This window comes from Barbus barbus (assembly GCF_936440315.1).
Source record: "Barbus barbus genome assembly, chromosome: 35".
NCBI classification, from domain to species: Eukaryota; Metazoa; Chordata; class Actinopteri; order Cypriniformes; family Cyprinidae; genus Barbus; species Barbus barbus.
In genome coordinates, this window is record NC_136763.1 from 27,021,739 (window position 1) to 27,310,096 (window position 288,358).

The following is a 288,358-nucleotide window of genomic DNA, read 5'->3' on the forward strand; positions in this document are numbered from 1 at the left end:
GACCAGACGTCGAGTGTTTGGCGGTGTGTGTCTTTATAGGGAGTGGTGACAAGGAGCAGGTGAGTGTAATCAGAACACAGGTGAGAGTGATCGCTGTGATTGGGGTGGCAGAGCCTGGCATATCTGTGACATTAGCTCCCCCTCCCGGAAGGTGCGTCCCGCACTGTAATAGCTACATCGGGGACGGAACGTCCTGAAGGCCAATGCAGGGCAGGGACACAGGGGAAGCCTCCAGGCTGGATCCAGGGACTCGGGTAGCCATGGCGGGACTGGAGACTCGGGAGGCCATGGCGGATCAGGGAGCTTGGATGGTCCTGGCGGATCAGGGAGCTTGGATGGCCATGGCAAATCAGGGGGCTCTGTGGGGCGCTCTGGAGGAGCGGAGCTGGATGGGACCAGCGGAGACACCGGAGGGCGCTGTTGAAGCGCGGATTCTTGGGGGTGCTCGGACAGCGCGAACTCCCGGGAATCGGGAACGGCACTCCTGGCCGCAGTCTGAGAACTGGATTCTCGGGATTGGGGACCGGCACTCCTGGTCGTAGCTTGAGAACTGGACTCTCTGGGTTTGGGACCGGCACTCCTGGCCGTGGGCTGAATTCTCGGGATTCGGGACTGGCACTCCTGGCCGTGGCTTGAGAACTGTATTCTCGGGGTTCGGGATCGGCACTCCTGGCCGTGGTCTGGGAACTGGATTCGGGATCGGCCCTCCTGGCCGTGGTCTGGGAACTGGATTCTTGGGGTTCAGGATCGGCACTCCTGGCCGTGCCTTGTGAACTGGATTCGGGATCGGCACTCCTGGCCGTAGTCTGGGAACTGGATTCTCAGGATTCGGGGTCGGCACTCCTGCCGTGGTCTGGGAACTGGATTCGCGATCGGCACTCCTGGCCGTGGTCTGGGAACTGTATTCTCGGGATTCGGGATCGGCACTCCTGGCCATGGCTTGAGAACTGAATTCTCGGGGTTCGGGATCGGCACTCCTGGCCGTGGTCTGGGAACTGGATTCGGGATCGGCACTCCTGGCCGTGGCTTGAGAACTGGACTCTCGAGGTTCGGGACCGGCGCTCCTGGCCGTGGGCGGAGAACTGAATTCGGGATCGGCACTCCCAGCCGTGGCTTGAGAACTGGATTCGGGGTCGGCACTCCTGCCGTGGTCTGGGAACTGGATACGGGATCGGCACTCCTGGCCGTGGCTTGAGAACTGGATTCTCTGTGTTCGGGATCGGCACTCCTGGCCGTGGCTTGAGAACTGGATTCTCTGAGGTGCTCTGACAGCACGGAGCTGAACGAGGCAAGTGGGGACTTATCTTTCCCTGGCGGGCTTGCCTTGGCCGCGACCGGCGGCGGGGTAGAGAAACTAGGGGAAGATTTCAGCGCTGACCGGACAGATGTTACGCATGGGTCTAATACCTTAGACCCCAGGTCAGCACTGTTAGAGACCCATTTTCGGGCACGCGGGAACACCAGGGGACGTGGGCTATTGACTTCAGTCGTCTGGCATGGGGAAAGTGGGTTACCGCTGTCTCTAGGGGTAATCTCAGGAGAAGCCCCGACTCGGGATCGAAGACTCTCGCTGTCTGGGAGCTTCATGGGATGATGGTAGAGGATACCGAGTCAGAACAGGGTCTTAAGGGATTGATCGTCTAGGGTACTGGAGAGGGTGAGCGGCACGAATGCCCTTGTGAAACTCAGCGGGTCAGGATGCAAATGGGCCAGGGAAAGAAACTTGGTTCGGTCATCCATACTGTTGATCGTCTGTGCGGTCTGGTCTTCTGCTACAGAAGTAGGACAGAGGCAAGAGAGATGGTTACGTTAGTTTATTGAACAACAGTATGGCGGGTGCAGGAGATGGCAGGTGAGTGTGGAACCGGTAGAAGCAGACAGGTGTGACGGTGGCTGAACTTGAATCTTGTCTTTTGCAGGTGGAGTGGGAATCACGGGGAACCAGAGAAGGCACACACTGCCGCTGTCGCCTCTGGCTTGCTTAGTTGGGGACGCTTCATTTCCAGCGATATCGTCGACCTGATTGCAAAGACACTATTTAAACTTATTGACACATAATTTTCCTTTTTTGATATTGTGCAGTGCTTTGACACAATTTGCATTGTAAAAAGCGCTATATAAATAAAGGTGACTTGACTTGACTTGACACTCGCTGGAGCTGAGAGTACTAGGATCCTAGGAGCACAGAATGCAGGTAAGTAGATTTAGCAGGAAATCGCCACTAAGGTTGTGATAGCTTTTAGCAGTCCTCCTTCTCATGAACAAGACCAGACATCGAGTGTTTGGCAGTGTGTGTCTTTATAGGGAGTGGTGACGAGGAGCGTGACGAGGAGCAGGTGAGTGTAATCAGAACACAGGTGAGAGTGATCGCTGTGATTGTGGTGGCAGAGGCTGTGTCCAAATTCAGGGTCTGCATCCTTCGGAGTACTCATTTGAAGGATGTTACGTCACAGCGCCGCGACGAAGGCTGTCCAAATTCGTAGGATCCTTCAAATGCGGCCCACAAATACGTCCTCCTTTTCCCCGAATTGGAAGGATGGGTGTGGTGGATCCTTTCCCGTCCTACCTATCCCATAATTCTTTTCGGCAGAGCGTAATGGCGGACGAAGCGAGCGGTAGCGGAGTGGGAGAGGAGTTTCTCTGACAAAACAAGCTAAAGTTTATGCTTCGGCTCAATGAATTTGTAGGAGAAATTAGTAGAATACTTAAAAACAAATAAAAATAGGCTATAATGGCTTACCTGGATGTGACTGTCTTGTAGTCTGATATAAAAAACTCTCCGACAACGAGCAAAGAAAGAATTTAATTTATTTAATTGCTTTATTTCTTCCAAAAGAATTAAAATGAGGAGAATAACTCTTTGTTTGTCCATTTTCCCGCTTCTTGCTTGGCGCTGTCACGGTTGCTAGGCGACAGGATATGAGCAACGGGTAAGGGAGGGAACTGAAAGAAGGGTAGGCTGTCCAAATTCACAAACACCGACTTCCGGGTTTTGCGGACGTCGGAGGATCCCTCCTCCTTCAACTGGGTAGGAAGGATCCTAAGGAGGATGCAGACCCTGAATTTGGACACAGCCAGAGCCTGGCAGATCTGTCACAGCCTTTCTGTTGGTCATATGCAGTATTTGTCCTTTTGCAGGAGCTTGACATCTGTCATTTTAAGGAATAGAGCTCCAATTGTGGAAAAAAGTATACAAATTATTTTGATGACGAAAAATACAGTAAACAGTACTGTGAAATATATAATGTTACAATTTAAAACAGCTGTCTTTTAGGCAACTATAGCAAAATATAATTGATTCCTGTGTTCAAAGCTGTATTTTCAGCATTATTACGGCAGTCTTCAGTGTCACATGATCTTCAGAAATCATTCTAATATACTGATTTACTGCTCAAGAAACATTTCTGATTATTATGAATGTTGAAAACCGTTGTGCTGCTTCATATTTTTGTGGGAAATGTGATACCATTCAGTCTTGGGTAAGATTAAAAAATATAAATTAATATTTTTCTTCAACAATGTTGCATTAAATAAAAGATTATAGAATACAAAAAGGGACTTTTATGCTTATATTTCAAATAAATGCTGTTCTTTAACTGAGAACCATTTCCCAATAATAAAACCATTATTAATAATTGATCACAAATAATAACTGATAATTAAGCAGCAAATTAGGCAGCTTTAGAAGGATTTCTGAAGGGACACTGAAGACTGGCGTAATGATGCTGAAAATTCAGCTTTGATTACAGAAATAAATGAAACAAACAAACCTTTCTCTTTGTGCATGCTGGGCTGTCATCATCCTCCTCCTCCTCGTCTGTTTGTTTGCTGATCGGAGTGTTGCTCGTCAAAGCTAACTGCAATATAAATGCTCTAGACCCACATAACAACATTAGATTAAAGATGAAAAAGATCTTATTCATTTAGTAGCTTTAGGTGGTAAGCGTACCAAAAGATTTCAGGAAAAGCAAGATTTTGCAAGCTCCTTTACCAGCTTATAAACACTTGCAAAGTAAAATACTAAAAATGTAAATGCACAGTGATGCTTTCCAGAATAGTTTTATTGAAATGACTCCATACATCCATATCTCTTAGTAAATAATGCACTGTTTTGTTCTCATCTGAACCGCATAAATATCACCTGCTATCACAGGTACACAATGTAACACATTTAAAACACATAAGAGCATATAAAAGAATTACCTGCTGCATTACATCTAAATAGGTACAGTATATAATTATTAATAATATTATAGAATGTTCTGCCCTGTACAGCATTTGATTTTAATTAAATTTTACCTCTTTTTTGTTTTGGACAAATTCAGCATTAAACATGTAGTTAACACATTATCACTACCAGGGAATTAAGTCGTTTTTAAGACAATTTAATGCTAATTATTGCTATATTACAGTTTTTCTTCAACTGCTTACACACAGAATCTTTAATTTTCACACAATTTCTTAAAGCTGACACTCAAACAGCAAAAGCACACCCCAAATCTGTAAAACCATACAGTAATTCTTGGCCTTTGACTCCATTTTCAATTTCATAAAACCCTTTTTGCAAAACACAACACACCGTTCTCTATGTAACACACAGCAATCTAACAGGAAGTATCTTGATTTCCTTTTTCAAACACAACCAATCAAATTAAAGACTAATTCATCACTAACTCCTCACATGTGCTTCACTGAACACCAACCAATCAATAAATATACACCTACACAACTACACATGCTTGATGTATTTCTTTTCTTTGTACTGTGTAATACTATATTCACAACCACAAATGCTTACAGCAAAAAAAAGTTCGCTCTCAATCTTGCTTTCGTGTTTACTGTGAATTTTTCTCTCTGCCAATTACTTTCAATTTTGAATAGAAATGTACATGAAGAGCTTTAGGTTTTGAATAACTGTGTATATGATATATCCAAAAATATAATATTATGGCAAAGGTGTTTGCAATGTAAGACAGATGTTTGCTTTTGAGATATGTTCATGATATTTTGAATGCAGTGCTTCATTTTACAAGAGATGTGAGGCATTTTGCATTTTGTGTGTGCCATTCGTGGATTTGTGTGTAAAGCTTTGAAAAAAAAGGCAAAGTTTTGAAAATGTAAGCAGTTGAATATACTGTAATGTAAGCATCTATGACTGGATCCGGGCGAGTTACCCTGAACAGGAATCAGATATAACACAAACACATGCTCCAGAGCGGTGTTTTCCAGCGGTTCACCGATCCTCCGTCGCCGCATCTGACTCTGAGCCGGTTAGATCTGGATCGGGTTAATCTGCTCAGAGTGGTCATGTGACCCTGCCGCAGCACTCCATTCACAGCAGGCTGATAAATGGGGCAGATTACAGTGCTCTCTCTCTCTCTCTGTGATGTAACCCGTGTCTCTCTGAATGATTTCTGGGGCTCAGTGCTGTATGAGTAAGTGTGCTGCGGCAGGACTCCTCCCTCCACCCGAGCAGAGATGCTAATGCAGCATCACTAGAGAATACACGCCGCTGAGGCATTCTCAGACTGATCTGATTCAAAAGAACCACTCACTCATGAATCAGAATCACCTCTGGCTCTCTCAGCAAACACTGAAACAGATGCTGGAGGATTAACTGTTCACTCAGAAATCGCTAGTCAATTTCACAAATATTTACAAAGAAATAGCAACAATTCAAAGTAAATGTGACATTTTGAAGCACAAATACTGAAATAGATTTTGCTTACAAAATACTCTTTACAGTAAGGGAAATCAAATGGTAAAGGCAAACTTTGTACTCTGGACTTCATCTGCTCCACTCAGAAAATGATATGGAAAGCAAATTGATAAATTGATACTATACATGACAAAAGTTTAATTTAAAGATAAAAAAATATACACATAAATATATATATAGTATTATAAATTGAAAATATAAAATTATCCATTAGTAGGTTGTGTTGATAACAATTTGCCTACAAACATTACCTTAAAGAGCTATTTTTTAACTGAGTTGAACCCATATGTCAGGTGTGGATGGAGTGAGGAGAGCGAGGACTCAAATGCAGGAGGCAAAGGGCTTTATTAATGCGAAAAATTTAATAAACAACAAAAACTACCCCCATAGGGGAAAACGGACAGGACAGGACAACAAACACAAGGAGATTATAAAGGGAGCAAATGAGGAGGGTAACGAGTAAACACAGGTGGGGCAAATTAACCAATAATCAGGAAACAAGGTGGGTGGGGTCAAGACAACTGACATGAGAGCACATAGAACCAAACAAGACCACCCATGTGCTCACACAAAACAAAAACACAAGCACATGGCAAGCAAAACAAAAATCACTAGCCATGTGCAAAACAGGACACGAACACGCAGCTAATGAGGAGACTTAAGCAGCATGTTCACAAAACATGACAAACATGAAAGCACGCATCCAGTGAAAAAAACACAAGCTGCGTGCCACACAGAACAAGAAAAAGCACGCGGCCGAAACCGAATCGCGTACCGAACAAAACACACACACAGAGGACAGAGGAGCGCACGGCCCGAGCGAACTCGAGACCGCACACTCATACAGCAAGAACAAACCTGGAGCGTGAGTGTCCGAACCCAGACACAAAACCAGAACTGAGTCTGAACAAGACAGGAGTGCTGGGATCCGAACACCACCCCAACATGAAACAGAGCACGCAGACAAGAGAGCGCGCAGCTTGAGCACACTCGAAGCCACGCGCTCACCAGAAAACAAGACAAGAAGGGAGTGTCAGGACTCCGTCAGAAAACCATGAATAAACTAGACTGAAGTGACAGAACCCTGACACCATAGTTGATAGAAATTATTATAAATCAATGCAAGTAATATTTATTTCTATAGCACATTTCAAGAGCAAGTGTCACAAAGTGTTTTACAACAAAATTGTAAAATGAAGAATAAAAATAGACATGACAATTAAAAAACAAATTAGACAAAGGCAAGTTTGAACAAGTGAGTTTTCAGCTGCTTTTTACAGTTTTTCTCGATTGCTAACACACTATAACTGATTCATTTGGCCCAATTTTCCAAATCATTCATACAGTTCTTGAAACAAAGAGCGTTTTTTAAGAACTTTTAACACACCTGTTTGCACACACGTTCCAATTTGCTCAGTGTTTTCTGTAAAACTCTACACAAAAATGCCATCATTTTGCACAGGTGTAACCATGTTCACATTTAGAAAACACAAACACACAATATAATTAACTCATGCATCAAAAAATGAACTCAAACAGCACACATTTATCCCTGTGTGAACATTCAGTAGCAAACTGATGACACAGGTCAGAATCTCAGGATGATATGAACAAGAGCACAAGTGATTATGTGTTTTGGAAAATTAATCCTAGTTGTGGGAAACAAAGAGGAATAGGAGGAGAAAAGAAAAATGAATTGATGTATAGTTTTGAGATTGTGTTTATACTTGTGAGAAAATGGTGAATTGTTTCATGAATTGTGTGTTAGCGATCGAGAAAAAGTGTAAAAATGTCCACAGAGTCCACAGATCTCAGTTTCAGAGGAAGAGCATTCCACAACTTGCGAGCTACTACTTCAAAGGCACAGTCTCATTTAGTCTTCAGTCTAGAGCGTGGAACAACTAGCAGGATCTGATTTGAGGATCTCGGATTCCTACTAGAGTTTTAGGGTTGCAACACTTTTATATACACAGAGGCTTGACCATGCAACGCTCTAAACACCATCACAACAATTTTAAAATGAATTCTAAATTTGACAGGGAGCCAATGTAAAGAAATTAAAATTGGGGTTATGTGCGATCTCTTTGTTGACTTGATTGAAAGCTTAGCAGCAACATTTTGAACCACTTGTAAATGTCTGCGGGATGAACTACTAAGACAGGTAAAAAGAGAGTTGCAATAATCAAGGCGGGAGGAAATAAATGCAGGTATAATCATTTCCATCTCTGCTGTGGACACCAAATAATTCACATGTTGATCAAGTCCCATATGAACACCTAAATTACGAAGGGTAGATAAACAGAATGTGATAAAGAACCAAGACCTTCCATCACTTTTCGGAGAACACAAACAGGAGCCGAGATAAGCACTTCTGTTTTTTCAGGATTTAACTGTAAGTAATTATTTGCCATCCAGACTTCAATAGAGTTTATACAATTTAAAAGAGTAGACAATTTTGTAAGAAATATATAGTTGAATATCATCTGCATAGAAATGATAGCCAATGCCTTCAAAATTACTTATCAGTTTCCCCAGAGGCAGCAAATACAAAGCAAAAAGCAATGGGACCAAAACAGAACCCTGGGGAACACCACAGAACACAGGTGCTGTTGATGAGGTATAATTTTGAACTCTTACTGGGAAAGACCTGTCTGATAAGAATGATGAAAACCAACTCAAGGCTGTTCCAGAGATACCAACCTGCTGTCTAAGCCTCTCAACTAATATACAGTGATCAACTTTATCAAAAACAGCAGTGAGATCCAATAAAACCTGTACAGAGCATTCTCCTGCATCACTTTGCATTAACAAATTGTTTAAAACTCTAAGAAGAGCAGTTTCAGATGAGTGCATACAACGAAAGCCAGATTGGAATTTATCATACACATTATTACCATCTAAAATAGCTGAGAGCTGATTTACAATAACTTTATTAATGTGGATTTAGTGATGCTAAGCACACTTGAAAGCAGTTAATTTACATGTTATCATCTTTAGGTTACCCCTTTTGTTCAGTAGGCCTACACGTTTCTAATCGTTAACTATAGTAAGTATGTGTTGTTAATTAATATTACTTACTGTGTAATTAGCCTGTAATAAGGACACAAAATAAAGTGAGACAAATCAGAGGAACTGCTGATGTGAGCTGAACTGAGGAGTGTGTTACTATATTCTATGAAAGATTATGAAGACAAACATTATATTTCAGTGCAATAACGTGCAAGCATGAGTGTGGATCCACACACATGATGTTTTCTCTCTTACATTTGCTCTGATGAGTGTGTGTGTGTGTGCTGATCTTCATCATGGACAGATAAGAGAAAGCCTGAGTTTGCAGCTCTGTGTTGTGGGTCAGCGGTTCTGAACCGAATCATCACGGCCGTTCACAGACCGACAGCTACTGCTAAACATGTTCACATTGAGTGACCTACACGAGTGTCTAGAAGATTGGGGTCAGCCAGGGTTTTGTAAAGAATCTCTTCTGCTCACCAAGGCTGTTTGTTTGATCCAAAGCAAAGCAAAAATAGTAATATTGTGAAATATCATTACCATTTAAAATAACAACAGCACTTTATTTTACTTTCCTTCTTGCACACATCGCAAGCACTTACTATAACAATACGTTATGCATAATCACAAACAACTAACCCTGAAACTCTGTCCCTATAGTAAGTATATGTTGTTAATTAATATCACTCAGTACTTACCTGTATAATTACACTGCAATAGAGACACAAGACATTTTTTGTGACCAAAATAACCCTTTTCTATTTATATTGTAAAATGTAATTTATTCCTGTGATAGCATGTCATGTCATGTTCAAATCCATTTCTTCCTTCCATATATAACACTGAAAAATTATTGTGATTTTTATATAATTTTTATTTTTATATTTTCTTTTTTCATTTATATTTTAGTTGAAGGTGCAGTAATTTTTATTAATAGTTTTCAACATAAACTAAATGGAAATGACTTGGAAACTAACTTAAATAAAATAAGTTTAATATGTTTTTTTTGTTTGTTTGTTTGTTTTAAAGAAAGTTTAATAGAATTAGTTATAAAATAAACAATTGTTTACATTTAAAGTAATTAATTAATTTATTTTTAGTTATAGTCAATGATAATAACCCTTATGCAATGAAGGGTGTCTAGCCTCAAAAATGTAGAAAAAAAGCTTTTATAATTCACTCTTGCACTGTATTCCAAATTTTCTGAAGCCATACAATATGTTTGTGAGAACAAGAGACCTTTAAATAGTTTTCTGCTGCAAATCTTGTACAGATGTTTGATGTCAGTGAAGATCTGTCACAGATACACCATCAGCCCTGTGTCTCTGAATGTGTGAGAAGGACGTCTGAGAGCATCACTGAAGACACACACAGAGGCTCTCACACAGGTGAGGCTTCATTATTCAGCTGATTAATTATATTTATCACTATTTAACCCAGTCTTGTGCCAGTTCAGCGGCAGTGCTGGATTGCCTGAATTGAACATCACATACTGTCTAATATAAAAATCTATTTTTGTGGCTTGTGTGTTTCTATCCACGGGTGCTTCTCTAGAGCTCTTCTCTGCTGGTGTGGAGAGTATTTCCATGCCTCTCATCACAGCGTTTGTCAGGTGACAGCATGTTCCCAGAGGCCAGCGCTTTCATAATGTTTGCGCTTACTTTGTTTGACATGCAAAAAAAAAAAAAAAAAGATGCATAGAGCACAAGACGCTGCAGGCAAGAGATGTGGGTTTGTTTTCATAGACCAGCAATTAATAAATGCATAATCATGTAGTGTAATTGACCCTTCGCAAAGAGCTTGATTGACAGGTGATCTGACCAATCATAATGCAGAATCCAACATTTTGTCCAACAAACAAATCTGACAGGAGAGTAGATTAACTTCGGACTTAAACTTGAAACATTGAATTACTGACATCTTTCCGAGGTTGAAATAAAATACTTTCTGATGTTCATTTCGTGCTTTAAGTAGTGAAGTGAAGTGACATACTGCCAAGTATGGTGACCCATACTCGGAATTCGTGCTCTGCATTTAACCCATCCAACGTGTGTGTGCACACGCACACACACACGCACACACACACAGCACCCGGGGAGCAGTTGGGGGTTCGGTGTCTTGCTCAAGGGCACCTCAGTCGTGGTATTGAGGGTGGAGAGAGCGCTGGACATTCACTCCCCCCACCTACAATCCCTGCCGGCCCGAGACTCGAACCCACAACCTTTGGATTACGAGTCCGACTCTCTAACCATTAGGCCACGACTTCCCCTTAGTAAATCTGAAAAGAAGATTGGTTCATGTGCCGCTTGAACTGAGGCTCTAGTGATCTCTCACGACACATTAACTCTTTCCCTGCCAGCATTTTTGAAAAAAGTTGCCAGCCACCCTCAGCGTTTTCGCTGATTTTCACTAAAATTTCTTGGCCCCCAGAATATTTTGTTGTATGAATATCTGATCATGCAATACATCAAAATAAAGATCAGACCCTCTACTTTATTCAAGCTTCAAGCATTGTTTTTTTGTTTCATTGTTTCACTAAAAATGCAACATTTTGAGCAAAAAGCTGAGAAAATCGCATTTTTATCAAATACTACATCTGGATCATATTCAGTAATATTATCAAAGCAAAGATGCAGTAGATGGCTTCCATCAGTATCCCAAAGCTTGCACAGGCCTTTACCACTTTCTAGATCGACATTTCACTCTGTAACATTAGGCAGTTTACATTTATATGCGGTTAGTGTTGCATATGCATACATACGAGATCGCTGGTTTCTGTGTCTTCCTCGTCTGTGTTTTTGATCGGTACTTTATAGACACATTCAGCAGATGCATAATTGCGCCACCTAGCATATAACAGTTAAAACACTGTTAAAACAAAACAAAATTTAACAAAATTCTGTGTTTGACGGGGAAAGAGTTAAAGAGCTGCAAAATTATATTTATTGTTTAAATTTCTTAAAAATGACCAAATTTGAAACCTGAGACCTTGTTTTATACCAGACGTAATCGACTCTGTCTTGTCTGTTGGCGTGTTGTCAGTTTCCTCTTTGCTCTGTGATGTATTTTTCATGATGTGTAGTGTGAGAGTGCCAACAGTAACTAAGGGCGGCGGGTCTTTGCGAAGGATCACTTACTTCACATGACATGTATAAAACACCAAAACATAAAACACTAAAATATCATCACCCAGTTCTCAGAAATAGTCACACAGAGCCTTATGCATGCTTCATGAAGTTGATCAAATAAACATGAGCCATATGCTGCTGTAAATGTAGGACCCTGAGCTCTCATTATTCCTCGTGAAACAATCTGCATGAGTTTCATTTGTCTGTGAGACACGAAGGGTTCAAATTGTGAAGACTCATTTTCCACTGGTTTAGCATGAATAGTGACTGAGGCTTTGAAAAGAACTTAAATGATGCTGTTTCTGGTTGAGTCATTCAGTGGATTTCTGAGAAGCAGACTAAAATCTAAAGACTAAAGAGTTGCTATTCACTGAGAATCTGCCCTAGGTCAGTTGATCTGGTTTACAAAACTGAATGATTCACTCACAAACCTGAGCTGTGCAGAGCTTGAGCGGAGGACTTGCGAAGAGTCAGTTTTCAGTCTCTCTTCAATGGAAAAGAGCAGCTGGCACAGTCTTCTAACGTCTTCTTCCACATTCTACAGAGGACAGAAAGCCCTGCAGGCTTGAATGAGAATGACAGAAGTTTAGGGTGGTTCCTTTAAAGCACACATCAGATTCATGCTTTGGCTTTATTCTTCATGATGACGTTCAGACATGCAATTTTCTGCAATAATTACTGCTAGATGTTGCTGGCATGCAATAGAAACCACTACAGGCTGATAACATCCCTCATGTGTCTCGTTATATGCAATACCTTCAAGATATTGCAACATGCTTTTTTTTTTGAGAAATTGGTAAAAATGTCGGAACAGCTGGTGACAAACATGCACTAAGAAGCCAGGCTCACCTCAGATCCGTGAGAAGCACCACAGCTGTGCTCTGGATGTTTCAGACTCAGATACATTATGAACATCTGCACCATCAGCAGGCAAAGCAGAAACCAGCCCTTCACGGCAACATATGATTTTCTTACTCAGTGTTTAGTATAAGAATCTAAACATTCTTGATTCAGCATGTATTACTTGACTAGCAAAATGACTTAAGAAATCAAGTGCTGTTTTATGAAAAATGTGTTAGTTTTGCAAATCTGCCAATGGGCCAAGAAAAATAATCTTAATTCAAAGGCAAAAGTCAAGTCAATATTATTTGTATAGAGCTTTTAACAATGCAAATTGTGTCAAAGCAGCTTTACATCGGTTTGATATAAAGCTGGGTGGCTTTATATCAGCTTTACAGTATTTAGACGGGAAATAGTTTGTTGAAATAGTGTCGTTCTCCTCTGGCCAGACAAAATCATCAGTTTAAATCTAGGCTAAAGCAGAATCAGATTGTGCAAAGGACTCATCTGGTTCCTGTGGTCTTGTCCCGATGGCCGTCTTGGAGACAGGGTCTTCACTGGGGATCAGTGTCTGGGGCTCATCTAGGTGTCCTGCTGTAGAGGTCATCTCTAGGTGCTGATCCACCATCTGATCTGGATACAGTCTGGATCTGGGTGGCTACAGTGACCTCGGAATAAGAAAGAAACAGACTAATATTAGCGTAGATGCCATTCTTCTAACAATGTAACAAGTACATCAGGTGTTTTGGGAAGTGTTCCCGGTTCCGGTTGACCTAATTAATGCAGCCTAACAATCCTTTAACAGATTTGAATTATAGAAATGCAATAGTGTATTATGTGTACGCCAGGTTAAAGAGATGGGTCTTTAATCTAGATTTAAACTGACAGAGTGTGTCTGCTTCCCGAACAGTGTTAGGTAGATTGTTCCAGAGTTTGGGAGCTAAATAGGAGAACGATCTCCCGCCCGCAGTTGATTTTGATATTCTAGGTATTATCAAATGGCCAGAGTTTTGAGATCGCAGCAGACGTGAAGGACTATAATGCGATAAGAGCTCACTCAGATACTGAGGTGCCAAACCATTCAGGGCTTTATAGGTAATTAGCAAGATCTTAAAATGTATACAATGTTTAATAAGGAGCCAGTGCAGTGTTGACAGAACCGGGCTAATGTGCTCATACTTCCTGGTTCTAGTAAGAACTCTAGCTGCTGTATTTTGAACCAGCTGGAGTTTGTTTATTAAAAACAAGATTATTTATTTTTTTTGCCACATTGACAATTTTTTTTTTCTAATTTTAAGAAGAAGAAAAAAGTCATTTAATTTTGATAGGTTTTTTTTTCAGAATACAAAACCTAATCGTATGTCATTATCCTTCTCAGTGAAATGTATCTTGATTTAAGAATGTTTAGATATTTGTGTTATTAAACATGGGTTTGTTGAAAATGAGCACAGTTAGTGGTGTGTCTTTGAGACGTTCTTGTGAAACGGTGAGTGATTGAGCTCTACTTCCTCTGGTCACTTCCACAATGGAAAGCCCATTTTGCAGTGATGCATAATTATTATCAGTAAATGATGAGCTCTTCTATAAATTCCAGGTGATATAATGAGTGTTCAGTCGCAGTTCTCCAGTAATGCATGACATACTTCTTCTAAGCAACTCTTGAAAACTGAGGCTATTTAGGCCCGTTCAGACCAAGAACGATAACTATAACGACATCAAGTCACGATAATGTGCTGTTCATTATAAACGTGTTGCAGTTTTGTCGTCTGTCACTTTAAATGCTCGAGATCTGAAAAGTGGATTCTGATTGGCTGCCAGAGTTTTTATCGCTCATCAGCTGAAACATTTATCGTTCTGGAGGTGATTCCAGTGATATCGTTCCTTTGTGCCGTCATCGTTACAGCTGTTGGTGTGCACCGCTATTCTTTTACATTTACAATGGTTTTTAAAACTATGTGTTCTCATTTAACTGAACAATACACCCCAATTGACAATTCTGACAGCGTTTATTCAGTTTTTTATTCATTCTCTGTTCTGTGGAACACAAAAGGAGATTTTTAGTCAAAAAATCTAATTGCATTCTAGTGTATATTGCTCCAGGTTTGATGTCAGTGATGCCAAAAGCATTGGTTCTCATCAAGCATTCTCATAACCTCATGCAGGCCACTGTCACTCTGCTTTTGTGTTCCATGGAAGAAATCAAGTCAAATAGGGTTGAAACCACAAACCATTGACACTTCTGAGTGAACTACCTTTCATTCCTTGTTAGAAAACCTTTAGACGTCCTCTTTTGAGTTTTGGTTCCTCTGAAAGCATCTGCGTACAGAAACCAGGTATTGCTGTAAAAAAACGCCTCTAGATTCTGATCGTCACCAAACAGCATGTGAACTCGCTTCACCTCCTCTCAAGCCTATATGGTAAAATCCTGTTCTCTCGGTCAGGAAAGCAGGGCTCTGTTTTTAGAGCTGTCAGAGCCCACACACCCAGCGTGGGTGGCGTTTGCTGTGTGACGGGAAGGACAAGCCTAAACCCTGTAATCTGGAGCTTCTGTCATCACTGAGTCACTACCGGCCAGAGATCCTCTCCTCAGACACCAGCCCGAGCGATCCAGCTCAAGTGGGCAGATGCTGAGCGCTCCTCAGGACATTTTCCCCTGACAGTGCAGCATCAAGCATTCACACTCAAAACAACAACACGATGAGGCAGTTTCGTAGACGGACCTTAAGAATGTCCGAAGGACTCAAGAAAACCCAATTCCCTGTGTCTTGTTGGCTCTGGGAAGACTATGGGGATTACCAGCTTTCAGTTTTACAATGATATCGTATGCACTGGTAATCCCTCAACAAGCCATTCTTCCCTATTCTTCAGCTTTCTGGTGTGGACAGAATCGCTCATATTCGTATGAACTGTACAGGGGATTTCCTGCGCTGGTCACCACTCGAGCAAAACTACTGTGTGCACTGCCAAGCCGCGTGGAATCATATTTGACGTGATTGTATTGACCTGTTCTGAGTAAGACTCATTATTTTCAACAATGTGTTGGTAGGGAAAGTGAAAATGACTATATGTTGTCTCTGAATATAAATGTGCAATACAAGTAAATTTATCTTACAAGCACAAGCTGTGTTAAATATAATGATCCCAGAATGACTCTCAGAAGTAAACTGATAAGCAGAATGCGATAAGATCAAAAGTCGAGAGCATGCATTTCAGTAACGTATCGATAAAAACAGGTCTGTCTGATTTAAAAAAGTCCATGTTACCCATTCAAGTGTTATGTGTATTTTTATGCACGTCATTAGCAACTTGTTAAACTCTTATGAAATCAGCTGCATGTCTGTGTTTGTGTGTTGAGTTATTTTCTGTAAAATAGTTGGTCACTTGTGTTGCTCTGTTTCCATCAGGATGCTGATAACTGATATACAGAGCAGATGAACACTTCCTCAAGATCTGCAATCCATCAAATACACTTTACTAGCACTGCTTTAGTCAGATATATGACATTTAGGACACATGTGAGTCTCCAGAGAGTGTGAAAAACACTGAATGGCTGCGTCAATGTTCAGCTTGACTGATGCAAAAACACGTCTAAAAGGAGCTGTTGTGTGACAGACTGAACACTTACTGTAGGTACAACAAGAAATCTGAGCTGCCTTTTTACAGATTGCTGAAAGCGACAGAAAATAACAGCAGAAACAGCTGCAATCTGGCAAATGTGGATTTGCAGTTGCTGTTTTATGTTGTTTATATTGAATTTTGTTGTAAAATCATATAGCTTACATATTGCATTGGTTACTCAGTTAAATACTAGGAATCTTTTCTATGTAAATATTTTCTGTTTTCTATGTAACTGTAATGTTTTTGTCAAAATTTATGTTCACTAAGTAACTGTATTCCACAAAGAGCATGGTTAGCGCTAGCGAAGAGGACTATTATAATGAACTAAAATGAAATATATACAAAAACTAAAAGGAATGTTAACTTAATGTATACATTTTTTAAAATTCAGCTAGTTGTCAAGGCAACATTTCACATTTTCCTTTAGTTTAACTCAGTGTATTACAATTAAAACTGAAATGAAAAACTTTATAGACATAAAACAACTGACAAAAATTAGAAAACAACAAAATTAAGTTAAATAAACTGAAAATTAAGACTATTTAATATATATATATATATAAATGATAATAAAAATATTAATACAGAGTTTTACTTAGTTTTGCCAATAAATCATCTTGAAGTAGACCAAGCACCATGTCAAGTCAAATTTATTTGTATAGCCCTTTCCCGTATGGTTTCAAGCAGCTAAGAGCTGGATGTGATAAGTACTGATGAGTACTGATATGAGGGACTAGTCCTCTTGATTTAGATCTAGCTATACTGTATTTATATGTTGTCTAGCAAATAAAGTGTGCAGTCATTGCTTTGTGCGATTCACTTGCATCGAAATCAGTTATATATGTCAAATATATATAAGTTGTAAGGATCACTGTTGCGTCTCACTGCCTTTAACTTCAGCAGGTGAGCTTTTGTTTCGCTCCCATTTTCTCAGTTTCCTCTATTAGCGCCAGCCAAGATGCAGGATGTTTTGTCACTGCGTCTGACTGAGGGGAAGTGACGTCAATGCGAACCATCTATAACAAAAATACTCTACGTTTGAGTCCTCAAAAACTCCTCCTCTCTGCAGAAAGAATATTGGTTAAAAACGAGCTGCCAAAAATTACTTTTTTTATACTTCCTCCACACTGTGACATTGGCGGAAATGCAGAATGAGGGTGGAAAACACTCATGATTTGTGAATTTATGACTGTGTTTTGTGCCAAAAAGTTCACTAACATCATGTGAATCTCAAGGCAAATTTTTAAAATGGCATGACCTGTTTTAAATTGATCAGAAACCCATCAGGAACCACTGAGCATTATAGCAGCAATTGCACTCATAAATAAGCGAAGATTTCCCAGGCTTATTTATAATGCGTTGTGATTAAAGCCTGTAGGAATGTAGGAGAGTACAAGCATGCATGCATGAGCCGAGTGTGAGACCTTGTCCTCTTTCAGACAGGAAGTGAGTAATGCAGGCCATTCAGGTCTCCAAACCATGTCAGAAATAACTGTACTCTAGCTACAAGAAATGACTGTCTTTCTGAGAACAGCAGTGCATTTCATCAGTGCCAATGAGGGATAAAGCTGCAGTCAACAAAGGGACACGAGACTAGCGTACACTATACAGTCTGTGCAATCTATATACTGGTGACAGTCAGATGCTGCCCAGTGCCATTTCCTAACTGACCACCAACAGACTTGATCAATATTTACCATTGAGTAAAGGTTTGATTAGTTAGGACGGTCCCGTCAGCCCCTGCTGGTGATCACGTAACTACAGCATTGATATATATATATATATATATATATATATATATATATATATATATATATATATATATATATATATATATATATATATATATATTCTAACTATAAATAAGTTTGCAACTACATGCAGCTAAAAAGTCATTATTAGTAGACTATCTGCTTAATATCTGCTAAAACTTGTCAACTTGAACCTCTGATGTCACATGGACTATTTTACCGACGTCCTCACTACGTTTCTGGGCCTGGGGATATTGCAGTTGCATTGCTGTCTATAGGAGGGTCAGGGAGCTCTCTGATTTCATCAAAATATCTCAACTTGTGTTCCAAAGATGAACGAAGGTCTTATGGGTTTGGAACGACATGAAGGTGAGTAATTAATGACAGAATTTTCATTTTTGGGTGAACTATCCCTTTAATAGCAATGGGTTTTTATAGTCAATAGCGAAGGGTGTGTGACGGAGATCATTCAGGTGCAAAACACATACGGTTTGGAACGGGTTAAGAGCTTTACTAGGGTTAGTTGGGGTTTGTTCAAGTGTGAATAACAGTGACAGTGGTGCTTCCCGTAGCAGACACCTCACACAACTGTTCCTGCATCTTTTCATGCCTTGTCAGGGCAATAATTACGAAAGCATTTGACAGGAGGAGCTCCAGATGTTCAGATGCTTTCAGATAATGGTCTATGGTGCTACCGGCACACGGGTGGCCCGGGGAACTACGCAGAGCCTTTATCATCAGATGTGTCTTTTCACGTCTGATCTACAGGAAATGCATTTCACCCAGAGGTGCTCCGCCTCGCACGTCATTGGCTCTCAGATGGGGCGTGTAAACGCTTCAGCTAAACGCTCAGACGGGTAAGAACTTGTACTGGAGCTCAAAACATCCCTTCCTCCTGCCCACATGAAAAATTACTGTAGTAAACTGTAGTAATACTTTAGTGTCGTATACTATTTGAGATACTTGACATTAGATAGATAGATAGATAGATAGATAGATAGATAGATAGATAGATAGATAGATAGATAGATAGATAGATAGATAGATCTAGATAGATTTTGCATGAATAAACACCACTCAAATTTTCTTCAGGATGTGTACAAATCTCTCTTGTGAGATTCATAAAGCATCATCATTATGAAAGTCAACTGTGGAAGATGAGGACAAACCAGTCTGAGCCCGTCTCACCCACGCTGTTATCTGTGTGTTTGCTGAATGAACTGCCACCCAAGTCAAAGAAGTCATCGCACCAGCAACAACAGGAGTAATTAACCACAACAGCTTCAATACAGCTGTCATCTTTCAGTGGCGTTTTGTGCAAACACTTCAGACCGAGCAATATCGATTATCGCTGTGAAAGTGAGCACACACTGTATGCGGGTGTTTCGGTCCGAGCAGCCGCGTTCTCATCAGAGGAAAAGCAGGTCACGACTGTGAGATTGCTCAATAAAGCTGGGTTAAAAATACTAAGCCTGTGTTTGTAACAAAGAGCATGAGTCATCAGCCACACCTTACATAACTTAATTTCTCTACTGATTACTGACTTGAATGTCTCCCATGGCCACGTCTGCTGCTTTTGTACAGGCACGATAACCCTATAGTGAAAAATAAATATACTTAAAATGATTTGAAATACATTTATTTCATGCAAAGTATACTACAAATACATTTACATGTTTATGTGCTTAATAAAAAACCCTGCAATTGTTCTTTTGGTATACTAAACTGGTATATGTCTGGAACAACTCATTTTGTGCTTAATGCGCTTTAATTTTGTGGAAGTAGTGCTGAATATATTTGTATATTTGATTGTGCTAAAGTGGAACTATTGCAAGCATACTTCAGGTAAACTTTATTGCATTTAAAGACTGATATTATTCAGAGATCATACAATCCTCATCAATAGTGGCATTAAAACACATTTCAGGCTTAATATTAAGTAATGTGCATTGTGCACAAGTAGTACTCCAAATAAAGTTTAATTATCATTTCTATATCAGTAAGTCTTATCAGTAAATATGATAATAGATTTGAACTGTACTAATATGAAATAAATGTATTTTAAATATATTTCTTGTTTACTAGGGAACAGTCAAGTGTCTTACTTTAAAGGGACTAAACGCATTTCTACTTTCCACTTGTGTCGTAATACAGGAACATCCCATATCTTTTCTTACACAATCATACAGTAGAATGGCTTAATTAGGTCGCTCAGTGCTGTGGATCTGTGTCCCATACAGCTGTTTCTTTCAGAGAATCTGCCTGGTGCTCATTCAGATCAGTTGTCTTCATTCATTCTGCCTCTCGGCCAATCAGAGCGCATGCTCTCATGAACGCATCAGCGGCATTCCTCCCTCCCCAACAGTATCCTGCATTGTGATTGGCCCGCCAGCGGAGCGAGAGCTGGATTCAGAGCGCCTCTATCAGCATGCAGGGCTGCGTGCCATTGAACAGTCCTCTAACACTCAGCGCCTGGCGCACAAAACACGTCTGCCGCGCTGCATGAGAGTCGGAGGAAGGAGAATGTCAAGGGCTTGGGAGGGGACTAACCGGGCCCCGTTTGCCCCTGCTGCATGCGTGTTTGTGGCAGAAAAGCCCTCTGAGCTAAACTCAGGCACACGGCCGAGGTGCTGCTTTAACGAGGCTTTCGTTTCAGAAGAAAGAGGAAGCTGAAGGCACTGATTACAGAACAGGCCTGCGCTGTAATGACATCCAAATGTCCCCGGCTAACCACTGCCTCTGCCATGGAGGGCTCGAATTCCCAAACCCCCTCTAGAGACATTCTGTAACATGAGCCGGCTCGCAATTTCATCTCTCTAACAGAAGCCAGATGTGCAGACAGAGACTCGAGTGTTGCTGTGGACGTTTGCTTCGTTATGCGGCACCAGCAATGACTACAGAGAACAGAGACACGATTCTGAATGCAACTTCATGTTTTAATCAACATTTCATTACTATTTTCTATGATTATTGCAGATAGTGCGACAAAGTCTTTGCCTTTTGGTGAATTTCACCAATTTGGAGCCAAATATATGTCCCTGGAGCACAAAAGCAATCATTAGTAGCACAGGTTTTGTAGCAATAGGCAAAAAACACTGTATGATTCAAAATTATCGATTTTTCTTTTATGCCAAAAATCATTAGGATATTAAGATCATGATTCATGAAGATATTTAGTAAATTTCCTACCGTAAATATACCAAAACTTAATTTTTGATTAGTAATATGCATTGCTAAGAACTTCATTTGAACAACTTTAAAGAGATTTTCTCAATATTTAGATTTTTTTGCTCCCTCAGATTCCAGATTTTCAAATAGTTGTATCTCAGCCAAATATTGTCCGATCATAACAAACCATACATCAATGGAAAGATTATTCATTCAGCTTCAGATGATGTAGAAATCTCAATTTAAAAAAATTTACTCTCATGACTTGTTTTGTGGTCACATATGTCATTTAGTCATTTGTACAGAACTGAGGAGGGTTTGTGTGCAGGCGATTGGGGGAATCCATTCAAAATATTACAAAATATGAATTAGTGAACACAACACAACCAAAGAGCTTTAGCATGTGTTCATTCAAATGTCAGCCTAGTGTTGATGTGTCGCAGACTAGAACTAGAGAGAACAGCCTTTGATTCACAAAATGTGCTTCCAATGGGTAGTTGTGGCCTAATGGATAGAGAGTTGGACTTATAACCCAAAGGTCGTGGGTTCGAGTCTCAGGTCCGGCAGGGATTGTAGGTGGGGGAGTGAATAACCAACACTCTCTCCACCCTCAATACCATGACTGAGTGAGACCCTTGAGCAAGGCACCGGACCCAGCATTGGCTGCCCACTGCTCCGGGTATGTGTTCACTACTGAGAGTACACTTGGATGGGTTACATGCAGAGCACAAATTCTGAGTATGGGTCACCATACTTATACACACACCACTTCCCTTTCCCCAAATGCATGTTTCCATCGCTGATGGATCAAGCTGATGGTTTTTAACAATTAAATGGTATTATGCACAGAGCCGGGTAGATTACTCACAAGTTGTAGTCTGTTACTGATTCCAAATTACATGACAAAAATTGTAGCTATTAACAAAATCAGACAAATTTTTGATTACTTTTAGGTGACCTTTGACCCGACTCATTTATCACATTGATTTAATTAGGATTTAATTGAATTAAGATAATAATGTGAATATAAGAGAAATAAAACATATTCCATTCATTGTTATTTAACAACATGAAGTGCATTGAACATTACATTACATCTGGGTTATAATTAATAATTATTAATAAAAAGCTAATAATTAATTCAATCATAAAATTAATATAAAATAAAAATAACACTTAGTGAAAAAAGATGAAGTATTTTATTTGTTTACCTGCATGTCATCATTTGACCATTATCAACGCCAGAGAACTGGGAACATGCACATGTGTTAATTCATTATTCAATTATTTATTTTAAAATCTCAGGGGTACTTAAGTAAACATTAGGGCAGTCAGCCAATTCACATTTTTTATCTAATTAATTGCAAATTAAAATTGTCTGTGAAATTACCCAACACATATAATTTAAAGCCATTATTATGTTAAATGAGAAAGAATCAGGAAGACATTACAAACAGTAGCTTCAGAAAGAAATATTGTATTTGATTCAACATGAAATGTATTAGTATTACACACAAACATTTAGGCTAAAATGGCCTAACATAAATTATGGAACATAAAAGATGATCATTTGAGAAACATCTCAGTATTTTTTGCTCATACAATGAAAGTCATCGGTAACCAAAACAGCTTAGTTATCAACATTATCAACAAAATACCTTCGTTTATGTTAAAAGAAAGTCATACAGGTTTGAAACGAAATGAGGGTAATTGATGACAGAATAACATTTTTGGGTGAAGTATCCTTTCAATGTTTACTTTTTAAATGAAATGATAGTCTAAATAAGAAACTAAAAGCGAGGTGCCAGCAGGTGTTTTTGAGTCATTCATTCATTTGATTTGTTTAAACACCTGATTCATTCAGGAATGAAGTAAACGACTCATGATATTCGGACATAACGTCTGATATTGCTCTCGCAGCTCGAGTGATATCGCCTATCATGAGATATGAATTAGACAAAAACTCATACAGGGGCATTTTTTGCCCCAATATCTTGAATTTTAGGACATAACTGCATTTGTGGAATTGTTACCCGGCATCATATTTGTCAGCTGTATGAAATGTATGGGGGCGGGGCCAGTGTGTTAACTGCATTAAAATAGTTTAATCACGTTATTTTGTCATAACTAATTGATTAAGTTAACGAGTTACGCCCAAGTAAATATATTAGGTGAAAGAGGTTTGGCTGACACAAAAAAGTTTGGGAAACCTTGCATTAAACGTAAATAAGAAATAACATAAATTCTTGCATTTTAATGTGTTTGGAAAACAAAAGCCTTCCAAAAAAGGCAAAGCCTCGAGTGAATCATATGTAATTGTGTAATGAGTACAAAAGTAACTGTCTGATTATGAGTAATCTAATCTCATTTTTGTAATCCAGATTACTGTACATGTAATCAATTACTACCCAGCATTGGCTATGCATACGATAACATTACACCTGCAGACTATCATGAGGAAGAGCCAGAATGCCCTTCAGAAGCAATGACTGCATTTATAGGTCCTGAATATAATGTGAGTGCAGACTGTCAAAATGACTGAGAATTAATAATGCTTATACCCAAAACACATCAACAAACTTTTATTAATTTATTTATTTGTTTAACCCGGTAAGTCAATTAAGAACAGGTTCTTATTTTCAGTAACAGCCTGGCAGGATAATTAATATCTCCCGACAAACATACATTACAATACATACAAAAAGAAAATGATCTCAGTTAAAACATTTACACATTTAAACCAGCATTAAATGATCCGTGTGCTTTATTATTTGAATGTGTAACCCTTCATATGACCTTCATATCTGATCGCTTTGAAACTCAGGCCTTCATTATATCCAAACCCAGGGTTAATTCAGCAAACTCACCTCTCATGGCAGGGTCATATTATGATCATATTAATCCAGTGCAGATTTCATCTTATCCGGAGGACTGTGGGATGTTTGTGAAGTTGTTTAGATGAAAGAGCAGTGTGTGTGGTATGGGATTGGGTTTAGCCGGGCCTGTCTCTCAGTGGACCTAGCTGTTATGTAAAAGAGAGAAGAGACAGAGATGCTGTAAAGAGAGCTCTGGAGATGTTTCTAGCTGCACTGCTTCATATTATCATCATCTTAGTCTTAAAGTCTATAAATGCATGTTATAAATCTTATTTTAAACAATTCGTCTGTGCATATTTCAACTGGATCTTCCGGTTCATTTTAGGCCCACGGGACTGATGTGAAAGCACGTTTGATCAGCCTGAGTTTTTCAGAAAGAGGGGTTTTGAGCAGAACTGTTCGCCGCTCTAAATATAGACCATTGAAGTCCCTGCATATCATTAGAAGGCAAGGCAAGCCAGGCCCGAGCTAGGGGAAGATGCTATTAATAGCAGCGAGTGTGATTGTTTCGGCTTCACTGGATAATGGCTGGGCTTTGACAGAGAGAGAGAGAGAGAGAGACGCGCAGATACTGTAGGTACAGTCATATCTTCATAGAGCTCAACCACTGACGCCAGAAAGCCTTTTGAAAGGATCTCACTGTGAGTGACCATTCAACTTGATCTGGATGTAAACACGTCTGCTGAGTGGAGTTCAGCTGCTGTGATGCATTACTATAGATGCAGTTTCACTAGTGTGTGTTTCCACTGCCATCTGCTGGACACACACTGCACTGCATCATTGAGCATATACTGACTCTTTAACTGTCATGATCTCTGTGTGAATGTCCACAAAACTGGACTTTCTGAGTGTATATAAGCGGTAGACTATTTTAGAAAGGAACATGTAAAAGATAAAAAAGAGGAATTAGAGAGAATCAATAAATGATGTTAGTTGTTGATGCACATGTTGGTTATCACACACATGCTGCATCCTAGTGTACCTGCTTCTAAAGTATGCACTCATTGCATTTCTTCACAAATGATCTAAAAATGGAAAACTTCACATGTATTTTGGCATTGGGTTACATAACACTGTAATTAGTATTAGTATTAACATGAACCCTTCTTTCTTCTGGTGGTCTCCAGAGTCAGTAGAAAGGGCTCATACTGGCCTAATGATTGGAACTGAAGCATTAATGGCCTTTATCTGCTGCAATTGTTTGTTAATTGAGGAAGCAAGCACTTTTTAAACCCTTTCCAACTGTAGAGAGTTTACTACATGATCTATAATATACAGTATCCTTTTCTATTTCTGAATTTATTAGGGTTCCTTGAAGATATTATATTATACAACTCAAGACAGTTTACAGTTATACACATTTGTTGAATTTAATCAAGGATACGCTCATTTCTGCAATCCATCATTAAACACATTTTATAGATACTTGTGACTTATTTCTCTGCTTCTATTAAATATGTTTAAACATTTGACTTTGGCCATCTTCCCATGAATTATAACAGTGATTATTAAGAAATAATGCCCTAGACTGATTATTTAAATTTTCATATATTTACAAGAAAAAAATTAAAATAGAAACCGTTTACCGTTTAGAATTATAGCAGTTTATTTTTATTTCACAATTTCAGTGGTTGTCAGTGAGATTAAAACACTTTTTTTTGTCTAAAGTTTTCTTTAAATTCTAAGATCTGACGAAACATTGAGTAATGATGAACACGTCTGGGGCTTTTATTATGAAAAGAGACGCTGACCTGTTTCTGTCAGTTGCATCATTTCCGCTGTCGCTGCTCACCGACGAGGGTCCGCATGTGAGTTTATCTGACACTTCTTCATTCAAAACTCTCTCACACACACACACACACACACACACACAGAGACAGAAAGACGATCAGAACTGTGCTATCAGACAGTTGCTCAGAACTGTGTGTTTATTCCATGGGCTGTCTGAATGCTGGATTCTGATTGGCTGGCAGGTATAACAGTTTAATGCGCAGGTAGTTCCAGGTCAGTTTAATCACGTTCCATATCAATGCGCTGCTGTAACTGATGCACACCACAGACGCGGAAGTCGTCAAAGACCTCAAATAGTTCCAGGAAGTTCATAGCAGGAGAGACAGAACTGCGATTTTTGGTAATTAGTAGACAATACAATTATTTATTTACATTATTTATCAAATAATGTATACGTAGCGCATGCAGCTGCATCAGTGTTGTTTTAATCCGCTAATATATTGATTAATTCGCTCAGACCTGCTATATTTTAGGCTGAATTATTATAAAAGTGCATCTTATATAAACAACATCGTGGTCTTTTAGTAAGATAACTCTGAATATATGTGTTTTAGGCAAGTGCAATCACATTAAATGTTCATTGTATTACTAATCTCATGCTAAATATTAAGTTTGTTTTTAGAAAATGCTTTCCAAATAATGAAGATATTTTAAGATTAAGTGAAAATGAATCTTGTTTAATGTTTCTCCCCTCAGTTATTAATATATAAACATATATTTGTAGTAACTTACACATTTAATCATATATTTAATGTATGTTGACTTTTGTTATGCTCTTATTTACAGCAGTCTATTTATACATTTGTAATAAACTATACATATAAATCATTCACATTTACAGCTTTACAGAAACTCATTGAACTGAATGTGGTTTTATTTCATCTCTGTGTCTGATCTGAGCCATAACTTACAAAATAACTCATTTTAAAACATATAAAGCAGGGTAAATCGTCTCCGTGTTGAGGGACACATCTATTGTTGTGTGCTCATTACAACAGAAACTAACACCCAGTCACACTGTTATCTGCTTTTAGGTCCTGTTGACTTGTGTGGCTATTAATACGCTATTAAGTTATCATTATTTACTCATTTAATTGAAAACACTAGCAGGTTTTGAGTTGTAAGGGACATTTCTCTGGTTCATATGGAGTTTGTGAGCCCTCAATAGTCACATTTATTTGTTTATCGTTTTGAAGTCATTCTTTCACGTCCAGATTGTGTCATTTAATTCCAGAAGCTGCTTGTATCTTTGTGTTGCTTTGATTTGGAGTGCGTGCTCGGTGTCTGAAGTGTTTTATTGTGAAGTGTGTGTGTGTGTGTAGTGGTCAGGATGGTGGAGGCGGTGCCAGAGTCCATCAGCTTCCCGTCGGAGGAGGAGCGAATCCTGCAGCTCTGGCTGGACAAGGACTGTTTCCAGGAGTGTCTCAAACAGAGCAAGAACCGGCCCAGGTCTGACTTTACTCTCATTTAACCCTCTATGGTACGGAGTTGGCATATGGCAACAATTCATTTCTACTCATTCTTAAAAAAACAACAACACTCAAGAGATTGCTCTATTTCTAAACATCTCGTCTCAAAGGGGATTTTTTTTGCAGCATATTTAAGTAAATTAGATATTTTTATTCACAAATTATCTTTGTCTTGCATAGTTTTACTGTAAAATGAGAAAATATCAACAGTGGAGTTGCAGTAATGTATTTTATAGATAGTAGCATCAATAATATGATTGGAGTTATTTGAAGTGTATATTGTAGTATTTATGTATGAAAACCAAATAATTAGTTCTTTTCAGAAAAGGAGTGCAGCAGTATTTTAGGGAAAGGCCAGTAGGACGAGTGCAGAGTTAGCTCTTCCCTGTGAAGAGAGTGAAGATGAGTTAGCCTTCAGCGACAGGATCTACTGTCCTGAGTATAATATGCATTTAAATAGAAAAAATAAATCATAATTCTATCAAAAAACTACTTTTTTCCACCATTTTTGTTGTTTTTATTTGTTTATAATAAATTGATCATATAATAAAAACTTATTTGAAAAAAATATTTCATGATTTGAAAATAATGTATACCATAGAGGGTTAAATACTCTTGTGGTTAATATTCATATTTTGGATAAGCTTTTATTTGCATTACATTTAGTCATTTAGCAGACACTTTTATCCAAAGCGGCTTATAAATGAGGACGATAGAAGCGATCAGAACCAGCAGAAGAGCAACGATACACACGTCTCAGTTAGCGTAACGCAGGACACGTAGCAAGGGTTGCTTTTGTAATCATATAACAGATAGAATAGAATTAGAATAGAGCAAGCTAGTGTTAGAGGACTTTTTAATGAAAAACAGATAGATGAAATAGAATTAGAATAGAGTGCTGGAGCTAGAGGGTCAAATACAGACGGAAGAGGTGTGTTTTAGCCGATTCCTGAAGATGACTCACATTGTTTTATGTATTTTCTTTTTTTTTTTTCATTTAAATTAGTTTATTTTTTACTAATTTTATGCACTTTTTTTTTAGCTTTATTTTTCAATTAGTTTAATTTTTTTTTTTGAAAAAACATTGTTTTGAGAACTTTTTAGGGTGATCTTTCAGTTTAAGTTTTCATATTTGATTGGATTGTCCCGCTTTTAATTAACTTTTTTATGAAGTGAACTCACTTTTTGAATTTTTATCATATGTTAATGTAAAAAAATCTTGTGTAAAATAAGTTGTTTATTTGTTTGCTGGTTTTTATTGTTTTTGTTATACTTGTTTTTTTAATGGTTTTTGCCATGAAAATAGCCTGAGATGCTGACATGGCATTAAATCTACTACTACTCAGAGTCAGTTTTAGTTCAGGTTTATTTGCATGTGCTGAGTTGAGTCTTGGTGTCTCCGCTGATGTGTGTTTGTGTGTCAGGTTCACGTTCTACGACGGGCCGCCCTTCGCCACCGGCCTGCCTCACTACGGACACATCCTAGCAGGAACCATCAAGGACATCGTGACCAGGTTTGCTCATCAGAACGGCTTCCACGTGGAGCGCAGGTTCGGCTGGGACTGTCACGGCCTGCCCGTGGTGAGAATCCCACTTCCTTCATCAGATTCAGCTTCAAACTAATGCACTTTTACATTATATTTAGTCATATAGCCGATCCAAACGACTTCTAATAGAAGCAATCAAAAGCGCAATGAGCTATGACAAGTCTCAGTTAGCTTGACACAGTACACATAGCATTATTATTTAATAAATAAGTAGGGATGCACGATATTATCGGACTGATATTGGAATCGGCCGATAATGGCCTTAAATGTAGATATCGGCATCGGCCCGATGTGAAACATTATGCCGATATGTCTTGCCGATGTTTTGATGTAATGGTCAGAAGCTATCGCTTACATAAAAATCACAAACATAACACTTGTAAATTAAATAATTTATATATTCTGATTTATTCATGTGTAATATGTTTTATTTTTTAAACAAATCATAAGCTTCAAATCAACAACTTTTGCTTTAGACCATCTAAAAAAATAAAATGTTAGGGTTAACACTGCATCTTTCTGGGAAAAAAATGCAGCGATTGATAGTTATTTTTGAAGCTTCAATGTACTGTCAAAAAACATTCATTGTTTTTTATTTAATTCTAACAAGTTTAAAATATACAATTAAAAATATTTAGCTTATAATTTCTGCACAGGACCAAGGTGTTGTTTCCAAACAAAAGGAAATATATCGGTATCGGCAAGAATAGAGCAAGCTAGTGTTAGAGGCCTTTTCCTTTGCTTTTTATTACTTGTATAATAAATAAAAAAGTAAACAAATGGATAGAATACAAAAAGATTAGAGAAGCTAGTGTTATTTTTATTTTAATTTTTTTAAGAAAACAAGCAGTTAGTAAATGAATAGTGCAAGTCTAAACGAGGCAAGTTTTTTCTTAAAAGAATAGAAATGGAATAGAGAGAGTTAGAGTTAGAGGGTCAAATAAAGATGGAAGAAATAACCCTGAAATGTCTTTTAGAAAAGCTTACATGTTTTCTCATAAAGAGCATGCTGTTGTTGTTCTTCAGGAATATGAGATTGATAAAGCGCTGAATATCAAAGGACCGGCGGATGTGGCTAAGATGGGCATAGCGGAGTACAACAAGCAGTGCAGGAGCATCGTCATGAGATACGCTAACGAGTGGGAGGTACGTGTGTGTGTCAGTTAATAGAGCCCGAGTAATATTAAGTGATGCAGATGGGTTTAGATTATAATATTGTTATGATTATTGTGATTCTGTGCACACCAGACGTCGGTGAGACGAATGGGCCGCTGGATTGACTTCAGACACGACTATAAGACGCTGTACCCGTGGTTCATGGAGACCGTGTGGTGAGATCAATTTTTACAAAAAAGTCATTTTGTAAATCCTTCTTGACCCCTGTCAAGCACCATATGAAAACTCTTTATTAGAATAATATGATGTCACCACAAATGCACTGTAACAATCAACAGGCGTTTACCAACATTACAAACAAACAACACAAACTGCTAAGAGTGAGCCAAACCAGTTTAGTAGCACATAAAAACCTCTAAACTAAAGCATGATCTATTCATGCTGCATTGCATGCTGGGTGCCTTCATAGTACATCAGAATCAGAATGAGCTTTATTGCCAGGTATGTTTACACTATGATGTCATTATTCCCTTGCGATTGTAATTGCGATTATTAATAACGATTATTTTTGAACTGATTTTTGGCATTTAGTTTGAAGCTGCGTGCCTTATTATAAATATGTATATTCTATAAAAGAAGGCTGAAAACACTCTTCCTGAACTTTTATTGCTTTTCTATAGCATTGAGCCTCAAATGTCAACTGTACATTGGTTTGGTTTCTTCTTTAAACAAAAAAAGGTCAAATTATGCACGGTATCATAATGTTATACTAAAACTAAAAGGAAAAAATGGTCTACGAAAGCTATATATTTCATTTACAGTTAAACAGATGAAATTTTATATTACAGTAACATTTTACAGTACAATGAATATGATCAGGGCTCCAGACTAACATTGGAGAGCAGTGGCAGCAGCAGCTGCTTTGGTAACTGAACATGTAATATTACAAGATTTGTCTCTTAGAAATGCACATTATACAGGAGCTTGAGTTGGGATGCAGATGTATATTTGACAGTACCATTGTGAAAACTGTAACAGCCTCATCTTTTATGCATAACCAAAAGTACAGCACCTCATTACCATAGTAAAAAAGTAGCCTAACTATATGGTTTCTTTGGTGTTTGCATTGAAGAACAGTAGCCTAAAGACATTCAGTCAATTACAAATCCACATCAACCGATAGAATGATTAACTAAATCATGTAATTATGTTCCATTACTCCTTTAATATATTTAGTATATTAATAATGTAATAATACTCAATATGAATATCCTACTTTTCTGCCACCGTACCATTGTTACCGTTAGTGTTACTACAGTAAAATTATGGTAAATGTGGGTGATTTGGATTGAAACGTCTTCTAACTGTTTCTGCATCAGTGTTGATGAGAATAACAGCTCTGATTTATTTGGCTTTAAACAGTTTAAATTAAAGAGACGTGATTTGTTCTGGAGAACTCTGCGCTGAACTCGAGTGCTTCTTACTGGATTTCACAGCGTTGATCACGACTGGTTACTGTAATAAATGCATAAGCTCGCGCTGCACTGTTTTCTTTTGAGGCGAGCGGATATAAGTCAGTGTGGCGCGCAGTTCAAACGAGTACTGCTATATTGTTCCGCTTTTGACACGTTTGGCGTTTAACATATCTATCACACACAACGACTATTGGTTAGACAAAATGTCTTTTATCCAGTGTGTTTGAGTTTGTTAAACCCCGCGCTGCAAACACCTCTTAAGCACACAGAATAATGCAAGTGGCCATTTTTAATTGATTATTTATTTTTGTAATCGCGGCTTTGAACGTTTACGTAATCGTGGCATCCATAATCGTAATCGCGATTAGAAATCCGATTAATTGTGCAGCCCTAGTTTACACACATGAGGAGTTTGTTTTCATGACAGAAGCTTCCGCAGTGCAACAGAATGACAGTAACACAACAAACAAACACAGATAATAAAAAGAGGAATTAAAATAGAACAAGTAAATAAGGAATAACAATATACAAATTGACAATTGTATGTGCAGGTATATAACAGTAGATAGTTTTGTATGTACAGGTATATTATGTGCAATTGAAATGTAGACTAAGTATGTGTGTTAGATAAATAAGTGTATAAGTGTACAAATAGTGTGTGTTCTACGTTTATTTATTGAGTGTTCATGAGATGTATTGACTGAGGGAAGAAACTGTTCCTGTGTCTGGTCGTTCTGGTGCTCAGAGCTCTGTAGCGTCGACCAGACGGTAACAGTTCAAAGAGGGAGTGTGCTGGATGTGAGGGGTCCAGAGTGATTTTACCAGCCCTTTTGCTCACTCTGGATAAGTACAGTTCTTGGAGAGTGGGGAGGGTTGTACCAATGATTCGCTCAGCAGTCCGGACTACCCTCCATAGTCTTCTGAGGTCAGATTTGGTAGCTGAGCTGAACCAGACAGTTATTGAGGTGCAGAGGATGGATTCAATGATGGCAGAGTAGAACTGTTTCAGTAAGTCCTGTGGCAGGTTGAACTTCCTCAGCTGGTGAAGTGCTGTTCCAGTGCTGTTCATGACGGTGAGTGGGGGGAGAGCAGCGGGGTTTCTCCTGAAGTCCACGATCATCTCCACAGTTTTGAGCGTGTTCAGCTCCAGGTTGTTGAGACTGCACCAGACAGCCAGCTCCTTAACCTCCTGTCTGTAAGCAGACTCGTCACCGTCCTGGATGAGGCCGATCAGTGTGGTGTCGTCTGTAAACTTCAGGAGCTTGACAGAGGGGTCTTTAGATGTGCAGTCGTTGGTGTAGAGGGAAAAGAGCAGTGGGGAGAGTACGCAGCCCTGAGGAGCTCCAGTGCTGATGGTTCGAGTGCTGGATGTGAATTTGCCAAGCTTTACTAACTGCTGTCTGTCTGTCAGGAAGCTGGTGATCCACTGACAGACGGAGGTGGGGACGGAGAGCTGAGTTAGTTTGGACAGGAGGAGGTTTGGAATGATAGAGTTAAAGGCCGAGCTGAAGTCCACAAACAGGATCCTTACGTAGGTCCCTGGTCTGTGTTGCAGAACATAATGCAGTCCCATGTTGACTGCATCGTCCACAGACCTGTTTGCTCTGTAAGCAAACTGTAGAGGATCCAGCGAGGGTCCAGTAATGTCCTTCAGGTGGGCCAGCACCAGTTTTTCAAATGACTTCATGACCACCGATGTTAGAGCCACAGGCCTGTAGTCATTAAGTCCTGTAATTTTGGGTTTCTTTGGGACGGGGATGATGGTGGAGCGTTTGAAGCATGAAGGGACTTCGCACAGCTCCAGTGATCTGTTGAAGATCTGTGTGAAGATGGGGGCCAGCTGGTCAGCACAGGATTTCAGACAGACTGGTGTGACACCGTCTGGGCCTGGTGCTTTTTTCCTTTTCTGCTTCCGGAAGACCTGGCGTACCTCGTCTTCGCTGATCTGAATTGCAGGTGTGGGGGAGAGGGGGGTTGCAGGAGCTGTTAATGGTTGTGTGGAGAGGTGTTCAGGGTGGGTGTGGGGTGTGGGGTGTTCTACAGTAGAACTCATTCAGATCATCTGCCAGTTGTTGATTCTCCAGAGTGCTGGGGGATGGTGTCTTGTAGTTGGTTAACTCTTTCAAATCTTTCCACACTGATGCTGAGTCACTGGAAGGGAATTGGATCCTTAGCTTGTCAGAATAATTCCTCTTTGCCACTCAGATCTCCTTTTCCAGTGTGTATTTGGCCTGTTTATACAAGACTCTGTCCCCCTTCCTGTAAGCATCTTCTTTGGCCTGACGGAGCTGTCTGAGTTTTGCAGTGAACCATGGTCTGTCGTTGTTGTAGATTAAATGAGTCCATGTAGGAATGCACATATGTGACCCTGGAGCACAAAAGCAGTCATGAGTAGCACAGCTATATTTGTAGTAGGGCTGCCACTAACGACTATTTTTATTTCAATTAATCTAAACGACTAATTTCCCACAAAAAAAAATCAACAATTTAACTTACAAATATTTTATTAAACCAAACGAAATCCAAATTTCTATGAAATCATTTTTTAAAGCAAAAGTAAAGTGCAGCATAGAGTGAAGAAGCAGGTGTCCATCTCATAATCACTGAAATCAGTTCAGTATTATAGTGTGAGAATGACATCATATCCACCTGTTCTAGTCTAATAATAATAACATCATCATCAAAAAACACTTTTTAAAGGAGTATTTACCAGAAATATTATTTACCAGAATTTATTTGGGTGAAAAATGTAAATGTGCAGTATTTCTGAAAAAACTTTTTTTTTTATATATAAAATCAATTAATTGGAGATGCTTTTTATTATAAAAATTTAATGGAACAATTAAAATGGAATCCAGAAAATAATGGAAAACAGAATTTGGTACAGATACAACTGTAAAACTCAATTAATTAGACAGGCTTTTTGATTAATACAATTTAAGAAAACTGAATTTGGAAATAAAGCAGATTTCATAGGGCCCTATAATTTTAATATATATTTTTTTGTGGTAATAAAAATGGATTTAAGTGAACAATAGCTTTTAAAATGACTTAAAGTACATATATAATAGCAATGATGCAATAATAATTAGTTCAAATAAAGTATCAAAAGCAAGAAATCATATGGTTTTATTGAACAAAACTGTTAAAATACATAATGTATTATAAACAAGATCTAATGTAGATTATGCATCACAACAAAGACCTGCAGGAGCGCCGATGGCTGGATGATTATTATTACACATTAATGTTTAATATTGACCAAGCACCATTTAATTCAAACGGACACTTAATCTTTAATATATGGCCATTTCTTTAGGACAGAAATGCTACAGCTGCTGTAATTACATGAATATGTGGACATCTATCCGTGTAACTCAGAGTGAGGGTTTGAGCTTTTATTTTGAAATCGTGATGCATTCTCCTGTTTGTGTAGATTTATAAATGATTTATCTCACAAATCTGATGAAATGGCGCACGTTGCGTTCCCAGATGAAGGTTATAATAAACCCAAACCCAGAACAGCATGCAGAGATGAGTTTGAGATGCTCCTCATGTAAATAAGTTTCTGTGGAGCTACTGTGAACGGAGCCGCTGTGAGACGCACGAGCTTAACTACACGCATTAAATAAAGAGCATATACTGTGTGAACTGCATCGCATATAATTAATTAAATCATAGCGTTTGTGAGTTCACAATTATGCTTAATTATGATTTTTAAATGGGTTTAATATATCATGCAGCCTTGGGAAATAGTCTAATAATGTGTTTTATGGATTCTCGTCCGTGAAATGCACCACTTCCGGTATTTTGCCGGTTAGTCGACGCGAGCAAAATGAAGTTGACGATTTTTAATAATCGACTAGTCGCGGCAGCCCTAATTTGTAGCAATAAACAAAAATACATTGTATGGGGCAAAATTATACATGTCTCTTTTATGCTAAAAATCATTAGGATATTAAGTAAAGATCATGTTCCATGAAGATATTTAGTAAATTTCCCACCATAAAAATATAAAAACTGAATTTTTGCATATTTATTGCATTTTCTAGAGGGACATCTATCACCGTTGCACAAGAGAGTTCTTTTAAAAAAGTTAAACTTTTTAAAAAACGTGTCTCGAGACTTTATGGCAGTTTTTCTCGAATATAATTTGAATATTGATAGTTTAAGTACAAAATTTTAATTTAGTTTTTCAGCCATCTTGCCAGCCCTAGTCAGGATGTGAGTGGAGTGATGCATGCTGGGTGCTGTGCTGTGTTTCAGGTGGGTGTTTAAGCAGCTGTATGATAAGGGTCTGGTCTACAGAGGGGTGAAGGTCATGCCGTTCTCCACCGCCTGCAACACGCCGCTGTCCAACTTCGAGGCCCATCAGAACTACAAGGTGCGTGATTGAGTTCCTGCGCTGCTGTGGTCCTCAGCGGAGCCTCGGCTCATCTCTGCTCTTCTGTGCTCCTCAGGACGTGCAGGACCCGTCTGTGATCGTGACCTTCCCTCTGCTGGAGGACCAGACGGTCAGCTTCCTCGCCTGGACCACCACCCCATGGACCCTGCCCAGCAACCTGGCCCTCTGCGTCAACCCCGACTTCATCTACGTCAAGGTCAAAGGTGCAGTTCACCTCTCAGTCATTCAATAATCATCATTATAGAGATGCACCGAAATGAAAATGCTTGGCTGCAGGCCGAAGGCCGAACACAGTTTTTCGTGTTTTTTCCCCCTTGCCAATTTTTTTCACCATTGCATAAATGAAATACCCAAATGTTACTTTTTACTGTTTTGTATTGCTTTTCAAATAATTTTTATTAAATATTTACTTAACATTGAACATTTTTAACATTCTAGCAGACATTATACCAACAAAAGCACAATTTAACTTAAAACAGAACAACAGTACAATTACGATACTAACATTTATGAATGTTGGAGCTTTTATTTTGGTGGAAAGCCCCAGGAAGACCTCAGTGGTTCGTTTTAGCAGATTTATGAATGATTCTGGGAACTGAGCAAGTGATGAGCAGCACGGTTTCAGCACAGAACCCTGGCTAACGAGCTCGCGCAGCGCTGAATACATGCAGTCCGTGTGTGTATTAGAAAAAACATTCTGCAGTTCATTTACTAATAGTTTCAGGTAGGGATGTGCGCTACGACTAATTTGTAAATTTGACTAAGTTTTGTATCTGACTAGTCTAGAAACCCCCAAAAAATGGCAAAAGAAAAACAAAAGTGTGTGTCTATATAACAGGCTAATACTTAACTCTTTGAATCACAGTCAAATCCCTCAAGGAATTCTGCTAAAAATAAGTCATGATTATGCCATATGCTTGCCTCGCGTTATCATTTAATATGAGGCGGTCGTTAAACAGAAATAAAGAGAGCATACACTCAACATGAACCGGTGCATGGCTTATTTATTCAGATCGGCTGGAGCAATGCAGAAATGGAAAATCAGTCAACAGACTGACAGAATTCTTCATTTTCATATAAAGTTAGCCAACATTTAAAACAAAAGTAAAAAAAATAGGAACGTTTATCAAGGAATAGCATTAAAACGGCTTTTAAAAATGTACTTCATGTTGGCTGTATTGTCTAAAAACAAAAGAATGCTAGTTTTACTCAGACCATGTGCATTTGTTCAGTGAATTTAACACGGTAACGTGGTCTGGAGAAAGACGGGACTAGACGATTCTGCACTTGAAAAAAGCAGACCGTTTCGAAAAGAGCCTGGAAATCCCGCAGCACCACCGAAGTGGGTCTTCGTTTAAGAATAGATCACGCACCGCAGCGACGTATGAAAGATTGACATTACTAGTAATGTCAATCTTTCATACGTCGCTGCGGTGCGACATGGATTTCACATTTCCGTGTGAAATCCATGTGGGCCAGATGTGGGCCGGATCTGGGCCAACACTGCTTGTTGTCGGGGTGGCTTTGGCTATTCTCCAAGCTAACGCATGCATTATTGTAGAGTTATTGTAAGCCGGTTTGACATCACACAGTTTACACATCTTTTCCATCTCCTCCTAATTAAAATAAACCCCACACCTCGCTGGTGTTTCGCCTGGTCATTTTGAGCTCGCCGCAGCTGACATGAAGAAAATGCAGAGAGGTCTGATGTATTATTTTTCAAAAGTTTTATTTTAACTTATTTAAAATGTTTTAAATGTAACGTTAACATGATGGTAATTTGAATGATAAAATCATGTTTTTGTGTTTTTTCCTCTGGTGTAATGGACTATTGTTTCCAGTGTTGACTAGTAGGAGCTGCACCGTTTAGCCGACTAGACCCGCACATCCCTAGTTTGAGGCCATTTCACGATTTCAATCATCATACAGCAACAGCCACCCTTCCTCTTCTCATCGGAGACATCTCTCGCTGTTTTCAACAGTTTCTATGCAGTTTGAAATGCTTGCTCACGGCAGACTTGTTTGCTGCAGTAGTGCACGCCTCTGTTTGATTGTTCGGTACCATTTACTCTCTTTTCACTTATTTCGGTTGCCAAATATTCTGTCTTTTGACACATCAATAACTTGATCATCTTTAGCCTGCAAGAATCATTTATTTTACTCTTTAAAGCCTAATCTCCATCTAGGTAAGGGACAGATTTACTAGTATTGCTGTTAAGAGTGATAGATTATTTTATCTGTAGCTATGTGAAACCAAATTTGGATTTATTTTTAGCTGCTTGACACATTAAACACCTGGATAATCATGAAAGGATAAGTTCACTTCCAGAATGAAAACGGTCATTTACTCGCGCTCCTTTATTCCAAACCTGGATGAGTTTCTGTCTTCTGTTGAACACAAAAGAAGATATTTGGAAAAATGTTAGCATCCAAACAGTTGATGGGCACCGTTGACTTCCATAAGGAAAAAAATACCGGAAAATAACATTTTTCAAAGTATTAAAAATGATTTATCACTACTAGTTTTAACATAAAATCATTTCATGCCTCGTGTAATATTGCTCAATCAGTGTTTCATCCGCAGAAATACATCACAACAAAATGTCACATAGCATTTCATTTAAGTTAATAAAGTTAACTAATTTAGTTAGTAAAACGAGTTTATTATAAAATGCAATTTTTCATGTTTGCATACAGTTGAGTGTTGATAATTATATTAATAGTAATTTTAAGTTAGGGCTCTGTTAACTGTAACCTTACAGTAATGTAAAACGGCTATAGTTTAGCGCATATGTTGAGGTAGATTTTTATCCCTAGGAAAATTAAAAGAAAGAACAATTTCAGTAAACCACTGTTTAATAAAAAAAAAGCAATTTTATGTTTATGTTTCAGTATGTACCCAGCCGTCATGTTTGTGTCCCAAACCCTGTATAAAATGAATATAAGATATAACGGTGAAAACAATAGTGAGCTCTCCTGAGGTTGTCTTTTCTGGCGTCTCAGACGCTGCTGTATCTCAGGTGCGTTCTCCTTCATGCAGCGCTGCAGAAACCTCAAATCAGCTCACTTAAAAACAGCCTGCTCTGTAGAAATAGCTCTTTGTGGTCTTTTTATATATGGCTCTCCTCTAAAGATCCTGAGCAAAAGCTTGACCCAGTTTGAGCGGCGTGTGCGGCAGCAGACAGGGGGCGCTGTGAGTCTTTCATTAGCTCCTCTGTCTGCTGCAGGAGAGAGATGCACTGAATACCAATGACGCTCCGCTCAGTCTTTCACAGCCTGCCATCTCTCTCTCTCTCTCTCTCTGTGAATGTCACTATACTCAGAGCTGCTTAAACTCTCCTCTTTCAGTCCCAGTTTAATGTGTTTTGAGCTGCTGCTGCTGCTGGAGAGACTTGTATGACTGTTAGACTACATGATCATGCCAGACACAGCTGGCACACTTTACCCCACAGCGAGCAAACATTTAACAATATATCATCACAGTATAACACAAACATGCAGAAATATGCAACATGTGTAGGCGTAGTTCAACCAAAATGAAAGTTTTGACATAATCAGGTTTGAGCTTCCATTTTTTTTATAATTACTATTAAGTAAAAATAAAATGCATGTGTGATAGTGCACTGAAATTTGATAAACAAATAAATGAAGTTTTTTTTTCAATTGAGACTAATCTCTAAAATTAAGCCTTTTTTTTTATCTCGAAAGGACTTGAAGGTTATCCATGCTTTTTATTTTCTCAAGATTAGGTTATTGTAACTCACTGTACTATGGTGTTCAATACACAAGTTTGGACAGACTACGGCTGGTCCAAAATGCGGCTGCAAGACTTTTGACAGGTACTTGGAAAAGTGAGCATATCACTCGTGTTTTAAGAGAGCTACACTGGCTGCCGGTTTCTTAGGATTGATTTTAAGATTGATTATTATTTGTTTTTAAAGCCTCACATGGTACAGCTCCATCGTATACAGCTGATCTGATCCAGGCTATAGAGAATTTTACGTTCTGAATCTGAGTCTCTTAGAGTTCCCGCATGTCATGAGTCCAGGCCCTGTCGCCACCAGAGGTCACCATCTCCCTTCCTCCCGGACTCATCTCATGTAAATACATACACCTGTCACATCACACACACCTGTCCCACTCATTACACCCACAGCTGTTCCCAACTGCCACGGACTATTTATGCACCACACTCCCGCTACTCTGCCTGGCTAAATTAAGTGTTCTTGTGTTAGTGTGGATTCGACTCAAGGGATACAGGCATTGTGTTGTTATAGTTGCCTTTGGTGTATCCCGTTTTCTGTTTTAGTTTTTTGTGCCGTGTTGGCCTTTTTGTTTGATATTAAAAGCACCTTACCTGCACTTGGACCCTGACCTCGTCTTTTCACGGCGTACCGTGACACCGCAGACGTACCGGAAGATGAGAGGAGACCACTCTTTTGTGGCCGCTGCTCTTAGGCTGTGGAATGGTCTACCTCGTTATATCCGGCAGTGCTCCCCTCTTAGAGAATTTAAACGACATTTAAAAACACTTTTTTTACAGTGGAGTTTGGATACATGAGTGCCGTGTTAGTGGTGAAATTGTTTTTTTACCAATTTCCTCACTGAATCTGGGGTTTTATTTGAGTTTGTGTGCTGTTATGATATATAATTTGTGATTTTATTGTTATTCTGCATTGTTTCATTGTTTCACAGCACTGTGGTCAACATTAGTTGTGTTAATATGTGCTTACATTGAACATGTGTGTGTGTATGTATATATATATTAGTGGTGTCAAAATTAGCGCGTTAACGCATGCTATTAATTATTTTCAGATTAACGCGTTAAAAATATTTAATGCAATTAACGCAGGGGCGGGGCTGGCTACCCCATTCGCAACTGCTGCCTCTCTCTTTTTTTCTTGCAAAGGATTGCGTTTATTTAGATGCAGAATGTCTTTATGACCACATCAAACGGGAGAAGTTTCAGACACGTGCTCTATACGTCGCCTCCACGCCAGACGCGAGTCAAACAAGCGCGTAAAAGATACTGTGCTCGTAGCGCGCACTCTTCAAATACACGGTGCGCGCTGTAGCCGATATCATTTCATATCATACAGCGAAAGAAACTACGTGCATGCAATGTCGTAGTTATGCCGTCAGTTAAGGCATGAAATTTTAATCGCAAAAAAGGCGATTAAAGCTGCCTTAAACGGTGTGCATGCATGCAATAGCCTATGTTATATATGCGTCACATTTAAGTACATGTCTCTGAAATGGTTTTAAAAACTGTCCTGAGGCACCCCAGCACTGTCTCCCTCATCTAAAATACCCAATTCAACTCATCCGCTCATTAGTTGAGACTTTCAGACCTGAAGTGAGTCAGAAAATGTAAAGAGATTTGTGAGAAAATAAGATGCATGTCAGATCCCCATCACCTTCAGCAGCAGCAGCTTTTAAAGCAATAGCAGGCAAATAAGTTTATAACCAGCTGCTGTGATGTCTATTAATCCAAGAACAAAAGAAAAAAGAGCAAATCAATAACTTTTATAGTTTTAAGGGGTTCATCTATATTTAATTTAGAATTTAGTGTTTGGTAAGTATTCATTTTCTGTATATTTCTGCTGAAGGGCACAGCTAGCTAAATATGTCATTTATTATAATGGATTCATGTGAAGATTGTTTTAAGTTCACTTAAATTAGACGTTAAGTCTAATAAATGTTAAAATTGATAGCTCTCAATTATACTGTAATGCTGAATGGCTACAGTCAATGGTTAAATATTCAGGGGGCAAACATTTTTTTTTTTTTTATAGAGACATATTGATATCAGTGATGCTGGCCTTCAATCATGAAAAAGATACCATTAAAGAAATATAAAAAATATACTGTCTTCATGTTGTTTGTACAGTGTACATTTGAAGATTGTTTATTTAAAAACTTGAATGTTAGGTGGGGTTAAGCGTGATTAATCACGATTAATTTGAGAAAAATGTGTGATTAATTAGTTAATTTTTTTAATCGATTGACAGCACTAATATATATATATATATATATATATATATATATATATATATATATATATATATATATATATATATATATATATATATATATATATATATATATATACACACACAGTCATGGCAAAAATATCTGCACCCTTGGTAAATATGATCACAGAAGGCTGTGAAAATTAATCTGCATTGTTAATCCTTTTGATCTTTTATTTAAAAAATTCACAAAAATCTAACCTTTCATTGGATAATAAGAATTTAAAATGGGGGAAAATATTATTATGAAATGTTTTTCTCAAACACACGTTGGACACAATTATTGGCACCCCTAGAAATTCTTATGAGTAAAATATCTCTGAAGTATATTCCCATTCATATTCACAATTTTGAGCACTCTAGGGTGATTATGAACATGAAATTATCCAGCCATGGCTTCCTGTTTCACAGAAATATAAATAGGAGGGAAAACAAAGCTCAAATTCCCTTAATCATCCATCACAATGAGAAAAACCAAAGAATATATTTCTGATGTGCAGCAAAAGATAATTGAGCTTCACAAATTAGTGAAGTGGCTTTAAGAAAAGAGCTAGAGCAGTGAAAATCCCCATTTCCACCATCAGGGCAATAATTAAGAATTTCCAATCAACAGAAAATGTAATGAAACTGCCTGGAAGAGGACGTGTGTCTATATCGTCCTAATGCACGGTGAGAAGGAGAGTTTGAGTGGCTAAAGACTCTTCAAGGACCACAGCTGGAGAATTGCAGAAAATAGTTGAGTCTCGGGGTCAGAGAATCTTAAAAAACTAATTGTCAAACAGCCCCTACATCACCACATGTTGTTTGGGAGGATTTCAAGAAAAATTCTCCTAGCTCATCCAAAAACAATCTCCAGCATATTCAGTTATCAGACAGGACTGGCACTTCAAATGGGACTGGCTTCTATGGTCAGATGAAACTAAAAAAATGAGCTTTTTAGCAGCAAACGCTGACAAACTGACAAATGGAGGTTTCAAAAAGTATTGAATAAAAGGGTGCCGTTAATTGGGGCCAGTGTGTATTAGTGGAAAACATTTATTTCATAATGATATTTCCTCCCATTTTAAATTCTTATTATCAAATGAAAGGTGTATATATATATATATATATATATATATATATATATATATATATATATATAAATAAAAGATCAAAAGGTTTAACAATGCAGATTGTTTTTTTACAGCCTTCTTTGATCATATTTACCAAGGGTGCCGATATTTTTGGCCATGACTGCGTATGTATGTGTGTGTGTATATATATATATATATATATATATATATATATATATATATATATATATATATATATATATATATATATATATATATATATATACTGTATAATGTGTGTGTGCATTTTTGTGAAAGTATGTTTTAATTATTGTGAAGCTGTGTCTTGTCTTTTATCTTGATTTAAATCTGTCATGTGCTGATGAGAGTCTGTCCTCTGTGTCTCTCAGATAACAGCTCGCAGAAGATGTACATCATGATGGAGGCCAGACTCGTCGCTCTCTTCAAATCTGACTCTGAATACACCATCCTGGAGAAGTGAGTTTACCGCCGAAGCGCGCGATGACATCACATCCAGTGAGCCGCACACCCGTCTGTCCTTCTGGTGACACGCGGCCGCTCAGAGCGGGCTTTATACACAGTTGTGAAATCATTACTTATTCAAAAGCAGTATGGACTCAGAGTATGAGATTTCAGACGCAGCCCAAGTCCAGTCATTGTCCAGCCGCTGAGGGATTCCTGCTGGATAACAGTGGACTGCTTTCACTGAGCTTCATAATGCACTCCTGTTCTCAAAGAGTACAACGCACTAGTTTCCAGTTTTGTATATTTTCAGTGTGCTTCAGCCACCTAGTCAACTAAACGCCACTTAAAATAAGTGCCTGCAGGAAGAGGTAATTAGAATGGTTTCTGAAGGATCATGTGACACTGAAGTAATGATGCTGAAATGTAGTTTTACCTAAAATGGAAAATAGTGCAGTGAATCCCCTACGTCCTGAGATGTGTGTGTGTGTGTGTGTGTTGAGCGTTTCTCTGAGCAGAGTGCGGTGTGCTGGGCTGATAACAGTAAGCTGAGGTATTGTGGGATTAGTCCTGAGCCGAACTGCTATTATCGATTAATATCTCTCTGCTTTTGATTAATGTTCTTCAGCAGGAGATGATGTGACTGGAATGAGAAGCACGAGTAGAGTTGATTTCACTTAAAAACAATGCATTCACTCACCCTCCTGTTGTTGCAAACCTGCATGACTTCCATTCATCTGTGCCGGCCGCTCATTTCTGTGCAGTTAACAGCCAGTGAGGACTGAAGCTTCCAGTTTCAAAAACAAAGCTATAGCAATTTTAATTAAGCAATTAAACAATGTATTGAAAAGATCCAACTTAACAGAGTGATTTTCCCAATCAGACCTGCTTGAATGAGCATGAAGATCTAGTGTGTGTAGAACATAATCTGCTTTCATTTATATGGATGAGAGCAGCATGAACATTCTTCACAAGTGCTCCCTTTGTGTTCCACAGGAAAAAGCCATACGGTTTTGGAGCAACATAGTGATTAATTGAAGTCTGAAATGTGACAATGGTTCAGAAACAGGTGTTCTCTAGCTCACAAACCGCCTGAGACTGTCTGTTCATACCTCGAGTAACAGTTTGAGTTAAATTCCCACCTGTTTCTTCTATATTGATCAATCGTAGACCCTTGTAAATGTTCATATTCTCAAAGGTCAAGGAGAGTTTTGGCATTATTGTCTTATGTTTCAGCTCCTTCAGTAGTTCTCTAATCACTCTGTAGATGTAGTTCAGTGTTGATAAAGTGTGTTTTTGTCTTTATAGATTTCCTGGCAAGACCCTGAAGGGCAAAAAATACAAGCCTCTGTTTGAGTACTTCATCAAGGTAAACATTGTAATGCTGCGTCACTGCAGATTGATTCACAGTCACTGACCGTTTCAAACGGTCAGAACATAGATGACAGAATGCTGAGACTTATGTATCTGAAAAATATTTTAGCATTAAATGGATCACTCAGTACTGTTGTTTTAATCCATGCACCTTCTGAGTGGGTAAAGCTGCTCCAAATCTGCTGCTTCTAATGCCGTCATTACACAGGATGTTATGACACTCGCACAAGTGTTTCTGTACAAAGCACTTCATCTTATGATGCCAGATGCGATCTTGATGAACGCTTGTTTTTCTTCTCAGTGTAAGGAGAGTGGTGCGTTCTCGGTGGTGGTGGATAACTATGTGCGTGATGATGACGGTACAGGAGTGGTCCATCAGGCCCCGTACTTTGGAGCTGTAAGTCACATCTACATTCTGCTTTCATTAAATTGTGTCCTTCAGGGATTTTGGGTAATGCTGCTTTATGAAGCAGTGGTTTGACATCCCATCCCATCCCCAATCCCAATCCCATCCAAATTGAACATATGAAGCCTTGTTTTACAACAAAGAGCAAAATGAAGTGAGTTTGTGCTTTTAAAAAGTAACAAATATCTGTCAGTGGAGAATAATTTTTTTTTTCCCTTTAAATTAAGTTGATTTGTCTAAACCCACTGGCCGAGGTTTGTTCTTGTTTTAATCAAAAAGAATTATTAACAATTTCTCATAAAACAACGCTCATCTTAAATCTTCTCCAGTAAATGTATCTTGATTTAAGAATCTTTAGACATTTGCCCTGGGAAACAAGACAACAATCCTGATGAAGAGCAAGACTTTTCTTCAGTGGGATTAAAAGTGTCAGTAAAAAGCTGATTCATATTCGTAGTGGTTGAGAGCAGAGATATTCAAGCCATAAATTGATGTATTGTTATCCATTCAATTTATTTCTTACATTTTCTTTATTTGGTCTTAAAGTCCTAAATTTACATTCATAAAACCTGCAGAAACCCTGTTTGAGAACTACACAGAATACTTAACAATGACTACAGTAAATTGAGTTTGAATAATTACAATTAGCAGTAATAATAGTAAAAGTAATGACCGATAAATTATCTCAGGTTCTTCACATACATCATGATTATTTAAAATCTTCCATCTGCGCATTTTAGATGAGTGAATTCACATGTTTGTGTGCATTCTCAACAGAGCTGTGAAAACATTCATTTCAGTTTTATTTCTTTTGTAAGAAAACACCATGCGTGAACCAAAGAAACAGAACCAATATATCCTTGAACAGTCCCTGTCAGGACAATGACTGAAGAAAGTTTTAGGGTCATCAAATAAGCCTTAAAGCAGAGTTGAAGTGCTTTATTAAAAAGAGTGGCTGGAAGAAGCTTTTGGTGAGAAACTCGTATCAAATTTGAGCCTGAAGGCATGTGAGCATCTCAAGCACCATTCCATCTAATGAGAGTAAAGTGAACTCCGGTCCTCATCTCCGTGCTGAACGTTTGATGCAGACCAGCCTCACATCAGCATCACCTTGAGGTTCCTCTCTGTGCCAGAGACAGAAGAACTTGTGAAGGTAGATGATGCTAAACACTGAACAATCCTGCTGTTAGACACATTAGCTCAGGGACTTGAAATGCAGCAAGCAGTACTTACAGTACAGGACACACAAATGTCCTGGAGTCCTCAGACGTCACTACACTAAAGCATCTGTGATATCGATCACTGTTACTGCAGATTAATTATCCTAAAAGGCAGTATTAAAGTTGAGAGTGTGTCATCCAGCAGCGTTTGTGCACCAAACGAATGCATGATTCCTCAAATCATGTGTCTTGTTCAGGACATGTGTTATTACTTTACTAATTGATCCAGAACACCCTAGCAATTGCATAGCTGTTACCAAGAAACCACCTGAAATGCCATTTCAACCACCCAGAACCTCCTAGCAACATAGCAGTACCTTAGCAACCACCCAAAGCTACCCACAACACCTTAGCAACAGATTAGCAACGCCCTGGTAACACTTAGAAGTCCAAGAAACTGCATGCCAATGCTTTGGCCCCTCCAGAACACCCTAGCAACTGCATAGCAGTAGCCTAGCAGCCATGCACATACTCCCTAAAACACCCAAGCAACCCCCAGGAACACCCTAGTAACTGTATAGCGAAACCATAACAACCATGGAAATGGCATGGCAGCGTCCTGGAGGGCCATAGCATGTGCATTAGGGCTGTCAAAAAAAATCCACATTCGAATGCAAAACACTGCATTCAGATTTTAGGTGTCAGTCAGGCAGCTTATCAGTGGCACACAAAATGTGAATAAGCCTATTCAGTTGAACTATCCAGTTATAAATAGCCTATCCAGTTGAACCCACTGGATGCGGTGCTGCTCATTCAAAGTATTGCAGAAAAAGAGAACATCAATGTGGAGAAGATGTTGTTTACCTCAAAGCTGAAACCAAGCCGTTCACACAGAACGCATATTTATCACATTTTCTAGAAGGGACGTCTATCATCGTTGCACCTGCGTCTCGCACAAGAGTAAAATTAATGTAAGTTCAACTTATAAAAAAACATGTAATTACTAGATTAAGCAATTAGCTTGCTAGCGAACGTGCATATTAACAGAGTAAACGTGAACCTTGTGTTTAAATGATTAAATGGTAATACATTACGTGTATCAGCAATGATAAATCTAGCCTGTGTTTAGTTTATAGTTTGAGTTTGAAGCGGCTCTGTAAATTTTTGCTCATATTGCCTAGCCCTACTTTGAAGAAACGTGCATTAGTATGGTAATATCTTGCTCGATGTGCCCTCTTGTTGCCTCAGGAGAGAAGCCAAAAGCTTTTTTTCCCCTAACAGAATTTATGCCTTTTAATTTCTTATATGTACTAAATTTTTATCAAAATTCGAGTTTAGTTTTTCAGCCAATTTGACAGCCCTAATGTGCATAGGAAACCCTAGCAACCGTTGAGTACATTTTAGGAACTGCATAGTAGTACCCTAGCAGTCAAATAGAAACTACCTAAAACACTTTAGAAGCTGAACACCCTTACAAGTGAATAGAAACTCCCTGGCAACTGTTGGGAACACCCTAGCAACTGCAAAACGAGACTTGAGCAACCTCCAAGAACACCATAGTAACAGCCTGGCAATAGCCTAGAGGACATTAGCAACTGCATGGCAACACCCTGGCAATCACCCAAAACACCCTAACATATCAGTACCCAAGAAACCACCTGAAACACCCTTGAAACTGTGTAGCAATTCTCTGGCAATCACCCAAGAACACCCTAACAACTGCATAGCAACATTTAGCAGCCACATTAAAAGATACCTAAAACTCCTTAGAAACTGTTAAAACGTTCTTGCAACTATCTGGCATCCCCCAGAACACCCAAGCAACTGCATGACAACATACCAGTAGTCATTCAGTAATTACCTAAAACACCCTTTAAACTGCATAGCAAAACAAAAACTCTAGCAACTGGTAGCAGTACCCTTGCAGCCATGTAGAAACTACCTAAACACCCCAGCAGCTGTTAAGAAGACCCTAGTAACTGCATAACAACACTCTGACAAACACCCCAAGAACACCCTAGCAACCACATAGCAACATTCTGACAAACACCTTGAGGAAACCCTAACAACTGCATAGCAACATCCTTAATAATTGCATAACGACACTGACACACAATCCAAGAACACCCTAACAACTGCATAGCAACACTCTGATAAACACCCCAAGAAAACCTTAACAACTGCATAGCAACACCCTTAATAACTGCATAACGACACTGACACACAATACAAGAACACCCTAGCAACCACATAGCAACATTCTGACAAACACCTTGAGAACACCCTAACAACTGCATAGCAACATCCTTAATAGCTGCATAATGACACTGACACACAACCCAAGAGTACCCTAACAACCGCACTGCAACACTCGGACAAACACAGCAAGAAGCATCAGTCGTTATCAGTGTAGAGTTGAGCAGCTCCTGCTCTCCTCTGGTTGTTTTGAGCAGGATGTGTGACTCTCCTGTGTGTTGTTGTGTGGAGGTTCATTCCCCTGATGTTCTGTAATTGAGACACAGGAACACCCTCATGCTCTGCCGTTCTCAGAATCACAATCCCAGTGTGACGGGTGTTGTGTTCTTCTGTCTGCAGGATGATTACCGCGTCTGTATGGACTATAAGATCATCCAGAGAGACTCTGCTCCCATCTGCCCCGTGGACTCATCCGGCTTCTTCACTGCAGAGGTCACTCACTTCGCCGGTCAGTACGTGAAGGTATGGATGCTGCTGTCTGCTGTCCACCTCATCAGAGGCTCAAGCGCACACACAGAGCTCCTCATGTGAGCTCCACTGCACACCACACTCAAACTTATAGAGTAGGGCTGCAGGATACAGGAAAACACTAACAGTGTAATATTTAGGGCCAGAATTAGTAAACAGGGCAAATTAGCATTAGAGCACAATTTCATAAAAGCGCTGATGGGAGTGGGTGCTTTACTGACACTGAGCAGATTAATGAACACAGACGCAGATCATTTCCATAATAGAGTGGTGGAACTATGATGTCACTTTGTAGACGAAAACCTGGAAGAGAGTTAGCATTTTAGCACTTTTTTTAATGGGATTTTGGTTAAATCCCTTAAATAAGGTCCGTGGTTCACACAGGCTCAAGATACTTTCATGTTTTATTCTACGACATAAAACACCAGTTACACCACAGTCGTGAGTTTTTTAAGCTGTTGCGTTTCTTAAAAACGACGGTTGTTAACAAGTTGCTAAATGGGACTACAGGCGCTGTCGGAGACATGCAACGGCACGCCGAACAGTTGATCAATTTACAGTATTTTCCAGTTGTAGTAAAAATTTGTAATACAATTAATTTTAGAATAACCAATGAATAGTTTCCCGCATTTTATATTGTTGTTCGACAGTGTTTTTTAGTTTTTTTTTTGCTTTGCCTCGAAATGCGACGTCTTCGGAGGGAAGATGCTCGAGTTTATCGCTTACTGATGCGGAGACTCTGGTTCGCACCATGAGGTAAACTCATATTACGATTATTACATGTAAACACCACGTTTGCCGGCTTTACTTGGTGAAAGTGAATCTTTAATGATGCATAGTGCAAAATTAAATGTTTACGGCCACATGAAGCTGTTAGAAAGCATATAGACTGAGGATTTCCTCGAAGCAAGGATAGAATAAAATTGTGTACCCACCCTAACAAAATGAGAGCTGGAATGTGGTACTTTGTTCATTAAAATAAGTTTAATCTTACCATATCCAAAAACTCACTCACTCTGCTGTTATTTAAGATTAAATACGCGGGATACGTTTTTAATTAAAATATTCATATTAATCTAGGATTTATTGACTTTTAATGCACCTTATTTCGAAATGTACAGAAATACGTGGTTTTAAATGTCCTTTAGTTACTATTATTTCATTTATTCACGATACTATTTATGTCTAATTTCAGTTTTAGTTTGGCTGTAGTTTTGTATTTATTTCAGTTTATATGAAAAGGTTCATGTAGCGTGGATCAAAATTCATAGAGAGAGTAAATACGTTTCCGATAATCCAAAAGCCTATGGAAAAATCCTGTTGGCTTTTTGTTGAGGAACCAGTTTCATGCTAACAGCCGATCCGCCTACAAAGTGACATCATAGTTCCCCCACTCTATGGCCAGCGCAATCTACCAAGAGCAGTGCAAATTACCATCTGCTTTAAGACATGCTTTTTTTGAGCATTAAATAATGGCGCGGCACAAAACGAAGCATTGGTTGCTTTACCTGTCAATCATATGGTCACTTGGGTGGGCCTTCTGCCATCAAACTGAAGGCTGTCTGGCTACTCGAGACTTAAGTTTTACATAATATACAGTTTAGACATCATTGAAGACTAGTGAACAGGCAGTAATAACATAAAAAGTTAAATTAACAAAGATGAATATTGTGAGTTATATTTTAGAGACAATATTGTGTTTTTGAAACCAAGCCACATCAAAACCGATGCATGTCTCCAAGCAACACACAGCGTTACTGAATGAATCTTCATTTTTGAACAAATTGGTTGATTGAATAATTCAATGACTCATTCATGAGGACAGTCACTTGCTGCTTTTCTGCATTCCCCTAACTCAATTTTCCGAACAACACTCTTTTCACAATGCAATCAACAACCATTTTTTGTTGTTGTTGTTGTTGTTAAATAGCCATTTCAAAAATATAATAGAAAAAAAAGTTGCAGCTTCAGTTTCGTGTTGACTTTAAGACAAATGCTAGTGGTGCTGAGCTGCTGTCGAAGTCATCTCTGCTGGTGACCTGTGTGTGTGTGTGTGTGTGTGTGTCCAGCTCTCAGAGCAGCAGTTGAACCCCACACAAATGAAGATGTACTCTAAGGGAACTTCTTGTCTCCAGTGTGGAGGTGTGATGGGTGACTATGGGAGTGCTGATGTCAGCGCTTTAGCCCAGTGCCAGAGAAACTCCGCTCTGTTTCCTGAGAATAGCTTTCATCATAGTTCTGCTCTGTCATTTTATATTTCGGCACTCATAGTCAGGTTCTCTTTGCCTAAGCGCTCATTAGTGCTCTCGCAGCGCTCACACGGTCCAACAGTGTCTTTGAATTAGAGCCGGCAGAGACAGACTCCCTGACAGTTTCATGCATTTACTTTGGAAATATGGACTCAGGATGTAAATAACCGGTGGGTGTGCTAATTAAGATTTGAACCCCATCAGTTTGGGGGTCTGAAAAACTGTTGGCTATGCAAAACAAGGGTTCACCCAGAAATTCTGTCATTTACTCTCTCATGTCAACCCAAACTTAGTGCTGTCAACAGGGCCACCGACACAAGTTAAAAAAGACATTATTGTACATAAGAAGACATTATTTCAGCACAGTAGCGTGCAACAAATAAATATAAACCCTGCAACACTCTGTTTTATTGTTTATTCCAAAACACAAACCTGCATGTTAATAGAAGTGTTTTTTGTTTTGTAATGCATAACATTAAAATTATTACAGTTCCAGTGCAAATTTACATTTACATTTAGTCATTTAGCAGACGCTTTTACCCAAAGCGATTTACAAATTGATAATTTTTATTTTATTTGTTTTTGTATTTTGAAGAACATATCCTCTACATTTAGTCAATATATGACAGAGATTGAATACATTCTAGACCAAAATTTGATTTTGATTCTGATACCGCAGCAAATATTAATAGTAAACCTTTAGGTTTTAACAGATTAAGCATTAGTTAACAGTAGTAGGCAAGTAAGAAATGCAGTAATTCAATAAATTAATCAAATGTAAAATCTTTTTTTTTTATCTTGGTCAAAAGTGACGACTTACAAGAGAGCTACTTCTGGTATTTGTGTGAAAATGAAAAGCCTTTTAGAATACAGGGCCTGTATTCACAAAACATCTTCAGGCTAAAAGTAGCGCATAACTCGCCGATTTACGAGAACATCTTCAAAATAATGGCCGTGTCAATCCTGAATCTAGGACTCCGACATGTTTTCTCTAAGAGTGTTTGACAAAGTGTTATAGCGCTAAAACTAGCTCCTAAATCTGTGAAAGGTTAGTGAAGAGGAGTCCTAAGTCACTAAGACCAACTCACAAACTATCCTAAAATGGCCTCGGAACGTAAACATTTTAGAAACATTTGATGACGATGAGCTTTTAAAAAGGTTTCGCCTTTAGTTTTGGAGGTTATCCCAATTCCAAATGTTCCTTTTATATCCTTGTTTTCATTCACCAGCTGGGAAGAAGTAACAGCTTTTCTTGCGTCCAGTTTTTTTTTTACGTTTTCAGGTTTTACTATCAGCCAGGATTATTCTACTCTGTTGATTAAAAGGCTGTTTATATGCATATTCACTAATTGTTTACGAGAAGCACACATGTAAGAGGCTAGTGTGAGTAATGAATAGTTGTATTGTTAGTTACTGATTTTTCCAGTAAAAAGTGTGCTAACAGGGTTGAAGAGTGGAGCCTGATGGATACAGCTTACATCTCAATTTGTATGAAGATACACAATTTAAGAAAATGTCTATATTATGTAATTGTAATTATTTACCGATTATAAAAGTCTATTTAAGCTATTATCTAAAATACATAATAGATCTTGTGCTTCAAATGCTTTTAATAGTTGTCATGGGACTTCAGCGTGATTGTGCTGGTTTAATGATAGTTGGACGAAGAGCGACGCTGGTGACGATAAATGAGCGTTGAGTCTTGTAAACACTGGTGCAGTGTCATGTAGGACCTTGCAGGTTAAAGTTTTCTCCTGGAGGAATATGGATAACCTTCATAAGGCCTCACAGGTTAAGAAAAGGTTCCTAAAATTGATTATGCTTGAGACAGGAAGCCAATTCAGCCTGCTCTGCCACAAGGACACGCTGGACACGTTTCCATTAAAGTGAATTAATATGACTTTTGTTGAAAGGCAGTCAATGAAAAGTGCAGCCCAACGCTTCATACATTTCTATAACTCCAGCGCTCCGGATGAAGCCGTAAAGCCAGGCCTGTATCTGCAGCGGGGCTCGACGCCAGCTCTGCTGTCACAGACGTGCTTTATTCTTTAATAGTCACACACTGTCTGCTTTTATTCGCTGCACGCTCTGAGACTTTGTTCTGTCTGTCCTCGATGCTTTCAGGATGCAGACAAAAACATAATCAAGTGGCTGAAGGAGAATGGGCGTCTGGTGAGCTCCAGCTCGTTCAAGCACAGCTACCCTTTCTGCTGGAGGTGAGTGCAGACTGCTTTCATTTACTCTGCTGTAATGTGCCATCACGCTTTCCACTGCTCTGACAATATTTGCAGGTAAAATCCAGACATTTCGATTTAATTTGAGCACATTTTTATATTCATAACCTATAATAAACCTGGCATTGCATGTTATCAATAATTGGTGGTTTTTGACAAAATGATTATGCTACTGTTTTCTAAGTAATTTTGGAGAAAAGCGTCGGCTAAATGCATAAATGTAATTGAAATGCATGCAATCTGAAATTGTGTCAGGCTGAATGATTTTGCATTGTGTTCAGTTAGTCATGAGAATTCGCCGTGTTTGAAAGTGACTTCTGTGTGAGCTCTGGTTCATATCGATGCAACTAAACAAACCATAAACCATGTACTGCTCTCCTTGTTTAAAAATAAAATCACATAATAAGAGCTGCCACTTTATTGCGTTACTGAGTTCATTATTATCGTTTGGTGAAAAATGGGAAAAAATCCTTGATTATTTAAACCTTAATTTGTAATGTATTTTACTACTTTTTAATATACTCGACTACCATCGGCTGGGTTTTTTTAACTGCTGCTCAAAAAAATACAGGGGTTGGACAAAATAACATGAACACCCATTATTATTATAATAGTGGAAATATGTCATTTCTGTCGGCTACAGTGAAAAAACAAGCATTGTGATTTATCTTTATCGAGCTTTTCATTGTCTTTTGTTTCTCTAGGTTGTGTATCAGTGCAGTATAAGTTGTGTTTAGTACAAGCTTTTGGAGAAAAAGCTGACTTGTTAGACTTCCAAAAATGGCAAATCTTCCAAAAATGGCAAATCTTGGCCTGTTTAGCAGGAGCATCTGTAACCTTAAAAGCACGATTTATTGGTGTTTTAAGAACAACAGTCTTTACGATTATGACTGCGTAGATAAAGCATGCCAAGACTAACAAGGATTGCGTTCAAACAGCAGATCTACTGGGAAAAAAAAAAAAAAACTTCCACAGAGAGCTTGACAAAACCAGTTGCTCTCCAGCAACATCTCTGAAGCAGCTGGTAAATGTTCTAGTAGATGAGATTAAACTGTCAGGTTGTACGCTGTATTAAAGACTAATATGGTAAAACACCATGATAAAGGAATATTGGTGTTCACATTATTTTTTTCCATCCCCTGTCCATCAGAAATTCAGAGAACTTGACTGTTGCCAAAGGTTGAATTTAGTTTTTCTTAATCAACCAACTCCAAAGGCTTTCTGAAACGGTGGCGGTCACATCTCTGTGACCTCTGCTGGACGGGGCAGATTCAGTCGATACAGTGGCCTGTTGAGAGGGGGTCGCGGGGCAGGAACATTAGCTTATGGTGCTCAATATCTAGCTTGCTGTTTCATCAGTTCACCCGAGCGTGAGTGAGCCGGCAGAGGTCACAGCGGCGCTGCGCAAACCTCCAGCCTCATTAACCCCTCTGACGAACAGAAATTCATGTAACGCTTACGCCATCAATAAATCATTCTTCTATCGACTCTCATGATCTCTGCCCGTCCCGGAGCTGCTGGGGACCAACATTATGGATACTGAAGGGGTTTGTCAGTGTAAAGGCGCAGCAGAAACTGATGGTCGATCAGGAGAGATTGAGAATACTAATGCTGAGGCTTACGGAGGTCAGACATGCTCCTCATCTGTAATCATAGACCGCTACCAACAAACAACAACACGGACAACAAGCCAGCAGAGACGGCCGGACTGGTTCACTTCTAGCTTTAGTGAAAGTCAACTAACAAAAGATGCTTTCATCTGGTTCTCAGTTGTGTAATACAACCTCTGACTCAAGGGAAAAGACAAAATAATCCGTTAAAAGCTGTTCATTAATGGTCAGATAGTCAAAAATCATTCTATTTGATCATTTTTAGGTATTAGTAGAAAGTTGGGAAGCATTAATCTCGTACGTGGATTTGGTGTTGATGCTGGTAGGGAAGTATGTGATCTGATTGGCTAGCGGACAGACACGACTAATCCAAACACATTGTGTGCTAGTCATGGTCATTACTGGACAGCGCCCGAAATATAAACAAATGCAAGAGAAGGTCACAAGTAATTAATTATTGTTTACCAATGAACAAATAAACAGCTCAGTTTTTCCTGTTAATTTTTTTCCATAGGCATTTAGGTAATGAATCCAATTACAAACTGCTGTTAGAAACAAACAAACAAATAGAAAAAAAAGTACTCAAAGACTGTTTTCTTTAGTCTTTCATGAAAACACTGAAGCAGTGCGAGTGAAGTAATTGAATCGGCCACACGTCGTTTCATTTGCATAGTCATTAATTACTTATATTAAATACAATAGTGTTTATTTGGAATTGTATTTTGGAAGATATTCAAAGAGCTCAAGCAATTTATCATACGAGTGCCATCCTGCCATCATAATACAATATTTACAGATTTAAATGATTTTACTTTTAAAATGATTAATCGCAGGGGTTTCTTCATTATTACTGAAACGGTTTCTCTATGGAGCAAAATGACTGATGAGGTCCTGCCATATGATGCTGGCACAGGAGATAGTACTGTAACTTTATAAAAGTTCATCTTGAAATATTGAAAAAGCCTTTCTTTGGCAGGTCGGACACGCCGCTGATCTATAAAGCAGTGCCCAGCTGGTTTGTGAGAGTGGAGCACATGGTGGAGAAGCTTCTGGACAACAACAGCAAATGCTACTGGTACAGTACATCTCTACACCTGTATGTGACCTGCATGTCTACGGCTCTTGTGTAATGCATGACTGGACAAACTCTCATCAAAGTTCGGCTGGTGTTTTCTCATGCACTTTAATAGGATCTTCAGTCTGTGGATGATGTGTGATATGGTGCATAGCAAGAGCTTTGTTTCTCAGATGCAGTTTCAAAGTCATTTGAGTTCGTTTTGAGTGACTCTTTGTGAAATTCCTTGTGCAGGATCTGATTTGAGGTATGTGCTCTGAAGGTTTTGTTCTGACTTTGTTTTGAATTTCATGGTCTTCGGTTTCTGTATAATTTCCACCATTTTGCATTTTCTGAAAACGCTACTTTTGCACACTCATGCCCTGATGTGAATCCCACAAAATGTTCTACAGTTCAACTTGACAAAAGGCTTTTCAAAGAGTTTCTGTTTGTCGCATCTTTTGCAGAAAGGACCCTCAGATTCACGTTGACTAATTAGCCTGTATCTCATGAACACAAAGTTTAGTCTACATGACACTTGGTACACTTTCAGAACAGGATATTTTGAGGATACGCATCAAGTTTCATCCAGTTCCGCCTATAGAGGGCACTACAACTGAAATATGTTTATAACTCAGCAAGTGTTCTGCTGAAATTCACCACATGCAGATGACAGCTGTGTTCTGTTGCGGTCCTTCTCGCATCCTAAAAATTCTCACTTGCAATTTAAAAAAAGTGCTTTTGCAGAAGTGTCATTTTTAATGTATGCGCATAATCTCCAGCCTCCTGCGTGACACAGTAACTAGACGGGCCATGTTTAAGTGTATGTGGGCAGCTGCCCAGCGCTCTACAGAGATGATGTCTGTGGTCACAGCACTGGTGTTTGGCAGCATATGCAGGGCCGATCTGCTGTAATGTGACTCTCAGATGAATCACCTGCAGGACACAGACACACACCACTCCTGAGTCACTCTACTGCACTAGAGAGCACATGAAATGCAGAAAAGGGCATGTTTGTGTTCCAGATAATGGCTGAAGAGTTCAGCAAGGTGGTTTAGTGCACTTAAAAATCACACAATTCTGTGTCATTTTAGCAGAGTGAAAATGGCTGTGCTGTTCTGTGTCCGGATCCGATGGGTCAGGGTTGGGCTGGGCGATAAATCGATAACGATAATTATCGCAATATAATTTTCCTCGATGATAAGATATGAAGAGTTCGATAAATGTTTGATTTAACGTTCATGCACCAAAGCGGAACGAAACTAGTCATTTGAACCACAGAGCATTTATTTGTTCAAACGGCAGCGGTTGCAAACTCACTAGATGTGTTACTCGCTGAGAAGTTTCGATCACGCAACACTAAGCAGTGCTGTGAGATCCAGTGTGAAGTGCTTGAGTTCAGCGAAGAACACACATGACGCAGCAATGTAAACCAATTCAAAGCCAGGATTTACTGTAGTAACACTACCTGCACCATGGTATTGTGGCAAAAATGTGGGATATTTATATTGAATTTTATTATAGGAGTAATGGAATTTAGCTTAATTATAGTATTTTTTTGTGCATGTGTGCATTTATACTAAATGTGTTTAGGCTAACTACTGTTTCCATGCAAATACCTAAAAACATTTAGTATAAATGCACACATTGTATTAAGATGCTATATGTGTGGTTTTAACTGTGTTTATCATGATTTAAATGTATGCTACTATGTAGCATAAAAAAAATTAAAAACCCGGTTGCTACAATTTTTACAGATTTTACTGATTTTGATGATGAACAAAAATGTGCATCTGCGTCCAAACTCAAGCCACTGCTACTATCAAATGTGCAAAAAAGTAATAGTATTATTAGTATTATCGGGCAACACAAACCTGTTTCTTGATTTGAAACAATATCACTCATCAAAACATGCAGAAACTAAGAAATTTATTTTTCTATCAAGATATTTATTTTAAGGAAAATTAGTGATCTGGATTATACAACTTTCACTTTGGAGCAAAAATCTGGCTTTAAACTTGAAAGATATCGACTTTTTTTGTATCGACTGATATGAGAAAAATCATTTTTCATAATTATGTTAAAATTATCATAATATTTTTTTTGGCTCTATCACCCAGCCCTAGGTCAGGGTGAGTCTGACTGTCAGCGACTCTTTCTCTGGAGGGTTTTCTGTGGTTTGTGTAATTGCACTTTTCAGATTAATGTCTTATGTTTGTAGATGTTTGAGATTGTGGAGCTGAAGCTGCACTCTTATATACTGCTGAAGCTGCTTCGAAGCCAACTTATAAAGTTCTGAGCATCTCATGAGAGCATCATCCATGTAACTAGTCATTATTCACTGAAAATCATGACATCTGCTCTGCGTCTCCTCTGCACCCTCATGAGAGGTAGAGATGTTGAGTTTATGAATTCATTGTTCTTTTCAGTCAGATCTGTTAAATGAATCCGTTCATATAATCCATTCGTTCACAGTCTCATTACTAGTTAACAGCCCACTCAAGGGTAGTGTTATCAGTGAATAACAACTTAAATTGCAGTCCATGAGCACTTTCATGGTCCTTTTATGGTAATTATGTCCTTTTTGATGCTTGAAAGCTTCAGTCTTCGTTCATTGTGATTGCATTAAAAGTCATACGAAGTCAAACGTGCATCATGAAGATAACAGAGGAGTAAATGATGATACAATTAATGTGTGGTGAATTATTCTTTTAACCATTATTTCACCAAGGATGCTTTATTTTTTAACTCAGTCCCAAGAAGCCGTACAGACTGAAGTTCATTATTTTTGACCTCACGTTCACAATCGAAAGTGCATTTCTGTTTGTTTATTATAGAGCTGTGGATGATGTCCTGTGCATTCAGCCCATCACAGTGCCCTTAAATTCTACATTTAGTTCAGCGATGAGAGAGCATAAGAGAAGAGAAAAATCATTAAATTGATAAATTGGGTGCTCAGATGGAACTTAAATAGAAATGCCTCTTACAGATGAGAATTGATGAAGTCAGTGGTGTTCTAATGAAAGCTCGCTGCAGAAGCAGAGACTCTTTCTCAGCTGTATCTTGAGGAGGGCAGCAGGACGACGCCCAGGAGGACATTTAACCTTCCTTTAGCGTGGAATGGATTATTTTAAATTGTTAGTTTTGTTTTTTTGTGTCCAAGGAGAAAGAGGATAAGAGGAAATACAGACGTGAATAATAATTTGAAAAATTATTGTGTGGAAAGGGGTGAGGCCAGTGGTGGTTTGCTTGAGGGAATTTTGTCCATACTCGGCCCATGGGAGGAAGCGGTTCCAACAGTAGGCCCGGAGAAATCTCCCAATCTCCTGAATCTTCCGCTCAGTCTGGCCGTTAGTCTGGGGGTGATTTCCTGAGGAGTTTGAAGTGAAAGTGAAGTGAAGTGACACTGCCAAGTATGGTGATCCATACTCTGAATTCGTGCTCTGCATTTAACCCATCCATCGTGCACACACACAGCAGTGATCACACACACAGCAGTGAACACACACCATTCACTCACATTTACTCCCCCCACCTACAATCCCTGCCGGCCCGAGACTCGAACCCGCAACCTATTACGAGTCCGACTCTCTAACCATTAGGCCACGACTTCCCCTTCTTTTAAGAAGAATGCCTTCCAGACACGGGAGACCAACTGTGGCCGAAGGTGCGGAAGAGATTATGGAAGAGGGCCTCTGCTGTTTCGAGGGCTGTGGGTAAACCCCGGAGGGGAATTAACTTGCAGGCTTTGGAGAATCTGTCAACTGCAATGAGTATGTAGGTATAACCTTCTGACTTGGGGAAATCTGTGACGAAGTCGACTCCGACGTGGGACCAGAGGCGACGTGGAATGGGTAATGGGACAAATTTTCCGGCAGGTAAGTAATGTGGAGTCTTGGAGATGGCGCAGACTGAACATCCACAAACGTACTGGGAGACATCCCGGGCCACCAGTACCGAGCTTGGAGGAGCGAGAGAGTACTCTGGCTGCCTGGGTGTCCAGAGCCCGGGGCAGCATGCAGGGAGCCCAGAAGGGAAGTCCTCAAGGAGGTGGGCACGTAGGTTTTGCCCTCTGGGCCTCCCAGTGGAGCGGGTTCGGTGATGGAGGCGATGCGGATCTGTTCATCCAGGGCCCACCGAATGGGGCTCACAAGGACGTCTGGAAAGGTAGTATAGGTTCAGGTGTGGAGGGTTCGTCGGGGGCATGGACACGTGAAAGGGAATCTGCCTTGACATTCTTATCTCGGGGTCGATACGTGATGGAAAACTGGAACCGGGTGAAGAAGAGGACCCAGTGAGCCTGCCGGGGGTTCAACCTCTTAGCACTTCAGAGATATTCCAGGTTTTTGTGGTCAGTGATGACCGTAAAGGGGTGTTGAGCTCCCTCCAGCCAGTGTCTCCATTCCTCCAGCGCCAGTTTAATGGTGAGCAGCTCCCGATTTCCAATATCGTAGTTCCGCTCCGCTGGGGAAACCTTCCTGGACAAGTAAGCGCAAGGGTGGAGTCGGGGTGGCTTTCCATGGTACTGAGACAGCACTGCTCCCATGTGGAGGCATCCACTTCCACTATGAATGGGAGTTGGGGTTCGGGATGTGAGAGGATGGGAGCAGTGCAGAAGGCCTCCTGGAGCTTCTTGTAGGCCAGTGGTTCCCAACCTTTTCTTCAGGGGACCCCTATTTTAACTTTTAAATTTTTCATAAATATATATATCATACATGTACATCATTAAATAAACACAAAATATTGGTTGGATGACTACAACACAACATGTTAACTACTAACATGTATGACATTAAAATTAAGTTTTGACAGTTTTAAAATGATAAACCTTACATTTCATACTTAATACCATTTATAAGAAAAGAGATGAGTCAAAATGATGAATGATTATAGGTGATTATATTATTTTATCAGATTTTTAGAACATTAGGTAATTTATCAACTGGTTAAACTTTACAACTGTGCATAAAAAAATTCCTTCTGATTTTTGCGTTAATTTGAACAATAACAGGAGACAGGCCAAAGTGGGCGAAGATAAAAAATCTTGTCATTTATTTTATATTTCTTATTAAAAACTAAGAACAAAGATACATATAATATATCAATAAAACAAACCATGCTTTATTTCCAGGTACGAAAGGTGTATTTAGCAGGAGCATTCAAGAAATTGACTGAACCAATATAAAAATAAAAAAACTATATAGACTGATTCCTAAAGCAACTGTATTCAAGTTTTTCACTCAAGAGCAGTGAGTGATTCTCTTTTGTGTTTTGTTGTTTTATTAAAATTAAAGGAATAGTTCCCCCAAAAATTAAATTGTCATGATGTTTTATTTTTATACCATAATTTACTCAAAAGTTGTTTTAAACCTGAATGAGTTTCTTTCTTCTGCTGAACATAAATGCTATTGTGAAGAAGGTGGAAAACCAAACAGTTGCTGGTCCACGGTGACTTCAATAGGAATCCTACTATTAAATTCAATGTGGATCAGCAAACTGTTTGGTTACCCTCATTCTTCAAAATATCTTCTTTTGTGTTGAGCAGTGTATGCGCTCAGGAAAAGCGCATGTCAGACCAGCGCGCGAATGAAACATTTAACCGGCAAGGCTTGTGTGCAAATAATGTACTTTTGCGATCGCGAATAAGTGCAGTATCCTATAACTCTACCGCTGTATGTCGTGTTGTACAGAATATAGAGACGGCGGTGCCAGAACTGTATTTGATAGAATATTTTCTGTAGCACAATACTATGATATTTCTTCAAAAGCAGATTGTGGAGAGATTTTATTGTCCACGATCAAAAATCGTCATATTGTACACCCCTAATTCATTCATATAATTTCCCTTTGTAAAACCTTTCACTGCTTTCCGCCATATTTTCAAACAAAGCGAAACCTACGCTGCATGCTGCGACTGTGTGAGATTGCTACTACCTTTGCTTAATGTTGGACAGTATTTAGGTGAGTTTTTATAATACTGGTAAATAAATGTTTTTAATCATAATACAGAATATTAAACGGTAGCACTAACTGTCAGGAATTTCATCTTGTGGTCAAACTAGAGTGAGCTTGGTGACCCCTTGCAAATCTTTAGCGACCCCTAGTGGGGGTCGAGACCCCCAGGTTGGGAACCACTGTTGTAGGCGGCTTGAGCTTCGGAGTTCCAGGACAGAGACTTGGGTTTCTGACGGAGCATGGAAGTGAGGGGGGCTGAGAGAAGACTAAAGTTCAGAATGAACCTCCGGTAGAAATTTGCGAAGCAGAGCAATCGTTGAAGTTCCTTTACTGATTGAGGCTGGTGCCAGTCCCGGATGGCTTGGACCTTCCCCTGGTCCATCTGGATCCCATCTGCACTGAGGATGTAGCCGAGGAACTGGACCGTGGGGCGGTGGAACTCACTTTTCGAGCTTCAGGTAGAGGTGGTGTTCCCTGAGTCGGCGTAGGACCTGCGTCACATGATGGCGATGTTCGGCCAGGCTCCGGGAGTAGATCAGGATGTCGTCTATGTACACGATGACCAGGGAAATAGGATAAGGGAGCTTGACAGTGTGATCATTGAGGGTCCGATAGTCGATGCAGGGCCGCAAGCCTCCATCCTTCTTGCCCACGAAAAAGAAACTCGAGGCCACCGGAGAATGTTGAGAGAGCCAGGGGCGTCCCAGGATATCGACGGTGGGTCTCTCCAGTACCAAAAAGGAAATCCTCTCCTGATGAAGACAGCCTACTTGCAGAGTGATCGGCGTAGACCGGAACTTGATGTGTCTACACCCGAGCGGTTTTACCTGTATGGTCTCGATCTTCAGCTCGATCTGTCTCTGGCGGGGTAAATCAAGCCGTTTTAGGATTTTTTTTGTGAGATGAAATTGCCTGAGGATCCTGAGTCCACGAGTGCGCGTACTGAAATGAAATGACATGGGGTGAGCAGTTGTGCCGTTAGCAGTGGTAGGGTAGAGTTAGCAGGCTCCAATTGGAGGGTACTCACCGCTGGGCGTTGGGGGCACACCCGAATGAAGTGCTCCGGAACTCCTCAGTAGAGGCACAGCCCCGTGGCGAGACGTCGCGCACGCTCAGTGCGTGAGAGGCGATTAGAATCTATTTGCATAGGTTCTGGTACCGGAGGACAGGCAGCTGGTGAGGACGGAGAATGAGCGGCTATGGCCGGCTGACAAGCCGTGAGACGTTGGGAGATCTTCACAGCCTTCTGCATAAAGCTCTCCAGACCGACAGTGTCATATGTCATGCTCGTCCGGTTAGCAGGAGGATCAGGAAGGCAACTTTAGCCTGTTCGCTGGAAAATTTATGGGATCGCATCTCTATGTAGAGTGAAACTTGGAGTAAAAAAACGCTACATTCAAGCGCCTCACCCAAATAGTTTGCAGGGATGGCCATGGGACTGGCAGAGGGTGTGTGACTGTGTGCTCTTCGAGGGGATCCGCAGCGGCGGGGTTCGGGAACTCCATCTCCGGTCGTCGGTTTTGGTCTGGTCTTCTGTCAGCAGATAGACACAGGATACAGAGGCAAGTGCAATACAATTAACAGGTTTATTGAGTAGTAGCAGAGGGGAATGAAATGAGCAGAATGTCCAGGTAAGCAGGCGGGGAATGGGAATGTCTCTAGGGGCTTATCTGAGTGTGCATGTACTTTTTCCTTTTCCAGGGGATCCGGAGGTAAGACTGGAGCATGGAGATGGTGGAGAATAGAGATAGGAACACTGGAGCAACTGGTAAGTAGACAAAAGGTAAGTGGATCAGGTAAGTCAACATGGAAATTTGAGACCAGACAGTGAGTGAATGAGAGGAGTGCATGGATATAGTCCTGCTGATTAGTGCTGACAGGTGGCGGTGATCAGAAATCAGGGGATTGGGATCTGGTGAGTGTCGTTGGTGGAGACTGCGTTGACTCAGACAATATTATCCTTGGTGTGCATAAATGTGTTTTAATTAAACCTAACTATTATAATGTAATAGTTTCTTGTGAAATGATTTGTGGTCCAGAGGCAACCTATCAAACTAGAGAAACAGCAGTGATTTTTGTTATAAATAATGGGCACTTGAATGCTGGGAAATATAATGGGATTTATTCATCAGACAAAAGCAAAGCAAATTTCTGTGTAAATTATGCTAAACATAGAATGCAAAAAAATATATTGTGAAATTTTTGTAAGAATGGTCTCATAAACCATTAACACAGAAATGGTTTTGCTTATGTTGACTGAATGCAGCCCCGAGCTTTCATTTTGGTCCAATATCAATATAAACTTTAATAAAGTCACTCACCACATTCTTATTAACAGACCTTCAAGCTTTTTAGGTTTTTCTGGGATGGTTTTAAATTGCTCTAAATCCTACATGACAAATAGACATTTAGAAATATGTATTTATTTTTTGCAATAGGTAATCAATCTTCAAAACCATTTCTTGTGGAGTCCCACAGGGTTCGATTATAGGGCCTGTGTTGTTCTTTTTTGCATTACCTTTCGGCAGTGTTACCTTTACAAGGAGCTGCGGGTTCATTTTCATAGCTATGCAGATTATGCACATCTGTGTCTCTTCTGTCTGTAGATCGAAACTATTTGCATGATGGACAACCTGTATTAAAGGCATAACAAAAGTAAATGGAACACCCATCATATGCCAATTCAGCCAGACAGTCCTTTTTAAGCCAAGGCATTTCTTTGAGATTGACTCAAAACTCTTGCAGTGTTTGAGATTGACTCAAAACTCTTGCAGTGTTGTGCTGCTATGACAGATTTTTTATTTTTTTAATCATTTACGCAAGCATTTTTTACAGTTTTTCTCAGTTGCTTTGGCACATTTTCTAAACTGTAAGTGCAATTGTCTGAACTGCAAAACATAGTAACTCGCCCAAAACATTTAATTCATGCTTCAAAACCTAGTTATTTTGTCAGTTACTTGGCCAATGCCACCAAAATAAAAAGCATTTTTGTCATTGTGAGAGCACCACACTGGTCAAAATGTTTAGATATTGTTGATTTTTTTTTTTACCATGGAAATATTTGTTAAAAGCAAATTTCATTTTGTTATATGCAATTTTATTTCATATTGGTTATATGCATACTTTTTTTTTTTTTTTTCTTTTTTGTTGACAGACTGCTTTCTGTGCTTTACAAGAGTGTCAGTTTTGTCAGTGTATCACACTGAGCATTTTAGATACAGATTTCAACAGTAGGTAAAAGTGTATTGGGAAAAGTCAACTCTGTAGTACACCACCACCAACCACACGTTCTTACATATCTTCCTATTGCTCTTCCACAACAAGCAACTGTGAATGTTCACAGTTTACACGTAACACAAATGTACTGTACAAATATAAATGTATTTATACAGTACTGCTACAGCTGCTGCTGTTTAGGGTTGTGGCATTCATCCTCATTAAAATTGGTAGTGTTTATGTTGGGCAAAATCTATATGCTTCCGAACTTGATTGAGTTTGACAATTTCACTGAGAATGAACTCATCAGTTTCGATCAACAAACCGTGTGCATTGTTATTGTGCACATTTTAGACAGTTGCACGCACTTTTGCACACATGCCAAAACACACGCAATTTTCTTAAATCAATAAGAAATTTATATCTGATGTGAACAAGATACTAATTGTTCTGACATCTGAACTTATTGTTTTGGGAATAACAAAAAAAAAAAAACCTCTCATTTGAGAACTGAGCCAAAGCGACTGAGAAAACTGTAAGCCTTGCCAGTTTGAACGTGTAAGCATTCAAGCTTAATGAGAATAAGAGCTTTTTTGGGACGCGTCTGCATTGGCCTCTATGAAGTTAAGAGTGGTGTTTCTCTCTGTCTTTGTACCCAGGGTTCCTGAGTTTGTGAGGGAGAAGCGCTTTGGCAACTGGCTGAGGGACGCTCGAGACTGGGCGGTCTCTCGAAACCGCTACTGGGGGACGCCCATCCCGCTGTGGGTCAGTGACGACTATGAAGAGGTCAGTGAAGGGTCATCAGCATTTTAACATTTTGCACCTTTTTTGTATTTCACATCTTGATGTATTTGCTTTAGACTGGCTTAAAAGTCAGAACCCTTTTAGCCATTGTGGATTCAAGATATTTCATGCAAAAATAAAAATAATCAGAGTAGAAGTCATCACAAAAATTAAAGGCGTTTATCACACCGCTTTTAAATTAACAGAAGGAAGAATTATTTATTTATTGATTGATTGGTTTAAAAAATACATGGTAATCAAGAATGGTTTTTACCTACTACCGATATTTCGTATTGTAATGTTTTTGATAGTTTTTCTAAACTTAATTTAAAAATAAAAGCCAAAATTTAAATAATACTGATTTGTGAGAATAAGTTGGACAATTAAAAAAATAAATAAATTGAATTAAAATATTGATATATTGCTTAATTTGAAGGCTAAAATCATTGTGAATGTTCCTCCCCAGCGCTAACTGCCATTAGCTGTGTTTTGTCAAATCTGTGTGAACTTGATGCCTTCTTCATTTGAATCTTCTTAGAAGGATAACGGTCTTAAACATTGGTAATGGTCTTTAAGTGCTCTTATTAGCGTGCTTTTCTTTAAAAGCTGAACTTGTGGGAAGTCAGAATTAGGTTGTTGGCGTCTGGCTGCTGAAAAAGAAGGACAGCGACCTGCTTCCTCAAAATAGCATAATGAGTTGTTTCCAGGAGCGAATCTCTGGAGTGCCAGCGGCTCCCCGAGCAGAGCAGGGTCAGAAAGCGCAGTTCTCTTGCTCTCTGCCGAGGCGGCCCTATCTGGGCCACATTACCTGAGACCAGCCGAAACGGGGACAGCCTCGCCGCTCACTTTTAGTAACACACTAACTTTATGGTAAACTTCACTGCCCACCTGGAGAAAATCAAGGTTGTCCTGCTTTTTGGCCGGTGCTAAGTTTGCACTAAAATGTGCAAATGTGAAATGTGCCTATTGTTATATGAGTACTTATAACATTACTCTTATTTTCTTCAGGATGATGAAATATTTTCCCCAACAGTCTGATAGTTCTTGGACCGTTCGTATATCTGTGTTGTACAGTGGAGGCTAAAATGATTAGAGCACTAGTATATCAGCAGCTAAACATGGTTTTAATTCAGTTATTTCTATCTTCTGCTGTAGTGTGTCAGTAGGAAATATCTGTTTACATTTACAAACATTCATTTTGCCATTAATTATAATAATCCACTGTAGTTTATCCGTGGTGGTTTGGGAGGTCATCTCCTGAATGTCCAGGCAGATGATCTGGAGTGTTGGTTCTTCATCGGTGTTTAGGTGGTGTGTGTGGGCTCCGTGGCTGAGCTGGAGGAGCTGACAGGAACTAAAGTATCTGATCTTCACAGAGAGAGGTGAGACACAGAGACACCTGACCATCTCATCATTACAGCCTCTGAGCAGCAGAAGCCTCACTCAGGTGTGTGTGTGTGTGTGTGTGTGTGTGTGTGTGGCAGTATTGATGGCCTGACCATCCCGTCCCGCTGTGGGAAGGGGCAGCTCAAGAGGGTCTTGGAGGTCTTCGACTGCTGGTTCGAGAGCGGCAGTATGCCCTATGCCCAGGTGCACTACCCGTTTGAGAACAGGCGTGAGTTTGAGGATGCCTTCCCGGCCGATTTCATCGCTGAGGGCATCGATCAGACCAGAGGATGGTGAGAAACCCTGTTCATTCATGGAGCTGAATATGAGTAGGTCTCACTGAAAGATCGCACATGTGCAGGTCATATGACTTCAAAAACCAAAGAACTAATAGTTGACAGATAGATCGAGGGCCAGTGCTAATATTATAGACAGCAGGTGTGTGTGTGTGTGTGTGTGTGTGTGTGTGTGTGTGTGTGTGTGTGTGTGACCCTGGACCAGAAAACCAGTCTTAAGTCGCTGGGATATATTTGTAGCAATAGCCAAAAGATTTTTCTTTTATGCCAAAAATCATTAGGATATTAAGATCATGTTCCATGAAGATATTTTGTAAATTTCCTACCGTAAATATATCAAAACTTAATTTTTGATTAGTAATATGCATTGCTAAGAACTTCATTTGAACAACTTTAAAGGAGATTTTCTCAATATTTAGATTTTTTTGCTCCCTCAGATTCCAGATTTTCAAATAGTTGCATCTCAGACAAATATTGTCCTGTCATAACAAACTTTTGAAAAATCGACACTTATGACTGGTTTTGTGGTCCAGGGTCACACATGATGTTACACTGTTTAATTTAAAGATAGTAAATAACGCATGATGCAATGAAATGTGTTTTTATCTTACATAAAAGTTAACAAATTAGGAATAAATAGCTTAGAAATGGATCAATATAAAGAAAATAAAGAAAATCTGAACTTGATTTAAAAAGAAATAACCTGTAAAATAGTGTATTCTTGAGATGCTGAATTATTGTAATATTTTGCTAAGATTTATTTTGTTATTTTTTTTAAGACAAATTTCCCTCTAAATTCTCATTACTGTAAGGAAAAAGTGCTTAATTGTAAAGTATAAGTTCTGACACAAACATCATAATAGTAGGATGCAGTAATTAATTAGTAGAAATGCTCTTTTAGATTTGTGATGATTTATTAAATTTTTTTACTATTAGTGTAATGCCGTTGAGATTTTTCCTTATTGCATTAATGAAAACGGAGAGAGGGGTGAATTTCTTTAGGTAAAATCTTCCTAATATTTTGGGGTTAAATTTGACCCAGACACTTCATCGTGAGAGTCACCTCTTTATAGAGTATCAGTTGAATAACGCATGTATTTACAGAGCTGTGAGACACAGGACTGCAGCTTATTCCACACTCTTCATTTATTATCCCACACATTTGCCATGGATCCACCAAACATCATAATCTCAGTTTTAGATCACTTATTAATTGTTTATTCAGAAAGCATACAAAACAGCCTTATGCTTTAACATCTGGGTATAAAAATAAAAATGCACACCCTGAGCTCTGTATTTAAAGAGAATGGGCCTCATTCATGAAAACGTCGTAAATATAGGAGTAAATTCAGAGTGATTTGCACGTAAAGCGGACCTTCCCGATAACACTCCTGCGGATTCACAACCGCTTCATAAACGTCTGTTAATGAATTCCAATCATTCATAAATAGGGCGCTCGTGCAGCTCAGCATAAGCCCTCCTATGAATTACAGCTACGAGAATTACGTGTCCAGGAACGCAGTGGGATATTCTTGAATATTCTCAGGTTTAGCTGAGCGTTTTTAGCTAGCTGAGACATTCTGATATTTGGAATATCCACAGCCGCAACGTATTACTAGCATCTCATTTTGAAGAATATTACGGAATATAAAAATGCAGTAAGCAGCAATATTAACTTCTCTGTTGTTGTAGAAGTAGGATGATTGGTTGGTGTGGTATTTGCCCCCCCCCCCCCCTCCATTGATTGGACAGCGCTGCGTTTTACCCAGTTTATCAACTCTTAGCTAAAAAAAAAAATAATTTTTGAAAATACAAACATTTTCATGAATTCGAAAGTTTGTCAGAACGGCTTTACGAATGATTTACACACACATTCGTTCTGCTCGTGTTTCATGAATGAGGCCCAGTAAATGCATTTGCACACACACACACACACACACACACAGAAAGCCGAATGTGTCTGATTGATAGTGTCACAGATTAAGATTAATATGAAGCAGAACTGTATTTACGGTATGGATCGTGGTTATTTTCCATTGTTTTGAGGATCTGTTTATCTGAATCTGAGTAGTCGATTGTCTTTCCTCTGCATAGTCCGGTGTTTGTGCAGTAAATCCAGCATGTGTGTGTCATGTGTGTCCCTCTGCTGTAGGTTCTACACGTTGCTGGTGCTCTCGACTGCTCTGTTTGGGAAACCTCCGTTCAAGAATGTGATTGTGAACGGCCTGGTTCTGGCGAGGTAATGCACACACTTTGGCCTGCACTGTCTCCGTCCTCAGGCAGGAAGATAGTACCACTCTCTGACCTGGAATCTCTGCCAATGTGTGTGTGCATGTGTGTTGTGTGTGCAGCGACGGACAGAAAATGAGCAAGCGTAAGAAGAATTACCCCGACCCCGGCCTGATTGTGCAGAACTACGGCGCCGATGCGCTCCGGTGAGCAGACCACACATCATACACAAACACAAAACATTCTCCTTCTGCACACGAATACGAATATTAATCTGTGAGCCATTTGAAATCCCCCCTCGAGCACAGTTGTGACATGGGCATATGGGTAATGAATAAGATATTTATGTTCTTCCATATGGGGCCGGGCACACTATACACTCTCACATATGATATGACCATGACTTTTACACCCCTTTAGTTGGTGATATATTGAATGATATTATTTTGAAAATAAAAGATCAGGGTAAATTTAACTTTTGCCTTCTGGGAAACAGGCTCATAAACGAGCAAATAAACTGAATGAAAGTAATGAGCAGTGGCCAAATCAGTCAGCAGGACCCCGGGGTTTTTCCGGACCGATGCGGGGCTGCAGGCTGTGCACACATCAGTGCCGTTTACGTTCGGGTCCAGTCGGGTTCGAAAATAAATGCGGTCGGGTCGGACTCGGGCCTAATTTCATCGGGTCTGTTTCCGGGCGGGTTTATCTTTTTAAAAACTATTATTTATTCACGACGGGTTCGAGTAAGAAGTTATTCGGGTCAATTCAGGTCGGGTACGGATTTTAGGACCCGAGAAGAGCTCTAATTCAGCTAACAACACAGTATTAAGAATCAAGGGGATGTAAACTTTTGACATTTTTATAAATTCAACTATTATTTTCTCTTGTGGACTATACATGTAAACATCTTTTATGTGAAATATCTTATTCAGGTCAGTACTAAATAAACAATAACATGCATTTTGTATGATCCTCTTATTTTAGTAAACAATTATTAACATTTTGCAGATTCTGAAAGGGGGATGTAAACTTTTGACCTCAACTATATATATATATATATATATATATATATATACATACATACATACATACATACATACATATATATATATATATATATATATATATATATATATATATATATATATATATATATATATATATATATATATACATATACACACACACATACAGTGGGTACGGAAAGTATTCAGACCCCCTTAAATTTTTCACTCTTTGTTATATTGCAGCCATTTGCTAAAATCATTTAAGTTTAATTTTTTTTCCTCATACACACAGCACCCCATATTGACAGAAAAACACAGAATTGTTGACATTTTTGGAGATTTATTAAAAAAGAAAAACTGAAATATCACATGGTCCTAAGTCAGTTCCCCTCAGAGAAACATTCACATAAGCTCCTATCCCCAACTGTATCGCGATTCACCATTTTGAAGAGTCACATTTGTATTGATTTTCAACCGGCTCGCAGGGCATCGTTACATCCCTACTCTTTCAGCTCTGATTTCATCGATTCTGTCCCTCCAGACTGTATCTGATCAACTCCCCCGTGGTCCGTGCTGAGAACCTGCGCTTCAAAGAAGAGGGGGTTCGAGACGTGCTCAAAGACGTCTTCCTGCCCTGGTACAACGCCTACCGCTTCCTGGTGCAGAACGTCCAGAGACTGCAGAAGGTACGACCGGATCTGACCGGATCTCCTGAAGCACCTCAGAGCCTGCTGTTCTTATGAATGTTGTTCATCATTGAATCCTGAAACATAAAATGCACCACTGATTCCACACAAGTATTAGGGTACAACGGGGCTAAAGGTGTCCATTGATATTATTTTCCTCTAAACCACTAGATAGCACTTTCCAAAGCATCCTCTTTTCAAGATTCAGGTGTGTATTTGTCTGATCCTTGACGCGATCGCACGCAGCAGTGCAAAGTTGATTCTGTGCTTGCTTGATCTAATATTTTGTTTTTTAAAATGTAGATTTAATTGGCAAATTAGGATTGCTAAAAATGAATGCATATATTTTGAGACAAAGGTCTTCTTAACGGTTTTCAGTTTTGTTTAAGATAATTAAAGCAACAGTCTCTAAATAACAGAAGAATATGTAAAAGTATGGTATTTGGGGTAAAAAGTGCCCTGCTGTTGGCGCTAAAGGCACAGTAATTAACATAATTAATATATCGCTGACTTTTCCATTTGTTGACATGACCTAGTTAGAGTCAGATGGTAAATATCATATATTATGTTGGGTGTGATATTAGAGATAATCACCATGTTTAGAATGAAACCATCATATTTAAAATCATGATATTAATCATATCATATAATAAAATATAATTTGCTGATAGTACTGTAAATCTATATTCAATTATTGTTGGATCTCCTTCAGTTCTTTCAGAATTAATACAATTATTTTCTGTATTTTAAAATATATTTTTTATATTAACATATTTTAATGACAGTATGTTTATTGAACAAAAAATATAAAAATTTTCAAAATAATCAGAAAATAGTACAAACTTTGCTAAAGTGATTGTTTTGAACAAGTCTTAACTTATTGTAGCGGAAGTATTTGTATCAATACCCCTCTTGCCACCTCATACATTAATACGATTTTTAAACAAAATAAACCGCTTGTATGATTTATTTTCACACAAAATCTGTTGCTCCATTAATGTTCAATACAAGCATATCTCTTTTTTTCTGCAATTATGCATTTTAGGTGCAGGGAATAGCTTGTTCAGCTTTGACATCACAGGGCGAAAAGAGAAAAGTTATTTTAAATGAAATAAATTCAACCTTGGTAGCATGCAAAGGCATTTTGTAAAATTCATATTTTAAATCCTTTCAATATTTTACCATTACCCAATGTATCAGAGTAATAAACAAAGTAAGGGGTTCATCGATCAGAAAGTTTTGGATGTCTGATGTTTTAGGGACATCCTCTCATGCGTCTTGAGCTCAGCACCGCTGAAGGTGAGCAGGTTTTTTTTTTTTTGGTCCTCTCTTCACTGACAGCAACTCTGACTTACTTTCCTTTGTGGAGGATGAAAGTGGATGTTTAGAAAGAATGTCTTGAGCACTACTTTCCTAAACATTACCATGAAATTTGTCATTATCAAGGTCAGACATGCTGCAGTGCATTTGATATGTCATATTTGAATCGAATGCAAGCTCAAATGAGGTTTGACGACTAGAAATAAGAAGACCTTTAGTGAATAAGAACAAAAATATTCCTTTACTGGGTCACCATTTTAAACTGGCTATGATCATTTTCTTTCTTCCAAACCTCCTCTTGAGAGTCAGAGTAGATGTGTCTAGATGTGCTCCGTGCTTGACATCGGTTTCTCTTCCATTATGCAGAAATTATGAAGCGCACATATAGACAGTATGAAGCTCGTTCACTCACTCAGGTCTGTCTGCTGTCTGCTCTCATTAGGAAGAGGCCGTCGAGTTCCTGTACAACGAGAGCACAGCCAGCGTGAGCGACAACATCATGGATAAATGGATCCAGTCTTTCACTCAGTCACTCATTCAGTTCTTCAGAGATGAGATGGGAGGTGAGTGACCAGCGCTTACTCTCACACCAATTAATGGGTAACTCCTACACTTGAAGTGGTTTGACGACAAGGACAGTCTGAAATAGATCTGTTTTTGTGTGCTTGTGTTTCCAGCCTACAGACTCTACACGGTGGTTCCCAAACTTGTCAAGTTTGTGGATATGCTCACCAACTGGTATGTGCGGACGAACCGTAAGCGGCTGAAGGTGGGTCATACACAGCAGGGGCGTAGCCATCATTTCAAAAGTGGGGGGGACGGAATGTCTAGTGTTATACCTGTTTTTTGTTGTTGTTTTTTTTTTCAGTTAACCCTTGTCTAATTGACAGGTTTTATTTTTAATCATACCTTTTTGCTTAATATGCTTTATGATTATATTATTATATATGATTGTAAAATAGAAGGAAAGAAAGAGAGAAAAAAGAAAAAGAAAGAAAGAAATACAACAGCTTGTCACTGGGACAGTACCCTTAAAAGCACATCTTTGTACCTTATTTACCCCAAAAAGTTTCATCATTGTACATTACGGTACATATTGGTACTCTATATGTGCACCTTTTTGAGTATAAATTACAAAGATGTCCTTATAAGGGTACTATTGTTTACATATTTCAAACTGTATTTTGTGTGTGTTGTATTTAGAGTGCATGTCACACAATAATGGATACTTGCACATTCACATACTTCTTTATTCTGTTCTGTTCTATTATACATTAGTCTGATTAGTCTATGTTAAAAGAAATATCTTATCATAGACAATGCTGTAAATAATCTTTACCTCTGAAGCTTCACTGAAACTCTCTGCCTCATTCACTTCTGCCTCTGTCTATAGCAAATAAAGCAGTGTTTGAAACATACATACAGGGAATAGTGACATACAGAAGAAAATAACACATTAAGTACACTGCTGGACAATAACCAATCATTTGTATCCTAAATTATTTTTTAACACTTTAGAATGATAAACACATATTCACTATTAACTATGACTTTTACTTCAATAAACTCTTCATTTACTGCTTATTAATAGCTTGTAAGGTAGTCGTTGTAGTTGTTTAGGTATTAGGTATTATGGGATGCAGAATATGGTCATGAAGAATACAGAATAAATATGTGCTTAAGTACTAATAAACAACCAATATGCCAGCTAATAATTACCTACTGTAGTTAAAAATGATAGCTGAGAAGTTGTTCATCATACTAATGTCATTTTTTATTTTTCTATATTTGACTAATTATGTGTTTTCTATGATTGGTCCATATATAATCCTACAATCGCTTGTGTATTATAGATTATATACAATGTAAAAACAGCCAGGTGTTAAAAGCCACTCTTCTCACCTGTCAGTCACTGTGTGTCGTCCTGATTCTGCTAACAAACCTAGGCTGACTGTTTCTTGTTCATTCTTGACAACACATAAAAACGTCAAATTAGTGCAATAATGACAGAGCAGCCCTAAATTAAGATCGGTCCTGTATCAGATCAGTGCTTGCATACTTGATTGAAATACATCATGTAGAATTGGCAGAGCTTCACAATGCTGCAAACGCTGTAAAATCTCAGTTCAACATTATCTTCATTCTTATTTGAAGGGTTCTGATAACATACATACGTGTTAAAATAAAAGACGTCACAAAAGAGTTACAGAAAAATACACTGAAAATAAATAAGTGCATGTTTGTCCAGGCAGCTTTTTATTTCTCCATATAATGAACATCAAAACTTGCTAATTATTCAACAAGAGCAATAGGCAGAGTCACTCAACATTGTGCAACATTATTCGGATCCCACATGCCAACTTACACTGCTTGACTTTTTCGTAAAAAAGGAGTGAAGAGTTTCTTGCCGCTTTGAACTCATCTCGACCTCTAATAATGAATGATGGATACAGCGCGGGACCGCGGGCGCGAGCCTGTGCATGTCGTGACGTCACAAACTGAGTGACTGATTGGCATGGAAACATAAACGTCATGTATAAATGATCCTGTCTCTTTGAATTTTAAATCATTCTGCATTTATATACATTGCTCCATTAAAACCTCAACATGTCGAGAACACAACTGTCCGATGAAAGTGCGGGGGACGAATTTACTTTTTATAAAAAGTGGGGGGGACACGTCCCCCGCGTAATCTACGCCCCTGATACACAGTCAAGAACATCTTATCTTGGTCATGTTTCAGATTTCTTTATTAATCTAAAGAAAGAAAGAAAGAAAGAAAGTATATTTGTTCTAGCCTCTAGTCTTTCTATGGAAACCGCTTTGCTTGTGATCTTTGCGCTAAAAGTGAGTCAAACTGAAAACCATTATAAAGGCCGTAATACACAGATCTGTTATTTTTGAAAGTTATCTTGTCCCTGAATGTCATTCATCCATATTGTGCAAAATGCACTTTGAAATTTCCATTCAATCAGTGCTTGGTCCATTTACGAATAAAAGACAGACAGAACGAAAGAAAACCAATATCAATGCATACATTCTTATTAGGATGCAATGGAGACGCAATGCTTGGCCAGCTTTTTCCTGCTTCGTTTTCCTGGTACAGTCACTTGTGGCATCATTCATAAGATTGTGTGTTTTATAACAACTTCTGTATTATTCTGCTTTTTTGATGAACAGTGCAACGGTGCAATCTTACAGCTGCAATTTTGGTGTATTTCATAAATGTCAATCACCTTTGTCACTGCGGTTTAGATGGACCCATTTTGCACATACGCCACAACAAATTCATTAATCCACAGTTATGCAAAACAGTTCTATGCAGTACTGCAGACAGTGCTGTAGTGTTTTTGGGAGAAGCTCCTTTGTACACTATTATAGAGTAATATGTGTGAGGTCTGCAACTCTGCATAGGACAAGCGGTTTGGAAAAAAGATTAATGGAAAATGTGAGGGAATATTAGAGAAGGTAAAACATTTTAATCAAAACTATTTAACCCCCTTGAAATGAAAGACATTTTGGTGTTGTGAACTAAATTTTATGTAAATTATATATAAACTTGGGCATTAATAAACCATAATAGAACGGTTTATTAATGCAAATGGTAAAGTTAGGCAAATTGGCTCTTAACATTTATGCACAAAATGTGTATAAAGAAATATTTTTAAAAAATGAAAATTTGACATGTTTTGTGAGGTTTTCTCAAATGTTCCAGTACTAGAAATATGCTAATTTGTTTTCATTTTGTTAGATCTCATCGTTTCTCATCAGTTTAGCTCACTTATGAAATGCTTTTTTTAAAAAGGTTAGGTGTGCCCCAGGTGTTTGTCATGAGCCCATTTGCATTCTCTAATATTGAGAGAACTGCTTCTCACCGATGAACTCTTTGAAATAAATCTGGATCAACATTAAATCTGGGCTTTATTTGTCTTTTCAGTTTATCTTGCCTTGTCTATGCATATTCAGCTCTCATCATAGAGCGTCTCTGTACATTCTGCTGTTAACACGAGTGTAAACACAGAGCTGGACCTGCAGGCTCACACATGATGCGGTGTTGTGACAGTGCACTGTAGAGGCAGTGTGTTGCGTGTTATGTGCTTGCAGCTGTTGGCCTCTCTCTTAGCCTCTCTCTTTCTCTGTGTGTGTTCAGGGTGAGAGTGGTACTGAAGACTGCATGCGAGCCCTTGAGACCCTCTTCAGTGTGCTCTTCTCCATGTGCAGACTGATGGTGAGTCACGCCAGCGCTCGCAGCTCCTACATACTTCAGATGTAGAGAAGAGAAGGAATGTGGTCAATCTCAGTGGAGTGTGATGAAATGATAGAAGTGTAGCAATGCTGGTGGAATAGTTATGGTGCAGTACTACAATTAAAATCACTAAAACACTGGTTTGTGTTCTGGAAAAAAGGAGAAAAAAATATAAGTGTGTGTGTATATATATATATATATATATATATATATATAGATGACACCTTTTGTGTCATATGGTGTTATTATTTTAACCTGAACTATTCCCTTAATAGTTCATGTAATTATGCTTGGTAAATGTATCTTGTTTTGAGGATGTTTATTTATCTATTTTTGGAAAACTAGACAAAATGACAGATTAAGAAGCTGATTTTGCTGTTTAATAGTTGTAGAGCTGATCATCCTTTTATAACAGTGAAGGCAGGGCGTCAGTAGAGCTCATTTACTGTGGTAATTAATTACTGACCCAATAGGTAATTGGCAAAATCATTTGATAGATAAGCAGGGTGTGAGACAGTCAATGTCCCATTTTCCCCTTCAGTGATTCTGAGTAGTTAATGTTTAAATTAATCTCCATAAATCCTCATTGTTCAGTTATTGCTAAAGCAGATGATGACAGATGTTCAAGAGTGAAAGGTTTAAGAGGGAAGAAAACCAAAGAAAATCCTGGTTATGAGTATGATGTCCATTATTAACATTGGCTGTGTGTCAGGATGGTTACATGAATAGAGTTGTGCTTTCATTGCTGTGTCCGTTCACTAATGCAGTGTTTCTTGGTCTCAGGCTCCCTTCACGCCGTTCATAACGGAGCTGATGTACCAGAACCTGCGTCATCTGATCGACCCGGCGTCCGTGGAGAAGGACTCGGGAAGCATTCACTACCTCATGCTGCCGCATGTCAGGTGCACAGCATTACATTTCATACAGACACGTCATTGCTCTTTTGTCCTAGCATACACACTGCCATTCAGAAGTTTGACCTCAGTAAGATGTGCAAAGAAGTCTCTTCTGCTCATCAAGGCTGCATAAGAGTTTTCTATTTTATTTTACATTACACTGTCATTTATTTCTGTGATGCAGCGCTGTATTTTCAGCATCATTACTCCAGTCTTCAGTATCACATGATCTTCAGAAATCATCCTAATATTCTGATTATCAATGTTGAAAACATTGTTTTTTGCAGTATTGTTTGGTTGACTAAAAAGTTAAAAAGAACAGCATTTATTCAAAATGGAAATATTTTAGGACAATAAAACAACTGTACTCTGTATATCTCGCAGTCGTTCAAAGCCTTTAACAAACACCTAGTGTTTCATAACAACTCCTTTTGTTCAGTTAAACTAATACAATTCTAGTATTTAAAAAAAAAATAGTAAAAATTAAAAACAATAATAAACAGTTAATTTAAATGCAGAATTGGAAAGTTAAATGAAGTGAGATGATGAAATGAGCTCTGATGTTATAGAGAGGAAATCTGGAAACGAGTTGGAGTTGAACGACTCTGAAACGTCTGCTCGAGTCTCTTTGTATGCAGAATGCTTCTGAAGCAGATTAAACTCCATCAGATGTAAAGCTCAGTGTGATTCCACACAACGACTGATGCCTTCAGAAACCGTTTGATGGAAGAACATTTGTGTTTTTCCTTATTCCATGAACTTCATCTTAAACGGGAGTCCTGCGGCTCGTAAAGAAGAGCGTTTGTGGTTTTATTGTGTCTGGTCAGATGTCCAGAGTGAAATCTGGACGGTCCTTGCGTGTCCTTGTGTGCTGCTGACATGATTTAGCGTGTCCTTTAACGTCCGGCTGTAAACACATTTCCCAGAGTACCTCCGGTGAGAGCCGCCCAGCGCAGTAAAACGCTCCGAAGGTCCCTCAGTCCGTCTCTGCTGCTTTAATAAATTCACGTAGTGTCCTGTGTTACTGTGCTCCGTGTGTATTAATGTTTCTCTGAGAGGTCAGAGACGTGGAGGCCGTCCAGAGGACAAACGCCTCATTCACTGATTGAACATCTCCCTGCTCTTCCAGAGTTTGGACTTTCTTCCTAATATTTCAGTGAACTGCATTTCCCTGAGCACTGTAACCGAGAAAACAGGTTTTTCCAATCAACATGAAGCAAAGCTCGTAGTGTGCTGTATATACGGGTCAGTTCTGCTACTCCTCAGATACACCTGTATAGTTTTTTACCGTTTTTAGATTGCTTACACACTGTAGGGCCTTACTGAAGTCACGTTTTAGGTAATATAATCTGATTATTTTTTTGGTTTCTTTTATATTACTTTGTGCCTAATTTGTCACATTGATTTGAATATGATAATATTTTACCGTATTGATATAGAAAGCAAAAATATTTATCAACATGAAGTGCATTAAACATGGCCCAAACGGGTTTGTGAAGGAACTGCAGGTACGTTTATAAAGTTCATAATTAATTCAATCATAAAAACATAAAACTTTCTAAACAAATGAAAGTGGCAGGATTTTTAAAAATGAAAAACATTAAAGGATAGAAAAGGTTAATTAGGGAAATCTCATTGTGTGAACAAAATGCAATCATGGAAATCAATATAATAGTAGCTGTAATAAGATTATAAGCATTTTAAAACCGTGTCATTACAAGAACTTAATTTTTGGAGTCTCAGATTACATATCAGTTATTACCCAACACTGAATGTGTGTAAATGTGTAGTTTATGGTGTTTTTAACAACAAGTCAGAAAAGTCAAACCAGAACTGAGAAATCAGAAAATATTTCAACATAAACGATGGATGAGTTTGTCCAAGAGTTTTCAGTACAGTTAAAACAAACTAGACTAAAACTAAAAATATTCACCACAAATAGTCATCAAATTAAAAAACCAATATAAATGTATACATGTAAAATATAGAAAGCATATGTTCTAATTTGACTCTGTAAAGACTGATTAGCTTTTGGTTTACTGCTAGTTAGTCAGACTGATTAACATAGTCTTAATATAGTGGCTGTGTTTATGTAACTGCGAGTTTGTCACTCAAGGCCAAAAGAATTATGAATGATAAACTGAACACAGCCTGACATGAGTGTGTGTGTGTGTGTGTGTGTGTCAGGGAGTCTCTGATTGACAAGCGCATCGAGAGCGCCGTGTCTCGGATGCAGTCGGTCATCGAGCTAGGCCGTGTGATCCGAGACAGGAAGACACTTCCCATCAAGGTGAGAGCCGGTCGTGACGATGCAGCAGCAGAGCTTTCGTTGGTGTGGTGAGATGCTGACACTGAATGTGCTGCTGGGATCTGTTTCAGTATCCGCTGAAGGAGGTGCTGGTGATCCATCAGGACCCAGAGGCGCTCAGAGATATCCAGTCCCTGCAGAAGTACATCCTGGAGGTAAGAGTTCACTTGTGCACACACTTAAAGATTCAAGAGTTTTATTTGTCACATACACAATTATACAGAGTATAACCAGCAGTGAAATGTAGGTATGTGTGAAATGTAGGTTCCTGTGATCTGTCGTCATTTACCTGCTCGCTCTTTCCCGGGAAAATGCTGTGAAGATTTCAAGATTTTCAAGATCATTAAAAGTGGTTAATTCTGCAATTATATGTAACCGCCTATATGTATATGGTATTAGTCTACATTAAAAAAAAAAAAAAAAAAAAAAAAAAATATATATACACATATACAGTGGGGCAAATAAGTATTTGATACACTGCTGATTTTTCAAGTTTTCCCACTTACAAAGAATGGAGAGATCTGTAATTTTCATCGTAGGTACACCTCAACTGTGAGAGACAGAATATAAAAAGAAAATCCAGAAAATCACATTGAATAATTTCCATTTTATTGCCTGAAATAAGTATTTGATACAATAGAAAAATAGAACTTAATATTTGGTACATAAACCTTTGTTTGCAATTACAGAGGTCAGACGTTTCCTGTAGTTCTTGAGCAGGTTTGCACACACTGCAGCAGGGATTGTGGCCCACTCCTCCATACAGGTCTTCTCCAGATCTTTCAGGTTTTGGGGCTGTCGCTGGGCAACAGAGAGTTTCAGCTCCCTCCATAGATTTTCTATTGGGTTCAGGTCTGGAGACTGGCTAGGCCACTCCAGGACCTTGAAATGCTTCTTACGGAGCCACTCCTTAGTTGCCCTTGCTGTGTGTTTGGGGTCATTGTCATGCTGGAAGACCCAGCCACGACCCATCTTCAATGCTCTTACTGAGGGAAGGAGGTTGGCCTAAATCTCACGATACATGGCCCCATCCATCCTCTCCTCAATACGGTGCAGTCGTCCTGTCCCCTTTGCAGAAAAGCACCCCCAAAGCATGATGTTTCCACCCCCATGATTCACTGGTGGGATGGTGTTCTTGGGATTGTACTCATCCTTCTTCTTCCTCCAAACACGGCGAGTGGAGTTTATACTAAAAAGTTATATTTTGGTCACATCTGACTACATGACCTTCTCCCATGCCTCCTCTGGATCTCAGATGGTCTTTGGCAAACTTCAGACGGGCCTGGACATGTGCTGCTTGAGCAGGGGGACCTTGCGCGCGCTGCAGGATTTTAATCCATGATGGTGTAGTGTGTTACTAATGGTAACCGTTGAGACTGTGGTCCCAGCTCTCTTCAGGTCATTGACAAGAGCCTCCCGTGTAGTTCTGGGGTGATTCCACACCGTTATCAGGATCATTGATACTCCACGAGGTGAGATCTTGCATGGAGCCCCAGTCCGAGAGAGATTAACAGTCATCTTGAATTTCTTCCATTTTCTAATAATTACGCTAACAGTTGTTGCCTTCTCACCAAGCTGTTTGCCTATTGTCCTGTAGCCCATCCCAGCTGGTCTACAATTTTGTCCCTAGTGTGCTTAGCTCTTTGGTCTTGCCCATAGTGGAGAGGTTGGAGTCTGATTGATTGAGTGTGTGAACAGGTGTCTTTTATACAGGTAACGAGTTCAAACAGATGCAGTTAATACAGGTAATGAGTGGAGGATAGGAGGGCTTCTTAAAGACAAACTAACAGGTCTGTGAGAGCCAGAATTCTTGCTGGTTGGTAGGTGATCAAATACTTATTTCATGCAATAAAATGGAAATTATTTAAAAATCATACAATGTGATTTTCTGGATGTTTTTTTTTTTATATTCTGTCTTTCACAGTTGAGGTGTAGCTACGATGAAAATTACAGATCTCTCCATTCTTTGTAAGTGGGAAAACTTGAAAGATCGGCAGTGGATCAAATACTTATTTGCCCAACTGTGTATATATACTGCATATATTAATGCTGTCAATCAATTTACAAAAAAATTTACTAATCACACTTTTTTTTTTCTGGAATTAATTGCGATTAATCCCACCTAACATTAAAGTTTTTAAGTATACTTAAATATTGCAGTAATTTCACATTCAATCTTCAAATTATTGTAGAAACAACATAAAAAGAGTGTATTTTAATATTTGTTGGCATCTTTTTTTTAAGCCAGTATCACTGATACCAGTACTGCTGATGTCTTTAGAAAATAGTTTTTTATATTTAACCATTGACTATATGTAATGTTTAGATTTACATTTAGCATTACAGTATAATTGAGAGCTATCAATATGAACATTTATAAGACTTTAAAAAATAACTGCTTGTAAGTTAAGTGAACTTAAACCGATCTTAGTTCTCTCTGCATTACTAGTCCTAATTCAGGTTTGACTACAAATAACACTTTTTCTAGTGAAAATCATTCCCATATCATTTAGGCTTTCGCTGGTTTTTAATGTCACATCTGTACAAATGGACTGTTTTAATTAAACATATATTCTCCATTTCTACAAATCACGTTCAGATATGTTTATTTTCAGATATCCAAATTAATCCAGTTATAGCTAGTTAAGATTAGATTATACATCACTATAATTATAACAGGGCATAATTCCGTTTTGACTAGGAGCTTAAGTCAATGATGTCGGTAATTAATTTTTAAGTAGTAAAAGTCAAATTGGAACTAGTAGTAACTTATTTACAGATACAATTTAATAATTATTTACAGATACAGCCTGATTTATTCAAAATACTGGTCATGATAGCATTGCAGATGTCATCAGATTATTTTTTTACCATTAAAAATGTAATTAAAGAGCCATGCAGTGGTTATTCTTATTAGTCAGCAGTGCTGGAGAGCTCTTTATTCAGAGGCAGCTCATTATGCTAATGCCACCTCATGCATATTTATCTAGGCTCTTGTAAAAAGGCAGGCAGGAGAGCGTGGCGCGTGATTTCAAAACGCCAGCATCTGCTTTTCAATGCAGTTCCAGTGCGGTTCCTCCTGGACGGTTTCTTTATTATTCACTCTTTCATTTCCCCACATGCTGAGTTTGGGATGTATTTTCACCTGGCATTGAGTATGCAGCTCACAGTCGCTTAACACCCATAAATCTGCACTAAATGGATCATTCAGACAATTTACTGAATGCATTTGCTGAAAAATAAAATATTCAGAATGAAAAAATATCATGGAAATACCCAACCATCCCACAAATGGCTTTTATTTGGAAATGTGTTTATTGAAATTGCATCTCGCATATCTCTACACTGGAAGCGTGTGATGCCATGCAGCAAAACTAGACTGAAGTGTGGAAATATTGCACCGTTTTCCTTGATCATGATGGAGGTGATCTGCTGTTCACTTCCTGTGCAGGTTGAGCATCACAGGCGCTATTATATTACAGACAGCAGCTAGAGACAAATCATGTCTCCGAGTGTTTGTTGCTCTGTTATTAAAACAGGAAGTCAAGTCAGCTTTATTTATATAGTGCTTTTAACAATACAGATTGTATCAAAGCACTTAACAGTATCAAACTGGAGGATAGAGTGTCATTAATGTATAAAAATAAGATTAAACACTCATTGTCTAGATCAGTTTAGTTTAAACAGTATCTGTGAAATCAAATTGACGATAATCACTAGAAATTAAGTGTCTAAGGAAGTCTAGTGCTGTTTGTGCAGCTTCCTCTGCTGGTGTGGAGCAGATCTAAGCACAGAGCGGAAACGTTTACATCACTGTGTGTGTGTGCGTGTGAGCAGACGCTCAACCCGTGTCCTTCATCTCCAGCCCCTGCCGCAATGATTTATGGGTGGGCTGGGCCTCCGAGCTAAAATTAGCCACTCTGTCTCCATGTCTGCTGCGCTCGATTGTTAAACACCCCTGTAGATAGAGCATTGAGCGGCACACGCCTGCCATTGATCAGAGCGCCAGCGTTCACCACGACCTTCTCCACTCACAAATATATTCATGAGAGAATCGCTCGGAGCAGATGATGAAACAGGACGCTTTTCCAGTTGCAGATATTTTATTGCATTCATATCCATCAGAAGCTGAGATGGTTTACTGGTGTACATCAGCATATACAGTGCTGGCCAAAAGTCTTAGAGCACTAGTATTATCAGCAGCTAAACATGGTTTCAAGTCTATCTTTTGCTGTAGTGTGTCAGCAGGAAATATCAGTTTACATTTCCAAACATTCATTTAGCCATTAATAGCAATAATCCAGTGAGATTTTAGTGCTCCACAGAGATCTGATCTGATCATCATCAGTCTGTCTGGAGTGACATGAAGAAACAGAACAAACTGAGACTCAATCCAGAAGAACTGTGTCTCTGCTTCAAGAAACCTCCTGCAAAGCTCCTGAGAAACTGCTCAAGTGCACCGAGGACAAAAGCTGCTTTAAACACAAAGGATGCTCTCAACAAATGTTGATTTCATTTAGTTCATAGAAGTTAATTGATTTATAACATTATTTTTGACAGCCTCCTCATTTTACAGCATTTTTACACGAGTGCCTTAACCTTTTAACAGTTCTGTAGCTTTGCAGGAGGTTTCACATGATTTCTGCAGGTTCTTCATCACGTAATGCTCTTACACTGATGAGTTTGTTGAAGACCGAGAGAGTTGAAAGTGCTTCCCGTCAGGTGGAATAAAGCACGCTCTCTGTGTGCTTCATTAGATGCCTTGTTTGATTCAGATGGCTTTAACGCTTCTGTGACTTGTGATGAACATACGAGCGTCGCTGTGGAGGTGCAATCTGAGCTGCTTTTTATTCTGCTCTCACAATGTGAGAAACACAGCAGACGCTGCAGTGACCTGTTTTAATGAACAGCCTCCCGCTGTAATGCACAAGCCCTCGCTCAAGCCTCTCGCTTTAAACAAACAGTTCACACACAAACCTAAAACGTCCTCACCCTCAGTTCATCAGAGATCAGGAGTGTGTTTCTTCATCAGGTTTGTATAAATGTGTCTCTGCATCAGTGTCTCAGCAATGGATGCTCTGCAGTGAATGGGTGCCGTCAGAATGAGAGTCCAAACAGCTGATAAAAACATCACAATAATCCGCACCACTCCAGTCCATCAGTTAATATCTGGAGAAGACCAAAGATCAAACAAATCCAGCATTAAGATGTTTTTAACTCAAATACATAGTCCATAATTCATAATAACTCTTCCTCCAGTGAAAGGTGTTCTGGTCTGAATCAGGAGAGAAATCTGCACAGATCCAAACAAAACAGTCCAGATCAGCTCTAAACAAACATGTGGCTGGATTTTAATGTGAGAGACAACAGGAGATGGACTTTTTCACTGAAGGAAATTTTTTTGAATTGTTATTATGGATTATTGACTTTGGTGATGCAATGCTCCATTTCTCCAAATCTGATGAAGAAACACACTTCTCCACTTCTTGCATAGCCTAGAGGCTAAGCACATATTCAGCAGATTTCTGTTCCTTTAAAACTGACTGTAAGCCTGCCCCACTATTTTCCTATTTGATACTGTAAAGCAGCTTTGACACAATCTGTATTGTTACAAGCGCTGTATAAATAAAGGTGACTTGACTCATGTCTGTGAGTGTCCTGTACCGAGGGGATGAAGCGGTGTCAGAGGTCACTGCACTGATTCAATGATGAAATGTCATTTTCTAGCACTAAAATGATTTACATCTTGTTGTCATTCACAGTCGTATGACTTTTTTTTTTCTTTCATCAGGAGCTGAATGTCCGCCAGCTCACTCTTTCCACCGACAAGGACAAATATGGCATTCGTCTGCGAGCTGAGCCGGATCACATGGTGCTGGGCAAACGGCTGAAAGGGGCATTTAAATCTGTGACTGCATCCATCAAAGAGCTGAAGAGTGAAGAGCTGGAGATCTTCCAGAGGACAGGCATGTACCGCATGCACACATCAATCACACAAAATCATCGTTTACTCCCCTCGTGCCGCCCAATTCATTCTCCTGCCAAACACAAAAGGAGAATTATTGGAAACCGTGATGAAGGTAAATGAGGACCGGTGCTGTCTAGATACAAAAAGGCTAAAAAAAACAATCAAAAAAGTTCAATCAAGTCATACTTCTGCTTGTCAAAGTTTTCCTCAATGTGCAGCACCTAAATATGCCAAAGAAAGTGTTTGGTGTCTAGTGAGGATTTTAGAGGATTATCATAGAGAATAATGAGAATTACAAACAAGCCCAGACATCAGACACCTGGAAGCATTACGGTAATGCATTATTTAGATTTGATGTTTTTTGCGATGCAGAAGATGTGGATAGAATATTTTTAAGGAATATCACAATTCCTTGTTTTATTTTTAACAGCAAACCTAGATTCTGCAGAATTTTGTTTGGCAAAAAAATAAAAGAATTAAGTTTTTATTTGATTTAAATATTGAAAGATTAATTAAATTGTAGATGTTTTTATGCATTAATTGAATTTCCAGGGTTTATGATAATATACTTGTATTAAATCATAAATCTAGAAAAATTAAAACAGACAAGACAGAATATCATTTAAACAAAAAAGAGAGAGAATGAATTACGGTTACCATTGCTATTAAAAAATAATATATTGTATTGTTGATTTTTAGTTGATTTTTGATTATTCAAATTTAATTTAACCACCAGTGGATTTCATAGGGCCCTAAAGAGTCATTTTTGTTTAAATTGTTGCTAAATTGCAAAAGTGATTTGATTGGATGTTTTTGATTTACTGAAATTTAATTTAACCATAAAGCAACTAATTAAATTAAACAGAAAAAAGCTTGGGATTTGGGAAAAACTAACGCGTCTCCGTTCTCTAAGCAGTCATATGTGTTGAGGTGTATAAACCGTGTGAGCATGACCGGTGGGGATGGTGTGAAGCAGCTGAGGAGCTCATCATCAGACTCTGAGAGCTCTGGCTCGTGTCAGGCGCTGTTTTCTGTCTCTGAAACGGGCGGGGGTTTGGTTGGAGGGAAGAGAAGAACTCAAGCAGGCGTGATCTGATAGCATCGCTCCCCTTTCTGAAGCATTTTCATGCCTCTTATTCGTGTAACTGATGCTGTGATGAGCAGAACGCTGGATAAGACTGGGAAGCTGTGCTGTAAGAGATGAGATGGGAATCTGACTGTCTGTATGTTCACTGTCTAATATCCCTCACTCTGCTTTTACACAAACCTGTGCAGATTTAGCTATGGAAAATAGTTTTCTTTAAAAAAAACAAAAAAAACAACCAAAACTAGCTATTATTTTTGTATTCTATCTATCTGTTTCTTTTCTTTTTATTTATCATACAATTAACAAAAGCAAAAAAGGCCTCTAACACTAGTTTGCTCTCCTCTTTTTCTATTCTGTCTGTTTTCTTATTTATTATATAATAAAAAAACAAACAAAAAACTTCCTAAGCTAACTGAGACTTGTTATAGCACTTGTGTATCATTGCTCTTTTGTTGGTTTTGATTGCTTCCATTGCCCTCATTTGTAAGTTGTAAAAAAATAAAAAGCTGTTTTTTATAACTTTTTAGCTTAGCCTTGCAAAACTGACCAGCTTTCTGCCTCAAATCAAGAGATTTTTTTTGGACCATTATGACTGAATAATTAATGAATTATATGTTTATTTATTTTGTTAGTTTCCTTACAAATTCTCATTACTGTAGCAATAGAAACAATGGTATTTGTAGAAATGTAGAAATGATGATTAACATTTTTACAATTTCATATTTTTTTGTGATCAGACATGTTTTTGTAAAATTGTCTCTTTTTCAGTTGTATAAAATAATCATTGAGGAGGTAGGGGGCATTTATAAAAGTGTGATTTCTTGACCTGCAGAAGTCTGTTTATCTGGAAATTAATAATTATTTAATTATAAAATTATATTAATTACAATTCAGTATTTTTGTTATATAATTATATACAGTGTGTGCAGAATTATTAGGCAAGTTGATATTCTGGTCATGTATGTTTTCCAAGAACATTTTACCAATTTCAAACCACATCAATCTTAATAACTACTATTGATTTTGTATTCAATCATTTATAAGTGATATATAATTGTCCATGAAGGCTGAAAGTCAAAAAATCCTTATTTCAGGTATGCAGAATTATTAGGCAGGTTTTCTTTGACTCTTGAAGAACCAGCATCCCATCCTCTTGTGCCACTGTTTGAAGAATTTATCTTCCAGAATCTGGCAGCAAGTTTTAGGAGCTCATTTTAGTTCATCTCCTATCCTGAAAAGTCTGTCTTGCAGGAATTATTAAAAATTAGCTCCTAAAACTTGCTGCCAGATTCTGGAAGATAAATTCTTCAAACAGTGGCACAAGAGGATGGGATGGAATTGGTCAAATGTTCTTGGAAAAAAGGGATGACCAGAATATCAACTTGCCTAATAATTCTGCACACACTGTATGTATGTATGTGTGTGTGTGTGTATGTGTATGTGTATGTATGTGTGTGTATATATATATATATATATATATATATATATATATATATAAAATAAAAATGTATATACAGTGGTGTGAAAGAGTGTTGGCCCCCTTCCTGATTTATTTATTTTTTTGCATGTTTGTCTCACTTTAATGTTTCAGATCATCAAACAAATTTAAATATGAATCAAAGATAACACAAGTAAACACAACATGCAGTTTTTGAATGAAGTTTTTTATTATGGAGGGAAAACAAAATCCAATCCCACATGGCCCTGTGTGGAAAAAGTGCTTGCCCCCTAAACCTAATAACTGGTTGGGCCACCCTTAGCAGCAACAACTGCAATCAAGCGTTTGTGATAACTTGCAATGAGTCTGTTACAGCGCTGTGGAGGAGTTTTGGCCACTCATCTTGGCAGAATTGTTCTAATTCAGCCAAATTGGAGGGTTTTCGAGCATGAACCGCCTTTTTAAGGTCATTCCACAGCATCTCAATAGGATTCAGGTCAGGACTTTGACTAGGCCACTCCAAAGTCTTCATTTTGTTTTTCTTCAGCCATTCAGAGGTGGATTTGCTGGTGTGTTTTGGATCATTGTCCTGCTGCAGAACCCAAGTTCGCTTCAGCTTGAGGTCACGAACAGATGGCCGGACATTGTCCTTCAGGATTGTTTGGTAGACAGCTGAATTCATGGTTCATTTATCACAGCAAGTCTTCCAGGTCCTGAAGCAGCAAAACAGCCCCAGACCATCACACTACCACCATATTTTACTGTTGGTATGATGTTCTTTTCCTGAAATGCTGTGTTACTTTTACACCAGATGTAATGGGACACAAACCTTCCAAAAAGTTCAACATTTGTCTCGTCAGTCCACAGATATTTTCCCAAAAGTCTTGGGGATCATCAAGATGTTTTCTGTCAAACTGAGACGAGCCTTTATGTTATTTTTGCTCAGCAGTGGTTTTCGTCTTGGAAATCTGCCATGCAGGCCATTTTTGCCCAGTCTCTTTCTTATGGTGGAGTCATGAACACTGACCTTAACTGAGGCAAGTGAGGCCTGCAGTTCTTTAGATGTTGTTGTGGGGTCTTTTGTGATCTCTTGGATGAGTCGTCGCTGCGCTCTTGGGGTAATTTTGGTCGGCCGGCCACTTCTGGGAAGGTTCACCACTGTTCCATGTTTTCTCCATTTGTGGATAATGGCTCTCACTGTGGTTCGCTGGAGTCCCAAAGCTTTAGAAATGGCTTTATAACCTTTTCCAGACTGATAGATCGCAATTACTTTCTCATTTGTTCCTGAATTTCTTTGGATCTCAACATGATGTGTAGCTTTTGAGGATCTTTTGGTCTACTTCACTTTGCCAGGCAGGTCCTATTTAAGTGATTTCTTGATTGCGAACAGGTGTGGCAGTAATCAGGCCTGGGTGTGGCTAGAGAAGCTGAACTCAGGTGTGATAAACCACAGTTATGTTTTAACAGGGGGGGGGGGGGGTATATATGTATGTGTGTGTGTACACTCACCTAAAGGATTATTAGGAACACCTGTTCAATTTCTCATTAATGCAATTATCTAATCAACCAATCACATGGCAGTTGCTTCAATGCATTTAGGGGTGTGGTCCTGGTCAAGACGATCTCCTGAACTCCAAACTGAATGTCAGAATGGGAAAGAAAGGTGATTTAAGCAATTTTGAGCGTGGCATGGTTGTTGGTGCCAGACGGGCCGGTCTGAGTATTTCACAATCTGCTCAGTTACTGGGATTTTCACGCACAACCATTTCTAGGGTTTACAAAGAATGGTGTGAAAAGGGAAAAACATCCAGTATGCGGCAGTCCTGTGGGCGAAAATGCCTTGTTGATGCTAGAGGTCAGAGGAGAATGGGCCGACTGATTCAAGCTGATAGAAGAGCAACTTTGACTGAAATAACCACTCGTTACAACCGAGGTATGCAGCAAAGCATTTGTGAAGCCACAACACGCACAACCTTGAGGCGGATGGGCTACAACAGCAGAAGACCCCACCGGGTACCACTCATCTCCACTACAAATAGGAAAAAGAGGCTACAATTTGCACGAGCTCACCAAAATTGGACGGTTGAAGACTGGAAAAATGTTGCCTGGTCTGATGAGTCTCGATTTCTGTTGAGCCATTCAGATGGTAGAGTCAGAATTTGGCGTAAACAGAATGAGAACATGGATCCATCATGCCTTGTTACCACTGTGCAGGCTGGTGGTGGTGGTGTAATGGTGTGGGGGATGTTTTCTTGGCACACTTTAGGCCCCTTAGTGCCAATTGGGCATCGTTTAAATGCCACGGCCTACCTGAGCATTGTTTCTGACCATGTTCATCCCTTTATGACCACCATGTACCCATCCTCTGATGGCTACTTCCAGCAGGATAATGCACCATGTCACAAAGCTCGAATCATTTCAAATTGGTTTCTTGAACATGACAATGAGTTCACTGTACTAAAATGGCCCCCACAGTCACCAGATCTCAACCCAATAGAGCATCTTTTGGGATGTGGTGGAACGGGAGCTTCGTGCCCTGGATGTGCATCCCACAAATCTCCATCAACTGCAAGATGCTATCCTATCAATATGGGCCAACATTTCTAAAGAATGCTTTCAGCACCTTGTTGAATCAATGCCACGTAGAATTAAGGCAGTTCTGAAGGCGAAAGGGGGTCAAACACAGTATTAGTATGGTGTTCCTAATAATCCTTTAGGTGAGTGTATATGTGTATATATATATGTATATGTATATGTGAACAATATCACACTCGTAGACGTGAGATATGGCTGTATATCGGCACGGACTCGTGCCGCAGGTAATCACAGTGCGCCGTATTCAGCCATATCTCACGTCTACGAGTGTGATATTACATTTATACAACAGTTTGACGGCACGAGTGTATAAATACATAAACAAAATAACAACGGAGTGTCTTTAAAAGGCCTCTTCTGTGTGAACTACAATGTGAACTACTTTCACAGTCAGCACGTGGCTTTTTGGCTGGGTTTAAAACAAGGAAAAGTGCATGTTTTAAATAAACAAGGCAACATAATAGATGCACTTGTGGAAGTAGAAAAACAAAGTTCTTTATTGCTTGTAATAAAGATTTAAATGCAAAGGAAAAGGCACAAGAGCCGACTGTTTCTTTAAGTGGTAAGTTTTAATTTAAAATAATTGTGATAGCTTACTACTTTTAAACGGAAAGTAGACTATAGGCTATATAGGGTTGCAAAGGGGTGGAAAATTTCCGGAAACTTTCCAAAAATCCCAGGAAGATTCCAAAAAAAATCCCAGAAAGTTTCCGAATTTACTGGACATTTTCCAACTTTTTGCAACCCTAGTTGTCACTTGCTTGAGCAACTTAATATCTAGAAGTAAAATGCATAATATAGCCTACGTTGTTTATATTTGAGTTTAAACGTGAATGTGTATATATAAAAGATTGTATTACTGTGATAAAAGAGAATCACAATGCTGAAAATGCATTTTCAATTACAATGTTTGTATTTGAAATTAATATAATGGATAAATATTGTGTTTGTGGTAAACAGCTGTGGGTCAGGAGCGGACTGCACACGTGTCCTGTGTGAAAACACAATGAGTCCGTGCTGCTTCTGCAACGCATACATATCGCACACGGACTGCATACGCACTGCAAACAGAGTATGTATGAAACAGGCGTAACAGCTGAGCCCAAGCCTCCATTACTAATTCACAAACGTCACTTCAGAACTAGTAACAAAGGAACATTGAGTTGATTCATTGAAAGCTTATTGTATTACTATAGTAAAAGCTGTGTATTATGTGTAGTAGAGTATTATGAGAGAGAGATGGACTGAGCGAGTGTGATTACCTGTATCTGATACAGCATTCATTCTTCAGCTCAATCTCATATTCCCAATAAACTTTAGTTTGAGTGTCCAATAGGCTCGTACTATCCTTTCATCTGTTAGGGTGATTCCTGATGACAGCGCTGCTCTGTGCATTTGTTAGCTGCGTACAAGCTATTTGAAAGAAGAAATAGCTTCCTTGTTTAGTATTTTTCAATTTAAAAATCTTTCCTGCCGACTCTTGTCCCTTGTCACCATCTAATGGCGGAACAATGTTACTAAAATCACCATAACGAACACACACAGTTTATCAATACTAAATACTGCTATTTATATAAAATATTATTTGAATAATATTTAATAAACGATAACAACAGCCATCATAAATGTTGCTAGACAATTCAGTCAAAATGCAAAGGCAGCACTATACAGCATTGAAATACTATACAAATAAAGCATTGAAGTTACATAAACATGATGAGATTTTGCCAAAACTATTTGCTCTGGAATAAATAATAGATTAAGACCAAATACTGCCTGTTAGATTTAACCAAAACAAAATATATCTCCTGTTCTCACCACTATAGAGACTTCAGAGCCAGCGGTAAGATCTGACCGTGGTGAGGCGCTCTCTCTGTGGGTTCATGAGCGCTTCATATTTGAAATTCAAGTACATTCCTGCCTAAAATGCTCTTAAAACTACATTCCGTGACACAAAAATAGTATCTTTTTTTTTATTATAGTGGATTTGGGTGTTCACCATGACACTCGCTGTGAGAAATACGGTAACTTCTGCAAGCGGAGTGAAACAAACAGTGAAACGCCTGGAGATTTGTTGGACTCTAATATCAACACTCTTATCAGGCAATCACATTCGAGGACCAGAAAGAACTGTTGTATTGTATATATATAAAATGTGTGTGTATACATTTGTGTGTGTGCGTGTATAAAATATGTAATACATGAATCGTAATCACAAACTAGAAAAGCTGTAGTTTTGTAAACCATAAAAACATTTGGGTATTGGAATAATGGAAATTAATGACCTATTAGTTTAAACAGTATATTGCAACACCTATGTTCTGTAAATTAAAACGTTTCTATTGCTTTGTCATTATGGTAGAGGTATCAGCAATATCTTGGTGGTTTTTCAAATGTTATCTTTGCTCATATTAATAAAGCAGCGCTGTCCCGCGGCGTCTGTGAGTAGCTCTCATGTCAGTTTCTTGCTCTGCAGGGTCCATCGTTGTGGACGGTCATGAGCTGCACGAGGACGATCTGCGTCTGATGTACAGCTTTGATCAGACCTCAGGAACACCGTCCCAGTATGAGGCGCATTCAGACGCTCAGGTGCTCTTTCTGCTCTCACTCCATCTGAACCCACACGTTCCTGCAGCCTCGTGATCTGAACTGACCCCTGTGTTCTCATAGGTGCTGGTTCTTCTTGACGTCACCCCCGATCAGTCCATGCAGGACGAAGGTGTGGCCCGCGAGGTCATCAACCGCATCCAGAAACTGCGCAAGAAGGTGAGAAAACATGAAGTACAATACAGCTCAATAGTGTCATTAAGATGCTTTCATGTCTTTGAAAGAAGTCCCTTCTGCTCACCAAGCCTGGGTTTATATGATCAAAAATAAAGTAAAAATTGTGAAAATAAAGTAAAAAAAATGTTTTACTATTTAAAACGGCTGTTTTCTCTGTGAATGTGTTAAACTGTAATGTATTTCTGTGATCTGCAGCTGTATTTCCAGCATCATTACTCCAGTCTTCAGTGTCACATGATCCTTCCAAAATCATTATAATATGCTGATTTGCTGCTCGAGAAACATTTCTGATTAACATCAATGTTGAAAACAGTTGTGCTGATTAATATCTTTTGTGGAAACGGTCATACATTTTATTTTTCAGGAATCACAGATGCATAAAGTTCAAAAGAGTAAAATAAAGTAAACACAGTCCTAATTACTCCAGACAGTGTGTATGGTGTGATTTGGCTGGAGCAGTGGTGAGTGACTGGGTGGGACTAACGACTGACCATCTTTGAGTCTCAGTTAAAACCGAGAGAGCCGTTCACTCAGTCCTGAAGCTGTTATTTGGGTGAACGTTTTTCGGCATGTGTTTTGTGAATTGCACACCTCTGTCGTGTGTTTGTCTCTGCTCTCTCTCGGGTCCGGCTCACTTGTTTTTCCCAGGCTCGTGAGGGATGCTATTTGGACGATCTTTCCACCCCAGAGTTCTGCATGCATCAAGCAACTTAATAAAGCTTAATAACCCAGAGTGCACTTAAAGACAATCAGCACTTTGAAGTTGTGTGGAATTCAGTAAAGTAAGACTGATTCCTTCCCTCGCCCCCTTGCTTTTTTCATGCCTCTTTTTGTCTTAATAAACAAACGTTTTTTCCACCGTGCTCTATATGTGAGGGGGAAGGGCGCGGGACGCCTGCCAGGCCTGAATTCCTCTCTTATTGAAAGTCTGAAAAAAAACTGAGGGAATTTTCCATGGGAGGGAATTAATTTTTCAGCATTTGCTGAGATGAGAGGTGGTGACCGGGGGCCGGAGTGAGCGAGGCTCATGGAAGCGCGTAAGCCATTGTGGGTTTTTTTCCTTGTTGTTCAAAGGTACCGAATGTCCAAGCCTGTATTTTCCACAACAAGCCTGTTTGTTTTGTCATACCGTCTGCTTTGGGAAAATGATAAGCACTTGCTGCCATTTCCCAGTACACATCTGTTTTTGGATTGAAGGTAGATTAAATGAGCTGTTCTTCACATCCAACACAATTGTTCAGAATATTTTCACTTTCTTTTTATGAGTTTGCAACCCTGTTACCATAATTATCTGGCAACTTTAAATCATTAATCAAAATCATCAAAAGTTTGGGTAAGATTTTTTTTTTTTTTTAATTATTATTCTTCAAGATTTATGAAAATTTACAGTAAAGACATTGATAAAGTTACAAATTTTTTTAATAAATGCTGTTATTCTTTTGAACTTGTATTAATCTGTTTATCATCAAAAATAATTAAGTTTCCACAAAAATATTTAAAGGGATACTCCACCCCAAAATAAAAATGTTGTCAATATTCACTTACCCCCATGTCGTTCCAAGCCCATAAAAGCTTCGTTCGTCCTCAGAACACAATTTAAGATATTTTGGATGAAAACCGGGAGGCTTGTGACCGTCCCATTGACTGCAGAGTAAATTGCACTGTCAAGGTCCAGAAAAGTATAAAATGTTACTGATGACAGAGAATAGCGAACGCATTTTGCGTCCATCGGATGCTCTTCAAAATGGCGCTAACAGAGAGGAGACGAATTGTTGAATAAATGTTGTTATTTTTATTTTCTTTGCGTACAAAAAGTATTCTCGTCGCTTCACAAAATTGTGATTGAACCACTGATGTCAGATGGACTATTCTGACGATGTTTTTTATACTTTTATGGACCTTGACAGTGCAATTTACTCTGCAGTCAATGGGACGGTCACAAGCCTCCCGGTTTTCATCCAAAATATCTTAAATTGTGTTCCGAGGACGAACAAAGCTTTTACGGGTTTGGAACAACATGGGGGTAAGTGAATATTGACAATTTTCATTTTGGGGTGGAGTATCCCTTTAACGAAAAGCAAAAAGCACCTTGGAGAAAATCAACAGCAGTACAGAGTATGAAAAGACAATGCAGAAAAGCTGAGCGGATGTGAAGACGAAAATTGAAATTCTCTGTAAAGACAGCCTTCATGCTTTCAATGTGGAACTAGGCATAGCTAGACAGAGCTTCTTCTCAAACCTTATAAACAGTAACTTAAACCACACTTGCACTGTTTTTGCTACTGTTTCACTGGGAAGTCAGATTCCCAGTGAAATGCTCTCCGACAGCAAATGCAATGAGTTTGCTTCCTTCTTTTCTGAGAAGATCAATAATATCAGAAAGGAGATTGGCACATCCTCAAGTTATGCAGAGGTCACACAGATTCGACCTCAATTTCACAAAGTTACTATGTCTGTTTTTGAAGCAATTGTTAGCAAATTTTTGGAAGAAATGGTACATCACCTTAAATCGTCAACCTGCTACCTTGACACACTTAACACATCTTTTTTTCAGAAGTGTTTTTAACTGTTTAGAAGCACATCTCTTAGAAGTGGTGAAGACCTCACTGCTTTCTGGGACCTTTCCAAACTCCCTGAAAACTGCAGTTGTTAAGCCCCTTCTGAAAAAGTGCAATCTTGATTGGTTGCACTATATTGAGCAACTATAGACCAATATCAAATCTTCCTTTTATAGGCAAAATTATTGAAAAGGTTGTTTTTAATTAGCTGACCTACTAAAACTCAAATGGATACCTGGACAATTTTCAGTCTGGTTTCCGAGCACATCACAGCACACAGACAGCACTCATTAAAATAATAAATGATATTCGCTTTAATTCTGTTTCTGGCAAAATATCAGTGCTGGTACTAGATCTTAGTGCTGCGTTTGACACTGTCGATCATAACATACTTCTAGAGAGACTGGAAAACTGGGTTGGGCTTTCTGGGATGGCACTCAAATGGTTCAGGTCATACTTAGAAGGTAGAGGTTATTATGTGAGTATAGGAGAGCATAAGTCTAAGTGGACGGCCATGACATGTGGAGTCCCACAAGGCTCAATTCTTGCACCGCTCTTGTTTAGCTTGTATATGCTCCCACTAAGTCTGATAATGAGGAAGAACCAAATTGCCTATCACAGCTATGCTGATGATACCCAGATTTACCTAGCCTTATCTCCAAATGACTACAGCCCCAGCTCATCCAGAATGCTGCTGCCAGGATTCTGACTAGAACCAGAACATCTGAGCATATCACACCAGTCCTCAGGTCCTTACACTGGCTTCCAGTTACACTTAGGATTGATTTTAAAGTACTTTTACTTGTTTATAAGTCACTCAATGGCCTAGGACCTAAATATATTGCTGATATGCTCACTGAATATAAACCGAACAGACCACTCAGATCATTAGGATCCAGTCAGTTAGAAATACCAAGGGTTCACACAAAACAAGGGGAGTCTGCTTTTAGCTATTATGCGGCCCACAGTTGGAACCAGCTTCCAGAAGAGATCAGATGTGCTAAAACATTAGCCACATTTAAATCAAGACTCAAAACTCATCTGTTTAACTGTGCATTTGTTGAATGAGCGTCCGAACGGATTGCGCTCTATTTTATGTATAATAATTTTTATTCTTAACTATTTTAAATACATTTTTCAATCATGTTTAAGTTTTTACATTCCTTGTTTTATTTTGGTGATTATTTTTATTATTTTAATTCCTTTTATATGTAAAGCACTTTTTAATTACCATTGCGTATGAATTGTGCTATATAAATAAACTTTGCCTTGCCTTGCCTAGAATGATTTCTGAAGGATCATGTGACACGTGATCACACCAATCAATGACATTTTAACGCATTCACATAGAAAACAGCTATTTTTAACCTGTAATATTCTAAAATATTACTGTATGTTTTTAAAAATCAAATAATAGTATCAAATAATATTAGGGACTGGGTCAAATCAAGCAATTGATTTTTCCTGTACTTTTGCGTATGTCTTAATGTATCAAACATGTCATCTCAGGGTCATCTAGTCCCATCGGATGAGATCACTGTGTATTACAGCAGTCAGCCGGCAGGGGAATACCTGGATAAAGTCATCCAAGCACACACGGACTTCATCTTTGCCACGACTAAAGCTCCTCTCAAGCCCTATCCAGTGTCCCAGAACGCCAGCGTGATCGTCCAGGAGAAAACACAGGTGACGCACTGACTGATGCTGAACTCATTTAGAGATGCACAGATACTGATCCACTGTCACTCTGAGTCTGCACTGTTTCCTGCTAATACCAACATTTGATATCTACTAATACCAGCCTGCATATATGAATATGCTTTACAATTCTTTATAGATTAAACATGGAGAAAGCATCATGCATGGCTTGATGCAGACTAACACAAACAGACCTAAGTAACAGTAGAAGGTTTGTATGTAACGGGAATATTTGCTTCACTGCTAATTAAAATTCCCATTAAATCTGTCATGTTCAGGAAGATAAGTGCTAATGAACTATTAATGGTGTATACACTTGAATTATCACAAATCAAGGCACATATTTGAACGTTTTCTGACTGCATTTCTAGATTCATTCTCCAAATGTTCCACAATCACATGGCAATTAGCGAAGGAAATAATGAATAACCCAATTAACACATAAGAATATAAATAATGACACAGAAAGCTGAGCTCAACTGTATGAACACTCCTCATTTAATTTTTCCTCAGTGTTGCATGCGTTTTGAGGTTCCTCCTGTAATACCTTATGTTTATAGTACATTATTATTATTTTGTTATTATAGTGATTGCAAACCATTTCTGAATTCTCTAATCAATGCATTTTTGCACTTTTTACACACAAAATGAGCTAAATAATGTGAATCCCCATGCATGATGTGCAAGAAAAAAATAAACCTGTAGGAACTAATTAGAACTTAATTAATAAAAATGTGTTAAAGGGATCGTTCACCCAGAAATGAAAATCTGCTGTTCATTTACTCGCCGTCAGGGCCCTATAGGGCCCTATGAAATCAGTTTTATTTTCAAATTCAGTTTCTTCCATTTACATTTTTCTATACTCTGTTTTAATGGTTTGATTTAAATTCTATTAATCAAAAAGCCTGTCTAATTAATTGAGTTTTACAGTTTTATCTGTACCAAATTCTGTTTTCTATTATTTTCTGGATTCCATTTTAATCTCCAATTAATTGATTTTATATATATATAAAAAAAAAAATCTTTTTTTTTTTCAGAAATACTGCACATTTACATTTTCACCTAAATAAATTCTGGTAAATAATATTTCTGGTAAATACTCCTTTAAAAAGTGTTTTTTGATGATAAGTGTATTATTAGACTAGAACAGGTGGATATGATGTCATTCTCACACTATAATACTGAACTGATTTCAGTGATTATGAGATGGACACCTGCTTCTTCACTCTATGCTGCACTTTACTTTTGCTTTAAAAAAAGGATTTCATAGAAATTTGGTTTAATAAAATATTAAGTAAAATTGTAGAGTTTTTGTGGGAAATTAATCGTGTAGATTAATCGATTAATTGATAAATTAGTCGATAGATTAATCAAAATAAAAATAGTCGTTAGTGGCAGCCCTGCTTAACAGTATCAAATTGGAGGATAGAGTGTCAGTAATGTATAAAAACAAGATTAAACACTCAATTTTCATTATTGAATTCAGAGATGCCTTTGTCTAGTTCAGTGTAGTTGATACAGGCAACACTAAATTAACCTGTGGCTCCTGGCGATATATTGTGGTCTTACGAAGCGAAACGATTGGTCTGTGCAAGAAACTCAACATTGCTTACAACATTATTACCTGTAATCCAGAGCCTCAATGAACAGCAGATTTTTCATTTCTGGGTGAACGACCCCTTTAAGAAAAGAGCACTCCGTGCATGTTGTGCTATGTCTTTACAATGCCTTAGCAAGTCATCCTCCGAAGGATATGTTGTGCACTGGGTCAGGGTTGTGATTGTTTGTGTGACAGCTGAAAGGCTCTGATCTGGAGTTAACTATCGTCCGAGGGTCCTCCGTCTCCAGAGCGCCTCTGACCACTGCGGCCTGTGCTTACGTCAACCTCAGAGTCACGCTCAAGGACAAGCATCAAGGTACGTCACCGCTGGAGTTCAGACTCGATCACAAGTGCACTGTTGTGAGCGGATGCGTTTGCAAGCAAGCATTGATGAACCTCTGTGATGAGAGGGACACGTTTCCGCTCTACTGTGTGCTCTCTAAACACGTTGTTCTCTCAGAACCATGTTCACTCTTCTCCATTCATGTTTCTCTCAGAGGGTGTCGTTCTGCTGGAGAACCCCAAGGGCGATGACATACTGGACGTGGAGCGGCTCAAGACCGTTTGCTGTAGTGTTTTTGGACTCAATGGTGCACCTGTGACCATATTCAATGGGAAGACAGGTGAGAAACATCACCTCCAGACTCAAAAACTCCCAGAATGGATCAGACACTTTCAGTGAGCAATATACTGATATATCCAGATGTCTGAAACAACATCGAAAATTTGAATAATTTTCATTTAAAACTGGGAATTAAAAGAAAGTGCTGTATTGCTAGACATATTTGCAAGCAAATAAAACTAAATGAATGTCATTGGTCATGTGACTCTTAGATTGGTCAGATTGAAGCTCAGGACGCAATCATGCTAGACAACATGATCATCCTCACATGTTTGTTTTATGTTCAGTTCACTTTTCAAACTCTGCTTACTCTAATTTGCAGTAAAACATGAAAAGATAATGATATACAAACAATGTAATTGTGATATGATTAGCTTTAGTGATCGTCTCAGAGCGCTTCGGGTCACAGTAAATGCAGTCAGCTCAATCTGTGAGTGTTCTGCGAGTTTACACTCATTTGAGAACGCAATGCATGCTGGGTTCACTTTATTTACACATTCACATAGTTTGCTGCACAGATGATTACAGCCTTTCACCAGTGTTTCACCACAATTAAAGCTTGACGATTTTAATGATTTAAAGTCAAGAATTAAAGTCTTAAATATTAAAATTGTTGTAAAGTGTAAATAGTCATCATATACAATTTTACAGTACATTTGTAATTTACAACAGTAAACAGTTTTTAAAAGTGGTTAAAGCATTATTATAATAATATAATTAAAATAATAATTAAAGAGATCATTCAGCCAAAATCCTTCTGACGTTGTTTAAACACACATTTGTGCTTTTGTGTTCTGGTGAAAAACATTCGCTCAGTCTGTGAACGAGCAGAAAGCTGGAGTTTTTACTCATAATGTACCACAGGTTGTGGTAGCCAGGTTTTTATTATTATTTCTTTTTACTTTCTCTCTAATTAGTGCACTCATATTCAGCTTATGAATTCTGTCATTAATTAGGAGTAAAGGTGTGGTTTCATTTAGGTCCGGGTTTATTTATTTGGCCATCTGTCTTTGTTTGGAGTGTAGTGAAGCAGTGGAGTGTGTTTTCAATCAGGTCATTGATCCGTGAACTGTTCAGTGTTTAGTCGTGTGTGTGTGTGTGTGTGTTTAGTGTTTGTTGTCTTCATCTGAGTTTTCCCACACTTGCAGATAGTGTTGTCACAATGCCATCATTTGAGTCATTTGAAGCACTCTTCACGTGTAAGATGAATTGAGTTGGTCCACTGACACTCATTTTAACAATCATTTACATATTAGTAGATATTCCTGAAAGGGTTTGAAAGGAAACATGAAGGTGCTTCAGTCACACGTGTGTTTGTCTCTTTCAGCGCTGAACGCTGAGACTGACCTGATGTCCCTGAGCAGGAAAACGCTGACGGTGACCTCGGGTTCGAGTCCTGCAGACGTGAGCAGCTCCGACTCTCTGCTGTGTCCATATGTCAACCTGCAGCTCATGAACGCCAGTCCAGCCGGTAGGTTTCACTCATCACACACATCTTATCATATATATATATAAGATAGCATAGAATATATTAATAAAAACTATAACAGTTTCTCAATGATGCTAAAATAACACTGGTCACAAATAAGGTTTTATTTTAAATTAATATGCTCCCTTAGAAGGCAGCTGACCATGGAGTGTGTCTACACTTCTGTCTATTTTATTTTAAATCAATTTTGAAACACTTATCATGTGTCCTGAAGAATGATCTCATCTAGTCCTTGATTAATTCTTCAAGTGGGTGTTTAATAATGTGTGTGATCAGGCGGTTGGAATGATCTGAAAAAGTAGGTGGGACTTATGAAAAATAATTAGATGATATTCAATAATAATTGCATACAAGTGCTAACATGTTAGCATTGCATCTTATTGGTTGGGTCTGAGTTCATTTTGAACTTTGCAGAGCAAAACAAGTGTCTTAATGTACTGATTATTGGCATTTGGGGGCAGGTCATAACCATGTGTGACATTGATTTTGTGTGATGGGATTTTTGTGAATGTTAGAAATGCGCTTGATTACTTAACACAAGTAGTTAATGAGCAGTCGGTTAACTTGTGACTTCAAAGACAATTTATTTTTATAAATGTTGAAACCTTTTTGTTTCAACCTTTCAAACCTTTTGTCACTTGGGTAGCGCGTTTCGTCGTAGGGGTAGCGCGTGTCATCGATGAAGTAGCGCGTGTCGTCGCAGGAGTAGCGCGTGTCGTCGCAGAAGTAGCGCGTGTCGTCGCAGGAGTAGCGCGTGTCGTCGCAGGAGTAGCGCGTGTCGTCGCAGGAGTAGCGCGTGTCGTCGCAGGAGTAGCGCGTGTCGTCGCAGGAGTAGCGCGTGTCGTCGATGTAGTAGCGCGTGTCGTCGATTTAGTAGCGCGTCATCGCTTGGGTAGCGCGTTTCGTCGCAGGAGTAGCGCGTGTCGTCGATGTAGTAGCGCGTCATCGCTTGGGTAGCGCGTGTCATCGTTTGGGTAGCGCGTGTCGTCGCAGGAGAAGCGCGTGTCGTCGCAGGAGTAGCGTGTGTCGTCGATGTAGTAACGCGTGTCGTCGATTTAGTAGCGCGTCATCGCTTGGGTAGCGCGTGTCATCGCTTGGGTAGCGCGTTTCGTCGCAGGAGTAGCGCGTGTCGTCGATGTAGTAGCGCGTGTCGTCGCAGGAGTAGCGCGTCATCGCAGGGGTAGCGCGTGTCGTCGCTTGGGTAGCGCGTGTCGTCGCAGGAGTAGCGTGTGTCGTCGATGTAGTAACGCGTGTCGTCGATTTAGTAGCGCGTCATCGCTTGGGTAGCGCGTCGTCACTTGGGTAGCGCGTTTCGTCGCAGGAGTAGCGCGTGTCGTCGATGTAGTAGCGCGTCATCGCTTGGGTAGCGCGTGTCGTCGCTTGGGTAGCGCGTTTCGTCGCAGGAGTAGCGCGTGTCGTCGATGTAGTAGCGCGTGTCGTCGCAGGAGTAGCGCGTCATCGCAGGGGTAGCGCGTGTCGTCGCAGGAGAAGCGCGTGTCGTCGCAGGAGTAGCGTGTGTCGTCGATGTAGTAACGCGTGTCGTATATAACGAGCTATTGAACCACTCAAAATTACCGCAAGGGAAATTCCTTCACCGCGACAGCCCTACGTGTCGTCGCAGGGGTAGCGCGTGTAACGTGTGTCGTCGCAGGAGTAGCGCATGTCGTCGCAGGAGTAGCGAGTGTCGTCTCATGGGTAGCGCGTGTCGTCGCAGGGGTAGCGTGTGTAATGTGTGTCGTCGCAGGGGTAGCGTGTGTCATCGCAGGGGTAGCGCGTGTCGTCTCATGGGTAGCGCGTGTCGTCGCAGGGGTAGCGTGTGTAATGTGTGTCGTCGCAGCGGTAGCGTGTGTCAAAACGGGTAGCGTGTGTCGACGCACGGGTAGCGTGTGTTGACGCAGGGGTAGCGCGTGTCGTCGCAGCGGTAGCGTTTGTCAAAACAGGGGTAGCGTGTGTCGACGCAGGGGTAGCGGTAGCGTTTGTCAAAACAGGGGTAGCGTGTGTCGACGCAGGGGTAGCGTGTCAAAGCAGGGGTAGCGTGTGTCGACGCAGGGGTAACGTGTGTCGACGCAGGGGTAGCGGTAGCGTTTGTCAAAACAGGGGTAGCGTGTGTCGACGCAGGGGTAGCGTGTCAAAACAGGGGTAGCGTGTGTCGACGCAGGGGTAGCGTGTCAAAGCAGGGGTAGCGTGTGTCGACGCAGGGGTAACGTGTGTAGCGTGTGTCAAAGCAGGGGTAACGCGTGTCGTCACAGGAGTAGCATGTGTTGTTCATGCGTGTGTGTGTTTGTCCTGTAGAGTGTCAGACTGGAGACGTGGCCACGCTGCTCTTAATGAATCCAGCGGGGAAGAACACCTTACACTTCCCTGAACTCCTGCGTGAAACGGCTAAAGTCTTCGGTCTGAGAGGAAGGAAACTGGTGCTGTACCTTAATGAAGAGCTTACAGAAGGTGAGGAACACGTCATCTCCTTTTCACTTACACTACATTTCAACGTGTCCTTGTTACACAGCAATTACTGAGTAATATTAATCAACTGCATGCACTTACTGTAGGGTTAGTTAGTGAGTTGCTTGTTATTTTGCATAATTTACTGTTTAAAATTAAGTTCTTAGCAATGCATATTACTAATCAAAAATGAAGTTTTGATATATTTACGGTAGGAAATTTACAAAATTGCTTCCTTGAACATGATCTTTACTTAATATCCTAATGATTTTTGGCATAAAAGAAAAATCTATAATTTTGACCCATACAATGTATTTTTGGCTATTGCTACAAATATACCCCAGACTGGTTTTGTGGTGCAGGTTCACATATATCAGATGTTTTGTCCTGCTCTAAAAACATAACTGACTGTGTGTACATCAAATTCAAGTGCATTTAACCGCAGCCACAATCACGCTTCAGGACAAACAAACACAAAGTGCACGTGAAAGTCTTTGTGCGCGAGTTTCATGCATCTAATAGAACTGCTGTCCAAGCGGTATAAAGGAAAGCATATCTAAAGTAAAACACGGCGGGTGGAAGCACACACTGTCAAGCAATGTGCACGTCTCTCACTGCGCAAATTTTGTGCAATGAAGCCCGCCACATCTCTAGCGTGCACATGCCATATGCGGGGGAAAAACCAAGCTCAGAGTCGATTCTGAAATATTCAGAATCATTGAAGAGAGAATCGCGATGCATCGAAGAATCTATTTTTTTTCTCCCACCCCTAAAAGAAAGTCCCCACAATTCACAGAAAAAAACGTGTGTGTGTGTGTGTGTTTGGAGGTTGACTTAGTCACCAATTCCCCGTGTGTGGGGAAAAAAACAGAAGCTAAATATAATACCAAAGTTGTCTCAGAAATTCCCTGCCAAGCGCAGGTTTCCTGTGGCCGTGAGAAGCACTGCTCGCAATCCCTCATCATCTTCCACGGTACATCAGTGTTCCTGTAAAACATCTGGATATAAAAGACACAGTGCCCATTACTCCTCGTCTCGTTTCTCATCTCAGAGCCAGAACCCTTTTCGTTCTCAAACATCAGACTCATGCTGTTTGTCTGAAGCCCGGCAGATCAGAAGAGAGTTTGTTTTTTTGTTGGTGTCTTAAAGAAAGTGGGTCATATCCCAGTGGCCTGTGCTGTTAGACGCACAGAGCAAGATGGCCGTTGTGTGCTCAGGTCTTCTGCTCAGAGACGACATGAGTCCGTCTAGCAGACGCTGGACTCTGTTCATATAAGACGAGACAAAAACACAGACTGCTGCGAGCTGTCTGAGCACCCTAGCCACTGTGTTCTACAATCAAACATGCCATGCAGTAGCTCACGTTTGCTTCAGGAGTCATTTAAATCCAGTGTGTGATTTGTTAAAAATGAGTAATTGGCTGTAATATTGAGATGTTGGCTGTGTCTGATTGATTATGGTTATGTTTCAGAGCTGGAAGCGTCCCCTCTGCACACTCTGAGCACCAAGACCCTTTACGTCAAAGTTGTACCTACAACAGCAGAAGCCTAACCAGATCAGACCTGTGTCTAATGAAGATCCTCAGCAGCAGCTCTTCCTCCTCCCGTCTGTTCAGCATGATGGGTTTGGTGTTTGTGATGGAAAAGGGAAACTCTCAGAATCTCTTCATGTGTGTTGATTGACTCATTAGATAGGAGTAAGTGATGATTATAACTGAAGCTGTACTCTGTGGGGAAGCTTTGAATAAACCTTGAGGTGCAAATAAAACCTTTGAAATATTAATGTATCATTATCATCTTCAGAATGACATTTGTGTTTGCTTACACAGAGAACAGACGCTATAGAAATGTTTCTTAAAAGAATACTTCCATAATCATGATCAATGCTGCTGATAGTTGCTCCAAACCCAAAAGACTCTTTCATCTTCAAATGACAAATGAAGATATTAATAAAACGTGAAAGATTTTTGTCCCTCAATTGAAAGAATATGGAACCATAAGATTGATGTTTCAAAATGTTTAAAGACATGCTAAAAGTAATCCAATTGAATCCAGAACTTCACTGGTCAAGCAAGTGCATTTGAACCCTCGTTCACCATATCTGATGTGCTGAAACATATGTGAGATGTGTTTGTAAGTGTGTTTATTTGCGTTTCGAAGATGAACAAACAATCTTATGGGTTTGGAACAACGTGAGGATGAGTAAATGATGGTAGTTACATGGATGTAGTAGTCCCGATGGCTAAGTGGCTTGGTCCTCACTGGAGATCTGTCTCTGGGAGGTAACAACAACGGCGCTGTTCACGAAGAAAATTAACTTAAAGTTTCACTATTACTATAGAAATTGCTGCCGAACTCTATTGAGAGACTCAGAGGTGATCTCTCTCGCTCATATCTTAGTTATTAACTTGTATTAGCAGCATTTGTCTGCTATCAAGGGCTCAAGCCTCCGTTACTAGGTCTAAAATGATGTTTTGGGATTAGCAACGGAGGTGTTGGATAAGATGCGGAAGAAATAATCCTACTCTCAATTACAATTTAAGCAGAAAAAAACGGACGAATGCCTTGATATATATCATCTGATCGATGTCTTGTGGTGTGGTAACCATAGTATAAGTGGAATAACTGACTTCAGTCCGTTGAATTCTTAGAAAATAATGCACACTATAATATAACTATAATATTAATAATAATTAACAATATTGTGCATTATTTTCTAAGAATTCAGTGTCAATTATTCTTTACAAATGTTCTGCCCCATGTCTTGAATTTGTGATCATTCTAATTGTATTTTTATAGACTGAATCATGCAGTGAATGAACGCTCTAAATGTGCAATAGTCTAGACTTCACATAATGCGTGCACTCTGTAGGTGTTTTCAATGGTTTTTATAAAATACTAATGTCAAATCGCACATCTTTAAAACAACAATTGCGATATTATCGCAGACGATATACATTGTGCTTTCCTGTAGCTCAAATAGTAGAGCATGGCGCTAGCAACGCCAAGATCATGGGTTCAATTCCCAGGGAAAGCAAGAGCTGATAAAATGTAGAAACTGTAACTTGAATGCAATGTTAGTCGCTTTGGATAAAAGCATCTGCTAAATGCATAAATGTAAATGTATATTGCACACCCCTACTTAAAACTGCAGCCCTCATGATGGAAGGTGCTTAAACATTTTGATGACATGAAATGGTCAGATCAGGTTTGTTTGACTGCAGGTGTGCAGCAGCGGTTGCTCAGCTGTGACGCATCTGGAGCTGCTGCTGTAGAAGGATGTGTCTTTTAGCAATCTCATTGATTTGCCAGACTAAAACATGCAGGAATCCTTGGATTCTCTGCAGAAACATCATCTGTCCCGTCTGCCATCACCCCTGTCCGTCATCTCTGAATCGCAGTGACTTGGTCTTTTGCTGCCACTGTGGCTGAGTGAATATTAACCTTCACCATCTGTCGGCTCTCTCTGAAGTCACTGGAGGAGCACAGAGCGGCCAGTCCTCCATCTGCTACACACTGCTTTACTCAGCCATCACTAATAATTAAAATATTGAGAGACTCCTGCATGGATCCAAATCTGCCACTGTAGCACACTCCTCAGCCTTCATGTGCAGTGTTTCTGATCCGGCTCTTGAGCATCTTCAAGTGTCCTCTAAAACCTTTGCTTTCGATTGTGTTTACAGTGACGGACTTACTGTGGAAGTCTGGAGGTGGTACACTGAGACGAGTGTCAAAATACAGTTTTGTGGAAGAATTCATATAAATGCGTTAACCACATTTCTGCTGTTAACTTCTCTAGAAAGACTTCCACTGTAAGCGCAGTGCTGTATAATGTGGTGCTCAACAGCTTATCAAAGATACTGGTGATACAGCTCACCTTATGCTGAACACAGAACACATTTTTAAATAATTAAATAATGGCACAATAGCAGCAAACTGACCAGAGTAAACCATGTTGTGTGACTCTTTTAAATACTGCTCTCATAAATGTTGCATCTGAAAAGGAAACTAAGCTAGTGCTAGAGGCCATTTGTTAATTGTGTAATAAATAAAAAGAAAACCAATTAGAATACAAAAAGATTAAAATAAAAACCCTAACACTAGATGTTCTATGTATATACAGGTATATATATATATATTAATTTTTTTAAGAAAACAAGCAGTAAGTGACTAGAGTGTCTAGAGTGACTAAAAGTCTAAAAGACATTTTTTTTTAGAATAGAATTGGAATAGTGTGCTAGAGTTAGATTCCTGAAGATGGTGAAGGATTGAGTTGGGCAGGTCATTCCACCAGGAGGGAACATTTAATGTAAAAGTCTGTGAAAGTGATTTTGTGCCTCTTTGGGATCCACAATAATGTGTCGTTCACTTGCAAGAACGCACGCTTCTAGAGGCACACAAGTCTGAAGTACTGAATTTATTTTTATTATTTATTGAGTTTGTTACTTTCACTAAAAGTGGGGTTATTTTAATGGCTTTTTATTAATTCAGTATCATTAAAATTATTAAATTAAAAAGTCTTACATAATGACTTTATATTTTTTAATACATAATTATTACAAAGCATTTTCAGTTTTGGATTTCGGGCCAACTGCTTCCAGAATTTTCGGTTTCGGCCCAGAATTTTAATTTTTTTATTGCATCCCTAGTTTTAATACACCATGTTCAAAACAGTTCAACCTTTACAAACCCATCTTACTGAATGCAATTAAAGCATAACTGTTCAATCCACAGTCTATGCTTATGCTGGTTTAGGTAGCTCTAGTTCCGGTTTAAATGTATTTGGCCATTTGTATGAGTCCATTTTCTAGGACGGGAGAATCCACTGATCCCATTTGATATACTGTCATCCTACCATGTGGACATATGCAAGTTTGAGATGGGGCTCTCAACATTACTGGAATGATTTCTGAGCCTGTGAGAGAAACAGTACGAGCTGTAGATTAACACCTGCTTCCCCTCCTGAAGCTGCTTTAATTCCTCCACACTTCGTTCAGTGAGCCCTTCCATGACGGATTGAGAGCGTTCTGACGCTCATCAACTCCACCGTTACACGCTGTATTCAACTGTTATTATTCTATTATTGTTCTTGTTCTGATTGTGTAGTATGCCTGATGTTTGCCACTTACAATTTCGTTTTTAGTGGGTGGTTAATCTCATGCAGTACTTTTGGAAAATGAACAGTATGTTGATAAAGAGCCAAAGTTAGTTATCGTTTAGTGAGTGATTGTTCACATGAGGACATCAGTGATTTTTATATGATTTTTTAAAAAATGTTGATATTATCAGAGTAATTTGTTGAATTTGATCAAACAGGATGGAGGTTTTGGAGTGATACAAACCAACTAACGTCCCAGAATTCATCAGATCCATTGATAATACTGATCCCTGCTTAAAACAACAACAACAAGCAATAGAAACCATCACAGAAATTCGGATGGTTTCCACTACAAATACCATTACCAACCATTAAAACCATTAAAACCTGTTTTCCTGTAGTTTGTTTTGGGACATACTCCATTAGGATTTAGTGGTTTTAACAAGCCACCAATAGAAGATGACAAAACTACCAGTATAGAGACCAACAGGGTCCATTACGGTTTCTATTAAAACCAACACAATTCTCATTATAAGCAGTAAAACCATTACAAATTCTGTGATGGTTCCTATTTTTTTTAAGCAGGGATGTTTGTGATGCTGATTTCCCTCCAATACATGATGCCACTCCCTGGAGGATATCTTTTTTGTCTGTTTGTAGTTAAATATCAAACATAAATTGTGTGTTCAAACAAAACAATGAGTTCTCAGGTGCGTAGAACAAAAAGAAGAAAGCTTGAAGCCTGTCACGTGGCACTCGGGGCAAGGAGCGAGGAGACATGGCGATATCCAACACGGAGATTTTATTTTATAAGACACAAAACATGGAGATCGGGGTAAGACGAACACGTCTGACGTTCAATACCGGACACAGGGGCAGGGAAACACAGGGCTTATAAACACTAGGAAATCAACAAGGAACAGGTGTGGACTAATCAAACAGGGCTGGAGACAAATGAACTAATGACAAACGAGGACAGGAACAGGAAGGCCAAATATGGGCACGAGAGGAGGGGGAAACAAGACACAGGACTGACAATCCAACAAGTAGCTGAAATTGTCCGCACACTAGAACAATCCAATCAGACCAAAAAAGGTCTATCAAAAGTATTGTTTTTTATTTTCCATGTGCAAAAGTGTCTTAAAAACAGACCAAAGTGCAGATGTTTCAGCCCATGCTTTGATGAGCACTGAAGAAAGCATGGGCTGAAACGTCTGCTCTTTGGTGTGTTTTACTCTTACTTTAAGAGCCTTCAGTCACGTGGTAAAACATGAATTATATACTTCCAATGTATATGTTGCTTGTGGGGGAAAAAATAGCTGCTTTTGAATAGCCTCAATAGAGAGATGTTTTTGTCATCTTAATGGTGTAAGGGCCCTGTTCAGAGGAACAATAACTTCAGCACAAACTATGTTTATCTAATTCTATACATGGAAATCATTGTATAACTATGTATCATCCACTGAATAAAACAAAAAGGTAAATGCAACTTCTCAAACTTCAGACTTTTTGTTTCTTAGAATTGCGAGATATTAAATTGCGAGAAAAAAAATTGTGAAAAACTTTTATATAAAAAAAAGTTGCTTTTTTTTTTCTTTTTTTTTCAGTGGCGGAATCGGCCTGCATATATTACTGTTTTTAGGACAGCAGCAGGTGTTTTAGGAGGGAGTGTGTGTAATTCACACTAGCTGCTCACAGATGAAGGGCATTTGTCTCAGACAGTGAATGAATGAATGAAAACTTCGCCATGCAGTGAGAGCTGCTTGCTTTCCCCCTCGGGGTAACATATAAGAGACGTAATGGAAAAATCTCAGTCACTTCAATCTACTCTCAAGCCCGGATCTCCTGCGAACTCACTGCTCTGGAGCTCCAAACACACGCCAGAGGACCGAGAGAGGTGAGTTCACCGCAACCGACGCCTGATTCTCGCCGAGAAGCACTGATGCTCCTCTGAGAGAGAGAGACAGAGAGAGAGAGAGACAGAGACAGAGAGAGAGAGAGACAGAGAGAGAGAGAGAGAGAGCGCACATCAGAAAATAGCTGGTCGACGCTACATATAAGTTGAAATGTCTGAAATGAAACGAATAAAGTCAGCAATATCCTCCGACTAGCCCCACTATGACTAAGCTTATGTTTTGATGTGTTTTCATGGCTGTGCTGTTAGTTGTGTTTTTACTGTGGGAAGAGAGCAGACCTCTACGAACACACATTTATCTCTAATATGTCGATATGTTGGTGATCTGATGGAGGACTTCGACTCTTTCTCAGAGCTGAGTTTCTGACAGGAATTGATTGCTGGTTTCATTTCATTGCTTATTTGACCTGTTTGATATAATTGTTCCATATTTTGTGTCGAAATAAAGCGTGCAGTCAAATGAAGGCAGTACTTTTTACTGTCCTAAGGGCTACAAGAGCAAGATGTTGTAGTATCTGAGGTGATATTTTATTGGGTAATGTATTGTTAAAGTGCTGTAGCTGGTGTGTCAGATGCTCTCATCATTATTTAGCTGTATGGTAAGGTATAGGGCTTGTTGCAAAGTCCAGTTACACAAATTCTTGTTTTCTCTGTGGTTTTGCATATTCTTCAAACTGAAATCGAGAGAGAGAAAGAGCTAGTTTCAGCAGTGGTGTTATTGTAATTTAATACAATTGATTGCGGTCACTTTTTTTTTTTTTTCATTTGGCAGACATTTTTACTCAAATCAACTTACATTGCATTTCATGGTATACATTTCATCAGTTCATACATTTCCTGAGACCTGAACCCATGACCTGCTGTTTAGGCTGCAGGAACACCGCTTTAGTGTACAGAAATAATGCCACTTACAGAAACATCAAAACATTTTGTCATGAATTATTGCATTTTTGTTGAAACCCCTGTAATAGTTAGTGTGATGGCAGGTTGCCATTGTGGACTGTATGGTGTGACAGCATGACCCTGATGGATCAAAGTGTGATTACAGAAATTATGCTGACCTGTGAAATATTCAATATGTAATGTGCTCTGGTTTGCTCTGTACAGCATAGCACTGAACTATTACCTTTTGCATGCCATTAAAGAGTACTGGCATTTCTAATATATTTAGTGATTATTTTCCATTATGGTGGATTGGCGTATTTTAGACTGATTAAATATTTAAGTCTGAATAGAAAAAAGAAATGCAGTTGGCTATAATGAATGTATATCAGTATGGAAGCTTGTTGTCATAATGCAGAATGATTTCATAATGCTCCATGTCTTAATCTGACATAATGAGCACGTCCTTTAAATGCACTGCTTCATCTTTTTTTGGCAGTACAGTACGGTGTTCTGCTAGGTTATATTTAATATTACCAAGAGAGTCATTCAGCTGTTCCTTTGTTCCATGTAGCCAAATGTAATCAAAGCATAAATCATTTAAATGCCAAATGATTAGTATGCAGCACACTAAGCACACTTGTTTTAGTATGTAAATACCATTTGAGAGGTCATTCACACTTTACTGTATTGTGTTTATTTGTTGGCAGTGTTCTTTTAAGGTGTACTTTGATATATTATCATTGTATTTATATTTAGCATGAAAGCCATTTTTAAAGATTAATGATGGTTGTTTACACACAACATTATAAAGCAAGAGTCAAAATTACAGTTGCTCTCATGGCAACATAATTCGGACAAAAGCACACGGGACCATTTTGACTAAGAAGTAGAAGTGGAAAGAGTATTTTGTTGGGAATCACTCGAGGTCTGAAGTAGGTAAGCACACTTTTATTTAAAGCTTTGGTCCCACTTTTTACAACCTAAAGTATTCTCATTGGCACATTTCTGCCAAACTCCAAAGAATGTACCAGTCCCACTTCATATTAAGTGGCCTTAACTACTATGTTCTTACATTTAGATTAATTTGGAACAATGCGCTTAGTTATTATGTTTTTACATTGTACTTATATTTTAAAAATACCTGCATGTAATTACTTCTGTAATTAATTTCTGTAATTACATTTATAATTGCACTGTTGACCCATCCCTTGCACCGTAAAACCATCCTTAAACCTACCCATACCACCAAACCTGTCCCTAACTTACCTGTATCCCACCTCAATAGCAGCAAAAGTGTTTTGCAAAACAATATGAACACAATAAGTACATTGTACTTACTTTTTGAAGTACATAGTTAATGCCACCTAATATAAAGTGGGACCACACTTTTATATAAAACAAAAGCAAAAATACATTAATTTTCACACAAATCCTGGTTACAAGTACAGATTATCGATTAATAAAGACTTAATTTTATGGGGTTCCTTACACAATAATATGTTATGAGCTCAAAACACATTTATCATAGTGCATGATTTATAAACTAATACATTTTGACATCAGCTTCATATAATCAGCTCCATATGTGTGGCTTTTCTGATGTAGTAAACTTCCTCAATGGCACACCCGGTGCAGCATTACACATCACTGTTATGAATCTCGTGAAACACTATGATAAAAAAGCTCAAAGACTTGTAGAAGCAAGATAAATTGTTGCTTCAATAAATAAGCTTTTATCCCACATTTGCTTTTGTTAACACTATAGGTTAAGTGTAGCTTTTATTGCAGATGCTACATTTATTTTCAAATGCGAGAGTTTTAACCTTTTAGCGTGACTCATTGGACATTTCTTTTCTGATCTGCTGCAATACACAACAAACCAATATAATAAAACATCCTCAGATTCATGTTCATCTATGTCCAAGTAAATGAACACACTTTTGGTGCCACTCACTGTGTCACGGAACGTAGTTGTAGTAACTGGCGCACAACGAAGGAGTAGATGAAAGGAGTCTTTAATAATTGTCATCAACACACAAATTTCCATTGAAATAACATTAAACCAGGACCAAGATATGGGGAGAACTGAGGACTTATAAAGGAACGGAAACAAAGGACAAACAAGATGATTGATTAAAACAGGTGATCTAAATGAACGAAGATTAACAAAACGAGAACAGGAAATACCAAATAAGGTCAGACAGGAATGAAACAGAAACCAACACGTAACACACTGGACATTTCACTATGAAAGTGCTGCAAAGTAATATAATTTTGCAGTAAAGTAACCACCGACAAATTACAAGCATTTGATGCTGTGTCATTATACTGTGTACAGTGTACTTGCTAGATTCACATCTACTAAAAATAAATCAAATCAAATCACTTTTATTGTCAGATCACCACAGCACATGTGCCTTGCTGAGTGAAATTCTTGAGAGCGTGCTCCAGACAGTGCAGAATCAATTTACATATAAACATTACCATACATACAGACTTATACAGATGACAATGTGTAATATACACATACATATACTCAGTACACACAGTGTACTATTAGACATACTTACAGTTATCAATACACATTATACACCGTATGTACACATTCTACGCTATGTATACATATATACACACAATAATATGCGAAGATGCAGCAGATTATACATAAGCTGGATACGCAAATGTCATGGATGTGCATTGGATGGTATCCAGTGGCTGCAAAAAGACTGTTGTATTAGTGTGGTGTGTACTGGTAGACCAGTTTGAACTGTATTGGAATTAAAGTGCAGTGCGTGGCATACCGTAAGGTGGGAGTATGCTGTAGGGTGTATTAGTTCTGACTGTTCATTAGCCTGATAGCCTGAAGAAAAAAGCTATCCCTCAGTCGGCTAGTGTGGGATCGGATGCTGCGGAGACGTCTTCCTAAGGGCAGCAGAGAGAGCAGTCTGTGGGACGGGTGGCTGGAGTCACTGATGATCCTCCGGGCTTCCTTATACACCGCCTGGCATAGATGTCCTGGAGGGAGGGAAGCTCACCTCCAACAATGTGACGGGCAGTTCGCACGACCCTTTGCAGAGCTTTGCGGTTGCCAGCAGTGCTGTTTCCAAACCAGGCGGTGATGCAGCCGGTCAGGATGCTCTCCACAGTGCAGGTGTAGAATGATCTGAGGATGCTGGGGCTCATTCCAAACTTCCTCAGCCGTCTCAGGAAGAAGAGGCATTGGTGTGTCTTCTTCAGCACTGCATCTGTGTGAGCAGACTTAAAAAACTTTTAAAGGAACTTAAAGCTGTTTACCCGCTCCACAGGTGTCATGTCGATTGTGATGGGTGTGTGTTCTCTGCTCTGTCTTCTGAAATCCACCACCAGCTCCTTGGTCTTGTCGATGTTGAGTGAGAGGTGATTCTCTTGACACCATTTAGTCAGGGTTCTCACCTCCTCTCTGTAGGCCGTCTCATCGTTGTTAGTGATCAGGCCTATCACCGTTGTGCCGTCAGCAAATTTGACGATGACGTTGGAGCTGTGTGGCTGTACAGGGAGTACAGGAGTGGGCTGAGGACGCAGCCCTGAGGAGCACCAGTGTTGAGGGTCAGCGGGGATGAAGTGTTGTTGCCCATCTCTGCACAGAGATCCGTTTAGTCCCAGAGTCTGGAGCGTCTCAACCAGTGTGGCAGGCAGGTATTAAATGCTGAGCTGTAGTCCACAAACAGCATTCTCACATAGGTGTTCTTATTTTCCAGGTGGGAGAGAGCAGTGTGCAGGGTGAAGGCAATAGCATCGTCTGTGGAACGGTTGCTGCGATATGCAAATTGTAGGGGATCCAGTGAGACAGGCAGCACAGAGCAGATGTAGTCTCTGATGAGTTTCTCCAAGCACTTGCTGAAGATGGGTGTCAGAGCAACGGGCCTCCAGTCATTCAAGCATGTGATTTTATTTTTCTTTGGTATGGGCACAGTGGTGTATTTTTTGAAGCATGCGGGAACCACAGACAGAGAGAGGGAAAGGTTAAAAATGTCTGTGAAAACCCCGGCCAGTTGGAATGCGCATGCTCGGAGCACACGGCCTGAGATGCCATCAGGACCCACAGCCTTGCGGATGTTCACCCGTCGGAAGGATCGGGTTACATCTGCGACGGAAAAGGAAAGTGCGCTCGCCTCTTCTGCTACAGCCGCGGGAGTGCTCTCTGTGTGGGCGGTGTTGTGAGCCTCGAAACGAGCATAAAAATGATTAAGCTCGTCCGGTAGAGAGGCGGCAATGTTCACAGTAGCTGGTTTATTCCCTCTGAAATCGGTGATGTTATTAATACCCTGCCACATGCTTCTTGCGTTGTTGGTGTTGAATTGTTCTTCAACTTTGTTTTTATATTGTCGTTTGGCGGCTTTGATTGAGTTCCTGATATCGTAACTGGCTTGTTTGTGATCGTCAGAGTTTCCGGATTTAAAGGCAGATGTCCGCGCTGACAAGGCTGCTCGAACATTGCTGTTAATCCACGGTTTTTGGTTGGGGTAGATGCGGATTGTTTTTGTCGGTACTACGTCCTCTACACACTTGCTGATGAAACAAGTTGCAGTATCTGAGTACGCCTCTATGTCGTCATCAGACGCTGCCCGGAACATGTCCCAGTCCACATGATCAAAACAGTCCTGTAGTATAGCGTCTGATTGGTCCGACCAGCATTGAATTGTCCTGAGGGCGGGTGCTTCTCGTTTCAGTTTCTGCCTATAAGCAGGCAGGAGCAGAACGGAAGAGTGATCCGATTTGCTGAAAGGTGGGCGGGGGAGCGATTTGTAGGTGTCCCAGAAAGGAGAGTAGCAGTGGTCAAGTACACGATCACCACACGTGTTAATGGTGATATGTTGGAAGTATTTTGGAGCTATTGTTCTGAAGTTGGCTTTGTTGAAGTCCCCCGTAACAATAAACGCCGCGTCTGGGTACGCGGTTTCCTGCTCGCTTATATTCCCATGCAGTTCCTTGAGTGCCTGGTCTGTGTTGGCTTGAGGGGGAATGTAAACAGCTGTGATTATGATCGCTGTAAATTCCCTCGGTAGCCAGAATGGTCGACACAGAAGCATATGAAATTCCAGATCAGGGGAGCAGGAGGATTTAATAGAGTGTAGGTTCCTTTCATCACACCACGAGTTGTTGATAAAGAAACAGACGCCCCCACCTCTGCTTTTCCCTGTGAGCTCTTTCGTTCTGTCCGAGCGGTGCACGGAGAACCCCGTAAGCTTGATGGCTGAGTCTGGAACCACTGCAGACATCCAGGTTTCTGTGAGGCAAATAATGCAGCAGTCCCTTGTTTCCCGTTGATATGAGATGCGTGCCCGCAGTTCACAGAGTTTGTTGTCCAGTGACTGAATGTTAGCCAGAAAAATGGTTGGGAGAGGAGGTCGGAGGGGACGGCGTCTGAGTCTGACAAGGATGCCGGCCCTCTTCCACCTTTTCCGGCGGCGTGTCCTCGGTCGCAATCGTGCAGCCCAGAAAAGGGGCTTTGATGCGGTGTCTGTAAACAAGGCGCCGGCGTTCAAGAACTCAAAGTCCGGTTTGCGTTGCGCGACAAAGGAACCAATGTTTAAACGCGTGTGTCTATCGTAGACAGTTATACTGACAACATCCAACACGTAAAACAACAATATAACAAATAAAACATAAGAAAAACTGCAGAGTTTTCTTGGAGCTCGCAACATGGCTGCCATGCTCGGCGCCATCTTGGCCATTCTACTGCAGTTGAGGCTGAGAGATGTGTTGGGCTACAGTCAACAATGTAATTACATGCAGGAATTTTAAATAGAATGTAAAATGTATGTACACAATGCAAATATTGTATCAGTTTTTATGCAAGTGCATAGTAGTGACAAAGTGGTTCTGAGTGCTTGCTGACTATGGGATGTCTTGAGGATGGTGTAGGTGTACAAACAGAGCAGGAATGAGCCATACTATGAAAAATAAGCAGACATTTTCCAGAGCTTATGAAATCGCAAAGACAAACAGCAATGATCAGCCTTTTCCCACAATGTTTGCTTATGATCTCTATCATGTCAGGAACACAACGCTTGTGCATCAGTCCACATCGTATCTGAAGTACGCTGAGATATCTGCTGCACCTCTGCATCTGTGTAGTAACACTCATATCCCACACCATCAAAAAGTCTCGCAGCATACCAGTGCCTTATCCAAGACCGATCCTATGCATTTAAACAAAAACGACAGCATGCTATCTTGTGTGAAATGATGTATCAATAATCACTGGCATTACTTTTAGCTGCACAGCTTTATGATGATATAGACAGGACCAGACAAAGCTCATAACCAGGGGCGGACTGGCCATCTGGAGAAACTTTTCTGTCGGACAGCCATCGGCCTGGCTGGTTCATCATCAAAGACAAGGTTTCAGATAAAGTTGACAGCTGACAAAAGGGAGCGCTAATGCAATCTATTTTTTGCTTATAATAAACCAGGGGTCTTCAACATTTTTCAGGGAAAGGACCCCTTAGGCGATAGAGAAATGGAGCAGGGAACCCCTGATACAAAACGTGTGAAGTAGAGCAACATATTAAGCATATAGCCTTCAATATTATTAGAAACTAGCCATATTATGATTAAGAATAAATTATGTTACATGTATATTGAGACAGTAGATCAGAAATGATTCACATGTTGTTGCACATGAATTAATGTCTGTATATTACTTGTACTTATGTTGAGATAAAAATCACAATTTATCAGTTGTTTGCAGTTGTTGTAAAAAATATTTTAATGGATTTGCAGAGTCATATATTTACATTTTACTAGTCATATGGACATTTACATTTACCTGAACTTTAGCTACTTCTATTTCTATTAGTCTGCATTTACATTGTGCGTATCATTTTGACATGCCATATGTTTGGAACACAAACATATGGCAAACATATGCTCCGTGTGTGTGTTCACGGTGTGTGTGTGTGTTCACTGCTGTGTGTGTGTGTTCACGGTGTGTGTGTGTTCACTGCTGTGTGTGTGTGTTCACGGTGTGTGTGTGTGTGTGTGTGTTCACTGCTGTGTGTGTGTGTTCACGGTGTGTGTGTGTTCACTGCTGTGTGTGTGTGTGTGTGTTCACTGCTGTGTGTGTGCACGTTGGATGGGTTAAATGCAGAGCACGAATTCCCAGAAGAAACTCAGAAGTATGGGTCACCGTACTTGGCAGTATGTCACTTCACTTGTACCGTGCTAGAATCACCATGTCATTTATATGTAGATATGAAACTTTGCAGCATGTAATTGGCCGTCGGTCCTCTTAGCAGCATTAAAAACAATACTTTTATTCAGTGGATTATAGCTATATAGCCTCAAAAGTGTGCAAGATCGCTAACATTACAATCACTAAACAGCTGTCACTCATCTCAGTTCACAATCTCACGAGGTTCCATTAAAATCAGTTGGCTGCATATTGAATCTCTTACTTACATCGCGTCGTTCTTTGTTAATGAGAGAGAATTTGTGAGAGCGAGCATAACTCAACACTGAACAAAAACTTTTTTTTTTTTGCATTTTGAGCGATGAGTGAATTCTAACTTAAACACCTCTGATTGGCCATTGCGTTCAAGAGCTCAACAAACATGTCTGTGATTGGTTACATTCTCCAGAGCTCAAACTCAAAAATGCAATGGAGCATTTGCTAAATCTGTTTTGCCAATAATATATTACATCATTACAGTATAAACTGAGGGTGCTTCAGGGTGCTTATATTTAAAATGGATGTTTTTTTATGTTTTATTTTCTTTGTGATGTTTTTTAATTTTTTTACAAAAATACTTGAGCAAACATTAATTTGTGGACCCCCTGCAGTACCGCTGTGGACCCCCAGTTGAAGACCCTTGTAATAAACCAAAACTGAAAGGAGAGTGGGCTCGTGATAGCAAGCAAAAAATGTGAAGATAAAGGCGTTTGGGAGAAGCTAAAAGAAAATAGTGAACAGTTACATCAGGTTACCTTTGCCCGTCTCTCTCACTATAGAGCATGTAGCCTATGAGCACTATAGTAACACCCCTAGTCCGAACATCCACTTGTTACTCCAAATTGTCTGACGTGATTATTCCATTAATTAACGAGACAGCAGCGATTCTACAACAGGTTACATTTGAGAGATATTGAGTTGGAAAATCGAGTAAATGAAGTAGCCTGTAAGATGATTGCTCTGATTAACACACACACACACACACTCACTCACTCACACACACACACACACACACACACACACACACACACACACACTCTCACTCACACACACATATGAATACTCAAATTGAATAATTCTGTTGTTTCAGATTTCTATATTCTAGGTTTATGTTTATTATTATGTCATATACATTGTTGCGTTCTGCTCTTTTTATGTAGATTTCAAGTATTTTAGTTAATATAATAATACATTTATTTCAATCCTTTGCTGAAAAAAAATAGAAACATCAATAGAATTTGTAATGGTTTTACTGGTTATAGAAATTGTATTGGTTTTAATGGAAAATGTAATGGACCCTGTTGGTCCCTACTGGTAATTGGTTGCCCATTATTGGTGGCTTTTGTTAAAACCACTAAATCCTAATGAAACATATCCCAAAACACACTACAGGAAACCATTACTTTATAGTTTTAATGGTTAAAAGTTGATGGTTTGTAATGTTTGTAATTTGTAATGTCATTAGAATTTCTGTGATGGTTTCTACTGTGTTTTTTTCAGCAGGGTCACCATGGGTTTTGTGATGTTGTTTGCCATAAATGCGATGCATTAATTGCTGTAATATTGTGAGATAGAAGCACCTGCTAGTTGTGGAGGGTCTATTTGGGAGAAATTCCTGGGCCGTTTTTTACTCCCAATCCGTCACTGCTCAGAACAGTACAGATATCTGTGTATGTCTTCAAGCGTTCAGTACAAAGCACTTATTATCATCAGGAAAGATTATGAAACACATGGCTCCATTCTTGCTTTACCTGTGTACTAATATTTGTATTTTACCATATTTATGTACTTAATCTTGACCTGTGTGGTACCAAAACTGCAGAATGATGCTCTACAGCAACCTTATTTCTTCACATGAGTGTTTATGTGCAGATCTCACTCTGAATGACCAGATTCCAGTCCAGACGACTTGAGAGGTCTGAGCTCAGTTTTGATGACATAATAACAGTAATATTTTGAAAGTTTTGCAGTTTTCCCCTACGCCATTAACGCTTGCAAAATGCATTCTGGGATACCTGGCTGCCTCAAGTTCGCACAAGTCACCTCTAGATGCATCCTTGATAAAAGGGGCAGAGCAAGGATTCCTTGGGGATTTGAACTGTATTTGGCTCAATGTGAACTTTGAATAGAGTGGTGGAACTATGATGTCACTTTGTAGGCGAAAACCCAGAAGAGAGTTAGCATTTTAGCACTTCCGGTTCCATCGTCCCAGAGTCAATGGGTTTTTTTAATGGGATTTTGGTTAAATCCCTTAAATAAGGTCCGTGGTTCACACAGGCTCAAGATACTTTCATGTTTTATTCTACGACATAAAACACCAGTTACACCACAGTCGTGAGTTTTTTAAGCTGTTGCGTTTCTTAAAAACGACGGTTGTTAACAAGTTGCTAAATGGGACTACAGGCGCTGTCGGAGACATTCAACGGCACGTCTCATATTACGATTATTACATGTAAACACCACATTTAGCAGCTTTACGTGGTGATAGTGAAACTTTAATGATGCATAGTGCTTAAAGCCACGTTAAAATTAAATATTTACGGCCACATGAAACTGTTAGAAAGCATATAGATTGTAGAAGCAAGGATAGAATAACATTTTGTGTACCCACCCTAACAAAATGAGAGCTGAAATGTGGTACTTTGTTCATTAAAATAAGTTTAATCCAAAAACTCACTCACTCTGCTGTTATTTAATAGATTAAATGCACTAGAATTGTATTGAATAGTACGTGGAGACAAGTTTTTAATTAAAATATTCATATTAATCAAGGATTTATGGACTTTTAATGCACCTTATTTCGAAATGTACAGAAATACGTGCTTCAGTTATGATTATTTCATTTATTCACGATACTAATCTCTCATTTCAGTTTTAGTTTGACTCTAGTTTTGTATTTTTTCCAGTTTATATGAAACGCTTCATGTAGCGTGGATCAAAATTCAGTGTCCTTTTTAAAAATAAGTTTGAATAAGTTGTTGGGAGCGCGGTGGTCGTGACGTTGAAGGCGAGCGACTGTGCTGCTGTACTTCGTTTATAGCCTAAGTTTAGCTTTTTAGTTCTGGTGCTTTTATTTAGGTTTCAAAATTCGTCAAAGTTATATTAGTTTGTGAAGGGTATCTTGATGGACAAAACATGTAAATTTCATGAACTATGATTGAACACAGAGCTTATCTTTTGCGATAATCCAAAAGCCTATGGAAAAATCCTATTGGCTTTTTGTCAAGGAACCAGTTTCATGCTAACAGCTGATCCGCCTACAAAGTGACATCATAGTTCCCCCACTCTATTGGAAGAGTACTTGGGTGACTACTGATGACGTTTCACAAGTCCACAAGAGCACAAGTACAGACAAGAAAACATAGAGAAACGGCTCTCGTCCCTGATTACTCACTGACCAATCGCTTCCTGTGACCTCATTATCCTCTTCCTGCCTGGCCACAACCACACAACACAAATGGCTGCATTCACACCAACACTGCTTCTTGAGAACCGAACAACAAACCCTTCAGGCATGAAGGAAATATTCTGCTTGAATGTGTTCAACATGTTCAGAGCTCCTTTTTCTGTACCAAGACCTTCTTGTAGACAATAAACATGTAAAAAAAATCATTTGTACCATTAAATACTTACACAAATGTGTCCCTGGAGCACTAAAGCAGTCATAAGTAGCACAGGTATATTTGTAGCAATAACCAACAAGATGGGCCAAAAATGATCCTTTTTTATGCCAAAATTAATTAGTATATAAGTAAAGATCATGTTCCATGAAGATATTTTGTAAATTTCCTACCGTAAATATATAAAAACTTAATTTTTATTAGTAATATGCATTGCTAAGAACTTAATTTAGCCAACTAAAAGGCAGTTTTTTTCAATATTATATCTTGGGCAAACATTGCCATATCCTAACAAACCCTATGGAAAGCTTATTTATTCAGCTTTCAGATGATGTATAAATCTCAACAAAAAAATTAAAATGTACCCTTATGACTGGTTTTGTGGTCCGGGGTCACAAATTAAGTGTTTAAAAGTAGTAGTGAATAATTTACAATTCACTTTAAAGAATAAATGAACTGAGAGGCCAAGATGGTTTCAAACCAAATCAAAAGAGATTAAAATAACTGGTATTAATGTCTAATGAATATTTATGATCACTTCATACATATAATTGTGGGAGGGACTTTAGCTTCTTCATTTTAGCTTTGGTTCTTCATTTTAACAAAAAAAATATTTCAAATCATTTTTGGTGGGACCTGTTGAAGATGAAGATGGGTTGCATTGCAGAAGAATCATCATATCTGAACATCTGCTGATATCATCACAAATCAAGGCATCACTCATATTTTAGCAGTTCTAATCATTCACATACAGCTTGAAACTTTTTGTGGGTTCATTCTCTCCACATGCGTACAGGTCTGTGGATCTCATCTGCTCGACAAAGATAAATGTGAAGCAGCAAGTCCCATTATAAAATGTCTAGGAGATGTTAGTTAGTCATTGTTCTGTAAGTCAGTGGTTTCCAATGGAGAAGACCTCTTGAGCACTGGAAAATGGGCACGTTTGGCGCAGACATACAAAGATGCGACACAATGAGTCTGACTTGTCAGCCAACAGAGCGAGATACCGGCCAATGAACAATAGCTGAAACTCTATATCACGCTGATCTGGCAGCATCCTCATCATGAATTATCTAATGCATTGGTCCTCTAACTTCTCAGGCCAATTTCACTGATCACATCATGATTAATTCAAAAGTTCAATTCAAACTCAAATTGACCAAATATTAAAACGTCTGTATGCATCTATCTACCTAGTTGATTCAGGGACTCTAACTTACTCTAACTTAGTTATTTAGCGTTTATTAAATAACCAAACTAACAGAGTTCAATATGGTAGTAATCTCAGTGTTGTCAATGCTAATGGCTTTAAACTTACTTTATTCTTGAAATGGCTTGGTTGTTTGGTGAGAAATGAATGACCTCTAATTAAAAACTCCCAAACAATATCAGCAAGGGAGATATTGCAATTATACGTATTGATTTGTTTCTCAGAAAGATCTCCCTTCAGTTTGTTCACTGGCTCCATCAGGAGCTGAACGAGCGGTGCTCACTTTCAAAAGGCCATCAGCTTCCTCACATTGATTGAGTAATTCAGACCCAACTATTTCTGCATGCTTCAGTGGGAACTCATGGATTTTCTATAGGCAGAGCCTGACATGTTTGCACTTTGGCCTATTAGTATTCATGGATGTGGTAGAGCTGTCAACAATGATCTTTAGTGGAGGTTGACATATTGTACATGGTCATGCACACACAACCAAAATGATTATCATTATTATAAACACGTTGCTATTTATTGGTGTCTTTTATAGTATTGCTAAACCACTTGAGCCTGTGCATTACAGTGATTTTACCACAGTAAAGCTAATTAAGTTTTTCTGTTATTTAATTCTTCCATCGTGCAACTATCAGAGACATTCAACAGAATGAAATTAAACATCATCAATCAGCTCTTCTCTGAAAGCTTCTTTAACTGAATCACTTCTGTCTTTTAATTTAATTCACTTTGACTGTTACAGTATAAACCCCCTTTCAGAGCATGCAAGATAACATATGCAGTTATCCAATTAAAGTCCTCTGTACACATGACTTATTTTCCTAAATGAAAGAGTCTGTTCCTAGCCTGTCAAAATGCCGTGAATGGCAATCCCCTCACACAGGTGTGCCACTCAACAATGAGAACAAATAGAAAGGTTTCTTTCAGACACAGCAGAGGAGTGACATGTATAGAGATAATGCCAGTCAGACAAAGGGCACATTGCTGTGCCACACCTGTGGTTCTGTTCTTTCTTCAGACTCACACACAGTGGCTGTAGAGACAGAGAATATTTAATCAGCAGTTATTTTAGTCAAGAACGCTGAATAAAGAGCACATTCAAACTACAGTCACTTCTGTGCTGCTGTATTTCACTGCAGGGCTGCAAATTAGCAACACTGAAAACACTGAAAAAAAATGATACAATATTTTTTTAAAGGGGTCATATGACGTTATTTTGTGTATTTGGTGTAATCCAATGTGTTTACGCAGTTCAAGGTAAAAAAAAAAACATTATTTTCCACATACTGTACATTATTGTTGCTCCTCTATGCGCCGCCTTTCTGAAACGCGTCAATTTTTACAAAGCTCATCGTTCTGAGAAGCGAGGTGTGCTCTGATTGGCCAGCTATCCAGTGCGTTGTGATTGGCCGAATACCTCAAGCGTGAGACTGAAATGTTACGCCCCCTTACCATATTGTGATGCCGTGTCCCGGCACGACGAGACGAAAACAATAAAACCCATTATAAACGAGGCATTTGTTGAAAATTACTGTTTATAATGACTTGTACTGTTTTTTAAACATTACCATGTCTGCATTTGTGATCGGAGAAACGACAAACAACAAGCGCTACTCTACACAGCTCAAAACTCCTGTTTGAATCATCAGTGGCAAATTCTTTAAATATCGAAACATACTTACAGGCTGTGAGTCAGAAGCGCCAGACTGTCTTCGCAAAGTTGGAATTGCCCCACTTTTAAAAAACCTTTGAGCAAGCCAGCATTGTAGGCTACTCTCCCAGGTTCAGGAAATTCTCCTCCGCAAAATGCGCTGCACACACTCTAATATTTGGGTTGAACTGTTCTGGAACAGTGTTGTAAATACAACTTAACCACTGATTTCTAGTTGTGTCCTCTTTTGGAAGCTTTCACAATGAAACACAGCATCTCCAGGACATGGCGCCGGCGGCTGCAGCAATACAGCGAGAATAAAAATCACGCCCTCTTTCTTTGCATAAACATTTGGGCGGTGTTTAGCAAATCTCCCCACAGCGTGACGTAGACATGTGGGGGTGTGTTTGAATGAGCCGTTTTAGGGGGGCGTTGATGAGTCTTAACTTTTATAAAGAATATCTCTTTGGCTTTGAGACTTTAGTCTTTGCAACTTCAGGGATCTTATATATGCATGAACAGCTTGTAACACTCCAAAGAGAAAGGAAAACTTGAAATCGCATCATACGACCCCTTTAATGTAAGTGGTTGCAAATAATTTATTTTAGCTACATTAAATGAAAAAAAAAAGGTTGAACGTTAGTCAGCTAAATTAGTTTATTTAAATGTAACTAAAATAAATTAATTGCAACCATTTACCTTAAAAAAATTAGTAAATTCAGTCTTAATTTTTTTCAGTGTAGTAATTATCCTACAGCATTTTGGCTGTGTTCAACCTAAAAACTTAGGGAGCTGCCTGGTGTGTCCAAACATTTGAATCTCACAACATAGTGAGCTAGCGTCCCACCGTACTCATTCATAAGCAGGTTTAAAGTTGTGGCCTAATGGTTAGAGAGTTGGACTCGTAATCCAAAGGTTGTGAGTTTGAGTCTCGGGCCGGCAGGAATTGAAGGTGGGTATTGAGGGCGCTCTCTCCACCCTCAATACCACGACTGAGGTGCCCTTGAGCAAGGCACCAAACCCCCAACGGCGGAGCCGCAGCATAAATGGCTGCCCACTGTTCACGGTGTGTGTGTGTTCACTGCTGTGTGTGTGTGCACGTTGGATGTGTTAAATGCAGAGCACAAATTCCGAGTATGAGTCACCATACTTGGCTGTATCACTTCACTTTCACTTTGAATGGTAGAATAGTAAGCTTTCTTACTAGTCAGCACTGTGAGCCTCATGAGTGTGATTTGGCCGTTCAAATGTGAAAGCCTACTTAGTCAACATTTAATCAATTGAACGAACTGTGCTGTGCTGCCATGAGGAGCATTTGATTGGTCACAAACAGAGTCATCGGTATTTCTTTATATTTGTCAAGAAATGAATCGTGTCTGTGTTTAGCACCACACTGGAATCCAGCAGTCTTCGGTGAGGTGGCTCTTTCTGGCCGCCGGACACGTCTCCTGTGATGTACAGAAGTGTTTCTGGAGCGGCGTGCCGCAGTCAGGAGCCTCTCTCATGGGGAGCGTTTGATTCCGACTAATTAAACGAGCATCTGACGGCCAATCTTGATGTAGCAGGTGGTTGGACTCTGTTATAATGACTCGTTCCTGAGACAGCTGCAGCGCTCCTACACCTAATGAATAGTCAAACTTAGACGGGAGTTTGTTTGAACAGGAACGTCCAGATGTCGTCGAGCAGCAAGCCAAAGCAGCTGCCAGTACTCTCTGTCCAGAGCATCAGCGTCCTGAGCTATTGGAGAAGACTCTTCTGACCCAGAGCCGAGCCTCGTATGTTCTCATGTGTCTTGTTCTTCGCCAAGCAGCTTTTTCCCCCAATGCTAATACTTGAATGCTAATACTTTCAGAGGCCTGCTGAGAGTTAATATCAAGAGCCGACAGGAGTTCATTAACGGTGTAGCCCAATAACGGTTTGTTACAGAGGGGACAGGAGTGTGGGCTTATGGGTAAGGAGGGCGTTCAGAATCTACTGGTGTCTCAGGAGACCTTCTCCAGTCAACTGCTGGGTCAAAGGTCTGTCCTGAGAGGGTCACACTCAACAGGGAAAAACAATGCTTAATGCTTAAATGAACCATTTAATAGTTCAGATAAACTGACTTAAAAGGGAAACAGACGCCAACATGGACAGGCAAAAACTAAATCAAAAATCTCTGAGCGTCCTTAAAATATACCTCACATCTTAAAAGTAGGCCTATATTTTAAAAAAGAACTTGCAAATAATATTAATGAAGATGGGGGTACTTAAAGAGAGATACTTTCGTGACTATAAAATACTTCAAAAAGTGCACTAATAATGTCAAAATTACGTTTGACTTTTTAAAGCATTATGTTTTAATTCATGCTTTGTGTTGAGTGACATACTAAAGCACATGTAAAGTACTTGATTATCATTTTAACTGCAGTGTAATTCAATGTTACATTTAAAGTTCATATATTTTAAATGTTCTAAATTGCAACTTAATCATTACAGATGTGTAATAAAAAAAAAAAAATGTGACAATTTTCAATAGAAGTGACATTAAAGTATGTTTTAGTTTATCATAAATGCTTATCAGTGCATTCAACGCTACACTTAAATTATATTTCAAAGACAATAGAAGTAATTATGAAATTACATATATAGATGTGCTTAAGTCCTAGTTCAGTGGCTCAAAAAGGACTGTAAAGTTTGGCTAATTGCTTTTAATTTAAATGCACACCTCGTTTATATTAACTGTAAATAACAAGTATTTTAAGTGTGCTATTTTTTATGTGGTCAACGAGGGTACGGCAGGGCCATATGCAAACACTGCTGCCGATTGCAATTCAGATTTGTATGATTTTGGTAAACAGATAAAATAACAAAAATTGTGCCTTTGTCCAAATATATATGGACCTATGTGTACATAGTACAGAGCCTATATACATGCAACAAGTTTTCAGCTGTAAATAACATGGTTATAATGAGCTAGCAGTGTTAAATTACTTGGTGGAAGAATTATTTATAGGCTACTACTTATTTAATTATCAAGTTCTTTGTTGAGCATTGGTGTGCTGTGCCGTAACGGGACGCCTGTATCTGTGGGAAGCGTCAGAATGTCACAATGCATTAGCAGTGGCACGATGACTGATGTTTGTTTGATTGTCCGAGCTGGTTCAATGTGTGCTGAGCAGATGCAGCTGACTGCATTATATCACTGTCTCACACACGTCTGCCTTCATTTCATTTATTCAGTGGCGCGTGAACAAACACCTCGCTTTGCCAAGGTCAGTGTCGTCTGTTCAGACATGAGCGTTCACTTCAGTCATAATGAGCTGTTAAACAACACGATTATTAAACCCAGTTTATTACTTGGTTTTTAGTCAGAAACATTGTATTAATGACTGTTAGTCTGTTCTTGTGACTCCGGGCTGGCGGTTTAATAATGCACATACTGTATGCTTTCACAATGAGTTCATTTCAGATTTGCATGAGTGATTATGCATGGTGATTTAATCAGCAAACACAACGGAACAGAAGTTTCTAGAAATCAGATGTGCTATCTAAACAGAGCAACACTGAACCAGTGCTGATGGACACCAGTTCTCTCATTATTTACTCTCATGAAATGATATTTGTACTATATTTAACAGTCTTTCGAGGATCAGGGTCAGTTAAGTCATCAGCTGCATCCATTTGTATTTTATCCACCCTAAATATGTGAGATTAGGATTAGTGTGTCCCGATCATACTATGCTGAAAATAATAAGACACGGGTCCCTGCTTTACTGTCAGGATTTTCTGAGCTCAGAAATTATATATACATGCTTTGTGTATGAGCAAAGTTGGCTGACAACACAATTGCAATTAATTCATAATAAACATATTTGCAATATATGTTTACATATGAGTTGTTATCATAAGGGTAAAAAGAAGGGGTTTAAAGCCTGGAAGTGAACCTTCTTGAAGAACCTGAAGAAGAAAAATGGCATGAAATATTAATAAAGCTAAAGCTTAATAATGCTTAATAAATTAATATGTGCTGATGTATGATGTATTATGACGTATCACACATTTTCAAAAGTATGTCGTTTCCCATGACCAGAGGACTACATGCTTGTATGTGTACTGGGATGCAGCCATGACCATAAAGACACTGACTGAAACACACTTAACTTCCAGTGTTTATGAAATGCGTGTGATTGTGGGAAACGGTGTGTTGTTTGCTTTTACTATAAAAGTAGCTGGTGTCAGCGAGTGAGGAATTTGGGCTTATAAAAACAGAGGTTTGGCCATGAGGAGGTTTCCGCATGGTGAGCTCTGGACAGCACATGTAGCTTACTAATAATATCTGTGATGGGAGGGCATGATATTTAAAGCTGGCTTGGCCTGTGGGAGATGTCCAGCTCCAGCCCAAAGGGCATGGGAAGCCCAGGCCTACAGCTGCCTTCACATGTCTTCTCCATCAAGACCTCAGGACCTCACCATAGGATGCTTTGTTTGATGCCTCCAGACCCAAGAAGAGCATGTCATGAGGTTAAATAACTCACTCCAGGAAGCCTCATATGATACATTTATTGAGGATCTTGTACTGGGGAATCTCACAAAGAAAGTGTAAAAAGCAAAAAAATTTAAATTATACTTAAATTATACATTGCATAAAAATAAAACCTATTATGCATACATACATAAATCTAATCCAATCCAAAATTGTAAACAAAACAAAGAGTATTGAAGTCTCACATTTTTCACACAAAAAAAATTCTCCTTAATTCAATGCGTTACTTGTTTCTTTGTATCATTTGTGAGATTTACTAGTCATTTAAGTGAAAATTGTTTCAAAGTAAATCCTACACTGTTTTTTCTTCTTTCTGTATACTTATATACTTAGAATTGTACTTTGGAATTTAAATAACATGTTCATTATTTAACAGAATATTTAATTTTTTTTTATTTTTTTTGCATATATGATTCTTGTATTACATTAATGAGATGACAGTAATGACAATTTGGAGGGAAATGTGCTTACAGTCAACATGATTTTAAAATGAAGACTATTTTTACTTTCTGTTTTTCTGAAGCATATTCAAATGTAAGTACAATTGGCTGTGAATGGCATTTTGTGTTTAAATGTTGTGATAATAAGGTCCGAAAAAGGCTTAAAGTGTGAAAAAACTAAAACAAACAGAGGAAAGAAAGAAAGAAAGAGAAAGAAAGAAAGAAAAACACATACAGGTTATAGGAATGGCATGAGGGTAAGTGAATTAAGACAGAATTGACGTTTTGGGTGAACAATCCTTCTAATTTTCTTTTTTTTGATTTTGGAGTCATGACCCATCCAGTTTCCAGTGAGATTCACTCTACCACACACTATTTTGCAACGAAAGTGGTTAAAATGTGTCAAAAACAGAGCTCAGCGAGTCCTTCAGTGAGAACGTACAGTTACACAGAAATAATGTGTCGTTTGTTATGCTGATAAACATTGAAACAGCTGAATGTTTTTTTATGCCAATTACCGCCTCGACTCAAGAAAGCTTCCGTGAATCCCTGGGATCCTTCTAAACACTCTGGACCTGTCCATATGATAGAGGACATCCTTCAGCGAGCGGGAGAGCGGGATTAGTTCTGAATCACCTTTTGCTGAATAGTTATGGCGTAATGACTTTTGAGGCACAGATTATGCAGGATTTGCGGGGATAATGCGGAGAGCTGTGTTTGCCAATGCGGACACAGACGCTGTGAGACACAGTCTCCTGAGAGAAAACACCTTCACCTGCCCACAGAACGACGGATCCGCACACAGCTGTTGCTCCTGCTTGACCTCGCGTGATCTGAGCCCAGTTCACGGCCCGGCGTCTGCTTGGGCCTTCCCAGTGTGCCGCTCTCATAACAAATCCATTGGGCGCATGGAAAAGTGCAAACTGGCCCGGCCGCTCTATTTTTAGTCCTGCAGCCACAGGATGTTCATGTAAATGGCACTATGGCTCTCAGATGCTCCAGAGTAAGTGCTTTTCTCACTTTCGTTCTCTCTGAAAACAAGTTTGTTTCTTCTTATTTACAAGTTTAGGCTAATGAGAAGTTCATTGTGATCTTTTCTTAATATCAGTGAACTTGAGTGTTTGAGGATCAGTGTGTTAGGTAGTCAAAGATACATCAGCAAGCTCTGATAACGCTGCTGTCTCGTTAGAAAGCTAAACGATGAGATACCGTGAATCTGAAATACTGTATGTTTGGTGCCGTTTTGTAGCTTCATGCTTAACACAGAGTTTTGATGACCCTGAGAAAAGAAGCTGTGCTTCTATCCCTCAGATATGTTTCTTATTGTTCATATACAGTAAGACTATGGAGGTGTAAAATTTACAATCTCTGATCATTAGATGTTGGCAGAATTTGATGAGGATTTTGTTTCTTGACAAGAGTATTTTGGCAATCCTGAGCACAGTTGAGAAACTATTGAGATCTCTTTGAAACTCTAGAGGAGTTCATCTTTGTCTCAGGAGAAGCATCTGAGAAGCAGTGGCTCTATGTAATCACAGTTGCTGTCTTATAGAAATATTTAAAAATGAATGATTTCAAGCAGCAGATCATATATCTGCATTTACTGCTGTGGTTTTATTTACCTCCGTGCTCATTGATCCAAATATGTAGTGGCTGCTGATTTAAGCAGCTCTATCTCTTGTTGGCTCATGAAGAATCTTTCTAGAAATGTTTGGGATTGCATAAGACAAGCAGATTCACCAGTTCAGTTTCATAATGCCATTAAAATTAAAGCTTTGTGAGGTATGTGCTGTTTGCAGCTTTGTGGTTTGTGTGCCTGTCTCTGTGAAATGACCCACTTTGTGATGTTTGTTAGATGTGTAATCCACCACTAATACACCGTGTGTGTCTGTAAATATTAGTCTGGACATCCTCTGGTGTAACTAGTGCACCTTCTGAACCTAAACCCTAAATCTGACATTATTTTTTATTGCTCTGGTAAATCAAGAGTAGTTTAATGCCTTTTCTCTTTGCTAAAGAAAAAATGAAAGGAAGGTATATCTCCTGACAACAGCGGAGAACATCTAACTGACCCTAAACAATGAGGGTGCTGAGAGATCCCCAACATTTTTTATAACCAAAAACCATTGAAAAGACTGCAAGTCTGCCCTTCATAGCCTCATTTTCATCCATGTATAATTCAATATGACATCTAGCCTGACCAAGATAGTGTATAGAGAGTGTATATATTTTGATAAGGCCAGTAATCAATTGCTGTGAAGAGCCATTTCCACACAGCACTGTAGTTACATTATTACACAAACATACTGAATACTGTAGATATTTTTGAGCACTTAACCCAGGAATAGGAGTGAGCGAGATACTTGCTGCGTCTCACTTCCATGTCTACTCCCTCCAAAGATAACATTTTGTCAGTGACCATTATTATAAGGTAAGTAACCATTAAAAAAGTGGCTGTTTTTTTCCCTGTGAGGCATAAATTACTGTAATTTATTTTATGCTTTGGAATGTAATGGTTACTTTTCTGGAATGAGGCAGCCTCAATGACTTATACAGCCAACAAATGTGACCTCCAGAGGGTGCAGCCTTTAAAATGAGACGCAGCAAACAGTAGAAATTTGACGACTGGTAGAGATGTTATAGTTCAGTGTTGTCACAAACATTTATCATTTGCATGTGTTTTCCACTTTAAACGTTCAAAAGATTTTCCTTGCTTGTTGTCTGAAGACATTTCAGAGCACACACAGCCATAGCACACATACAGAAAGCCACCTGTCACACAGCATGTGAGTGGTGAATTTGGTCACTACTCAGTACAAATACACACAAATTTATGTCAAAATGCCCATCTTGGCAAGTATATTCATAAACACAGTCAGTTATTTTATCAGCAAATAAATGTCAGTATAAATGATGGGGTGATGGCTAGAGGTCGACCGATTGATCGGTTAGTAAATTGATGGAACTATCAGTTTTCAGCAGAAATCCATATCAATAGTTCCTCTTCTAGGGAACTCAACACTGCATCCTAGTGGACACTTTGGGGAATGCTGCCAGCATGAACGATGTCTGAAGCATGTGTAAAACAACTCCAAACCTATTGGTTCACGTGGCCCATGATGTCATAGGCGGGTACCCGAAAGTATAAAAGGGCACCTGCTGAATACGTCGCCAACTTTTGTTGTCTTCGGAGCCTTCTGTTTGTTCATGTGTGAAGCATCATCCTGGTGAGTCGAGCAGAGCTTTAAGGAATGTGTGCCTCCGCGTTTGATGAGTCACAATGATAACGCTCCGCTCGCGCTTGTTCCTATTCCCGAGCGTTTATGTCTCTGCCGTTGCTGCAGCGCGGTTTTATCTCAAGCTCGCAGCGATTGCTTTGATCTGCGTTGTCCGCATACTCTTTTCGTTGGGTTGCCTAATGCCACAGATAACACTTTCGCCGCAGGTAATGCTTGTGTTGCCATAATGATGACGTGTGAGCACTGAATTGTTTTTAGCTTGGAACGTGCGAGATCGCGAGATCATGGGCGGAGCTATATTCAGCTCAGCTGTGCCTCTCTAATATGCATGTTATTGTGTGTAGAGAGCCTCACTGGGCGTGGATATATTGAAAGCCTGTGGAGAGAGCTCTCTCCCAGGGGGTTTCAGTGACCTAGAGTGGATCTGGGGAATGTTCCTTCCTGTGTTAAGCCGGATGGGTTTAGGAGTGGCTGCCTCCCCAGGCTTCTGGGCATTTTTAAGTAGGTGGTCCCTCTGAATCCCGCTTAGTAGGTTTGGGCTGAGTAGATTGTTACTCTGCTAAGAATGTAGCTGTCTGCGGATGGTTATGCTCCAGCTCAAGCTTGCTTTGCTCTGGAATATAGCAGTCTGAGGGCAGCTATGTTCTAGCCTGGTGTCTATGACTAGGTTGGGTTTCCCTTGGCACAAGTTCTCTCGGGTAACCTCTGAAGTCTTTGCATCTTCAGCCTTATCTGAGGGAAATGCTATTCGTGGATAGCTGTGTCCAGCCACCTAGTGTTATGGCCATGCTTGCATTAGGCTTTGATCTTGGATGTGTTCTTTTGCTCTTTATGTGTTCGCTCTTTAGTGAATCATTAACTATGGTCTGGATCTCCCTCTTGTGATCCTCTGGTCAATATACAGTGCTCGCTAGCCTACTGTCGGACTGACACTGATTGGGGACCTCTTCACTATAGCCATCTGAGGATGATTATATTTCAGCCATTGTTATGGCAGGACAGGCTTACTGGAATACAGCTATCTGAGGCTAGCTGTATTTTTCTTTGCCCTTTCCCAGAAACATTGCTATCTGCGGATACCCTGTACTAGATCCTTGAGCCCTACCAAGATAATACTGTCTCCCTTTTTGGGGTCTGTAATTAGACAGCCCACTGTTGGTGGTCTTGGCAATTGCAATGGTTCCCTTTTCTTACAGCCTAGCTATATGAGGATAGCCATGGGTTAGATCGGTGATTGTTCCCCTAGTTAGGGTTTTTAAGTAGCGGTCTCCTTGAGCCCTTACCTAGACTGTGCTGTCTCCCCTGCTAGGGTTTTAAGTAGACAGCCCACTCTCGGTGGTCTGGGTATTTTCAGTCGGTTCCCTTCTGGTAGCCTTCCTAGGTACATAGCTATCTGAGGATAGCTATGTGCTAGCTAAGAGACTTCTCCCCTTCCTAGGGTTTTAAGTAGCGGTTTCCCTGAGCCCTTGCCTAGACAGTGCTATTCCCCTGTTAGGGTTGTAAGTTGATAGCCTACTCTGTGGTCTGGGCAGCCTTATAGGAGGGCTTACCTGGTTATTTAGGCTAGCTGTGTACGACACTAACTGTTTGATGGCTCTGTGATTGCTCCTCTTCTTAGGGTTTTGAAGAAGCGGTCTCCTTGAGCCCTTACCTAGACTGTGCTGTCTCCCCCGCTAGGGTTTAAGTAGACAGCCCACTCATTGTGGTCTGGGTAGTCTCAGTCTGGTGGCCTTCCTTGGTACAAAGCTATCCGAGGATATCTATGTGCTAGCTTCCCTTCTTAGGGATTTTAAGTAGTGGTCTTCCTGAGTCCTTGCCTAGACAGTGCTTCTCCCCTGTGGGGTTTTAAGTAGATAGCCTTTCCCTTGGTCTGGGCAGCTTTGTGGGAAGGTTCACCTTTCTATCTAGTAACGATAGCCTATTAGTTTTTTGGTCCCGTCGGGTAGCCCCTTCCTAGGTATATAGTTATTTGAGGTTAGCTATGTGCTAGCACAGTGACTGCTCCCCTTCTTAGAGATTTTAAGTAGCGGTCTTCCTGAGCCCTTGCCTAGACTGTGCTTCTCCCCTGTGGGGTTTTAAGTAGATAGCCATTCCTTTGGTCTGGGCAGCTCTTAGGAAGGTTAATTTCACAAGACCCTTTGGATATAGCTATCTGCGGATAGCTGTGTTCTAGCTGGGATTGTTTGTAACAATCTTTCAGCTCCTCTAGGCTTCCAGCCTCTTCAGTGGTCTTATGTATACCAGCTACTATTGCTCAAATAGCATAGCTATCTGAGGATGGTTGTGTTCCTAGCTTGGTTATGCCCCCCCCCCCCCCCCATTTGGAATCGGGCTCCCTCGTTTCTACCAAGTTATGTGAGCAGCCTGAGGCATCAGTGGCTTGGCCCTTTCTGAGGAAAGGTTTGGTACATGTCTGTCACCTCCTTGGTGCTCTTTTACCAGGTGGACAGGCATGCACTTCGGCATGGCGTGATTGGATATCGTTCCCCAAAGTGTCCACTAGGATGCAGCGTTGAGTTCCCTAGAAGGGGAACGTCTCGGGTTACCTAACTAACCATGGTTCCCCGAGAGGGAACGAGATGCTGCGTCCCCTTGCCATGCCTAGGCCTGCCTGTTTACGTCTCCTCAGACAACTAAGTTGGTGACGTATTCAGCAGGTGCCCTTTTATACTTTCAGGTACCCACCTATTACGTCACGGGCCACGTGGACCAATAGGATTATAGTTGTTTTACACAGGCTTCAGACACCGGTCATGCTGGCAGCATTCCCCAAAGTGTCCACTAGGACGCAGCATCTTGTTCTCTCTTGGGGAACCATGGTTACATAGGTAACCCGAGACGTTTTTCTGGGTTGCATCTTTTAATGGAGAGGTTGAGAAGGTCCACTGTCATTATACAGTAAGAGAGAGGCCTCTAGAGGCAGAATCACTGAGGACTCATTTTGTTTGTTTTGACACATGAGATTTCAGAAACTTCAGATGCCGATTTAAAACAGACAACGAAACTGTGTATACAGTATATTACACATAACATTCGAAAGTAATTAATCTGTTCACTAGGTGCTGCATTAATAGAGAAAGAACAAAAGTATGTTTGCCGTTAAGGCTGAGAGGACTGTAACATTGGTTTTATGGGGTTAAAACTATGACAGAAATACGTTTGTCACTTGCATTCATTAGCCAACGAAGTTGCATATTTGAAGCACTTTAGTAATCTGATATTATTACAAAATGCATTTTTAAGTGTACTTAAATGTAATTATGAAAGTGTACTCACTTTATATTTAAGTGTACTTTGTTTACTGATATTATGTTATACTTTAAGATTTACAGTACACTACAAGTGCACATTCAGTACTATTAATTGGACTTTTTCACACCCTTGTTAAAAACTATTTTTACTATTAAATTATAGTGGTATTTTGTCATGGATTGGCCAGGCTGTAACGTCACCCAGTCACAACGCTCACCCAAATACTAAGCAGCCACACCTGCATCTTATCAGGATCCCCCATTAAGACTCATACTTAAGCTCACACCTCATCTCACCTCTTTTTCCGGTCTCTTTTGTGTGAAGTGGACTATTTACCTCTTCTCCTGATCTCCAGCTATGAACTCCAGTAAATATCTCCAGCATAAACCTCCAGCTTGTATCTCCAATTACCTCCAAAATGTCTTCCCTTCCTTTTTGTTTCCTGAATATGTGTGTAAAGATTACCTGGATACTTAGCCCAAAGATGAGGTATGTGCCCACCATTCATCTGCTTCTCCATCTATAATCTCCTGCACCTGTAATAAAGGAAAGTCCTGTTATTATTCTCATGGCTCATTTCAACCATTCATAAAATTGCTTACTTTCCTACCACGTTTTGCTCAAACTGAGAATAAAAAACCCCACTTGCTTTAATCTGGTTTGGTGTCCATATTCTGTAACAGAAGACCAGAGCTAAGACAGACAACAGTGAAGCTTTCATGAAGTTTTTGGCAAACCCATCGGAGACACTTTTGTTGGTGAGCAACTTTATCATCTCTGCCAAGGAAAAATGTCTATTAACAATTATGCCAAGTTTAGAGCTCTCGCTACGATCAGTGGTTGGAATGTGCGTTTGCACCTCACCACCTATCAGCAGTGCATCAGTCAAGGCTGCGGCTGCATCTGGCTGCATACAATGATTCTATCGGCCTAGAATAGTTCATTCAACTCTCCATCCTGGTCGCCAGTCATATGCAGTTATGTATGGAATACTAACAGCACCAGCAATTGTCCGTGTTCCATCACCTGCCAGAGTTCACCAGCACACCAGAACCAGGGTCTGAGTCAATGCTAGATGAAAGCACTTGGTTAACTTCAACTGAGCGGCAGAGGTGACTTACCCAGGCACTCTGTTTGTACTGTGGTGTTGGTGGGCATGTAACAAAGTCCAGTTGGTGACAGGAAGACCTTTAAGCCATAATCATGCATGACATCATGCATGACCTGTTCAACTACACATTGGCTAGCTCCACACCAAAGAGACCCATCTTCTGGTTCTGGAGCATTCCACCACTGATGTGATCCTAGAGCGCCTGTGGCTAGTGCAACATATCCTGGAAAATCGACAAAGTCCAGAAGTGGGGGCGAGGACTGCTTCCGTGGATGTTTCCCTCAAGTTCCACAATTCCTCTCTCGTCCTCTCCAGACCCTACTAGTGAACTCCAGCTCCATCGAGAGCCCAGTGGAATGACAGTCTGTTGATATCCCAGCTGGCTATGCACCCCTCTGTGATGTATTATGCCCCCCAATAAACTTGCCTCCACACCAGCCATGGATCTGATTTTGGGTGAGCCAGTGTCCCGCGGGAAGATCTACCCACTTTCTCTCCCAAGCAGAAGGCCATGGAGGAGTACATTAAGGAAGCATTAGAACAAAGATACATGCATCCTTCGATTTCCCCTGCTGATTCGAGATTCTTCTTCATGGCAAAGAAGGACAGAGGCTTGCTGCCTTGCATTGTTTACCGTGCCCTCAACAAAATCACAGTGAATCCCTTGAACATCTCTGCAGAGCCACCGTGTTTAGCAAGTTGGACCTCTGCAGTGCCTATAACCTCATCCTTATACTTAAGGGAAAAGAGTGGAAGATGGCATTTGTAAAACCCAACGGCCACTATGGTTACATGCTCAAGTCATATGGACTTGACAATGCCCCCTCTGTATTCCTGGACATCCATTGCCATCTTCTCTAAGAAGCTCACCTAGAGAGGAAAAAATATGACATCAGCAACGGCGAACTCCTGGCCATCAAGCTCTCACTTGAGGAGTGGAGGCATTGGTTGGAGGGGCTCAATAACCATTTACTATATTGACCACAATAACCTAGAATATATTTGAGAAACCAAGAGATTAAATTCTCGCCAGGCAAAATGGGCTTTATTTTCCACCTGCTTAAATTTATCTATTTCTTATCGTGCAGGTACCAAATATGTCAAGGCTGAGGAGCCTGAGCCCATCTTGCCTTCTGCCCTCTTTGTTAATCCTGTCCAATGGTCTCGATATTAACCACAAGAGCCTAGAATATCTTTGAGAAGCCAAGAGATTAAATTCGATGAAACCGCTCCTGTGGGGTGTTCACAAGGGCTTCAGTATGTTCCTCGTTCTAAACTAACTCCACTGATCCACTCCATGCACTCATCTCTGGGCACTGGCCACCCACGGACCAATAACACCCTCTCGCTGTGAAAAGATTGCTTCTGGTGGCCCAACATGGCCAGGGATGTGAGAAAGTTCTTTCATGGCTGCTCTGACTGCACCATCTCGAAGAGTTACCAGCCGGTAAACTCCATCTGCTGCCCGTGCCTAACCGTCTGTGGTCACACCCGGGAGTGGATTACATTAAGGACCTGCCCCCCTCTGATGGTAACACATGCATCATTGTGGTCATTGATTGATTTTCCAAGTCATGTCGTTTGCCTCCACCCAAAGGCATCCCTACCGTGATGGAAACAACAGAACTCCTCTTTGACCATGTCTTCAGATACTGCACATCCACGAGGACATTGTATCAGACCCGGACCTCATTTCATCTCCAAGGTCTGGAAAGCCTTCTTTACCCTCCTAGGTTTGATTGTGAGCCTGTCTTCCGGTGACCATCCCCAGTCGAAGGGGCTAACTGAGAGAAGATCCAGCAGATCGGTTGTTTCCTACCAACCTTCTGCCACAGTCACCAGGATGCACCTGCCCAGCAAGGAGCTCAGTCCCAGATTCATTGGCCCCTTCAACATCACCAGACATATAAACCCAGTCACCCAACTGGTTCTCCTGATCTCCAGTGATGAACTCCAGTGAATATCTCCAGTGTATACCTCCAGCGTGCATCTCCTGTGATTACCTCCAGCGTGCCTTCTCCTCCTTTGTGTTTCCTGTATATGTTTGTGAGGATTACCTAGATACTTAGCATGAAAATGAGGTGTGTGCTCATCATCAACTTGCTCCTCCATCCATGATCTTCTGCACCTGCAATAAAGAAAAGTCCTGTTCCTGGAACTGCTCATTTAGCAGATTCTCATTGCTCATTCCAACCATTAATAGAACCGCTTAAGGTCACACTTTAGAATAGGTAACACTTGTTAACTATTAACTACGACTTTTCCCTCAATAAATTCTTAATTTGCTGCTTATTAATAGTTAGTAAGGTAGTTGTTAAGTTTAGGTATTGGGTAGGATTAGGGATGTAGAATAAGGCATTAATATGTGCTTAATTAGCACAAATGAATGGCTAATATTCTAGTAATATGCATGTTAATAAGCAACTAATAGATGTAACCGTAAAATAAAGTGTTACCCTGTGTCCAAGAGCCATATTTACTGTATATTCTAAACTGTGTATTCTAAACTTCCCCCACTAGGATTCCTCCAGTGAATCTCAGTAACTTCCAATGCTGCTAATGCTGCGTGCATGTGAGAAATGTACCATTTTTTGGGGTTGAAGTTGTGAGATTTAGCTTAAATTGTTTGTATAGTGTATTAATAGAGTTATATTCATTATCACAATAACCATTTCTTCCACTGAGTAATATGGCTCATTATTATAACTGTAGTCAGTGCATCACTCACAGATTACCATATAAATAGTGTGTTTGGTGTTTAGATAAACAGTGATGTGCATTACAGGTTTGTGTACACTGAACCACAGCACTTTCTTTAGCCACACACCTTGTGAGTGATCGTCAGCTGTAATATGAGCAGTGGGCAGAGAAATCTCTTTCACCATGGCAGTGATCAAGCCAACATGAGAGGTTAGCAGAGGTTCGTTCAATATTTTCTCCCTAGCGTGTGAAGGTGAATGGCTCTGTTATGACACAACTTACCCTCCTGATGAGATCCGAGCATCTGTGGTCTCAGCAGTTACTCCTGTGTCAGAGGTCAATATCTGATCTTAATAATGACAACACTGATTTTACGGCAGTCTGCTGTACTTGCACACGTTGGCAAATATAAATCATCTTTGTTAAAGTCCACATGAAAGCCAATGTACTTGTGCAATGTTGAGTATCCCAGAGTGAAACAGGACATTTTTTTTATGTATCCCAAAGTTAAAGCTATGGGCACGTGACTATTTTTTTTTAAATAATGTACACTGTTCATGAGAGCAGAAGTGTTTAATAGAGCTGCACTAGGGAGGATTCGGCGTAAAACTTACTGATGTGCGTTGTGCTTCTAATGTAAAGACAACTATACGTAAACATAGCAGGTAACTGATGTTGTTATGAATTGTTACAGCCTCTTTCCCTTTTTCCCTACGATGAATAGGGTTTCTTTGTTTTAACAACAGATGATTTATCTGATGGTTACCTTTTTGAATTGTGTTGATCACAGTTGTTGCGTCAAACTGTCAGAACTAACACACTTCTCACTAACACACGACACACACTGTCACTTTCTTTTCTTTGTTAACGGACGTGTACGAACCATGCAAAAAAAGAAAAGAAAAGACATTTCTAATTAAATCCAACCCAACAGCTAAAAGAATAGGCTAAATCATTATTATAAGCTGACCGGTGTGAATGCTTTGACTCTTATTAGACTTGTTTTAGTCTTATGGGATTTAAAAGTCATTTAGTTTTAAAGCATAGCAGAGGTGTCATTATTATGTATATGATGTCATTGTACTTTGTACAAACTCTAATAGACACAATCAAGGTTGTTTTGTATGTGATGGCCTTGAGTGTATTTTGTCTAATGATGTGAAATTATAACACATATACTGTGCTGAGCAGTGAACACTGTGTAGGGACCCTGTCAGTCGGAACGCAGCTAGTGTCAGTGTTATGAAAGGACACATGGAGATCATGTGACCTGTGTGCTGGTTGGTGGCTCTGGGCTGTGTTAACATGCCTCCAGCACACATTCACTCAATGCCAACACAACCATGGCAGCCAGAAGCTATCCACACTTCCCGGGGCTTGACAGCACCACAAAATAGGTTTTGACAATATTGGTGCATTTCTTTATCTGAAAATAGTCATTTCAAGTATAACTGTGCTAAAATGTGTTAACTCGCTTTAAAACACTTTAACATCCTCACTATACAGTTTGTCCAGCAGTTTGTAAACTGTACATGCATTATAGTCTTTTTCTTCAAATAATGTTCATATAATTTTATGTATCATAAATATACAAATATGTTAGCATAATTGCACAAAATTGCCTGTTGACTGGAAATGATATACTCCCTGGGACATAAAAGTTCATGGAGCCATGTGTCATACAGTAAATAAGCCATTCATGTTTAACAGGTGACCAGTTTTGAAATTTGTTGAGCAAATCTGAGGTAGCCTGATCAGATTACCATGCATTTCATCCTAAAGAGGATGGTATAGCATGCATTCATCGAATCAGGACAGGCACCAGGTTCTGGATGTATAGTCTACAGTGTAGAGAATAATGGAAAATCACAGCTAGAGCTTTCTGACATTCAGAGCAATGGAAAATACAGGCCAGTGGAAAGAGGCTCTGAGAATAAATAACTTGATAATGTTAATGGCCGACTCCACAGACCCGCTCAGAAAGCCTCTTAAGTACCACGCTAGATGCTATCGACACACAGCCAGCAGACAGGACATGGACACGGGACTAACCAATGCACAACTGGACATAGGAGGGCTACCTCCTAAAAATAGGACATAACTAGTGCTCTCTCGGGGTTACTTGGTCCAATTAGGCTGTTTAATTAATTGCCTGTTACAATAATTAAATAAGTAGTGAAGTGGCGCTCCTGGGAGACTGAGAGCCGCATCCTGCAATATCATTTTGTGGCCCTTTGGGGACGGCTCTAATCATCGTTATGAATACGCACTTCATTTGACATGGGTTGTGTTTCGGCTTTTATGTTTATTTTTGATGTGCAACACTAGCTGCATATGAACAGAGTTCAGCAAAACTTCAATCTGAACTCGAAGTTATGCTGGTAAAACAATATATATATATATATATATATATTTATTCATATGCTGTGATATATGACAGTAAGAAGTAGCAATGTTTAGCATGCTGTATATAGGTTCTATTTTTAGTACAACATTTGAAAATATCTTGAAGAATTAACTCTTCCCAACACAAAAAGTGTGTAGGTGTTGGATTTACTTTGAAAAAATTTCACTCAGAAACTGTTGGTAATTGTTTTAAAAATAAGTGCAAAGAAATGGCAAGTTATTCATTAAATTAAACATTACATTTTGAAGTAGAAAGACTGATATAGTATTTTCTTGTAAAATATACTCCAGTAATCTCCCAATAAACTTTATTTATTTTTATTTATTTATTTTATTTTATACAACATACAACCATCTTATGAATGTTCAAATCTGAAGCACTATTAAAGTATCTGTCTTAGTTCAGCCAGAAATGAAATTAGCTGAAAATGTGCTCACCCTCAGTTCATCCAAGATGTAGATAAGTTTGTTTCTTCATCAGATTTGGAGAAATGTGTCTCTGCATCAGTGTCTCAGCAATGGATGCTCTGCAGTGAATGGGTGCCGTCAGAATGAGAGTCCAAACAGCTGATAAAAACATCACAATAATCCACACCACTCCAGTCCATCAGTTATCATCTGGAGAAGACAAAAGCTCAAACAAATCCATCATTAAGACTTTTTTAATTTAAAAACCATTACTTCAGTGAGTCCATAATCCATAATAACGCTTCCACCGGTATAAAAGCTCATCTCCTGTTGTCACCCACATATTTGTTTAGAGCTGTTTTGGCTTGTAAACGGTGCTTGATCTGTGCATATTTCTCTCTTCATTCAGATCAGAGCACTTTTTCACTGGAGAAAGCGTTATTATGAATCATGAAATCGTATTTTAGTTAACTTCTTAATGATGGATTTATTTAATCTTTTGTCTTCTCCAGATGTTAACTGATGGACTGGAGTGGTGTGGATTATTGTGATGTTTTTATCAGCTGTTTGGACTCTCATTCTCACGGCACCCATTCACTGCAGAGCATCCATTGCTGAGACACTGATGCAATGCTGTTCATTCTAAGTTCATGTTATTTAATGTAGTTAAATAATGTTAATAAATTAAAACTTTTTGTTACAGTTTATTAAATAATTAATTACAATCATTGCACATATTCACGTTGTTAGTTAATTTGATATCATCAACCAAATAAAATTGAATGCATCAGAAATACTCAATACTCTGGGCAGCTCCAGCTGTAAGTCATGTGAAAACTATCTGTCTTCAGTCATTTTCTCTTCCTCACAGCTGTAAAGTTCACGTGCTGTTGTTTCTTTTGAGAACTGCATGGATTGAGTGTGCACTGCATTGGAAACTTGCACCAGCCATTTATTTCAATTAAAAAGCATGCACCCTGATGTCTCAAATGTAGTGGGCATGAAACAAGCATAATTACATTTATTTGGCTTCTAAACACCCAGAGGGAGCCATTAAGTCCAGAAGACTGGATGCTCCGATAGGTAGTAATAGCTCTAAGAGGCGTTTGTGCTGAGAAGTGCCTTTAATTTTCCGATGACTTTGCGGTTCTTAGAGTACAGGATGCCTTCCCCTGCGTCTAGTGTTGAACACACCGGCCCTCGCCTTACAGACACTGTGCAGCTTCCTCATGGGGCCCCTATGACCTGAAGTGGCCCTCAGGCACCCATTGTGAAATTCAATTTTCTAGTGAACTGTTTTTGTGTGCATGTCCTGATTTATAGCTGAAGACCTGTTAAGTGCTAGAGACATGGAAACAATTTGCAGTGCACAACATAAAGCCTGCACACTGCAGCTCATGTTGACACCGCACAGGCTGCTCGCTCTTATGTACATACTGCGCTGGAGGAAAGACAAGTGAACCTAGTGGAGCTGAGCTGAATCGTAATGTGAATTATGTTTACTATCATGTCAGTTTGTACTTAATTTTGCATTTGGCTCATGGTTATAATGAGCATTAGAATGCACAAACACCAGACAATCATCTTAAATAGTTTTAATATGTGGATGGGTGTGTCTGAGATCACATGATCAAATGCAGTAGTGGCAGCAAATTTCAAAAAGACCAAACTTTGACTTAGAACACAACACAGATTAACCGATACAGATATTTTTTTTTATAACCGATATTAGTATGTTTATATGTCCGATAACCGATATACAGAACCAATATTTATTTAATGTTTTACTTCTGTCAGGACCACTATTGTCAAAGATGACTGACAATTAGCATACAGTTTGGATTGGCGGAATGGTTCTGTTCTGGACAAGAACTCCCCAAACAGAACAGAACCATCATAAATCTATTGCAGATATCATTAAAGTTCAATAATTTAATGTAACATTTTAGAATTTGTCTGATTCAAAGGAGAATCAGAAGGCTGAATCCTCCAATAGGGTCTGGCTGCAGACATGCACTTGCATTTTCAGACTTGCACTCTCAGACACCTGCACTTCCGCAAATGACGTTATTTAATTTATTAATTATTTTTTAAATGGAATCTCTCAACATTTTACACAAGTAGCCAGGTGGTGAATACAAGAAAAAGGAAACTAAATTACAATGTCACTTGCAATCGCTCTTTGCTACCTGCAACATCACTTGCAATCCACACAAATCGGGCGTTGTACCAATGGAGACGAGACGCTGTGATGGTTAAACGATTAAAACTAATTTAATATCATAACATACAGGGTCCTACAAGTCATCTGTAGGAGAAAAAGGCAAGACACTCCGCGGTCACAGAACAAAATATGAACACAATGCACAAAGTCTCTCGTTAAGTGCTTTTAAATCTCCCGTAGAAGACCATAAACACTTAATATGACTGATTGTGCTATTAAAAGATCAAATTCGATATATAGTTTATTAATTTAATGAACTACAAGGCAAGCATATGTCCATGAACACAACGAGCAAACTTTCACTTTTTTTTTTCACTATTATGTGGCATGAATCTAAGATGATAAAGACCAAATTCAGTATTTCTTATTGATTATGCAAACTATACAGACCATATGAACACGCATTAACATCAAGATGGCGCCATGCATGGCAGCCATTGTGCTTGGCTCTCCAGTTGTTTTAGTGTTTTTGTTAGTTTTTCCTGTTTTTTGTTTGTCTAACACGATCAGTTTCACCAGGGAAGAACTGCTGAACATTCGGTAGAACATTATTTGGATGTTTTGCTGAACATAGTAGTCTGCTAAATGCATAAATGTAAAAGTGTTAAAGAAGATGTGCTGTTCAGATCTAGAAACGCTTTTCATCAACTGTAAACCTTTCTATTTGCCACGGGAGTTCTGCTCGTTCATTCTCATGAGTGTCTACATTCCACCGCAAGCGCACGTGAGCACAGTTTTACAGAAACTCGCTGATCTGATCACAGAACAACAACACCCAGACTCTGTTTTAATAATTTGCGGGGACTTTAATAAAGCAAATCTCTCCCGCAAACTGCCAAAATACAGACAGCATGTTACATATCCCACCAGAGACAGTAATATATTGGATCACTGTTACACAGCGATAAAGGACGCATATCACTCTGTCCCACAGGCAGTTTTAGGACTCTCTGATTACTGTTTGGTTCATCTTATTCCAACCTACAGGCAGAAACTTAGATCTGTTAAACCTGTATTAAGGACTGTAAAGAGATGGACTAATGAGACAGAGCGGGTTTTACAAGCCTGTCTCGACCTTACTGATTGGAGTGTTTTTGAAGCTGCTGATGATCTGGACGAGCTCACAGAGACTGTGACATCATATATCAGTTTCTGTGAGGATATGTGCATTCCTACCAGGACTCATCTAACTTATAACAACGACAAACCGTGGTTCACTGCAAAACTCATACAGCTCCGTCAGGCCAAAGAAGGTGCTTACAGGATTGGGGACAGAGTCTTGTATAAACAGGCCAAATACACACTGGAAAAGGAGATCAGAGTGGCAAAGAGGAATTATTCCGATGAGCTAATGATCCAGTTCTCTTCCAGTGACACGGCTTCAGTGTGGAAAGGTCTGGAAGACATCACCAATTACAAGACACCATCCCCCAGCACTGTGGAGAATCAACAACTGGTAGATGATCTTAATGAGTTCTATTGCAGATTTGAAAAAACACCATTTACACCTCCTGCAACCCCCCTCTCCCTACACCTGAAATGCAGGTAAGAGAAGATGACGTGCGCCAGGTCTTCAAAAAGAACAAGAGAAGGAAGGCACCAGGCCCAGACGGTGTGACACCAGCCTGTCTGAAATCCTGTGCTGACCAGCTGGCCCCCATCTTCACACAGATCTTCAGTAGATCACTGTAGCTGTGTGAAGTTCCCTCATGCTTCAAACGCTCCACCATAATCCCCATCCCAAAGAAACCCAAGATTACAGGACTTAACGGCTACAGACCTGTGGCTCTAACATCTGTGGTCATGAAGTCATTTGAAAAACTGGTTTTGGCTTATCTGAAGGACATCACTGGACCCTTACTTGACCCTCTGCAGTTTGCCTACAGAGCAAACAGGTCTGTGGATGATGCAGTCAACATGGGACTGCATTACACACTGCAACACCTAGACAGACCAGGGATTTATGTGAGGATCCTGTTTGTGGAATTCAGCTTGGCCTTTAACACTATCATTCCAAACCTCCTCCTGCCCAAACTAACTCAGCTCTCCATTCCCACCTCCGTCTGTCAGTGGATCAACAGCTTACTGACAGACAGGCAGCAGCTAGTGAGGCTGGGAAAATACACATCCAACACCCGCACCATCAGCACTGGAGCTCCTCAGGGCTGCGTTCTCTCCCCACTGCTCTTCTCCCTCTACACCAACGACTGCACATCTGAAGACCCCTCTGTCAAGCTCCTGAAGTTTGCAGACGACACCACACTGATCGGCCTCTTTCAGGTCGGTGACGAGTCTGCTTACAGACAGGAGGTTAAGGAGCTGTCTGTCTGGTGCAGTCTTAACAACCTGGAGCTCAACATGCTCAAAACTGTGGGGATGATCATGGACTTCAGGAGAAACCCCCCTGCTCTACCCCCACTCACCATCATGAACAGCACTGTGACTGCAGTGGAGTCATTCAGGTTCCTGGGCACCACAATTTCTCAGGACCTGAAGTGGGACATTCACATTGACTCTATTGTGAAAAAGGCCCACAGAGGTTGTACTTCCTACGCCAGCTGAGGAAGTTCAACCTGCCACAGGACTTGCTGAAACAGTTCTACTCTGCCATCATTGAATCCATCCTCTGCACTTCAATAACTGTCTGGTTCAGCTCAGCTACCAAATCTGACCTCAGAAGACTACTGAGGGTAGTCTGGACTGCTGAGCGAATCATTGGTACAACCCTCCCCACTCTCCAAGAGCTGTACTTATCCAGAGTGAGCAAAAGGGCTGGTAAAATCACTCTGGACCCCTCACACCCAGCACACTCCCTCTTTGAACTGTTACCATCTGGTCGATGCTACAGAGCTCTGAGAACCAGAATGACCAGACACAGGAACAGTTTCTTCCCTCAGGCAATCCATCTCATGAACACTTGACAATAAACGGGGAACACACAACTATAATACATTATCCATTGACCACACTCACTTATTTAATTTTTATTTTCTAATTTCTAATTTGCACATACTTGACCTGTACATACATACAGTCAGGTCCATAAATATTGGGACATCGACACAATTCTAACATTTTTGGCTCTATACACCACCACAATGGATTTCAAATGAAACGAACAAGATGTGCTTTAACTGCAGACTGTCAGGTTTAATTTGAGGGTATTTACATCCAAATCAGGTGAACGGTGTAGGAATTACAACAGTTTGCATATGTGCCTCCCACTTGTTAATCGTTGCAATCGAAGTGGCCGTAGAAGATGTTTAACTCGTCGGCCAGCAACGGATCTGCTCTCACCTCAGCGGAGGATTTGTTTCCAAAGGCACAGATGGTCCTCAGTCCCTGCCACATCCGTCGAGAGTCATTGAGCTGGAAATGAGACTCAATTCTCTCTCTGTATTTACATTTACATTTACATTTATTCATTTAGCTGACGCTTTTATCCAAAGCGACTTACAATTGCTATATATGTCAGAGGTCGCACGCCTCTGGAGCAACTAGGGGTTAAGTGTCTTGCTCAGGGACACATTGGTGTCTCACAGTGGATTCGAACCCGGGTCTCTCACACCAAAGGCATGTGTCTTATCCACTGCGCCATCACCACCCCTGTATCTGTGTTTGGTGGCTCTTACTGCACGTCGGAGAGCATAGCACGATGCTTTGCACTCGCTCATGTTTCCGGTCAGAAGAACCTCATTGTAAGCGGCAGTGCGTGTGTTAACCGCAGCACGGATTGTTCTGTCCACCCACGGTTTCTGATTGGAGAAGGTCCTAATAGTTATTGTTTCTGTAGCTTGCTCGGTTAGCGTGTTTACAAAGCTTAATGCTACATCCGTGAACTCGCTGACGTCAGAAGAACTCGCCCGGAACATGTCCCAGTCGACGTCATCAAGAGCCGACTGTAGCATAGCCTCTACAACATCGATTCTGGCTCCCAACATCACAAGAAGATGATATTTTAAACTCCTTGTGTAGCCGAATCTGCACTGGTTTGAATGGGCCGCCTCCAGTTTTCGCTTTGTTTTGCCTCCAGCTAGCGCTGTGACGTTAATTGACGTTGGCCCTAAAAGGGTCTATTGAATATGATCTTTTAATAGCACTATCTTAACACATTAAGCCATATTAAGTGTTTATGATTTTCTGCGGGAGATTTAAAAGTGCATTGCGTTCATTGCTGTTCTGTGGCCACAGATTTGCGGGTCTTGCCTTTTTCTCCTACAGATGACTCGCAGGACCCTGCATGTTATGATATTAAATTAGTTTTAATCGTTTAACCGCCACAGGTTAAACGAGGTCTTGTCTCCATTGGCAACACGCACAGATTGTGTGGATTTCAAGTGACGTCACAGGTAGCACCACCTGGCTACTTGTGTAAAATGTTGAGAGATTCAATTTAAAAAATAATTAATAAATTAAATAAAATTTAAAAATAAAAAAGACTGCAAGTGACGTCACTTGTGGAAGTGCAGGTGTCTGAGATTGCAAGTCTGAAAATGAGTTGGGGATGGAGGAGGTTAATTAGCTATTGAGCAACGCGAAGCTGGTGATAAAACTGAAGGACCTTATATGTCAGTGCTATGATAGGTGTCGCATCCCTATAGGTAGACGTGGATCAGCTGAGAGTCAGCTGATGCATGCTTGACTAATGTTACCTGTTAGAACTGATGCTGACGCTAGATTTTCATATTCTAACAATAAAAATATGGATTTTTTCCCCTAATGTTTTCAAATGGAAACTTTTATTCAAATGGTACCACAATCACTCATATTACAGTTTTTCTAAATTGCTTAGACACTAAAAGTGATACAAACCCAATTCCAAAAAAGTTGGGACACTGTACAAATTGTGAATAAAAACAGAATGCAATGATGTGGAAGATTCAGATTTCAATATTTTATTCAGAATACAACATAGATGACATATCAAATGTTTAAACTGAGAAAATGTATAATTTTAAGGGAAAAATAAGTTTATTTTAAATTTCATGGCATCAACACATCTCAAAAAAGTTGGGACAAGGCCATGTTTACCACTGTGTGGCATTCCCTCTTCTTTTTATAACAGTCTGCAAACGTCTGGGGACTGAGGAGACAAGTTGCTCAAGTTTAGGAATAGGAATGTTATCCCATTCTTGTCTTAATACAGGCTTCTAGTTGCTCAACTGTCTTAGGTCTTCTTTGTTGCATCTTCCTCTTTATGATGCGCCAAATGTTTTCTATGGGTGAGATCTGGACTGCAGACTGGCCATTTCAGTACCTGGATCCTCCTTCTACGCAGCCATGATGTTGTAATTGATGCAGTATGTGGTCTGGCATTGTCATGTTGGAAAATGCAAGGTCTTCCCTGAAAGGGACAACGTCTGGATGGGAGCATATGTTGTTCTAGAACTTGCATATACCTTTCAGCATTGATGGTGCCTTTCTAGATGTGTAAGCTGCCCATGCCACACGCACTCATGCAACCCCATACCATCAGAGATGCAGGCTTCTGAACTGAGCGCTGATAACAACTTGGGTTGTCCTTGTCCTCTTTAGTCCGGATGACATGGCGTCCCAGTTTTCCAAAAAGAACTTGAAATTTTGATTCGTCTGACCACAGAACAGTTTTCCACTTTGCCACAGTCCATTTTAAATAAGCCTTGGCCCAGAGAAAACACCTGCGCTTCTGGATCATGTTTAGATATGGCTTCTTTTTTGACCTATAGAGTTTTAGCCGGCAACGGCGAATGGCACGGTGGATTGTGTTCACTGACAATGTTTTCTGGAAATATTCCTGAGCCCATGTTGTGATTTCCATTACAGTAGCATTCCTGTATGTGATGCAGTGCCGTCTAAGGGCCCGAAGATCACGGGCATCCAGTATGGTTTTCCGGCCTTGACCCTTACGCACAGATATTGTTCCAGATTCTCTGAATCTTTGGATGATATTATGCACTGTAGATGATGATAACTTCAAACTCTTTGCAATTTTTCTCTGAGAAACTCCTTTCTGATATTGCTCCACTATTTTTCGCCGCAGCATTGGGGGAATTGGTGATCCTCTTGCCATCTTGACTTCTGAGAGACACTGCCACTCTGAGAGGCTCTTTTTATACCCAATCATGTTGCCAATTGACCTAATAAGTTGCAAATTGGTCCTCCAGCTGTTCCTTATATGTACATTTAAATTTTCCGGCCTCTTATTGCTACCTGTCCCAACTTTTTTGGAATGTGTAGCTCTCATGAAATCCAAAATGAGCCAATATTTGGCATGACATTTCAAAATGTCTCACTTTCAACATTTGATATGCTATCTATATTCTATTGTGAATAAAATATGTAAGTTTATGAGATTTGTAAATTATTGCATTCCTTTTTATTCGTAATTTGTACAGTGTCCCAACTTTTTTGGAATCGGGTTTGTACTTGAGGCCCACTTAGTGAAACCATTCACTCATAAACCTAATCTTTAAATCAAGTCTGCAAAACTAGAAGCACATTACATGCTTTAAACTCAGTTTGATATGGTAAAACAAACATTTAGCAAAACTCTTAACACAGTTCTCTACATTACACACATCATTCCAAACTAACAGCTCTTTTGTATAATTTGGGAAATACTACCATTTTAATGCCACACTCATTTACTGATGACCTACGCACAGTGATCATGTGTGAAAACACTTATACGTCAGGCATTCATTTAGTAATCAAAACTTGTTTTTTTTAGAAAGAAATTATTCTTTACACATACAATAGTTTCATTCTACAGCTCAAATCAGTTCAGTATTGATCCAGTTGAGTTGCATAACTGTAAAATTCATCAGTCATATGTACTGTATATACAGTGTATATGTGCATATGCATGTACGTGTGAGTGCTACAACAAACTCCTGTTCTTCACTGTACTCTGAACAAGCAAAAGACACACAATAGTAGTGTTTTACATTATTCACATCTGTTTTTAGTTCGGTGTGTATGTGGCTAATTGTTTTATGTTTGTGTGTAGAGTTACTATGCAAAAATAAAAAAAATTTGCAAGATGTGTGTGACATTTTGTATGTTGTGTGTTTGTTTTGTGGTTTTGTGTGTTGAGTTTTGAGAAATGGAGCCATAGTTTCAAAAACTCTGTGTAAGCATTTTGAATTTTTTTAATTTCTGTAGAACTGTAAGTACGTAGATGATGATTATACTGAGATAAATTGCAAATCTTAATATAATTTAGGGTTGTTAATGAGGGGATCTTGTTTGAAGCCACATGCAGTGGCCATTATGTTTGAACATCAACAGAGTGAATAGCATCTTAATGAGACTAATCAGCATAGGTAATATTGATGTAACATATCTCATTTGAGCATGAATGCCTGTTGAATACATGTTATTAAATAAAGCAAAGCCAAAACATGCCATGCTTCTGATATAACAAAACCGATATCCGAAAATGTCAGAAAAATATTGTTAAAACCAATTATCGGTTGATCTTCACACCGCCACTCTGACAGAGTGATTGACACACAGAAGGCATTTCTGATTGGCTTAAAAGGCACAAACATGGATTTGCTTTTGGAATGTAATGTAAAGCGTGGGTAAATTTCATGTGCTGTAATACACAGGCCAATGTGGTTAGACAGGTTTGCTACTAGGTCACATACATGACACAAGTGCTGTGTTGTAAGTGGCTCCAGCCTTTCAAATGAAATGTTCTCATTTGTATTATGTATTAAACAGAGTGTCATGTAACGTGTGTGTGTGTGTGTGTGTGGATTGAGAGCTTATGTGGAGGTGTTGTAAGTAGGTCAGGGAAATTGTGCATTTCAACTGCTCTCCAAACAAGAGCTCGCTGTATGAACTCCTCATATTCCACATAATCACATGTGGGGGAGGCTAATTTGCTCATTATTATACTATCAGATTATTACAAACAATAAATTTATCAAGTAGAACAATAGAAGGAAAAAAAATCCATTAGTATAATTATAATTATAGTTCTGTCTGCAGTGGCTCTGGATCGCAGTTTCCCCTCACAGATCCAGCGTGAGCCACACTTTTACATCTGCACACAGATTCCAGTAGATCTGCACTCAACGCCACACATTAAAGACTGCAGGATGGATGATCATCAGGGAGGGATGTGCACACAAACACGCTGTTTCAGCAGCACAACCAACATTTCCCACTCGCTCTCCTAACCGTTGTGCATTTAGTCTCATTTCCATAAAATCTTCTCATGCACCCGAAAGGAATTAATCATAACTGGAGCACAAACGCTACATGATGACACGCTGGAGTTTAAAGAAATTCCCAGGTAACAAAAATGTGTTCTAAGAACGATCCCGTTAATTAATGAAAATAATTATTTCTGAATGCTCTCAGAAAATTCTAAATATCCTTTTTTTTTATGTTTAAAAACATTTTGTGCTAATGTTTTGAACAAACTTTCTGTTAACATTCGTGGAAGAACGTTTTAGAGAAAACCAGAACGTTCTGAGAAAGTTCCCTGTTAGCTGGGTTGTCATTAAACACTGATAATCTTTCATTTGGCTATTAACCAATCCTTCAGGCCACTTTGTAAACTTATTCAATTCTTTTAAGGGGTCATATGATGCGATTTCAAGTTTTCCTTTCTCTTTGGAGTGTTACAAGCTGTTCATGCATATATAAGATCCCTGAAGTTGCAAAGACTAAAGTCTCAAACCCAAAGAGATATTCTTTATAAAAGTTAAGACTCATCAACGCCCCCCTAAAACGGCTCATTCAAACACGCCCCACATGTCTACGTCACGGTGTGGGGAGATTTTCATAACACTGCCCAAATGTATACGCAAAGAAAGAGGGCGTGATTTTTATTCACCATGTCCTGGAGACGCTGTAAAAGCGAAACTACTTTGTTTGGGCTTCCAAAAGAGGACACAACTAGAAATCAGTGGTTCAGTTGTGTTTACAACTCTGTTCCAGAACAGTACAACCCAAATATTAGAGTGTGTGCAGCGCATTTTACGGAGGACTATTTCCTGAACCTGGAAGAGTAGCCTACAATGCTGGCTTGCTCAAAGGCTGTTTCTATAAAGTGGGGCAATTCCAACTTTGCGAGGACAGTCTGACTCACAGCCTGTAAGTATGTTTCTGCCACTGACGATTCAGACACGAGTTTTGAGCTGTGTAGAGTAGTGCTTGTTTTTTGTCGTTTCTCCGATCACAAATGCAGACATGGTAAAGACAGTATAAGTCATTATAATCAGTAATTATGTCCCCACTGGATACAACAAATGCCTCGTTTATAATGGGTTTTATTGTTTTTATGTCGTCGCACCGGGACACGGCATCACAATACGGTGAGGGGCGTAACATTTCCATCTCACGCTTGAGGTATTTGGCCAATAATCACAACGCACTGGATAGCTGACCAATCAGAGCACACCTCGCTTCTCAGAACGATGAGCTTTGTAAAAATCGACGCATTTCAGAAAGGCGGGGCATAGAGGAGCAACAATAATGTACAGTATGTGGAAAATTATGTGTTTTTTGAACTTTAAATCACATAAACGCATTGCATTGCACCAAATACACAAAATAATGTTATTTTCATCAACATCATATGACCCCTTTAAAGACGCAGCTCAAAAGAATCAGACAAAATGTATCGTCTAACTTTGGAAGACTATCACATAGGTTTTATGACTTTCAGAACAATGCTTTTATGCTGTTTTTGAAGCTTCAGTTCTTCATTTATTGTAATTGAGTGAAAAAAAAAGCGACCAACACAATTTTTCAAATCACAGTTCTCAATCATATGATTTTGGAATAAAACATTTAATTTTAGGACATTTAATTTTATCAATTTTTTACCAAACTATGGGTAACAGTAATAGCAAAAAGCACTAATTTGTACACAGTTATCAACCAGCAAAGTAAAACTATATATAACGTGTCAGGATTTTTTAAAGAAAAATGACGCATCAGTTGAAACTCTGAAAACAATGGATCCCTAATTAGATGGTCTAATTAGAGCAGGGACGTGATGCCAGATAAATAATCAAATTCAGGCTAATTAAACTTGAACGTGCGAAGCGACGCATGGACCCGTGCTGACGGTGGCCTCATGAGCTGATACGACTGCAGCTTGCTTACACAGGCACTTCTGAACGTGTGTGTAATGTGAGGAAGGTGCAGCGGCCTTCAGTCATTATCCACCCACACTCTCAGGCTCTTTCTCATGCAGCGCGGCACCTTTGCTCAGTCTCTCTCTTTAATCACACGCTCCATTGTCATTTGGGCCGCAGCACTGCGCTTTTGGACCCAGCCAGACAGTGTGAATGACGAATGCTTTAAAAGCTGCATGCCACAACTCTATGAAGATGGAGATCTGCACTTGCGGTTAGGCTTTTATAATGCAGTAGATAGAAATATAACAGGACTTTGGAGGTTTTCTTATCAGCTGTGACACATGAAAAATGATTAGTGGTGTTTGAGAGCTGCAGCAGTGTGAGGAGTAGTCTTGGAGCTAATTTATTTATTTTTTCTTCCTTCCCTTATCCACATTTTATTTAATTAATCACTGTTTTATTGGTTGTTGTGGAAGCTCATTTTCATCACATAATTATAAAATGTACAAGGTCATTAATTGTGAATTTTTTATTTTTTTATCTCACAATTATTACTTTTTTCAGAATCAGAAAAAGTCATAAATGTGATGTATAAACTCAGAATTGCAAGAAAAAGGGTCACACTTTAGCTTGGGTCTGTTCTCACTATTAACTAACTATTAACTATGACTTTTACTTCAATAAACTTAATTTGCTGCTTATTAATAGTTAGTAAGGTAATAGTTAAGTTTAGGATTAGTATGCAGAATAAGGCATTAATATGTACGTTATAAGTACTAATAAACAGCCAATGTGCTGGCAATATGCATGCTAATAAGCAAATAGTTCAAAGTGAAAAACAGTCCCTAAACTTTAGTGTTTGCAAAATTGTGAGATAAAAAGTAGCAATTGCCTTTTTTAAAAATCCCATAGCAAAAACAAAAACAAGCTGAACGCTTGTGGAGAAACCCTGGACTGGTGAAACTGCCATTTGGAAACAACATCCAACCTTAACATTTATTTTGGATTAGATTAGATTAGATTACATGTGTGTAAACAACTTCTATCCACTCCCCTTGGATCATGCAGATCTTCTTCTTCACTTGTTTTTGGATCCAGTGATACTGTAATATTTCAGGAGATTCGTAACAGTGCCCCCTACTGTATAACAGTGAAACTGTGGATTGCCAGACTGATGTGTTGTGTCATAAGTAGGGATGGGTATCGTTAAGGTTTTAACGGTATTACTACTCTTATCGATACTGCTTATCGATCCGGTACTTTAACGGTATTCTTATCGGTACTTTTTGTTTTACTTTGTTTCTTTGTTCATATTCTTACAGTATCTTATCTTATGTATATAAAACACTAAAAATGCCTGCACTTCATCAATTTGTAAATGCACCAGTGTGCAGGTATTTTTAGTGTTTTATATACATAAGATAAGATACAGTAACAACATGAACAAAGAAACAAAGTAAAACAAACTGACAAATACAATAAAACAAACACACAAACGAAATGAAATAAACAGTGCTTTCATTTTTCCATGAAGGTCTACTAATATTAATGTTCAGGTAAGTAATAGATACAAAAGTAATCAAATGTAAATGAGCACTGCATAGTTTTCACTGTATGTACTGATAGATTTATGTTTATTAAAGCTATAACGTTGTTCAGATTAAGAGCTGTGGGTGATTTTCTCTTTGCATTTTGTTCTTTGATTAACATTGATGGCTCAAGCTCCAGTCTGACACTTTAAGACAATATACTGACACGCATCGGATTTTCTCCCAACTGTTCTCGTCCACTTAAAACAAAAGTGAAGACTCTCATAACCGGCCATTTTGACACATTGTGTGTGTATTTTTTGGCATGTTTTTGTGCGCCCGAAGCTCAAAGTGTACTTTGCTTGTATGTTTTGGAGCACGCCGCCGCGCAGGCACACGCGCGCACACACATTTCAGCCTGGGGAACAGCAGATTGTACTTTCAACGTTTTACTATCAAATATGTCCTGCAATGTAGCAACAGTAAAGACAGCATTTTATAACAATCACTGATTGAGCTGATTCAGATGTTACGTTTTGGTTCGGAGGAACGAATCCGCGCCGCTATGAAGGGAAGGGAGTTGTGCTACAAGAAATGCGGCTATAATCCTTGGAAGCCAAAATCGAAAAAAAAAACAAAAATACTTAGCTTAATATAACAGCCACAGGCCTAAAGTGTGAGCAGATGTTTGAATAGTTGGTTCTCTCTTCTATCATAATTAAACAGGACTTTCATGTTGCGTGTGCTGAAGCTCCGCGTGAGCGCGATCTGGCTTCTGAATTGCGCATAGCAAAAATGCATCATAGACAAATGTTTGAATATTATTGCACATAAAAACAGCTGGCGACATATACAAGTACAAATGTGTAACAGGACTAACAACACTTTTTGGTAAAGAAAGTGTTACACTTTATATTAAATAGACAATTCCTATGGATTTACCATGTAATTACTCTGATATTACACAACAGCGGCCAGTAAGTTAGGTTTTACATATAAATTGTGGTTGGTGTCCAGGAGGTTACACTTTATATAAAGTGGACAGTTCCTGAGGAGTTACCATGTAAGTACACTGGTATTACAGTGGTGTACCGACTCCATCAACTCCACCTCCAACTCCTCCCACTTTACATATCCCTAAACCTACCCGTTTCCACCCCCCGGATCAAATTGTTCCAATTACTCTTAATACTGTTGTTATAAAATGTAATTATATAATTCCTGTTACATGAGTACTTGAGAAAAAAGTGTTGTTACCAATGTCCTGTTACACATTTGTACTTACATACCATTCTGAGGGTTGTTACATGTGTGTAGTTACACAAATATTACATCTGTAGATACTATGTGTCAGTGTGTACTTACACTGTGGTTACATACTACGTACACATCTAGTTACTATGTAAGTACACAGGTACAAGGGACACAATATAAAGTGGGACCTTCCTTTCTTTTTCTCTTTTTAAGAAGCGAGAGGACAGCAAAATCACCCTCACTGCTTGAAGACTCCATTTAGTCCTGTTTTGCGATTTTTTTTTTTTTTTTTTTTTTTTTATATTAATTAATTAATATGCATCAGAATCAGTGTGGAAGGTTTCTGTGCATTCAAAAATTTCGGACTCAGTGTTCAAGGACCTTTACTATGATGACAGATGCTGTATTTAGAGCGTCACATCCAGTGATGGCAGGAGCTCTTTATATCTATCTCTCTGCACCGCTGTTCTCCACTCAAACATGCCCAGATGCAGATATATACAGTAGTATGCTTGTGCATATGATTATTGGCTTTATGTTGTGCTGCTGTGAGAATCCCGGTTGAAATCTTTTCTCAAGCCGTGCCATAAGCATCATTCACTGTGCCGGCCTGGATGGTTGCTTAGCAACTGGATTTAGTTTTTTCATGCTCTGAACCTTTTCACCAGTGGAATGTGTCAAACCCATGAATATAAGTTGGATGAAAATTAGGACATTAGCTGTACATCTGTTACATGCTACATCAGCGCACCAACCTTCACAGTTTATTCATGCGTGCACTTGTTGTTGCCAACTTTGCAGGTTGGGGTTTGGCTGACTTCTTGAGTTGAAGGATACTCAACTCTTACATTGACACATTTGACAAACACTTCCATCCAAAGCAGCTTGCAATGCATTCAGTGTACACATTTTTTCGGGGTGCCATAAACTAAAGCCTCTAAAGAGCCTATATGTTGAGTCTGTGTCTTGTCTGACCAAATAACTTGTAAAAGTAATCCAAGCATTTTATAGTGGGAAGTCGTGGCCTAATGGTTAGAGAGTCGGACTCGTAATCCAAAGGTTGCAGGTTCGAGTCTCGGGCCGGCAGGGATTGTAGGTGGGGGGAGTGAATGTCCAGCGCTCTCTCCACCCTCAATACCACGACTGAGGTGCCCTTGAGCAAGGCACCGAACCCCCAACTGCTCCCCGGGCGCCGCAGCATAAATGCTGCCCACTGCTCCGGGTGTGTGTTCACTGCTGTGTGTGTGTGTGTGTTCACTGCTGTGTGTGTGCACGTTGGATGGGTTAAATGCAGAGCACGAATTCCGAGTATGGGTCACCATACTTGGCAGTATGTCACTTCACTTCACTTCACTTATACAACTGCCACAAATTTCATGCTTTCCCTGCAAATGAATCCCCATGGCTTTGGCATTACTAGTGTAATGCTTATTTGAGCTACAGGAGGGCATGGTCTTAGTTCCTTGTTAGCTACAAGGAGATGTCAGAAGCACTGGAACTGTCCCGATTCAGTTCAGCTTACATGCATGATTACTTTAACAACTTGCAGCTTAATTGAGAACTACTTTAAGTTGAAGTAGATCAGAATTTTCTCTTTTTGTAATCATCTTTTTGCTTTCTTTGGTTTATTTGAGATGGTCCTATGGAGTGGCAAATTAATTTTTCAAAAGTTTCCCATGTAGTTTATGATCGAGCTCGTGAAATCTGCTTGCATAAACGTGTCAGAAGAGTCAGCGTAATGCCGAAATGCTGTTTAAAATAGTTTTAGATTCAGAGTGTGTTGTGGTCCTACTCGCCCCGCTCCGAGCGGGATTCGAACCGCAGTCTCAGACGTGGGAGGCAGGCGCTCTAATGAGGAGGCCACGGCCTCTAGTGTCTGTCGCTAGAGCTCCACTTGAGATCGGGGAGCGAGGGTTTACCTGCACAGCACTTACCCACTGGCCTCTGCTACACATGTCACAATGCAGGCCATGTCAACCCATTCACATTCATATTTAAGTGATATGAAAACTGATACTGAAAATATAGTTAGAGTGTGAGGTTTCACTGGTATTGTTATGAATGTGTGTTTATTTGAGCAGAAGGAATGGAATTGCTGATGAGAACTGTAATGAGTCAATAGAAGTTTTTATTTCACAGAAGTGTGACAATGATATGAAGGTCATTAGTGTTTCAGTCAGTGTTTGTTTCAATCGTTTCAGAGGAGTTTGCTGAAATGATTTACCTTTTTAAAACTCAGCTCATACTGTCACACGACAGATTTGCATGATCAGACTGATCAAAAGATTCCTTTACTATTCTACCCTCTGTCGAACTGATGCAGTTTAAAGCTGCCGAGTGTCATTTTCTGTGCCATTTATGGCTCCAAATGAAACGGTATTCACAGAATTCACAGAAATGACACAAGGCAGCTTTAAATCCGTCAGGATTGTGATGAATTGTGGGTCTCTTCTGCTTGGGATTGACCCTGTGACCCCTGACGTGCCAGGGCCTTCTGCAGTTGCTACCACCATCACCACCGAATGCACAAGTGTGGAAGAGATGTTGTTATATGTTCATGCTTGAGAATCACATTCATTAATGTGTGATTCTATAACCATGGGTAAAAGTTTAGGTTTTCTTTGTGAATAGCTAAATAATGCACTGGGCTTTAGTGCAATTTTTATTGATTGATTGAAATGTAATTTTATTCTTTGTGCCATGTCACTTCAATGTGTTTTTTAATCCATTATGGATATCATAATTGCAGCAACATATGTGCCAATGTTGAAAGACATTCAGTTCACATAATTTAACTAAGCCAACTAGAAATTGTCAATGCAGTATCAACATACAGTACAGTTTTAACCTTCAAAATCTTTTTACAGAGTTATTGAATTGTAGGAAACATTTAATTTAGCATGTGAGCCTTTTTTCGCTGTCATTAGCATTGTGTCATTTCACTGTATCAATGTAGGTTTCTTAATCAAAACAAAAGAGTTGACAGCAGATCAATAGTTTTTCCATGTGACCTCAGTGTGGACCACACATTCCCAACAGGAACAACAGCTGCTTGCTCCCAGAATTCCTGAAGTGTGCAGCACAGCGAGGGTTAAAACCAAACACACTCTCTGACCGGAGCCCTTTGCAGTGCCTGTCCAACACAACCTACTTTTTTATTTGTGATATACTGTCTCAGTCTAAATTACATTCACACTGGTGTTTTAGGAAGCCAAACAAATTATTGGTTATTGGTATCCTTCTGTCTCGTAAGACCATATAACCATATAACAATAATGACTGTAATATATATATATATTGTAAAACAATTGCACTGTAAAATAAATGAAAATGAATATTTCATGGGTATATCATTATGGCTTTACAATACAATAGAGAACTTAAAATACTTATTTCCTAATTTCTACACTTGAAAGAGATATTTAGAATTTGGACTGCATTTAAACCGCTTGCTGTCAGCAACTCATGCTGCACTTTTAAGCTTTTAATTTGAAGGAAAACTCCAGCTTCAGTGAAAACATGGTTAGAAAAATGCGTCTCACAACAAATCTAGTGAAATCCTGTAATCATCTGCTGTGAAAATAAAGCATAACTGGTGGCCGTTGCATTCCCAAACACGTGCTAAACTCACAGTATGTGCAATAAACAAGTTTACTGCATTCGTTCAGTGTGAACGGAGCCACTCTGAGACGCAGAAAACACCGGATCACAAGATGATCGTCTGAACGAAGTGTGCGCTTCACTTTAAAACGCGCAGGGAAACCAGACTTAATGAAGGGATTAAAGGGTTACACCACTCCAAAATGTCTTTTCAAACCCGTAAAAGATTCATCCGTCTTCTGAACACAAATTAAGATATTAAGATTTGATGCATTCTGAGAGCTCTCTAACCCTCTTATAGACTGCAATGTAATTAACATGATCAACATCCAGAAATGTAGCAAGGAGATCGGTAAAATAATCCATGTGACATCAGGGGTTCAACCGTAATTACTTTACTGTTGACCCTTTAAGCCATATTATGCTTTCAGTTTTAGTTTTTTTGACAGATACTGTACCAAAGCATAATGACCAAAAACACGACTTTAAAGACATTTTATGTTAGAATAAGAAGTTTATATATATTTTAAAAACTACACTTTTTGCCCGGAAGACCTATCGTTTCATATCGTCATGTGACCACGATAATATCGAGACAGTTTTTTCTATCACGATATTGATAATATCATTACATCTCTAACAGGTGATATTTCTGATCCTGCTGTATTGACAAATGCAGCTTTGTTTAGCAAGTGACTGCTGATATAATCAAACATAAAATCTTTCGAAATCTCACTTTGCCAAATAACCCAAACCTCACTGCAGCTCGGCGTCAGTGTTCAGATGTGTTGTGTGCATGCCATGGCTGACAGATACTGTATGTTTGGTGTTCCTGACACATGGCTGTCAGTAAACAGCTCAAATCCAGCGTCTGGAGACAGTCCAGGCCAGTATGGGTGGGCTGACGGCAGTGTCTCTATCAATCGTGGCATGCAGCAGTATTAAGCGGATTATTTTTAGCATATTGTTTACAGTCCAGATCTAAATCTACCCTAAGACTGCCTCCACATTTCGCCGCTATCCTCCATGTAAAGCGATTGTCAGCGTGTAGGCGTGCGAACATTTTATAGTTTTACCGTGTGATTAAGAAGTTCCTGTGCGTTCAGAGTGAGCGGGAAGGAGGCTGTTCTGGTCATTCGTCAGATACTGAATGTGACACAATTAGCCTCACAAATGCAGCAGAATGTAATGCCTGTACTTTGGCTGCCAAGATGTACCCAGCCGTCTTCATTTTGATCATTACAAATAATAGGCTCTCCTCAGGGTGAAATTAGCACCACTGACAGGTTTGCAGAGATCTTGGGAAATGAGGCGTGCTAAAAGACTAATAGGTAGACATTAAGAGACCTTGTTCTTTGTCTCTTAAGCTGTAGTTTTTCTGTTGGTTTTTGGCCAGGTCAAGCTGTAGTAAGCACAGACTGTTTCTAGTAGTAGCCAAAACTATACAGGACAGACTGTGTTGTAGAGCATTAATAATTTCCAGTCTCATGCACAGAATGGTGAGAACCAGCTCACGCTAGTCATGACAGCACCGATCAGCACAGACCCTTCGCTATCAGTCATCAGTCTCTATTAATAAGGACTTGCTTCTTCTGCAGTTATTTCACTTGCACACGTTTTGCAAAGCACAAGCTATTTCTTGGTGCTCCATGCCTCATTTGGTCTTACGTGGAGCATGAGTTGAGCGTACTGGGTGGTCTCACGGTGTCGAGAAAAGACATGGGTCATTATTGCTTTGCAAGTGAACCTTATGTTAAGCAACAGCTATTAGCTTAGCGCAAAGCAAATACACTGTTCAGAATTATGAGTGATCAACATGCATCTGTGACTGAGACAATAAGCATGTTTCAGAGAACTAGTTTGTCTAGCTAACTACACAACTCTCCATTTACAGTAAGAGTGAATTTGCACGCTTCAGATACGACCGATCGACCTGCTCGTCACCCTCTTGTGTGCGCAGATCCTTATGGATGCATCAAAGTTCACAGCCAATATTTGCTTTTGGTATGAATGTTTTATGGTTTGCTGAGTCACAAGTCATCAGAATTACATCTGAAGTGGTGTTAGCAGTGTGGTGAGATCATGATGAGACGCAGCGGGGGGAAGGTGTCCATGATTTGTCTGTGTCACACAGAGGATGCCAGGATTCAGAGTGCTGCGCTGCTCTTTATTAAGTCTGATGTCTTTCCAGAAATGTGACAAGTCAGCAAAGATAGGCGTAGCTTGTCCAATGATCTTGCACAATTCAGCATCCAAGAAAGAGAATGTCAGAGATGGATGGCACACATGTAAATGTCCAGACAGCTTCCAGTGTATTCTTGACATAGTTGTGATGATGCAAAGACTTTAACTAACAACTACTTTATTATCAGTTCATCTGTTGATTACTGTCAAATAATTAGATATTTCACATCTTGCAGCGCTCTCCTTCAAACTCTGCACAAACTATATATGCAATATATGCAAAAAAATTTGTAGGTAGGAAAATGTTAAATAAATACATATAAAATTAAAGTCAATATGAAGTAGTGACAGATCATTTTTACATATTGTAACGTACATCTGAGGGAAGTTGATTATCAAAAAAGAAAAAAAGAAAAAATGGATCTGGGACTTGATTCAATCCATCATCGGTTGTTGACTGGATGATGAGATGTGGGCATGGCGATTGTCATTGCTTGTAAGAAAAGGGCGGAGTTTAAGAACACTAAATGATTGGAGAAGTCCTGCATTCATCATCAGAGAGAAGACTGACGCTTCACTGGAAGATCCAGTTAATACATTTAGATTTACAAGGTCAAAACTTTTTTAAACAATGAAACACTAGATGGATAAATTGTTAACAATTACATCTGTAACATGCATTTAACAAAAAGTAGAGGTAGAATGATCTGTAATCACAATGATAAAGTAATAATATATATATATATATATATATATATATATGGCTGTGGAGTCAAGACATTTGCAAATATGATTAAAAGATGAATATGAGACAAAACTACAGAATGTCACATTTTATTATTAGCCGTTTCAACACATATATGTTTTACCAAATAAAAAGAACAGCACTTTTAGAGTTCATCCCACTCATTGATGTGAGCATAAGTATTGGAACAGTTGCCTCACAGGTCTTTCTAAGTGATCAGCTGTCTCCTGTTGCATTAATTCTTCAGATATTAAAAGCAGGGAATGTGTCGTATTAGTTATATCCATTACTTCTGTATTCTGAATCTTGCATTCGATGATGACACACACAAACCAGGATGAAGATGAGGGAGCTGACTTTGAGAGAAAAGCAAGCAATTTGGATGCTAAAAGAAAAGAGGAAGTCAGTTAGAGCTCTAGCAAAAACAAAGGACATGGAGAAATCAAGAGTTTGGAAACCACCAGCGACACCAGCAACCAACAACTACCTGATCGGCTGAAAAAACAACAGTAGTTGATGACAGACAAATCATAAAAGCTGTGAAAATGAATCCTAAAAGACGTATTGGGACAGTTGAACATAAGGCAGATATAAAAGATTAAAAGCTATTATTTAGTTGCAGATTGAAATTCATGTTCAATCAGATTTAAATCTGGAGATTGATTTGGGTAATCTAAGACTTTCCATTTCTTTGCCCTTATAAATTCCTTGACTGAACTGGCAGGGTGTTTTGGGTCATTGTCCTGATGCAATATGAAACACTTCCTGGTGGTATTTTCTTGAATATTGGTAGGCAAGATGGTTTTGTACCCTTCCAGATTCATTCTGCTACTGTCATCATACATTAAGTCATCAGTAAAGTTGAGAGGGTCTGTTCCAGAGACAGCCATGCATGCCCATGCCATGCCACCACCTCCACCATGCTTTACAGATGAGGCTGTATGCTTGGGATCATTGCAGTTCCCTTTTTTTCTCCACATTTTTGCTTTCCCATCACTTAGATAAAGGTTCATCTTTGTCTCATCGGTCCATAAACACAGTTCCAAAACTCTTCTGGCTCATCTTTGTGCTTTTTTTGCAAACTCTAATCTTGTCTTTCTATTTTTGGTGCTGGTCAGAGGTTTGCATCTTGCTGTGTAGCATCTGTAATTCTGTGTCAAAGTCTCCTGAGGACAGTAGATTGTCAGAGCATCACCCCAGCTTTCTGGAAGTTGTTGCTGATTTTACAGACACGTCTTTTAGGATTCATTTTCACAGCTTTTATGATTTGTCTGTCATCAACTACTGTTGTTTTTTCAGCCGATCAGGTCGTTGTTGGTTGCTGGTGGTTTCCAAACTCTTGATTTCTCCATGCCCTTTGTTTTTGCTAGAGCTCTAAATGACTTCCTCTTTTCTTTTAGCGTCCAAATTGCTTGCTTTTCTCTCAAAGTCAGCTCCCTCATCTTCATCCTGGTTTGTGTGTGTCATCATCGAATGCAAGATTCAGAATACAGAAGTAATGGATATAACTGATATTCCCTGCTTTTAATATCTGAAGAATTAATGCAACAGGACACAGCTGATCACTTAGAAAGACCTGTGAGGCAACTGCTCCAATACTTATGCTCACATCAGATAGAGGGATGAACTCTAAAACTGCTGAACTTCTTAGCTGGTAAAACATCTATGTGTTGAATCACCCAATAATAAAATGTGACATTCTGTAGTTTTGTCTCATATTCATCTTTTAATCATATTTGTGAATGTCTTGAATCCACAGCCAACAGAGCAATTTTATCTTTACTGTTCCAATACTTTTGGAGGGCACCGTATATATATATATATATATATATATATATATATACACCGTATATATATACACTGTATATGCATGTCAATTCATATGGAGTTATTTTAATTGACTGAATTTGTTATATGGTTTCAAGATGGGTTTCATTATTTCAGTTTCATATCATTTCATGCCACTGAGTCATAAGATTTTATTAGTGAATGAATGAAATGTTCACGAGCGACAGCACTTCATAGCATGCTTAAATGCTCATAGAGTAAAGGAGCAAAAAAATCCTCATGTCTGTCTTCAGCCTAAGCAAAAGTGGTAACCCAACACAATTGAACATTAAACTCAATCAAGTATCAAAACAATTAAAGAACAAAATCAATCTTCACTTTTTATCGTCTTGCTGAAAAATGCATGAAACTTAATTTCATCAGTACAAAAATGAAACTTAATTTCAACATTTTTATTCATTTTTATTCTCCCAGTTGACTCCTATGCTAAGCATATTGGGAACTACAGTTTCAGTAATGACAACAGAGAATTTTTTTTTTTTTTTGAGTATTTCATTAGTCTACATTTGTCCTGCATAATTTTATCTAGTAGAAAAGCAAGAAAAACAATTTTGTTTTGTATATCAGACAATCAGTGTTTGTTTATTGAGTGCAGTATCATAATTCAGTTTGAAAATTGGATTCAAAATTTTAAATATGGTTAAATAAAAACTTACATTGCAGGTTTAACAAATTTGATTTGTATCTAGTATTTTGGAAATGCTCTCATTATACAAATGTGTCAGTAAAATGTATAATGTATTTTTTTCTGTACTTTGAAGTGGTGTCACTGACTACATTTCAGAGATGTCAGTAATTCAGTGCCAGTTACTTTCATTATGGAGTTGCTGAATAGTTGTCACAGTCTCAGATGCATATCTCAATCTAGTTCCTCAGAATGATAGTCCACAGTCTTCTCAGAGTAGACAGAAGAAGCTTCTTAACGAGGACCCGCATGTCACTCAAAGATAAAAGTTAGCGACCCTGTCGCCATCTCATTGTTAGAAAGGATGATGGTTTGACTAGCGTGTGAAGTTAGCAGACGTGTGTGTGACTGCAGGCTGTCTCTGTGATCTGTCGAGATGAGCTTTCTGTCATTCGCCATTGAAGATTTCTTTATCATTTGGCTGACAGCTTCCCATGAGACGGCAGATAAAGTGGGCAATAGCAGTGGCAATCATTTTCTCCTGCCCTACAGTATCACCGTCTGCAGCTGCAAGGTCACAGGAAGTGCTGCAGAGAGAGAGAGAGAGAGAGAGAGAGATTGGGTCATTACACATTGATCACTGTGCTGTTTGGCATAAGCAATGCACCTGCACCAAAAGCCTCCTGATATTTTTCACACGCGTTTCTTAATAATGCAGTACAGAACAGGCTGTTTATTAGCCACAAGCCCAGGGCCGAGGGAAATAGTTTCCACGACTTACATTTTCCGTACACTGTACCATAAACAACACGTCACCACAGCACAACACCATCTTAAGTTACCGGGACAGTCCCCGTGGTGTAATCTGAGGTTAAGTGTCTTACTCCAGGGCATGATGCTGATAGCTGTCATAACATCCCGATTTCGGTCTTCCATAACAATAGCTGTGAAATTTCATGGTTCTCCACACAAATTTACAAATCTATGAGTAGTTTAACAATTCAGTTTAATTATAACAATGGTACATAATCTTCAAGTACTGGTCATTGTTTTTCATGTAATTATAAGTAAACAGTCAGTATTAATAAATGAAGAGCAGAGAGTGGTTTTCTGTTGTTCTTGTCAAGTGCTAATTTTAACGACAGCAGGTCCAGCAGGCTGCATTTACAGTAATTACATGCATGGGTCAGACCAAGAAGTGCATTAGTGCTTCTCAAAAGCAGTCCTGGGGCTCCACTGCTCTCCAAATTTTTGTATGTCTCTCTTATCTGACACACATTTGGTTCAGTTCATGGAGCCTCTCATGATGAGCAGATGATATGAATCAGGTGTATTAAATAAGAAAGGCATAATAAATGTTCAGATCACTGCATTAGATGCATTAGGATGTGTATGCATGCAAATATACATGTGAGCACTGAAAAACAGTCGTCTGTCAATCAAACAGCATTGAACTGACTTGATATTCAGCAGAGTGTGGCCATAAAACAACAACAAAAGTTTGTGTGTGATTTGTACCCAAGACTCCTGATTCTGTACCGCTAGACTAGTAAGTCATAAAAATTCCCCACCGCTTCTTAAAGCAAAGTTACTAATTTGCATTGTGTTGATAGTATTTTGTACCTATATGTATCTTACCTACATATCAACTTGATACCAGTGAAGCTTTTGTTATCTCTAGTTGCCTCTTGTAGGGTTTGAACGTTCTGTTTTTCTATGTTTTTCAATATTCTATGGTTTATCACCATAGAATATTGACCACTAGACAATTTTTTTTTTAAGACCAGTTAAGCACAAATCCTCCCTGCAGCTGATTTAGTGGTTAGTGTCAACCAGCACTGACATGACCAGTGAAATCTTTACAGTCAGCTGTAGGGCAGAGTTTGTGTGCAACCGGTTTGGAAAAAACCGCCTACTCTGAATACTCAGGTCCACTGTTATTTATGTACTCTGGGTACATTCAAGGTCAGGAGTCAATTGAGATTTGTCAGGGTAGAGGCTATATTGAATTGTCTGTGGATGAAAACAAGGTTATGAGGGACAGACTTACAGACTTTATAATAGTTCTAGATTGTTATTTTATTGACAACAAATTGAATGCACAGTACTTCTGTCCCTCACAGCCTTGTTTTCATTTCCTGTCAGAAAGTAAATATGGTGCTACCCTGACTAAGGCAGGGGTCTCCAGTCCTGCTCCTGGAGAGCTACTGTACTTTCCCTGTTTCCTTAATCAAACATGCCAGATTCAGCCCATCAGCTCTATAGCAGAGACCACAAGACCTGAAATGGATTTGTCAGACAAAGGAGACATGCAAAATGTGTGTTGGGGGTATAGGAACAGGGTTTTTGTTCTGTTCTAGGTGTATATTCTATTCCTTAATTTGATGCGATTCTAAAACCAGTGCTGTTGCTGCAGAAATCATTTTGTTTGATTACAATCTACTACAAGCAGCTTCATCGGTTTTCAACACAGTGATTCTTCAAGCAGTGCACTTTACTAGGGTTTGAGTGTGAAACTAAGTGATTGTATCCTTTCCCAGAGTAGAGGTGTCTGTGTTTGAACTGTTTCCAAACAAAACTCAAGTACATTTTGACAAAGCACTGCCAAGATCCGTTTTTTAAACAAGTCCTCTGTTTCCAATGAGAGTCTGCTGTGTTTACCATTCACATTTGCATACAAAAAAAAAAAATGTGTTTACAAACTGATCTTTTGGTACAATTTTAAAAAAACAGTCTAGGTTTCCATTAAAGAATATGATATGTGGATGTTCTGATTGTAAAGGAGGTTCTTGACCTAAATAACACTGAATGCAGCTAAATCGGTTGCCTCTGGAAGTTGCAGTGGTGTGTGTGCGTGTGTGTGTTTTCCTCTCAAGGTCTTTACTGTGCTAAAGGTGAAATTACACTCATAATCTCTCTGGATGCCCGCCATGCTTACCCAACACACTGTATTACGGCTGGCCAATGAAACGACATTCATCTATTCTAAGATTTCTAAAATTCACCTTGCTTATTGATCAAATTAAGGTTTGGAATTCATAGGAGACTCTTTAATGCTAGTGTTTTATTGGGTTTTCATTGCTCAATCATTTGAAAGCCCAGTGAAACCGAAGTACAGCATGTCCACGAGCTCTAATGCAACGCACTAATCCAGAGCCCATGGGCACCAGAGATTAGCTCGGATTTACTGTTTTCATGAAGGCAAAAATTACATTATGAATAGAAATTCATTGGCTAGATCAGCGTGCCGGGGGAGGATGGTGCATCCACGCTGAATTTATATATCCCTCACTTTAATGTTTCGCACTTTTATGAACTTTCAGACAGTCCTCTGGTTTTCTGGTTTCCCGATGTGACGTCGCTCAGAGTAAAAGGTACACTCGCTCCTGTAAGCTCTTTAAAAATGCTGGAATTATGAAAGTATTAGAGCCAACTCGACAAAACAATGCGATGACATCTGCGCTGCACTTCATTAGATGAAGACAATAACCACGCATTCATAACAGTGCCACTGCTGAATGACGTATCGCACGAACCCAAGGCTCTATGTATCTTGTAGTATGTGAGAGCGCTCCAGTGGTGCCAGTTCAGTCAAAGGTAATTTGTTCTGTAATTGCGGTGGCATTTATAACCTGTCCGTCTGTTACAACTGGCCAAAATTCAAGAGAACGCAGAACCATCTGAAGCCCAAAAGCATTGTTTAACAGAGGAAGCACCAAGAGCCTATAATGCTGTCACATGACGGCTATTACTTTAGACAAGCTGTTAAGCAAAATTGTTCAGTAAATCGGCCTTATGCCTTTCCTGGAAGCCCCAAAGGAGCAGACGCACTGAAAGTAGCTTTTGTACCTGCTCGCAGTGTGATTAGAGGCATTTTATCAGAGGTCAGATGTAAAAATACTTCTGTTATGTCATTGATGGCTGGAGTCTGTGTCTAACACAAATACAGGAGCTCTTTAGCTCCTATTATATGAATAATTCTCTGAAGTTATGAGCTTGCACTTTCTAGCCATAGCACAATGACGTGATTAAAGCAGTCCTTACAATGTGTCGTATTTACACATATAAAATACTGCAATTTACAGTGCTGTAAGTTTGTGAACCCTTTAGAATTTTCTATATTTCAGCATAAAAATGACCCAAAACAACATCAAATATTCCTGAAAGTAGACAAAGAGAAGCGAAATAAACAAGTGAGAGAAAAGTATTTGCTTTGTCATTTATTTATTGAGAAAAATGACCCAGTTTTATATATCTGTGCGTTGCAAAAGTATATGAATCTTGTGTGTCAGTATCTGGTGTGACCCCCTTTTGCTGCAGCAACTGAAGGCAAAATTTCTTGTAAACACTCTCTCTGTTTAAATCTAGATTAAAGACACATCTCTTTAGCCAAGCATTCACATAATGCATCTTAATCTTTTACTGCAGTTATATCTGAACAAATGTATGTAACGCCACACCAGCAGAGGGAGCTCTTGCCCTAGTACAGACTGTTACTGCTCCCTCTGCTTCTATGGTTACTTCCTGTTTGGCGGCCATATAAAGAGGGCCATGCCAAACAGGCCTTTGCGAAGTCTTGTTCCGCTGTATTTGGACATTTCTGAGCGTTCTCATTATCTTGTTTTTGCCTTGCCTGTGTTTTGGACTCTGGACTGTTCTCTTGGTTATTGATTGTTTGCCGCCTGCCTTGACCATTGCCTGTGTTTCTGTTTACTCTCTTGCCTTGCCCTGGATGTTATTGTTTGCTGGTGATCGACCCTGCCTGCCTTGACCACGATCTGTATAATAAAGCTTGCGTTTGGATCTTATCCCTGTTGTCACGCTCCAGTCCTCATTACAGAAGACTTTGCCAACCACAGATCCAGCAGCTTTGCTATCAACCATGAATCCTGAGGATTGTCTCGTGTGCCTCCGTCAAGGTGAGCTGCCCATTGAAGATTATGTGGCTAAGTTTTGTGAACTTTCCTACCAGACAGATTTTAAGGAAAGCTTCTTGAAAGACATTTTTCGGTTTGGACTAAGTAAGGAAATATCACGCTTAATGCCACGAAATACCCATCGCTGGACTCTTACTCGTTATATTGACTTTGCTTTGTGTTTGAGTGGCTCTGCACTTACTGTGGGGACTGCTGATGAGGAACCCGGCTATCCTCCAGCATCCTCCGCACCAGAGTATTTGAACGTCATGTCTGGAATTATTCACGTCGCGTCAGAATCTACACAGCCTGCTCATGTCATTCCTGCCAAGCCAAGGCGAGCTCACGTCAAGCCTAAGTCTACTCACGTCACGCTTTCCAAGCCACAGTCTGCTCACGTCAGGCGTGCCAAGTCACACTCTGCTCATGTCATGCCTGCCAAGCCACAGTCTGCTTACGTCACGTCTGCTAAGCCACAGCCTGCAAATGTTGCATCTGTCAAGCCAAATCCTGCTAACATCATGCCTTCTAACCCGGAACCTGCCAACATCATGTCTGCTACACCAGGACCTGCTCACGTCATGCCAGTTAAGTCACAGTTTACTCCTGTCATGTTTAACACGTTACTGTCTGATTACATGTCTACCAACCCAGAGTCTGATAACGACATGTCTGCTACCCCAGGGCCTGCTCACGTTATGCTGGCTACTCAGGAGATTCTCCATAACATGGCCGCTATTCAAGAGCTCCATCGTAAGATAGCTGCTACACAAGAGTCTCTTGGGAAAATGGCCGCAGTTTTAGAGTCTGCTCACGCCATGCCTGCCCAGTCAGAGCCTACTTGCGTCATGCCTGCCCAGCCAGAGCCTGCTCGCGTCATGCCTGCTCACGGCATGCCTGCCCAGCCAGAGTCTACAGGGCCTACTCCCATCACGCCGGAATACCTGGCCAAGATGGCCACCATGCCTGAGTCCTCTGCCAGGATGGCCACCATGCCTGTGCCTCGCCATGTCACGGCTGTCAATCCAAAAACTGTGTACAAAATGGCCACCATACAAGAGTCACATCACATCTCAGACGATTTTCCACAGTCTTATCAAATCACAGCTGATGTTAAAGAACCAAGTCAAGTCATAACTGCTACCAACAAGTCAAGCCAAGCCACAATTGATCGTCAGGAGTCAAGCCAAGTCCCAGTTGATCATCCCAAAACAAGCCAAGCCACAATTGATTGCCATGAGGCAAGCAAAGCCACAGTTGATCCTCGCGAGTCCAGCCAAGGCACAGCTCTTCAGCCAGAGTCACACCACATCTCAGTGCTCCAGCCAGAGTCTCTTCACGCCTCAGCTCCTCAGCCAGAGTCTTTTCACGCCTCAGCTCCTCAGCCAGAGTCACCTCACGCCTCAGCTCCTCAGCCAGAGTCTCTTCACGCCTCCGCCGAACTGACAAAGGTTGTTACCACAGATTCTAGGTCAGTCCTTCGAGTTCTGATATCCAGTGTGATGGACCCACCACTGATGTCGGTGCGAGAAGCAGGCATTCCCAAGGTCTCAACTCTGGATGTTACCGAGACTGTTCCCCTGACCTCAGTGCTTCCCGTTATGGCGGTCGCCATTCTGAGTGTGTGGGCTGCACACTGTGCTCCTGAGGCCTCTCCGGTCCACGAGCCTGTTCCAGTGCCACCAGAGGTGGCGGCTTCGGCTGCAGAACCTCCCGAAGTGGTGGTACCTACACCCGTATCCCGAGAATCCAGTTCTCAAGTCACGGCCAGGAGTGCCGATCCCGAATCCCGAGAATCCAGTTCTCAAACTACGGCCCGGTGTGCCGATCCCGTATCCCGAGAATCAAGTTCTCAAATCACAGCCAGGAGTGCCAATCCCGATCCCCGAGAATCCAGTTCTCCAGTCACGGCCAGGAGTGCCGATCCAGATCCCCGAGAATCCTGTTCTCCAGTCACGGCCAGGAGTGCCGATCCAGATCCCCGAGAATCCTGTTCTCCAGTCACGGCCAGGAGTGCCGTTCCTGATCCTCAAGTGTCCGCACTGCAAGAGCGCCCTCAAGGGTCCGCGCTGCAAGAGCGCCCACAAGTGCCCGCTCTTCCAGAGTGCCCTCAAGTGCCCGCTCCTCCTGAGCGCCCCAAAGAGGACGTCTGTGAACTCACGCCCTGTCCTGTCACGGCTAAAGAGGCCGTCTGCGAATCCTTGCCCTGCCCTATCACGGCAATGGAGACTGTCTGCATATCCTCCTCCTGTCCTACCACAGCCATAGAGACCGTTTTCGAACTCTCGACCTGCCCGGTCACGGCCCCTGGGACCAGGGGGACTCTCTCTGTGTTGTCTGTCTCTGCTCTCCCTGTGGTGTCTGTCTCTGTTCTCCTTAGATCCCTGATCCTGCCATGGCTTCCTGACCAGTCCGCTCTACCGTGGAGATACTCTACCCAGTCTACGCCACACTGGTGGGCTCTGACCCCGTCTGCTCCGTCCTGGTGGACTTTGACCCCGTCTGATCCGCCCTGGTGGGATTTGGTCCCGTCTGCTTCGCCCTGGTGGGCTCCAGTCCCATCGTCTCCACCATGGCTTCCTACCCTACCAGCTCTGCTATGGCTTAACCTGTCGACTCCACCATGGACACATGCTCCACTGTACCACAGTTTGCCTTTGCTCCATGATCCAGGTCCTCCATTGCTCCATGATCCAGGTCCACTCCCTCTGCATGGACCTGGCTCTCCGTCCCACCCCCTGGTCTACTTCATTCCCACCACCCTCCTGGACTGTTTATTTTTGAGCGCCAGGAGTCGCTCCTTGAGGGGGGATTCTGTAACGCCACACCAGCAGAGGGAGCTCTTGCCCTAGTACAGACTGTTACTGCTCCCTCTGCTTCTATGGTTACTTCCTGTTTGGCGGCCATATAAAGAGGGCCATGCCAAACAGGCCTTTGCGAAGTCTTGTTCCGCTGTATTTGGACATTTCTGAGCGTTCTCATTATCTTGTTTTTGCCTTGCCTGTGTTTTGGACTCTGGACTGTTCTCTTGGTTATTGATTGTTTGCCGCCTGCCTTGACCATTGCCTGTGTTTCTGTTTACTCTCTTGCCTTGCCCTGGATGTTATTGTTTGCTGGTGATCGACCCTGCCTGCCTTGACCACGATCTGTATAATAAAGCTTGTGTTTGGATCTTATCCCTGTTGTCACGCTCCAGTCCTCATTACAATGTACATTTATTATTATTCTTTAGCTTGGGTTGAACAAATAATTTTTGCTTAGATGAAACAGCAGCTACGCTAATTATGTCTCTATTTGTTTCTCTGTTGATTAACATCCCGTGGTAACTAGGAATGACAGAAACTTCAGTCTGGATCCAACCCTTAAATGATCTGAGACGACCGAACACCTGAGAAAAGATGATGCCAACCCCTCAGAGGACCTCAGAGGATGCCAACGTTCAGACAACACACAGAATTACCAAATTTTGCCATAAGTTAAATATATTAAGGTTCTGCAATATATGAATATATTGTGGAAACTTAAATTCCTGTAGAGCTGCTTTGCAACGATTTGTATCGTAAAAAACGCTATACAAATAAACTAGAACTTGATCTTAAATGCTGATCAGTCCTGCACAATAACATGTAGGAGTTTTAGCCCATTCCTTAGTGCAGAACCACTTAAACTCTGTGATGCTGGTGGGTTTCCTCTTATGAACTGCTTTCTTAGGTCCTTCCACAACATTTTAATTGGATTAAGGTCTGGACTTTGACTCTTTTTTAACTATTCTTTGGTAGATTGACTTGTGTGCTTGGTGTTGTTGTCTTGCTGCATGACCCACGTTCTCTTGAGACTCTGTTCTTAAACAGATGTCCTGATGCTTTCCTTTATAGTTTGCTGCTATAATTCAGAATTCATTGCTCCATCAATGATGGCAGGCTGTCCTGGACCAGATGCAGCAGACAGGCCCAAGCCATGACACTACCACCACCATGTTTCACAGATGGGAGAAGATTCTTAAGCTGGAATGCAGTGTGTTCTTTTCTCCGAACATAATAGCTTCTCATTTTATTATTTATTATTATTATCTAGTCATTTAGCAGACGCTTTTATCCAAAGCGACTAACAAATGAGGACAACAAAAGCAATCAATTGTAGTATTAAAACAACTAAAAACAGATCCAAAACTAAAGGCTAGAACTTTATAAATACTACCTATACACATTTTAAAAATAAAGAATTTAAATAAAAATGACAAATGCATACAACACAATTTCTAAACTTAACATTTAAATGGAAAAAAATAAAGCTAAAAACAATTCAAAATATTAAAGAACAAAAGGTATAAGAGTATAATAATGATTCTAACATAACACTAGCCAAACACCAAAAAAACAACTATATGTACAATCACACACACATACATAAATATATATACATACACCTTTATAAATTCAATATATATATTTATACAATACAATATATACATAAATACAATATATATATATATATATATATATATATATATATATATATTTCATTTCCATTTAGTTTGTTGAAGTATTAAACTAACTCAAATTAAATAAAAATAAAACTTAATAAAAGACCTATACAGACATAATAAATTACATAAAGACATTAACTAAAATTAAAATAGATAACAAATACAGATCACGACAGTATAGTTTATCAGTATTCCTAAGAAATAACACTGCCAAACACACATGCTTAATTACACATTGTAAGAAATGGTTATAAAAACTGAAACGGAAGTGAAACAAGTAGAAAAGTAGTAGAAAAGAGGAGAAATAAAAAGTGATATTTATATCCTTTGCCGGTGTCTCTGCCCGGTGGAGTCGATGGTCTTTACACTCTTCAGTCTTCACACGAGGAGGCCTTCACACGACATCTGCTGCGACGGCTGCCGCGGTAAACTAAGCTTTTTTATACCCATCTAACAAAATACTAATTGAATTTAGCTGGACACACTTTCCTTATTTTTCCACAACAAATGGCCAAGCAAGCGCAGACACTGACAAGATACGCGATACAGAACTAGACCAAACGCGATATCAGCACGTCTCCACACAGTAAACAAAACAAGTGTTTCCTAGCAATGACAACTGCGCTAAACACTAATAAGACAAGTAAATACACTTACGAGATGCTTTTAACTTCCGCTGATAAAGAATGCTTCTCTCAAAGAGTATTTCTTTACACTGTTTTCTGCTGGCATTTGAACACACTTTCCAACAAATGGCCAAGCAAGCGCAGACACTCACAAGATACAGAACGAGACCAAACACGATATCAGCACGTCTCCACACAGTAAACAAAACAAGCGTTTTCTATATTTGCGTTGTATCTATATAAGCGTTTTCTCATTTAAACCGATAAGTTCTATCTTGGTTTCATCCATCCATTAAAGCTTTCTCCACTAGTCCCCTGGCTTGTGCACATGATCTTTAGCAAGCAATTTTCTTTTTGGAGAACAGTGTGTTTCTTCTTGCACACCATGGTTGCTCAGTGTTCTCCTGATAGATTATAGATCATGAACATTATCATTAGCCAATGTGAGAAAGGCCTTTAGGTGCTTAGAATTTGCCCTGGGAACTTTTGTAACCTCGCAGACAATTACACGTTCAGCTTTGGAGTGATCTTTGTTGGTCGACCACTTCTCGGGAAGGTAACTGTCACGAATCCGGTCCTTGCTCTCCTGGTCAACCACCACTAGAGGTCACCCGTTCACCACATTGACTTTTTCACTCACAACACACTGGACTCCATTTCCCACAATCCATTGCACTGACGACTTGCACAGCTGTTCACCATTATCTCACCCACACCTGATTATCATTTCACAATCACTCACTCACTATTTAAGTTTGGGACTTGCTATTGCTCACTGCCGAGTATTGTTAGCCTAGTCTGCATACCAAGCGTTCTCTGTTCTTAGTTTTCCTCGTTGTTTTCCTGTGTTTTGATTCCTGCCCGTGTTCCTGGATTATTCTCTCTGCCTTGCCCTATTTGGATTGTACGCCGATCGTCGACCACGCCTGTTTACTGACCACTCTTCTGTCTTGCCCTCAACATACCTGTTTGCTGGTTATTCGACCCTGCCTGTCTTGACCATGTTTCATAATAAAGCTTTGCAAATGGATCCGCACGTCTCACGTCTCGTCAGCCCCGTAACAGTAACAGTGGTCTTGAATTTCCTTAATTTGTACACAATCTGTCTGACTGTGGATTTGTGGAGTCCAAACTCTTTAGAGATGGTTTTATAACCTTTTCAAGCCTGATGAGCAACAGCAACTCTTTTTCCGAGGTCCTCAGTAATCTCCTTTGTTCGTGACATGATTCACTTCCACAAACATGATCAGACTTTGATAGATCCCTGTTCTTTGGGTCAATAAAACGGGTCATGTACTGATATTTGATAGTCATTGCACTGACTGAAAACACCTCTGCACAGATGGACTCTAATCTCCCTTTTAAATTAACTGCTAATCCAGGAGATTCACATACTTTTACCACTCACAGATATGTAACACTGGATCATTTTTCTCAATAAATAAATGACAAAGAAACTTTCTCTCACTTGTTTGATTCGGTTCTCTTTGTCTACTTTCAGGACTTATATGAAAATCTGATGATTATTTGGGTCATATTTATGCAGAAATATAGAAAATTCTAAAGGGTTCACAAACTTTCAAGCAGCACTGTATGTACACACCAGGGATATTCTGTTGGTTGATTGCATAATTACATTAATAACCATCGTAAATCCTTATGTTTACTGTTCATAGGAGGACCTTTATAAGTCATTATTGAAATGGCATATAGTATTCAACTATATATTATATTCTTTGATGACCCAATTAAATAGTGCTTAAATACATCTTTATATGTAATGTCATAATTAAAAATTGTCTTTGAAATATGGTTAAAGTATAATGATGAATGTACTGATGAGAATTTATTATAAACTAAACTATACTTTAATTGGATTTCTGTTGAAACATGAAATGATATATTTGTAATTACACATTTGTAATGATAACATAGCAATTTACTACATTTAAATTGTAAAACATTAAATGTAATATCAAGTAACACACTAAGGTTAAAAATGAAAATCAAGTACATGTGCTTTATTATGTCAGTCAACACATAAAAAGATTGAATTAAAACATAATGCTTTAAAATGTACTTTAAAGTAAAACTATTTGCTTGACATTAATACAAACTGCACTCTTTAAAAGTGTGTTTAGAAACAGTCGTGAAAGTGTCTCTCTTTAAGTCATTTAAGTTGCCTTGTATTTCATTAATATACAATTTTCTGCAAGTAAAGTTTTTTTATATATATACATCATACTTTTAACACACAGTAAGTACACTACAAGTGCACATTCAGTACCTCTTTTTCACAAGACTTCTTCAATGTCATGGAAGAAAGTGTAGCATACAGTTTTAAACAACATGACTGTGAGAATTACAAACCCGATTCCAAAAACGTTGGGACACTGTACAAATTGTGAATAAAAATAGAATGCTATGATGTGGAAGTTTCAAATTTCAATATTTTATTCAGAATACAACATAGATGACATATCAAATGTTTAAACTTAGAAAATGTATAATTTTAAGGGAAAAATAAGTTTATTTTAAATTTCATGGCATCAACACATCTCAAACAAGTTGGGACAAGGCCATGTTTACGACTGTGTGGCATCCCCTCTTCTTTTTATAACAGTCTGCAAACGTCTGGGGACTGAGGAGACAAGTTGCTCAAGTTTAGGAATAGGAATGTTGTCCCATTCTTGTCTAATACAGGCTTCTAGTTGCTCAACTGTCTTAGGTCTTCTTTGTCGCATCTTCCTCTTTATGATGCGCCAAATGTTTTCTATGGGTGAAAGATCTGGACTGCAGGCTGGCCATTTCAGTACCCGGATCCTTCTTCTATGCAGCCATGATGTTGTAATTGATGCAGTATTGTAGCGCCACACCAGCAGAGGGAGCTCTTGCCCTAGTACAGACTGTTACTGCTCCCTCTGCTTCTATGGTTACTTCCTGTTTGGCGGCCATATAAAGAGGGCCATGCCAAACAGGCCTTTGCGAAGTCTTGTTCCGCTGTATTTGGACATTTCTGAGCGTTCTCATTGTGATGTTTTATTAACAAATTTCGGGAGGAGCACGCGCAGATAATTAACACTGCCAATTCACCATCAGCAATCACTCAGTCTATCCTATCAGCCGAGAGAGAACTTCTATAAATAGACCAAGCCATCTTACCTTCATTCTCTCTACAGTTTTCAGCATCCCACCTCCACCCCAACTCCTCACCATCAGCCCGCTCCTACCCCAGCGTGGGGAGGAGCTCGGGGGGAGCGCTCTGGGTCCGGGCTAAATGCCGAGCTCGGACCCCTCTCCCCGGACAGGAGGAGTGCCCCGGGTTCGGGAGTAATTTACAGAGCTCGGAGCCCTCTCCCCGGACAGCACGCCAAATACGCATAAACCTTAACTCTGTTCATTATACGCAAGGGCGAACTCGTGAAATCTTGTTTTTGCCTTGCCTGTGTTTTGGACTCTGGACTGTTCTCTTGGTTATTGATTGTTTGCCGCCTGCCTTGACCATTGCCTGTGTTTCTGTTTACTCTCTTGCCTTGCCCTGGATGTTATTGTTTGCTGGTGATCGACCCTGCCTGCCTTGACCACGATCTGTATAATAAAGCTTGCGTTTGGATCTTATCCCTGTTGTCACGCTCCAGTCCTCATTACAAGTATGTGGTCTGGCATTGTCATGTTGGAAAATGCAAGGTCTTCCCTGAAAGAGACGACGTCTGGATGGGAGCATATGTTGTTCTAGAACTTGGATATACCTTTCAGCATTGATGGTGCCTTTCCAGATCTGTAAGCTGCCCATGCCACACGCACTCATGCAACCCCATACCATCAGAGATGCAGGCTTCTGAACTGAGCGCTCATAACAACTTGGGTTGTCCTTGTCCTCTTTAGTCCAGATGACATGGCTTCCCAATTTTCCAAAAAGAACTTCAAATTTTGATTCGTCTGACCACAGAACAGTTTTCCACTTTGCCACAGTCCATTTTAAATGAGCCTTGGCCCAGAGAAAACGCCTGCGCTTCTGAACAGGTATGGCACGGGCAAGACACAAGAGTATTCCTATAACAAGCGTGGGTCTTTGATCGGCGAACAATATCCAACAGGGTGAGGCAGAGAGATAATCCATGTAAACGAGCAGTGGTCCAAGAGAGGTGCAAACAGATTCCGAATGGCAAGGGGTTAATCCAGGAAACACGGGCAAGAATCGAAACACTAGAAAACACACAAGGCAAGGCAAGACTACGACAACAAAGAGGATTCCGTATCGCAGCTAAAACTAGGAGAGTTATAAATGCAGAACAATACTGGAACTAAACAGAAAAACACAGAATGGCTCGGTAAGACAGCTAACACTAGGGGAGTGCTATACGCAGGACAATACTCGGCAGTCAGGGAGAGAAAGTCCAAGGCTTATAAAGAGTGTGAGATAATTTTCAGGTGTGAGCGTGATTAGTGGAATCAGCTGTGTGTGTCGTTAGTACAATGGATGATGGGAAATGCAGTCCAGTGTGATGTGTGGTGTGAGAGTCAATATGATGGTGAGGTGACCTTTTTTGGCAGTCGGACGGGCAGTCGAACCGGATTCGTGACAGAAGCCATCCATCTTGCGGTCATGTCTCTGGAGTCCTTGAAAGCGGGATGGTGTTTCTCCAGTCTGAATTAGTCTGACCAGAGGTCAAGTGCTGCCAAAGTAAATGCTTGAGATAATTTTGTGTTTACAAACCTGACCCTCATCAATGCTATTTATCACAGAACTACAACTTCACAGTGCAGGAGCATGAATTTTAATTACTTTCTCAAATCAGAGAGGGATAGAAACTCATAGATATGTTGATGTTTTTGTCAACAGCAGGTATGTTGTAAGTACATTTGAAATAATCTGTGTTATAAATGCATATTAAATAATCAGTGTCTTGTGATTGTGACGCTTCCCATTGCTGTTGTGCTAAATCATGCAGAATTTCTGGAATACTAAGTGGCTGACTTTATATTCCTGATGCCTCATTTTGTTATTAATAATTTGATCTGTAAACGCATAATTTAAGGCCCGTCTCAGTAGATTCTAGTGCTTTATTGTGCCATACTGTATGTGGTACAGGGTTCAGGGAAAGGCATCTTTAGGACCCTCTCCAATTATCTAAAACACACTGGTGCTGCATGTCATCACATAATGTACTCTAAAGATGCGGTTGAGTTTGCTGTGTGTAAAAGGTTAATAGCTGCTGGTCATGACCCTGTGTAGCAGCTCTTCTGCACTGGCTAGTGTTGATGGCTTTAGTGCAAGTATGAGCTACTTCTGTAAATTTAATAGGAAAAAGCATGTGATAGATCAGTGATGATTCCTCCTTCACAAGAATGTACATGTATGTGTGTGTGTTATGTGTAATGCTGCTCAAAGTTTCATGATGTATGTTACATTTACATTGATGCATTTAGCAGACAAAAGCAACTTACATTGCATTCAAGTTACAGTTTTTACATTTTATCAGCTCTTGCATTCCCTGGGAATCGAACCCATGACCTTGGCGTTGCTAACGCCATGCTCTACTATTTGAGCTACAGAAAAGTATGTTTGCAAAGCGCTGGGCTACATTTGTAACATTCATGCTTTAATTAAAGATTGCATGCTGGGACTTCTGTGAACATGTTTTGAGTTTTGAACCAGTGAACTGAAGTATTTGTAAATTCCATGCATTTTTGTGCTTGCATTATTCTTCTTATTATTGTTATTAGTAATATTTTCTCTAACAGTTATTGGAGTCCAATGTGAGTGGTATAGCAGTATTATGTGTTTGTTAGGATTTTATTTGAGCTTTTATTGCATCATATCAGTAATCAATCACGCAGCTCTCTTAAGATTGGCATCAGCCCTTTTAAAACCCATATCTGGTAATTGTGCAGGGGTTAGTGGACTAGTCCAGTTCACTAAGTCCAGTCTAATGTCTGTGGGTAACAAGTGAACACCATAAACAATGCTGACATACACTGAGAGCACAAAGAGGCACAATATATAGAAAATAGAGTTGAACTGAATGGATGAACCATGTTCTCCAGAGTTTGTTTCTTTGTTTTTGTTTCTTTATTTACTTACATAAATATCTTCTTTTTTTGTGAACATGGTATTTCATTTTTAGGATTCTTTAATGAAAAGAAACTTCAAGAGAACATATTGTCACATTATAAATGTATTTAATCTAACTTTTGATCAATTTAATGCATCCTTGCTGAATAAAAGTATTTACTTCTGGGGGAGGGGGATCTTACTGACCCCAAACTTTTGAACAGTAGTATTCCCTTTACATTTGTGCTTTTTCATGCATTGTTTTGGTGTTTAAATTTGAAAAGCCTGTAATTATTGTCTGTTATTATATAACTTAATAGTTCCAACTAACCCCATAGAGGTATAATGTGACAACATGCCCCACTGTTGGTGCAGTCACAAAAGGTCAATGCTTGGGCTGTAAACTGTTTGTAGCATACTGTATATAAACCCCTTGAGCATTTCCTGAAAATAAGCACTGATTATTTTTTGAGCATCGGTTGGGATCGTACTTGAGCACATCTGGCTTGTGAGTGACCTTGGATTGAGCGTTTCTTGTGTTCAGCACACATCTCTGAAGCCTTCACATGTGGGTGTTTTGTACAGGAAGATGTGAAGCTGAGCTTCCTAATTTAGCCCAGCGCTGTATGATTCAGCTGAAATACGTGCAGAGCATCGAGGAGCAGCTGAAATCAGGCTCACAATAAATAAAATACACCTCGCGCTCCAATAATAGCCTGTGACATGAGGAATATGTGTCATTGTTGGAGCCAGAGGCCATGGAACAGATAATTTGGATTAGTGGCTTTATAATTATTTTCCTATTGTGCTGTCAGAGAGCTAAATGATTTAATGTTAATGCCAGTCCATTAATAACCTGCATTTAACGTAACATAATTAGCTGAGTGATTTGTGCTAGCGGGTGAGGCTGCGGGCGGGTGAGGAGGTGACTCACAGCAGGAGGAGATGTGTGGGATTGTGGGACGGAGATGATTGGGTGGGTGAATGGACCCCTGGGCTTAATGACATCACTGGACTGACATACAGTACAGTATATATGTGTGTGTGTGTATGTGTGTGTGAGAGAGAGAATGTCCTTCCAAACTCATACAGTATTGTTCTTTTGTACAAGCTGCTCTTTTTCATGCAGTAAAAGATGTGAATGGTGATTTTCACTACATTATCCTTCCATCCATCCACAGATGTGTAGGTGAGTAAATGTTGACTTCTCAGTGTTGGGAACCTTTGCTTAGTGGAAAACACATAAGACGGATGAGCTGTGGTGCTGACACTAGAGACACGGGTTTGATTCTGTGCTGTGAGGTTTGCTGCACTGCAGCCCTGTGGTGCAGCATTGATATGCGGGGGCCGTCCCAATTCACAGGCACACACTCCATCTGTTCTGCAGCAGAACTCACACACTCATGCTGATCCCGTATGTGGTGAGGGGTCATGAGGACATGATCAATTTGTTATGATGCTTAGACACATACATTACCTGTAGAGCATTGCATTCTGGACCCTGACCCGATAAAGGCTCTCTGAATGATGCCCTACAGTACAGTCAATTGAATAATGAGTATGCAATGATGCCCATTGGTTGGGTCTAATTCATGCATGTTGCTGTATACATTAATTATTTTTGTTTTGTTTTTTGATTATTATTATTTATTTTTCATGTACTTTTTATAGGCATGAAGCTAAGCAGGGTTGAGCCTGGTCAGTACTTGGATGGGAGACCTCCTGGGAATACTATGTTGCTGTTGGAAGAGGTGTTAGTGAGGCCAGCAGGGGGCGCTCATCCTGTGGTCTGTGTGGGTCCTAACACCCCAGTATAGTGACGGGAACACTATACTGTAAAAAAATGCACCGTATTTTGGATGAGACTTTAAACTTGGGAAGTCGTGGCCTAATGGTTAGAGAGTCGGACTCGTAATCGAAAGGTTGCGGGTTCGAGTCCCCGGCCGGCAGGGATTGTAGGTGGGGGGAGTGAATGTACAGCGCTCTCTCCACCCTCAATGCCACGACTGAGGTGCCCTTGAGCAAGACACTGAACCCCCAACTGCTCCCCGGGTGCCGCAGCATGGCTGCCCACTGCTCCGGGTGTGTGTTCACGGTGTGTGTGTGTGTGTGTGTGTGTGTGTGCATTTGTTCACTACTCACTGCTGTGTGTGTGCACTTGGATGGGTTAAACGCAGAGCACCAATTTCGAGTATGGGTCACCATACTTGACAATACGTCACGACTTTACTTTACTTTACTTTTTTAAACCGAGGTCCTGAATCTCTGTGGTCACTAAAAATCCCATGGCACTTCTCGTAAAAGTAGGGGTGTAACCCCTGTGTCTTGACCAAATTCCCTCCACTGGCCCTTATCAATCATGGCCTCCTAGTAATCCCCATCCACTTGATTGGCTCTATGACTCTCTCTCCTCTCCACCTGTAGGTGGTGTGTGGTGAGTGTACTGGCGCCTTTGTACTGTGGCTGCCGTCGCATCATCCAAGTGGATGCTGCGCACTGGTGGTGGTTGAGGAGAGACCCCCACATGATTGTAAAGTGCTTTGGGTGTACGGCAATACACAATAAAAGCGCTATATAAATGCATCATTCATTCAAGTTATTGACATGATTGCTAATGAATCTATCACATTTTTTGTAATTTGTATCATGTTGTCACGGTGCACACACGAGGAGGACACAGGAACACGCAGACGAGGACGTAAACTCAAATAATAGATTTAATGTAGACATCAGGACAAGACATGGCAGGACAAGGCAAGGCTTACCGACAGGAAACACCGGGGGTAACGAGAAGACCAGACGAAATCTAACTGAACAGACAGGACTAATATACAAGGGATAATCATAGACAATTAGACAAACACGGCTGGACAAGAATTAACTAATAATCACATCAGACAAGGACAGGAAACAAACCAAATATGGACACAAGAGGCAGGAACACATGACAATCACGACAGAGGACTGACACATGTAATATATATTGAAGATTTTTATAAAGAATTTCTAATGCTTTTGAAAGAAGTCTTTTTTGCTCACAAAGGCTGCATTTATTTGATCAGAATACAGTAAAAACTGTAATATTGTAAAACATTAAACTACTGTAATACTGTAATATATGCTGAAGAGCTGAATTTCCAGCATCATTACTCCATTTTTTAGTGTCACATAATCCTTCGGAAATCTTCTTCATCGTTCCCTCTGTTGTTTCCTGATCGAGGGAACGGAGATGTTACAGTGTGTCGAATGACATTAGGGGACTCACTTGGGAGCCCCAATCACCTCTCAGTAGTACAAACACAGCTAATGAGAACTGGCGAGTGGAATTTGCTTGCCAAGCCACTCCCCCAGACATATGGGTATATAAGATGGCAACTCAACATGCAGTTGTGGCCCAATGGTTAGAGAGTCAAACTTGGGACCCAAAGGTTCTCGGTACCGGCTGAGACAGCGCTCTCTTCTACCTTCAATACCACGAATGAGGGGAGACCCTTGAGCAAGGCACTGAACCCCCAACTGCTCCCTGGGCACCGCAGCAAAAATCGGCTGCCCACTTCTCCGGGTGTTTGTTCACAGTGTGTGTGTGTGTGTGTGTGTTTGTTCATTACTCATTGCTGTGTGTGTGTGTGTGTGCACTTGGATGGGTGAAATGCAGAGCATAAATTCTGAGTATGTGACACCATACTTGGTCACACGTCATACCCTTTAATTTCCTTTCCTTTCCTCATTCAGGTTTATACAAAGGAGTTGAGGCGAAATCCTGGCCATTCACGATTGACAATGCAGATATTGTGAAGTAACAGCGTGTCAGCGATAAATGCACTTGCAAGATCGTAACCTACCCAGCTCCCCATGTAAACCCCATAGTCATTCATACCATACCAGTATGCTATCATTGCAGTGTTGTCCGTCTAGATCAGCATGTGCTTGACCTGAAGCAGCGATCGAAACTGGCACATTGTGAGCAACACTGCTAGCAACTCCAGGCAATTGATATGCCATTGCAGTCAAAGTCCTGTCCAGGAGTCCAGGTCTGACCCAGGGGGGGGAAATCTGGTGACAGATCGGCGTGATAGTCATGTGATGTATGCCACGGTGCCATGCCCATTATAGGTCTGCTGTGCAGCCATTGCTGAAGCAGTCTATTATGTATAAATCTTATGCACTGGGGAGAATTTGCTCTTCTCCCAGTTGACCCAAAGCCCCATATTGGCTGAGGTGCCTAAGCACCAGGTCCATGTGCTTACACAACAGATCTCGTGAGTGAGCTAGAATAAGCCAGTCATTGAGATGAGGGTACGGATGCCCACCTCCCTTAGTGGGGCAAGGGCACCCTTTGCAACTTTTGTGAAGATGCGGGGAGACAGGGACAACCCGAAGAGATGGAACATGTGCAGATATGCCCTACTCTCGAAAGCAAAATGAAGAAACGGTCTGTGTTGAGCCAAAACCACAATGTGCTCTGTGTGGCACTAAAGGGACAATCAATCTACCCGTGGAAGGGCAGTGAGGAGGACCACTGAGGTGCAACCCAGGAGGCGATGCATCCCGAAGTAAATGCAGTGAGTAAAGATTGACTCTTACCTGTTCCATGGTCTTGAGCCTGTGTCAAAGAGTGCAGCATTGCTCACTGCCAGACTATATCCAGTATGACCCAAAGACTGAGGAAATTGCTTTTTCATTGAAAATTTGGGCACCACTGGCCATTGAGCCAGTGGAAGAATGGAAACATATAGAAACAAAGGATTCTCCATCTGGCCCTCCTCTGGGGGAAGAAGTGGTACTATCTCCACCTTTTGATTAACATTAGCTTTCCTCCATTTATGGGTTGCCTGTCTCAGGCTCCGAAGATGGCGCCGGTGAGATCGGCTGCCGTCACGACTGCTCCGACCAAACTTTGTCTTTTTTTGTTATTTTTTCGTATTGTTAACTATAAACACCGGTTTCTTTTTGTAAGATGGCCATTCTTACATACGACAGGGCCACTCTTATTTCTATTGGTGCACAATGCACTAACCTTTCGCCGATTTTGAACCCGGACCCATCCTGGCCAAGCGAGATCCTGAGGAGGAACAAAGGACGCGACCCGTACCGGCGTCCTCGAGGGAAACGAGCCGGCGTCAGGAACAGGCTGAGGGCTCGCGCACACCGCGCTCCCTTACCAAGTGTCCTGCTCGCCAATGTCCAGTCGCTGGATAACAAACTCGATGACCTCAGGGCAAGAGTCAGGTTCCAGAGGGACATTCGGGACTGCAACCTTCTCTGCTTCACCGAGACATGGCTGAACCCAGCGGTACCAGACCACGCCATCCAGCCGGCCGAGTTCTTCTCGGTTTACCGCATGGACAGAACGCTGGACTCGGGGAAGACTAGGGGAGGTGGAGTATGTCTGATGGTGAACGAACACTGGTGTGACAGCGCGAGCATTGTTCCCCTCTCACGCTCCTGCACACCGAATCTTGAACTTCTGACCATCAAATGTCGCCCTTTTTATCTCCCTCGGGAATTTAGCTCGGTCATCGTCAGTGCCGTTTATATTCCACCTCAAGCGGACACGGACACTGCGATATGGGATTTACATGAAACACTACACCTTCACCAGACACAGCACCGGGACGCCGCATTCATTGTTTTGGGAGATTTCAACAGTGCCAACCTCAAGCGTGCACTGCCGAACTTCCATCAGCACATCAGCTGCCCCACCAGGGGCGAAAGGACATTAGATCACTGTTACACCCCATATAAGAACGGCTACAAGGCACAGTCACAACCACCGTTTGGGAAATCGGACCACGCCGCCATCTTCCTCATGCCTGTTTACAAACAGAGGCTGAAACAGGAAGCCCCGGTGCAGAGGGAGGTCCAACGCTGGACGGACCAATCGGTGGCCGCTCTGCAGGACGCGCTAGATGACGCAGACTGGGACATGTTCCGGCGCAGCTCTGATGACGTCAGCTTGTTTACGGAAGCGGTTGTGGGATTTATAGAGAAACTAATGGATGATACGGTGCAGAAAACCATCATCAGGACGTTTCCCAACCAGAAGCCGTGGGTGGATAAAACCATCCGCGACGCCCTGAGATCCCGCTCCGCTGCCTACAACACAGGGCTCATCACCGGGAACATGGATGATTACAAGGCTGCATCTTACAGCGTGCGCAGATCGGTGAAGGAGGCGAAGCAGCGCTACGGGAGGAAACTAGAGTCGCAATTCCAACATGGCGACTCTAGGAGCCTGTGGCAGGGACTTAGAACCATCACGGACTATAAAACACCACCCTCCAGATCGGGGAATGCGGACGCCTCTCTGGCTGACGAGCTGAACACTTTTTATGCTCGCTTCGAGGCTGCAGCTAATCACGCTAACGGCGCTAGCAGTGCTAACTGCATGCACGCTGAGGAAGCCGGTGAGGACAACGTATTCACCATCACGGAGCATGACGTGAGGAGGGCATTCAAGAGAGTGAACATCAGGAAGGCAGCAGGACCAGATGGCATCACAGGTCGGGTTCTGAAGGCCTGCGCTGACCAGCTAGCACCGGTGTTCACCGAGATCTTCAACCTCTCCCTGGAACAGTCCATAGTCCCCTCATGCTTTAAGCAGTCCACCATTGTTCCTGTCCCCAAGAAACCGCAGCCCACCTGCCTAAACGACTATCGCCCTGTAGCCCTCACATCAGTGGTGATGAAGTGCTTTGAGAGACTGGTCAGAGACTTCATCATTGCATCACTACCAGACACACTGGATCCACTACAGTTTGCATACAGACATAACCGCTCCACGGAGGATGCCATCTCACACCTCCTCCACACCACAACAAGTCACCTGGACTGCAGAAAAGGGAATTATGTAAAAATGCTGTTTGTGGACTACAGTTCAGCGTTTAACACCATAATTCCCTCCACACTCACCTCCAAGTTGGAGGTCCTTGGTCTCAGCACATCCTTGTGCCAATGGATCTCCAGCTTCCTGAAGGACAGACAGCAAGCCGTACGGATGGGTAAACACACCTCATCCTCCATCACCCTAAGCACCGGAGCCCCTCAAGGTTGTGTTCTGAGCCCCCTGCTGTACTCACTGTACACTTATGACTGTGTGGCCACTTCCAACTCCACCACCATCATTAAGTTTGCTGATGACACTGTTGTGTTGGGCCTGATCTCAGACAACGACGAGACGGCCTACATACAGGAGATTAAGAACCTGGAGAGTTGGTGCCAGGTGAATAGTCTACACCTGAACATCAGCAAAACTAAGGAGCTGATAGTGGACTTCAGTACGAAGCAGGAGCGGTCGTACCAGCCGATCACGATCAGCGGGACTCCAGTGGAGAGAGTGGACAGCTTCAGATACCTGGGTGTTCACATCACGCAGGACTTGACTTGGTCCTGTCATACCAGCACCCTGGTGAAGAAGGCCAGGCAGCGTCTGTACCATCTGAGACGCTTAAAGGACTTTAGACTTCCCTCTCGGGTGCTTAAGACTTTTTACACCTGCACCATCGAGAGCGTCCTGACGGGCAGCATCACTTCCTGGTTCGGGAACTGCACTATGCAGGACAGACGAGCCCTCCAGAGGGTGGTGCGTTCAGCGGAACGTACCATTCACACCGAGCTCCCTAACCTGCAGGAGATCTACAGCAAGCGGTGCCTGACCAGGGCCAGGAAGATAGTGAAGGACCTCAGCCATCCCAACAATGGACTCTTTTCTCTGCTGCGTTCAGGGAGACGCTTCCGCTCCATGAAGGCGAACACAGAGAGAATGAGGAGGAGCTTCTTCCCGCAGGCCATTCGGAGTCTAAACCACTCTCCACTCTAATCACATCACCCCACACTTCCACTTTGCACATTTTTCAAGTACAATCTGCACTAATTTGTAGAAGGTTACGAAACGATAAATGAGTGGGACTTACATGCCATTTGTCTTTGTCTTTAGTATCCTTTTACTCACTTATACACTTTACTGCACAGCACACGGACTCTTTATCACTGACATACACTTTACTTTTTATAGAATCTATATAGAATCATATTCTATTTTTTATTCTCATATCTATTTGTTATTTTATTTTATTGCTAGTTTATTCTGTATATGTTTACTGTACTTTTTCTATTTGTATTTTTGTAAACTTGAGGTTTTTCTAATTTTGTTGGACAATTTGTTGGACAGTCGTACAATACATTTCACTACATGTCGTACTACGTATGTATATGTATGTGACAAATAAAATTTGAATTTGAATTTGAATTTGCTTTGCTGTCGAATTGGCAGGTTTGGCGGCTGGCGCCATCTAGTGTTGGGGTACTTGGACTCAGATTTGGACTCTGACATTTTGGACACAAAATTTTAGTACAGACAATTCCATGTTATGTGTTATTCCACTCAATCTTAATTGGTTAAAAACTACTCGACTTGGACTCAACAAGATGGACTCGGACCCAACACTACATCCAGTCCCTCTTTCGGAGCCTCATAGGAGATGCTAGGGCCAACATGCGACGGGCCCACAATGTCTCCCAGAAGCTCGATGGCACATGATGTGCTGGAGGAATGGGAGGTCCATGTGGATTGACTTGGCAAATTAGCAAATCAGTGGTAAACAGACCCGTGTACCATTACATCAGACACCTGTAATTGATCGTGCAGGATTGGCTCATGCAGCGCTTGTGTTCTGTGAGGATTCATGCATGTGTGCTCCAAAACATCTATGAGTATAAATGAAGCGGTGTTTGAATACCAGCTTAAATATATTTTAGTATCCAGAAGTGACCTAAATATCTGGCAAAACCTCCTTTTGGGTATGTAAAACAGTATAAAAATAAAGTATGCCCCCCCTCCTTTCTGTTAGGTTAGGTTTAGGCTTTACAATAGTATTTATAATTAGCTGTATATAAAACCAATAGAAGTCTCTGGAATGTCCCCATGTATGGTGTTATATAGCGACAAATTAGAAGTGTGCTCTAGGTAGGTTTATCTGTATAGTAAGGGTTAACTCAGGAGATGAAGATAGATAGTCTGAATGGAGTGTGGAGTCTTGCTGCTGTTGTCTCTCTGTCTCCAGGGATGTGCACTGTCTCCAGAGAGAGAGAGAGAGTGAGGGAGGGGGTCAAAGCAGGGGGTCAATCTATTCCTGTATCCCTCTTTAATTAACAAGTAGTGTACCTACAGAATTTTGTTCTTATGTTTATGAATTAAGGTGTCTTAATGCAGATCGATTTATCCATACGTCCATCTGTAAAAAATAAAATAAAATAAAATAATAGTAACAATAAAATAAAAAAATAATAACATTTGGATAAAAAAACACTTCTATTAAGTTTACTACTACTAATAACAATACAAAATGCTTGAAGGATTGATGAGCTGCTGGGTTAATGAATATTAATAACTTTTTCTGCGTTCGCCTTGAATTGATTTGCTCAAATCCAAACAGGGACGGTTGGTGAGTGCCAACCAATGAGACTGGTGTTTGTTTAAGTTCCACCAACTACTGAAGGAACCATTATTACCACTGATAATCCCATTCATAATTTATGAATAATTCTAAATGAACGGCTAAAATAGGTAACACGTTTTTTTACAGGTGTCATAATACAGAGTAATTACCTAATAAAGTACTTAGTAGTAGCCATTATACTGACATGAAACTAAATGTACTTACCATGTAACTAAGTTATGAGGCCTCCAATTACAGTTTGTAATTATGTACATATAGTAGGCAGCTACTGTTACACATATGTAACAGGCCGAGTCTGTTACACAGCAACTAGTACACTTAAGTACAATCTTGATACACTTTATTTTAAGTAGCTTATGCCTTTGTAATATTCTGTAATTTTAATGTAATTAGACAGTTATTACATGTATTTAAGCTGTGTACTGGTGGGTTAAATCAAACTAAGGTGCAGCTAGATAAGGTGTACAATATAGATACACATGAAGTACACTTAAGTATAGTCTTTACACACTTTATTTTAAGTAGCTTATGCCTGTGTACTTACATTTATAATTAATATCATAAGATTTTAGTTGACTAAATCTACAGTAAATTTAGTCGGCTAAAATCTAATGGGTTTAGTTACAATGCATTTATTAAGCATTTTTCTAAAATTTCCAAACTCATTATATAGGTTTGATATTGTTTTTTTTTGTTTTTTAATCATGATAGACTGCAATTTAACTGCGGTGACACACAACATGCCTTTGGTAAAATTAAATAAAACCACTTACCAGAACATGGTCTTCTTTTTAATGAAATACCAATGGTTATATAGGCTAATTATGCATTCTTTATAACAACTTGTTTACCATATTCTTCATTATTTCAAGCAGACATATTTATTTCTATTAATACATTTAGATTAATCTTTAGGGCTACTAAAGTTTTTCAGTCAAGCGCAGTGAGTGATTGTATGTCTTTCTTTTGTTGCTTGATTAACATCAATGACTCGGACAATAGCAACTAAATTAGGCTGTGAAAGAGTACTCACGTGCTGTGAGACACGCTTTCTGTGTGTGTATGCTCCAGTGTCTGCGCTCAGAAAACCGGACCGAATTGAGTTCTCTCTTGCGTCGTCAGATTTATGCATATGTCGGCTCTCCTCTTACTCCCACATACTGACATTTTTTAACGTTTTATGGCTGTGCAGCAAGTGTATTTTAGTTTATGTCCCGCCAGTTCATATGTACACATCTAACCTTCAGATGCAGCAGATTCATTCTGAATTAATCTCTTCCCAAATCGTCCCTCCCTAACATTTTCGTCTCGTTTTTATTCGTTGACAAAAATGTCAATAGATTTACGTCATCATTTTTGTCATTAAAAAATAGTTTTCGTTCGTTATCCTTTTGTTGTCGTCAGTGAAAAAAATGTTGTTGATGAAAATTATGACGAAAATTATTTGTCAACGAAATTAACACTGCTTTAATCTGAAGCACACAGTCAGAGTGTTTAGCGAGTGAAAATATATCTGTGTTAAACTTATACTTAACCTCTAACTCAAACTGGTGAGTGAAATCTAACAATTTATTAGCCAGTAAGTAATGTTATACATTATTTAGCCACCCAGCATTAAAATTTAGTCACATATGCAAGTGATTTATTTGCATTGTAGAGGGTTGTAGATGCGAGTTTGCAGGACAATGCAGAATATATGTGAGAGATCAATTTACTATTAGAATATTTAAATACGGATGATGATTGGTTGATAACATGTTTAAAATCATCAATAAGCTTTGTTAATGCTAACCGTTTCCGTGACTGCACTCTAATTTACTCCACGTGACCTATTCAGTATGCTGAATTTAAGAACTGAGTAACAGGCTAGTAGGTAAAAAAAATCACATTTTACTAAAATAAATTTCCTAAAGTAACAATTAATTCATGTTCCTTTATTAGACTATGGAAACATATTTTATCAGACTCAACATACCTTGAACTGTTTTTTGTTGGACCTGGCAGCTTTGAGTAAGAGGTTGTTATCCTTTATGTCTCTAGAAGAAGAGCTGGTGTAGCGGTATTTAGTGATGAGTGACTTTTGATGAAGTCCACACTGGTTTCACGAGTGTATATAATGAAGCACCTAGCCATGCAGTCTTCATTTACAAACATCTGTGGAAAAAAAGGGTCATGAATACTGTGATGGCACCTTTGCAAAAAGTCAGTTCATGAAATTTTATCTCTGCCAGATTTTCCAAAGTCTACTGTATGTGGTATTAATGGAAAGTAGAAATGTTTAGGAACAGCAGGAAGCAGTCACAGAGTGGGTCATCGAGTTCTGAGGCCCCTGGTGTGAAAAAGTCGCCAAGGCTCTGCTGATTCCATAGCTGACAATTTCCAAACTTCCACTGGCATTAATAATCCTCACAAAAACTGTGAGACGGGGGCTTGATGGAATGGGTTTCTATGGCCAAGCAGCTGCATACAAGCCTCACAGTCAAAAAGTACAATGGCAAGAGTATGATGGATGGGTGTAAAGCATGCAGACAATGGACTCTGGAGCAGTGCAAACCTGTTCTGTGGAGTCATGGGTCATGCTTCTCTGTATGGCAGTCTGATGGGTGAGATTGGGTTTTCTGGATACCAGGAGACCGTTACCTGCCTGAATGCATCCTGACAACTGTTTGGGGAAGTTAGAAGGAGGAGGAGGGATAATGGTATGGGGCTGTTTTTCAAGGGTTGGGCGAGCCCCTTCAAATCATAATGCTTCAGCATACCAAGACATTGAGGTCCCTTTTCTATTCCACACTGCGTTCCATTCGGAAAGGGCTCATCCCTATGCCCTAATCCCCTCAAAGGGTTTACCTTCCGGAGTGAGAGCTTTGAACAGTTGAAGGGTGTAGGGGACCAAACAACTGTTCCTTGAAGTGCCCTTCTGCATCATCATCCCGTGCCCATATGGAGGCACCGTCATCATGGAAAGAATCAGCGCAAAGAATCATAGGGGGGCTGAAGTGTCCATCAGTTGTACCCTTCGAAATCCTTCATTCCAAAGGGCCCTTTGCAGTGGCCAGTTCTGAGCACTTCAGTTTGGAACGACCCCTCAATATGGTGGCCATGATTTCTTTCACGATATATCCCGTTTGGAATGCACCACATGTGTGACTGTCTTCCAGTGCACAAATCAAGGTCCATAAAAATGTGTTCTATGTGGAAGAGCCTGACTGGCCCACACAGAGCTCCAACACCTTTGGGATGAACTGGTACAGAGATTGCGACCCTCTCATCCAACATCAGTGTCTGACCTAAAAAAAAAAAAAAAAACATTATTGAACAAATGGACAACAATTCCCACAGAAACAGCTATCTACATGTCTGTCTGTCTGTCTGTCTGTCTGTCTATCTATCTATCTATCTATCTATCTATCTATCTATCTATCTATCTATCTATCTATCTATCTATCTATCTATCTATCTATCTGTCTGTCTGTCTGTCTGTCTGTCTGTCTGTCTGTCTGTCTGTCTGTCTGTCTGTCTGTCTGTCTGTCTATCTGATCTTGTTTCCATCTCTTCATGTCTCTCTCTCTCTGTGTTCTGCAGGGTTCACTCCCTCCCTCCCTCCACCTCTCCCTCTCGTTCTCTCTCGCTTTCTCTCTCTCTCTCTCTCTCTCTCTGTCAGTGTGTTGTGTAGTATGGTTGAGGCTGTGTGTGTGTGCGCGTCTCTCGGTACAGATGCTGAAGGGTGATTTCTCTTCTCTGTGACTCACAGCGTTGTGGATTTGACATGATCGTCTGGTTCAGTAAGTAAAACTCACCTATGCTACTAGTGCCGCATCGTTTTAAGGTTAATATATGTTTGCGGTGGTGACCCTCAATACGGCGTGCAGGAACGTGGAGCAGCTGTGCTGAAATGCATGTGTGTGTCTCTGTCCTTCAAATGCAGAAGGTTGGCATGCTGGCAGGTAGGGACATATTAGGTTTCGCCCCGTGTCTCAAACGAGCCCGCGGAGCTCCTGACCAGTGTCACGGCTGTTTTTTCTCTCTCTCTGGAAGCTCCAGTTACAGTTGAATGGGATTATGTCAAAGCTCTCCTGCATGGGTGCCCTCAGATACGCCTGAGCGCAGACAGATTTTGCTGCCAAGCTGCGACGGGGACGGTTCCTGACGCTGTTGAGTTAAACGCTTCAGATTAAGTCAGGAGGTTTAAAGCTTGTTGTGCGGATGTAGATTTTTAAAGTGGGCAGGGAAAGATCGTCTTCAGGGGATGTATTGCGGTGACCTCCAGAGTAGCTTCACTGCGACAAACAAGTTTTTTTGGAAGTGGTGGATGGGCTAGGTAAGAACACGAGGGGGATCTCATCTGTACCGATGTCAGTGACATTGACAGAAGTGCTGTGGATCATTATGTACTAAAAATCTTAGGTGAAATGTACTATTACAGCAAACTTGTTATGAAGATAACATGCATGTTGAAAAAAATTTACTTACAGCAATGTAATATCTGATCAGGTTAAGCTGATTTTATAAGTTGTAGACAACTGCATGCTCAGCATTTTAGTCATGTATTAGATGTCATACGCACAAGTGCTTCAGCTGTAAATGTGTGTCTGCTGTAATTACTGCAGAAATTGACTTCTGCTACTGCTTCTGTGGTGCGTCCTTCATCATGCCCAGCAGCGGGAGGCTCGCTCATTACTCGCGCGTGTGGGGGTGTATGATTGTATCTGTAGGGGGTCAAGTTATTGCATGTTGCATTCTGATGCGTCATCCCCGCGCACATGTGCCGGACACTCATGAGCCCACAGCTGGGCTATGACAGACAGAAGTGCAGCCCGCGGTGCCAGATCATCTGTCACATGGAGTGAACGCGCTGCGGATGAGGTCAAATGGTTTGTGTTATCCTGGAGGGATCTTTTTCTCTTTTATTCACAGCTTGTCTTTGTGTTTGTGCACAGAGTACAGTATTAATCATTAGCTCAGGGACTGCAGGGTTTTGAGTGGGTTGGGGGCAGCTTTGTGATCTACCGCCATTCAGTGCAAATAAACTTGGTTAAGGAATGCTTCATTATTACAGGCCCATAATGAATGGCTGTGTTGCATCAATTCTGTTGTATTTAAAATGGACCGTTTCAAAGTGGAAAAGTGTTCTATGGTTAGACGAGTCCAAATTTGACATTCTTGTTGGAAATCACGGACGCCGTGTCCTCCGTGCTAAAGAGGAGGGAGACCTTCCAGCGTGTCATCAGCGTTCAGTTCAAAAGCCAGCATATCTGATGGTACTGGTACTATAAGTTCATATGGTATGGGCAGCTTGCATGTTTTGGAAGGCACTATGAATGCTGAAAGGTATATAAAGGTTTTAGAGCAACATATGTTCCATATCTTTCTTGCTGGATAGATTGAAAACACTTAAGCCTAAAGTATACTTTGACCATCTGCTTTGCACGTACAACAGCGCATGTGCAAGGTGACTGGCAATATGCACAGTTGTGTTGTACTGTACATTAGTTGAAGAAGAGTGCGATACAAAACAACACATTAAAATAGAAGAAAGACACAGCATATATTTTGCTTAATTTTTTGTTCTAACTTTGCATTAAATGGCAGATTCTCTATTTTTCTTTTTCTGTCCTTTAGAGCGAATGTCCTGAGAATGGCATGACTTAGTGCTGCCCTCTGATGTCTGGGAGAGTATAAAAAGCTATTGTACTGTGCATGTGTCGCAGAATGCAGAAAATGAAGTATACCTGGGCCCGGTTGCATGAAAACCCTTAAGTAAGGGTATCCCTGAAGGGGAAAAGATCCCTGAGGCAAGGGATTTCCTTAAGAGAGTTGCAACAAACGTCTTAACCGTCACCCTTACCTAAGTGTTTATATTAAGCGTTTCACGGTAGTTTCTGGCAGCGCACGGCAACGCGAGCTGCGGTTGCCATAGTTACTCTTCCATATCGCACTATAAACATAATGGACCACAAAAATAACCTTACAACTACAGCTATAAAATATTTTTTTTTTTTTTTTACAAAATATTTTTTTTTTTGACAAATTGATCTTCATATAGGTGTGGGGCTTGAATTCGCACATGTAAAGTAAATGGAAAGTCGTGACGTATTGTCAAGTATGGTGACCCATACTCGAAATTGGTGCTCTGCGTTTAACCCATCCAAGTGCACACACACAGCAGTGAGTAGTGAACAAATGCACACACACACACACACACACACACACACACCGTGAACACACACCCGGAGCAGTGGGCAGCCATGCTGCGGCGCCCGGGGAGCAATTGGGGGTTCGGTGCCTTGCTCAAGGGCACCTCAGTCGTGGTATTGAGGGTGGAGAGAGCGCTGTACATTCACTCCCCCCCACCTACAATCCCTGCCGGCCGGGGACTCGAACCCGCAACCTTTCGATTACGAGTCCGACTCTCTAACCATTAGGCCACGAGTTCCCACGACACACGACATGTGTTTCATCTATTACTCCGCAAACGCGTGGGAAACCAGCAACTGCAAAAAAACGCTCCGCTAATACGTCCTGTTCATCTCTGGAAGGAAATTTGACACATTCGGCGACACAGGGCTAAGGCCACTCGATGGACAGCTCTGCAGACAGTGGATTTGTGTACTCTGAAAACGTCGCCAATGACAGACTGAAAAGTACCGCAAGCGAAAAAACTTAAAGCAATCAAAACTTGAAGCAGTCCTGGGAGTGCACGACTTCGTCGGGTTTGGTGTTTGTTGGTGGCTCAAGCGTTGCGGTGAGAAGAAGGATTGACTGACGATCAAACCTATATTCTCTCAATAACTGCGCATCATTCATAGTCTCCAATGGATTATTTCGATCATTAAAAATGCGCCTAGGTACTTGCTCCTCTTCTATGAACATGAAATCAGCCATCGTGCTAGAGTAAAAGATGACTTAAGGGAGCTATTTTGGTCCCTTAATTTTTTAAGGTGAAACGGTTACTAAGGACTTTGTAGCAACGCATAACAGAACTTAAGGGAACACTTAAGCAATTAAGGGAAATACTTAAGTGACAGCCTTAACTTCCCTTAAGTAAGCCCTTAGGTTTTTTTCTTGCAACCCATGTTTCACTAAGGGTACCCTTAATCTTATAATTAAGGGTTTTCTTATCTTAAGGGTTTTCATGCAACCGGGCCCTGGGCCTTTAGAAACCACCTTAACAACAGCTAGCAACTAAAAAACCTTCAGAGCACATAGCCACTGCATAACAATATCCTGCCATTGTAGCAGTGAGTTCTGCGTACTGTATGTCCTGCATTTTTAGTCACATAGGTAAGCGTTTCAGGATTTAACAGCAATCACTTTTACAAGTGTTATTTTCATAGATCACCTCATCACAGCACAGCAGCAGATGTTTGGCAGCTTCTCCCCTCACGCACATCCCAAGATGCTGTTCTTCACATATCATCAACCTCAGAATCACGTGTTGAGCTGCAAACCTACATACACAGGGTCCCAGCTCTGGTTTGATGTCATGCATGTCATGAAATTGTTGGAGTCTCATAGGCTCTGTCCCAAATGTTGCACTTGATCATGCGCCGTTACAGTGAACATCATGTCCCAGCAGGTTGCTCATGAGCGCCCCCTCACGTGTCCTGTAGTCGAGCCCTACAGCAATCCACTACTCCACAGCTATTACGTCACCAAAGCGTGGCCTCGGAGGAGGACTTGGGGCCTGAGGGCTTAGAGCATTGCATTTTGTTTAATAGCAATGAAACAGACAAACAAATTGGTTTGTCTTCTGTGAGTAAACCCATAGCAGAACTATTCACGCACAACTGAAAAATCATTTACTCATCATTTATTAATTTACTCTAAATCCAGACTTTAGCCAGCAGTGATGGAAGTGCAATACTATGAAAATAGTCAGTGCTGTTTGTCTGCACACACTGATCAGTAGAGAGGCTGCTAACTAGCTGCATTGTTCAGTAGTGTGAGTGTAGTAGCTGGTTTTAGCTTTTGTGGTAATAGGCTTGTTTTTCCAGGGAATGGTGGTGTAATATTACATTGTTTTTGTCACAGTGAGTTTGCCTGCAGCTTTACAGCCAAACAAATGGAGTCTATAAAAACAAGCTCTCTTAAACTGTTCTCTCACTGAAAGTCTGATTCAGTATGCACAGACCATTCATTTGAGCAAACTTGTTCATAGAGTACCTTGTAACTTAGTGAGATACGGGTTCAGAGCAGCTTCCCAAACACTGTCAGCTTCATGTGAGGATGAGAAACGTTCTCTCATATACAGTATCAGTACAGTAGTTGTCATGTTAGTCTGTAAATTAACTGCATTGCAGCGCTGGAAATGGGCTAATCTCTCTTAAACTGCCATAAATCATAATTTATCATTTATAGTACATGACTCACTGAATGAAATATGATTCATGCAGCTGTTGTATAATACTTTATTAATGGCATCTGAACAGCTGTCCTTATTAAGTCGTTCTGCAGTGAGATGAAATTAAGTTCTTCGAGCCATTAGAAGTTGTCTGAAACCTTTACATCGCAAAAATTGTGCTTGTAAATAAACATTAACATTGACATTTATGTATTTGACAGATGTTTTTATTGATAGTGATTTACAGTGCATTCAAGATGTACATAACCAGTATGATCACTGGGATTCAGTTCAACTGCTTTTTGACACAAGCAAAGGGTGAATGTTTGCCGCTATTTTATAGCGGCTTTAAAGGGATAGATCGCCCAAAAATGAAAATTAAATCATCATTTAAAGGGCATACGGGCCACATGTGCTTGTCCATACAATGGTAGTATATTTGGTGATTAGCATGAGGCTTTAAAAAAAAAAGATGCAAAAGTTTCACAGAGATATCCCATGCAATGCATGCCGTATATTCCATGTATTCTGCGGGTATACGATAGTGTTTGATGAGAAACAAATTGAAATTTATCATATTAACAAATTTCCTGACTTGGCCATCATGAGACTTTTAGTGCTGCAGTTCAAGCCAACTCGCACAGGAAAAGCTTGTGAAAAATAAAAATGTGACATGAATTACAATCCATATGCGTTTTACACTCTCAGAAAACTTGTCCCTTTAGGGGTACAACAGCTCGTCACTGGGGCAGTTCCCTTAAACTGACCATCTGACCACAAGAGTACATATTACTATCTTAAGGGTACACATTACTTCTCAGAAGGTGATAATATTCACCCTTCGGGTTAAAGAAGGTACAAAGGTGTTTCTTTTGAGGGAACTGCCCCAGTGACAAGCTGTTAGTTCCCCTGAAGGTTTTTCTGACAGTGAATTAACAATTTCATTCTAAATATTAAAATGTTTCTGTCACAACACACACTCTGGAGCAGGGAAACACTGAGGAGTAGGAACTTCTTTCTAACATAGACTTTTAATACCAAACTTAGGAATTGCTGGCGATGCAGATACACATAAAATGACGGCCAGACTGGACACAGAGGCAGGGAAACACAGGGCTTATAAAGGGGAGACTAAACTAGATCATTGACAACACAGGGCTGGGGACTAATAAACTAATGAAGACAGGAACAGGAAGAACACCAAATATGGGCATGGAAACACAGGGAGCACGTGGAAACACAAGACACAGGGAACCAAAGTCTGACAGTCTCATTATACAAATCAATATAAATAACTATAAAATTAATAATCAATAGCAAATACGCGAAGGTAAATGTAACAAAGCTATAGTAGTGCAGCTTCAGAACTAAATGTGCAGATTCATGGAGTTAAATAGCGTGAGATGATGAATTCTGTGGAGTAGCCTGGACAACATATTTAATATTTCATGTGTTTTTCAGATCTGTGTGCATGCTTTGACACATTACAGAGCATGAGGCAGAGAGCACAGATGAGTTTGCATAGTCAGCCCTTCTGAAGCTCTTCTGCTGTAGAGACGGATCAATACGTCGGTCTTCAGATGCCTCGTCATGCTTTCCCATCTTATCTATTCTCACCAATGGAAAACAGTTTGGGAACGGTGAAAATTTTTGCAGGGATAGGCAACGTTAGTTCTGGGGTGCCGCTGTCCTGAAGAGTTTAACTCCAACCCTAATCAAACACACCTGAACAAGCTAATCAAGGTCTTCAGAATTACTAGGGCTACAGGCAGGTGAATTTTTTTTTTCAGGGTTGGAGCTAAACTTTCCGGGACATCGGCACTCCAGGACCGACGTTGCCAACTGGGAGGAGAGCGACTGACAGAGGATTATTGACAAGTCCTGCCCACTTGCTAAAACACTAGCTTCATTAACCAAAGAGTACATTTAAACTTTCCTGGACATTTAAATTATTTCACTGCATTACCTGTCCTTGATGCTTGCGTACTCTCTATCTATCTATCTATCTATCTATCTATCTATCTATCTATCTATCTATCTATCTATCTATCTATCTATCTATCTATCTATCTATCTATCTATCTATCTATCTATCTATCTATCTATCTATCTATCTATATCTCACTGTATCTTGTTCCCATCTCTTCATGTCTGTCTCTCTCTCTGGGTTCTGCAGGGTTCACTCCCTCCCTCTCTCTCTCTCTCTCTCTCTCTGGTATAGTATATTAATCTATCTAATCATCTTATGGCAGAAACAAGCTTCCATAGCCCACTGATTCACTTACTACTTAAAAATAAATAAATAAAAATAAACATTAGACAGTCTAGTGCTTATTACATTGTATACAATATACCTGTAGCCATAGTAATGCTTGCCTTAGCAAACAGCAGTGATGAAATGCTATGGTTATGTCAGTCTTTATGATATGGTAAATATGATATTTTGATGAACTGTTCTGGTCATTTTTGCCATCCAGCTGAAGTAATGTGTTCAGTATGGACTACTGTTACAATGCTCTTATGATGCTTTGTGTCCGTTTTGATGCATCATAAGTAAATGGAAAAGAGCGGTAGGCACATTATTCAAAACCTCTTTTGTGTTTCACAGAAGAATGAAAGTCATGTGTGTTTGAGGGATTTTTGAGTGAGCCATCCCTTTAAGATGTGGATGATTCCTCTGATCAGAGATGTTGCAGCATTGCAGTAGTTTATTCGAATGTTGCTCAGGACTTGCATTTATAAATGTTAATGCTGAAAGGATTTGGAATTACTTGTACTCTAATAGATCATCTATTTTTTCACATTTACTTCAATGATGGAAATCAGTCCATGCCAGCCGTGTTTTAGATGCAGTTCGCATGTCGAATTGAATTGATTTCTCTGGCAAAGACATTTCGCCCCCTCACAACACTGTGAGCGTCCTCCCATGCAGCCGTATCTGCAAAGCAAAGGTGACATCCTCTGCGGTAGATCAATATGCACCGTCAGCAGATAATGGAGCCCTGGGGACTCGCAGTGGTGGACTGCACACGGTGGACCTTCAGACGTGACATCTGAGAGGGCTTTCACTGAGTGCAGCCGCCGGAGGTCCCCTTACAGAGAGACTGAGGGCAGCGGGGAGTCATGTGTGTGGCCAGGAAGTGACATGTCATCTGCTCTCTCTGAAACGGATCCCTCCCATCGCATTAAAGGGCAGCGCGCCGCGGCTCCGCTCTCACATCATCGTCATGATGATGCTCTTCAGCTCAGTCGAGCGTGCATCTTTACGTACAGTATTTGCATTCATTCCTGGTCTGGATGCTTTTCTAAATAAAACTTAAAAAGACTGTTCGTCACACTAGACAAACTATTTTAAATCCTGTGTCAGTCCTTGCAGGTTATTAAAAACCACCTCTGTACGCACAATATTCAACATTAACGCTCTTTAAAAGTCCTTTAATAATTTTCAAGGAGAGCAGGCCTGCTCATATTTCACCCCCAAATCAAAAGAAAGACACTGAGATTAAATATGGTGAAGAAGCCTATTTTTAGGACCGTTAAGATGTTTTACATTATCTTCATGAGCACCCAGCTCTCCATTCTTACTAGTCACGAACAAGCCTCTTATTTAAAATGGAAAAACTGAATTATTACATATTATTGTTAAGTCTTGATTAATGTTCATTTTTTTAATTTTGTTGTTGCTCATTGTTAATTCATGTTAGGGAAAGCTTTAATATTAAAAGTTTTAATATAGTATTTGTAGAAATGAACATTAAACATGATAAATAACTGCTGTATTTTTATTTATTATTATACACTACTGTTTAAAGGTTTGTGACACTGAAGACTGGATTAATGATGCTGAAAATACAGCTTTGATCACAGAAATCAATTATATATTAACAGATATTCACATAGAAAACAGTTGTTTTAAATGGTAATAATATTCAATCAAATAAATCCTTGGTGAGCATAATTTCATGTTAACTATTACATTAACTAATGCTAAAGTAGATCTATACATTGTAATCTTTTTTCAGTTATAAAATATTGTCTCTTTTGCTATGCTAAAAATTAATATATTTACATTTTGATATTTCCGAGATTCACATGACAAAATTATTGTAAATTCTGAATTACATTAATGACATGTTTTTGCGTTTAATAATTATCTGTTATATTTAATCACAATCCAAAAAAGTTGCAGTAAAGTCAAACCTCACTCATCTGTCCAGATTTTTAGCCAGAGTAAAAATAAAGTTGTTGGTCATATGCCAGCAAGGTATCTTACGACTGAGATGATATTGAGTGATTGGTTCAGATTCATCCCAGATCTGTTCTGTGGGGTTCAGGTCAAAGTGCTTCTGAAATAGAAAAGCAGCTTCCACAAACAGCTGCAATGAAGTTAGAAGCACCAAGTTCTCTAGAACCTCATTGTATGTGTAGCATTGGGATTCATTGCCACTGGACTTACTGTTATTTCAGATATGATGAGCACAAATGCGATTCTGGCTCCTGGAGCAGTAAGATCAGCGCTCTGCACACCTTCACATGTTTGGGCAGCTCTTTCACCAGCGCTGGCATTGAGAGACAGGATGCATTAAGGTCTTGGCGGCAACAAAGGGCGATCTCTCAAGCCGTGGTTTGCGTGCAGTCATGTGAGAGACATAGCGTGTAATATCCAGCACTCTCCGCAAAGGCCTGACAACCCCGGAGTGATCCACGGCGTCATTCTTCAAAAGACCCTCTCTCATCATGGACAAAGGAGGACTCTTGGGAAGAAAAGGCAGCGTGGCTCGCAATCTCTTTACCCTTTACACCAAAATGACTTTCAGTGGCACCCTTTCATCCACAGCTATTTGTTTAAAAAAAGAGCCCTGTCTGTAGCGAGATCTTCACATTCACAAGATCGCAGCACAATTAGAACTTCCCACGCAGACAAAGAAATCCTTCAATTGTGTTTATGGAAATACTCAAAGTGTGTCTGAGAGAATGTGGTAGTGTGCTCTTTGTATTGCTAAAGAAATCGCTCAGCTAAAAATTACAATTCTGCCATCATTTACTCGCCTTCGTGTTGTTCCATAACTGTGCAACTTTCTTTCTTTTATGGAACATAAAAGAAGAAATGGTGAAGATGTGCTTTTCTAATTTAATGCGATTACACAACCCAGACTCATCGTATGTTGACATTTCATCAAAATTACATTATGTTGCAAAATCAAATCTGTGACACTTGTGGTGTTAAAAGCATTCAGTTTTATCCGAAACAGATGAATCTGGCAACATTCTATTATGTTGATTGTTGTACGTATTGTGGCAGTTCTATAGCATTTGTAAATAACTTGGCATCTACACATTTTTAACCATGTCATTTTGTCTTTTATCGTGACTCGTGTTTCGCCGAACTCATACACAAGTGCTTCACATCACAAGTGTAATGCTGCATCCGGGTGTGCTATCGAGCAAGTTTACTACATCAGAAAAGCTGATTATGTGATGCAAATGACAAAATGTATTAGTTTACAAATCATACACTATGGTAAAAGACTTTTGAGCTTGTAACATAGTATTGTGTAAGGAACCACACGAAAATGAGTCTTTATTATTTGATAATCTGCCCCGTTTTTGAAATGGAAAAAATGTTTCTGCATTTGTTTTTAATTTCTGCAGGGAGTTGCATGTATAAGTACGTTTTTGGAGTTTTGCAGAAATATAGGTAGAGGCATATTTTTCTAGTGAGCCTGTGTTACAGACAGTTACAGTGCTGTAGTGTTTAAGCTTCAAAAATGTTCTTCTTATGGCTCATGCAGTATGTTTCAAGTCTGTAAATTCCAAGCTGATGTATGTCAACATTCGTTGTAACTTTATGACAAGCAGTGGTCAGTGCGATTCTCCAAATGTTAATCATTTTGGGGTGAAATATTCCCTCCATGTTCAGGCAGGAAGTGAAAGGAGCAGAATGTTTTAGTTGCTGTATGTTGGCAGTGCAGTGCTGAAGAGTTCTCTGTGCTCTGTCTGATTCCGCACTCCCTTCTCCACTCGTCATTACCGCCATCATTAATGTCTCTCCTCATTTCACATGGTGCAGGGTGCGTCCTCACCGCCTCGCTCCTTCTGCAGATCAGCAGGGAACAATAATGGTCCCGCGTTCTTGAGCCGTTTACACTGCACAGTTACAGTAGGGGGCAGAGCTTAAAAAAAAAAATCCTCTATCCTAATCCTCTAACACTATACTGTATATCATCAGACCCAACATCATGATGATTTCAGCTACAACTCATCTAACTACTGACACTAACATTGAAACCATATATACTGTATATATACTGTATATAAATGGTTTCAATGTCAGTGTTATTAGTTAGATGAGTTGTAGCTGACATCCTCATTATGTTGTGTAGTTGGGGCTGGTGACATACAGAATACGGTATAGTTATATACATGTATTTATATATACAGTATATATTTGGCCAAACACTTTAGAACAGTATGATTAACATATTATATTTTGATGCATTTATTTATGTTTAAACAGAGTAACGATCAGCACAATTTATCTAAAAATTACATGCACACACAAAACAATTATGTAAAAATGATTAAAATACCTGAACAAACCAACTCACTATGAATTGCACAGATTTTAGGCAAATGTGCTTGATATTGTCTCACTTTGCTCAGCCGTTAAACTGTGTGAGCAGTAAAATGTGACAAAGCTAGCATTTTGTAATGTAAGCCACTACTCACTGGAAAACATAGTTTATTTTTATTTGGAACTATAGTCACATTACTGATAAATGCAGTTAAAATAGTGCCGTTGTTCAACGCTGCAAAGTGCACAGACATCATAATGTATTTAAACTAACAATTACATCTTCATGTTCATTTACAATTAAATGTGTCTCATTAAATAATTACAGGTCTACATTAATAATGAAAATTCCTGCACTTCCTCAGATTGCTGTTGCATGTCGACTATTATATTACTTGATTAAAGATGGCTTAGGAAAGAGATCAAAGAGAGGAACCTAAAAGCACAGTGTGCTCCATAGACCTTAGTCAGGAGAGCACCATATTTCTTTTTTGAAAGGAAGGAAAACAAGACTTTGAAGGACAGAAGTACATGTGTTCAGTGGATTGTGCATCTTCCCAAAAACTCTCCAAAGACACGTTCAAAAATCTAAATTAAAACAGTTTTAAAGTTGTAGCTATGTTTTGAGATGTGATCAAGTGTCTATATCTTTCACAGCCATATTTTCATCTGTGCACAGTTCAATGCTATCCTGATGAAAGCCTGCAGTTGGAAGGATGCTACTGTAAAGGCTGATTTTGTCTGATAGTTGTTATTAGAAACGATAGAACACAATCAGCGCATATGATTATGAAACTTTACTTTTTCAGATGCAGAAATTAGGACATTTCATCAGTGCCTATTCTATTAATTACATATTAGTTAAAGGTGATATTTGATCTTCAGCAGTACACCCTCTGCCCAACATACAGATAATTGCCGTCTCTCATTAAACTGTATTGCTTTTTAAAAAGAACTCATATATAGTTGACCAATATTATATTATGGAAGTCACCAGTATCAAATAATAAATGAGCTGTAATTAATAAATGTGCTGAGTTATGTTCAATCATTTCAACATGTCATAATCTAGAACCAGACGGTTATTTGAATAACTGCTAATCAAGGCAGCTTTTCAATGTTTTGAATGTGCTTTTATGTGTGAGCTGAGCTTTATATGATTAGACTGCCGTACAGGTTTATGTTCAGTCACAGATTGTCACATTAGAAGCTGTGGAGGCCTGGAAGAATCTCCCTGTACTGTATATTATTCCTATTAAAGGAAATAAAGCAGTCCTGATAAGGCAACTTATGTTTCTAGTGACACTCGTCACGTTGCTTTGAAATTTCTTGCATAAGTTTAGAGGACTTCCTAAAGGTCTGAAGTTTCAACTTGTAACTTGTTTTGTGCCGTGTTTATGTTCTGAACACATCGTTTGTCTTTGTCAGTTTTTTTCTATGCATTCATAAATCAAAACCTAATTAGAGTCGGAGTGCAGGTGATCTTTGGGATGGTTTGTCACCTCATTTACAGCGATAGCATCTTGTGCTGAGAGCAATATCTTCCTGAAAGCATTGTTGAAATATTGCGCATGGAGTTGTAGTGCTGTTGGGTAGTCTGCTCAGATTATGCACAGTGTTGTTTCACAGTGATGATGTGTCACAGCATCCAGATAGGAGCAGCTGCACCTGTATTATTACCTGTAGTAACCTTCTGGAGGACTTCATTATGCCTCCCTGAGAGACGCTACGTTAACGATCATTGGCACAGCTGGTGGAGCTGGTGTTGGGAACAGCAGTGCATAGTGATTAGTCCTGAAGGCCCATGGAAAACAGGCCCATCCCATCCAGGGCCACTCGTTCCCACCGTGATTTCAGCAAGAAACTTGTCCTGCTTGGAAAAATCATGCTAGAGAGCTTCACTAATAAATGTTTTGACAGAAATTATGGGACTCCATTCATTGTGGACATACTTGTGAACAATGTACATTTCGAGTCTCAGGTCCGGCAGGGACTGTAGGTGGGGAAGTGAATAACCAACACTCTCTCCACCCTCAATACCACGACTGAGGTGAGACCCTTGAGCAAGGCACTGAACCCCCAACTGCTCCCCGGGCGCCGCAGCATTGGCTGCCCACTGCTCCGGGTGTGTGTTCACTACTGAGAGTACACTTGGATGGGTTAAATGCAGAGCACAAATTCAGAGTATGGGTCACCATACTTGGCCACACACCACTTCCCTTTCCCTTTCCCTTTCTTATTATTTAGCCTAAAATGTGTTTTAATGTCAGTATTGAAGAGGATTGTATGATCTTTGAATAAATGCAAGATATTTAAAGTGTACCTGAAGTATACTTCTGCACAATACAGTGCACAAAATTAGTTGTTCCAATTTAGCAGACTTGAACTTTACCAGTTTAGTATACCAAAAGTACAAATGTAGTTTTTTTATTATTATTTAAGTACAGTACCAGTTAAAAGGTTTTGAAAAGTAATATTTTTTACGTATTTTAAAGAAGTCTCTTCTGCGCCAAGCCTGCATTTATTTGAGCCAAAGAACAGCAAAAACAGTAAAATTTTTAAAAAGTTTTTACTATTTAAAATAACTGTTTTCTTTTTGAATGTATTTTGAAATGTAATTTATTCCTGTGATTTCAAAACTGAATTTTTAGCATCATTACTCCAGTCACATGATTCGTCAGAAATCATTCTAATATTCTGTTTTGCTGCTCAAAAAACATGTATTATTATTATTGTTATTATTATTATATGTTGAAAACAGCGGCGTAAAAATGTTTTGATAAAAAAAAAAGTGTTTGTCTTTATCATCCCTTTTGATAAATTTAAAGCATCCTTGCTAAATAAAAGTAGTGCTGTCAAACGATTAATCGCAATTAATTGCATCCAAAATAAAAAGTTTTTGTTTACTTAATATATGTGTATACTGTGTATATTTATTATACAAACACATGCATGTATATATTTAAGAAAAATATGTTGTTTATATATTTAGATATAATATAAAATGTAAGAATATGAATACCGGTATATAAATGTATAAACGTAAATATTTTCTATAATTTCTATTTAAATTCTTTTGACTTTAAAAGTTTTAAAAAACTTTTGACTAGTAGTGTACATAAATATGTAAATGTATTTGTAGTATACTTAGCATGAAATAAATGTATTTCAAATACATTTTTAGTATATTTATTTTTCACTAGGGCTCACTCTTAAACACATCAAGCTGGAGTCTGGAAATACAGGCAAAGTGTTCTGACAAATAGTTAATTTGCTCCTGACAAAGACATTCTCTGAGAAAAAATGCAAATGTGTTTCTTTAGAAATGGTTCTGATTTTCTGTCCCAGCTGTTTAGTCTTTCAGATAGATTCAGTCAATAATCGTATGTCTTCTGATGAATTATGGTTGGTTTAGATTGTGTTGGTATCTAGTGTGAGCTGTGTTGGGAAGCTACTTTAAAATTAACTATATAAACTATATTTAGTAGATAGTCTGTACATAAAGATACTTTTTTTCTTTTTTTGGGGGGAAAAAGTAGTATAAGATATTAACCAAAATAAGCTAATTATTTGGAAGCTATTAAAGAGCTATTAACTGTGCTTATCTTCACATAGCATATGATACTTTTTAATTGGACAGCATTAATTAAAACATGTCAGGTGGGATGAAATTAAAATCTGAACTTCATTTTGACTCATGGAAAGAGGGCAGAGGGGCTAAAATCTTTTATTTAAGAGAGCACATATGATCATAAAGCCTCAGCTCGCTCTGCGGTAAAGCTGTCGGCACAACAACATGATTCAAAATGCAGAAATGTAGTGTTTTGTCATGCTACACCGTTTTTAAGTCGGAAACAGTAGCTTGTTACTGGAAAAGTGACACTATTTTAAAAACCACTGAGCTACTGTTACACTGCTGAAAAATGTAGCAGCAGCGTCACTGCCTTCAGATCCCTACTCTACAAACATGCATAGAAATACTGCCGTTTGCAATGCATTTAACAAGTATTTGTGGCTCTGAGTGATTTCAGAAAGTGATATGTCAGAATTGCCCTACAGGATGTAGCACGTTAGTTAGCTGGTATGGTGCTCTATGCAGCACAAATGCATTAGCGTGGATGAATTATATAATTCTTTACCATCACTAGCTCCCCTCCAGCTAACCTTGCTGCAGTGTGGGATGCATTGCCCGCATTTCTTGATAGCGTCAAGCCCTTTGATGCGCTCCGCAGTCTCGTTCAGATCATATGAGCGGTGTAAACACTCACATGTCCCTCCAGTATTTACATGGCTCTGTATTTAGTCAGAGAGCGATCAAAGCTCAGCATGCCGCAGCTATGCATGTGAGGAGGAGAATCACAGGAATAGATGGACACCCCCCACCTCTGTGTGCGAGCAAAACGCAGATGCGTTGACGACACAATGTGCTTTCCTAGCGCCTCTCTCACTTTTGTGCTGCTCGCACCTCTGAGAAACACTCATGCTTATCTTTCTCTCCCTCCCTCTCTCTCTCTCTCTCTCCCTCCCTCCCCTTCTGTCCTCCTCTCTCTCTCTGTCTCTCTCTGTCTCTGAAGGAGTAATGGAGCGGATCACCATGTAGACAGCAGCCGTCGGGAAGCAGGTAGAATGGGAAACCACGTATGGAGAGCCGTCGGTCTGCAGCCGTGGTGAGCGCAGACGTTCTCAGGACCTCAGCTGGGATCTTGCAGATGGCTGTTGCGTTCCCGCTCGAGTAACGCCGAGGAGCCTCCCGTCAACTGCGGACAGTGGAAAGGATCTGTTTTCTTCTTCATCCTCCTCTCTCACCTCCCGTTCTCTCCTGCATTGCTCTCGTTTTTTTTAGACACCTGTTCTCCGGCCGCACCAGGGACTCCTTCTCTGTCCGTGTGGCGTTTTCTCCATTTTTATCATCCGCTTTGAAGAAAAGCTACCAAGCAATACTCAGCCACCATGGGGGACATTACAAACAGCGATTTTTACACCAAGAACCAAAGAAACGACAGCAACCATGCGGGGGGATTTGGATGCTCGCTCATGGATCTGCGTTCCCTCATGGAGGTCAGAGGAACGGAGGCGGTGGTCAAAATTCAGGAGGACTACGGAGGTATCGAGGGACTGTGCCAGAGGCTGAATACCTCGCCGACAGAGGGTGAGTGTGCGCTGTCTCATGCCACTGTCACACAATCATCCCGCATGAACTCGCTCCCGAACTGTGACACTCTTTCACATGATAATCACTTCCATTCCTGTATGTTGTGAGATCTCTCAGACAGGTTCTTCCCCCTCAGACCTGCTGCTGATGCTGGTTGGCTGTCTTGCGGAGTTATTAACTAGGATGTGTCTCCCAGGCAACAGCACAGGGGTCAAACTAAATTTGCTACTTTGTACAATAATAGTGTTACTGGGTAGAAGAAGCCATGAATGCTTCTCCATATGGTTTTAATTATGCCATGACTTCGAGATCCATTCTTGCATTGAAAATCAACCGCATCACCTTTAGAGCAGGAAGGCGTATGCCCGCGTCCGTTGCTAAAATGTTGTGATTGGCATCTTAATTGTGGCATAATTTGTTATGGCCTGACAGTGGTGCGTCTGTGCTATCCAATGCATGCACCATTTGATCTTCTTCTGTAGGAAGCGTCGACATTTAAAACATGTACGTAGCTGCATGTGATATATGTGTAGGAGTGGATAGCTTGTTATAAATGTCATGTATTTCTCGTGTTCCACCATATTGTGAATTCAAATGACTTCTAAACTGACCTTCAGTAGATGTGTTACCCACGACAGCACTAGAGCACTAGATTGATAGATCCGTCAGCCTGGAGGACAGCATAATCTTGCCTTCTCTGCAAACTATGTGTTTGGTGTGAGTGTTAGGAACATGTTTAGGAGCAGGCTGTTGCTCTGCTCTGCTGGAGTGACTTGTGCTGACACCCCAAGTGTGACATGATAATGCAGACAAATGGTCACATCTAGTCTTGTTAATAAGCTGAGCAGTTATGCCTTCTCTCTCAGGACGCAGTCACCACTACCCAGCAATGACCATTTAGCACTATCATACACCACCACCTAAGATTCTTCCTTCCATTTTCACTAGTTCAGCCCATTTTGAGTCCACCTATGAAGCACTATTATAAAAAAGATGCTTTAGAATTAAATGTTTAGCTCAAATTTAGTTCTTTTCTCGCTCAAATTGGGCCAATCTACAGTTTTGTAACTGGATTAAAAAAGATATGACCAGTTTGAATGAAAACAAATTGAATGACTATTTTTTAAGACTAGTCTAAGTAGTTTATGCAGCTGGCCCCAAGAGTGAAATGAATAAGCCTCAGGCTGAAGAAAATGCCTCTGTCTCTGCACTTACTCCCAATTTCTCTCAACATGGGGACAGGAAAGGTGTCAGTTAATAAATAGGAAAACTAATTAACTTGCGTTACTTATTTGAAATATTAACTGATATTTTCTAGTTAATTTAAAATTAATGCATTACTTTACTAGTTACTTGAAAAAAGTAATCTGATTACGTAACTTGCATTACTTGTAATGCGTCATCCAACAATTATCCCCTCAAATCTAAAAATGACATATATCTTTACAGTAAGCCAGATAAGCTTAAAGACAAGAATTTGTCCTTAATAGTATGTCAGTTTTATGATTTTCAACACGACATGCACCTCCGCCAAACAAAAAGTACAAATGACCTATGCATTACCTAAAAAACGATTCAAACTGTTCAATGAACAAGAACGATAAATCAGGACATGCAAGTTAACCAGGTCCCAACCAACTGATCAACCAGTCCAACAAAGTTGACATCGGCCCCTTCGTCTGGTCATTCTTCTGGACCATCTTGAACCAAATTATGTCCAGATTTGACCAACTGGGATCCATGTAACAGCCAGTTGTAGCTGGATTTTCCCGCAGGGCGGGAGGCATCCAAACGGTGAACACGCTCCAGACACTAATGTGTAACTTTATCCCTCTTCGATTCCTTCAAGCGCTTCAGTCAATACTTGTGCCTTTAATCTATGTTTTCCCTACTCATACTACAATCAATGATGAACCAGGGCTGATGGTCCATTCATCTCTGCTGAGTAAAGAAATTGCTCTTTAAGGACAACACGAGTCTCCCTGGATCCCCCTGGATGCGATGCTACGGTACATTACGTGGGTAGTATTGAGCCGCTAAAGCGCCCACTTTTCCCAAAGTTGTGGGTGTTGGCCACTCTCACAGAGAGAGTTCCTGGCAGATGGGAGCTGAGCGAGATATGGAGGAGCCTGGCGACCTCCCAAAAAAAGAGAAACCATCTCCTTTAAGTCCGCTCACTTCAGATAATGCTGCCGCTAGCGACCACATGCAGGAGGGATGCCACACGCCATCTGAAAGCCTGCAGGTCGAGGTACAGGTAACGAGGATTAATCAGAACCGGGGAAATCTTTGAAGGACGAGGGAAGGGTAGCTATTTTTATACAGTACCATAAGCAGGAATGAATGACTAAGTCCATGCGTTCAGACAGCGGGAAAGACACTTCTGTCTTCGCTGCAACCACGGTAAACTATTTGCCGTAGAGGTGGGCTAGGGCTTGACAATGCCAAGCATCTATTGTATGCTAATGGTCTCAGCCTGCTGTGCCCTAGCACCAGCTGCAAGCCGGCCAGAAGTGTCTGTTCGCTCACCGTGACTGTCCTCCCCCATGCCTTACTCTGTTCTCATTTCTATTTCAGTCTGATGGCCCATCTCACTTCGATGCAGTGCACATCTTTGCCCGAATTAGCCTGTTTAAAAGTAACCAACATTTAGACTGTCTTGCTAATCTCTCTACTCACATTTCGCACATCCTGATGTGTCTCCTGACTAATTCATAATGAAATGAGAGGTAAAATATCTCCCGAGCCTGGTCCAGTGCAGCGGAGGTGTATTAAAGGCACAGATGTGAAACTTTTAACCAGTTTCACATCTGTGCCTTTAATACATTTAATGCATTGAACGTGAATGCATCTGCTGCTGGGGAGAAAATGCAAATGAAACTAATAGCCAGCTTTTGCAGCAATTAAAATGGAAAGAATCAGAAGGACTGTGAATATTGGGAGTGAGATACTCCATGTAATCCGATGCTGCATTTAAATGGTAAGAGGCACTGAAGGTCAAAGCGAGCTGGCAAAACATCCTAGAGCCAAGCTGCAAACACAACATGACCGCAGTTCACACAATGAGCATCAGTGGGCCAGCTCCACTTATCAGAGCCACCGCTTCACCTGAGCGATCCCTGGCGACACTTTGACATTGTGATGAAGGACCCGGTTCTGGAGCAATGACAACGGCTGTTGGCTACCGGGTCACGTGGCTGCTTAAACACTGTCCCACCTTAGCTAGGCTGTGCCCTCGTCCCATGCCCTTGATCGGCACGCTAATCTAGTCCGCAGGTCCATGTTCTCATTCCCCTCTGACAAACCTATTTAGTCTAGGGTCCCAGCAGGAATTGCTCAGAAGGAGTACAATCTCCTCTAATAAGGACAGTAGTGCTGCCCTGATTCCAGCAGCCATTCTTAAAAGGAGAAAGCACTTCCCTCAGAGGACAGATTATAAATAAGAGACCAGGCCACATTCCTCCTCTTCTGAGAGACAGATGCTCCTCAATGGATGACCTTGGAGGGTAGTTTGATTCGGTGATGTTGGAACAGAAAAGTATGTGATGCATGTAACATGATCAGGGGCTTAAGAGCGATCTGAAAAGGCTCGGGGACACATCGCAAACCTTATTAGCCTGGCTCATGAATATTAAGTAGTAACGTCAATCAGTAGTTGCAACTCATTTGCTGAGATACAGCGAGCGCTAGGCATGTTAGGATTAATGTTCACACAGTCATTCGTTTGATGCAACTGGTTGAGTTGACTTAAATCTGGTCTTTACAAATGAGGACAACAGAAGCAATCAATTGTAATATTAAAACAACTAAAAACAGATCCAAAACTAAAAGCTAGAACTTTATAAATACTACCTATACACATTTAAAAAAATAAAGAAATTAAATAAAAATGACAAATGCATACAACAAAATTTCTTAAAAAACTTCACATTTAAATGAAAATAAATAAACAAATAAAGCTAAACACAATTCAAAATGTTAAAGAACAAAACGTATAAGAATATAATAATGATTCTAACATAACACTAGCCAAACACCAAAAAAACAACTATATATATGAATATATGTACAACCACACAACCACACACATATACATACATACATAAATATATATACATACACATTTATAAATTCAATATATATAATTTCATTTCCATTTAGTTTGTTGAAGTATTAAACTAACTCAAATTAAATAAAACTAAAACTTAATAAAATACCTATATAGACATAATAAATGACATAAAAAAAGACATTAACTAAAATTAAAATAGATAACAAATACAGATCACGACAGTATAGTTTATCAGTATTCCTAAGAAATAACACTGCCAAACACACATGCTAAAACAACAACTTACTTACACATAGTAAGAAATGGTTATAAAAACTGAAACCAAAGTGAAACAAGTAGAAAAGTGGTAGAAAAGAGGAGAAATAAAAAGTGATATTTATATCCTTTGCCGGAGTCTCTGCCCGGTTGAGTCGATGGTCTTTACACTCTTCGGTCATCACACGAGGAGGCCTTCACACGACATCTGCTGCGACGGCTGCCGCGGTAAACTAAACTTTTTTATACCCATCTAACAAAATACTAATTGAATTTAGCTGAACACACTTTCCTTATTTTTCCACAACAAATGGCCAAGCAAGCGCAGACACTGACAAGATACGCGACACAGAACGAGACCAAACGCGATATCAACGTGATATAACGCGATATAAAACGAGATATGTAAACTGTATAATAATTTGGGTCTCACTTTATTTTAAGGTCCAATTCTCGATATTAACAAACCATAACCTACAAAGTCAGCGCTGTACAATGGTAAAGACATTAAACATAACTTTGTGCTCAGCCAAAACGATATGACCAGGAACAAATAATAGATTCATGAGACCACTAATGCCTGTTAACTATACCCCAAACGAATTGTATCTCATGTTGAATCACTACAGAGACTTCAGAGCCAGCAGTAAATGTCGGAAGGACTAGCCGAGCTAAAGCTGCTCGAGGCGGATACATGAGCACTGATCGTCTGGAGCTCCGAAATCGGCATAGCAAATTCTCAAATAGGCGCTATCTTTATAAATTTATAAATAAACCGCTGATTTGAGTTTTAAACAATTACATTCTCGCGTGAAAAACTCTTAAAACTACATTTCATGACACAATAACAGTAATATTTTGAAAATTACGTGGGTTTTTGGGCAATTACGTTTCAAAAGTCCATATTGGACAAGACAAGAACGCATATTGAGAACTGCTATTGTCTGTGTGAAAATATTAAATTATAAAGTACACTGTTGCCTTTTTCGGAGTGTCTATTTACACTAACTCCGCCCACCAACGTGTGATTGGGCTAGTCAACACTGAAAAAAGACTTGTTTAACATCAGTTTCAGTGGCGTAGACGATGAAGCTCATGCTTTTTGACTCGATCGACCCGAGTTCAAAGCCACCTTTTGCCAAACTTTTTTTCTCCATTTTCAAATCTCATATCGCATCGGAAAGGCATTTATTTTCAATAAAACTGAAGGAAATAATAAAAAAGTTGAAAATAAAGTATCGGATAGGGTTAGGGTAGGTGTAGGGAGGGCTTTATTGTCCCAATAAGGTGGCATCCATTTAATACATTTGAATTAAAACTATAATTTACACTCAGTACATTATTATTGCGTACTGTTTTATAATGTACTACAATACTGAGGTGCAGATAAATGCCACTATTTGCAATAAGTAGTATAAATAACAGAAAATCGTGCTATTTAGTGTAAAGAGAATCCATTGCTATTTGCACTTAGTGTAAATAGTATCTATCGCTAAGAAAATATGCTATTTACACTTAGTGCAAATAGCCGCTGTCTATATTTTTTTGTGTTTGCGCACTCTGATGTAAATAAGCCCAACTCTCATGGACAGCAGGTCAGAACGAGTGAAGGAGAAGCTTTATCCCCTTGTATCATGCAAAGGTGACGATTCTAGTCAACCAATCAATGTTCTGCAGTGAGTTTAGCTCCCCACTTTTGGTACATTTTGCTGTGCTAGGTACGAAAGGGTACCAAAAAAATGGTACGGTACGGGTCACCGTATTGTACTGAACTGTACCGCTTGATGGAAACGAGCCATTAGATCAAGCCAGTGCATTATGGGTGTTGAAGTTTTCCTACATTTTTTTGTAGGGCAGCAGCCCTTTTTTCTCAGTTTTCTCAAGTCATGTAGCACCGATCTAAAAAAAATTAATAGACAGCCAAGTTTTCTCCATCTTGCCAGCAGTGAATTACCCCTTTAAAGCTGCTGCTTTATGTGCCCAGCACTGTTTTTCTCTTTGCACTGCAGCCACACAAAACAAAGCTCTTAAATTATGATGATTAAAATATCTAAATGAACATAAGAATTTCTAAAAAGTTGCGACATGGTCAAGGAATGATACATGCAAACCTCCGGGCTCAGTAGCGGTGTGTTCAGGGTCATGCACATGGGTTTTTTTTGTCACATGTGTGTTTGAAGGAGTCGGCTGCTCTCATGACTCTGGCGAAGTGCTCTGACTCTCCGAATCGGTCAGTGAATCACACCCTGGGCCTCCCCATCCTTCATGTCTGATGTCTGCCTAGCACCGTTAACCAGAGCCAAGTCGCTTGCTGATGTGTTGCTTTTTCTTTTTGTCACCGTCTTGCTTGCCCTTTTGACCTCTACATCTATTTTTGCACCTGTGTGTGCGTCCTGTGGCGTTGATGCTGTGTCATCCATTCCCTTTCTCAACATTGAGCTTAGGTGTTGGCATATTTCAGCAGATGAGCCTGTTCTGGATTGTTTTCAGGGTGACCGCATTGACACATGCAGACAAAAAGCAAACAGACAGAGTTCTGAATTTCACTTATATTGTCATTACCCTTTTTAGACAGAAATAGTTCGTTTTTATTTTCCAGGAAAAAGTATCCAAACCTCTTTCAAACAAAATAACATTTCTTGACAAGCAAAAGACAGTTTGTCGTAGGGGTAAGAATATATTCTGTGGTAACAGATCCTAGTATTTCACACAATTAAATGTAGCTCAGTTTTAGGACATTTGGATATTTCAGTAGAAAGCAAGAAAACAAGTGATTCTTTCTCCTTTGCAGTCACATGTTTAATATGCACATCTCTGAGTGTGTCATGACAAACACAATGCTACAATCTGAGTCAGCTTGGTGTGATTGTGCTTGTCTTGTTACATCTTCTGCTCAGTATAATAGTCAAATATCAGACTAGTGAGCTGTACTGTACGACATCAAGTGTGGTAAAAAGAGACAGTATCAATTCATTTCATTAGTAATCATTTTTCAACCCAAAAATTTTACTTTTAGTTACTCTTTTTTTGTCAACATCAATTTGAATGCAGTTTACTTTCTAATTGAAGAAATAATTCAGATCTGAGCATAAATAGAAAAAAATAAAAAATAATTTTGACTATAGACATTGTGATGACCCGATAAAACTGTATTTTATCTCCTATGACTTTTTCCAGGCTTGGAAATCATACCTCATCACAGTGTAAAAGGCTCTGCCTCTCAGTATAGTGTCTCTCACACACTGCTAACCTACAATTGTTACCTTACAGAGGTATTTTTACCTGATTTAAACCACAAAAAATGTCTTTTGTTGGTGTAAATAATTGGATTTGCATTGATTCAGTGATGCTAAATACTATTTTTTGATTTGAATAAAACCAGTTAATTTTCAGGTTACCATTTCTTGTTCAGTGCAGATGATTTGAACTTTTCAGCCGATGTCCAAACAAGCGCAATTATTCTTGAACAGCCTGTCTTACAGAGACACTTTGTTCCTTGTTTCTTTCCTCCCTAGTTTAATATCCTTGTTCACTTGAGGAGACATTATGAAACTAAAATGGGTCAGGGCTGTTTGATGTTGATTTATGCTCATTTCATATTTGTCATGGAATCACTTTCTCTCAGTGTCATAGAAAAACTACTCAAATTCAATATCCACTTATATAACGTCAAATATATGGAACATAAATGGTAAAAGAGATATCCATCAAGTTTCCAGCATGTAATGCAGTGGCTTCGCTATGAAATTCAGCTACCCTGCGTTTTAACATTACAGGAATCATCTTTACATTGTTTTTTATAGATATGATCGTGAGACGTTCTTATTTCAGTACATGCTATGTAAAATGTGCCCATGCTCACCAATGACACATACTGAAAATCAAGCTATACACGAAACAAGAGATCCTTTGTTCATGAGTTACGTTTACCTAACAGAATGCTTCAGCTGACAGCGCTGACAACTATAATGTTCCTAGTAAAAAAGTCATATATTTATTGTATTAAAATAACATTCCCGTCTAGAGTATATATTTTTAGATATTAAAATACATTTGTTTCATACTAAATACAGTTTAGATCTATTAACATATTTACTGACACATCATATAAGTAAAATGATAATTAAACTTTATTTGGAGTACTGCTTGGACACAATGCACATTATTAATCCTAAAATGTGTTTTAATGTCACTACTGATGAGGATTGTATGATCTCTGAATAATATCACTCTTTAAATGCAAGATATGTAAAGTGTACCTGAAGTATACTTGCAATAGTTCCTTTAGCACTTTAGCACAATCAAATATACTAAGTATATCTTTAGTTGGACTTCAGCACTACTTCCACACAATTAAAGTGCATTAAGTACAAAATAACTAATTTGTTCCAATTTAGCAGACTTTAAATTGACCAGTTTAGTATACTAAAAGTACAACTTTAATTGTAGGTTTTTTTAATTAAGTATATAAATATGTAAATGCATTTGTAGTATGCTTAGCATGAAATAAATGTATTTCAAATACATTTAAGTATATTTATTTTTCACTAGGCATTACATAGCGCAGGCAAAGTTTGGGAAAGTGCTCTTCTATAGACTGCTCTCTCATGTTTTTCATGAGTTCGGGGGCTATTGTACATGTTAATGGAAAGCTTTGTGTTAGAGATTTATCTGAGCCCGGCATCAGAAACCTGACACTGCCATCCCAGCTGAGAGAGAGGATGGTCACCAAACACACACACACACACATACGCACACACACACACCGTGCCGCTGCCCACGGCTGCTGCGCTATCATTACTCCACACAGGAAGCATGTGAGCGTAGGTTTGAAGATCCGTAAGCCTGTTCTTCAGGGCTGCCGGTGGATTGGAGGTGTTCACGTATAAAGAATAGACATCTCCTTACATCCACAGGCCTCCAGTCTGAACAGGAAAAGCCCTTGTCAAAAACACGACTCGACAGCACAATGTCTAATTTAGTTGCCCTCAAACAGCAAGCGGCCATGTTAACCACAGCATCATGACAGATGTTAGAGATTCATAACGAAGTCCCACGCTGAAACCTCTCCGTCCACCTCCACCTACCTCCACAGGCGAGCTAAATTTATGTACTTTTGTAAATCACCATGTCAGCTCAAACCTTTCTCGTTTGTAAGTCACCTTGATACCACCAAAGCAACATCGAATAGGGACAGAGGCATAACGCTAGTGCGTCTCAAATATTACTGCGCACGAGTCACATTATTCCCTATTCTATAACCTATATTAAATACTGTCAGTAAAAAAAACATTAATCGGAAAAGGAAAGGTACTGGCAGTATACTTGACATTATTCTTTCAATTCACAAACAAATAATTTGGAAAAAATATTAACAGTACATTGGCCCCGTTTCTTTATGGATGTTTATTTAGCTGTATAAGATGTGAAAGGCTGTGCTATATTCTGATTTCTTTACAGAGCATGCCGCAGATTATATTCACTAAGTGCCTTATCACTACATAATAATGTTGAGGCAAAAATTGATTAAAAATATGACACATAAGTATTATATTACATTATATTCAAACCTTATGATTTTAAACAGTTGCTGCAATGTAACAACATTCTGACCATGTAGCCAAAAGGTTTAAAATAAAACACTCAATAGACATGTTCAATCAGTGATAAGGTTGTGTGATACGGTATATTTGAGTCCCAAATCAATTAAAACATAAAAGACTGTATGAAAGGCTGAGAAACAATGTTGGTCATGGCTGATAAAGCTCAGTCATCATGCAACTTTCCATGCAAACGTTACTACGCTCTGTACATATGAGTACTGTTATTCTGTCCGCTTTACAGCACAGTTTCATTTATTCATTTTGGAGACCTTTTTGGTGCAGCGGACTGCCTGTCTAGTGCTCCAAGCTTTGTTTTGATTCACATACAATTAAATATGGCATTTAGCCGTTCAGGGGCTGTATTAACTGAGCATTGACGAGCGCAGTGACGTACAGATGTGCATCAATGCAGGTGTTCTCGTGTGTTATCATCTGCATGTGCTGCAGTGCCCAGCCAATACCCACAGCGCTTTATGTGTAGCGTTTCCATGGTGATCGATTTTTATCCACAGTGCAAAATCTAGGCATTAATATATGCAATATTGTAGGTCCTCTCGCTCCCTCTCTCTTTTAAAAGGGTAATTTTTGAATGTCGTATCAAGTGCATAAGCATGCAAATATCTCCATTGAAAACTGATTCCAGCACAGTTTGAGCTGCTTCTGAATAAATAGCACAGAGAAGATTGTCTGTGATCGAGCTAACGTTCACACAAAGTGCAGAAATCAATCTTTCGTCATTTTAAAGCACACTTATTCCCTGCTCTCCGTCTATATTTGTCCCACATATACGGCGCTGCGCGACGAGTGTGTATGTGTCCTGGTTTTACACCCTAATTAATATGATATTCAGTGGTGTCATGAGTCCCCAGAGCGCGTCGATTCACACTTGTTCAGTGAATAATGAGGTCAGCTTCACTCCCTCGTTCGTTCTTTATCTTAATGCTGATTCCATTGTTTCATAAACTCATCTAAGTATGCAGTGTGCTTCAAAATGCACCCTGTTTAGCTTTAGAGGAAATAAACTGGTCATAGATCATTGTGAAACTCTGCCAGCATTAATTCATCTGTTGTTTCAAATACAAGCATGCTGTAAATATACAGTGAGCATGGTCAAAAACCAGCAGTCGTCCACTGGATATGTTCGCTACATTCCCGTCTAATGCACTGAAGTCAGATGTGCTTTTGGTGAACTTCTTCCCCTCCCTTGTGACAACAAGTACAGTTTAGCATACTTTAATATAGAGTACTTATTACAATATACTCAAGTGAACTGAATCTAATGTTTTCTGACACATAAAGACAGTTCATTGGAATGTGTTACAGTTATTTAAAAGTAAATGCAGTTAGTTGAACTTAAGAGTGCTTTATTGACCCACTTTAGTAAGATTGAAATGCAATATGTAACTTCATAATTACTTCTGTTTTCTAAAAAGCACTGAAAAAAATGAAAGTGTCTTTTTAAGTACACTTGAGTCTCCTTTTGTTTCTTTAATACTATATTTATCTCTGAGTACAGTTTTTTCATAAACTTTTAAGATTTGAAGTCCTTTATGAGTGCACATTCAGTACAGTGTAATGCACTTATTTTGAACGATTTTTCCGCTGTGGCTTTAGATGTTCGGTGATATGCAGAATAAGCCATTTTTAAATTAGATTTGCAAGTATGCTGTTCAGTTGTACATGCATTGCTCTTGTGGTATCAATAAAATAATATATGATATAATAGTACAATATATATATATGTATATATATATATATATATAGTTTGTTTTGTTTTTCAAGGAAAGCTATAAATAGAAGCATAAACAATGAACATGATTGACAGACTTATGTGCTCTTTTATGTTCACAGGCTTCCTCAGAGTCTAATAATTGAAGACTCTGAAGTGCACAAGGCACCTTTGTGAATCTGTATTTGTGTCGCACATGCAGTGATTTATTGTCTTTTGACTGTGGTTTTTATCACTGCAGCATGTTTGGGCCGTTTGCTAACACCTGCTAATGTGTTTATGACTCGCAGTCTAAACCGCATGAAACACTAACATATTTATATCTCCCCATGCTGTCTTCCTGTTCCTTTTAATAAAGCTTTAATGCCCTGATCACGTGATGACAGGCGTGCTCTGAGCCCGGCTTCGCTGAAGTACATGTATGCGGTCGGGCGATCACAGGAGCTGGGCTAGCGTTCACGCCGGGTGGGACGGATGCTCCAGAGATCCCTCCACAGTCCACACACACACACACACTCTCTCTCAATTAAGATGGAATGTGTAATGAGTTTATTTTTAGCACACTGTGCTATTTGCAACCTGTTCGTTGTTTCCCAGCGGCCGCCTTCCCCTCCTCCTGTCACACGCTGCTTCCTTCTCTTGCTCTCTCTGAAACACAGTCTCTGGGTTTCTCTGGTGTTCCCATGGAAGTAGCCACCATCTTATTTCTCGCTGCTTTAGCTCGGTGTCGACTTTGTTTGATGATAATTCTGCTGTCAGCTGAAGGATGTGTTTCCTCCGAACACAGGAGCGGCTGGCATCACCACCTTAAAGTTATGCAGAAAATCTCAAGGTCAAATATCTTACATGAAGAAATGCCAGTATGTATTTTTGACATTATTTTGTGGGTGTCACATTCTTGCATTCAAAAACATCTAGGTGGGATTCAGAGGTCTGAAGTTGTTTATAGTGTTTATAGACAGTTCACTTCTTTTAGCGTGACACAGTGTCTTACAAACATAGCACTTGTGGTGTTTGTGTTATTTGTAGTTTTTGGAACTAAAAGTAGCAATGCTGCTGATATATGAATATTTATATTATTATTATTATTTTCTTCAGTATGATGCTCCTTTTCAGTAAGCTACACTGCAAATACTGGGGTCAGAAAGGTTTTTAATGAAATTTTTTATTTTTTTTATTCAGCAAGGATGCATTAAATTGATCAAAAGTGTCAGTAAAGACATTTATAATGTTACCTGCCAAAGCCAAAGATTCTATTTCAAATAAATGCTGTTGTTTTTAAACTTTATATGTGACCCTGGAGCACAAAAGCAGTCATAAGTAGCACAGGTGTATTTGTAGCAATAGCCAACAATACATTGTATGGCTCAAAATTATCCATTTTTCTTTTATGACAAAAATCATTAGGATATTAAGTAAAGATCATGTTCCATGAAGATATTTTGTAAATTTCCTACCCTAAATATATCAAAACTTAATTTTTGATTAGTAATATGCATTACTAAGGACTTCATCTGAACAACTTTAAAAGCAATTTTCTCAATAGTTTCTCAGCCAAATATTGTCCTATCCTAACAAACCATACATCAATGGAAAGATTATTTATTCAGCTTTCAGAAAGAAATTGGCCCTTATGACTGGTTTTGTGCATGGTTCAGGGTCACATATTCATTGAAGAATCCTGGGAAAAAATATATCACAGTTTCCAAAAAAATGCTGAACATTGCTAATAATCAGAAATATCTATTGAGCAACAAATCAGCATATTAGAATGATATCTGAAGCATCATGTGACACTGAAGACAAATTCAGCTTTGATCACAGCAATCAAAACAATCGGCAAGCTAGTGTCAGGTGTGGGTGAAGAGATGAGAGCGAAGATTCACTTGCAGGAGGAAATAGGGCTTTATTAATACAAACATTAAATAAACAAAGAAAACTACCCCGTAGGGCAAAACAGACTGGCAAGGCAGGACAAGGCAAGGCAAGGCAGGACAGGACTTCACACAGGGTAAAATTGACGACAAACCGGCCCAGGACTGCAAACACAAGGAGATTATAAAGGGAGCAAATTAGGAGGGTAATGAGTAAACACAGGTGGTGCAAATTAACCAATAATCAGGAAACAAGGTGGGTGGGGTCAAGACAATTAACATGAGAGCACATGGCACATAGAACCAAAAAAGACAAGCCATGTGCTCACACAAAACAAAAACACAAAACAGGACCAGCAGCTTGGCAGGCAACAAGGGCGGCCCCAGCAGGACAGGAAGCAAGGATGGAGCCGACAGAGCAAGGAGCTTGGGCAGCGCCGGCAGGGCAAGGAGCTTGGGCGGCGCCGGCAGGGCAAGGAGCTTGAGCTTGGGTGGAGCTGGCAGGGCAAGGAGCTTCGGCAGAGCCAGCAGGGCAAGGAGCTTGAGCGGAGCCGGCAGGGCAAGGAGCTTGGGCAGCGCCGACAGGGCAAGGAGCTTCGGCGGAGCTGGAAGGGCAAGGAGCTTGGGTGGCGCCGACAGGGCAAGGAGCTTGGGTGGCTCAGAGACTGCCTCCTGGCCAGCAGAGGGCTCTGGAATGGCCTCCAGGCCTTGAAGGGTGGAAGAAGCCTTCCTCCTGTTCCTCCTCCTCCTCTGTCTCCGAGAGTGGGGCACTGCAGCATCGTCAGCCACCCCAGTGGTGGCTGACCAGCCTCCTTAGCCAGGGAACGTGCCAGGAACTCCACAAATCCCCCAAACGTCAGGTGGTCCAGCCCCCTCATCCTCCACCAGTTGAGGGGCTCATCCAAGGCACTATTAAAGAGATCCTTGAGGGCTGGATCATTAAACCCCAACCCCTCTGCAGCACCACTGAACTCCAGGGCAAACCTCCTGACATCGGTGCCCTGTTGACGGAGGGAGCTCAGGGCCTTAAATTGGAGGATGCGTTTGTAGAGGGGGCTGGAGAGAGTGGAGGGTGGTGGACGGCGCAAGCCCCTCCTCCGCTGAGTACTCATACTGGCCGGTTCGTTCTGTCAGGTGTGGGTGAAGGGATGAGAGCGAGAACTCACTTGCAGGAGGAAATAGGGCTTTATTAATACAACAATTAAATAAACAAAGAAAACTACCCCGTAGGGGAAAACAGACTGGCAAGGCAGGACAAGGCTGGACAAGGCAAGGCAAGGCAGGAAACAAGGTGGGTGGGGTCAAGACAAGTGACATGAGAGCACATAGAACCAAACAAGACAAGCCATGTGCTCACACAAAACAAAAACCCAAGCACATGGCCAGCAAAACAAAATCACTAGTCATGTGCAAAACAGGACATGAACACGCAACTAATGAGGAGACTCATAAGCCACATGTTCACAAAACATGACAAACATGAAAGCACTTATCCAGTGAAAAAACACAAGCTGCGTGCAACACAGAACAAGACAAAACAAGAGAAAAAACACATACACAGAGGACAGAGCGAACTCGAAATTGCACGCTCCCACAGCGAGAACAAACCTGGAGCGTGAGTGTCCGAACCCCGACATGAAACCAGAACCGAGCCTGAACAAGACAAGAGTGCCGGGATCCGAACACCACGCCCCAACATGAAACAGAGCACACTCGAAGCCGCGCGCTCACCAGAAAACAAGACAAGAAGGGAGTGTCAAGGCTCCATCACAAAACCATGAATAAACTAGACCGAAGTGACAGAACGTCTCGGTTACATATGTAACCCTCGTTCCCTGAAGAAGGGAATGGAGACGTCACGTCGGTGACCGACGAATTGGAATCTCGCTTAGAGAGACCAATCTCCTACGAGAGTATCTAAACAAGCCAATGCATATAGGCATGCGATTATTGCATCCAGCTGCCACTAATCACAGCGTGAGTATAAGTAGGCAGCGGGTGCAGCGCATATTCAGGTTTTCGCTGAGGAGCCGAGCCGGAGACCCGGCCACTCAGCGGTGGTACAACAGCCGTGGCGACGGGACGTGACGTCTCCGTTCCCATCTTCAGGGAACGAGGGTTACATACGTAACCGAGACGTTCCCTATCAGTCGGTCACTCCGAGTCACGTCGGTGACAGACGAATTGGGATCCCTACCAAAGGGCCACGGATACTGGCCCTTCCAGTGTCCTGTGGAAGCCTCCTGAGCCCCTATTTTTTGGCGCAGGTCAGGGCTAGCACAGAAGACCAGCTACTGTTGCCATGGCACTACCCACTCAGTAAGACTGGATAACACTGGGAAAAAACGTACCCGTTCCAGTTGGAACCGGATGCTACGGAAGCTCGCCCTTCCCGAAGGAGGTTCGGAGCAATTACGCATATGATCAACCTTTAGGCGCATATGGAAAATTAGAGGAAATTGTACCTCATGAAAATTGGCAGAAGACCTGCCGGGGAAACATGGGCTCTCAGGCTATACTGTGGACTATACACATATGAGATCCAACTAGGCCTTTCATATGGAACCCAGCCCTCTACCGGTTCACATGGATTCAACGAGTGAGGGCCTGGCGTCAGACGCTCCGCCACGTCTGACTGCCGAGGGGATGGAGGAACTCGACAGGGTCTACAGTACGGAGTCTCTGGAGCAGTTTTAGCAAGCCGACCCGAAAACGGAGCCTCTCAGTGCTTCTACCCGTTTGAGGTGAGAACACAGGAGGAAACCGGTTCCACACGAAGGCTATAGAACCTAGCGAACGTGTTAGGGGTCGCCCAGCCCGCAGCTCTACAAATATCTGCCAGCGAGGCGCCACGAGCCAACGCCCAGGAGGATGCAACAGCTCTAGTAGAGTGAGCTCTCAACCTGAACGGGCAGGGCACACCCTGTACCTGATAAGCCAGGGTGATGGCGTCCACTATCCAGTGGGCCATCCTCTGCTTGGAGACGGCCTTCCCCTTCTGCCGGCCTCCGTAACAGACAAAGAGCTGGTCTGAGGTCCTGAAGCTTTGTGTCCTGTCAACGTAGCATCTCAATGCACTTCGAGCACTAGAGACAGGTCCCAAGAGGGTATAGAGGGGGGGGCCGTGGAGGATTTAAGCTTCTTGCCCCCCTAAGAAACCTGATGACCAAGTCATGCTTACCCACCGACTTCCCTTCCATGGGGTCGTGGTTGGCAGCAATCGCAGCCACATAGACTTTAAGGGTGGAGGGAGACAGCCTTTGCTCCAACCCCTGCTGCAAAAAGGAAAGCACGACTCTGATCGGGCACTTCCGGGGGTCTTCTCGGTGAGAAGAACACCACTCGACGAACAGGTTCCATTTCAAGGTGTAGGCCTGTCTCGTAGATGGCGCTCTAGCCGAAGTGATGGTGTCAACTACCCCTTGGGGTAGGTCACCTAGAACCTCCGCGTCCCGTCCAGGGACCAGACATGAAGTTTCCATCTGGTGCCATTCCTAAGGTGCCATAAGGTGCCCCGTCTCTGAGTCAGTAGATCCTTCCTCAGAGGAATCTGCCAAGGAGGGGCTGTCACGAGGAGCATTAGTCCTGGGAACCAAGTCTGAGTGGGCCAGTACGGCACCACGAGCAGGACCTGCTCCTCGTCCTCCCTGACCTTGCATAGTGTCTGTGCGAGAAGGCTCACTGGGGAAAAACGCATACTTGCGAAGGCCCCGCGGCCAGCTGTGTGCCAGTGCATCCGTGCCGAGTGTTCCCTCGGTCAGGGAGTAAAACAACTGGCAATGAGAGGTTTCTAGAGACGCAAACAGGTCTACCTGAGTGGGTCCGAAACGTCTCCAAATGATTTTCCGGGGAGCGCAGCTCGTGACAGCTCGTCGGCTGCCCGGTTGAGCAAGCCCGGAATATGAATGGCACGAAGCGACCTCAGATGCTTCTGACTCCAGAGGAGGAGGTGGCGGGCGAGTTGCGACATGCGACGGGAGCGCAGACCACCTTGTCGGTTGATGTACGCAACAGTCGCAGTGTTGTCCGTGCGGACCAGTACGTGACCCGAAGGGCACGACCTTGTACTGATATGCCCGTCCTTCGATCTCTGCACGGAAGACAGGAGCATCTATCGCTTTCACTGAAGTGAAGTGGACGCCCCTGAACTTGGGAGGACGCCGGGCGAACTGAATCGCATAGCCGAGTCTGATGGTCTGGCGGAGCCAACGAGACAGACTAGGAAACCCTAACCAGGCCCCCAGAAACCGTACAAGTGGCACCAGCGGAACCACCGACGTACCCGCGGCGGGGCAGCGAGGAGGAACGCAGGGACCGTGCTTGGGCGTCTCTTTGAGCATAGCCACCATCTCTGGATCCGTATCCGGAATCGCTGGTCGCCCAGAAGGTGGCAGCGGTGCCGAATCATCATCTCCAGAGAGGTCTGACTCACCCTCTGATGCAGCGATCGACATCTGGTCGTCAAGAAGAACACCAAAGGAAGGAGGAGCCCTCCTCGGAGGGGAATTCCTCACCGTCACCGTAAGACCAGTCCGGCCACTGTCAGAAGTAGTGGTCCTCTGGCTCCCGCCAGGAGGAGCCCTAGATCTAGGCAGAGGCACGGGCACTCCGCCCCTTTGCAGGAAACTGAGTCTGGTCCGCAACTCCGTGACGGTCATTTTCCCGCAGTGGGAGCATGACTCGTCCACGAAAGCCACCTCAGCGTGATTAGTGCCCAGACACGAAAGGCAACGATCGTGACCATCACCCGGCGCCAGGTAACAACCGCATCCAGAAACGCACGGGTGGAAAGGCATCTTGAAAAAGACGTTCCACCCGTGAATGCTCTTTCAGAGAAAATCACTCTTTTAGTGTGCTGAAGCGCACAGTGGAGATGGGCGCTTTGCAACACAATCAGAGGGTCGTGCAATCCGATGTGTGCAACCCACTCAACAGGAAGGAAACCACCGCCGCTGATGCGCCGTACCACCAGCACAAGAATGCCTCGAAGAGCGCACTGACTTACAGACACTGTAGGTTGGTCAGGAGCAGAACGACGAACGCTCAGCTCCGAAGCGAAAAGCTGAATATGCGCTGCACCCGCTGCCTACTTATACTCACGCTGTGATTAGTGGCAGCTGGATGAAATAATCGCATGACAATATGCATTGGCTTGTTTAGATACTCTCGTAGGGGATTGGTCTCTCTAAGCGAGATCCCAATTCGTCGGTCACCGACGTGACTCGGAGTGACCGACTGATAGGGAACCCTGACAGCTAGTGTATGTTTGACATGACAAAACTCATATCAGTTGGGCATTATGAAGCACTTCCCTTTTGTTTATCAGTTTGTTTAAATTATTATTTTTTTGTGTTAATTTACTTAATTGATTGATATTTTGCTTAAATATCTTAAATCTTATATTCAATCAACTTTTTTCACATTTGTTTGTATGTTTGTTCTTTTGGCCCAATAGAAACTGTTTCTGTTACTCAGCTTGTACTATAGTAACTGGTTCTTAAACAGTACTCTTTATCACAGTCTACCTGTGCACACTTCAGTGTAAGGACACTGCTGATCTGATATTGTGTGTGTTGGCGTGTATGACAGATGATAGAGCGGCGCTCAGTAACAGAGACACACGCGGTAACAGAGTGAGGGCATCTGCTGGTGAAAGCGGGCCAGACTCTGAATCAGCGCAGCACAGCTAGATCCACAAACCGACTGAACAAACCCTGTTCATCACAGACCCTGGAAAACAAGACCCTTCATCACGGACCTTTGGCCCATCAGGTTTGTCCAGCTGCGTTGCCAGCTCAGAGCAGAGCTTCTGAACGAGTGTGGAGATCCACCGCACCTCGAGTCTGATCACTGATCACTCAAGCTTTCTGAAAATCCTGCTTCCACATGCCAGCGTTCATGACTGGATTATCCACTGGGTTATCCACTGGGCACAGGGTTTTTGAGTTTTCCCAGCTCATTGTACTTTGATTTCTCACCAAATGGCATTACTTTTTTATTCTTGTCAGTTGCATTTTTATCAAAGTTATGTATGTCTTTCTAATGTCATAGTGCATACTGGTTGACCTTTTTCTGCTTGATTCCTCTGTGGCTAAAGCATCTGATCTCAAACATGTTATGAAGGAAGTGGAATTGTTAAATTCCCCATGATTCCCGTTCCTAGTGTCCCTAGTTTGGGAGTGGTTGGATTTTTAAAATGTTTTTGAAAGAAATCTGATAATCTTCTGATTATCAAGGCTGCATTTATTTGATTTAATATTTAGCTTTTTTTTATGTCAGAATCTGATCAAGTTAGATGAGTCAATAACATTTTAGAGATAATTTAATAATAATATACTACATTAACACTACTAATTTGTATTATTTCATAATATATCAGATAGAACTAGATCTGCATTTCCTGAAATAAATATCAGTATTTCCAATGCAAAAAAACCCGAAACTTTTTCAAATAACTGTTTTCTATGTTAATATATTGTAATAAATAAAATGTTAATAAAATGTTAATAAAATGTAATTTATAATTTTTTTTACTTAATTTTCAGCCTCGTTAGATTACTGCAGTTCTAATTCTAATATGCTAAATGGCTCCTCAAGAGACATTTCTTATTATTATCAATATTAATAACTATTGATAATAATCAGACAAAACGTCTTAGGTTACGTATATAACCCCAGTTCCTCGAAGGAACAAGACGCTGCATCAGGAGACGCTTTGGGGAACGCCTACAGCGTAACCGGCTCTGAATAACAATGAAATCTGTCCAAAGGATGGGAGGGACGTCACGGGCGAGGTGACGTAATGACCAGCTGGTATAAAAGCATGTGCGGTGAAACCGGCGTCAGCTTCTAGAATGAAGCAAGCTCTGGCAGGGATGCCGGAAGTGTGGGCGCGTGACGCGGCGTCTCGTTCCTTCGAGAAACTGGGGTTACATACGCAACCTAAGACGTTCCTCTTCAGGAACTCGAGCTGCGTCAGGAGACGCTTTGGGGAACGAGATACCCACGGCGCCAGACTTCCAAATCCCTGCCCTGCGTGTATCCAAACGGAGCACAGCCAGGGCACGAGACGGAAAAACCTGGAGTGGCTCGTATGTCCAGGCCACAGGACCTGACAAGGTCAGGGGCGTAGACCACCCGCATCGTAGCAGATGTCCTGGATAGGGACACCTGCGAGAAAGGCCTTGGAGGCCACCACACTCCTCATGGAGTGAGCTCTGACTCCCATGGCGAGGGGAGGTCAGAAGACTCATAGGCCATCTGAATGGCATCCACAATCCACCGACTGAGGGTCTGCTTAGAAGCAGGAAGACCTCTCTTAGGGGGACCGTAGCAGACAAGCAACTGGTCCGCCCTTCTCCACATGACAGCTCTGTGGACGTATGCGTCCAGTGCTCACACTGGACACAAACGATTTAGCTTTTGCTGGTCAGGCTCCCGAAACGGAGGAGGACTAAAGGCCTGCAGTACGACAGGCTGTGGCGTGACCAAAGGATCTTCGCAAAGTCCAAGTGAGAAAGGGCCACTGACAGGGCCGCAAATCCCCACCTCTCTTCAGAGATGAAATCGCCAGAAGAAACACGGTCTTCAGGGCGATCTGAGATCTCCTCAATAGGCTCGAAGGGAGGCCTACAGAGAGCGTTCAACACCACAGCGTACCGGAGGCCTTAGCCTCAGTGCACCACGGAGGAAACGTGTAACTAGGGGTTGTGCACCCACTGTCAGTCCACCAAGAGGGGTGTGGTAAGCAGAAATTACCGCCACATAGACCTTCAAGGTGGAGTGGGCTAACCCTGCGGAGAGTCGAGCCTGCAGGAACTCCAGCACTGTACCTAATGGGCAGTTAACTGGGTCGAGCTGGCGATCTCCGCACCATGAAGTGAAGAGTCTCCACTTTAGGGCGTACCGTCTCCTCGTAGAGGGAGCTATGGACTGGAGAATGGTCTCAACAACCTCAGTTGAGAGACCGGAAGCTATGAGCTGTGCCCCCCAGGAGCCACACCCACAGCTTCCACAACTCCGGGCGGGGATGCACAAGGTGCCTCCTGCCTGTGAGAGGAGATCCCTCCTGACTGGAATCTCCCAAGGAGAGCCGTCGAGGAGGGAAATCAGGTCTGAGAACCATACTCGGCCCGGCCAGAACGGGGCTAATAAATCAGCCGGAGTCCATCCCGGCGCACTCTCTCCAGAGCTCCAGGGAGCAGAGCAATCAGGGGAAAGGCGTACAGATGAAGCCTCGGCCACGTCTGTACCACGGCATCCAGCCCCTCGGAGCTGGATGACGTCGAGAGTACCAGAGGGGACATTGCGCTGCCTGAGTAGTGAAGAGGTCCACCTGAGCCTGGCCAAATACTCTCCAGATCTGCTTCACCACCTCGGTGTGAAGCATCCATTCCCCGGATAACAGCCCCTGCCTCGGCAGGGTGTCTGCTCCCCATTGAGATGCTAAATCAGACACTCAGAAGGGAGCGGCATGCTCAAGGTGACCCTCTAAGTTGAGGGGAATAATGCCACCTCGACCAACTGGAGAGCCGGGAGGGAGCAGCATGCTCATAGGTGACAATCTATAGTGAGGGGAGCAATGCTAGCTCTACCAAGGCAGAGCTCTGGAGAGCGGAGCACTTAACTCTCAGATGAGAGGGAACTCAGACGGTCAGAAGGGAGCGGCATGCTCAAGGTGACCCTCTAAGTTGAGGGGAACAATGCCAGCTCGACCAACAGGAGAGCCGGGAGGGAGCGGCATGCTCAAAGGTGACCCTCAAAGGTGAGGGGAGCAATGCCAGCTCGACCAACCAGGAGAGCTCGGCCTCATAGCCCACACAAAGATCTGGTGCGCCAGCCTGTACAGGGGGCGCGAACTGCAGACCTCCTTGGTGGTTGCTATAAGAGACCACCGATGTGTTGTCGGTGCGAACTAACACATGGCAGCCTCTTAGGTCTGGGAGAACGTATTTCAGAGCCTGAAACACGGCCAGCATCTCAAGTCTGTAGATGTGCCAGGCGAGATGATGACCTCTCCACCGACCGTGGGCAGGGTGGCCACTCATGACCACCCTCAACCGGTGAGGGATGCGTCCGTCGCTAGCGTTACGCGGCGACAAGGAGCTCCCAACACCAGGCCCTGGGACAAGAACCAAGGTTGTCTCCACATGTCCAAGGCACGTAGGCACCGCCGCGTGACCTTGATCGTGCAAAGCAGGTTTCCCCTCGGGGAGAACCCCTTGGTCTTGAGCCACCACTGTAGGGGTCTCATGTACAGCAGGCCAAAAGGTATCCCGTTGGACGCAGCTGCCACCAGACCCAGCAGTATCTGAAACTGCTTGACAGTGAGTGACTGGCCTTCTTTCACCCTCCTGACTTTCGTGAGGATTGACTCGACGAGCAGGAGACATATGTGCCTGCACCGTGGTCGAATCCCCACCACCCCCAGATAAATGGTTCTCTGTAATGGAGAAAGCACACTTTCCTTGGGGTTCAGTCTTAACCCCAACACTTTTAAGTGAGCGAGAACAACACCTCAATGTTGAGCCGCCCTCCGCTCTGATAGAGCGAGAATCAACCAATAGTCGATGTAATTGAGTATGCGGACGCCCCGTAGCCGCAGCGGAGCTAACGCGGTGCCCACACACTTGTAAAAGTGTGGGGTGAGAGTGCTAGGCCGAAGGGAAGTACCCGATATTGGTAAGCTTTGCCCCCAAAAGCAAACCTCAGGAACGTCCTGTGAGTGGGAAGGACGGAGACATGGAAGTATGCGTCCTTTAGATCTACATGTCAAACCAGTCCTCGTACTTGATCTGAGATACTTACCCTGCGCATCTTGAACTTCAGTCTTGCAGACTGAGCGGTTCACCTGATGCAGATCTAAAATGGGACACAATCCTCCATCCTCCTTGGAACTATGAAGTACCGGCTGTAGAACCCGTACTCTCTTCGTAAGGAGGACCCCCCTCGATGGCTTCCTTCCTTAAGAGAGTATCTACCTCTTGTTCCATTACCAGAGCCTGCTCGGGGCCCACTAACGTGGAAATCACCCCATTGAATTGAGGCGGACAAGAATCAAACTGGATTCTGTAGCCTCTCTCTACAGTGCGCAGGACCCATCGAGACACATTTGGCAGTAGTATCCACGCTGCAAAATAGTCTATTAAGGGACCCAGTCTCTCGAGACTGGCCTCTGGTGTAACCTGCTCTCGCCCAGCAGCCCTGTGAGCTAGAGAGCGGCGAGGGAGAAACCGCTGGAACGCCGCCACCTGCCTCCCAAACCAAAAACAGGCCAGAAGGCAAAGTGGGGCGTCCAGAAGGAAGGCCCTGTCGCGGTTTTCTTTAAATCCGACAGGATCAACCAAAGATGCCTCTCCGCCGCCGCCAGGGCTGCCATAGATCGCCTTGACGGTCTCCCTGGTGGCGCGGAGAGACAAATCAGCGGTTTTGCGGAGTTCACAGATGTGCTCCGCACTAATCCCTCGCCCTCATCCAACTCCATGAGCAGGTCAGCCTGGCATGCCCGCAACACCACCATGATGTGCAGACATAAGCCAGGCCGACCAGCTGCCGCGTACCCCTTGCCTTCAGAGACGACGCAGCATCAGGGGACAGATAGCTTGCAGCGTCTGTTCCACCCGCGGCATCGCTCTGTAACCGCGCTCACTCGTCTCCCGCACATTACCGTAGTAATCGAATGAGGGGATGACTATTATTTTATTAATATAGTTGTCTGATTGATTTTATGGTCTCAAGCATTCAGAAATCACTGAAAAGAAAATTAAGCAGTTTTACTACGAAAACCATGGTTAATTTTTCGTAAGGGTTGTGATGGCCACAAGTTTTTTGTTGAAGACATTATAGAGGCTGTGTCATCTATAGAAAAAAGGTGGCCAAAAATGAAAGATATTTGACTTAAATGTTTGGTCAATAGCCTATTAAACAAGGATTTGATCATCCTGTAAGTGTAACAGCAGCAATGACCAGCCAATTGTTTTTTTTTTTTTTCAGCAGGGGCTGAAAATATATATAATGCATTTTAAGTCTTTTTAAAGGCTGTTGTTGGCTTAGGTCTGTTTTTATAACCACAAAAAAAATTATCTTGATACTTCTTTGTATATTATTATTTGAAGTAACAAACCCATGGTTAATTTACAGTTACCATGGCTATTCATTTATTTATTTTATTGGTGTTAAAACCATGGCTAACTTTCGTAAGTGAACATGGAAATTCGGAGAGAATATTATATGCGCTGCTGGTGGTGAAATTACTACTGACATTAAAACACGTTATTAACCTCAACACCCAAAAAAGTTTCACAGGATTATGACTGTATCCTGAAAGTGACGCACGGGCTTCCTTTTCATCTTCTTTTTTTTTTCTTGGTGCCGGATTGCTAATGTCTTTTCACGGCATAGTTATCCATGATCATTTTTATTCAGCCGCAAACATGAGAGGTGAGCGGTCGTGTTTTTTTTTTTTTTTTAGCAACTGGGATGGTTCCCCCCTGGGAGTTGATGCCCTACGCAAGTGCGTACTCTGCGTATAGGGAGCGGCGGTACTGAATCTAATTATACAGGACTTGCTTCAGATCAGTTGACTAGTTGTCGAGGCAGCTCCCTTACTACTGTGCATCTCTGAAGCTGCGCTGCTGCTCTGAGTGTTAATGCAGAAGGGCTTTATGTAAGCGTGTAGATCAGCCTGCGCTGTGAGTCAGCAGGGTAATTGGAGACTGTGGGTGACATGAGGGCCCAATCTTACATAGAGAGATGGATTGCTCATTTTCCATTCGTGAGCACTGGATGTAAAGCCTTTTTCTGCCGCAGCGAAGAGAGACGTTACATCTCTGAACTGATGCTTCATGGGGACTGAGACGCTCATGGAGCCGTCCATTAGCGTTCACACTCATCTCAATGGCAGCTGATCGGGTGGAGCAGGAGCCTCTGGAAATACACAAGCTTTACACTGCTGTCCTTGGTCATCGGCACTCGGTTCCACAAAAAAATAAAAAAATAACTAACTAGATAAATAAATAAAAATACTCTAATTTGTTACAGGGTAACATATACTTTTTTCCAGAATATATTTATTAAAATTTTTATGTAATATTAATAAAATGTAAAAAAAAAAAAAAAAAAATCTTATAGCAATGACAAAGAATTCAAACACAGAACAAAATACTATATAATACTATATAAATACTATATACCATTCTTAATATATTTTAGTTCAATTTAATCATTTGAGGCTATTTTTGTTAGATTATAATTAAAAGATTACTATTATAATAATTAATTTAATGAAAAATGTGTCTTTTTAAAAATATGTAATATTTTTATGTGCTATTGTTTCACTGAACATAGTGATTACAAATTATTTCTAATTTCTAAAAAGGTTTTTATTTAATGAAAAATTAGCCTGTGAAAAATTTTGGTCAATATTGACAATTAAACGTTTTTGTGCTGGCACCAGGATGATTAAAAGATGACGACAATAAAACCGCCAGTAGATGGCAGCAAGTCCCTGTTTTAATAAATTATTTATTTAATCATTCAAATCAAACGATTAGTTCAAAATGGCTGATTCAATTAGAAACTAAACAAGTGTCCATCTGGATGGACCGTTAAATCACTGACTCACTCGATTCGTTCCAAAACTGATTTAGTCAAAGGAACGAAACCGTGTTGCTATGCACTGTTGTATAAAATTAATAGCACATTTGTGCACGCGCACATGTGCTGATATTTAGAAAAGTACATTGCTTGTGTAATGACTATAAAAACACTCATGGGTGCTATAAGGCATCCTTAATTCATAATTCATTCATGAATTATAAGGGCATTATAACTGCATTCTAATAGGCTTCATCGCGCAGTGAATGCTTTCAATGGACTCTCAAGACGTGTTTTTGTTTGGTTTTTATCATCTCTCAATCCCTCACAGTCACACATACAGCACAATAACATTATGTCAAGGGAATGTCTTTAAATTTTAAACAAGGAAAAATCATTCTTTTGTCTTCTTTTTAAAGAACTTCAAAAGTTGCGCTTGAACCATTTTGCGTGAAGAATTAAGACAACTTGCATCCACTTGTGCACAGCTTGTAGTACTGAGTTCTGATCGCCCAGTCACCGTTATTTAGTTTGTGAATTATCATAGGCTAGAGAATTTGAACATTTCATTTGCGTGATAAGTTTTACACAATACAAATTTAATCTAAAGGGGATGGTAAGGGATGGTAAGGGTGGTTTAACTGAGGGGATGTTTTTGTATTTTATTTTTTCAACCAGGGTGATGCCATCCCCCCTCAATTCGAGCCCTGGTTAAAAGTGACCTTTTGACCTCATTCACACTGAGAGCCATGGCGGTATCAGACGGGCTGTATGTGAAGCTGCCCTTCTGTGACATGATCGCTGACTTCTAACGTTTTTCTGCTGACTTCTAACATTTGTCTTTGCTGTTTTCCCCACAGGTTTGGATGGAGTTGACACAGATCTAGATAAAAGAAAAGAAGTCTTCGGGCAAAATCTTATACCTCCAAAGAAGCCAAAAACTTTTTTACAGTTAGTGTGGGAAGCATTACAAGATGTGACCCTCATTATCCTGGAGATTGCAGCGCTGATCTCTCTGGGACTGTCCTTTTATCAGCCGCCTGGAGAGGGCGGCGAGCGTGAGTGTGAGTATCTTTGAAGACTTCTCCTATTTTACATCAAATGATTTGCAAATAACTATATAGCCCTATATATAGATTTGCACTTTTTATTAATATATAAATGTAACCAAGGCCCCACAGGGTCCCCACAATCCAATTGTCCTCCTATGTCTTTATTTGTTCTGTTCAATGTGAAAAACATCCCAGTGCTTTTCATCCATGCAGTGAGAGTCAATGGGGTCAAAAAAAATGTAGAAAAATATCTTCTTTTATTTTCAACAAAACAAATCAAAGTCAGAATTATATAGACATATTTATAGACAGAATATGTCACTTTAATGGTGAGGTTAGTTCATATTAACCAGTAGTTTAACAGCTGCTTGAAAAAAAAAACTAAAAGTTAAATATACTTAATTTTTATTTTGCAAGTTTTTGCACTCAGATTATAAGTAAAATTTAAGTACGGAATTAAGGAAAATCTACTTAACTAAGTTATGCAAAATTAGCAAAGGAAATAAGTAAATTTAATGTGGCCAGGTAGAGTTTGATGAGTAATTTCTATTATTATTTTAATTATTTTAAGTTTAACCTGCAATACTCATGGACATTTCACTCAGTCACAGTTAGTAAACTGTACTCTAACAACATAGCACTGAAAAAAATGCCTCTAAAGCATGTGGATAAGTTATAATCACGTATGTAAAGAAGTACACAGCTCGTTATTCTTTTGAAGGTAATATGTTGACTCAATATAGTTATTAACTGAATGAACACAGAGACCTGAATACTTGGCACATGATACACAATGACGGTGACAATCAGTGAATAGTATTTGAGTATGAATGGGACATTCTGAGATGTCACAAAACAACAGGTTACTTAACCTCACAACAAAAGCAGTGTAAACACATCTCGAAAACAGCAAAAACAAAATTATCTTATTAATTATTCATGCCCAAGTGCATGATGGGAACAACAGGATCATGACGTTGATATTTACTTAAACAATCTTTGTAAAAATAACAAACAATTCCAAGTAAAATATAATTATAAGTTCAAACTTTAAATTCTACAAGCTTAAATTGAGTACTAATATTGAATTTACTCTTTTTTATTTACATTCTTGCCTGACCTAAATTATTTAATGTAGAAATTACATTTGTTTTTCTGTAGTATTTACTTCACCGCAAAATCATTTTTATCAGTGTAGGTACATGTATGCTGCAGAAGTTTGATGTAATACTAATGTTACTGTATAAGTTCACAGTTGCCCCAAAATGTATGTTGACATTTCAGCCACATTTTATATTGCGTTATATTGCACACATACCAAACCAGTGGCTTACACTCAAATACTGCACAAGCTTTTCTCACGTCTAACTTCACTGACTGACAATGACTTCTAACCAACTGATGTCGAGGTGGTTTATAATGGATGTCAATTCCCAAACATTCCCTCTGGGCACAAAATCTGGTGCTAGTGGCATCTTATTCTGGCCAAGTACCGAGAAAAGTGTCTGTCTGACATGTAAAACAATCAACAGCAGTTAGTTTAGTTTAGATTTGACATGCTGCTGTTTAGGGACAGAGCTACCTGAAATACACACTACCACAATATCAGAGCAGATATCAACAATTACCACAATTAATCACATACATTTTATCCTTTTCAACACTACATTTTTTTAGTATTTGAAACAATACAAACTTCTTTTTTGTTGATGAAATGTGTGTTTGTGCATCTATCTTCACTATAAATGATTTTACATGCAGTGACTTTCAGACATTTTTAAGTGTGGCAGAAATGTCCAAATACACTACAAATGGCAATCTAAAAGTGAATTAACCGAATCCATCACTGAATCCACCTGAATACTTTACTGATGTATACCAACAAAACTCATTTTACATATTTAATCAGTTAGAAATAGCTCGTTGAGGTAACAGAAGTTACTACTTTTTACAGTTTACTATTTTAGGTCACTGTGTGTTTACACTCTTAAAAATAAAGGTGCTTCACGATGCCATAGAAGAACCTTATTGTCTAAATGGTTCCATAAAGAACCTTTAACATCTGAAGAACCTTTCTGTTGCACAAAAGCTTCTTTGTGGCGGAAGAAGGTTCTTCAGATTATGAAAAGGTAAGAAAGAGATGAACCTTTGACTGAATGGATCTTTCTATGGCATCGCTGTGAAGAACCTTTTAAGCACCTTTATTTTTAAGAGTGTATAATATGTAAGTTATGAATGTAATATCCAAACCTGTTTTGGTAGCTGGACGTCTGATGGTTGAAGCAGTGCTCAGCAGCTCTTGTCAGCGAGCATGACTGTGCATTCAGAGTGAGGGAATCCAGTGAAAGAACGCTTTCCAGGTCTCTAGAGTTAATGAAGTGTGCACTGGAAGAATAACCTTTAGGTGAAGGCCATACATCAAGCCACCGGGCCGTAAAATGTGCAGGGAACACAAAAGCATTAAAGCAGCATAAAGAAGCAAACAGAATGCTGAGCAAGTATTATCAATCACCATAATGCTCAAGGATTCAATTGCTCCAGGAATAGAAAATGATCTTTTATTCCAGTGCAGTCTAGATCTGAGCAAAGAATAGCACATGAGATCTTGAAAGTCCTGGAACGCTGCTGAGTGAGAGCTGCGGCGAGAAACTCTCAGATCCTCATCATTATCATAGAGCAGTTCATGTTCAGGCTAAAAACAAAGCTGCAATGCATGTTACTTATGTGAATCTGGCATAATATCATCAAACCTATAAGAATAGTTCATACAAAAATGCAAAGTTGCTGAAAATGTGCTCCCCTCAGGCCATTCAACATGTAGATGAGTTTGTTTTTTCATCAGATTTGGAGAAATGTCTCAGCATTTGATGCTGTGCAGTGAATGGGTGCCGTCAGAATGAGAGTCCAAACAGCTGATAAAAACATCACAATAATCCACACCACTCCAGTCCATCAGTTAACATCTGGAGAAGACTAAAGCTGAAACAAATTCAGCATTAAGATGTTTTTATCTTCAAATTGTTGCTTCTTGCTAACATCTGAGTCCATAATCCATAATAACACTTCCAATCTGACGGCACCCATTCACTGCAGAGGATCCGTTTCTGAGCAAGTGAGAGAATGACACATTTCTACAAATCTGATGAAGAAACCTGAGGGTGTACGCATTTTCTGTTTTGGGTGAATATAATAATATGCTTAAGTGCACTGAACTAATGAAGCTAAACAACATTGAATCTAAACCACAGAGATAAGATGATAGGAAGGGAACACACAGAAAACAGCAAATAACTAACTGAAGAATATTTTTCAGTAATGTGACAATAGCTCAGCTGTTTTCAAAGGGAAACAGCTTTTACAGAAAGGATAGTGTTTGTCCAACAAGTGTCACGAGGGAGTGCTCATTTCTTGGGTTTCATGTCATAGCAAATCTTGCATGAATCTTCACGATTGAACAAGCTGTAAAGTAATAATCGAACATGCTCTGAAGGGATCCTTCCTCTATAGTACTGGAATGGACCATTTATTTTAGCCAGTGGGTTTGTTTGGACTAGTTCATGAACCAGGAAATTCTGCTTAAATGACAGATTCTATTATAGTGTTTTATATGTTTATAATTTGAGAAATTTAATGTAGTTAACTACATTCTGTAGCTTAATTACTTTCTAAGAAGTGTGTAGCTTCCCTCACATGGTTCATCATAAGTATTAATATGCAAATTGCACGTTAATACGCATGATACACCTGCAGTGGACTTTTAATGGTCAGTAAGAGTGTGGCGGTAGAGAAGAGAGTTTGCAGATGAAGCGACCGCACAAACATGAGCTCCGCTGGCGTCCACCCTGCCACTGACTCTGGGATTTGTGACACTTGTTCTGGTTTTAATGGAGAACGACACTGTCTGTGTCTCTTAAGGAAGATGAATTGCACTGCTGCTCCGTGTGCCCAGACATGGCTGCTGTTCAGATTGAGCCCGTACAGATCTTCAAGCTGCAGCTCCCGCATGAAGAGAGGCATAGGCAACATACAGATCGATACAGGCAAACTCTCACTTTCCAGCCCAAGAGCTGGCAGCAGCACATTACACCTCAAGAAGGATCTGTAGCTTAAAATACATCACGAAGGTCATTTATTCACACAACCGTCAGGTTGGTCCAAACCTGCATGCTGGAGGTTTTTCATGCAGTTAATAAATAGAAAAAAAAAATATATATATATTAGTGCTGTCAAACAATTAATCGTGATTAATCGCATCCAAAACAAAAGTTATTGTTTGCATAATATATGTGTGTATACTGTGTGAATTTATTAGGTATATATAAATACAAACATATGTATATGTTTAAGAAAAATATGTTATGTTTATATATTAAATATATTTACATATCATGTAAAATATGAGAATACAAATATATGAATGTATATATATATATATATATATATATATATATATATATTTTTTTTTATAATATATATATATATATTGTATGTGTATTTATATATACATAATAAATATACACAGTACACACATATATTATGTAAACAGAAACTTTTATTTTTATTATTACTTTTATTAATCACTTGACAGCACTAATATATATACATATATATACATATATATACATATATACATATATACACACACACACACACACACACACACACACACACACACACACGTGTATATATATATATTGAACAAATTGTGTGAGAGTGTCAGAAAAAATGGACATAAATGCGGTCAGCAAATATAGTTCATATAATATAGTTACATAAAAAATTTAAATAAACAAATAAATACAAATATTTAGTGTTTTTAAAAGGAAAGAGTCAAAATGATTTTCTTTGGTGTTCATCATTATGCTGAACCTATCAAATGAGCTTAAACCGGAACGCCAGAAATAGGTCAGAAACATGCATTTGTCTAACTCTGACAGAATTCTGATCAAATAAGTGCTAACTGCGCGTGTGATTTGGTGAAGTGTCAGAGTCACGAGCTGTTATCTAACGGCGCTCAGCACCGCGGACAGCTCCACACATCCTGCACAGAATGAAGCGGTGTGCTGCGGTCCAATGAAAGAGATGCACCGCCATCAGGAGATTCCTTACTGCACAGCCTAAAAATAGACATCTGAAACCCACACAAAGCAATATTCATCAGAAGGCGGGGGCAGATTTAAAGGGATAGCTCACCTCATAAATAAATTACACCCATCTTGTTCCAAAACCATTCAACTTTTGATTTTCTTCTTCCAATTCAAGATATGTATGGATTTAAAGTGTCATAATTTTATTAGAAGTTCTGATCACCTGATCACCTTTTCTTTAAACTTTTCACTTTTATCTTCTCTGGTTCATTTGAAATGGTGTGATGTATAAAGAAAAACTACTAAATCAATTTTAAAATTACAAACATTCCACTCAATTAATATGAGAAAGTATCAGAAAGTATTTAATAAATAAATAAATAGTTTTACAAAATCCACAGTATCCATCAAACACACTCCGAAATGCTCTCTACTACAGATCGCTACTTTTTTTTTTTTTGACATTTAAATTGACTGATTCAAAAATAATTTACAGAGTTTGCATTTTAGATCTTCTTTATGTATAGCAGACGATTTAGCGAAATGCTGCTGATGTTTTGGACTAGTTCATGCACCATGAAAGGTCTACTTATTTTACTGTATTTTATGCTCATAATGACATTGTTCCGTTAAGAAGCTTAATGTAATTAATTAAAGGTAGCTTGATTACTTTCTAAGTAGCTTGTAGCTTTCCTCACATGGTTTTGTCATAAACATTAGTATGCAAATTACACGTTAATATGCATTATACAGCTGCAGTGGACTTTTAATGATCCACAAAATCATTGGAAATAATTAGACATGACCTGAATGTGTGTACATCATAAAACGGATTGATTTGTAGATGCATTTCTTTGTCAGTGTGTGGTTTATAGTTATTTAGTTACCCAGTTCAGATATGGAATTTGTCAGAATCTTTGTCAGTGTTTATCTAACATCATTCTGGTGTTATATAAAATGTGCACAATGCATACGCAGTAATCACAGTTATTATGAATCATTGCGTTTGCATGAAGTGCCATATTTAATCACACTCATGTGATTCACTCCAAGTGAAAATAGTTTGGTGAATATGAAAAAGTGGCCTTTACATTTCAGTTTTTTTTTTTTTTTTGAACAATTATTTTTATTGAGACAAAACATCTCAGGTTACGTATGTAACCCTGGTTCCCTGAAGGGAACAAGATGCTGCGTCAAAACGCCTCCAGCGTGACCGCGCTCTGAATCACATGTGTAATCTGTCCAATGGCTGGGCTAGACATCATAGGGAAAGGGAAAGGAAAGGGAAGTGGTGTGTGGCCAAGTATGGTGACCCATACTCGGAATTTGTGTACACATTTGTGTACCCATCCAAGTGTACACACAGTAGTGAACATACAGCCGGCATACGCTGCGGCGCCCGGGAGCAGTTGGGGGTTCGGTGCCTTGCTCAAGGGTCTCACCTCAGTCATGGTATTGAAGGTGGCGAGAGTGTTGGTTATTCACTCCCCCCACCTACAATCCCTGCCGGACCTGAGACTCGAACCCACGACCTTCGGGTTACAAGTCCAACTCTCTATCCATTAGGCCACGACTGCCCCTAATGGATAGGTGGGTGACGTCACCGACCGGGAAGCATAGAAGCACATGCAGTGGAACTGGCGTCAGCTTCTAGGAGTGAAGCAACCACTCGCAGGGATGCCGGAGGTATGGCCTCGAGACACAGCGTCTCATTCCCTTCAGGGAACCAGGGCCACATACGCAACCTGAGACGTTCCCTTTCAGGAACTTGAGCTGTGTTGGAACGCATTGGGAACTAGTGTGTGTGATACACAGCTAACTAGATGCTAGTGTGTGTGATACACAGCTAACGCCGGTTTCACACTGCAAGCGTAAGCAGGACGGAAGCAGAGCAGAAGCAGCGCGTATCCATTTTGCATTCACACCGGCAGCGTTTGCAGCGCGCACCTGAACCGCAGATTTTGTAGAGATTTCTCAATAATGGCTAATAAGTTAGCTTTGTTTTATTTCTATTTAAAATACATTACAGAGGGAAAACGTGTCAAGAAGCTTATTTTTTTAATAAATTACGAAATGTAAGTTTGTTTTCAACGTTCTTTTATGCTTTGTTTGCGTGTTGTGAGAGTTGTTGACAGAAGGAAGGCAATCGCGCTATATATGTTGTTAAGAAGACTACGAAAAAGGATGAGACGCAGACTTTGGGTACACTATGCAGTTTACACACAATGTAAGATGAAGGAAGAATAGCCTTCCTCCTCAACTTGAAACATTTAATTGTATACGTATCTCATATTTCTTATATATAGCTTATGTGTGATTATTGTGTGAAAAGTATCCATTTTTAAATTAATGTTTTTATTTCATCAGTGTCGTTTCTTTACTGATTGTAATACTTCAGAAACTGTACTGATTGGATTTGCATGGCTGAGGCCAACACAATGCTTTATCCTGAACATTACATTGTAGTACCTATTGACAGTGCTTTTGAGGTTGTCATTAACCTTGCACAGTAATTGCTTTTACATATTTTATATATGTGTAGAATAATTTAAATGCTAATATTTTGATATATGAATTATGGTATAAATTTCATTACAAAAAAAAAACATTACTAAGAAAATCATTTGTAGTTTTTATCTATCTTATAAACAGAAAATGTACATACATTACCCATCAAAAACATAGACAATCCAAAAAATGTCTGTAATAAGTAACCTTAAACTTCTTAATAGACATGTTTTTTAATGATCAATTTATCGAGAATTAAGTCTGAAATAGACATACAGTAGTCTACAGCGTAGATGTATGTAGAATGTGTGACCTTATTCTGTCTATTGTATTTAGTTAATTAGCTATTAATTTGTTCGTACGTGGGCATGCTAAAAATTGAAAACAAAAAAGTAAGAAAGGTTATTACTTTCTGCACCGAGTGCTGATGCAACTTCCTCCCATGCTTTTTCCTTCGCCTGCAAGTCTTTATATAGTAAATTATGAGGATCATAAATAACTGTATGCTTCTCGTTCTCAACCTCCACGATTAGACGAGTGTCGTCCATGATTGTCTTCTTTGCATTAGCACTAGTACCGTCATCATGATGTCAACATGACACCTGTTCTTACGGCAACTTACTAAGCTATAACACAGGCTAATATAATTAATACAATTAACCAGTGGTTTAAGCTGAAATAACAGTATAAATTATTTAAACTAATTTTAGTGATTAGAGCAAAGCCTTTATTTTATTTAGTTTTTTGTAATATATAGTTGTTGTTTTTTTTTTTTACTGAAGTTTATACTCTATTTACAACATAGTAGATGTCATTAATTTACATTCTGGGGAAAAATTGCACTTTTTCGTGTGTATTTTGTCCATAATCGATGCTTTGTCACTTTAATTGAGCGTAAGCAGCACAGCAAAAATAGACTCGGCGCCGAAATGATCGCGGCACTGCCGCTCCTGCTCTGCTCCTGCTACGCGCTGCCGCGCCGCCCCTGCGTGCTGTGTGAACGCTCTCATCCGTTAACATGGGCGCCGAAAAAAATACGCGCTGCTTACGCCCTGCTTACGCTTGCAGTGTGAAACCGGCGTAAGGCGAGAGAACAGAAGAGTGGCTCGCATGTCTAGGCCATAGAACCTGACGAAGGTTAGGGGCTTGGACCATCCCGCAGTGTTGCAGATGTCCTGCATCGGAACTCCTGCTAGGAAGGCCTTAGAGGCCGCCATACTTCAGGTAGAATGAGCTCTGACTCCCATCGGTGAGGGGAGCTGAGAGAACTCATAAGCAGTGGTGATGGCATCCACAGACCCCTCCTAGGAGGACCATAGCATACCAGTAGTTGGTCCGTCCTTCTCCACAGGGCAGCTCTGTGGACGTATGCGTCCAGTGCTCGCACTGGACACATACAATTAAGCTTCCATTGGTCGGGCTCCCTGAAGGGAGGAGGACTGAAGGCCTGCAGCACGACAGGCCATGGTGTAGAGGAAGGAACCTTGGGGACGTAACCCACTTGAGGGTACAGAAAGGCTTCGGCCAGACCGGGCGCAAAATCCAGATATGAAGGGGCCACTGAAAGGGAAAGAAAAGATATCGCCAGAAGGAAGGTAGTCTTAATAGTGAGAAGACTATCAGAGATCTCCTCAACAGGCTCAAATGGAGGTCTACAGAGAGCTTCTAACACCACAGCCAGGTCCCACATGGGGACACGGGACCATACCGGAGGTCTCAGCCTCAGCGCACCGCGGAGGAAATCTCCCATTGAGAGCCGTCGAGCAGAGAAATCAGGTCAGAGAACCATACTCGGCCCGGCCAGAACGGTGCTACCAGTAGTAGACATACAACACTAAATAAGACTCACAACACACAAGACAGAAACACACACAGAATAGTGGTTGCTGAATGAGAAAAAGCTGACGCTGGTTCCACCGCACGTGCTTTTATGCTTCCCGGTCAGTGACGTCACCCGCCTATGATGTCTCGCCCAGCCATTGGACAGATTACACATGTGGTTCAGAGCGCGGTCACACTGGAGGCGTTCCCAATGCGTTCCGACACAGCTCGAGTTCCTGGAAGGGAACATTCCAGTGAAGAAAAGAACAGAGTGCAACACCCAATCACAAGAAAAACAACAAATACACACGAATATAAAATAAATCACACATAAAAAAAAAGAAACAAATGATTCAACAATGTCAAAAGCAGAATGTCTCTGCTGACACAAACCGCAATTTGAGGAAGGTGACACTTGCACACAGAAGCGCTCCAAAGGGGACAGACAGAGTCCATGCAGCAATCTCCAATGAATCATCTGAAGACCTGGGTCCCGTGAGGATGATGTGATTGTCTCCCAAATTTGATCAGAAAACAAAGCCTGCAAGTCACCACTGATATCCTTAGACCATATAATCGCCACGGATGATGGTCTGCATGAATGCTCTGCAGACCTGCCTCTTTCAATTCCTTCCGTATTGCACTGAAGGAGCTCCGCTTCTTTGCCGTCGCGGGAGAGAAGTTGGGGAAGAAGCTCAACATCGCACCGTCATTTGTTTTCACAGGACCGAGGCGTCTTGCTTCATTAAGAATCAAATTCCTGTCGTTGTAGTGTAACAGTTTGAACGGAAACACTTGGTTCTGGAGTAAACTTGATGCGCGAGTTCAATCTCGATATCTCTGTCTACAAGTGATGGGATCCAGATCAGCAGCGACTGTTTCAGAAAGCTGATCGGGTCATCCTTCTCGGCCCCTTCAGGTAGTCCCACCAGGCGGAGATTACTGCATCTGCTGTGATCTTGTAAATCAGTCACCTGCTGCTCGAGGACTGTGGTCAAGCCAGCCACGCTTTGAAATGCACGGTCAAGCCACCCGCACTTTTTTTTTATCTTGCATGACTAATCGTGCACTTATGGGTGCTGAGAGCGGTCTAAATAGATGTAAAGAAGCTTTCATACCGGCATTTCCTTTACACTTTTGCTTTTTTTTTTATTACTTTTATTTTTGATTTTAATGTTTGTAAATACATAATTTTTGTACATAAGCATTTGTATTGTACATTATTTATCATATTAAAGTTAAGAAATGTTAATAATGTTTTTATTCATTGTTATTTTCTTTATTTTAATATTTGTGTGTGTGTGTGTGTGTGTGTGTGTGTGTATATATATATATATATATAAATATATACACACACACATATGTATATATATATATATATATATGCCTCATATTCAAACCCTCATTAAAAGCTTTTCTTTATAAGTTAGCTCATTCTTTCAATTAAAATTTGTTCGGAGTGATCCTGACTATCAATGTATTCATTTTCAAGTTAATTTACTGTACAGTTTCAGAGAAAATTAAAGGCAACATCACCCCAAACATTCTTGCACTTGGATAATTCCTGTATATTCAAACACTCATAAAACAATTCCTTTATAGGTTAGCTCATTCTTTCAATTGATATGTATTCAGAGTGACCCTGACTATCACTGTATTCATTTTAAAGGCATTTTAATATATAGTTTTGGAGAAAACTAAAAGCAAATTCACCCCAAAAACAAAATGCGTCCTAGCACTTGGGTTATTTCCGTATATTCAAACACTCATAAAACAATTCCTTTATAGGTTAGCTCATTCTTTCAATTGATACGTATTCAGAGTGACCCTGACTATCACTGTATTAATTTTCTAGTCATTTTACTGTATAGTTTTGGAGAAAACTAAAAGCAAATTCACCCCAAACATCAAACTCCATCATTGCACTTGGATTATTTCTGTACATTCAAACACTCATAAAAAGTGTCTCTTTATAGGTTAACTCATTCCATCAATTGATATATATTCGGAGTCACCCTGACTATCACTGTATACATTTTTGTGAAGTCATTTTACTGTATAGTTTTGGAGAAAACTAAAAGCAAATTCACACCAAATAACAAAATGCATCCTATAGCACTTGCAACGTGTGCCACTTTCCAACACTCATAAAAAGTGTTAATTCATAGGTTAGTTCATTCTTGCAATTGATTTGTATTCAGAGTGACCCCAACTATCACTGCATTCATTTTCTAGTCATTTTATTGTATAGTTTTGGAGAAAACTAAAAGCAAATTCACCCCAAAGAACAAAATGCATCCTAGCACTTGGATTATTTCCGTATATTCAAAAAGTCATAAAAAGTGTCCCTTCATAGGTTAGTTCATTCTTTCAATTGATATGTATTCAGAGTGAGCCTTACTATCATTGTATTCAATGTCAAGTCATTTTACTGTATCGTTTTGGAGACAATTAAAAGCAAAATCTCCCCAAACAACAAAATGCTTCCTAGCACTTGAATTATTTCTGTATATTCAAACACTCATAAAAAGTGTTCCTTTATAGGTTAGCTCATTCTTTCAGTTGATATATATTTAGACTGACTCTGACTATCACTCTATTAATTTTGCAAAGCATCGTGCTATACTCTCCGACGCGCAGTAAGAGCCACCAAACACAGATACAGAGAGAATTGAGTCTCATTTCCAGCTCAATGACTCTCGACGGATGTGGCAGGGACTGAGGACCATCTGTGCCTTCGGAAACAAATCCTCCGCTGAGGTGAGAGCAGATCCGTTGCTGGCCGGCGAGTTAAACACCTTCTTCGGCCGCTTCGATTGCAACGGCGGCTGCCGTCCAGCGCGTCAGGAAGCAGCAGGCAGAGCAGCGATAATCCTGTAACCACCATGTTGGAGGATGAGGTTCGGAGGGCGCTAAAGAAAGTGAACGTCAGGAAAGCAGCCGGACCTGATGGGATAACCGGCCGTGTTCTGAGGTACTGAGCCGATCAGCTCGCTGGTTTGTTCACTTCCATCTTTAATGAGTCCCTTGCTACCTCCGTGGTTCCCACCTCATTCAAAAAATCCATCATTATCCCTGTGCCAAAGAACAATAAACCCTCTTGCCTGAATGACTATCGCCCAGTTGCCCTCACATCTATAGTCATGAAGGTTTTTGAGAGACTTGTAAAGAGCCACATTTACTCCTCCATACCTGATACTTTGGACCCTCTTCAGTTTGCCTATCGCCCAAACAGATCTACGGACGATGCCATCTCTCACGTCCTCCACTCTTCCCTCACACACTTGGACAGCAACAATGGGAATAATGTAAGGCTGCTATTCATTGACTATAGCTCAGATTTCAACACTATAGTCCCCATCAAGCTGGCTTCTAAACTCACAGACCTCGGCCTAAACTCCTCACTCTGTGACTGGATTCAAGACTTCCTCACCGGCAGACCTCAAGTGGTGAAAGTTGGCCAGTTCACCTCAAACTCCATCACCCTGAACATAGGAGCCCCATAGGAACCTGACTTGGACTACACACATCCAAACACAGGTTAAGAAAGCCAGGCAAAGACTGTACCATCTGCGAAAGCTGAGGAAATTCAGGGTCTCACCAGAAATCCTGAAAACTTTCTATTCAAGGACCATAGAAAGTGTACTGACTTAGTGCATCTCGGTGTGGTATGGAAACAGCTCCAATCAGGACTGCAAAGCACTACAGAGAGTTGTGCGCTTAGCTGAGCGCATCTCAGGGTCTGCTCTCCCCTCTCTGCAGGACATCTACCTCAAACGCTGCAAAAATAGAGCTGTCAAAATCATCAAGGACTCAAATCACCCTGTTAACTGACTATTCACTTTGCTTCCATCTGGTAAGCGCTTCCGTAGCCTGATGGCAAAAACTGAGAGACTTAGGAGGAGCTTCTTCCCCCAGGCCATCAGGCTCCTAAACTCTAACTCTGTGTCATAACATCACTTGACTCCATGTAAATATCACTATATCATAAGGTATTCAAAATTTTTCTCTACCTTATATTGCTGCTATTTAAATACCCTGTACAACTTTTTTTGCACATTCTTTTTGCACATTCCTCTTTATTACTATTTAAGTCAACAACATACTGACCTGCACATTTATATTTATATCTATATTTTTTATCTTTTATTTTATTTTATTATTATTATTTATTTATTTTTTTTCTTAATATTTGTATTCAATATAATTGCACTGTCCTTGGAGCGGACCTGACCTACATTTCACTGCTGGTTATACTCTGTATAATTGTGTATGTGACAAATAAAAATCTTGAATCTTGAATCTTGACAACAGAGAGATCCCAGGAGTGCACAAGTGGTGACCTAGGAGGATTTAACCTTCTGGCACCCCTCAGGAACCAATCGAGCAGGTCATACTTCCCCAGGGACCAGCGGTCCACTGCATCGTAGTGCCCCAGCCCGTACTGGAGGCATTTGTCGTGACAATGACATGCTGGGACATTTGTTCTAAGGGCACCCCGGCCCGTAGAAAGGCAAGGTCCAACCAGGGGCTGAATGAGTGGCAACACATTGGCGTGATGGTCACACGATGTGTACCACAGCGCCATGCCCATCTTGGGAGTGTAACCAGTGCTGGAGTGGTATCATATCATAGGGGAAGTCGTGGCCTAATGGTTAGAGAGTCGGACTCGTAATCCAAAGGTTGTGGGTTCGAGTCTCCGGCCGGCAGGGATTGTAGGTGGGGGGAGTGAATGTACAGCGCTCTCTCCACTCTCAATACCACGACCTTGAACAAGGCACCGAACCCCCAACTGCTCCCCGGGCACCGCAGCATAAAATGGCTGCCCACTGCTCCGGTTGTATGTTCATGGTGTGTGTGTGTTCACTGCTGTGTGTGTGCATGTTGGATGGGTTAAATGCAGAGCACGAATTCCGAGTATGGGTCACCATACTTGGCTGAATGTCACTTCACCTTCACCTATGATCCGAGCAATCCGAGCTGCGTGACTGTGGTGGCGGATGCCATATGCCCCATGAAACTCTGAAAGTGTTTCAATGGTACCACCGTCCTGCCTCTGAAGGAACACTCGTTGGCGAGACGCGCCGTCATACTCCTCAAGTCTAATTCCATAATGAGTTGAGGTGTCGGAGCACCAGGTCCATGTGATCGCACAACTGATCTCATGACTGGGTCATGGTGAGACAGTCGTCGCGATTGTTGAGGTTCCTGATGCCCACTTCCCATAACGAGGCAAATGATCTATGATCTTCATAAACACACGGGGGAACATGCCCAATCCTTGAACGCAAACCATACGAACGGCCTGTGTCAAGGAAGTATCAAGACATGAAAGCGTCCTTCAGGTCGATGGGATTGGATGCATCTAAGCATGCGCTTCTGTGTCAACATCTTGAACGGAAGCTTGTGAAGGGCCCGATTCAAGACTCACAGATCCAGGATTGGCCGAAGACCACTGCTTTTTATTGGGCACAATGAAGTAAGGGCTGTAAAACCACTGCTTAATCTCAGCAGAAGGGACAGGCTTGATTGCATCCTTCGCCAACAGGACAGCAATCTCCACGCACAGGACAGGGGTGTCTCGGATTGTCAAAAAGTCTTGAGGACACTGCTGAACCTGGGCAGTCGCCTGGCAAACTAAATCTTGTAGCCGACTCGAACTGTGTGAATGAGCCAGCGGGATGAGTTGGGCAGCGCAAGCCATGCCCCCAAATGTGCTGTATGACCTCAGTCTGCTTCTGCACAGCCGATAACTGCTGGGTGAAGTCCTCGACAGGCCAGCCTGGGAGATGGGAGGGTCAAGAAAGCATACTTTGTCAACGTCTCTCATCTCGACCAGGTTGAGCCAGAGTTGTTCTTCCCGAGGGACCGCACCATGACTTTAGTCGCCTGTAAGGCAACGTCTCCACCTGGTGAATGTCCACGTACCCTCTCCCAACCCGTCATCGAGGGTAGTGAGGATGTAGGAAGGAGACGAGCAGCTTCTGGCTGTGAAAGGGGCCGTCCACGACTTTCATTGTCATTTCCTCATGCACCTCTGGGAAGAAAGGAACCGGGGCAGAATGCCGTTGTGAGCCGCGCTCCATGCCGAGAACCAGCCGTGAGCGCTCGGGGCTGGGTGGTGTATTCACTTCCAGCCCGATGGTCACAGGTGCCCGGGCAAGCATGGCTGTCAGCTCTGGGTCCGATCGTGGCTATTGACTGAGGACAAAAAACGGCCGCAACCAAGAGGACACGGATGGAATTGCATCTTTAAAAATACGCTTTTCGCATTGTACCGCCAGCCAGAACAGCTCTCCGACACAACAGATGAATGGCTTTGTGGAGTATATCAGCTTTCATACAACCACTCGGCTCCGAAACAAAAATCTGAATTTAAATTTGAGTAAATTTGTTAATTTAAATAATATCTGTGAAATCAAATTGACGATAATCGCTAGAAATTAAGTGTCTCCAACTGAGCAAGCCAGAGGCGACAGCAGCAACAACCAAAACTCCCTCTGTGAAAGAATGGAGAAAAAAACCTTGAGAGAAACTAGGCTCAGTCGGGGGGGCAGTTCTCCTCTGGCCAGGATATTATTGTTTACTTATTGTTTTAATTAAAATTTTAAATTTATAAATGTATTATATTTCTATTTTTATATTGTTGCAATTTCTAACAATAATAGTATTATGTAGTTTGGTATTTTATTATATTTTTATTTATTTGTTTTATTTTAAGTTTTATTGTATTTTAAGTTGAGGCCTTCACTGGGGATATGTCCCCGGGGCTCATCCAGGTGTCCGGCCTCCGCCGACGATCAGGGCTACATACATCATCTCCCGGCGCTGATCCACCATCTGATCCGGACACGGACTGAGAAACAGAATAAGAAAGAAATAGATATATATTAGCGTAGATGCCATTATTCTTACGATGTAACAAGTACATCATGTGTTATGAGAAGTGTTCCCGGTTCCGGTTGATCTAATTAATGCAGCCTAACAATCCTTTAACGGATTTGAATAATAGAAGTGTATTAGTGTATTATGTGTAAGCCAGGTTAAAGAAATGTGTCTTTAATCTAGATTTAAACTGACAGAGTGTGTCTGCCTCCCGAACAGTATTAGGTAGATTGTTCCAGAGTTTGGGTGCTAAATAGGAAAAGGATCTGCCGCCCGCAGATATTCTATTTGATATATTTGATATTCTAGGTATTATCAAATGGCCAGAGTTTTGAGAACGCAGCAGACGTGGGGGACTATAATGTGATAAGGGCTCACTCAAGTACTGAGGAGCTAAGCCATTCAGGGCTTTATAGATAATTAACAAGATTTTAAAATCTATACGATGTTTGATAGGGAGCCAATGCAGTGTTGACAGAACCGGGCTAATATGGTCATACTTCCTGGTTCTATATGGTAATAAGCCTGGTACATTTTCACAATAAAGCCTTTAAAAAATTAAAACGTTGTGTTTGAAAATGCCAAAATGCACGCCAAAGACATTTTTGTAGTGAGTTTGCCTTTAATTTTACCAGAAACTATACAGTAAAATGACTTGAAAATTAATACAGTAATAGTCAGGGTCACTCTGAATATATATCAACTGAATGAATGAGTTAACCTATAAAGGAACACGTTTTATGAGTTTTTGAATATATAGAACTAATCCAAGTCATAGGACACATTTTGTTGTTTGGGGTGATTTTGCTTTTAGTTTTCTCTGAAACTATACAGTAAAATGCCTTGGAACTGAAGACAGTGATAGTCAGGGTCACTCTGTAAACATATGAATTGAAGAAATGAGCTAGCCTATAAAGGAAGACCTTTTATGAGTGTTGGAATATGGGACACAGTACAAGTGCAAGGATGCATTTTGTTGTTTGTGGTGATTTTGACATACACACACACAGACATTAAAATGAAAAAAATAACAATGAATAAACAACATTAATATGATAATTAATGTACAATACAAATATTTATGTACAAAAATAATGTATTTGCAAACATTAAAATAAAAAATAAATGTAAAAAAAGCAAAAGTGTAAATGAAACACCGTATGACAGCTTCTTTACATTCATTTAGACTGCTCTCAGCACCTGTACCGTCAGGGCATGATTAGATGCGCAAAACTAAAAAAACGCGCTGGCTTGACCGCAGTTGCTCGAGACGCAGCAGACGCATGGTGTGTTCGCCGATCACTTTTTTCTGCTCTCTCTGTTCCCCGATTAAAAAGTCAAATTTAGAGCATATATTCTGGATTGTAGTCATGTGAGAGGCGAATTCGGTGTGCATTGCTGCCAATTCAGCCTTCAAAATGTCCTGAAATCGCTTTATAGTGATCGCCATGTTGTCTTCCTCAGCCGCTGGTTTTGTTTTCTTCTTAATTGGCGAGGATGATGGTGAAAGATAAGCGAGTTTCCGACTGTGTGACATCTCCAGACCAACGACCAACAAAAAACTACCCCAAAAGTAAAAAAAGAAGACGAAAAACAGCAAAAGAGGGGTTATTTACACGGAGCTCAGCTAATGTGCATCTTGGCTCATGAAAGCGTTACGTGACCCCCTCGCCTTTACATTTCAGTTTAATGAATATAAATATCATTAACCAGATTCATCATCTATCAGGAATATCATTAGCAATTATATTTACTTCCTGTGCCCTAATAAACCAAATGTTTTAAGCAAAACATACTTTTTTAATTATTTGAATAATAATTAATTTGTCTTGTGTGTTTTTATGTGTCTGTCTCTGCTTGTGATTTTTTTTTTTATCACAAATGACTCCTTTAGCTTTCCATCTTACATTATAATGCAAAGATATGCAGAGATGTGATGTGAGAAGTCACACTTTCTATGAATGTTTGGTACCACTCACTGGATATTTCACTTAAAAAGTGTTTCAAGGTGCACATTTTAACAATAAGACTTATTATTAAATTATTAATAATAATGAAATAATTATTATTATAACAATTATTCACTTAAAATTGTAAATTTACTTTGCTGATTTTTAATAGACTACCAGAATTGTAACCCTTTCTTCTGACGGCTGTTTTTTATGGTTAACAGGATTTGTTTCCATCAGCATGTTTAAATCTGGCCTTCCTCTTTCTGCAGCCTGTGGAGCGACGAATGCAGGTGCGGAGGACGAGGGGGAAGCGGAGGCCGGTTGGATCGAGGGGGCTGCTATCTTACTCTCAGTGGTCTGTGTTGTTCTGGTCACGGCCTTCAACGACTGGAGCAAGGAGAAACAGTTCAGGGGTTTACAGAGCCGCATCGAACAGGAACAGAAATTCCAGGTGGTGCGAGGAGGGCAGGTCATCCAACTTCCTGTGGCAGATATTCTGGTTGGCGATATTGCACAAATCAAGTACGGTAGGTGTCCTAATTTTTTTTTTAACTTATCCTGTGTTTAGAAATGGATGGCACAGGCTTATAGGTCCATTACATGCAGTCCGCTAGCAATCACATGGCACTACATGGCACGAGCTGATTGGCCTCTACTGATTCTGCAGCCAGTGAGATTGCTAGCTCAACATTTAAATACTTTAATTTAGCGTTGGCTGTAAGACCCTGTTTACACTGGTATTAAGATGTGTTTTGGTCGATCAGATCACAAGCATACAAGGCAGACGCATACCCATTTACATCTGCTGTTTTAATCCATTTCTTTTGTCCACAAGCAAACACTTCCCTGATTTCTTATAAGTCTATAAGTGGGTGTATGCGTGGGCTTTTTCTGATCTTTTGATCTAATGTTGCAAAATAAGCTCATGCAGTTTACACACAAATGTGAAAAGAGCCAACAGAAAACAATACGGAGAGCAGCAAATTTTGGTGTTTTCCACTTGTGATTGGATCGACAAAAATGCATCTTAAAGTTGGGCCTGCAGCACATTATCAGAGTTCCTCTGAAATCCTCCACCTCCCCCAGCTTCACCTGTTTGTTAGATTTGCTACATGGTTTATGTACACCTATTCATGCAGCAGCGGCATGAAATACATTAACAACCAACTACCTTAACATTGTCATATCTTATTAACATGGTAAAACTATCCCAAGTATGGTCATGACTGAAGTAGCTAATGTATGTAGTATATAGTACAGTATATAGGTGATTCTTCAATTTTTCTGTCTTCTAGGATAATTTTTTAAAAACATTTTGTGTGGTGTGACATGCTAAACTCCATCTAAAACTATTTTAAATAGTGTTGAGCTCAATCTTTTGAAATTATCTTTCATGCAGCTTTTATGAGCTCATATTAATTGAGACTACAGTACATACAATATGTATTATACTACAATTCACGTCAAACTACAAAGCCAATGAAATGATTTATTGAAGACATAAAGGTGATGAAAAATGGTTAAAAACATTCTAAGAAATACTTTTCAGTTGCAGTATCTACAATATACGCATTATCCTTAAATCTTGATTTAAAACAAAAGTCCAATGGACATGTTTCTAAATCTATAAAATGCATTAACATAGATGAAATGTAGTTTTAAGAAGTACATTTTTCAGGATTCATAATTGAAGGTTCACCCATATGTAATCTGAAGTCCACTAATTAAGTGGTGCATTATCAAGAGAGTGATGAAGCAAGACTGATCTGTGTCATTAATTACAGTTTGATTATGAGAGTTGGTGAAGCAGATCAAGACTTTCTATGGGGATTTTATCATACTAAATGGCTGTGCTGGTTCTGCAGTGTTGGAGAGGTTCCGGTTGTTATTTTAGATCTCCTAAACAAGTGGGAGGCAGAAAATGTAGCTGTTGACAGTGTCAGAGCGATCCTGTGGGTGAGAGCGTTTGGCAGGCTGGAAGAGGGGTTCAATCTCCTTGACTAGTACAGTGATGGTTAGCAGTCCCAGGCTTACCGTTATTTTTGAATATGTGTGGGAGTTGATATGTTGCTTTGCAAAGATGTAAAAGGAAAGCAAAATTATCTCTGAACGAAATGATATTCTCTTGATACATAAAACAACAGAAGGGCCAAATGCCGAACCCTGGGGAACACCTACAATATATTGTTGCCTTATTGAGCACAACATACTGCAGGCCTTGTCATTTTCATATTGACTCAGTTAGGGCTGTAAACTCAGAAATATTGGAGAGAGATTCTGTTGTGAAATGCTTGACAAGTGTGATCTTAGAGGATCAACTTTGGAATTCTTTGGAGACAGCAATATTGATCCAGACTTGTTGTTTGGAGAAACTGAAGGGAAACTGGAAGGAACACAATGGCGCTATGAAGAGCTTTGGAGATTAGATGCTGAAATATGCTCCATTTCTGACTGGCTGCCTGTGTTCAGAAACAGTTTTGTCCCTGTTTTGTCCTTGACCATTAGATTTAACAAGTTAAGCTAAAGAAAGACTCTGGTGTGCTTGCTTTAGGTCACTTTGAATATCATACACATGATCACATTTCCCACCATTTAATAGGGCATACTGACCCTAAAACTAAGATATACAATATATTTACAGTTTGGTTAATAGCTAAATAATTCACAGCTATAATAATATATTACATTAAATTATATTATATATAATGATAATTAACAGCTGCTTAGATGTATTAGAGTTCATCACTTTGCCAATATAAATTGGAGATCATTTAAAGACATTAAAGAAAAATTTATATTATTTAAAGACATTATTGTGACACCACTGACCATATAAACAGTGGCTCTAAAAATCAGGCTGTTGTGTCCCAAAGATGTTTTTTTTCAGCACCTCACACCATGAGTACTGTACTTTTAAGATGCTGTTGTGTTTAGGCCCTTTTGCATCGCAGGAACCTTTTCATAGTACCCAAACTAATTCTGGAACTACCTACTTTTTGGCATGTTCGCACCACGGGAACTAGGAACTGTTTAAGTTCCAGGAACTCCGTTTGGAGGAACTAAATTAGCTCCTAATTCAGAGTAGGGTCTAAAACAGTTCCATAGTAACTATCATGACGTAAGTGTACGCTGATTGGCTAAATGCGTATGAAAACGCCCTCACCCGCCATGATTTAAAACGCTGTGTAAACACATACTGTGTAAACATTCCATGTCCATTATTGTGAAACCCACGAGACACAACAAAAACACAGCTCCGATCACAGCGTCCTCCATCCTCCTGTTGTTAATGCTGTTGAACGCAGCGCACAAATGACGTCGCTGTCGACTGACTTACGTCACTTCTTAGTACCCACTCTCTGTGCGAATGCAACCCTTTAAATGATACTGGGAAATAGTTAGCGTAAAATCGTCCCAGTACTTTAGTACTGTACTTTTAGTTCTGGAACTAAAGCGGTGTGAAAGGGGCTTTTGATTCTGTTGCACTCTTCCATCCAGCTGTTTCATTAAGCAGTCCTGTGTTGACATCTCCTCATTCATTTTGTGCTGCTGCTCTTATTAAGTGTGGTTTGGTGAGGAGTGTATTTGTAATGGATCAGAGTGCATGCCTAAATACATTGTTTTGCATTTAATTCTTATAAAAAGGCATGTGAAATTGACAGCCCTAATCCTTTCGAATTTTCTTGAACTAATGCTGAATTTCTGTCTTCAGGTGACCTGCTTCCAGCTGATGGGATTTTGATACAAGGCAATGATCTGAAGATTGATGAGAGTTCTCTAACAGGGGAATCTGACCATGTGCGCAAATCTGCAGATAAAGACCCCATGCTTCTCTCTGGTGAATGCCCACTTTACTGCTATATTTATTTGAATGTTGTGAACTTCTGCACTTAATACATATCGAAGGTCTACATGTACTATAGTGAATTAAATATCAATTCAACAGATTATGTTCCTGTGGCTCAGCGGTAGAGCATTGCGTTAACAGTGCAAAAGGTCATGGGTTCAATTCCCAGGGAACACACATACAGATAAAAAATATATAGCCTGAATATACATGTAATATAATGTAAGTCGCTTTGGATAAAAGCATTTGCTAAATGCATAAATGTAAATGTAATATGGCGAAGACCTCTGAGATTGGACCGATCAAAACCTGGGACAGTCATGCTGTCATTCATGTGTTTGAACTAGCAACTAGCTTCATTATAGGATAATGTTATCCAATTATTAAATGTATGTTTTTAAAAAAAAAACATATGACACACCAAAATATAGGGCCAGATTTACTAACAGCTTGTGCCTGTAACGGAGTGACAGAAGCGTGAGGCGTGCAGATCCATCTGCAGAGCTTTATTAAAAGGCGTGGTCATGAAACAAGCACTGGTTGATACACAGCAAACAGACATAGATGAGGCAAGACGAAGAGTATTCCTAGGACAAGCGTGGGTCTACGATCGGTGAACAGTATCCAACAGGGCAAGGCAAAGAGAGATAATCCAGGTACGCAAGCAATAATCTGGGCAGGGGCAAACACAATCCAAAACAGCAAGGCAAAGGGTTACACCAAGATACACAGGCTAGAATGAAAAGAGGCGAGGCAAGGCAAGGCAAGACTATGACTATGACTATGACTATGACTATGACTATGACTATGACTATGACTATGACTATGACTATGACTATGAAAACTATGATCGGCTCCGTGAGGTAGCTATCAGCTAGGGTAGCGATATGTGCTTACAATACTCAGCGATCTGAATGAGGAAGTCCATGGCTTAAGTAAGGTGTGTGATAGGAATCAGCTGTGTAATCAGTGCTTTCAGCTGTGTGTGTGTCATCAGTGCAATGGATGATGGGAATTGTAGTCCGGCGGTGGTGTGCAACAGTTAGTGTAGTGCAAGAGTCCATGTGGTGAGCGGGTGACCTCTGGTGGTGAGTGAACGGAAGTTCATAAACCGGATTCGTGACAGTGCCAGTGCAAACCGTCTTCTGGTGTTAAAATAGTACTGTCTACTAAAGATGCGCATTGAAGAATTAGCGCTGAAAAGGCATGGACACAGTTATTTTTGCGCCTGACCTTATTGAATATGCATTTGTAGGAGTTCCTAATTTGCCCTGTTTAGTAAATCTGGCCCATAGTCTATTCAGTGCCAACTGCACCATTTATTGTTAAGCAGATTTTTAAGAGAACACTTTTAATGTGCTTCGATTCTGCAACTTTTATCAAAAAGGACAATAGTGACAAACTAGTCTTCTATGTTTGCTTCTTGGCCAGCCAGGTGTGCATGAGGGATGGATGTTGACAGACAGCAGTCTGTGGTGTCCGTGTATGACGTCACACACTGTGTCATTTGTGCTGAGGTCAGAGCGGCCTGCTATTATTTACAGTTTCTCCATGACTTACTGCTCGGTTAACTGAATCACCAGGCACCCATGTGATGGAGGGCTCGGGTCGAATGCTGGTCACGGCTGTCGGAGTGAACTCTCAGACTGGGATCATCTTCACTTTGCTCGGTGCTGGAGGAGAGGAGGAAGAGAAAAAAGAGAAGAAAGGTGCGTAACTAAAGCTCAGCTTGGCAAAACCTCAACAGAGCTGCGTTACATCTACCCAGGACAGTTCTGTACATGTAATTCCTGTCAACTGATAAGCAGCTATTACACAGGATTACACAGTTTTAACATACATACAAACTAATATGATGTATGTTTGCCAATCATACGTAAATGAAACGGGTGACATTTCTGTACTCCCAAAAACCGTGCCATAGTTTATTATCAACTTTTTTGCATCTATATGCTTTTATTTAAATCATAAAATAAAAAATTACACATTCATATTTATTAGAATTCACATAAATGTGTTCACTGTAAAAACAAATTTTATTCAGTTAACAAGTAACATGGTTAAAATATGGCTAGCTGTGGAGCAAGTAATATTTATTTAGTTAAAATGTATAAGATTGAAACTAATTGGATTTATAATATGTCTGGTTATTGTGTAGTTATATCACAGATTCAGTTTATTAGTAAGTTTAATTTATGTATGACTGACAAATACGCGTCACATGCATCTTGAGTTTATTAGTATGTTTGAAGTTTTATATATGTGATTGATAAAACTCTCCCCGTGTTGTCAGAACATTTCAATTGAAAAGTAAATGTATTTACTGTTGCTCATCGATTTTTGAAAGAATTAAACTATGGTGCGTAGCTCATCCCACAGGTTTGATACCTCTAATTGAGAAGTGTGTGCCGTTTCGATTAGACTTAAGAGAACCCTAGCAGCATCCTGCTAAACACCCAAGTGGCGATGAGTTTTGCACAGCAGAGAAAAGTTTTATTGGAAACAGAAACAAAAAAATTTGTCCCAATCAGAGACTGCTTATTTTGGGTCGAATGCGTTACTATCGTTTTCCCAGCGGCTGCTTCAGACTGACACTTGCAAATGTGCTGTTTCTGGTTGGGTAGCATGTGCTGCCCGCACCGTTTGTCAGCATAAGGCCTTATGTGTGTGTTATTCTGCAAACCGCCACAGGTCAGGCTCTGGAGGATGGCCATCAGCTGGCAGGTAGAGTATGAATCTCTGTACCCGGGGATATCTGCAGTAATGCTCATTTATTACCCCACTATACCCGCTCTGCACTCCCGAGCCCCGCTTAAGTAACCACGATCTTTCACTTAAAAAGATGCCCTTTTTAAGTATTTACAGAAATGCATTTCATCCATGATCCTGCATAGATGATGATCAGGAGGTTGTGATATAACCCCGGCTTATTCCCTTAAGAGCGGATAAATTGATTGCGGTTTCGTAGCCTGGTAGTCTGATACCCTACAGCTTGTAGAGTGTTGTGATTGAAGCACTTGGATTTGATTTGGAAGCATGTGTTTATTTGGTTGTTTTATTTTTTGAATCACCTGTTCGTATTTACTTACTTGGTAGTGAACATAGCAATTGGAATTTTCTCTCAAATGACGGGTATCTGTCAATGCCAACTATTTGTGCCATTGATCATTGTGTCGTTTTGTGCCTCGACTTTGTTTTGTCTACCATATTATGTGTAACCTGTTTTATGTTGCAGTGTTTTTTTCCATCGATGTCATTCTTTTAAAGTCGCCTTTCAGTTGACAGCAGTATATTGAGAGATACTAATCGTGGTAATGACGCTCTTAACCATGCTACTTTTGTTCATTATTATGGCTAGACTGCTCCCATCCCTCCTCACACCCCATCGCAACTATAGCTACCGATGGTGCGGCAAGCGCAAATGCCCCTGGTAATACCAGCCTAGTCAATGGTAGGTTGAGCAGCCCTCCGCTGTCCGTCCCTCACTGGCTCCGCCTCTCCTCCTCCTCTTCCTCCTCCAGTTGTCTTGATCTTCCTCTCCTGCTGACTGTGCGTTCCTCTCAGTGCATGTCACCTCTAATCGCTCAATCCTTTTCAGTTCTCCTTCCTCTTCTACCTTTTCCCTTTTGTTATTTTATACGTATGCCAACAACAGATTGGTTGAAATAAGCTCCATTGGTTATTTATTGGTAAATAACATCCATTGGTTGAAATAAGCTGTTTGGCTATTATCAGAATAGTCTCAAACTTAAGCATCACTAAAATAAGAACTGCACCTCAACTGATTTTAAATGTCAGTCATTTGAGTTTTGAATAGAAGATCATGACTTCTTGTGTATTGTTTTTAATATGTTGGAAAACCATTTATGACACAAGTGTGGATTGTAATATGGTTTGTTGTGAAATATAATTGAAATTTGTGATGTTACAACATGATTAGTTTTCATTTGTTAAATTGTAGCATACATATGCTATTGTTCAAAAGTTTGGAGTCAGTATTTTTTGGTAAAAAATAAAAATAAAAAAGCACACTTTATTTCGATAGTCCACTTTAGACATTCTACTAACAGTAAGTAACTTTGTAACTACATGTCAACTAGCAGTCATTAGAGTATTATTAGACTGTGTGCTTCATATCTTCTAACACTTTATTTTGATGGGTCCACAACATACAACATACTGACTATCAGAAACTTTGCTGGTATATGTCAACTTATTCTATTAACCCTAAACCTACCCTAACAGTCCACTCTGAGAGTTAGTAGACATGTAGGTGACACGTAGTTACAAAGTTATTTATAGTTAGTGAATGTCTAAAGTGCACTATCAAAATAAAGTGTAACCTTTTTTAACTACTCTTTTAACTCTAATTCTGCAAGGATTAGTAAAATTGATCAAACTTGGCTACAAAGACTTTTACACTGGTACAACATATTTTAATTTTAAATAAACTTTCAATGAATCAAACAATTATGAAAAAAATATTTTTATGTATTCATAACAATATTAAGTAGCTGTGTTCAACATTGATAATAATCAGAAATGTTTGTTGATCAGTAAATCAGTATATTATTATGATTTCTGAAGATCATGTGACACTGAAGACTGGAGTAATGATGCTGAAAATACAGCTGCAGATCACAGAAATAAATTATATATTAACAGATATTCACACACACACACACACACACACACACACACACACACACACACACACACACATGTTGGGTTTCCATGTTTTATGGGGACATCCCATAGGCGTAATGGTTTTTATACTGTACAATCTGTATGTGCTATTGCCCTACACCAACCCTACACCTAAACTTAGCCCTCACAGGAAACATGCTGCATTTTTAGATTTTCAAAAAACTTTATGCTGTATGATTTATAAGCTTGTTTCCTCATGGGGACCAAAAAATGTCCCCACAAGATTAAGATTTACTGGTATTACTATCCTTGTGGGGACATTTGGTCCCCAGGACGTGATGAATACCAGGTGCACACACACACACACACACACACACACACACACACACACACACACACACACACACACTTATTTTAAATTGTAAAAGTATTTTTCAATATTACTGTTTTTTGATCAAATAAATGCAGCATTGTAAAAAACAAAACTAAAAAATTACACTGTTTGTAAACTTTTGAACAATAGTGTACAAAATGAATACTGTAGTATATTGTTACTGTAGTACAGCTCTGAATAAGAATCAGTTCTTAACTTCCAGATAGATAGATAGATAGATAGATAGATAGATAGATAGACAGACAGACAGACAGACAGACAGACAGACAGACAGACAGACAGACAGACAGATAGATAGATAGATAGATAGACAGACAGACAGACAGACAGACAGACAGACAGACAGACAGAGATTGGTTTTGCGTGTTTGGTTGCTGTTGTTCTTGTGGTGAAGTGGCTCTCCTCTCTGCTCTCTGGTGTTGCATGGCTCTTTCTCCTGCATGTCCAGTAGACTTGTGCTGTTCTTCTAGTCCTCATTGTGTTGAGTGTTTCTCCTCCATTTCTCCTCCATGGAATATCTGAATGATTACTACATAGTTCTTCCACTATGACAAAGCATAATAGTGACAAACCTAGAAATGACTGCAAGTGTAAAATGTTGTGTCGAATCTACATATTAGATATTCCATGGCATTCCTGTAAAAAACATGAAAACACAGCTGAACTACTTTTGTCTGAACAAACACATACTGCATATACTTCAATATCAAATACATGTATTCAAGAAAGCAATGATTTGTAACATAACGTTTATAGATTAACAGAGTAAATGAACTCAGCTGATATTTATGTCACTGATCAAGCTGATTTGACCAAACCCATAATGCACCTCAGAGCTTCATTATGAAACAACTCTGTGTTACGTATGTGACTCACAATGATGTTGATAAATTACTCATTCTCTGTCTTCCTTTTTCATTTGATTTCACTGTAATGTCCATGTGATGAATGTTTTATCGTCTGCTTTCTGTTATTTTTGTCCTGTGTCTGTGGATGCCTTCATCTTAGGTAAAATGCAGGATGGAAATATGGAGAACAACCAGACCAAAGGTAACCTGCTTTCACTTTACCGCTGGTTTGAGCGCTCACCATTATTTTATTCCTCCTTTCCTTTGGGCGGATTCAGATGTCAGCTCGTCTGTTTGTGCTGCTTCTCATGTGTGCGTCAGGGTCTCTCGAAAACCTCACACTTTCTGTCTGTGTCCAAATCTCGGACCGTCTGAATTCTTAAAGGAGTTTTTTGTGATCTGTAGCCTAGCTGTTTTTGCTCTTTGGTTATTCATCATATGGACAAAAATATCCAGAGGTGTCTGTATATTTCAAATAATAGTGAAAATAAATTAGTCTATGCAAATATCGACAACATAAATGTATGTAATGTATGTATTCAGCCAGTAGATGTTTCTTTTTTGCTACTGGCTTTACTGTTATTATTAAATACTTTGCATTTACAGTGCATTTGTCAGTAAAGTTTATTCACATGATACAGTCTGGTTAAGGCATTGTGCCATCAAGTTTCTGATCATTTTTAGGTCTCTAGAGTTGCATGTATGCAAAAGGTTTTACAATCTATAATTAGTCCATGTGTTGATATTTCCAACATGAAAAACAGTTTGTATAAACTTAAAGTACGAGTAACTTAGATTGTGAGCTCCATTTGCAGTATAAATGGATTTAGACAGAAGATATTAAACAGAACTTTTGTTTACTGTAACAAAGTTATAATTCAATGTGGAGCTATTAACAATTTTATTTAGCAAGTTTTTGCACACACCAATTTTAAGTAAAATGTAAGTATTGAATTAAGTCAAATCTACTTAATTAAGTTAGGTCAAATTAGCAAAGGAAATAAGTCAATTTAACATGGCCAACTAGAGTTTGATGAGTAATTTGTACTTAATTATTTTAAGTTAAATCTGCAGTCCTTAAGTACATTTCACTCAGTCATGGCTTCTTAAATTCCCTCAATCGATGTAGCACTGGGAAACAACCACGCTATTAAACCATGTGATTCACTTACAAACATGTAAGTAAGCAAGCAGACAGCTTGATATCCTTTTAAGATAATATGTCCACTCAGTAGAATTATTACCCAAATGAACACAGAGACCTCAATACTTGGTACATCATACACAATGACAGTGACAATCAGTGGACAGTGTTTGAGTAAGAATGGATCATTTTGAGTGGAAAGTCAACTCCAGATGTCACACACCATTAAATTACTAAACCTAACAACAAAAGCAACCATAAAGCAGTGTAAATACAACTCAAAAACAGTGAAAAATATAACTTTTTTAATTATTCTTGCCCTAGTGCATGATGGGAAAACGGGAGCATAACTTTGATATTTATTTAAAGAATCCTTGTAAACAAAACAAACAATTCCAAGTAAAATATACTTATAAGTTCAAACTTTAATTTCTACAAGCTTAAATTAAGTACTAATACAGAATTTACTTTTTTTTTTATTCTTGCCTGAACTAAATTATTTAATGTAGAAATTACATTTTCTTTTATGTAGTATTTACTTCACCACAAAATCATTTTTATCAGGGGTTGAATTGAACATCTTTAAAATATGGCAATAAATCCACCAGAAACATCAAGCAGTATGTCTTTTGTCCTAAAGGAATAGTTCACCCAAAAGTCAAATCGAGCATCTCTTTTCCATTTAGTTACAGGGAATTTCGTTTGCAGCACCTACTTTCTATGATGCAGTTAATTACGTCTTGCCCTACATTTTTTCCTGTTCAACAGCCATTTCACTAGTATGTACGTCAACATAATCAAGAAGTCAAATTTCCATATCATTCCGTTTTAAGTTATTATACACTAAAAACCTTGACATCTGTCCTAGATCTTTTTGGTGCATTTGAAGGAGTTAATGAAAGAATTAGCTATATCTGATAGCTCTTTTTATTTAGTCAACTCACTGACTTGACAGGCAGAGATACCATTGAAAACAACTCAATTTCATTCTGCTCCTCAGAAAACTTGGAATATAGCATATAAGTCATATGTCTGTTTTTTTTACATGAAATTCCCATTCGTTGTAATTGTGTGGAAAAGAGTAACCAGCAAACCTCTTTAAGATTTCTACTTGTGTGTTCCGCAGAAGAAAGAAAGTGATACAGGTTTGAAGCAAATTGAGGGTGAATGATGACAGCTTTATTTTTGGGTGACCTATCCCTTTAAATAAAGGGAGTTCAAGATCCTTTGTCCCATATAAACTTGATACGGAGCGTCCGCCATCAGGTCCCCTGAAAAGGTTTTTCAGTAGAGCAGACGTGTCTCAGTCATGTAATGATACCACGATTGACCTTTAAGTGAGTTCCTGGATGAATGTGAAATTCATTCACCGGCTCGTGTTCCCTTTGAGACAGATCAATGTAGATATACAAAATAACATTAATTTGGTGGTTTGGTGATAACGTGTTGCCTGAAGAGGAAATAGTCTTTTGAAATACGTGACCCTGGACAACAAAAGCAGTCTTAAGTCGCTGGGGTATATTTGTAGCAATAACCAAAAATACATTGTATGGGTCAAAATTATTGATTTTTCTTTTATGCCAAAAATCATTAGGATATTAAGTAAAAATCATGTTCCGTGAAGATATTTAGTAAATTTCCTACTGTAAATATATCAAAACTTCATTTTTGATTAGTAATATGCATTGCTAAGAACTTAATTTGAACAACTTTAAAGGAGATTTTCTCAATATTTAGATTTTTTTGCACCCTCAGATTCCAGATTTTCAAATAGTTGTATCTCAGCCAAATATTGTCCTATCATAACAAATACATACATCAATGGAAAGATTGTTTATTCAGTTTTCAGATGATGCATAAATCTCGATTTCGAAAAATTGACCCTTATGACTGGTTTTGTGGTCCACAGTCACATATTGAAAAAAGGGGTGGCTTGTAGCTTGTAGTCACCCATACATCGTGTTTAGTTTCCAACATATCCAAGTTACTACTAATATACAAACAAACATAAAAAAAACCCAACAACAGAGTTTAAACTATGGTTCTTCTGTGATTTTCTCACAATGACTACATGGCCAGTACGGTCAAGGTCCAGCTTTAGCTGTAGAAGTGAGCAAAGGTCAGACGCCCCATAACCCACATGTGTTGCCTGTGATCATTACAGTGAAGAAGCAGGACGGTGCTGCAGCAATGGAGATGCAGCCCTTGAAGAGCGCAGAGGGTGGAGAGACAGATGACAAAGAGAAGAAGAAAGCCAATGTCTCCAAGAAAGAGAAATCCGTCCTGCAGGGAAAACTGACGAAGCTGGCCGTGCAGATCGGCAAAGCAGGTGCTATGTGTGTTTAGGTTGTTTGGAGGATCAGGGCTCGAGGCTGTTTTATCAGAGCACCATGCACTAATGTGGTGTTTGGTGTGATCTGGTCCTCAGGTTTGGTGATGTCTGCCATTACAGTCATCATCCTGGTGCTTTACTTTGCAATCGATAACTTTGTGCTTCAGAAGAGGCTGTGGCTGCCGGAGTGTACGCCGATCTACATTCAGTATTTTGTCAAATTCTTCATCATTGGCGTTACAGTGCTGGTGGTGGCCGTTCCTGAAGGCCTTCCGCTGGCTGTCACCATCTCTCTGGCCTACTCGGTGAAGGTAAACTTGTTCCACATGAAGAACATTTAGACTGTACCATATTTAGGTCTAGTTTAGTACTTAGATATTACATGAACCTAATGAACCACTGTAAAAATTAAAAATAAATACAAAATCTGTAGTTTTTACAAAATAGTTTTGGGAGCTTCTATAAACACACTTGCAGAACAAACTGTATATTTTACAGTATAGAACTGTAATTTACAAATGTGGTAACTCACATCACTTAAATAATGCAATAATCATTAAACAACATGTAACATAAAACCCAAATGCACATAACTGATATCAAAAACTATTAAGAAACATGATTATCTAAACAAAATGCTCTAAATGTGGAGTATCACGCAGGGGATTCTGGAAATGTTATATGTTGATTTGTTCTTTTTTACTTCTAAAAACTGTACAATTAACAGCATTCTACAGTAAAATTACATAAATTGTCTGGTTAGATATTTTCACTGTATATAGTAGAAGAACTTGTTTTCTCATTGCATTTTTTTACAATATTTTACAGTTAAATTGACACTCACTTTTTTTTTACAGTGCAGACAGCAATTTTGCGCATCATAGGATCGCTTTTAATAGTTTTAAAATGCTTTATTTGTTTTTATTTTGGGAAACCTTTACTCCATTACAAAATGACATGAATGAGATGATTTTTTGCAATGAACCTGTTAAACAAGTTGATGATTAAATCACACTGCACAGCTCATTTGCAATCATACCAGAGAGGTTTTTATAAATGTTTATCTCATTTCTGCTTGCCTCCAGCAGAAATTGACTGACTTTAAAGTCAGCATAAAATGGCAATTTATTTGAGACCGATTTTATTTGTGCATGTTTTATTTATTTAACATTTATAACATTTAAGTAATGTTAATTAACTACATGTTCTTACTATATGGTTAGGGTTAGGATTAGGGTCTGGTTTGTAATAATGCATAATTAATTGTTATTATAATAGTAAGTACATGTAATGTGTAACAAGGACACATTAAAGTAAAGTGTTACCCTTGCTTTTAATAAAATGTCATAACTTGTCACTTCCAATCAAAATGTCAGACAGTGCAATTTCCACAATCAACAACCAGTGTATAGATCCAACTGTGAGTAATCTGCTGTTCATGCTGAAATTACCATTATTTTATGCTTTTTGACTTTATGTTTATGTCTGATGGTGACTCCACAATGTATAATTACAAATTGGAAATCCTGAATTTCATGAAAGCTCTGAAATCTCTCATTTGATGTTTGCGGTTTCGCATAAAACTACCAAAAATGGCAGGAACCTCAACAGGTAAAAGTCACTGGGTAGCTATTATGCATACACAGGTGTATTTGATTACCAAAAAAGATCCATGGATCCATGTTGGTATAATGCCAAAAATGGCAATAGAAATGATTTTAGAAATACATGTTTTCTATCTGGCTGTGTGAACAGCTTACAGTAGAGTAATTCCAACATGTCGTGAACACATCCTCATCATCATCCTCAAAAAAATAAAATAAATAAATAGTTGCAGCCTTTTTGTGTCCTGTTTCAGTTAGAAGGTTATTTATGTCGACAGGTACTCATATAGGTAGTGGACAGTGCAGTTTTTAGACACTTTTAGAAGATGTTGTATTAGCAAGTTATCCGTATCAGTCATGTGGTTACATCAAATTTAAATATGACTATTTTTCTTGTGTATGTGCTGATAGAAAATGATGAAGGATAACAATTTGGTACGCCATCTGGATGCTTGTGAGACCATGGGCAATGCCACAGCAATCTGCTCAGACAAGACTGGCACACTGACCACCAACCGAATGACAGCAGTGCAATGCTATGTGAGCGATGTCCATTACAAGGAGATACCAGACCCCAGCTCCATCCCACCCAAAACTCTGGAAATACTGGTCAACGCTATATCCCTCAACAGCGCCTACACTACTAAAATACTGGTAAGACATAGAAACCTTCAGCTGTTTGGCTAACACTGGTGTTATTTCAGCAACAACTGCTTTGCAGCAATATACTTTAATGTTAACGGATAAACACAAGCTATTACTTATATAGACTGCCTGGCCAAAAAGATGCACATTAATATTTGTTGGACTTCCTTTATCTTTGATTGCACTGTGCATTTATTGTAGCATTATTTGGACAGCCTTATGCAACATATCATGTTCCCTGAACAACTCTCTCACATTTTGATCCAGATGAATCTTGGCATTGTCACCCTGGTGTATGGCCATGGGATACATCTACCAGCATGGTTCTTTAAGAATTGAAACACTACACATTGCATTAGATACAGTTAAACAAACCGTTGCCAAACATATGCTAGAAACATATTAATTCAAGTCAAGTCACCTTTTATTATTAATGTGTCAAAGCAGCTTCACAGTGATACACCACAAAATAGCTGAATCCGTTATGGAAACTAAACTATGGAGACAATTCAGATTCTTCTGTAAAACAGCTCTAAAATACAATAGTTTCACTTTTTTAGCTCAAGTCAGTTTAGTGTTGGATTCAGTGTTAATCACTGCAATAATGATCCAATCATAGACTCTTAAGTGTTTCCTTATGTAACCCAAACAATGGCTTTTTTGACCAGTCAGTGCAATACACTAGGGTCAGCAGAACACGTGAAACATCACCCTCATGACAGTCAAAGCCTCCAAGACTATGGCTTTCTCTCTTCTGTGGAACTCAAAAGAAGATGTTTAGCAGAATGTGCATTCTGCTCATCCTCTAAAAAGAAAATAAAAGTACCATAATAGCATCACAAAAGTGACAGCATTAGGTAGAGTGCTGCTTACACCTATTTGACAAACGATCATTGAAGTGAATGAAGGTTTTCAAGGTCTACATTTAATCAGTGTGTGTTTAGTCTAGTAACTGAATCAATGATGTGATTGAGCTACAGCAATATTAGCACATTTTTGCTTCTTCATTACTACCAGAATAATGAACGCATTGCTGTTTGAATTGCAGTACCTTGAAAGTATGGTTGTTTCAGTTTTATATAAATTGAACAATCACATTCAGCACACAATAGGAAAGTAATATCTTTGAATTCCGAAGGAGGAAAAATTCACAAACTTTCAGTGTTTGTTCAAAAGACAAAAAGATTGCTCCGATTGAACAGAAATCACTGAAGGTGTCCTACACAGAGTAACCTACCGTTGAAATCCTGTCTTATTGGAATCAGGACTGTGTTTGCGTTAGGCCTTCTCATGTGTACGTTTCCATATGTGCTGTGTTCTTTGAGGACCAAGCAGAATAATCACTGTGTATTTTGGAGCACCAGTTTGGGTTGGTTTCCAAAAATGAGCAGTGTGCAAGGAAACAGTTGAGACGAGTTATGGAAAAAAACACAACATGTGAGTTATTCTTGATTCTGGGGGCTGGAATCAGATCTGTTCTGTATCTCAGTTTAAGAAGCATAGGAACTGAAAGCAAACCCCTTGAACACCGCAGCACACTAACACTACTTACAGAACCCGTCCCTGGAGACCAGTACTGAGAGCTTTCATAACCATACAAAGCAAGACTTGGATAAGCATATCATTCCAGACATCTTGTTTTAACACAAACTGAAATGAGCAGAACTCTTTATCCCTGGAGAGATCCCCCAAGCTACTGTGCTTTGCTGCTCCATTATGTAATTAATGCTTGAACTTCTCCTCACCCAACACTCGAGAGCTCCTTCAGCAAACTTTCCAAAGTCTCCTTCCAATCTCAGTGCTTCTAGGTTTACATTAAAGGTGCCATAGAATGGAAAACTGTATTTACCTTGGCAGAGTTGAATAATAAGAGTTCTGTTCATGGAAATGACATACCGTGAGCCTCAAACACCATTGTTTCCTCCTTCTTATGTAAATAAGTGTTTCTCAACATAACACCGACTGTGACGTTACAGTCGGGATCATTAATGTTTACGCCCCTAACATTTGCATAACGTACAGTATACCAGCCCATGTTCTAGGCCAGCCGGACCTGCACAGCCGAATCATGGATGCAGTGTTACCAGATATTGCTATTAAAACAAAAACCGATAAATTAATAAAAATAAACCAAAATTATTTCAAATCTTTTGCAATTAAAAATGTATAAAGATATCGCTGACCCCAAACTGCAATCCTACTTTATTAACTTTCTAAAGTGTCAAAAAGACAAGTCCACAAATGCTTATAACATCTGGATCTGGCAACACAGAGGCTGTGTCTATGCTCTCACTCACAACTCTCTCTCAAGCCTAGTTCACTCCACCAGTGTCTCGATCGCAGCGATGTTCATGTTCATACCACGGACGCTAAACATTCTTGCAAAATCTCTCAAAATCTGTATCTTCATCTGATACTGGCTCAAACATACAAGGTTGGATGCCTAATCTCTCCATCGCTCACGCTGGACAGTAGAGATCTGTTTGCTGTGTGAGCTACTGAAATGCGCCGCACTGTGAAACAGCCAATCAGAGCAGAGTTCAACATTATTATTCATGACCCTTCCAAATAAGGTAATAACAGACCATTTCATTCTAGGGACAAATCCTAGGGTTGTAAATGGACATGTAAAACCATTTCTGGAGAATTGTTGCCCTTATCTAAGCCACATACCTTCTATGTAGATATGAGAGAACAATTTAAAATATTGTATCAAAGCATTCTATGGCATCTTTAAATCGGAATATCATGCTTTTAGGTGCAACGGCTTATTTGCACAGTTTTACCAACAAACTTTTACCTGTATTTGATATAGGTTTAGCATTCATAATTTAGAGTGGTTATGAAGCGTTTCTCAGTAGTACGAGCAGCTGGTGCTCGGCCACGAAAGAGTTAGTGTAATCCTGAAACCGGAGTAGGACACACAGTACAGGTGATGCTGCTGGCATGTACACTGATACTTCAGCCGGTAGTCTGAGCTCTGCGGAGACTTCCTGTCGCTCTGATCTCAGGTTGCTTCTACCACCTGTTCCATCAGACCTTCTGGCCCTCTGATTGGAGAGGTCGGGTCTGACACTGATGTCATGTTCCCGGGCTCCCATCAATTCTTGATTGGAGGTTACATGTCCGAATGCGGCGGCGTGTGTGTGTGTGTGTGTGTTTGAGGACTGTTCAGTAGGTCATCGGCTGTAGGCTTTGGATTCTTAGTTACACCAACAACAGATGCAGTTAGCCTTTCTTGCATCTTTTTCAAAGGTTTGTTTGAGCACAGAGTATCGGTTAGCGATTAACACATTGTTGCATGTGTTTTATTCATGCTTGATGTGTTTTTAATTGGCTTCTGCTTGGGAATCTGGGAACGGGTCCATTCAGTGACTCCACACAGGCGCTCTGGTTTCTGTCATCCAGATGATGAACGACTCCATGAATAGAACCATATGATTTCATTCAAATGCCTGTTACCTGCAGTATAAAGCTATCATGGTACATGAATATGGACACCATTCAGTACTGTGGTAAGACATGTTCAAGGATGTCATTTTATGGTCCTGTCAAACTCTCAGCCAGAACAAACCGGAATGGCTTTTAGTCAAGAGCGACTTGGTAAAGTCACGGTCTCTTCCATAATGTATATTAAGGATGGGAGACTTTACTGTCCTACAGAGTTTAGTTCCATTCCCAATCAAAGACACCTGCCTGGAATTTTCAAGCAATCCTGAAGACTTAGGTTTGATTTATCAGGTGTGTTTGATTAGGAATTTAGTTAAAGAGAGTGGCCCTCCAGGACTAGAGTTCTCGACCCCTAGTTTTACTATCTGATACCATTATTAAACCATGGTTTTCTAAGGGTTATGCTTAGACAAAATGTCTTCCACTAGTCATATGTAAAGTTTGGGTACTCGATGCCGGACTCGGAACCAAGTGTGGACACGAGTGCAATTATGAATGAATTCAAATGACTCAGAAAGTATTCTGGTAAATTTAAACTCAAACTTGGACATGAAAGATACAAATAAGAAACAACATACATTTAAGACAACGACATTAATAAAGGTTTCTTTTGGTAAGGACTTGGACCCAATACTAGTCTATATGCTGGAAAGAATACTGCCCTGTGAGACTTCTCTGCTATTTTGGGAGCAGTTTTTTCATCGTGCACATGACAAGGTGAAATATCTTGCTGTCTCGTGTTTGATAAGTTGTGACTCATTTTGGGCAAAGTCGTTTGTCTGGCTGCAGCCGCTCCATGTGGCTCAGGGTCTCTGCCAAAGTCTCTCTGCGATGCCTCAGGCTGCCACTCATTCATTTAAGCCAATCAGCTTTGGCAAAGAGCTCATCTCACGGTCTGGCACAGGGGCTGTCACTGTCTGTGTAGGTAACGCTGTGAAATCAAAGAGGTGCTATGAAAATGACCTTCTAGGGGACACAAGTGGGCGTCCGCGGCCCCTGCAGCGAGAAGGATAATAGATCGAGGGGCCGTGTGGAGCGCAGGAGCCGAACAGGGCCGTAAAGAGGAAGTAGTGCTGCCAGAGCATGTTTTGCCATATGCCGTGGTTCGTAGGAGTGCGTGCTGACCAGGGAGAAGACAGCTGTTCAGGAGAGATTTGTGTGCCAGCGCCTCTCTGAAGGGTGCTATGAAGTCCGCATAAAATGCATGAGCAGTCTTGAATGACCCAGGTGAGCAAACACGAGATACGTTTTTAATGTAATTTCTTCCCCTGAGGTACACTTAGTGAAGTTAGTAAAGTTCTTGTGGCAAAAACATAATTTAGCTTTAGTTATAATTCCGTTTTTCCACCCCCTGTCTACCTTGGGAATTAAATGGTCCAGTTTCGATTACCCAGTAGGCCATTGACGTGTAAACAAGCCAGTCACAGTCTGATGCCAGAAAGTTGTAAGACAAAAATCTAAATGTGTAACATGTACGCTGGCTTTGTTTGCTGAAATTTCTGAATTTCTCCATAGTTTACAGAAATTCCACTTCATTCACATTGTGAGTCATCTTGCATACGCCACATTGCAATGCAGCAGTGATGCATATTGGATCCTGCAGTAATGAGAAATGCTGGAAAAGTAAATTTAACTCACAATCAAAGTCTCTATGGGCATTTCAGTATTTCTTCTCATCAATAAATAAACAGATAATGAAATCTGATTCCCTGGAGTAATTCTAGCTGGGTAGTGTTTGCTGGATTTTTTCAAGCAAGCGGAGGACAATGAGATTGGAATTGGTTTTGTGGTCTGAAATTATTATGGACCTTTTGTTTCTTTTAAGCTTTTTCAGGCTTTCATACTGTATGTATATGCAGACACTTATTCTTTGAAAGACAATTTGGATCACATATAGATGTTTTAAGAGAAACATGCCCCTTTGTGGAGTGGGATTGCAGACAGGTTATTAAATACCAGTGATTGATAGCAGGAAAGACGCAGTGTTAAAGTTATGAAGACCCATCTTGCTCAGTACAGGTTCTGTTTTCTGTTGGACACAATGCATCTTGGGAGCATCAAGTAAGTTGTAAATGAAGGCAAGAAGGTAGAGGCCAATTGCAATTCAACATGCTTGAAAGATAGAAGACCAAGCTGACCTTAGTTAAAATATATTTTACAAGTTCACTTTGAACTCCCAGTGACAATGAGAGATTGCCATGCTTCAGAGTTTGAATGGAGTCCAAAAGGTGAATGTTAAGAATCGGCAGAAGATTAATACTTTAGTGTTTGAGATTTATAACAAACGTTAACCAGAATGACAGGAATATTAACACTGAGCTGCTGCGCAAAGCACTGTTTAAAAAAAAAGGACTTCTGTTCTGCTTCTGTTAGGCTTCCAAGCTGTTTATACTGCTGTGATGAATTGCAAAGAAACTTAAAATGACCTCAGCAAATTTACCGAAGGATTTATTGCACTCGATGCAGCATAGCCCACCATGAGTGCGGGTCGCTAAGCAACGGTTGCTGTTACCTGTAGACAGGTGGTCAGTTATACGACCCTTAATGATTGTCAGCATTCACAGAACAGAAAAGAGTTCACTATTTAGCTTGTTACCATGCAGCAGGTATCTAAATCCTCTCTGGCTTTCTTCCATTCCAGCCTCCAGATAAGGAAGGAGGTCTTCCCAAACAAGTGGGCAACAAAACCGAGTGCGGCCTGCTGGGCCTGGTCCTGGACCTGAAACGAGACTACCAGACCGTCCGGAATCAGATCCCAGAGGAGAAACTCTACAAGGTGTACACCTTCAACTCTGTGCGGAAGTCCATGAGCACCGTCATCAAGCTTCCAGATGGCAGCTTCAGAATGTACAGCAAAGGAGCATCCGAAATCGTCCTTAAAAAGTGAGCGCCTTTCATCTGCTTTCTGATGCTTCAGCTCTCGCACCTGCAATTTGTCATAAAAGTATTTTGGTGTCTCAAAAGCAGACGGAGGGACATTATGTTGAATTACTGTAGCTTCATGTGCCTGGAATCATTTAGATGTGCTCTTTACGGTATTACATAATGAAGAAATGTCCTCAGAAAGTCAGAAATTGCTGTAATGAAGGCAATGTGCATATCTCTGCAACCGTACGGCCTTGTTTTATTAATGTGAATGTGTCGGCTTCAGGTGTTCTCGCATTCTGAACGAGACGGGCGAACCCCGCATCTTCAGACCGAGGGACAGGGACGAGATGGTGAAGAAAGTAATCGAACCCATGGCCTGCGAAGGGCTCAGAACCATCTGCGTGGGCTACCGCGACTTTCCTGCAGACCCGGAGCCCAACTGGGAAGACGAGAACAACATTTTGACTGAGCTGACCGCAATATGTGTTGTTGGAATTGAGGATCCTGTCAGACCTGAGGTGAGCAATTTCTTCACAATTCATCATGTTGTATTTGACGATTTTAATTTTAATTTTTATATAATGTATTGCATCAGCAGAACATGCCTGGAATGTGACCTCTGCCTCATCATTTGTGACCCTGGACCACAAAAGCAGTCATAAGGGTCAATTTTTTGAAATTGAGATGTATAAATCATCTGAAAACTGATTAAATAATCTTCCATTGATGTATGGTTTGTTATGATAGGACAATATTTGGCTGAGATACAACTATTAGAAAATCTGGAATCTGAGGGAGCAAAAAATCACCTTTAAAGTTGTTCAAATGAAGTTCTTAGCAATGCATATTACTAATCAAAAATTAAGTTTTGATATATTTACGGTAGGAAATTTACTAAATGTCTTCATGGAACATGATCTTTAATTAATATCCTAATGATTTTTGTCATAAAAGAGAAATGTATAATTTTGATCCATACAATGTATTGTTATCTATTGCTACAAATATACCTGTGTTACTCATGACTGCTTTTGTGCTCCAGGGGGCGTATTACAGAAAGTTTCTTATCTTAGGTCTTAACTTAAGATATGATATGTTAAATGAGATTTTTCGCAAATTCCTATTACAGAAGCAAATCTTAACTTGATTTGGGATTCTTATCCTATCTTACAAAATAGTATCTTATCTCTAGTTAGGAAATCTTAAATGGCATAATCAAGCTCGACAATCCACTCTCAGGTCTGTTACGAACCAACCAACACTACTGATGAGGGAAACTAAATAATAGAAGCTACTTCACTTTGAAAATTGCCTTTTGCAAAAAAAGCGTAAGGCATTATTCACTTGCACTACACTACAGGTTGCAGTTCCTGTGCTAACTGTAATATGTTGTGCGGCAGTCTGTAATTAATTATAAGCGTTTTGTCATCAAAATATAACACATCTTCAGGGTCCTCCAATAGTCTTTCTACCATTAAACATCTTAGTTCTTCATTTTCAACTATTAATAAATGTCATACCATTGTCGGACAGCACAGTTGTAAGCGTTTTTTCCGTTAGCTTTCAAATCATTTTGAAGTTAGGACAGCTGTGGGGTTGTCCTAAAGTTAAGACAGTTTTTAGGGTTTTTTGTCAAGTTAGGAGGTTTCTGTAATACCCCTTTCCTATCTGTAGTTAAGATAAGCACTTAGGAAATGCTGTTCTGTAATAGCTTTTGTCCTAAATGTGGTCTTAACTGAAATTACCATGGTTACCAAACAGATAAGATAAGATTTTAAAGTTAGGATCTTTCTGTAATATGCCCCCAGGGTCACATTTGCTGATTTTGCTAATGATGTGCAAAGCCATGTATTTTCAACACTGACTGTTTGAACAACTAGTTTTAGCGTTTTCTGTCCCTGATTGGACACGTTCCTCAGAGGGAGCCTTTAATTCTGATGCATGATTATGTTTAAAAATCTGAAAAATCTGGTCTCATTGTTTTTGGTCTTAACACACCACCTTATTCCTATACATAATCTCAAAAATAACATTTCATGGAACTTTTAGACAAAATATAAAGTTTTGCTTGTGTAAATAACCTATAGTAGGCTTTAAATTGTTAAAAGCACAAGCAGAGTCTTTAAAATCTTTAAAACAGAGACACTGATGCTTTATTTAAGGACTAGAGATATGTCCTGTGCAAACTGTTTTAACAGCTGAAGCACTAAAACACTAGAAGCAAGAATCTAGATAAACTGAATCTGTGGAAGATCCCTAAAAACAAACCGAGACAACTACTAACATTTAAAGGTTTTGCAATCCAAGTCAATTCCTGGGTTTACACTTCACCTCATATGCAGTTGCTGTTAAAACACATTGCAAGGTGCTTTTGTGCAGCACTCACTGGCCCAGGTGCTCTGAGATTACAGGAAAATACTAGGAATTGGAGGAGGAGTTGCATCAGATAGGCTACACATGCAAGGATGTGAAAGAGAGGCATGCTTTAAAAACACGTCCTCAACTGATCGTACATCTTCATGCACAGGAACAGAAGAAGCATCTATACTGCTGCATTATTTAACCTCCTCCTTTTATCCCGCTGTTTCTTTGCTCTGACGTTCGTTCTCTGTCTCTGGAGCCACGCTCTGTAATTGTCAGTTTGTTGAAGGCTTCTTACAGAAAGGAACATATGCGATAAAACAGAAAAACAGCACGAATGGAGGAACATTCGTGAAGTTCTGACTGCAGAATCAACCTGCTGTTGTCCTTCTCTGGAACTGCAGAAATGCCATTTTGAATTGGTTTGTTTTATAGCATTTTGAAAACTCCAGCATTCTGTTGATGACACAGATTTGGAGTGTTTGATCTCAGAGTTCTGTTACGGGACACGTGAGCCATTCCTTTCCCTAATAAACAGCCGAAACCTAAGAATCCGTAAACAAATCCATTAGTCTTAAATGTCTAATGTTACCACGTCACCTTCCTTTGCCGTGGTGTTTTATTGATGAGGCTCTTCCTCTCCACCTGATGAGTTAAGTGAGACTGGGCTGTCTTTGCGTTTCTCAGAAATACTTGGACGTCTAGTCAAGCAGATATCATCTCTCGCTTTAGTGTCTAGACCGGCCCCCATTTCCATAACGTCTGTGATTGCGTCGGATTCACTCTTCTGCCAAGACCCTAGTGCAAAACAAGTGTGCGTCATGAAACGTTATCAAAAAGTATTTTAAATTGCACATGAAAAACATACCAATAGCTTGAAAATCCCTGAGACTGATTAACCCGCTGTATGTATGCCTTATTTTGTGCTCTATGAGGGTAAGTCGCACAAAAATGGTTTGCATTTCACCGAAAAATAAATTGAAATACGCAAATTATATGTAGCATAAACAAAATAAAACCTCTTTTTTAACTTGTTTTTTGCATAAACAAAATTTTTATTTTAGAAATAAAATTTAATATTTTATAATTTTTGTAAAACTCATTTTCTCCAAGTCTCATTACTGTAATAAGGATAAATATAATAATATATGTGTGTAGATATATATATGATTTTAATATAAAAAAGGAAGATTGAATAGATATAATTATTATAAATATAATGCTATGATGATTTGATTTAAAAAAAAATTATGTATGTTTGTATGGATGGATTTTTAGAGAAAAGGAAAGGGAAGTGGTGTGTGGCCAAGTATGGTGACCCATACTCTGAATTAGTGCTCTGCATTTAACCCATCCAAGTGTACACTCAGTAGTGAACACACACCCGGAGCAGTGGGCAGCCAATGCTGCGGCGCCCGGGGAGCAGTTGGGGGTTCGGTGCCTTGCTCAAGGGTTTCACCTCAGTCATGGTATTGAGGGTGGACTCTCTACCACTGCATAATTACCACAGGAGCCCTTTGGATTCCTCCTAATGAGCTCTCACTTGTTAACTGGAGCATCTGAAAGTGCCAGATTAGAGGAATCAGGAGAGCTGACCGAATCCTGTGAGTTTTGCGGTGGTGTTCTCATTTACTGCTGCAATGGGCTGCAGGCGTGGGCTTGTGGTTTCACAGAGGCCTCTGCGCTAACCCTTCCTCTGGAGCGAAACGGAGTGGAGCGAGGTGGATTAATGCAGTCCTGTGTCCGCAGGTGCCCGACGCCATCCTGAAATGCCAGCGTGCTGGAATCACTGTGCGTATGGTGACAGGAGACAACATCAACACGGCACGAGCCATCGCTATCAAATGTGGCATCATCCACCCTGGAGAAGACTTCCTGTGCATCGACGGGAAGGAGTTCAACAGGAGGATCAGGAATGAGAAGGGAGAGGTACAGTACTGCATACTTCGTACAGGACACTGAGTATACAGCAAATAGTATCAGCATTTGTGGCATAATATCGAGAAAATGAGTTTGACTTGTCCAGTGCAATAAAAGTTAAAATACTTTCAAAAATACTAAACATTTATATTAAAGACCCATGAAATGGCTTACAAGCAAAGTTTACTCTTCTGTGTTTACTCTGTTCCAAAGTTTGGGTTTGATAAATTTTTACAATTTAAAATAAATGTTTTCTATGTGAATAAATACACATTTCTGGCATGAAACTCTAGATGGCATAGACCGATAGGTTCTTATTCAATCTGACATAATCACATCATTATTCACAGCTGATTGGTTCTCTCCTGTATCAGTAGCCAATGAGCTCGCTGCTCAACATTCAAATACTCGGCTAGTATTTGCTGTAGCAGTTCAGTGCGCTTCAGAAACCCTCCACCTCCCCAGCTCCACCTGTATAGATCTGCTAAAGGGTTATTTCATATATGTTACATGTGCAGCAGCAGTATTTCCTACATGCTCTCAGCAGCATGTCTGCTGATATATTGGCAGTAGCTAGTCTCGGTTCTACTGCTATTCTGACCACACCAAACACATTAACATTGTCATGTACATTACTATGCTAAACTCTCAGAGAGTTGTCATGATTGCTTTGATTAAAGCTGTATTTTCAGCATCATTACTCCAGTCTTCAGTGTCACATGATCTTCAGAAATCATTCTAATATACTGATTTACTGCTCAACAAACATTTCTGATTAACATCAATGCTGAAAACAGTCATGCTGCCCAATATTTCTGGAAACTGTGATACATTTTATTTTCCAGGATTAATTAATGAACAGAAAGTTCAAAAGAACAGCATTTATTTGACAAGGATCGTTTTGCTGTTGTTTTGAACTTTCTCTATTTAATGCATTCTATAAATTATTTTTAAATAATAATAATAAACTTTCTGACCCCAAACTTTTAAACAGAACTACATTTCCATATGAAACCAATATGCTTTATTTATGTCAGATATGAAGCATGATTTGATGCATCCACAGTATCTGGTGGCAGCTGGTATTTTGGGAGTTGAACAGAAATCTGTTGTGCAGGATGAGTCAGCAGTGTTTTTCCTCTTTTTCTAGAAGAGAAAAACAGTGTCACATCACACATGGGTTGTATGCATTTTACTTTTGGTAAAGCCCAATGCTACTGCATAGCAAACTAGAGTTTGAAAGAATCATTCCTCATAGCGACATAGGCTGTTTTAATAAGTTAGGAGCTGTGAATGCTAGCAGGGTGTTAGAGTTGAACTTCATTAGTCAATAGATATGTGTAGCTCAGACAAACCATTCTCCTGACAGCTGCTCATCATGCGTTGCTAAGACCGTGATTCAGATCAAGACAGCAGCTCAAGTCCGTTTCAGCAGCGATGAAATCTCACCGTTTCCATTTGTTGCTGTTGGCTTTCAGGAAAAAGAAGTCACTGCTATCAGAGAACTTGGTAACACTTTAGAATACGGAACACTTATTCAATATTAACTATGACTTTTCCCTCAATAAACTCCTTATTTGCTGCTTATTAATAGTTAGTAAGGTAGTTGTTAAGTTTAGGTATTGGGTAGGATTAGGGATGTAGAATAAGGCATTAATATATGCTTAATTACTACTAATAAATAGCTAATATTCTAGTAATAGGCATGCTAATAAGCAACTAGTTAAGAAACCCTAAAATAAAGGTGTTACCGAGATTTTTTGGTATTTCTTGGTATACAAGGTCCTAAGCATTTTACTCATTACAATGGTGATCTTGTGCAAGTTACACATACACATTTGGTTGAGTAGGGTCACGAAATACATTTATGTTGACCTCAAAATAAACACATTTTTAAGATTTTGAAAAGTCTAAAAAAAGGAAAAACATAGTAGAGATATTTAGGAGATTGCACTATTTCTGTGGAACATGGATCATCAGGTTACTGAAATTGTTGAATTGTTTGATGGGAGGATATGAGAGATGCGTCACAATGATTATAATAGGATCTGTCAACGTCTAGAGACTGGAAGTTATTTCTTCTACATTGCTAAAAATCAATGTTTTCTCTGCTGGTTTGAAATGGGTCTTCTACATTATTTATAACATGTCTACGTTTTATGAAGTCTGTAACTATCTGTAAATCAGTGCTTTCAGCAAACCTCACCCACAGACATTACAGTAGATCAGTAAGCTGCACATTTCTGCTTTTAAAGCCTTAGGAATGTAGACGTTCATTGAAAGAGCATTACACATGATTTTTGCATTAACGAACGAGCTGAGATGATTGTCCAAAGCATTGCTTCATATAACTGTCTGTACTCTGAACATTTATGGTTTTTTTTATGATGTGATTACATTAGTCGCATGTGTACTCTCTGCTGGCAATGCACTGCTGTTATTGATGTGGACAGTTATTGAACACATTTGAGAGCTGGCCATTCTAACAAACACCCCATGTGTGAATGATGGACGCCGTGTGATTTAATACACAGTCAAATCATTTATATGTAAATGCAATGTCTTTTCTGATGAATGTTTACACTCATTA

General features: G+C 40.1%; 2 protein-coding genes across 12 annotated transcripts in view; both read left to right on the plus strand.

Annotated features, from left to right (window-relative positions):
• The first annotated feature begins 25,851 nt into the window (after nucleotides 1-25,851).
• LOC306855204 (isoleucine--tRNA ligase, cytoplasmic-like) lies at nucleotides 25,852-106,698 on the plus strand. Of its 4 annotated transcripts, none has more exons than XM_079393696.1 (34): nucleotides 25,852-25,917; nucleotides 27,223-27,349; nucleotides 28,794-28,950; nucleotides 29,943-30,062; nucleotides 30,165-30,247; nucleotides 35,774-35,891; nucleotides 35,968-36,115; nucleotides 43,407-43,494; nucleotides 44,788-44,848; nucleotides 45,155-45,250; nucleotides 49,015-49,137; nucleotides 53,517-53,608; nucleotides 56,213-56,311; nucleotides 66,121-66,247; nucleotides 67,553-67,626; nucleotides 67,729-67,923; nucleotides 70,079-70,165; nucleotides 70,278-70,361; nucleotides 71,704-71,848; nucleotides 73,611-73,731; nucleotides 73,846-73,937; nucleotides 77,319-77,396; nucleotides 78,198-78,316; nucleotides 80,498-80,600; nucleotides 80,690-80,773; nucleotides 86,410-86,584; nucleotides 94,183-94,295; nucleotides 94,377-94,472; nucleotides 98,558-98,734; nucleotides 100,542-100,662; nucleotides 100,844-100,969; nucleotides 102,296-102,439; nucleotides 104,750-104,902; nucleotides 106,371-106,698. In XM_079393696.1, exons 2-34 carry the CDS (start codon nucleotides 27,231-27,233, stop codon nucleotides 106,448-106,450), a joined length of 3,798 nt encoding a protein of 1,265 aa, XP_079249822.1. In that variant the 5' UTR covers nucleotides 25,852-25,917; nucleotides 27,223-27,230; the 3' UTR covers nucleotides 106,451-106,698. The 4 variants fall into 4 exon arrangements, with proteins under 4 accessions (XP_079249822.1, XP_079249824.1, XP_079249821.1 ...); XM_079393698.1 differs by having other exon boundaries at nucleotides 25,858-25,917; nucleotides 27,206-27,349; XM_079393695.1 differs by having other exon boundaries at nucleotides 25,909-26,240.
• Nucleotides 106,699-214,074: 107,376 nt separating this feature from the next.
• Nucleotides 214,075-288,358, plus strand: part of LOC306854663 (plasma membrane calcium-transporting ATPase 2) — a gene marked incomplete at its 5' end in the record, with an annotated part of 93,280 nt that continues 18,996 nt past the window's right edge. For 2 of the 8 annotated variants that reach the window (XM_079392852.1, XM_079392854.1), the window contains 14 exons: nucleotides 214,075-214,273; nucleotides 241,264-241,461; nucleotides 259,978-260,235; nucleotides 263,421-263,546; nucleotides 265,139-265,264; nucleotides 266,247-266,279; nucleotides 266,914-267,006; nucleotides 269,605-269,646; nucleotides 272,753-272,917; nucleotides 273,017-273,231; nucleotides 274,936-275,178; nucleotides 281,261-281,502; nucleotides 281,771-282,005; nucleotides 285,598-285,777. In XM_079392852.1, the coding sequence (XP_079248978.1) occupies nucleotides 214,075-214,273; nucleotides 241,264-241,461; nucleotides 259,978-260,235; nucleotides 263,421-263,546; nucleotides 265,139-265,264; nucleotides 266,247-266,279; nucleotides 266,914-267,006; nucleotides 269,605-269,646; nucleotides 272,753-272,917; nucleotides 273,017-273,231; nucleotides 274,936-275,178; nucleotides 281,261-281,502; nucleotides 281,771-282,005; nucleotides 285,598-285,777 (2,355 nt within the window). Of the gene's footprint in view, nucleotides 214,274-241,263; nucleotides 241,462-259,977; nucleotides 260,236-263,420; nucleotides 263,547-265,138; nucleotides 265,269-266,246; nucleotides 266,280-266,913; nucleotides 267,007-269,604; nucleotides 269,647-272,683; nucleotides 272,918-273,016; nucleotides 273,232-274,935; nucleotides 275,179-281,260; nucleotides 281,503-281,770; nucleotides 282,006-285,597; nucleotides 285,778-288,358 lie in introns of all 8 variants that reach the window. The other 6 variants (XM_079392853.1, XM_079392858.1, XM_079392855.1 and 3 more) reach the window with 5 other exon arrangements.

Bases quoted from the DNA above. Each gene is read 5' to 3' on its own strand.
- LOC306855204 (XM_079393696.1), top strand. From the start codon at position 27,231: ATGGTGGAGGCGGTGCCAGAGTCCATCAGCTTCCCGTCGGAGGAGGAG. The intron at 30,063-30,164 runs GTACGTGTGTGT...TGTGCACACCAG, and splicing joins GATACGCTAACGAGTGGGAG to ACGTCGGTGAGACGAATGGG. The intron at 30,248-35,773 runs GTGAGATCAATT...GCTGTGTTTCAG, and splicing joins TGGTTCATGGAGACCGTGTG to GTGGGTGTTTAAGCAGCTGT.